The 272,548-nt window shown below is 38.3% G+C and overlaps 2 protein-coding genes across 5 annotated transcripts; one reads left to right on the top strand and one right to left on the bottom strand.

Moving 5' to 3' along the window:
• The first annotated feature begins 39,511 nt into the window (after positions 1–39,511).
• ERMP1 (endoplasmic reticulum metallopeptidase 1) lies at positions 39,512–93,213 on the top strand. Its single transcript, XM_004436817.3, has 15 exons — positions 39,512–39,888; positions 41,254–41,555; positions 46,012–46,139; positions 46,781–46,886; positions 62,751–62,897; positions 63,590–63,682; positions 65,968–66,180; positions 67,036–67,256; positions 70,537–70,711; positions 71,121–71,311; positions 74,781–74,933; positions 77,433–77,635; positions 78,346–78,461; positions 90,027–90,190; positions 90,312–93,213. The coding sequence occupies exons 1-15, from the start codon at positions 39,551–39,553 to the stop codon at positions 90,474–90,476; spliced, it is 2,715 nt and encodes a 904-aa protein (XP_004436874.2). The 5' UTR covers positions 39,512–39,550; the 3' UTR covers positions 90,477–93,213.
• Positions 93,214–96,218: 3,005 nt separating this feature from the next.
• On the bottom strand, positions 96,219–250,772 carry RIC1 (RIC1 partner of RAB6A GEF complex). Of its 4 annotated transcripts, none has more exons than XM_087444554.1 (26): positions 250,364–250,772; positions 196,818–196,925; positions 177,137–177,216; positions 148,470–148,577; positions 143,505–143,647; positions 143,086–143,219; positions 137,504–137,595; positions 132,306–132,394; positions 127,721–127,865; positions 127,018–127,066; positions 124,443–124,595; positions 122,534–122,737; positions 117,367–117,405; positions 116,931–117,041; positions 115,833–115,922; positions 115,048–115,208; positions 113,912–114,050; positions 109,186–109,302; positions 108,005–108,733; positions 106,298–106,456; positions 106,073–106,209; positions 104,170–104,456; positions 103,099–103,290; positions 100,004–100,181; positions 99,665–99,853; positions 96,219–98,821 (listed from the first exon to the last, which is right to left on the bottom strand). In XM_087444554.1, the coding sequence occupies exons 1-26, from the start codon at positions 250,505–250,507 to the stop codon at positions 98,533–98,535; spliced, it is 4,266 nt and encodes a 1,421-aa protein (XP_087300680.1). In that variant the 5' UTR covers positions 250,508–250,772; the 3' UTR covers positions 96,219–98,532. The 4 variants fall into 4 exon arrangements, with proteins under 4 accessions (XP_087300680.1, XP_004436876.2, XP_087300681.1 ...); XM_004436819.3 differs by having other exon boundaries at positions 143,086–143,222; positions 250,364–250,771; XM_087444555.1 differs by lacking the exons at positions 196,818–196,925; positions 250,364–250,772 and adding exons at positions 181,973–182,159; positions 183,006–183,060 and having other exon boundaries at positions 143,086–143,222.
• Between the last annotated feature and the right edge of the window lie 21,776 nt (positions 250,773–272,548).

Here is a 272,548-nt window from a genome sequence, read left to right as displayed (position 1 = left end):
GCTACTTCTTGAATGAATGAATAAAATAATACATGAATGAAGAGATGGCTTTACAACTGACCCTGATGGTATTTCCTAACAGAGACATTGCCCAAATTCTTTTACCCAGTCAATAAATATTTGTTGAGCACCTACAATATGCCAAGGACTGAATTCAATAGTCACCAAAAATATTTGAGTTGCTTTTGCTTTTTCTGAACCTCTAATGTTCTATGTTGTGTGAGATCTACATGACATGTGAGTAGTATGCCCTTCTCAGACTAAACCTGGACGACATGAAGCATACACCCCTTTCCGGCATGAATTCCTCTATGGTATAAATCATATTGGTTGCTTGGAGAGGAGGGTACCGTGCTAGTGGTTAAGAGTTGGAAGGATAATGCCTCTGTGGGAGATCAAGATTTGGCCACCCTGAAATCTATCTCTTTACCTTGGTTGTTTTCTCTAGGGACATTTGACCTCCCCCACTAACTGCCTAAAGAATTTGACATAGTAACTCCTTCCTGGAACAGATCTATCATGATGGCTGTAATATAATGTAAAATAGATGTTACAATAGGAAAGGCACCAACAAGCCCATCTTATCAAAAGTTCTGTCTCTCTGGCCACATTCTCTGGATGGCCCTGTGAGGAGTTGCCAGACAATCATTTACATTTATAAGAGAAATCTCCATTTGTAAAAGTATCTCCCTCTCTGTTTTGGGAAGGGGGGGATGGCCTCATTTCTAGAGGCTTATCAGTGTGGAAGGTGAGGCCTTAAATCTACATAATAACCTTACTCTTGTTTACTGTGCTTTAGTGGTAATCTCCTATAAGTGACTCCCCCCACCCCCCACATCCTCCTTTGTCATTGGCTAAACATGGTATTTAAGATGAGAATTTCTGCTATTGTGTTGAGAAACGCAGTGTCCCTGCTTTCTCCCATGTATACATGTTATTAAACTTGGTATTATTTTCTCCTGCTAACCTGTCTTGTTAATTATTTGGCCAGCCATAAAAACCTTAAGAAAAAGGGCAGAGAGAGATTCCACCACTTCCCCCAACACCTCAAATGAAAGAATTGCATGAACCTTTCTCTCTCAAAGGCTGAGAAACATAGAAGGTATTTAATAAATGATTATTAGAGAAATGCATGCAGACGTGCAGAATTGAGCCCAGTTCTGGGCCCCAAAGCCAAAGAGGGAGTGATCACTTTCTTAGCAGCTTGTCACAGTCACTACTTGCTGGACACGCTGCCTGGGCCCATGGTGTGGCCATTTTGTGCTCTTCAGGGGGCATTGACTGAAATGTGGAATGCTAATAATAGAATCCACCTCACCTGAAGAGTCTCTGCTTGGGCCTTTCCCCTGAGAGATAATATGAATTCCAGTGGTAACATACAAGCCATGGGTTCAAGTCCTATTGTCACCAACTAGGTGCCTCAAGAAACTCAAAAGTGGGTTTGGAAGAAATTAACTGTTTTTCCGAGTTGTTTCTTTTCCTTGTGTGTGTTAAGGAGCTGTAACCAGGAGCCATCCTGAAACTGACCAAGCCTCACCACAAGAGCTATGCCCATGACCTTTGCCTTATCTTTAATGCAAAGATCTCTCCAGGAGGAGCTTGGGCCTCATTATGTGGAAGCATGTTCTCCAACTGAGCCTGGGCAAGCAAATACCCGCCTCTCCCTTTTGAATATTCATTACCCAACCAAATAAAAGTTCCTGCTTTCCTTTGTTGGGGGACACCATGACTTTGGAAATGATTCCTCATGGCCTCCTATTTGCTGCAAATACACTTTACTTTGTGAGACAACTTCCACTGGTGTAGAGTCTTATTTAACTCATCAGGAGGTGAGCCCACTTGGTTCAGTACCCCTATTGTCACAGTTTATTAGCCAGCTGAACTTGGGTAAGTTACCTAACTTTTCTGAGGCTCAGTTTGCTGAACTGTAAAATAGGGATAATAATTTTTTAATTTAGGATTATTCTTATTTGTTTAGGTTCTTCCAGGTTGCAAAGAGAGACCCACAGGTGGCCTCAGATGAGGCAGAGAAGTGTATTGTAAGAGGGACAGGACATTTCCAAGGCTGAGCTGGCAGCTGCTTCATGGAAGCCTGGGGCAAGCCCCATCTTCATTAAGGAGATGACTGCAGCTATAGTGACTTATCAGCAAAGGACACCCACTGCCCCTTCTGATACTTCTTGTTACCTCCTTATCACTCTTACACAGGTAAAGGATCTGATAGTGCTGGTTTGTCACTATCCAGAATGGAGCTCCCCCAGTGGGCAATGTCTTTGCACCAGACCACCTCAATTCCATAGCTCTCCTTGGCTCAGGAAGGGTTCTCTGGTCCTGCCAGTTGGAGTCATGGCACTTGAGGAAAAGCAAAGTCATCTGGAGAAAACAGCTTAAAGCCAGTTTGGCTTGTAGTGTATGTTAGTTTCCCACTGCTGCTGCAACAAAGTAACACAACCTGGGAGGCTTAAACAACTGATATGTATTGACTCACAGTACTAGAAGAGGCTGAAATCAAGGTATCATCAGGGCCATGCTCCCTCTGAAACCTGTAGGGGAGAATCCTTCCTTGCTCCTTCTAGCTTCTGGTGTTTGCTGGCCTTCCTTGACCTGTACATGCATCCTCCCAATCTCTGCCTCTGTCGTCACAGGGCTGTCTTCTCCCTGTGTGTCTCTGTCTTCACACGGTGTTGTCCTCTCTGTCTGTGTCTTATAAGGACACCAGTCATATTGGATTAAAGGCTCACCCTAGTCCAATAGGACTTCATCTTCATTAATTACATCTGCAGTGACCCTATTTCCAAATAAGGTCACATTCTGAGATGCTGGGGGTTAAGACTTCAATGTATCCTTTTGGGAACACAATTCAACCCATGACAGAAAGTTTCACAGGCTTCCCAGCATCTACCCAGCAGGGTTGTGGTGAGCATTACAAAAGATAATATACATATAGTGTCTACCATGGTGTCACATAAAATAAAATTGTTTTCCTGTAGTTCAGTGGTTCTCAAAGTGTAGTCCTTAACAAGCAGCAGTAACGGCCCTTGGGGACTGTTAGAGAAACATATTCTCAGCTCCCCACACCCAGACCTACTGAATCAGAAACCCTAGGGGTGGGGCCAGCAATGTGTGTTTTAGCAAGCCCTCCAGGGGTTTCTAACACAACCTAAAGTTTAAGAACCATTGGCTTTATTCAAATCTCTGCCCTGGGCAGAAGTGCCGGCTGATAAGAAAAGCCCCTAAAAACCCATCCCACCTGGTGAGCCCACTCACACTTCCCAGGAAAGCTGCCTGAGCAGCCCCAAGCCTGGGCCTTCTATTTCTTAGAGGACAGGAAAGTCCCTTAAGCTGCCCCTCCCTGGCCTTGGGCCAGTCCATCCCAGCACAGCCTATTGACACCCTCATGTCTTGGGCCAGGTCTAGTCTGCTAAGACTATGTCTTTATGGGAATATTCTCGACCTCACAATCTGGGGGAAGTAGCTCTAAGGACAGTGGCACCCCCTACCCTTCCATCAGATATCTGGCCAGCTCTGCCCACTCCTCCCTGTTACTGCCCCCTACAGAAAGAGCAGGTTGGTCTAAATGAATTTAAGGCAACAAATGATCTCTTCCTAGGACAGCGGCAGAAACACAGAGAGGTGAGATGACCTGCCCAGGTCACACAAAGACATCTGGGAGAGCCAGGCCATCTCCAGTGCTCCTGGTGCCTACTCAAGAGTTCTTTCCTCTAGCACTGCAAGTCCCATCCCTGGCGTTGGATTGGCTGATCCTGTGACGTGATTAGGCAAATACCTAAACCAACAGATTTGTTCTGAACTAAGCAGTCCTACCACCTTTGATGGAAGATGATGAAACTGGGAGACTGTGTTTTGGCACCAGAGTACCTGGCAGGAGGGACCGGGCCTATCTTTGTTTCTGCAGGCATGTTCAGCTCTGAGGGCGGTTGGTCTCTGAGAGGTAAACCCAGCAGGCCTTTCCAGTTTCATTTCCCAACTTCCCCCTTTCCCCTACAAATGGCGGCCTGTGCCCTCTTGCTCCATTTCAGTTCTTCTGAGCGTAGGACTTTGAAGTTCAAATCTCTAGCCTGGGGATTTCCTTGTCTTTGGCTAACAAGGCACAAAAAATAGGGAAGAAAGCCATGAATCATGTATTTTCCCCCGAAGGCTGCTTCACGCTAGAAGTACAGACAAGGACAAAGTGGAGGTAAGCTCAGGTAGATTGGTCCATTGCTCTGATGCAGAGCCATCTCTGGGGTACCCACTGCCCCCAATCCTCACGGGGCCTCTGGTGGGCACTGGCTCATTGCCTCAGTGTGGCTTCTTCCTATGGTCAGAGGCCTCCCTCCCGAGGCCTCTCTTCCTTTTTTTGTTCCTCTCCTCTAGAGTGAGACTGCCGCCCTGATTGCTAAACATCCAGCTCCTGGCTGGACAGGATGCTGTTTTGTGGGCAGGTTTGGGCCTCCGTTTTCTCCTCTCCCCACCCAGGGGAGTTCCAGGCCCCCAGCCCAGGCGGAACCAAGAGTTCCTCATCCAGGCTTGGGCCAAGTCACTGTACCCTGGCTCTTGGCCCTGGGAGACTCCCTCCCTCCTTCCCTTTTCCTGGAGGGAGCAACGTCCTTCCCCCAAGTACCCTGAGTCATCCTTCCTGCCCCCTCCAGCCACAATACTCAGTCTAAAAGCACATGACCTGGGGAATGTGAAATTTTACCTTCATTTACTCCTTTCTAACATACTTCCTTTCTTTACTTGGATCTGAATTTCTTCCCTATATCATTTTCCTTCTCTCTGAAGAACTCCTTTTAACATGTCTTACAAGGCAGGTCTACTGGCAACAAACTCAATTTTTGTCTGAGTTTCTTTATTTCTCCTTCACCTTTGAAGGATAATTTTACAGGATACAGAATCCTAAGCTGGTGGTTTTTTTCTCTCAACACTTTTAATATGTCACTCTAGCCTCTTCTTACTTGCATATTTTCTGAGGAGAGGTTGGATGTAATTCATTGCTGTTCTACACGTAAGGTGTTTTTTTAACTCTGGCTTCTTCAAGATTTTTTCTTTATCTTTGATTTTGTTCAGTTTGAATATGATATGGTTAGATGTAGGGGTTTTTTGGCATTTATCCTGCTTGGTGTTCTCTGAGCTTCCTGGATCTGTGGTTGGGTGTCTGACGTTAATAATATTAGACTGAAATTCTCAGTCATTATTTCTTCAAGTATTTATTTTGTTCTTTTCTTTATTTCTTCCCCTTCTGTTGACATTTTTAAAAATAAAATAAGACATCTTTTCCTTTAAAATTTTGCACCGATGAACTTACTATGTGTCCAGCACAGAAAAGAAACTATTGAGCTTATTAGCACCGTTCCAGCCCCATCTGCCCACACACAGATAACATCACCACTCGGCCTTCACCTGTATGAATGCAGTGCGGACATCAGGCGGAATCCCCACTGCCCCAAAGGGATATGGTAAACTTATCTCCAAATCCAATTCCCAGCCTTGTGGGGAAACCAGCCCCTTCCCGATTTCAGTGCACTCCCTGGCGTTACTTCTTCTTGTTTCTGCTCCATACTCTTGTGTCCACATCAGCCGCCCTAGTTCTTCCCCACGTCAGTTCAGAAGCAAAGCCAAGCACCTTCTGTGGTCCACACCAAAAACTCCACTCAAACCACTCCAGCTAGTAATATGCATGCTGACAACATTTAGGAGTGAAGTATACTGATGTCTCCAACTTATTTAGAAATGCATCAAAAAATAAGATGGAATGGTGGTTGAATAGAAGGATGCATAGATGAATAGACATGGAATAAATATAGTAAGATGTTCATTGAAAAATCTAGGGAGTGGGTATATGAGTGATTGCTGTTTAATTTTTTCAACTTCTCTGTATCTGAAATTTTTCACACTAAATTTTTTTGGGGAAAATACATTACACCAAGCATTTTGTGATTTTTATCACTTGAATGAAGATGGAAGGGGGTTGAAGGAAAGACATCACAGGCACTCAGCCTTTCTGGCAACTTGCTCCCTCTGTTCCCTCTCTGTCTCTGCCCCTCACTCACAGCAAAACCAACAAAATTCTGCCCCTCTTCCAAGCAGGGGCAGTTCCACCCATAAGGCCCTTTGGAGCCGCACTCGCTGCCTTTAGTGGAGTCACTCAAGAAACACATCTGCAAGCAGTTTTCTCTGTCTCCTTCTGTGAAGGACAGTGTCAAACCCAGTCAAGCTACCTCAACCCTGAAGGTGACCAGGGCCTCTGGCTTCTCCTAAATCTTGCCTCTGCTTCTCTCTAGCAAACTGGCTAGCACAGGAGCATGGAGATTTACATTTTTCTTGTTTTCACAGAGCTGTCAGACTTTAGGAGAAGTCTAAGACACCACAGGACCTGTAACTCAAACCATCTCTTATATTCCAATGGAACCAATATTAATTTCCTAGGGCTGCTGTAACAGATGACCGCAAACTTGGTGGCTTGAAACAACAGAAATATATTGTCTCACAGGTCTGAGGCCAGAAGTCCAAAATCAGTTTCACTGGGTCGAAATCAAGCTGTTGGCAGGGCCATGTGCCCTCTGGAGGCTCAAGGGGAGAATCCCTCCCTTGCTTCCTCCAGCCTCTGGTGGCTGCCAGCATTTCTTGGCTTGTGGCTTCAGCACTCCCATGTCTGCCTCTGTGATCACACTTCCTTCTGTCTGTAGTCAAATCTCCCTCTTCCTCTCTTTTATAAGGATATTTGTGATTGCATTTAGGGCCCTCTTAGATAATCCAGGATAATCTACCCATTTCAAGACCCTTAATTTAGTCAGATCTATAGACACCCTTTTCCCATATAAGGTGACATTCACAGGTTCTAGGGATTAGGCCCAGGACATCTTTGAGGGCCATTATGTAGCATCCCACAAGGCTGTATACATTCAAATCCATTCTCCTTTGACCTATGAGGCAAGTATTATTATCCCCACTTTAAAGATGAGAAAACTGAGGGTCAGAGGGTCATTATTTAAGGTTACACAGTAAGCAAAGAAGTAGAGTATTGAATTGAACTTAGCCCTGTGATTTCGTATTTAGCATCCTTATCTCATACAGGATGAATCTGGACGAATAGCCACTAAGAAAGGACAATCATTAACAAATACTGTAACCAGAGCTGTGTTACACTTGTACGGTTGCCATTGGTCTGTCGTGAAATCTCCTTCAAGCTTCACTTCTCCTTGCTAAGAGTTGGAGTCCTGGATTGCAAAGTATTTGCACAAAGTTCTTTTCTGGCTATACTGGGCCTGACTTGCTGACCATTCTTCATGTGTATTAAAATATTCGGACATAAGCTATACAAAACTTAAATTCTTATTTAAATGAATATTTAACTTTTGCCAGAGCTCTGTTCTGGGGCTAAAGAGACCCAGATCTTATTCTTGACTGATTATCCTGCATGTGTAACCACAGACAAGCCACCTCTACTCCCTTGGTCTCAGTTCCTTCATCTGTAAGGTGGGTAGATTCTGGTGGAGAGGGTTGGAATAGATAGTCTCCAAGAGTCCTTCCAGCTCTATCACTCTTTGATTCAATCATGCAACTACAAACACAGTTGGGTGTGCCAGCTAATACCAGTCTATGGATACTGGCGTGAGCCCTTCACATGCCCTTATGGCCACTGCCAATGACACAGTGTTTGCTTAGAGAAGTCATGGCAGGAATCACTTGTAATGAGGCATTCATCCACTCATGTCCTGTCTTCAAAAAGTGGATCCCAACCCCTGAAAAAGCAGAAAGGTGATACCCCAAATGCTAATGTCTGTGATTAAGACAGGAAACATCAGTGGGAGAAAAAAGCACCACAAAACAAAGTTTCCCAGAGAAACTCTTCTGAATTCTATATAGTCGTGTGCCACATAACAACATTTCAGTCAACAATGGACAGCATGTACGATGGTGGTCCTGTGAGATTAGTACCACATAGCCTAGGTGTGTAGTAGGTATCCCATCTAGGTTTGTGTAAGTACTCTCCATGATGTTCGCACAATGATGAAATTGCCTAACGACACTTTTCTCAGAACATATCTCCATCGTTAGGTGACACATGACTATCATTTGAAAATACTCCAGTCCCCGAGCAATTTCTTATTTTTTAAAAAAAAAAGGAACTATAGAGAGATGGCATGAGAACTTTGCATAGAAGGAGCCAATACAATATTTTATCAAGTGGCATTGTGTGATGTGATTATCATATTTGATTCTATGGAAATTCTATCCTGTGCACAACATTGGCGTGCTATTTGTAGCTGATTGAGACAGTGCTGTGTCCAGGGTTGGCGAGAGCCCCCTCGGTTGGACTCACTCACTTCCTGCCAGACAAGGTGTGAATTGGTGCAATTTTCAGGGCAGCAATCTGGTGATGTGTCTCAAAAGCCCTAAAAATGTGCTTCCCTTTTTGTTAGTCATGAAGAGATGGACAGATATTTGGCCAAGGCCCCTAGCACCCACATCCTCAGTCTTCTGCTACCACAGGTGCAGGAGGGAGGTATGCACTGGGGACACTCCAGGCAAAAGCACAGCATTTGCTGTTGACTAGTTTTTGGCCCCAGACCCCTGTGTGGACCCTCCAGACCTGTTGAGCTGAGCTGCAGCTCACAGGAGCCCAGAGTGTTAATTTTATACCTTTGAGCTAAGGCTTAGCCCCCTACTGATTGCCTTCACCTCTGTCCCCAAGGCATGTGCCCTGATATTGTTCCTGGAGGACTCGCCACCTGCGAGCAGGAAGAAACAGGGAAAAACAACCTAAAAGAAAACAGAGTGTTCCTCCCTAAGGCCTTGAGCAAAACTGGACTAAACCCCTCCACTCCTCTACTTTTCCAGGGCATGGCCCAGGTCCAAGTGGGAGTCAGCCTCAGGTCTATCTTGCTACCTCAAGTTCTTGGAAAAAGAGACCCCAAAGGCCATTACCCCCCCTTTTCTACATGGAATAGCATCCCCTTCTTCTGAGAACCTCTCCTCCCAAGGCCATGAGGTAGATGTGGGAGTTTTTATGTTCTTATAGAACTTGTCCTCCCAGGTTGGTCGGTTTGTCCAGGTGTACGTACCTGACAGGGGAAGTTCTGACATCACTTTCCTCCCTGGTCCCCATTTCCCCTGAGGCCCAGCTGTATCCCTACCCTTCCCACAGTTTCGTTACATGCTCTTTTGATTACGTAAGATACTCCAGTATTCTTCCAATTGAGTCCCCTTTTGCTTAAGGCAATTTGAGATGAGTTTCTGATACAGCAGGCCAGGAGCCTAGAAAACAGAATCTCCAGAAGCAGGAACACAGGCAGAGCCGCCCCCGTGTAGACACGGAGTCTTCCACCTGTCACCACTGAGAGCCTCACCTTTTAGCACCATGTCCTGAAATGATATTGCCTGGATCTGTGTCATCTGTCCCCCTCCTCCTGTTCATTCCCAAGGGACTCTGGACCGGGGGCTTTGCATTCTCCCTAATGGTAGGAGAATGCAGAACCTTAGTGAGTCCATGTCTGGGATTTCAAACCCAGGACACAGAGATGTGCACACATATTGAACTACAAAAGATTTAGCGCTGCATTGCTCATAGCTGTAAAAAAAATTGGAATAACCTAAATGTCTAGTAAAGGTTAAAAGAATTATGGTCCAATCATCCAATAGGATGTTTTGCAGCTGTTAAAAATGATATTTTGAAAATATACTCAAAATATACTTTTGAAATATATTTTGAAAATTACATGGAAAAGTACTCATAATGTAATATGTGAAAATCAGGATATAAAATTTAATATAATTTATAATCTCATTTATATCAAATTACATAATATTATGTATACATAATTGAATGGCCAAAAAGAATCACACAAAAATGATAATTTTTTCTTCATTATGTTTTCTGTATTTTCTAAATTGTTTATGATGAGCAAGTTTTACTTTTTAATTCTGGCATTATGTTTTAGCATATTATTTTGTATTAAATTAGAACATTTTTTCCTATAGAAAAATCAGATTTCTTTCTCTGCTGTTTACTCTCAGCCTTTACCAGACAGCAACATGACCAGGAGCAACTGTGAGGCCCCATTTTTTTGCCATGTGATTCCCTCCAAAGCACCTGGTCTCAGGTCTCCTGTGTCCCTGGAATGCTGGGCCTGGTGGCTCAGGAGGGCTGCCATTCCACCCCCGGGGCAGGGTTGTTTCTTTAGCTGGCTGGTGGCTTTTAGCACTACACTAGTAACCAGCATTTCACATGAGCTTATTCGCAGTCTAAAACTACCTGAGGTAACGGGTGATCCTGTTACCTGCCTTAATCCAGCTCTCATTCCAGCCAAGGTTGGGAGCCCACAGATTCCTGGGCCCCACAGATGTGACACAGCATTTAAGGAGCTCGTGTCTGATATCTAGGACAGACTTTAGCCTGAAGTCACCACTGTGGCAATACAAATTGCACAAAGGACCAGGGTGAAGGAGCCAAGGTTCTCGGCCTCCCCGTGCTGATTATGTGAGCTTGGACAAGCCTCTCTTTGAAGCGCTCTGCCACCTGTTCACAGGTGCAAACCATGATGTGGGGAATCATGCAATCTCAGACACCTTTCCTGACCAAAACTGTGTTCTGTTCATTCCACAGGGTGTGACTGATAATAAGAGTGAACCCTTGCCATGTGCCAGACAAAGTCCTAAAAGCTTCATATATATTAACTCATTTCATCTTCAAATAACCCTCTGAGGTAGGTTCGGTTATCATGATCATCATCATCATCTCTGTTTAGTAGCTGAGGAAGCTGAGAGGCACAGGGAGGCAAGTAACTTTTCCAAGTGCACACAGCTGGGAGCATGGAGGGACGGGGGTCCAAACCCAGCTGACCTGGCCATCGAATCTATTCCGTTAACCATTCTGCTGCCTCTTGGTGACATGATTTCAGCTCACCTATTTTCTGTCTTCATTCCAAACTTGGCCAGATGTGGTCAGTCGACCACAGTGACTCACCAGCAAAACTGCAAAAGAGGTGAAGCCCATCTCTGCTGCCCTCCGGCTGCCCAAAGTCGGCCCCTGGGGGCCCTGCTCTACCATTCTCCTTCCTCCCCAGCTCTGCAAGGATGGCAGAGGCCTCTCCCTGCTGCCCAGACTCCCTAAGATATGTCAGTGGGCTGTGGGGTTCCCACCTGCTTGGGCCTCTTATTCTGAAGTGAGAAAGCACTACTTTCCTGATTTGGGGGAAAAGAAGAAATACAACATCCATCACTTAATGAACACACTCTGCACATACACACACATCTATATAAATTAACTTATTTGGTTTTCAAATCAACTCGTTCTTATTACTTGTCTCATTTTCCAGATGAGGCCAATGGGCCTTAGGGAACTTGAGTAACCTGCCTACAGGCCCACAGTAGGAAAGGAACAGGAAACGCTCCCCAAATATACGCACCATGCTTGCTCTCTCCCTCTCTCCACCCTCTCTTCCCACCTCTGGTCATCTTATCTCCCTGACTCTCTCATCACCAGTCTAATTGGTGGGGATAAAAAAAACCCTTCAATAACTTTATTAATTCAAATTAAGTATTGTGGGTTTAAATACCTTCTTTTCAAATTTGATTGCAGTTCTCCTTGATTTTTTTCAGGTCTCCAGTTCTATGAAATTGAAAGTTCAACAGTCCCTGACCTAAATGAGTCTTTTAGAGTGGTTGAGAGGTGAGGTAATACATGTACAATGATTTTGAAAGCATCAAGTCACCTACCAGTTCAGGCTATTATTTTGCAATCATCTTTATTAACCACATCTGGCACAGTTTCCAGGCTATTTGGAGGAGCAACTCTGTGAAGCCCCAGAACAGGCCCAATATCACCCAAACCTAATATGTTCTATTCCACCTAAAATCACAAAAGTAACTGGGAACAATTCTACAAGCATCATAGTCCTGACACTAATGGAAACTGATGTAAAAGAAAGAGTTCACTCACAATTAACCCCCAAACTGAAGGGCTTTCATTTCCATGAGCAATCTTAGAGTCCTCTACGTGTGCAATGAATATGCATATATGTCATAGCATGGCTACATTTTTGAAATCTGTTTTTATTCATTTATATTCTATCATATACACAATCACTTAATAATAAAAATGTTTATAATTTCTTTGATAAAAAAATTTTATTTTAAAAGTAATACACAGTTATTGCCAAAAACTCGGAATGTGCAAAAAAAACAAGGAAGAAAATTGAAATCAACACTAACAGAACCCAGATATAACCCCTGCTAACTTTCTGTTCTATTTCTTTCTGGACTTTCATTTGCATATGTATTTTAAAGTATAATTGAGCATTGTATACATACATATACATATATACTGTTTGGTATGTATAATTTTTTCATTTCCCTTTATATAAACGAATACTTTCCTATGTCCTGATAATCTTTTTTTTTTTTTTTTTGTGAGGAAGATCAGCCCTGAGCTAACATCCATGCTAATCCTCCTCTTTTTGCTGAGGAAGACCAGCTCTGAGCTAACATCTATTGCCAATCCTCCTCCTTTTTTCTTTTCCCCCAAAGACCCAGTAGATAGTTGTATGTCATAGCTGCACATCCTTCTAGTTGCTGTATGTGGGACACGGCCTCAGCATGGCCGGAGAAGCGGTGCGTCGGTGCGCACCCGGGATCCGAACCTGGGCCGCCAGTAGCAGAGTGCACGCACTTAACCGCTAAGCCACGGGGCTGGGCCCTGATAATCATTTTTAATGATTGCATAACTTTTTTTTCCAGACTTATTGAGATATTATTGACATAGAACATTTGTGGGGCCATCCTGGTGGCTAAGCAGTTGAGTTCGCGCACTCCGCTTCAGCAGCCCTGGGTTCACAGGTTCAGATCCCTGGCACGGACTGACGCGGCACTTGCCAAGCCATGCTGTGGCAGTGTCCCACATAAAGTAGAGGAAGATGGGCATGAATGTTAGCCCAGGGCCAATCTTCCTCAGCAAAAAAAAAACGAGAAAGGGAGGATTGGCAATGGATGTTAGCTCAGGGCTAATCTTCCTGACACACAAAAAACACATTTGTATGTTTAAGGTGTACAGTGCGATGATTAGATACATGTATATATTGCAAAATGATTACCACAATAAGTAGTTAACATCTCCATCCCTTCACATAATTATGATTTGTTTATGTGTGGTGATAACATTTAAGATCTACTCTCTCAAAAACTTTCAAGTATATAATACAGAATTGATAATTATAGTCACCATGCTGCGCATTACATTCCCCAGATCTTATTTCTGTTATAACTGGGAATTTTTACCCTTTGACCAACATCTCCCCGCTTCCCCAACCCCTGGCAACCACCATTCTACTCCATTTCTATGACTTCGGCTGTTTTAGATTCCACTTATAAGCGAGAACATACAATATTTGTCTTTCTTTGTCTGACTTATTTCACGTAGAATAAGGCCCTCAAGGTCCATCTATGTCATCACAAAAGGCAGGATTTCCATTGTTGTTAGAACTGAATAATATTCCATTGTGCATACACACACACGCACACACTACAGTGATTGCATAACTTTTAATCCAGCAGATGTACCATAATTTACTACCCCATTTCTGAATGGTTGGCCAATTGTGTTGCAATAAACGTCTTCATGAATCCAGGCTTTTTTTCCCCATAGTAACTGTTTCCCTTAAAACAACTCCCAGAGTTGTTGGGTAAAAGGTTAGGACCCATGTTATATCTGAAGCAGCCTGGATAAGGTGCCAGCTTATTCATTTTTAACATCACATTACTGTACTGGAACTCAGCATCAGCACACACATTAGGCACCAGTAGTTGCAAGGAACTCTGCAGGGGACCTGCTAACCCAAGTTCAGAAGCTAGGCTCTGGACGTACAGAGGTTAATAGTAAAACACAAGCCTCCTGTCCAATGGTCATCCTCTTGCAGCAGGCCAGCCCACCTCCTGGCAAGGAGAGTGTTAGAATTCTCATAGATCTGAGAAGGTTGGTTTCTTCCCCCACAAATATCTCTACCATCCCTTGGGGAAGTTCTGTCGTTTTGACGGCTTTGATCATGTAGCTTAAGGTTTTTCAATGTGTTAAATGTAAATACTCCTGGGAAGGGTAGCTCAGCAAAACTGCTATCAATCTTTTCTACTCTAGTATAAACGAGCTTTCAATTATTTTCTTGACAGTGCATTTTGATGGATGAGGGAGGGGGCACTGAAGCCGGATGTGGGAGGATGGGATCCTAGTGAGGAGTTTTGTCTGCTTTACAATGTTTCCTGGGCTGGTCCTCTTTCCTGGCCTGAGTAAACAGCGCATCCACTGATAGTTCAGTGGAGGCTAAAGGAACATAACAATTCTCACTCAGAGATACTGTTTCCTTTTGAAAATGGCCTCAGGCAACAAATCTATGAGGAAAATGTTCAGCCTCATTGGTCAATGAAATATAAATTAAAACAACAATCAGTCAGCAATTTCCAGCAATCAAATTAGCAACATGACACTACTAGTGAAAATGTGTAATATAGTGGAAGTATATATTCTAGAGGTCAATTCAGCAATATCTATCAAAAGTGTTTTTTTGGGATTTTTTTGCTGAGCAAGATTCACCCTGAACTAACATCTGTGCCAGTCTTCCTCTATTTTGTATGTGGGTCGCCACCACAGCATGGCCACCTGCAAGTGGTATAGGTCCACACCAGGGAATGGAACCTGGGCCACTGTAGTGGAGCATGCTGAGCTTAACCACTAGGCCACATGGCCAGCCCCTCAAAAGTTTTTTTAAGTGGGCATAGACAACAGCAATGTATTTCACAAGGCTATCCACAGCAATGTTCTTTATAAAGGTGAAAAATTGGAATGATCAAATTTTGAATTACCTGATAAAAGATTTCAATAAAGTATAGTAGATCTATATGACTAGACTATTCCTCAGTCACTAAAAATGATGTAGATTAATATTTGTTAAAACACACAAAAAATGCCCATACTATGTTGTTAGGTGAAAGGTGCAAGTTACAGAATAGAATGATCTAATTTTTGTAAAAAAACAAAAAAAGGCACATATGTCCGGGAAAGATATAACTAATATGTAAAGTTTTGATAATGAATAAGTATGGCTTCTGTGATAATAAAATTATATTTTAAAATTGTTGCTTGAAGGCTCTGAGAATCTCTGCGTGGCTTCCAAAGGGCAGGCATGCCCTTGACCTTCCCCTGGTCCTTACAGATGTGTCAACAATGAGACTTGTGGGTGTGCAGCTGCACCCAGCCAGGGAGGGGGACCTGTGCCAGCCTCAAAGAAAGTCATCTGGGCCCTCTGCCCTCTTTGCTGCCCAACACACCCGCATTGTTATCACCTCTGCCCTCTTTGCTGCCCAACACACCCGCATTGTTATCACCCCTGGGAGGGGCAGGCTGTGCCCCACAGCTCCTACCAGTTTCATTTTCTCACCTCAATAAAAACAACAATAGTCTTGACGCAAGGAGTGAAACTGGGAAATTGGCTTTTCTATGCTTTGGTCCTAAAAATGTGCTGGTGATGGAAAGGCAATCCTTGGAATTTGCCAGGTCCCAGGTTATGGCACAGGGTATTTTTAAGTCATTGGGTGACAACATTTGCAGAGACTCCTGCTACAAAAGTATTGTCTTTAAACTCTGCTGCCCTGCAGTAGTATAAACGCCCTGAAGCCACCCGGCCTCAGACCTGCCACGGTTCTAACTTTATATGTCTAATGAGGCCCTTAAACTGCCTTAGTCTAAGACAGCAGGGGCTTGGTCCTCTCCCTAAGGACACAGGATTTCTCACTCCCATAATTAAGAGATACTAATGGAATTTCCATTGCCCCAGGAGCTGCGTTTCCAAACTCAAAGTAGAAATTATCTTTCTACCTTGAACCTTTCTCTGAATCCCCATGCTACCAGAAATGATGTTTCAGTTTGTTCTTCTGTACACAAACCTCTGCTCCATTAACTGTTACATCTAAGGGAGACATGCGGATTCTTGCTTTTCCATTGCATTTCACTGGATTGTCACACACTGTCTTGGTAGATGCCCCTGGGACAAGTCCCTTTACAGGGCCTGAGACCCATCTCATGGCTCTAACAAGTAAATACCCCTTTGTAATGAGAACTTGCTCTGGTGATCAACTTGTGCTCTGAAAATGTGAAAGCTGTGGGCCTTAAGGATTAAGCTGGCTGATAACTTTGATTTTAATACAGGAGTTTGGGTTTAGGCACCCATGCTATGAGTGAAATGAAAAGTGGGATTGTCTTTTAACTCCATATTTTTAAAGAATTGGTGGTTGGCTTGTGTCTAGGTGGGTAGCCCCTGAACATCTGGCCACTTTTGACAACAGGAAGGACTACATCCAACTGGCCCCTAAGAAAAGAGGGGCCAGGAGCCATCCCCCAGGGTGGCCTGGGGAAACAGATTGAGCAGTGTCCCTCCGTGACACTGCTATTGCAGCTACTAAGATCCTTTAACCTTGGAGCTTCGTCCCTTCTCCAGGATCAACACGCATGAGCTCTGTCTATATTGGGGAGAGAGTACACACTTGGCTCCCACTACTGGCTCAGTACCTTCCATCTCCTTTTCTTGCCAGATCTCCAGTGGCCCTTGTGGGTCTGAGTCTCCAATTAGCTGTCCACTCCTTAGAGGAAATGAACCAGCTGTTAGTGCCATCTCTGAGACTAGACAAATGGGTCTTTAGTCAAGACTGACACACATGGCTCCTGCTTCATTCTCCTTAAATGCCTTAAAAAATAAGTAAAAAAATCAGCAAGTATGACTGTGAAAACTTAGCCATGTACCCTGAGTAAAAGAGGCCAGAATATGTTTCCCTAAATCTTCCTTTTTTACTCAAATCCAGCAAAGCCTCAGGCCAATAATGACATTCTGGGATAACATTTTGAGTTATTAACTGATTTTTTTCCCTCCCTGGTGGTTTACTTTTCCTTGGATTTTACACACGCATGCACACACACACGCACACACACATACACGCACACCTAGGCTGTTGTGTGTTCGGTGTCTCTCAGGGAATGCAGAAACATCTCGTCAGAGAGCACAGCTTCTTACCAAGCCCCCTACCTTCCACCAGACTAGAAAAGAGTCCCCGACCTAAAATGGGAGCGAAACAACAGAAGGGAAGTGATGAGGTCGGCGGGTTCCAGACAGGCTCTGGGCTCTGCTTCTCCGGCAAGACCTTGGAGAGGGGACCACGGCGGAGGCAGCTCAGGCAGGCAGCGCCTTTGATGACCTCCCAGAGGCACAAGAGAGCAGAATGACTCCTGTGCTGCCCAGCTGGCAGACTGGGAGCAGAAACATCCCCCAACTGAAGGTGCCGGGAAGGCAAGCACCCAAACATCTGAGCAAGGATTGGCAAAGACAAATAGCAGCGGGGGCCCTAATTGAGTCCCTGTTTCAAGAGGTTTATTTCCAGTAGTCCTGGGAATTGGGCCCTTGACACAGAAACAGAATTGAGAAACTGAAAAATAAAGCAAATATCATTTCTTGCTTCCTGAGTCTATGCCCGACACGCCCTGCTCCGCACTCTCTATCCTCCCAGGTGAGCTGGTCATGCCAGGGTCACAGGCAGCCCTGCAGGGAGCTGAAGAAGCAATGGTATTGGAATGAAGAACAAGTTCAGGGGTGTTCAGGCTTTCCAGGAACAGGATATGGGGATGTTCCTCTTCCTGTTGCCAAGTAAGACTCATGTTTTGGAATCAGTATCTCAGGCAAGATGGTTCTCTCTTACCCTCGCATAACACCTTGGCCAGACTTAGAGCCCCACACTCTCTCTCCCTCCCCTAGGGCAGAGGCTGTTGCCCCACATGTGAACAGTGCAAGAACACCTTGACTTTCTGGCCTTGCTTGTGGCTATTTGCTCCTTGGTATTTGTAACCACATTTGCACACATCCGCATACACACGTACATACAGAAAGCACTCAGCAATGATATCAGCTGAGAAGTCCAAAGCGTTACTATTAAGAGCATTTTAAAAGAAAATGTGGATCAAAGGTGTAGCAATTGTCCTGGCGACTTTCATGGCCACGAGACGGAGGACATTAGTTAGATGTCCTAGTCGCTAGTTAAATTATCATCAAATGGCTCTCAGCTTCCTTCATTCACTCACTCACTCATTCCTTCTGTATTAAAGCCCACAGTTGGCCAGATGTTGGAGACATGAAGCTAAATAGAACAGAGCTCATACACTCATTGTGCTCACTGGCAGCGAACTTCACCTCTAAAACACTAACAGTTTCATTTATCACATATATAAGTGCTGTCTTTATAAACTTAGTTTAATTTAAGCTTATTTAGTGCCTAAGAAAGCTTTATTAGAGTTCTTTTAATCCTGGCATTGAAATCTGTATACAAAAAAGATATGTTTTTCCAAGATACATCTAAGGCCATCTTTGACAAATACATATTTGGTCTTTTTCCCTGGTTCCTGGCACATAGCTCCTAAAACTCTTGGAATATCCAGAGTATTAAGAGTCTTTTGTATGCTAATGAGATCACTGGTGGCTGGGGGCCCCCAAATAGCTTCAGGGTGGGTGCTGGTCTCCAGAAAGTCCAGGGCATGATTAGGGTGTTGGAATGTTCACTCCATCTCCAACCACCAGGGAGGGGAGAGGGGCTAGAGATTGAGTTAATCACCAATGGGCAATAATTTAATCAATCGTGCCTAGTAATGAAACCTTCATAAAAACCTTTAAATGACAGGGTTTGGAGAGCTTCCGGGTTGGTGAATACATCAAGGTGCTGGGATGATGGCGCCCTCAGAGAGAAGACGGAAGCTCCATACTTTCTCCATACTTTGCCCTGTGCATCTCTTCCATTTGGCTGTTCCTGAGTTGTATCCTTTACAAAAAAAAAAAAACCGAGTAAATGTAAGTAAAGTGTTTTCCTGAGTTCTGTGAACCATTCTAGTGAATTATTGAACCTGAGAAGGGGGTCATGAGAACCCTCAATTTATAGCCAATGGATCAGAAGTAAAGGGGGCAACTTGGGACTTGCGACTGGTATCTGAAGTGGGGGCAGTGTTGTGGGACTGAGCCCTTGACCTGTGGGGTCTCTGCTAACTCTGAGTAATTAGTGTCAAACTGAATTGAATTTTGGGGCACCTAGTTGGTGTCCAGAGAACCGCAGTATTTGTTGGTGTTGGGAAAAACACCACACATTTGGTTAGGAGTATTTTGAGTAAAAACAACTCACCGTGTTTAAATTTAGCTGAATCTGAATGTTCATGATCAACTTGAACGGCTATAAATGTAGTGACATAGTCTGCCACACTGTCTGATAAACAGTAGTCACTCGATAAATTATAGTAGCTCTCTGTACTGAGCATCAACTATGTGCCAGGCTAAGAGAATTAACATAATTCTTCATTAAGGTAAGAAACAACACAAGGCTTTGAAATACTTATGGTGAGTCAGGATAGCAAATAAATGCATGTCTCCCTTTATCTATTTCCCCACCATGGCAGACATTGCTAATCGATTGCAGGTCTCTTTCCCATTGAGTTTGGACTTAGCCTCAGAATCCTTCTCTTAGTAAAAGATAGAGCCCATTTGGGGCAGCCCTGATGGCCTAGAGATTAAAGTTCAGCATGCTCGGCTGTGGCGGCCCAGGCCTGGTTCCCGGGCACAGAACCACACCACTTGTCTGTCAGTACCCACTGACGGAAGCCACTTGTCTTCTGTGGTGGTGGCTCACACAGAAGAACTAGAAGAACTTGCAACTATACACAACTATGTCCTGGGGCTTTAGTGGGGGAGAAAAGGAAGAAAAGAGGAGGAAGATTGTCAACGGCTATTAGCGAAGGGCAAATCTTCCCCTGGGGAAAAAAAATTACTTAGCGATCTATTATTAAATATTAAAAAGAAAAAAAAAGATAGATAGAGCCCATTTGCCATTCCTAGGCCAGGAGAAAGACTGGAGGTCTAGAGATTCTTTCTCATGTTGTCTCAGGGTAAGGGTGCATGACTTTGAGATAAGTCATTACGTTTCTCTGAGCATGTGTTTACTCATTTGTAAAATGGAGATCATAACTTCCCCTATCTATCCTATTCAGCTCTTAGGAGGTTAAAACGGTATGAGGGGTGGGAAATGCTTGAAAGGTTAAAAGATCAAGGCTCTCCCAAGAGTGTAGCAAGAGCTCCCGGAATTCATAAAAATAAAAATAGCGTCTTTGCCAGATGACAAAGTTCCATTAAGACCTGTTTTGAACAGAGAAGATACTATTGCAAAAGGACTTCCTTCTTACTAATAAGGAAAAGGAAAGGAGAAGAGGAAGCAAAATGGAAAAAAAAGAGAGAGAGAGATGACATGACTGGAGGTAGAGGCTTAGATTCAAGTCTCAGATCTGCCTCTTGCCAGGCATGGAGTTGGAATGGGTTTCTAAGCCTCTCTGGGCCTCACATTCCTCACCCATTAAATGGAGGAAACAATGTCCACCTCTCAGGGTTATTGGAAGTATGAAATGAGCTCATGTCTGTGAGAGGGCCTACCGCAGAGCCAGGCACAGTAGGGACTTGGTGAACACCCAGCCTCACTGAGTAGAAGGAACTACAGCTTGGAGCCAGCCCAGTCCCACACAGTGTAGGGAATGTAGGTTTTGCTATGTTCCCATCCTTCCATCCATCCATCCTTCCTTCCAGCCTCTACTGGGTGTGCCCACTTGTTGCTAAGCAGGGAGAATCTGTGCATTGGTATTGAACATTTCCCTCACCTCAAGGCCACCTTGAAGGCAAAGAGATCCATTTTGCATGACGTGATTGGAACAGCTCCCCGGTATCCCACTTGCTGCACAATTTTACCCTCATTAAGCTTTTGAGTCTTTCTTTAGTGATCTTTGCTTACAACCTTGAATCTTGAGCTCCAGAGGGGCAGGTAGGCCTCCCTGGGCAATTAAGGCAGCAATGGGCTAGAAGAATGAGGGCCACCGAGTGGGGATGTGTGGGCACTGTATGCGGCAAGCGCAGAGGATGGGGAGGAATGAAATGGGTCCCTCTTTTAGGAAGCTAAGTGAGCCAGGAGCTCTGGAACATCTTGTTGGGTTCTTCTCTACGTACTGGAGTCCTTCTCATCCTTTTAGGGCCAGTTCAGTGTGATCTTGCCCTACTGTGAGCTCCTAAAGTGCTTCTGTATCGGCACTTCTCAGCGTTGGACACATAATGTAATCACATTCATGCACAGACACTTCGTCTCTCTCCATTCTTACTTCCCCTGCTCTGTACTCCAGGCACTGACTCAGAGTCCTTCAAACCACACTCTTTCCTGCCTCTAGAAAGCTCTCCCTGACTACCCCAGGGTCACCCTCCCTGCCCTAATCAGACCTGGGGCCCCTCATTGTTCCCCTGATGAGTAGATGCTCCCATGAGAGCGCTTACCATCCTAGAGCAAGGTCCTCCCTCACTTATCTTTCTCCTGCTCTGGTCTGTAAATCCTGTCAGGGCAGAATTTCTTGGGTCCTGCTGTATCCTGGGCACCTAAAACAGAGTCTGGAATGTGGGAGGAGCTCAAATATCTGTCAGTTGACTATCAGCTCTCCTATCTGGACTGGGATCTCCTACAGAATGGGGACTGTATCTTCTAATCTTTCTAACCCTCTATACACAGATCATAGTGCAGAGCCTAATGCTAGATGCTCAAGAAATGCTTGATGAATGAATGAGTTAGTGAGTGAATGAATGAGTGAGTGAATGAATGAATGGCTTGTAAAATGGGCAGATCCCCAAGGGATCTCAGTTAAGGCTACAAATAACAAGTGATGATGTGCCAAACATTTCCTAGATCCTCTCCAGATCCACTCTCCACCTTTTCCCATCCTTCTTGGTACCCTAGACAGTTGATCTTTATAAGACTGTCAACAGGTTCTTTTGCCCTCTGGTTGGGTTCAGTCAATGGGAGGCACCAGTAGATTAGAGGGAGGGAGAAGAACGAAGTCTAGGTAGAATTGATCCTCCTTATTTGCAGATTCTGCAGTTGCAAATTTACCTACTTGCGAAAATCTATTTGTAACCCCCGAATCAATATTTGTGGTGCTTTCATGGCCGTTCATAGACACGCAGAGTGGTAAAAAAATTTTAGTTGCCTGATGTGCACATTCCCAGCTGAGGTCAAACCAGGCAATGCTCTGCCTTCTTGTTTCAGCTTTCATACTACAAACAATTGTCCTTTTTACAGTCTATTTAGTGCCATGTTTTCTGCACTTTCATGCTTTTTGTTGTTGATTTCACTGTTTAAAATGGCCCCCAAGTGTGGTGCTGAAGTGCTGTCTAGTGTTCCTTACAGAAAATACGCGTGTTAGATAAGCTTCATTTAGGCATGAGTTATAGTACTGCCGGCCAGGAGTTCAAAGTTGATGAATCAACAACGTATATTAAATAAGTTTCTTTAAACAGAAACACACATGAAACAAGGTTACATATTCATCAGTTGATGAGAATGTTGTAGCCAGAGGCTTGCATGGAGGGACCTAACTCTGTATTCCCCTAGGAGCAATGGTTCAGTATTCACTAATTTCAGGGTTTGCAGTAACTTTCTAGAACATAACTACCTCGAATAATGAGAATTGACTGTATTTATTCCCCAGGCAGGCTCCTACCTGCTGGGTTGACATGAGGTTGACTCCATCCGTCTGCCAAAAGCCACAGCTCCCATCAGGGCAGCTTCTTTAGAGCCACAGCTATTGTCTCAGATTTCTGGTAGCAGCTCCCTCTCCTTGTCCCTTTGGGCACCTGGGGTCCCCACTGAGGCCCCCACTGAGGCCAGCCCCAGGGTTTTGCTGCAGCATGCCTTGCTGATTTCCCTGCATCCTGCACACACCTTTGTAAACAGTCCCTCTAGAAAACTCCCTTTTTACCCTATTTAATTATGCCATCTGTTTCCTGCCAGAGTCCTGACTAATACTAGCTGTTTATGGAAAATTCCAGCTGTTTTCTTTCCAGCACCTAAATACCAACACGAGCATGGCCCCCTCTCCTCCCTCCAGTCCTGAGTGGATCTTCACTCACAGCAGCTCCTTTCTCTCCACAGTCAGCCTGACTGGGTGATGGGTAGTCCTAACTCCAGGGCAGTGCTACTCTGTGTGGTCCCCTGACCAGCAGCAGGGGCACCCCTTGGGAGATTGTTAGAAATGCAAATTGCTGGGCATCCTAGATCTACTGAATAGAAACGCTGGGCAGAGCCCCGGAATCTGCATTTTAATAAGCCCTCCAGATGAACCTTATGCACATTCAAGTTTGAGAACCACTTCCTGGAGAACAGGGTGTGGGGGTGTGTAAAGCGATTGTTCGGGACCCTTGCCAGGGCCTCTAACTCCCATCTACCTGGCTTTCCGTGGCTTCCTGGACCTTGTTTCTCAAGGCTGAAGCACATTTAGGAACACACACAAGCTGGAGTGCAGAACCTTTTGAACCTCACATGGATGGCTGTTTCTTAACTAGCGGTACATGATTCCTCATAGGACAAGAATATCTATCCTGGAAACTCAGCACCAAAACCCCAGGCGTCTCTGAGCACAGCCAAAGGGAAAGAGGGAAGACAAGTGATCTGGTGACGGGGATCAGGATATGCTACCCCAAATATGCCGCTTTAGCATATTGATTATTTTGAACTGAAGGCGATTGAGAAACAGCAGGTGCAGGAAGAGCTCCGCTCCCTCACTTTGTAAGCAAGGCATCAATTTCCCTTTGTGAAGGTGATGTCATTTATTCATTTATAGCATGTCAAAATAAATTAAGAGAACATTTGTCTGAAAAAAAAATAGATAAAGAAACAAGTGAAGGAAAAACCACGGAAGGAAAGTAAGATGTGGCCCAGAGGTAAGATCATACAAAATACGTGCCATAGGTTCTGTATAATTGCTAAAGGTGAGCCTCAGTTTTGGTTCTGAGCTTCCTAATAGAGCAGAGAACAAATCAGTTATAAGATTCACTGTCGGGGCCGGCCTGGTGGTGCAAACGGTTAAGTGCGCACGCTCCGCTGCGGTGGCCCGGGGTTCTCCAGTTCGGATCCCAGGCGTGCACCTATGCACTGCTTGTCAGGCCATGCTGTGGCAGCGTCCTATATAAAGTAGAGGAAGATGGGCATGGATATTAGCCCAGGGCCAGTCTTCCTCAGCAAAAAGAGGAGGATTGGCAGATGTTAGCTCAGGGCAGATCTTCCTCACACACACAAAAAAAGATTCAATGTGTCCATAAAATGGAAACACTGCAGAGGCTTTGCTTGATACTAGCACAGCTGAGACTTCTAAATGGCCTCAGAGGGCACACTGTGGGATCTTTGGGAATAAGCTGTTAGAGAAGGGTTTGGACAGTTCCTTCCTCACTGATTTGTGAATGAGGTTGCTGATCCAAAGCCCTGGGGTTCTCAGAGGACCAAACTTGCTCCTCATTCATTCTCCATGCTCTCTAAGCCCCACACTTCCTCCTGGGAGCCTGCAAGCTAGGATACAGCCAGAAGGAGATAGGGTTGATTTACTTGGAGGGTTACCCTGACTTTGGGGTGCAGTATTTCTTACCACTGTTCACAGGGCCATGAGTTTCCAACACTGCACATTAGAATCATTTGAGCAATTTTTTCAAATTTTATAATTGCCTGGGTACCACCCAGATTAACTAAATGTAGACCTCTGGGATCAGGCCCAGGAATTCACACATTTTTTTAAAATGCTCCAGCTAATTCTTACATAAAGCTGAGTAGAGACCCACTGACAGTTGGGTGTACTCAGAGGTTTACAAACTTGAGCATATATCAGTTACCTGAGGAGTTTGTTAAACATTCAGATTCCCCAGCCACACGCTTCCTCCTAATCCCTGTGACTGCCTTCTCAGAAGGCCAGGGAATCCTATATTTTTAACAAGAACCCCAGGTAATTCTGATGCAGCCCATCCACAGAGTCACACTAGTCCACAAAGTTTAAAAGTGGAAAGACCTGGCCTCTAGTCTGCTCTGACCACAGCAGGCTGTGTGACCTTGGGCCTATTACTTAAGCATTCCGGTTTTGTTTATTCATGGTTAAAAGGGTTACAGAAATTATCTGCTATAGGTTGTTGTAAAGATTTGCAACTGACTCTCAGCTAGAATGGGAGCTGCCAGGGCCGGGTTAAGTGCGCGCTCTCCGCGGCGGCGGCCCGGGGTTCGCAGGCCCGGATCCCAGGCACACACAGACACGCCGCTTGTCAGGCCATGCTGTGGCGGCGTCCCATATAAAGTAGCGGAAGATGGGCACGGATGTTAGCTCAGGGCCAGTTTTCCTCAGCAAAAAAAGAGGAGGATTGGCATCGGATGTTAGGTCAGGGCTGATCTTCCTCACAAAAAAAAAAAGAAAAGAATGGGAGCTCCACCAAATCAGGGACTGGGGTCTATTAATTTTTGTATCCACAGCACCTAGATCAATGCCTGGCACATACTAGGCACTCAACTAAGTTGAAAATGAGCTCATATTTGGGGAAGCAGATTAGAAAGGATTAAGTAGGTCTGTGGCCACCAAGTATGCATTTTTATTTGGTGGGGGTGTGTGTGTGCACGCATACACAGGGGGCTGGATTGAAATCCACAAGCCCACGATGGCTATCCGGCTCTCTGGGTTTATTCATTTCAAGCCTGTGTGTGTGTGTGAACTTGGGGCATGAGTGGAGGAGTGCTCTTTGGCCTGGTTTCATCTATCTTATGTCAAAATGTGTGTGGATTTATATGTGATGCAACAGGCAGATGTTTACATTTGCCACTGCCAGCATAGGCATTTCTGCAAGAACTGAACATGCCAAAGATGTGCTACAACAGAATGGTTTATTTTTATAACACATACGGCTCTGAAATAAACCTATTATAACAGCATGGGTTTTATTGGTCAAGTATAATAGGACAATTTATTGACATGTGAACATCTCTTGGTGATCTGAGAGAATATCTACAAATACCACTTTCTGAACAGTGACCAAACCTTGACCTTGCTTATGTGAAATGCCCACTTAGTGTACACAAAACTTCACCAAGTGCCAAGATGAGAAAAGCAGGGGGACCAAGGGACTGGGGCCAGGGTGTGGGTCTGGGCCCAGGATTCACTGTGTTCTTGGGCATGTCAGCTCTCCTCCCTGGGACCAAGTTCCTCATCTGTGAAATGAAGGGGCTGAATGATTATCCTGAAGGTCTCTTCTGTTCCCCATAGGCTGTGACTATCTGACTGGAAGATTAAAGCTCAGAAAACCTTCTGCATTCATTTTCTCTGCTAGGTCAGAATTGCCCCATGTGATTATCATAAGCCACATGGGTCCCTCCTCTTTCTGGCATCTACCTGCACTCAAACTGACACCTCTGTAAACCAGTCCACACCATTCACTCTCTTAGAAAGGTGATATTCAAGTGGCCTCATGAATAATTTCCAATACAAATAAACTTTATAGACTTTATGTAGCAATCCCTATTAAACCAGAATTCTAGACACAACGAACCATCTTCAAACAACAAGGGGCTTTTTGGGGAGTGGAGGTAGGGAGAGGTCATCCAGCTCAGTGGTTAAAAGTTCAGGCTCTGAGCATTAAAAAATAATTACAATTCCCTAAATCCACATGGGAAACCAGAAATGTCTAATAGCAACATATATACGACTCACTGACAAAACCACTGAGACTTTTTCCTTTATGCTGCTCCTTATTTCAGTATGTGTATTAGTTTCGTATTGCTGCTGTAAGAAATTACCACAAATTTAGTGGCTTGAAACAACCCAAATTTCTTATCTTACAGTTCTGGAGGTCAGAAGTCTAAAATGGCTCAGCTGGGCTGTGTTCCTTCTGGAAGTTCTAGAGAAGAATCCATTTCTTTGCCTTTTCCAGCTCCAAGAGGCTGTCTGCATTCCTTGGCTTGTGGCCCCACATCACTGCAACCTGTACTTCCATCATCACTTCTCCTTCTCTGACTCTCCTGTTTCCCACTTTCCCTTACAAAGTCCCTTGTGTTTACATCAGGCCCACCCAGATAATCCAGGATAATCTCTCCATCTCAAGGTCCTTAACTTAATCACATCTGCAAAGTCCCATTTACCAAGTAAAGTAATATATTCACAGGTTCTGGGATTAGGGAGTGGACATCTTTAGGAGGCTATTAATTCTGCCTACCACACAGAGTTATCTTCAAATCCCACCTCAGCAACTTACTGTCTGTGTGAACTTTGGTAAATTATATCCTTTCTCTGAGCCTCAGTTTCTTCACCAATAAAAGTGGGTTAATAACAAATCCACTTTATGAGTTTTTTGTTTTGTTTTGATTGGTTGGTTTTTTGAGGATTAAATAAGGTAATGCTTGTTAAGCACGTTGTAGACTGACTACCTGGCGTGTGTTATTCATAAGAGAAGGAGAAAAATTGGGGTTTTAGTGAAAAAAAAAAGAATCTGGGGCCTGTCTACAGTTATCGACATCTTAGCATCACTGTGTAACCAGAGATGATGTTCAGGATGATGATTCAGATGTTGCAAAATCTTAATCTTCAAAAAACTTTAAGTAATTGTTCTGGATATTCTCCTAACTGAGGTAGTAAATCGAAGAGTGATGTTTTAGAGAGACTTTTAATTAAAATAATTGGGGGAAAAAACATATTTTCCAGATGTAATAGTGAGTTAAATAGATCATTCCATTTGCCAGAGTACCCTCCCCTCTCCCCCGGGGGGTCTTGGTCCCTGAGGCCTGCCTGGGGGTGCCTGTGCCCTGGTGCTGAGGGGATGCAGTAGGAAGGTACCGAGACTGCTGGGAGGGGGGCCATCATACTCTCTGGCTTAAACTTAAAGGAAAATGGACTCTGTTTTCAGGAAAAGGCATCTTTGTAACCTACCCCTTTGGAGTTTCCTAAAGAAAGGGACTCTAGTTCCATGCCAAACAGGAAACTCAACTATTCTGCCCAAGAGTGTAGTGAAATGTGAGATAGCCCAGAATAGAAAAGAGGAGTTTCCATCAACACAAACGAGTCCTTCATCCTTTCATCCTTTGGAGAGGAATAATCATCCACCAAAACAAATGAAGTGATTGATGCTGAACTAGAGGGATAGCCAAGTCCTGAGACACGGACCAGTGAACGTTTCGTCGTTGAGTTGTCACAAAGGCTTTGAAGGATAATGAAACAGAAACAAGCTCCTCCTTTCCACACTCATGGGCTCAAGTCCTCACTAAGTCCTCTGAGAAACGTAGAACGTAGTTAGATGTGGCTGTTACACATATGTGGGGGAAACTTTGCTATGTTATTGGCATAATCATAGATTACATTTGCAAAGTACTCTGGCAGCTATAAAGAGCTTTCTCATATTTATTTCATTTAATCCTCAGGGTAACCCTGGGAAATGGCCAAGGGAGATTTTATTATCCCTATTTTTACAGATGAGGAAACTGAGGCTTCAAGGGATGAAATGACTTCCTTAAGGTCACACAACAAATTAGTGGCAGAGCCAGGATTTGAACCCAGATCTATCTGCCACTGGCAGTCTTATTCTATTCTGGGCTGCTTCCCTGTAAGACTGCCGGTCTGTTGTTTTAATGGTGAAGTAGATGCAGACTACTTCATCTGCTCTCTCCTGCCTCTGCCCTTCACCTCCCCTTTATGCTGTCCCTAGCTCCCAAAATGCTCTACCATCTTGCTTTACAAAGCGTGGTAAAATAGCAGCCCTAGCACTATCAGGAAGCCTATTACAAATGCAGAATCTCTCCCACCCCAGACCTCCAGACCCAGATCCCGGGTAGTTCCCGTGCACAGTCAAGTTCAGGAAGCCCTACTCTACTGCATCTGCCCACCAGGTCTGCCTGATACTCCAAAGTGGCTTCTTCTCTTCCCTTCTCCCTGTCCCAAACACTGTGAGGGTCTGAACAACAGAATTAGTTTCACTAATTTCCTCTCTTCTTCTGGAACTTCTCCCTACACCAGTCAATGGCTTTATGACCTCAAAAGAACTCCTCTGGCCCACTCAGTTCCCCTCGTTTTCCCTTAAGTCCTCCCACCTTGGAGTCCTGGCTCGTCCTAGCAAGGAGTTCCCTCAAGCAAGTTTCCTCACAAAAGTGCCCAAAGGCTGTGCTCTCCTGAGAGGCAAGAGCTGACCCCATTGTTTGCTCTAAAAGGGGCCAAGATAGGACCTGGACCCCAACAACCTCTCTGGTATAGTCAAAGAGAACTAATTTTAGGGTTTTTTTTCCTCCCCTGTGGCAGAAATAACAAAGACACTTGGTAGCAAAAGGAAGGGAGAGAGATGAGGAGGGTATGATTAACCCACAGGCCGGAAGAGCCCAAATAATCAATCAACTGGGAGTTAGTTTTGTGAGAGAGAAAAGAGAGAAGATAAATAAACAAATTATCCTCTCATTCCCGTGCTTTCTCTCTTTCCTCTCCACTCCCTCAAACTTTAAGAAATTTCTTTTTAAGAGCACAAATAATTGTCAAATCCTCTCAGGGTCACAGATCAGGAGCATTACAAGTTTAAAAATAAACAATGATTTAAAAAAAAAAGCCAACACAAAAAGAACACTAAAGGTTGCCTGATGAAAACAGACATAGTAAAACACGACACAGGTTTTAGGCTCAGTAAATGCGAGTTTTAAATTTCAAAGGCCCAACGCTGTTCCCAGGGGGGGCCGGACAACATGGAGGGGGCATTTTCCCCTGTTTATGTTAGCAGGAAACCCAGCTAAACCACCATGAGGCCAGAGCATATCGAGCACTCTGGGCAAAAACAGAAGGCCAACGTGCTCAAACCAGCCTAAGTTATGGTAGACCAGTTGGAAAGAATGTGGTATTTGTTGATTTTTATCTCTATAGCCAGAACTGTATCTCTGGAAGGAAGAACTGGGGTTGACATAACCAGAAAGCATGAGTGTCAACTGGATATCTATTTATGGTTTCCTGCAAGGCTGATAAAGCTGAAAAATTCGCCCACATATAAACAAAATCAGAGAGAGGAGGGTTGTGGGTAACATGCCTAGGTTTCTTCTAGAGGAGCTCCTTTTAGTCTGACCCAAGTGGCTCCTTGTCAGGTCTCGACAAGGTGGACTGTAGAGGTTTCTCTTTAGCTCTCACAAAAATTGAATTTAATCTCCCCTGCTGGGTCACTGTGGCTACCTGACCACTTATGTCTGAGCCTGGGCGGAAAGAGATAGAAGACTGCAGGAAGGAAGTCTCAAGATTTAAGATGCCAGTGTTTTCCAGTACAGGGTGTCTAATTTTAAAAAGAAAGTGTTTTCCTAACATCAGAATCAATTTGTAGGTTGATTGAGTCTCAACTCCTGGAAATGCCGTCATAGTTTACAGAAGATTACACTTCAAATTAAGAGTCTGTGCTACTGATGTTGGCCAAGGGTTGGAGGGATGCTCTTTATTTTCCATTGCTGTGGGCTTTATTCTAGGCCCACTCACTCTCTGTGCTTCCCTTCTTTCCTCCTCAGAGGATACACAGAAAGAGTAAATACAGCTGCCTAGCCCCAGGCTTGGTCCAAAATTTAGGGGGTGAGACAGGGCTGTAACTATGCATTTCAGTTTCACGCTTCAGCGTGTTCAAAACTGCATGTGTTACAGGATGGGGGTGAGAGGGAAGAATCTAGTTCAGAACCTTCAGCTCTGTATCAGCATACATTTCAGAAAGCGTTCTCCTACTTATTCCTTGTTCAATGCAAAATAAACAGAGCGGTGGGTAGAAACAGGCAGTGGGGTGTGGAGACAGGGAGGGAAGTATTTGACAAGCCTCACCTCTCACCTAAGAAGGTCAGAAGAAAGAGGCCTGACTAGCTGTATCTGATCTACTCCAGCGCTGTGAACTTTCCCCTAAATCGGGAGATAAGAATCCCAAGTATAACCTGAGTCTCACTCAGGGAACTATTTTATCTTTAGCAAGCATGTCCTCGAGGGCTTAAAGGTGAGGGCTCAGAAGTTCCAACCTGGCAGCCAGTGGGCGGGATCCAGTTTGCAGACCTGTTTTGTTTGACGCACACATTGGCCTTCTCTTTTTAAATTAGTTTCCAGTGTTAACAAAGCAGGAGTTTTCACATAAATATCTGAATTTCTGCCATTTCTTGAAAAATGAGATGATCTGGCTACCCTGAGCCCCAAATTCCACAGAGCAATAGTCACTGATACTGATTTAGGTGGGGCTTGGGGGTCGTAGTTCACCCAGTCCCTATGATTCCCTACAACCCTATTTGAATCTGTTTTATTCTTACCTTATCTGCCCATATCAGGAAGTGGTTTGTAAATGCTCTGCTCTGTCACTCCCAGTAAGTCACAACCACCTTGCTGACACAATAGCATATTTGAATAACCAAAGTCTGTCCCTTGGGTTTTTATCAATGTAGGCTCCCAGCCTTGCTGGAGTCCCTTAAAGATTAGCCTTACCCCTAGCTAGGATATTTGGGTCTCTCCTTATGCTAAGAGAAATTAGAACCATGGAGGAATCAGAACTTGAGGCTATGAATAAAGCTTCTTCTTCTGCCTTCTCTAAAGAATCAGCATCTCTGCCATAGATCTGTTTATTGATTTTCTTTAAAAAAAAAACTGAGAGCAGAAATCCTAATTTGAGTTGCTTGGAAGTAAGAGGCTATTGAAACCCAAGGCCTTTATTATTATCAGCACAATTTATAACAACAGTAATAGAGTAGCAAATTGCTTTAACTCTGAACTTGGGCAGGCATCTGTCTCTGGAGCTAAGAATTCTTTTTAAATTCTACTTAGTATATTCAGCTGTGAATAATTTATAGTGAATAAAATTTTAAATATTGTTATTGAGGTGAAATTCACATAAGATAAGATTAACCATTTTAAAAGGGAACAAGTTAGTGGCATTTAGTACATTCAGAATATTGCACAAGCCACCACCTGCCTCTATCTAGTTCCAAAGCATTTTCATCACCCCAAAGGAGACCCCGTACCCGTTAAGCATTTGAGCCTGTTCTCCCCTCCTTCCCATCCCTGGGAACCACCAATCTGCATTCTGTCTGTATGCATTTACCTATTCTGGATGTTTTATATGAACAGAATCAGATGATATACGACCTATTGTGTTCATCCACCTTTTGAGGTTCATCCACGTTGTAGCATGTATCAGCACTTCATTCCTTTTTGTGGCTGAATATATTGTAAATAAGTTTTTATTATTCTAAAACATAGAGCACCTGTTCTTGGTACTTCTGGGTTTTTTGCTCATTGGTTGTTTATGTACCAAAGGCGACAAAGGCTTGAGACGAGAGAGGAAAACAGGTTTTTTTATAAGCCCTCTCACCAAGAAGGTAGGAATAAAGTGGAATGTACACACAGCAACACATAAGGGTATGAATGTGCGTATTTCAAGGGGTGGTAACAAACACTTAGTTAAATAGTTGCCCTTTAAGTAAAGATAGAAGTGAAGTTTCCTTCCATCAGGCTTAGGTGTTCTGTCAGGCTTATGTCACAAACTACCTTTCACAACTTTAATTTAGGACGCTACAAAAGAGTTTGGCCAAGAATTCTCTAGTTTCCTTTTACCCACACAGCCACCTACAGAGGCGTTATTGGAAGATTTGGAAACTGAGTGCGAGACTCAGAGATGTTATCTCCCCAGCCTCTGAATGTCCTGCAGATAAGGTCCAAACCACAGAATAGGAGCAATAGCTGTCACATCTTGAGCTCTTACTGGGTCTCCTGGCCTAGGGCCCCAAAACAGCCCTATAAGCCCGACTTCTCAGATGGGAAACCTGAGGCATAGCAAGGTTAAGTAATTCACTAGAGGCTACACAGCAGGTTGGTGGTAGAGCAGCACCTGCCGAAGTGATTTGAGTGCAGAGTCCATGCTCTTAACCACTGTACCCTTTTGCCTCTGGCATCCCTGTTTTCTGACACGGTATGGCAAGGCGCTATACAGTTCTTCTGTGGATGTAGGGGATGGGCATGGCAGGGAAGAAGAAGGCGGTGATGCTGACTTGATCTTCATAAAGGTGAAGGAGGGACGATCTGGCCCCTACTCCACTCATAGTTGGCCTATGTGCGGTCTTAGACATGTGGACCGGAGAGGGAAGACCCTTAACTACACTGTGGTTTACCATTTTGGTGTATGTAGGAATCACAGATTCTAGGGCCGTATCTCCAGAGAGTCAGACACAGTAAGTGGGTAGGACACAGGAAGATAATTTTGTGTGTGTGTGTGTGTGTGTGTGTGTGTGTGTGAGAGGAAGATCAGCCCTGAGCTAACATCCATGCCAATCCTCCTCTTTTTGCTGAGGAAGACTGGCCCTGAGCTAACATCCACGCCCATCTTCCCCCACTTTATGTGGGACACCGCCACAGCATGGCCTGACAAGCAGTGCGTCGGTATGCGCCCGATATCCAGACCCAGGCCGCCAGCAGTGGAGCGCAGGCACTTAACCGCTACGCCACGGCACCGGCCCCAGGAAGATAAGTTTTTACCAGGAACCCAGGTGATTCTCGTGTTATGACGTGGTCCTCAGACTACACTTTGAGACATATTTGTCATTCTCATCCAAGATCCATTGTTGTCCCTTTTCTCCTCGGAGCATCTTGGAAAAGCTGCAGTTACAGAGGCTATTTTCAGCCAGTAAGGACCCGATGAAGGTCATAGGCTCACAGGCCAAGTGAAACTAGTCCAGGACAAAGCCTGCAAAGGGGTTCAGGGGCCTTCAGAAGAAGATAGCTACTTAGAGCGGGGTCAGGAAGAGATGGGGTCTCTCGGTGTGCACTCCTAAATGCCCCGAGCCCTGGTAATACACACAGTCATTAACTTTTTAGTAGACTAAACCGAGCTTCAGCATGGAGTCAGCACCCAGCCCCAAACTGCTGAGTCACTCCCCTCCGCCTGGCTTACCTGCCCTGCAGCCCAGGGAGAAATGCAAACAAAACCCTGGGTATGTCAGTCCCAAATAAATCTCTAGAGACTTTCCGCTTCCTGGGTTCTTTTCCTCTAATACAAAGGAATGTGCTATGGAGGGAAAAGAAAATCCAAAATCCAAATCCACCTAAAAGTCTACGCACCAATTCTTCTCTCGTGTCACAGGCTGAATTTAAAGAATGATGATTAAGTGAAAATTCTCTCAAAAATTTCTTTTTTGGTTCAGCAGTTGGTTAATTGCTGAATCTTTACCCTAAACATTTTAGTCAAGAAATGTGCTTGTGGAGCACGGACCAGAGATGAGCTTTTTGACATCGCGTTCCCCTGTTGGATCACATCCATGCTGGAATCAATTTATAAACTACCTTCCTAAAGGTTAAAATGCAGTTGATTTTAAGTGTCTTCCTAGGTACAGGGCTGCTGGAGCCTGACCTCACGGCCCAAGGCTCTTAAAGGGAACACTGAGCTCGTGGTAGAAAAGGTGGAAAAGAGAGAAAAGAATAAAGAAGGAAAAAATCACCAATAGATAACCATTGTTATTGCTTTAGTGTATTTCCTTCCACATATTTAATAGTCATACAGAATATTCTTTATTTAATTTTGTATTTTTATTCTTTCTCAGTATTTATAACATAGCATTTCTCCCATATAATTGAATAGACTTTGATAATGTTGTATTTAATACTCCATGATGTTCCACACTCTGGATGTGCTCTAATTTATTTGACCTTTCTTTTATTTTTATATATTGAAGTAGTTTCCACATATTTGATTTTTATAGATGAGCATTCTTTTGCATTTTCTTTTTTCTCACGTCTTCAATAGATTCCTACATCTGAAAATACTTCAAAAACTGTGAATTCTTTCAAGGCTCCTGGTACATCTTGACAAATTGCTTCCCACAAAGGTCATTCTGATATGTATCCCACTTGCATCATATAAAACTGCCCATTATTATACTATGCCAGCAGTGTATATTATAATTAAAAACAAAATACACAAAACTTTTTCAATGTGATAAGTTAAAAATGGTCCACATTTTCACATGTTCCTTTGAGATAAAGGGTGAATGGTTTACATATTTTTCTATTGAGGCATTGGTATTTTTCTTACTGATTTTTAATATCTATTAAGTACATTGATTAAATTATAATAAATTATATAATATATAATAAAATATAAATATAAACTAAATCTATCATCTATCTATATGTAGAGACAGAGAGAATATAAAGCATATTATTCCCTTGTTTTTAAAATTTGTTGAGGGCCCGGCCCTGTGGCGTAGCGGTTAAGTGCATGTGTTCCACTGCTGGGGGCCCAGGTTTGGATCCCGGGCGCGCACCAACTCACCGCTCGTCAGGCCATGCTGTGGCAGCGTCCCATATAAAGTGGAGGAAGATAGGCAGCGATGTTAGCCCAGGGCCAGTCTTCCTCAGCAAAAAGAGAAGGGTTGGCATGGATGTTAGCTCAGGGCTGATCTCCCTCACTAAAAAAAAAAAAAAAATTGTTGAAAATAACCTTCCAAGTTTGTCATTAGACTTTTCATTTTTTTGGTGATTGTTTTTGACATATAGACGTTTTCAATTTTGTGTAGTCAACATGTGATTTTTCCCTTTATGATTTCTTCTACTTCTTTTTGATTAAAGAGTCCTTGTCCATTTTGAGTCTTAATTATTATGATTCAATTATGTTTACCTTATTTTTTCATCAGTTAAAAAACTGTGTTTATGTTCAATTCTGAATTCTACTTGATTTTTTTTTTTTAGGCGTGTAATATGGTGTGAGGTTCCAATTTGACTTTTTCACCCCAAAGAGGCAATTTTCTCATCCCTATTTGTTTCCAAAAGGCCTTGTTAGCCAGATATAGGTTCTTCCAAAAATCAGACAATCTCATTTCCAATCGGCCACAGAAAAAGGTAATCTGACACGGTGGTTTTGGCTAGTAATGTAGCTGGACTGGTTTTCTACCTCCTAGGTGGTCACCAGCTATAGGGAACTAGGGAGCAGGAGGGACCAACCCAGAGTTTGAAGGAGAGGGAAGAGTGGGGCGCCATCGCTCTCTCCCTAAGGCTCCAAACACAGCTCAGCACTGTCAGCTCCCAGGCTGCCTGGCTTATTGGAGGTGCTTCATGTAGCTGATCATTGTCACCAGCTCCCATATGTTCCATTGCAGAGCTTTGTAGTTGGGAAGACAATTGTCCACAAGCACCCTGAGGCCCCTGCTTAAGCCTGAGGGGATCTAACCCCCCCCAAAAAAAACCCCACAAAAACTAGCGGTGTCTCCCAAACCTGGACATGAGCTCCATCCCTGGCCCTTTAAACAAAGCTGGCCCACCCTCATACCACCTTAGTGAGCACATAAAACCCAGCAGTAGGCAACAGTACCTGTCTAAAATGTTTACCCAAGATCTCTTTTGCATTAAGAATCTTTATTCTTGGTTGCTCAACCTTTGACTTGCTCTGCCTGTCAGTTTTGGACATCTGCTTCTGCCTTTTGCAACTGGTTTGGATTCTCTTCTCATCGCTTGGCTTGGCACCTCCCTTGATTTTAATGTCACTGTAACATCAGGTAAAAGGCATCGTTCTGCCAGCCTCAGGCCCAGAGAACTCTCACCAAGTGCCCTAGTAGCTCCTCTTCCAAGGAAGGAGGCACATAGGCTATGTGGTGACCTCTGTGAAAGACAGAGACTGGCGATTCACCTGAATCCTGACAGCTTGTGTGTCCTTTCACTCACCGTGGCCAGTGAGTGAAGTACGGGGAGTACTGGGACTTCCTAGAAGGGACTTGGGACATCTCTAAGCCTGTTCGTCGGTCTAGCTCTCACTTTGTCATAAAGGGACACACAAGAAAAACATAACTGTCTGACAAGCCAGATGAACTGAGTCAATCCCAGTGATCAATAGCTCACCAGATGGGGCAGCCGAAGCCTTTCACATCCCGTTCCATCCTCATCAGCAATTTGATATGTGGGAACTAGAGCATGTGTTTCAATTCACTGTGGTGTACTTCCCACACAAATAAAACTGCATATCTATGGCCTCAAACACTTCAAAGGCCAGACATTAGCCAAGTTTTTTATCAGCCTCTACGATCTACGTGTGGTCATTGTGCTGCTCTGCCCAGCACTGAGACTCTGAGTGATGTCAAAAAAGGTAATTTAGAGCATGACCTTTTGCTGCTCAAAACCACCCCAGAGTCCTTGCTGTGACCCAGGAGGCCCTCCTTGCACTAGCCCCTACCTACTTCTCTGACCTTCCCTCTGTCACTGTCCCCCTGCTCAGTCTGCTTTAGCCACATGCCCTACTCACTATTGCCTCTGAACATCCCACTTCATTTCCCTCTGCCTGGAACATTCTTTCCTCAGGCTTTTATGGCCCCATTCCTCACTTCATTCACGTCACCTCAAATGTCCTCTCCTCAGAGCGCTTGTCCTGATCACCATACTTAAAACAGCAACCTCTGTCACTCTCAATTCCTGTCACTCTCAATTCTCAATGCTCTATTTTTCTTCATAGCACTTTATCCGACATTTTATTCACCCTCCCCCAACACTCTTTGTTTATTGTCTCCCCACTAGAATGTAAGCTCTATGAGGGCAGAAACATTGATTTGTTCTTGTTTATGTTTCCCCACCTTGATCAGTATCCTACACAGAGTAGATATCCAACAACTGGTACCTTTAAAATACTCAAATGTGAATACTGCAGTTTATACAAGTCTAGAGAAAAACTGCCTTCTAAGACCCCGACTGTAACAACTCAACTTTCACCATGAGGGGCCCTCTGATTAACGTGACAGGAAAATGGCTTTTAATCTAATCTGCAAAGGATTGTATAAGAAGGAAAATTCTGGAAAATAGTATTTAATGAGATTTATGTGTGAAGATCTTTCACATGCCTTAGCTGATTAATCCTCATTGAAGCTCTTTAAGGCAGACATTATCTCCATTATCACAGATTAAGGACACAGACTCTGGGACTGTAATGCCATGTGTATTGAAGGTTAGTGATTCAGGAACTCAGATCTATCTGATTCTAACAGCCAGGGTTTTTTCTGCTGTGGTACACTGCCTCCCACAAAATATTGTCAGAGATGCTTAACATACATGATCCATTCAGAAAAAGAGAGCTCAAATGATTTAACCAGCAACACAGCTCCTGAGAGTTGCATCTTATTCTTATCCTTTCTTTTTTTTTTTATAATTTTTATTTATTTATTTTTTTCTCCCCAAAGCCCCAGTAGATAGTTGTATGTCATAGCTGCACATCCTTCTAGTTGCTGTATGTGGGACACGGCCTCAGCATGGCCAGAGAAGCGGTGTGTCGGTGCGCGCCTGGGATCCAAACCCGAGCAGCCAGCAGCGGAGCGCGCGCACTTAACCGCTAAACCATGGGGCTGGCCCTATTCTTATCCTTTCTGACATTCACCAGCCCAGCAACTGGCAGCATAAGATAAGTAAAGCTTAAAAGACCAGGAAACATTTGTGCCCTTACCCTAGGCACTAGAGACCTCCACATCTCATTATGCTGCAGTGAAGGAGTCGTTTCTGAGATCTTATCTTCCAAAGATGATGGAGGCGCCAGAGGTTTTGGAAAGAGAATAGCCAAGACAGCTGGTTCTTATAAAGATAATATGTATTCATTTGCTTATTCATTAACTACGTACTGAGTGACGACCATGGGCAAGGCACAGAGGTAAATACTGGCGACATGGTGATGAATAAATAAGACATTGTGTTTGGTTTCATGGACCTTACAGACTAAAAAGGATCTCATCAAGCTAAAATTACACTGCTGCCATAAAATTATGTTTTCATTTATTCACTCAATCAGAAATATTTATTGACTACATACTACATATCATGCTTTGTGTTAAGAGGAGGAAATAAAATGGTGAGCAAAACCAGATATGATTCCTGCCTACAAGGAATTTACAGTCTCATGAGGAAGATATTAAGTAATTACATGCACACATGGTGCTATGAGAGCCTACGTACGGGGACACCTGCTTCATTAGATTAGGTGATTCTTGCTTGAGGAAGTACCACTTAAACTGAGATGTTAAGGATAAATAGGAGTTAACTAGGCAATGAGGGGAGGGAAGAACATTCCAGGAAACTCAAACAGCATGTGAGAAGATCCTGTTGTAGAAGGAAAGATGGTGAGCAGGAAGGACTTGGCAAGAGGCCAGTGTGGCTGGAGAGCTGGGAATAATAAGAGACAATGATAGTGCTGGTGACCTCACACGGTTATGAAGATCTGTGATTAGATGACGTATGTGCAAGCACGAGGCTGGGCCTCCTTTGCGCAGTCCTATTCCCAATTTTAAGAGCCAGGAGCCTACTTTTTCCAGAGCCTGTTCTAAGGTTCCATTGCCTTCTTCATCTGCCTGGGGCATCATGTGCATTCTTTTAAAGGCAATATCTCACTTTTCTCAGGTTTCGGGTATCTTTCCCTTTGGAAATCTCTGTCCTACACCAGGCAGAGAAGCCCTGCAGGAGAAGGCACATCCATCACGCTCGGCCAGGGCCGGACCCGCCGCGGTGCCCGCCGGCCGCCTGCCCAGAGGCTAGGTCGCGGGGCGGCGGGACGAGCCAATCAGAAGAAGTTTGGCCCTCTGCAGTTTCCGTCCGCTCACTAGGAGGCGCTGCGGCGGCCGCGGCTGCTGCCGGGGCTGTGTCGGGCAGGGACGGTTGTGCTGGCGGCTGAGGCTCGTGGCCATGGAGTGGGGTTCGGAGTCGGCGGCTGTGAGACGGCACCGCGTCGGTGGGGAGCGCCGGGACGGCCCGGGGGCCACGCCGCCACCGGAGAGGGAGGCCCCGGCGCAGGCTTCCGTGGTGGACTCGTGCGGTGGCGGCGCAAGGACGCGGAAGCGGAGCGGGGTGGGGAGCGGCGCCGCGAGCCGGGGCGCCGGGAGCGGACTGTCTGAGGCGCGCGCCGCGCTGGGGCTGGCGCTTTACTTGCTCGCGTTGCGGACGCTCGTGCAGCTCTCGCTGCAGCAGCTCGTGCTGCGCGGGCCCCCTGGGCACCGCGGGGAGTTCGACGCGCGCCAAGCCAGGTACCGGCCGCTGCCTCCCGGCGGTGCGTCCCTCTGCGGCCCCTGCCAGGCCCGGGCACTGCACCTGCGTGCGCCCGCCCTGCGGGACCGCCCGGGCTCGCCGGCTCCGCCCGGCCGCACGTGGGGTCGGGTGGCCTTGCGCGTCCCTCTTCTGGAGTCCCAATTTACACGACTCGGGGCTTGCGTGGTCCACTGTTAAGCTCGTGGTGCAGATGGAGGTGGCCAGGGGAATTGCGCCTGCTTTTCCACCCTCTTTTTTTCCATCCTCTTTCTGCCACACCTGCAGATGGTTGGTTGGTAGTCGTCCCCCATTTTCTGGAGCAACTTCCACTTTTTACTAGTCATCCTGCTTTCCAAATGAAATGAAGAGTGAAATTTGTGTACTTAGACCATTTTATAAATTCGGTTTTTGGGGGAGATGTCGGAAGGGGATAATGCAGTGGTCTAACTTTTTGAGGGTCACAGTCCTGAAACCTGGAAGTTATGGAGGCTCCCCTGGAAGACCGCACGTTCAAAATTTTACAGTTTCAGAAGTGCTCAGATTCCTGGAGCTTGTCCTTGGGCCCCTGGTGTGTAAGGTTTCTTTTTTTTCAATTAAAAAAAAAAAGACCCATAAGTATGCTAGGAAAGGTGATTAAGTCAAAGGTCTTGTAACCAAAGTGTGTCAAAGCTCATAAAATCATAAGCAGAGCATTCAACAGCCACCGTTTTAAAAACTTTTTCTTTTGAGTACAAAGTGCTGGAAGCTTATTTTCTTAAGGACTTTCTGGAATACACCTCCCCCACCCTCTTTTTTCCTCTCTTGGAATGCAGTGAAAAGACAAAAAATTTTGTTTGTTTTAGGGGTAGAGTTGGTTTTGGCCTAAATTGAAGTTATGAGGCCTTGTGTGCGTACTAGGAGGGCTAAGTCCATTCTTGACAATCAAGTTTTTCTTCGCTTATCTCACCTCTTGACTTAATTGTCTTTGTTCGCTGGTTTCTGCTACTTAGAATCAGCAACCCAGAATCAGTAACCCTCCAGAGTGTGGCACAGTGGAGTTGTATGCTGTCCTATCTAGCCTTCAGCAGTTACACATTTTGAATGGAATCCCTGGTCTTTGTATTGATTGGATATGGGGATTGGGAGAATTTGGGAGTAGGGTGGGTGGAGAAAACCGAAGGGATAAACTCATAGGAGGCAAAGTAAAATGATGGAAGTTAACAAGTGATTTTCACAGGGTACCTGAAATATTAAATGGCAGCCTTTTTTATGTGAGAAGTCAACTTGTTTTTTTGGGGAAAGGGGGAATGTAGTGGAAAAGTTGCTCTGTGCTGAGTGGTAAGCCTAGCACGTCTTGTCATCATCATTCTTTTGGTTGCTTCTAGGGATTATCTTGAACACATAACATCCATTGGCCCCAGGACTACAGGAAGTCCAGAAAATGAAATTCTGACGGTGCGTTACCTTTTGGAACAGATTAAATTGATTGAAGTTCAAAGCAACAGCCTTCACAAGATTTCAGTAGATGTACAGCGGCCCACAGGCTCCTTTAGCATTGACTTCTTGGGAGGTTTTACAAGCTACTATGACAATATCACCAACGTTGTGGTAAAGCTGGAGCCCAGAGATGGAGCCCAGCATGCTGTCCTGGCTAACTGTCATTTTGACTCAGTGGCAAACTCACCAGGTAGGTACCTATTTTTCAGTCATTTTGATGTCACAGCCCAGAAAGCTCATTAACTTGAAGCTGCCTAGGCACCTGTGGGGCACCATTTTCTTGGACAGACCTTTTTTCATTGTGATGGAAGGCAGGATAATTAGAATAGTATCATTTAGTTTAAGATCTAACTCCTCACTCTTCTCTTAAGTGCTTTATTTATTGTGTAAACATTAGTGCCAGCAGCCCAGTGACAGGACAGGGAGTGATTCTGGTTGACTAAAACAGTTTTATCGGTGTTACCAGGAGGTGTCCATGAGTCCTGGAGTTAGGTTCTGCCACTTCAAGTGTTTACTCAGCTAGGTATTGTAGTAGGCTTTGGGGTACAGGATAAAGGAACAGTCCTTGCCTTCAGGGGACGCAGAGTTTGGAGAACATCTCTCCTAGCAGTTTCTGTCGATCTGTGAAGTGAGAATTTTGGTCTACTGGGGATGCTGTACTGTTAGAGTACTTCATTAATCCATAAATCTTGCTCTGAAAATACTTCGACAAAATAGAATATTTGATGTTTAGGACAGTGTGTGACACAATAAATATTTATTGAATGAATGAGAATCTCCTCAATTGAACTTCCATTTTTAAAAATAAGACTCATCAGAATGTTGTTTTCAGTAGTTAAAGAAAGAGATTGTAAGTAGGGAGGAATAGAAAAGAGTAGCATTTTACAATGGAATCATAGCATTTTAGAGGTAGATGAGACCTGGGATGGCATCTGGTTCAACCTCCTCATTGACACAGCAATAAACTTAGCTGATCACCACTGATCAGAGACAGAGGTGGGACCACGTGCTGGGTTTCCTGGCCAGTCGGTTCTTTCAGCTACATTTGAAAGGATGGAGAGTAATAGAGTATAGTTAATGCTCCCTTTGGCAAACTACTTAACTTCTTCTTTCCTCAGTTTCTGGTCTGTGAAATGGAGATAATAATAGTACTGTCCTAATGGCATTGTTTAGAGGATTGAATGAGCATTAAATACAAGTAAAGCACTAGAATAGTGTCTGGCACAAAAAATTCTTTTTTTTTTTTTTTTTGCGATTGTTATTTAATATTAATATTTCCAGATTGCTTAAATTTATAGCAGGCCCAATATGAACATCTAGAGTTATACAAAATATAAAACTTATTTGCTTGATAAAATGATATATACTAGGAAATCTTTAATCAGAAAGCTTGCCCGTTGCATTCAGAATGTAACATGCTTTTTCAAAAATCAGTATTCACACATCTGTTTTATAAAGTCAGAAATACCTTTGTGTGTGTTGGGGAAACCAGAGATCTTTTATGCCTATTTCAAAGTGGTAATAAAATGTGTTGCCCTGTGCCCACTGTTACGATGCTTAAATTCTCAGAAGGGAAAAATTAACACCAAGGTTTTTTAAGAGTGTTATATAAGAAAGATGTATATACAAATATCAGAAATGTAGTGCCAGATGTTACAAGCCACATATATGGAATCCAATAATGAAAGGATGGCATTTCTGTGGGTGTTTGGAACCCATTTTTAACTAAAATTTTATAAGAATACCTATACCAACAATCTCAAGGAAATTTCTGGGGCCGGCCCCATGGCTTGGCGGTTAAATGCGCGTGCTCTGCTACTGGCGGCCCGGGTTTGGATCCCAGGCGCACACCGACGCACTGCTTCTCCGGCCATGCTGAGGCTGCGTCCCACATACAGCAACTAGCAGGATGTGCAACTATGATATACAACTATCTACTGGGGGCTTTGGGGAGAAAAAGGAGGAGGATTGGCAATAGATGTTAGCTCAGGGCCGGTCTTCCTCAGCAAAAAGAGGATTGGCATGGATGTTAGCTCAGGGCTGATCTTCCTCACACACACAAAAAAAAATCAAGGAAATTTCTGTCAATAATAAATTGTTAAAAATAGTTAAAAAACACACTCATGAAAAGGATTTATCACCTAAATCCTTTTAGTGGATGAACTAATTGACATTTGGGGGGGATGGCCCAGTGGCGAAAGCGGTTAAGTGCGTGCGCTCCGCTTCAGCGGCCCGGGGTTTGCCGGTTCGGATCCCTGGCGCACACCGACACACCACATGTCAGGCCATACTGTGGCAGGTGTCCCACATAAAGTGGAGGAAGATGGGCATGGGTGTTAGCCCAGGGCCAGTCTTCCTCAGCAAAAAGAGGAGGATTGGCAGATCTTGGCTCAGGGCCGATCTTCCTCAGAAAAAAAAAAAAGTAAAAAAAAAAAAAAAAGAAATTTGGGTACTTTTTAAAAGTTCTTCTTGGCAATGTATCTGGAACTCAGGAACTGATACCAGTTAGAAGTAATGTTACCCAGAGAAAGGCTTTAAGATCTTGGGTTTGCTGCGTGGTTCCAGGTTGTTGGTAGAAGAGATGTAGAGTTATTTTACGTGTGGTTTCAATTTCAGGGTTAATTCTAAATGGAAAGGGATGTCGGTTAACCACCCAGCCCTTAGACATACTGTCCTCTAACTTTCCTTCACTTTTTTAATGATATTTGACTCTTCTTTAGTTTTGTTCTCAGACACCAGAACCATTAAAATGAAGGAAGATAAATGGACAGTTTAACTTTTTAATCAACCCTATTTAGATGTATCTCAGTTTCCCTCTTACTTTGAATAAAGAAAAATTTTGTTTTCTTTTTGTTTTTTATTAAATTTTATTTATTTATTTATTTTTCCCCCAAAGCCCCAGTGGATAGTTGTAAGTCATAGCTGCACATCCTTCTAGTTGCTGTATGTGGGACTCGGCCTCAGCATGGCCGGAGAAGCGGTACATCAGTGCGAGCCTGGGATCCGAACTCGGGCTGCCAGTAGCCGAGCGCGAGCTCTTAACTGCTAAGCCACGGGGCCGGCCCTTCTTTTTGTTTTAAAGTAACTCAGAGTCTTCAAGTTAAAAACCATTAATTTCATTTGGTTCCTGGAAGGGGGCACTTTTTACTAATAGCTACATATACTTCCTGCTTGATGATAATTAGATAATTATTACTTTGTTTTACTTTGATTAAAATACAATCCAGTAATCACTACCAAGACAATTATAGCTAATAAGTAGTTACTTCCTGGGTAGGAATGGGGTCTGGAATTTAACAGCACCAATATAAGCATTTTGGCTGGCTGCAGAGCCTTCCTTAAGTTTGCAAAGAGAAGGAAAAACTAACATTGAATGTGGACCACATTATCTTGTAATCCTCACAACATACCTGTGAAGTAGGTATCATTAGCCTGCCTTCTAGACCAGGAAATTGTAGGGTAAATGACAGAGCTAGAATTTACTTCCAAGTCTTGGTTACTCTAAAACCCATGCTAAACTCTGTAGCACCCTGCCTCACACTGTGTAAACTGAGAAATGCAATTGCTTCGGTTATTACTGTGCCTCTTTACCTTGATGACTCTTTGAAGTTTTTATTATGGAAAATTTCAAATATATACAAAAACAGAATGTTTAATGAACCTGAGTGTACCTATCACCCAGCTTCAACAGTCTGATCTTGTTTCTTTACCCAACCTGGGCAACTCTTGATTATCTTGAAGCATATTTCAGCTGTATTGTTTTCTCCATATATATTTCAGTCTATATCACTGAAAGATAAGGCTCTTTTTTGACATGTTCATAATATCATGAATTACCTCCCCTAAAAAACAATAATTCCTCAATATCATCAAATATCTGATCAGTTCCTTTAACTGCTCTTACAGGGCTTTAAAAAAAATCAAGGCACTAAAGTCATCTATATAATCACCTTTAATAAATATGTAAAGTTTCAGAATCAAGGAGAAGTTAAGTGATTTGATGAGGTCCTCTACTTTATCAGTGCTGGGACCAGGGATAATACTTAGGTCATTAGTCTCTTTTCCTGTGTCTTATTAGATTTGGGGTCGTCTTTGTAGTTTTTCATCACATGATCCCCTTGGAGAAACCTTAAAAAATGCTACACCATCCAAACTGACCGCTCTGTAAATGCGGAGCGATCAGCAGCTTTTATGATTTTGGCAGGAAAATAAGCAGGAAAGGAGTGGATGGCAGTGGGAGATGATATAGGAAGCTGTGAACATCAGAAGTGAGAGTATTACAGAGGATGTGCAATAAGGATAAGGAATGAAACAAATTGCCTTGTGTTGATGAAAATGCCAGTTTTCAGTATTAATTTAGGTCCCATCTGGTTGATTGTTCAACAAATATTAATTGAGCGACTGCTCTTGGCTAGGCATGGTTCTAGACGTTGAGAGTAAGTCAGCAAGCAAACCAGACAAAGATCCCCGCCCTCATGGAGTTTACCACTGGTGAGTGTAATTGTAACCTGATAACAGACCTATGCGTCTGGTCTTAACAGCTACTGTGATGCTTCCTTGATGAGAACACCTCATTCCTAGCCATGATGGTTCATACTGTAAAGGTTTTAATATCTGAGAAGCAAATCTTTTTTTCTGATTTAAAGGTGCCAGTGATGATGCAGTTAGCTGTTCGGTGATGCTGGAAGTCCTTCATGTCTTGTCAACATCTTCAGAAGCCTTACATCATGCTGTCATATTTCTCTTTAATGGTGCTGAGGAAAATGTCTTGCAAGTGAGATTTTACTGTTTTAAATACTAGGCTTGTATAATAATAATAATAATAATAGCTAACACGCATTTTGAGTATTCGTTTGAGTAGTATCATAAAATGACATGCAAAAGAAGTATTGTACCTGGTAGTACTTTAAAAATTCCATAGCCAGTTATGTACACATGTTCACTATTTGAAAACTCAGCTTAGATCAGATCATCTTGTCAGTGTTGGATTCATAAAAGGATTTTGTGAGGGCATAATTATTCACCTCAGGTTTTCTTTGACATTGGAGTTTCAGAGATGTTTTGAGGCAGGCGCACAGCATGAATACTGACCCATACAGATCATCCCTTCCCTTCTCCTATTCTTTTGCCCTTTCTTTTGCACAGCCTCACATTTACTACGGATATTGTTTGGCATCACTCATGGAAATCAGGCTGCCTCCTGTGACAGTGACTTTCCACTCAGCAAACTGCACACAGCCATTATGCATAGAGAGAGAAACAGATAGATGTCTTTAGATACTGCCTTTGAAAAAATGATCATTTTCCTATTCTTCCCCTTATCAACGTAGACATTCTGTCTTTAAAATAAGTAAAATAAAGACTGATAATTTAAGATTGTTTAACCTATGCTTGTTTTCTTTCCTTCTCATTCAGGCCAGTCATGGTTTCATTACTCAGCACCCTTGGGCCAGCTTGATTCGTGCATTTATTAACTTGGAGGCAGCAGGTGTAGGAGGAAAAGAACTTGTGTTCCAAACAGGTACGTGAGGCTGTATTTTATGTTTTAGTGTAACTGCATTGTATACTTTAATGCAATTCTTATTTTTGTCAAAGTGGAAATTTTTTGAACATAAGTAATCTCTCTAATGAACATTCTTTTTAAAGCATGAAATAGTTTGTAAAAGTTTTTAACAAAATAACATTAATAGCACCTGTGATATGATTTATTATAAGAACTATAGATTTGGTGTTTATCCCTTTGGTGTTTATCCCATTTCTGGCTCACAGCTCCTAAGACCCTTGGAATTTCCCAAGTGTTGAGAGTGATATAGGTGTCTTGTTTATGTTAATGAAGGTGACTTTTGGACCCCACCCAAGAGTGGGGGCTGGTTGCCAGGAGAACCAGCCAGGGGATCAGATGACTGGAACTTTCAATTCCACCCAGTGATTTCCAGGGAGGGCGAGGGGCTTGAGGTTGAATCAGTTGGCAATGGCCAGTGATGTAGTCAGTCATGACCATGGAATGAAGCCCCAATAAAAACCCAAAAGGACAACTCATCACCCCTGTTTTGGAGAGCTTCTGGATTGGTGAGCACATGGAGGTGCTGGGAGGCGGCGTATCCAGAGAGGGCGTGGAAGCTCCGCACCCCTTCCTCCATACTTGCGCTATGCATTTCTTCCATCTGGCTGTTCCTGAGTTATATCCTTTTATAATAAACTGGTGATTTAATAAGTAAAATGTGAGTTCCGTGAGCTGTTCTAGAAAATTCATCAAACCCAAGGAGGGGGTTGTGGGAGCTTTTGATTTGTAGCCCATCAGTCAGAAGTACAGGTAATAACCTGGACTTAAACAGTGGGTGTCTAAAGTGGAGGGCGGCCTTGTGGGACTGAGTCCTTTATCTGTGGAATCGGATTCTATCTTCAAGTAGACCGAGTCAGAATTGAGTTGAATTCTTGGACGCCTTGCTGGGCCAGGAACCCTTTGCAGTGCCTAACACTTGTATAGCGCTTATTATATGCCAGGTGTTGTTCAAAACATTTTATATACTATTTTAAGTCACTTAATCCTCACAACAACATGAGGGGTAAGTACTGTCATGACCCTTACTTTACAGGTGAGAAAACTGAGGCAAGAGAGATTATAACTTGCCTAAGGTTTCATGGTTGGTAAATGGCACAGCGGGATTTGAACCTGGGCAGTCCACATTCAGAGCTCTTGTTCTTAACCACTAACCAGATTATTGTATAGGTGGTGAACTTTCTTTTATCCATTATGGGTGATTATGATATAAATAATATTAAATGACAGTCGTTTCATGAATTAAAATGAGAAAATGTACCTGTAGTTTAAGGACTTTAAATTTATCTATTGAATTAATTTGAATGTCATAAAAATCCAGTAATACTTAATCAGCCAGAGAAACAGTTTAATTTTATGATTAAACTTTTCTAAGGATAACAAGAGTAAGTTAATAAGTATCAGTTGTCACCTTTTTAAGCAGAATTCAAAGCTCAGATTTGTTCAGTCAGGGTGAACTAAAATCTGATGTTGGAAGTTCCATGCCATTTCCCTGCTCTGTTAGAGATTTGGGTAATGCATTTTAGCCAGAGATGTAGCATTTGCTTGAAGTTTTATAATGAGTGTGTTTGCGGCATGACATGGGCTGGGAGAAGTTAGTAAGATGATACAGAACTTGTTTTTTAGCCTCCTTTATGGATGTGGTACTGTTGGTTATGAAGATACAGTAAGTGCTAAGTATGTCTTTATAACCTAAACAGTATCGTATTTTAGTAGTTTCCATCCAAGTTATTTTAAACTTTGCCCTTCAAAATGGAGGTGTATTTTACGTCAGCTAAACCTTTGAGAATCTCAAAGTCATGAGGTCAGAAGCGAGATTCTACTTTCTTTTTAACTCTCAACCTTTCTGCTTACTCTTCATCTAACTAGTGAGAAGCTGGTATCTAATATCTATAGGAGTAAGTAGATGCCACACTATTATCCATTTCCCTCTAATTCTTGGATTCAGTCAGGATCGGAGGAACACTTAATATAACAAGCACCAGATCAAAAAGCAGCAAAAGAAAATTCTGTAAGCCAAGAGGACACTGTCTTTCTTTCCTCTGGTGAAAATGTCAGGGTTCCACATGGGGGGGAGTATATATTAAATGCCTTCATATCCATGCTTTTAATTTATCACGGCACCCTACCCCTGCGACCCAGAGAAAAATCAGTCATAAGGTGTAGTCTGTATCTTTCTTGATTTTTTTCTGTGTGTATATCAATGCATACATATTCTATGCATATATATTAATATATTTTACATATATATAGTCCAGAGAGGTTAAAACACATCTACCTAGGGTTAGTGAGGTCTTGTCCAAGTCAATTCCTTTATAAACAGTTTATTGAGTAGTCACTTTCACTAGGTCGGACTAACTTACAGTCTATGCTCTTTTTACTAAATGTAGATCGTTTTACATAAAAATTCTACAATTGCATACATTTTTAGACATAATTGCATTATCTGAAAGGATATAAACAAACTGTATAGTAACAGTCACTGCTGGATGGTGAGTGTTGGCTGGCGGAGCTGTGGTGGCTGTGACTGGAGTGGAAGAAGGGGCAAAATGTGAAAAACCAGTTTGAACTGTCCATTGCTTCATGAATTTAAAACCAGAATTGTCATTACTGCTTTACTTATACTCTTTATAGTTTTCAGTATTGTTAAAGCAAAAATTTAATAATAGAGCAGAAACAGATTTGTTACTAGTTAGCAATATATATACAATTTAAATGTTTTAGTCATTCTAAATAAAATCCCCACATTTCAAAATTAATTTTTTATGGAGGGGGCATCCTACAAAAGATTTGGAGAGAATGTTTCCCCGTTTTTCTAAGTTTTTATACAATGTTTTCCCTCTTAGTTTTGGTAGCTAAACCACACCCGACAGCTTTCCAGGTGCTTTCTGATGTTCCGGTACCCGTCCCAGTATCTCTCTCACTTCCAGCTAGAAGACGAGCTTTCTTATGGGGATGGCTTTCAGAAAGCTGGTTAGTGTTGCTTCCATGTTTCACTAAAAGGATAAAGGCCTCCTGGATTTGGAGTTCGGCTTGCGAGTGTACGCTAGATTGCTGTGTCCTGGGTTTCTTCAGCAGTTCCTTTTTTTCCTTTGCAAGTAGCACTTGTCCTGTCCTGGAAACTTTTCGGTTAAGACAGGTTGTACTCTCTAGTGCTCCATTGTCATTTTTAGAGAGAGACATTCATTGGTTTTTAGTGACTAGAATAATCATTACTACCTAGTTTTTTAAAAGGCCAGGATGCATGAAAGAATGACTTGATTTAACAGACTAATGATTCATATCATGAGTCAAGAAGGCTTGATTTAATAATTTTGAAGGTATTATAAAATCCATTATTTTAAAATTTAAACAGATTAAACCAGTAATATATCTTGCTTGTAAAAAGTTCAGCCACTCCCAGCCTTGAGTAGAAGAAAGCCCATAAGCAAAGGGGTCACGGAATCCTTTTTTTCTCTTGTGAAAAATATCCCTGGCCCTGTAATCCTACCACCCAGAGCAAACTAGTGTTATAGTTTAGTCTCGACCCTTCTGGAATTTTTTCTATACATATACATAAAATATATTAATTTTTTATATTAATAAAAAAACATATACGTGTGTGTGTATATATATGTGTATATATATATCTTATAAAAATGGGATCCTACTCTATCTACTATTTTGTAACCTGCTTGGGATTGTATTCTTCTTTTAAAAATTACAGCTTTATTGAGATATAATCCACATACCCTACAATTCACTCATTTGAAGTGTAAAATTCAGTGGTTTTTAGATATATTCACAGAGTTGTGCAGTCATCACTACAATCAATTTTAGGGGTTTCCATGCTCATTACCAGTCTGGCTTCTTTCACTTTGTATATTTTTTGAGATTCATGTATGTTGTAGCATGTATCAGTATTTCATTCTTTTTTATGGCTGAATTATATTCTGTTGTATGGATATACTGCATTTTGTTGATCCATTCATTGGTTGATGGACATTTGAATTGTTTCCACTTTGAGGCTATTATGAATAATGCTGCTTTGAACATTTGTGCCTAAGTCTTTGTGTAGACATATATTTTCATTTCTTTTGGGTGGATACCTAGGAGTAGAATTCCTGGGTCATTGGTAAATTTAACTTTTTAAAAAACTGCAAAACTAAACGGTTAAGTTTTATTTTAGAAGAAATGTAAATTCAAATAACAGTAAGAATTTTTTATATTAGATTTGCAAAGAGTAAGTGGAATGATAATGCCTAGTGCTGATGAATTTAGAGGAACAGGCATTTTCATACACTGTTGGTGGAAGTGTAGATTGATGCAGTTTTGGGTCAGTTTGGCTATATGTACCACTTTAAAAAATGTGCAGACCTCTCTGTCCAGCAGGTCCACTTGTAGGAATTTATTCTATGCAAATAGTTGCACATAAGCACATAGATCTAAGTACTGCATAGTCTTGGCTTTTTTATAAGAGTAAAAAATGGAAAACACTTTCCAGGTCCATACATAGGAGACTTGTTATATTGATGGTGACTTAAACATTTTTTTCTTTCTTTCATCATTAATTTTTCCCTCCCTGTGCTTTTTCTCTCTTCTTAAAGAAAACCACTTTTGACCCCCCCCCCTTACCCTCCACTACTGCTCATTTCTCTGTTCCCATCTATTGAAAGTTCCTCAAGAGAGTGTAATTCCTTTGCTTCTGTTCTTGAACCAGTTGTAGTTAGCTTTAAATTTGTTCTTGTAAAAGTCACGTTGCTGAATTCAGTGGTCAGTTCTCAGGCCTCATCTGACTTGGCTCCCATAACAATATTCACTGCTCTCAGTCTCCTTTATTAGTTCCTCTTTTTTTTTGTTGTTTCTTCTGGATGTTGATGCCACCACCTAAAGTTAGAAGGAAGTAGAGCAGTGGGAATGATGCTGTTTGACTAAGTTAGGTCTGCCTTTACTGGACTTTCAGGGAACTTTGACTTTTCATTCTTGACACTGAGATCTGCCTCCCCTCAACGTCACACATGCCCATACCCTTTGTGTTAAGAAAGATGGGGCTCATTCTTTAAGAAGAAATGGATGCACAAGAAACTGGAAGCGTCATAGCATTTAGATGATGGCAGGAGAAAGAATGTAAAGTGAAAATATTTCTGTATCTGCCTCCCACCTTTCTCTATGAGATAATTAAGGGCTTTCTGGGGGAGGCAGGATAGGGTCTGTGATTAAGAGCACAGGCTCTATAGTCAGATGGCCTAAGTTCAAGTCTCAGGTGAAGCGCACCCTAGGCCTGCAGCCTTGGACAAGTCACAAAACTGCTCCATGCTTCAGTTCCTCATGTGTAAGAATGGGGTACTATTAGTACCTACCTCTTAGGGTTAATAATCACTGAGGGAAATCCTCAAGTCTGTAATTTCTTGTCTAAGGTCTCCCTTTGTTTATATCATGGAGAGTGTCTTACTCAGAAACTGATCTGCCTTCCCCATCCCAGTCCTCCCAGCCTTCCTTTTTACACCAAAACTTGACCTGTAGGCCTCAGTGGATAATCAGTGAGAGGCTGGAGTAGGGCTGGAGCACTAGCATGCAGCAGTGGGATCTATAACGGGTTAAAGGCCAGGTAGCAGATATTTAAAACTGTAAATCTCTTTCCTGCTGATGGATCTTATATTTTTCTCAAGTTTTTTTTTATGGTGCAATGCATAAAATGAACTTAAAATTTTATCTTTAGGTATCTTTATTTCATCTTTTATTGTAATGTAAGAAAAGCACACAGCTCTTGAGTGTTCAGCCTAATGAATTTTTACAAACTGAATATAATCATGTAACCAGAACCCAGATCAAGATCAAGATTGCCAGCACTCCAGAAGCCTCCCTTGTGGCCCTTCCCAGTTATTCCTCTCTCAAAAGGTTACCACTATTCTGACTTATGTCTTGATAGATTTAATTTTGCTTGTATTTGAACTTTCTATAAATCGACTCATAAACTATGTTTTCCTTTGTGTATGGCTTTTGTTCACTCAACATTATGTCTGTAAGATTCATCTATGTTGTGTTTAGTAGTAGTTCTTTTTCATTGCTGAATAATATTCCATTGACAAGAATATCCATTCTACTGGTGACGTTAGATTGTTTCTAGGTTTTGGCTCTTAAGAATGATGCTGTTATGAACATTTTTGTAAATGCCTTTTGGTACATATGTATGTGTATGCACATTTCTGAGTGGAATTACTGAGTCATAAGGTGTGCATATGTTCAGCTTTGGTGGATACTTTTGGTAGATAAATGCCGTACTTAGATACAAAAATCCTAAATAAAATATTAGCAAACTGAATCCAGCAATGTGTGTGTGTGTGTGTGTGTGTGTGTGTATGTGTATGTAAATATGTAAATGTATATATACACAAAAAAAGATAAGGCTTTATAATCAAGTTGAGCTTATTCCAAGAATACAAGATTTTTTTTTTTTTAAGTTTCAAGTGTACAATATAATGATTCAGTATTTGTATATACAGTCATGTGCCATATAACATTTTGGTCAGTGATGGACTACATATACGATGGTGGTCCCATAAGATTATAATGGAGCTGAAAAATTCCTATCACCTAGTGATGTGGTAATGTTATAGTGCAACGCATTACTCACGTGTTTGTGGTGATGGTGTAAACAAACCTGCGCTGCTGGTTGTAAAAAGTGTAGCACATATAATTATGTACAGTACGTAGTACTTGATAATGATAATAAACGACTATGTTACTGGTTTGTGTATTTACTATACTATACTTTTAATTGTTATTTTATTTTTTTTGTGAGGGAGATCGGCCCTGAGCTAACATCTGCCAATCCTCCTCTTTTTTGTTGAGGAAGACTGGCCCTGAGCTAACATCCGTGCCCATCTTCCTCCACTTTATATGGGACGCCTCCACAGCATGGCTTGACAAACGGTGCGTCGGTGTGCGCCCGGGATCCAAACCTGTGAATCCCGGGCCGCCGCAGCGGAGCGCGCGCACTTAACCGCTTGCGCCACTGGGCCGGCCCCTAATTGTTATCTTAGATTGTACTCTTTCTATTTAAAAAAAAGAAGTTTACTGTAAAACAGTATGCTGGGTTATGCTGGCAGCAGCCTCACACATCTCGTGCTTACCACCTCTCTTGATTGCATCATTTTGTCTTGTGCTTGATTTAATCTTGTGTTGTTTTGTTCATGATGGCCCCTAAGCATATAAAATCCACGGGTAATGTTAAGAGCATATAAAATCCACGGGTAATGTTAAGAAACGAAATTAAAAGTGATTAAGGATTATGAAGGTGGAAAATCAGTGATGGTTATTGCTTGGCAGTCAGGCATGTCCCATTCTCCCGTAGCTACGATCTTGAAGAACAAGAACAAAGTGACAGAAGCTGTTAGGGATCAGCTTCATTGAAGGCAATGAGTAACAAAAATTGAGACAGGCCTATATCAGACATGGAGAAACTTCTAATGACCTGGATTGAAGACCAGACACAGAAGCATATCCCTCTCAGCACCGTGATGATCATGGCCAAAGCAAAAAGTTTGTGTTGTTGAAAGAGAAGACTGGACCCAACTACAATGTTGAATTTACTGCTAGCTCTTAGTTGGTTTAAATGATTCAAGAATCGTTATTCATTACATAACGTGAAAGTGAGGGGTGAGTCTGCGAGTGTTGATGTGAAGGCAGCTGAAGAATTTTTGGAAACTCTAGATAAGCTGATTGTGGAGGAAGATTATTGCCAGAGCAAATATTCATTATGGATGAAACCTACCTGTTCTGGAAACGGATGCCTGAAAGGACTTGTATACATAAGGAGGCCAAGTTAATGCCAGGTTTCAAGGCTTTTAAGGACAGGATAACAGTCTTGCTTGGGGGCAGTGTTGCAGGCTACAGATTGAAACTGTGATCTGGCACAGTGAGAACCCCAGGGCCTTCAAGCATATCATTAAGCACGTGCTGCCAGTGTACCACAGGAGTAAAAAGAAGTCATGGATGACCCAGCTCCTCTTCCAAGATGCCCTCCTGAATTGTTGTGCCAGTGAAATGGAGAAGTACTCTTTGGAGAATAACATACTTTTCAAGATTTTGCTTATTGTTGATAATGCTCCCAGATATCCTGCTTTTATTGGTGATCTTCATTCCAATATTGAAGGAATATTTGTCTTTCCAAACACCACCTCTTTGATCCAGCCAATGGACCAAGGAGTTATAGTAGCTTTTAAGACCTACTACCTGAGGGGGACGTTTGCCCAGGCTATTGCTGCAACTGAAGAAACACTGAGAAGACACTGATGCAATTCTGGAAGGATTACAACATCTTTGACTGCATCGAGAACCTTGCTTGGGCTTGGGATGATGTCACCAAGGAGTGTATGAATGGCATCTGGAAGAAGACACTCAAGAGGTTTGTCCATGACTTCAAAGGATTTGCCAAGGATGAGGAGGTTGCAAAAATCAGCAAGGCTGTGGTTGAGATGGCAAACAACTTTAACCTGGGTGTGGATGAGGATGACATTGAGGAGCTCCTAGAGATGGTTCCTGAGGAATTGACTAATGAGGAGTTGTTGAAATTGGAATAGGAACGCATAGCTGAACAGGAGGCAAGAGAAAAGGAAACTGCAGGAGAAGAAAAAGAAGAACCCTCAAGAAAATTCACAGTGAAGGGTTTAGCAGAAGCTTTTGCAGACCTCAACAAGCTCCTTAAAGAGTTTGAAAGGTTTTCATTAATAGAGAGGAATGTTCATGGTGCATTATCTGCTTACAAGCAAATCTGTGGTAGCAAAAAGAAAGAAACCAAGCAAACCACCATGGACATATTTCTGCAAAGAAGAGTCTCAGGCAGATTCTTTAAGAGATATTCCAGAAGAAGGGATTGTTATAGGAAATGACAGCTCCATGCATGTTATTGTCCCTGAAGACCTTTCAGTGGGACAAGACGTGGAGGTGGAAGACAGTGATATTGATGATCCTGACCCTGTCTAGGCCTAGGCTAATATATGTGTTTGTCTTACTTTTTAATAGAAAAGTTTAAGAAGTAAAATAAATAATTTTTTAGTAGGAAAAAGCTTATAGAGTAAGGGTTTGAAGAAAAAATATTTTTGTACAGCTGTACAATGTGTTTGTATTTTAAGCTATTACAAAAGGAATCAAGAAGTTAAAAAAAGTTTATAAAGTAAAAAGGTTACAGTAAACTAAGGTTAATATATTACTGAAGAAAGAAAAATATTTTTTTAGTAAATTTAGTGTGGCCTGAGTGTACAGTGTTTATAAAGTCTACAGCAGTGTACAGTAATGTCCTAGGCCTTCACATCACTCACCACTCACTCGCTGACAGAGCAACTTTCAGTCCTGCAAGCTCCATTCATGTAAGTGTCCTATACAAGTGTACCATTTTTTATCTTTTATATTGTATTTTGACTGTACCTTTTCTATGTTTAGATATTTTTAGATACACAAATACTTACAGTTGTGTTAACAGTTGCCTACAGCATTCAGTACAGTAACATACTGTACAGGTTTGCAGCCCAGGAGCAATAGCCTATACCATATAGCCTAGGTGTGTAATAGGCTATACCATCTAGGTTTGTGTAAGTACACTCTATGATGTTCGAATAACGATGAAATCGCCTGACGACGCGTTTCTCAGAACTTATCTCCATCGTTGTGACGCGTGACCGTATTGCAAAGTGATCACCACGGTAAGTCTAGTTAACATCTGTCACTATACATAGTTAACAATTTTTTTCTTGTGTTACGAACTTTCAGGATCTACTTTCTTAGTAACTTTCAAATGTACAATACAGTATTATTAACTATAGTCACCATGCTATACTCCTCAGGACTTACTTATTTTATAACTGGAAGTTTGTACCTTTTAACTACTTTCACCCGTTTCACACACCCCCTACCCCCTGCCTCTGGGAACCACCAATCTGTTCTCATACTGTATCTGTGAGTTTGAGTTTTGTTTTGTTTTTTAGATTTGACATATAGGCGAGATCATATAGTATTTGTTTTTCTCTGTCTGACTTATTTCACTTAGCATAATGCCCTCAAGGTCTATCTGTGTTGTCACAAATGGCAAGATTTCCGTTTTTTTTTTTTTTTTTTGTGAGGAAGATTGGCTCTGAGCTAACGTCTGTCCAGTTTTCCTCTACTTAGTATATGGGACACCACTACAGCATGGCTTGATGAATGGTATGTAGGTCTGCACCCAGGATCCGAATTTGAACTCCAGGCCACTGAAATGGAGTGCGCGAACTTAATCACTACGCCACCAGGCTGGCCCTGAGATTTCCTTCTTTTTTTATGGCCAAATAATACTCCATTCTGTATACATACCACATTTTCTTTATCTATTCAATTGATGGACACTTAGGTTGCTTCCATGTCTTGGCTGTTGTAATTAATGCTGCGGTGAACGTGGGGGTGCAGATAAAACTTTTTGAGTTCAGTGTTTTTGTTTCCTTTGGATAAATAGCCAGAAGTGGAATTGCTGGATCATATGGTAGTTATATTTTTAATTTTTTGAGGAACCTCCATATTGTCTTCCGTAGTGACTGGACCATTTTACATTCCCACCAACAGTGCACAAGGGTTCCCTTTTCTCCACATCCTTGCCAATACTTGTTATTTCTTGTCTTTTTTGTAATAGCCATTCTGACACATATGAGGTGATAATCTCATTGTGGTTTTTATTTGCATTTCCCTGATGATTAATGACGTTGAGCACTTTTTCATGTACCTGTTGGCCATCTGTGTGTCTTCTCTGCAAAAATGTCTATTTCTGAATAGAAATAGACTCCGCCCATTTTTTAATTGGATTGTTTTTTTGCTATTGAGCTGTATGAGTTCTTTATATATTTTGGATATTAATCCTTTATCAGATACACGATTTGCAAGTATTTTCTCCGGTTCAGTAGGTTGCCTTTTCATTTTGTTGATGGTTTCCTTTGCTGTGGAGAAGCTTTTTAGTTTGATTTATTCCTATTTATTTGTTTTTGCTTTTGTTGCCTCTTCTTTGGTATCAAATCCAAAAACTCATTGCCAAGACCTATGTCAAGGAACTTACTGCCTATGTTTTCTTCTAAGAGTTTTATGGTTTCATATTTTATGTTCAAATCTTTAATCCACTTTAAGTTAATTTTTGTGTATGGTGTTAGGTAGTGGTCCAGTTTCATTCTTTTGCATGTGGCTGTCCAGTTTTCCCAACATGGTTTTGAAGAGACCGTCCTTTCCCCATTGTATATTCTTGGCTTCTTTGTCAAAAATTAGCTGTCCGTATATTGTATGGGTTTATTTCTGGGCTTGCTGTTCTGTTCCTTTGATCTATGTGTCTGTTTTTATGCCAATACATACTGTTTTGATTATTATAGCTTTGTAATAAAGTTTGAAATCAGGAAGCGTGATGCCTCCAGCTTTGTTCCTCCTTCTCAAGATTGCTTTGGCTATTCAGGATCTTTTGTGATTCCATACAAATTTTAGGGTTGTTTGTTCCATTTCTGTGAATAATGCCATTGGAATTTTGATAGGAATTGCATCGAATCTATAGATTGCTTTTGGGTAGTATGGACATTTTAACAATGTTAATTCTTCCAATCTATGAGCACAGAATATTGTTCCATTTATTTATGTCATCTTTAATTTCTCTCATCAGTGTCTTAGAGTTTTCAGTGTACAGTTCTTTCACCTCATGGGTTCAGTTTATTCATAGATATTTTATTCTTTTTGATGCAGTTGTAAATGGAATTGTTTTCTTAATTTCTCTTTTTGAAAATTCATTATTAGTGTATAGAAATGCAACTAATTTTTGTATATTAATTTTATATCCTCCAACTGTACTGAATGGTAAATGAAGATAGTCGAATATTTGAAAATCAATTTATGTAATTCACTACATTATCAGAATAAAGGAGAAAAACCATCTGAATTGATAATCTCAATATAATTATCACAGAAGAGAGAGAACAAGTATATATTTCTTCATAATAGTACATTTATCATGCTCAAAAAATATGCCATTATCAAGAAGATGTGGTATATATATACAATGGAATACTACTCAGCCGTAAGAAAAAGACAAAATTGTCCCATTTGCAGGCAACATGGATGGGCCTGGAGGGTATTATGTTAAGTGAAATAAGCCAGAAAGAGAAAGACAAACACTGTATGTTCTCACTCATATGTGGCATATAAACCAACACAGGGACAGAGAAAACTGTATTGTGGTTACCGGGGGCAATGGGGGTAGGGGGTGGGCACAGGGGTGAAGGGAGACATGTATATGGTGATGGACAAACAAAAATGTACAACCCAAAATTTCACAATGTTATAAACTATTAAAACATCAATAAAAAAATATGCCATTAATATAAAACTATTAGCTAATAAACAGTACATATTCAGATTTTTCCAGTTGTTCTAATAATGTAACTATTTTTGTTTTATTTTTTAATCTAAGTTCCAATCCAGGATCAAACATAGCATTTAATTGTCATGTTTTATTAGATATATCACAATCATTATATAACACACATAGAAAAAATATAAAAGTGTAAACTTAATTATTGTAAGGTGGATACCCCTCTAACCCCCACTCATGAAAGAGGATAGGCTCGAGCCATGCTTTCCCAGAAGTTTTCCACATGCTCCTTCTCAAATAGAACCCCCTCCCTCTCATCTGAGTAACCATTATCCTGATTTTTATGACACTTTCTTTCCTTTATAGTTTAGCTTTACCTGTTTTTCAATACGGTTTTAATAATATCTTAATAGTATAATTTTATTTATGTATGTATGTATGTATTTATTTAATTTTTGTGAGGAAGATCGGCCCTGAGCTAACATCTGCCAGTCCTATTTTTGCTGAGGAAGACTGGCCCTGGGCTAACATCCACGCCCATCTTCCTCCACTTTATATGGGACGCTGCCACAGCATGGCTTGCCAGGCGGTGCGTTGGTGCGCGCCTGGGATCCGAACCGGCAAACCCCAGGCTGCCGCAGCAGAGCAGGCGCACTCAACTGCTTGCGCCACTGGGCCGGCCCCAATAGTATAATTTTAATTATTAATATCTAATTGTAATAGTAATATTTTAATAATATTTTAACATGGTAAGGTTTAGTAATTTGTGTTTCCCCACCATTGTTTTTCTTTTTCCTTTTACGTTTGTGTCCTCAGCACATCACATTAGGAGGCCTGTAAATGTCTGTCTGATTACTGATGATATTAACTTTTGATCTTTAATTATGGCATTTGCCAGGTTTTTCTACTTTGTAAAGTTACTGTTTTCCGCTTTGTAATAGGTACTTTGAGACTCCGTAAATCTTTTGTTTCTCATAAAACTTTGATCCTAGTTTTCGAGCTCTTCTTCCATCTATAGTTAATATTTGGAATTCTGCTAGAAGGAAGGTTTTGTATTCTCCTTTATTTGAGTATCTATTTCAGCATTTCCTGTATTTTTATTTTATTCTATGGGTTATGTATTCTGTTACTATCATTTTGATGTGTGAATTGTCCCAGTTTAGGCGAGCGGCAGCCCCTTCAACTTGTGCCTGAGTCCTTTTCATGTTCCTTTGAGCACTTTCTGGCACAAAATGTTCCACCTTATCTTGTACTTTCCTAGCTCTGGATCTGGAATTAACTGTTTCTCTGAGGAGACCTGGTCCTTTTAGTGGATAATTGTATTTAGAAGCAAAGATCTTGGTGCTAAGTATGTTTTTTCTTTATGTTTATCCTGTTTGGGGTTTGTAGAGCTTTTTGAATTCACAGCTTGATGTTTCCTGTGAATGTTGGAAAATTATTGGCCATCACCTCTTTAAACATTGCTTCTGGTCCATCTGTCTCTTTTGGGACTCCAGTTACTCACGTTAGGCCTTTTCACTGTATCCCGTATGTCTCTTCTACACATTTCTATATTTTTCCATCTTTTTCTTTTTGTGCTTTAATTTTGGTGATCTATAATCCTTTCTTCTGCTGTGTTTAACCTTGTATTAAACCATCTACTAAAATTCTTAACATGAGTTATTATGTTTTTCAGTTCTAGGGTTTCCATTTGACTCGTTTTTTAATAGATTGTACTTGTCTGGTGAAATTTTTGCTATTGTCTGTGTTTTGGGACATAGTAATCATAGTTATTTTAAAATCCGTGTCTGCTGACTCCAGTATCTGGGTCACCTGGGTGTCAGGTTTTATAGTGTTTCTCTACCCCTCCCCCTTTACTAGTCATTTTTTCTGTAGGAAAGCAATTTGATTATCTGTTTATAAAGTTATAAAAATGTTAATATTCTTAGTTTTCATGAAATATAATTACTTGATTTGTCTGCATCACTCAACTTCTTGCTAAATTTTGTTGTTAACAAATAACCCCTGAATCTCAGTGGGTTACAACAGTAAAGGCTTATTTCTTGCTCACATTACATTGTGGTTCCTGGATAACTGCAGTTATGTTCCATGGTTATTGTGTTCCATGTGTCTTACTTATTTTGGGATCCAGGCTGAAGAAGAAGCCCCCATAGAGGATGTATTGATCTCATGGCCAAAGTGAACGAGAGGGATGGACCATGTGATGTTTCCTAAAAGTCTTCTTGGTTGAGGTTCTTGTCTCTCCCATTCACAATCTATTGGCCAAAGCAATTCATGTGGCCAAGCCTGCAGGTAATAGGGTGAGGAAGTGTATGTGCTACTTCCACAGGGACACATTACAAGTTACATGAGAGGGAGGAGTGAATAATTGGGAACAATAATACAATTTATCTAACTATCCTAAAGAAAAAACTCCCACATTTGGAAAAAGCTGTATATGTATGAAGATGTTAATACAGAATTATTAATAATGGTAAAAGATTATAAGCATTAGTAATAAAGAACTTTACAGTATATTCAGTGAAATGTTATACAGTTATTAAAATGATCATTGTACTATCTAGCAACATAGGAAAATGCATTTAAGTGAAAGAGCAATGTACAGAGTATATATACTCTCTGAGTACAGCTATATACACACAATCATATATTTGTAAGAAAATTGAAGGTATGAAAATGATAGTTATCTTAGGATGATGGACTTACGAGTGATTTTTCATTTTTAAACTTAAACTTTTTACAGTGCTGTTATTCTATAATAAAAAGTAATTTTATGGGGGCCAGCCTGGTGACATAGTGGTTAAGTTTGCATGCTCCACTTCGGCAGCCCAAGGTTTGCAGGTTCGGATCCTGGGTGTGGACCTATGCACCACTTATCAAGCCATGCTGTGGCAGGCATCCCACTTATAAAGTAGAGGAAGATGAGCACGGATGTTAGCCCAGGCCAGTCTTCCTCAGCAAAAAGAGGAGGATTGGCAACAGATGTTAGCTCAGGGCTGATCTTCCTCACCAAAAAAAAAAAAATTTGCTGAAAGGTTACTTTTCATTCTGAAAGTTATACACATTATCAGAGAAATGTTGGGGGAAAAATACTAAAAAAATCAAACTCTGGGAGGCCGGCCTGGTGGTGTAGTGGTTGGCCTCGTGCACTCCGCTTTAGCGGCCTGGGGTTTGCGGGGTCGAATCCTGGGCATGGACCTACATACCACTCATCAAGCCATGTGTGGTGGCATCTCACATACAAAATAGAGGGAGATGGGCACAGATGTTAGCTCAGGGGTAATCTTCCTCAGCAAAAAGAGGAGGATTGGCAGCAGGTGTTAGCTCAGAGCCAGTCTTCCTCACTGAAAAAAAAAAAAAATCAAACTTTGGACTCGTCTCCCCAAATCACTGCAGTGACTGTTTTAGGTGTGTTAAAAAAATTAATATTTTTAAAAAATTAGCAGATTAACTTTGTATTGTATTGTCATGTTTCATTTCAGGTCCTGAAAATCCTTGGTTGGTCCAAGCTTATGTTTCAGCAGCTAAACACCCTTTTGCTTCTGTGGTGGCTCAGGAGGTTTTTCAGAGTGGAATCATTCCTTCAGATACTGACTTCCGTATCTACAGGGATTTTGGGAACATTCCAGGTATTTTGTTAATTGTTATGGGTTATAGTGTGACAGTGATTAATCAAAAGCGAATTATACTTTTTGGAAGTTTGTGAGTAAACAGCATTTTCTGAGAGCATATGCTCTGTCTGAGAGCAGTATATTCTGACTCACTGAAACTGAGTTCCTGATATTTTCCTTTTCTTTTAAACCCTAGTCTAATTTAAATGCTTGCCTTTGCTAAAACATGTCATCTTGCCCACAGTGTGACAGAACAGGGGAGAACTGTTTAGTACTTCATTCCCAAAAGATGGTAATAGTGCCTTCAGGGGTCTTTGACTTTCGCTGTTGTCTTGCTTTGCCAACTCCCTTGGCGGCTTGTACAGCTCATTTGAAGTAAAAATTTGACTCTGGCCTGGCAAGGATGTAGATGGCAAAGTTTTGATGACTTCTCAAGCTCAATGTTTCTGCTCCTTGCTGTGTGACTTGTAATGCCTCCCTGTGTAGTAGTATGCTTCCTCAGTCCCTATGAAGTGAATTATGTACCATAGCTATAGATTCTGGAAGAATTTGGAAGAGAATTTACATCATTCATTCATAAATGTGACAAAGCAATCATGCCACTGCTTTGACATTTTGTCTGTTAGGAATTTAATACATTGAACAAATAGGCATAAGCAAGGTTGATCTTTAAAACAAAATGACAATTTTTTTTTTCTTGTATGTCTTAGGAATAGACTTAGCTTTTATTGAGAATGGATACATTTATCACACCAAGTACGACACAGCAGACAGAATTCTAACAGATTCCATCCAGAGAGCAGGTTGGTATTCTAATTTAGACTTTTGATATATGGTAAGATGGAATATTAGGGATGACTTAAAATTTGTAAATAGCCTGTGTGGCCTGTGCATTAGAGAGGCAATGTATGGTGTGAATGGGCTGGGTTTTTGGAGTTAGAAGAGGATTTGAATTTTAGCTTTGAAATCTAGTTTAGCAATTAAGAACATAAGACTGTTTATTGCGAGGAATTTTAAAGGGAGAAGAAGCCAAGAGTCAGGGCTGTTCCGACAGTAATTTAAGTGGGGAATAATGAGGATCTGGACTGTGGTGTTGACAAAAGATAGAAACGAAAGAGGAGGGATGGAAAATTGGATACACTTTGAATGTAATTCAGCAAGACTTGACAGGTTAGATAAAGGGATGAATCAGATGGATGGCAGCAAAGAAGATTGCAAAGTATAAAGCCTAGCTGGCTGGGGAAAGATGATGCCCTTGACCACGATGGGGATGTTGGAAGGCCCTCATCCAGAGCAGTAATGGAGAGGAGCAGGAGACCGTGAACTCTTTCAGACATACTAGATGGAGGGGGTCTGTGAACAAACCAGATGAAAATGTAGATACAGTATTAGAGCTCCTGGCAGAACTGGGTGTATAGGTTTGGGAATTAAAGGCCTAGAGAAAACCACAGAAGTATGGAGAATGGAAATGTTTTTTGGAAGAGTGAAGCAAAGGTAGAGGACTAAACCTGAGCTTTGGGGAAAACACATTTTAAGGCAGACAGAGAAGCCAATGAAAGAAAGCCCGTGGTAAGACAGCATGATGTCTTAAGTGAAAAGAAGAGAGAGTCAAGGATGGGCTGAGGAGCAGGAAGCAATGCAAATGATTCAAGGCTTCTTAGTGATCCTTTGTTAAAGCTCAAACTCATTCATTGATTGAATGATATAACAGATATTTGTTATGGACCTCTGCTGTGCCAGGTTCTGCTTGATAATGACTGTCCCCGCTCTCCAGCTTCTCTCTCCTCATTCAGGACTTTTTTGCCTCTGTTTGGAACTTTCCTTCCTCAGGATCTTCATCTACACAGTTCTCTCAGTCTGGACAGTCTCCCCTGTTGTAGCTAGCTCCTGTTCATCTTTTAAGTATAAATATTGCTTCCTCGGGGCTGCTTCCCTAACTTCTTCTCAAACTCCATTAGTCTCCCATGATGTGTTCCCAGGGGACTCTTTTTATTTTTTTATTTTTTTTATTTTTTTTTAAAGATTTTATTTATTTTATTTTTCCCCCCAAAGCCCCAGTGGATAGTTGTATGTCGTAGCTGCACATCCTTCTAGTTGCTGTATGCGGGACTCAGCCTCAGGATGAACGGAGAAGCGGTGCCTCGATGCGCACCCGGGATCCGAACCCGGGCCACCAGCATCGCAGCGCGCGCACTTAACCACCAAGCCACAGGGCCGGCCCCCAGGGGACTCTTAATACCTCTCCTTATTAATTCTTTTTTAAAATTGAGATATAATTGACATTCCTTATTAATTATTATTTTTTTTTTGGTGAGGAAGATTAGCCCTGAGCTAACATCTCTTGCCAGTCCTCCTCTTTTTTTGCTGAGGAAGATTGGCCCTGGGCTAACATTTGTGCCCATCTTCCTCTACCCTACGGCACTGGGCCGGCGCCTCCTTATTAATTCTTTTTTTTTTTTTTTTTAAAGATTTTATTTATTTATTTTTCCCCCAAAGCCCCAGTACATAGTTGTCTGTCATAGCTGCACATCCTTCTAGTTGCTGTATGTGGGATGCGGCCTCAGCATGGCTGGAGGAGCGGTGCCTCCGTGCGCACCCGGGATCCGAACCTGGGCTGCCGGCAGCGGAGAGCACGCACTCAACCGCTAAGCCACGGGGCCGGCCCTCCTTATTAATTCTTAACACACATGTAATAACTTGTTCTGTGTTCTTGTGTCTGTGAGCTTCACGAGAGGCCTTTGTCTGTTGGTTCACCACTGAATTTCTGGTATCTAGAGCAGTGTCTGCTACGTTATCTATTAAATGAATAGGGACTAGGAAACAGCCTTTGGGTTTGTCAGCAGTGAGGGTACAGCTGATCAGAGAATAGTTTTAATAGAAGGAAAGGATGAAGACCAGTTGGCTGAGTTTCTAAGTGGAGAGGAAACAGAGTATGGGGCATGGACCTTATTTGAGAAATTTAGTAAGAAAAGTGGGAGAGCGGTAGGATGGTAGAAACTATTTTTGTTCACATTCTTTCTAGGTATTACTTCACTCAAACATTGGATAGTTTATTCAACTTTGTTATCTTCCTTTTCTTCACTAATAGGTGACAACATTTTAGCAGTTCTTAAATATCTAGCTACATCTGATATGTTGGCTTCTTCTTCTAAGTATCGACATGGAAACATGGTCTTCTTTGATGTGTTTGGCTTATTTGTCATTGCCTACCCCTCTCGTGTTGGCTCGATAATTAATTACATGGTGGTAATGGCTGTCGTTTTGTACCTGGGCAAAAAATTCTTGCAACCCAAACATAAGAGTAAGTATTTTCCTCTGAAACTGCAATACTGGCATGGGTATAGAATTTGCCTCAAGTTTCTAGTCAATTTACTTATATCTTTTCAAGAAGTTAAAAATCGTAGGAAAAATAACATTTGATTTATATTGTAAGATATTTCTAAATGAATATCAGATTAATATGCTCATCATACTTTTAGTCTTGGCAAAGTAGGCAATTTTTGTGTACGTATGTACTCCATAGAAGCACCATATGGAAGCTATTGAAAAATGGTTTGTACAGATTGACTTTTAGTGAAAATTCCCATTAAAAAGTCTTATTCACGTTACAGACCAGTAGCACACTGTTCTGAAGTATGAATGAACTGCTTCTGGTTAAATTTGTCTCCTTCTGCTTGAAATGTTGTCTAGTGTAAATTGGTATGTGGTGTTACAAGATAAAATATTTAGCAGCAATTTAAATAATCATTTATCACCAGTTATTTTCCCATGCTCCTTCTCTTCCTTAGCTTCTTTTAGCAAGATTTCATATGGAACTTTGCCGCCCAGTCTTTCTGATGTTTCGATACACACAGCATCCCAAAGGTGATGAAGATTAAGACTGCCCACTTTCCTAGTCAGGAATATATCTGAACTATTCCTGGAAGACTTCTCTCTTTGAGTCTTTAGTACCCACAGACTCTCAGTAAATGTTACTTGAATTTTATTCATTGATAGCTTCCCTGTTCTAGTGTTGAACAAACCCTACCGCTAGGATATTTCAATACTTTTCAGTTACAATAGTGAATTTTTTAGCATTTGCCCCTTTAACTCTACTGACTGGTTATGAAATTGATTTGATAAAGATGGTGATCTCCACTTTGTGTTTTCTCATTAGCTGCTAACTACACGAAGGACTTCTTCTGTGGACTTGGCATCACTCTGATAAGCTGGTTCACTAGCTTGGTTACCGTCCTCATTATAGCAGTGTTCATCTCTCTTATCGGACAGTCTCTCTCATGGTATAACCACTTCTATGTCTCCGTTTGTTTGTATGGAACTGCAGCTGTAGCTAAAATAATATTCATACATACCCTCGCAAAAAGATTTTATTATGTGGTAAGTGATAGGCATATTTATTGATTTCTTTTTGCTGCCTTCAAGGATTGAAGACAAACTCAAGTGGGATTCATTGTATTTGGCCTTTTGAGCTATCAAAAATTGTTTGGCATGGTTATAGAAAACTGGCTCCCAGAACTTTGTTAGTTTTCTGAAAGGTTTCTTATTCTGACAGTTTTGTTGCAGACTTTACATGAGGTTATAAAGCTGTAAACAGTATTTGGGGTGGTGGTGACAGCACGGCTTGTTAGCATAGCCTTCTGCCTCTGCTGAATCTGCTGCAGTTTTTGTAACCCTGCTCTTGAATCTACCAGCCCTCCCTGGGCTCACCCAAATATTTATGTTTGAATTGCTCTGTTCTCCACTGGACTGTCAGCTCCATGAGGGCAGGGATTGTTTTGCTCATTATCCCCTGTGGTTGGGCATGTGTGACAAATAGCACTAACACACAGTAAGTAGTTGCTGCACTAAGCATGTTGCACTTAAAGACTGTTGCACTTAAAGCTGCACTTAGAAAGTTTTCTCTTTAGGTTCCTTCACTTTTTTTTTTAACCCTATATGTCGTTGATGCAGATTCTGACAGCATGTATATGTGTATGGGGGTTAGAAACACATTGCTAAGGAAAAAAGAGGGAAGGGAGAGGGACCAGCCTGGTGGCATAGTGGTTAAATTCGTGCACTCTGCTTCGGTGGCCTGGGATTCACAGGTTTGGATCCTGGGCGCCGACCTACACACCGCTCATCAAGCCAAGCTGTGGCAGTGTCCCACATACAAAGTAGAGGAAGGTTGGCACAGATGTTAGCTCAGCGACAATCTTCCTCAAGCAAAAAGAGGAAGATTGGCAACAGATGTTAGCTCAGGGCCACTCTTCCTCACCAAAAAAAAAAAGGGGGTGGGGAGGGAGATAGGGTTCCAAAATGATTTATGCTGGTAGAGAATATTGCCATATTGTTATGGTTTCAACTGTGTATATTTGGTAAAAATAAAATTAGGAATTAGGGTTATGAAATAATAGGACTAAAAATAAATTACAGGGAGAGAGAGAGCCATGGTTTCTGATTTTCTGAGTTAAAGGGAAAATCTTTCTTAGCTCCATTATCTTCAAGACAGCCAATGTATACCTGTTCTTTCAGTTTGTCCTGCTAGGGATTAGAATGGAGACATGGAAGGTTATACTACAGCATCCTTCCTAAAGGATGTCTTTGGTACCTGAACCTTGGTCTCAGTTTCAGGTAATGATGGGATGTGATGTGAGGAGCCCTTCCATGTTAGCAGGCTCTGTTGAAGAAAGGTTTTTTGAGATTAGCCATCCATGTATTATTGAGCTAATACTTGTATCTTAGTGGCTTCAGTTTCCAAAAGAATTACACCATGGGGCTCAATTTCACATGCTTATTCTTAGTGCAACGGTGTGTAACCAGAGTGTGGCTGACTATTGTTGATGTGGCAGAGGGGAAGGAGAGACAGAAATGCTTAGTAAAATTTCCATTCACTTTGACTAATTTCAGTTGTTCAGTCATAAAACTTTGGGCTGAAAGCACAATGGAAAGAGTAATGTGTTTCATTTTCATTTCACAAATATTCTTTGAGTACCCAGTGGGCCTGGTACCATGCTAATGCCTGGTGATACAGAGATTCATAAGGACATGGTCTCTCTCTTTGAGGAGCTCACAGTTTCATTTGGGAAGATAGGGAAACCACAGTGATTACAGTACATTGGGATAAAGTGAAATAGAGTGACCTATTCACAGTGCTATAGGAATATAGGGCCAGAAGAGATGAATTTTGTTTGTGGAAGTCAGGGAGGCTTCATGAAGGGGGTTGTGACATTTGTACTGGGTTTTTGAAGCATGAGTAGAAGTGTGCCAGACAGAGAACAGGTTAGTAGTCATTCAAAGGTGGGAATGTACAAGATGCATGTGGGTCACAGTCAATAAAAAGTTCAGTATGATGAAGACAAGGTAATGGCACAATAACTGGAAAAGTAGGCCTGGATGAAGTTAGAGCATGACCCTAAAAATCACTGGGGCCACCATTAAAATTTTCTAAGCAGGATAGTGAGCAAGAGAATTTGTGATTTAGTACGAAAACTCTGGTAACAGTGTGTAGAATGGATTGGAACAGGCAGAGGTGGGAGGAGTCAATAGAAATAGGGAGAAGGGAACTAGGTTTGAGGTAGGATCGTTTGATCTTTGGGTACAATTTGGGAACAATGTAAAACATTTTCAGTTATTACAGTCTTCATTGCTGAGATCTTTGTTTTTAAATATCTCAGTGACATTCACTTCAAATTTGATCCTAAGAATTATTTTCTTCTTTTTAAAGACGATGTCTCTTGATTAACACTGTGTCAAACATCTAAGTATTTAACAGCCATAGCCTTTCTTTGTCCAAGGGGGTTTGTCAAGTCAACTTTAACTTATTTTGAAAACATGTGACTGAAACTCTTTTGAGCTATTAAAGTAGGGTCCCTTATAACAGACATGCCCTGGGCTATACAGAAATGAGAAGGCAGAGGAGAGAAAAACTTAAGTGCATCTATTTCCATTTTGGTATTTCTGCACTTAAATTATAACTTTCATGTTTACATTAATAGACTCACTGGTGCAGATGTTAAAATGTATTAAGTTCATCTGACAACTTTCTTCTGAAGAACTCAAGGTGCTGCACAGGAATCCTCAGACTTCAAAGTTCAAACAATATAGATCAAATTTTATAAGGTAAAAGTACCAGGAATCCAGGATGGGGGCCGAAGTGCACTACAAGACCAGTTGGAGATAGAAAAGACTCAGGAATCAAGCAAAAAAAATCAAGCAAAAAAATGGCCATGTGCTCTAAAGTCCTGCAGTTTTCCAGGTGTGTTGGTCGCACTGCAGCAGCTTACACTGTTCTTCACAGGTCATTTCTCTAGTTTGCTTGAAATTCTTTGGAAGTTGCATAAATAGAAAAGCTTACAGAGGTGAATGTTTTTTAGAAGAGTCCTGTCTTCTATTTTAGAACATTTGCAAAGGTTACTTTTAGTCCAGTGGAGGAAAAGCACAGATTATATGCAAGTAATGATGTTTTTACCCCATCTTGTTAAATTCCCCTTTCCTGTGCAGCAGTGTGAATTTAGTACTTCATGGTAGGGGAGGTAGCTTTGTCAGTGTTTACTTGAAAGGATAGACCCTGTTTGAAACAAAATGTAGCTCTTCTGAGCAATAGAAGTTATATGACAATAGAAAGTTCTTTATGAATGGCCCACGAGTGAGACGACTTGTATATTTTTCTTTCTTTCAGCATGCCAGTGACCAGTATCTGGGAGAAGTCTTTTTTGACGTCTCGCTGTTTGTGCATTGTGGTTTCCTCATCGCTCTCACTTCTGGAGGACTTTGCTCGGCCTTTATTAGTGCTGTCTGGGTGGCGTTCCCGTTGCTCACAAAGCTTGGCGTGCACAAGGACTTTAAGCAGCATGGTAGGTATTTTTGGTTTTGATACAAATGGGAAAATATCTTAAAATACGTAAGATAAGGCTTCCAGGGACTGTTTATTTTTTTGATCTTTTTGGGTGGGCTTTCTGAATTGTTGCTGTTTGCTTTTTTAATTTTCAGGTCACAGATTTTTATTTTATGCCTTATACCCCATCCCATTCTCACATATCTGAACACATGCTACTATATTACTTACATATTTTGTTTAGTTCTTATTTGTATTTTACCCTCTCTGAGTGAAAGTGTTTAGTCTCACTAGATAACATGTCCCAAAAGGGCGGGAGACACATCTAACCTAATTTCCATGAGGTGCCAAGGTACCCCAGCACTATAAAAATCTGTATCTCACTGCAGAATTGCAGAGATGTGTGTTTTCTTTCTTTTTTTCCCTAGGTGCTCAAGGAAAATTTGTTGCCTTTTACCTTTTGGGGATGTCTGTTCCTTATCTTTATGCATTGTACCTCATCTGGGCAGTATTTGAGATGTTTACCCCTATCCTTGGGAGGAGTGGTTCGGAAATTCCACCTGATGTTGTGCTGGCTTCCATTTTGGCTGGTTGTACGATGATTCTCTCTTCCTATTTCGTAAGGAAAAAAAAATTTTTTTAATTTTCCTCTTCATTTTTTGTATAAATATGTGATGGGTTTAGCCATACTAGATTCTGTGAAATAGTACTGCTTATACTTTATTGAGAAATTCTTAAGCAAAAGAAATAGTGAATGGCTGTGCATATTGTGGGATTGATATGGTAAGAAAATGTAGAATGGGGTCTTCATTGTTATTTTTGCCTCCTCATCCTCCCAAATACTCTGATTATAGCACTTTTCAAACTACCTGAATGTGAATTTATAGAATGCATACCAAGTAAGAATTGGTAGAGCTTGCTTGGTGGTGCATTTTTAGAATGATTCCTAATCATGTGTTTTGAACTTACTAATTAGAGGCAAATGTTAATAAATACATGGTAGTTTTATTAGTGCTGTTAGAGCTAGTGAAGGAAGACTAATTCTGATGAGGCTTTTTTCATTATCATTCAACTACCTCGCTGCTGGCACAGTTCATTAATTGAGTCTGTCTCCTCGAGTAATGTACACTTATGATACCCAAACATGCCTTCATTTGAAGGCATACTCCTTCAATGAAAGAGTATCACAGGCCTTGTCGTTTTGCTGTATCAGTGTTCTGGCCTCGAGGGAGAGTCCTACCTTTGCCGTCCCTGCTTCTCTTCCCTGGGACTCTCCAGAGGGAAGACAAGACATGATGCAGAGTTGACAACTGGACACCCCTTTGTGAGAGCAAGCTCCGGGCAGAGTTCTGCTCTTGGCATGGTGTCAACACTCTCCAGGACTCAGGCCTGGCCCCTCTAGAGGAGGCAAGTCTCTGTTTTGTGGCTCTTTTCATTGGAATTCCTAAGAATAGGAAGTACTTACTACCCATCGGTACACTTTGAGATTTGAGGCTAGGGGACCAAATAGAAAAGTAGTTATGACTTTATTGTAGTTCTTTCCTCCATGGAGATGATAGTGAGCTTTTTCATATTGATAGTAAAGGGCATCGCATGGGAGGTTAGGATCTAGAGACAGCAGATAAGAATACCACATGCATGGATGGTCAGCATTATCCATGGAAGTCCCTTAAATACCAATAAATAGCTGTACATGCAACTGCATAAATAGCCCTGTAGAATAATTCTTACGCACACTGTTGTTTGAGGTCAGCTGTACTTGTGCTGAAAGAAATCAGAACATTCCAGCCATTTTACTTTTAATATAACGATTAAGTCCTTAATGGTATTTGCAAGGGGATCGATGGAAAATTCTGAAATGTTCTTTGTTGCTTTCAAGGTTTACTTTCTTTTGGTTTTAATATTAAGCCTTTAAATCCTCTGTGCATGTTAATAGATAAGTTTGCTGTTGTTATTATAAAGGAGATGGTGGAGTTTCATCATATATAGATTCTAATCTAGAGTCGGCTGAGTTATGAACTGGACCCCCCTAGTGTATTTAAATCATAGTCAATGAATGAAAGCTATTGATGCTCATAAAAGATGATCAAAATGTGGAGCATTTCAATTTTGTTCCATATGGAAGAGGATAAAATGAACCCCGAAAACTTCACTGTGGAAATCGAAAATGACCCCAAAACATGGAAATCTTGGAAACCATAAGAGGATTAAAGTATATTATCTTCTAAGTTATATTTTATTAGGAAAGCTTTGGAGAGTGCCTCTTGGAATACTTTAAGACCTCATTTAATTTTCATTATAACGTGAAATAGCTTTGCTGCTGTTTGATGCTGTGGGTTATCGTTGTCTTCATTATTTTCCTGTTTGTCTGTAGCAGTGATGAAGATAGTGGCTTGTTAATAGAGGGAGCCCATTCTCCTTGGGTAATGGAGAACTGAACCACATGCGTGTTTCAGAGAGCGTATCATTCAGTCCTTGGGGATTATTAAGTGTATTTGCTAGAAAGCAATTAAATTCCTGTCAAGTGATCAGTTAACAGGTTTCCTGGGGTTATCCTGTGTTGGGGCCGTCCAATGAGACTGCTGATAGGAGTGGGCTCAGGGAGGAGCCTCTGAGAGAGAAACAGAGAAATAGCCAGCACACATTGGACACTTCATAGTCCCTTCTCATGCTTTTCTTCATTTTATTTTGTACCATTTCAGAACCTAGAGTCATGTAAGATGTAACATTTAAGACAGAAATAAGAGACAGTGAAATTTAAGACAGTGGAATCCAAGCACATTGTCACTGAGGCCACCCTCTTCTTCCTTCCCCGCTCTGTGACTTCCATTTCATTTATCACTGTTACCAAACGTCTTCCAGAAGTGGGGTGGAAGAGGCAGAGGATGAGCCTCATGATTTGGAGAAGAGGGAATGTGATGTGGAAGCTGTACCTTAAACTGAGGTTTTAGCAAACTTTGGGTGGTAGCTGGCTTGAGAATGGCAGGAACCACAGCGTTATGACAGGGAGGTTTGATTTTGACCTAAAAGACTCTCTGTACCTAAACTTACCAGCCTTCCAGTGGAGGGGAAGCTCATTACTTGGCATGATATTTGATACTGTGCTGAGGAGCCTCATTTTAAATGTTGTGACTGTGAGGAGAAAGAGGGACAGACAGGGTAATTGTGTTTTGCTAACTCACTGCCTTAAGTCCTTGGGTGCTTTGTCTTATTTCTGTGCTCACAGTGTGAAAACGTAAGATCTTTGACCTAAGACCAGTACTGCTGGAGATTACCCTGGATGGGAACCCTAAGGGATCTGTGAGTCATGTGTGTCCTCTACAGCTTTTAATTCAGTGATTTCATTACAAGTAAAAAGCTAATATAAGCATATTTAGGATTTTCTGGATGCCTACCTTGAGACTGAGACATTTAGTTTTCCTGCTCAAGTTCAGTTTTGTTGTCTTGATTGTTGGCTTTGGCTAAGTCAGCACTGCAAGGGGCAGTATTACTTCTTATTGCAGTTTCTCCTCATATGCAGGTCCACAGGCGAAGTCTTGAAGGTACATCTAAATGCTTGTTTAGATGAATCCAGCACCTTGGCATATCATAAAAGCATTATGAGTGGAACCTGAGTTTTGTTGAAATAGGCCTGCTTATGCTTAAAAGCTTACTTCTGGTTCTTTAATAAAAGCCTAATGTCATCATGTTTGGTACAGTTAAATAGTGTCTGCTGTGCAGTGTTACAGGGTGTTGATAGGATTGGAAATAAAATAAGGTCATGGTTTGACTGGTGATGGATCTACATCATCTGGTCTCTGCCCACTGAGCAGAGACACTTCTCAGTTTCCTTTTTCCCTCTTGCTATCTGGCTGCCTGTCCAAAAGGCACCATCGTGGAGATGGGGGCATCTCTCATTTATACAGGCTCTGACTGATGATGGAAATCCCTTATAATTGGTGCTTTGTTTACTGGGTGTTGGAGTATGTTAGCACATGCTGATAAATCTTCTTTGCTATCTGTCAGATAATACCTGTTACAAAGTAAAGGCGGTTAAAGCCACCTTTCTGCCAATGGTAATTTTTCTATTTTTGTGTTTTGTGTTTTAGATTAACTTCATCTACCTTGCCAAAAGCACAAAAAAAACCATGCTAACTTTAACTTTGGTATGTTCAGTTACATTCCTCCTTGTTTGCAGTGGAACTTTTTTCCCATATAGCTCCAATCCTGCCAGTCCGAAGCCAAAGAGAGTGTTTCTTCAGGTAAGGGCAATTTTTTGTGAGCTGTTTGAGATTCTGGAAAGGAAAGCCGTGTATATTTTGAGCTTCTCTAGTCAACAGGAAAACCAACTGACTTTTCTGCATTGACCTATTATTTTTACTTGACTATTTTGTGTAAGGCAGTGAGGAAAAGACTGACCATCAAGAGGCATTCTTATCTGCTAGATACACTTCTCCCAAGAGACTGAATCGGAAATGTCTGCTTGTTGTTGTTTTTTTCAACATTCAAATCAGTGATGATCTTTTTTTTTTTTAATTTTTATTTTATTTATTTTTTTCCCCCAAAGCCCCAGTAGATAGTTGTATGTCATAGATGCACATCCTTCTAGTTGCTGTACGTGGGACACGGCCTCGGCATGGCCGGAGAAGCGGTGCGTCGGTGTGCGCCCAGGATCCGAACCCGGGCCGCCAGCAGCAGAGCGTGCGCACTTAACCGCTAAGCCATGGGGCCGGCCCCTGTTGTTTTCTTATTACTGGTCAAATTATAAAAATGCACCTGACAAACAAGAGCATATATGTATCATGGAATAACGAACTTTTAGAAGTACAGATTATAAAAATGTCTGCAGGCTGAGTAAAAATCTGAACGCCTATCAACTGGCAAAATAAAATACATATTTTTAAATGCTAGTAAAATTGGTCTTAGGTATAACATTCCAAGTAATGTGTGATAATGAAAATATAATAACTTAGGGATCAATAAAATGAGATTTAGAACTTTCTTAGATTTCAGGTTTTTTCTGCAAACTTTTTAGAGCTGGTACTATAAAGCAGGAAAAAGGACTAAGTTGCCTTATTTCCAGTCGTCTTCTCTGTAGAGGTTGTGGAGTGGCCAAAAAAAAGCCAAGAGTCATAACTAGATAATTATTCAAGGACTTGAATAAGTAATAATAATATTTGAACTTAAATTTCATAAATAGTGAAAAAGGGCCCACTATTCCTTGTTTTTAGTCCTGGAGGATGCAGTGATACATTTTATGTGACAGATTTTACAATTTGCAAAACCTTTAATGAAGAATAGCTAGTTTTTAGGAGATTCAATGTGTTTTCAGTGACTTGCTAAGTTTTATAATTTTGTCAGTAGTAGTTAGGAAAAGCTAGATTTTTATTTTTACAGACTCCTGTCCTGATTTGTTTTAGGGTTCTCTTCTTCTCCAGTGCCAGAAGTTGGCCAACTTTTCCTGTAAAGGGCCAGATAATAAATATTTTAGGCTCTGCCAGCCACATAGTCTCTGTCACAGCTACTCTGTTTTTACAGAGCAAAAGCAGCCATGGACAGTGAGCGCCTAAACAAATGAGCCTGGCCATGGTCCAATAAAGCTTTATTTATAAAACTTGTAGTGGGCCATTTGGCCTGTGGGCTGTAAGTTTACTGACCCCTGCCCTATGCAATCCTTTTTCTTTTCCTGTTTGATATTCTTCAGGCTGGTTTCTGCTGTTAATAAAGCTATTTCAGATGGAGCATGCTGCCTTTTCATAGAATTCTGTTAGGTACAAGTCTGTCATCTAGTGGTGAGCTGTGATTCCTGTTTTTCTATGTACATGAATTAGCTTCATGTAACACACAGAAAGGGAAATGTGTATGTGTGTGTATGTATATTTATCTTAGGATGTATTTGTTTTAAGTCCTTATCTAAAAGGAGTTCTAGTGTTCATGTCTTTTAAATCTGAAATAGTAGGTTTTCAGAAATTTTTATATGGAATTTAAATATATAAATATAGTTGTAAGAAATAATAAAACAATCATCTGTATGTTCATTATCGAGTTTAAAAGAAAGAACATTAACAGTACCTTAGAAAATCTGAGTGTTCCCCTTTTGATCCCAACTTCCCCCTCCCACTCTCCTGCCACTCCTCAAAGAAGTACTCACTCACTATCTTGAAGTTTAAGAGTTAATTATTACCTTACTTTTCTTTATTTTACCACATATGTATGAATCCCTAAACAACAACGTATAATTTGGTCTGTTTTTGAACTTCTTACAGATAAAGCCATACCATAAATATTCATTTGTGACTTGCTTCTTTTTGCCCAACAGCATGTGAGAATCTTCCATGTTGATTTGTGTCACTGTGGTTCATGATTTTTCATTGCTAAATAGACATCTGTCATAGGGTGAAGCCCCAGTTTATTTGCCCATTCTACTGTTAATGGACATTTGGGTTGTTTCCAGTTTTGCTAATATGGACAATGCTGAATCAACCCCCTTGTACCTTGCAGGAGATTCTCTAAGGTACATATTCAGGAGTGGAATTGCTGGCTTGAAGGTTATGTGCATGTTGACTCTATTAGGTAATGCTAAACAGTTTCCTGAAGTGATTGTGCCAGCATATACTCCTGCCAGCAGTGTATGAGGGTTCTTTTTGCTCCATAGCCACATCGTTTCTTGGTATTGTCACACTCATTTTTGTTAATCTGTGGTGAGGATGTGGGTGAAGGAGTTGAAACAGTAGTTTTCTCATTAGTCTTGTTCTTCTCAGCATGTGACTAGAACATTTCATGACTTGGATGGAAACATAGTTAAACGGGACTCTGGAATATGGATCAATGGGTTTGATTATTCCGGAATGTCTCACATAACATCTCACATTCCCGAGATCAACGATACCATCCGAGCTCACTGTGAAGAGAATGCACCCCTCTGTGGCTTCCCTTGGTATCTTCCGGTGCACTTTCTGATCAGGTTGGTTCATTACTTTTCTGCTTTAACTGGGGTTTAGTTTGTTCTCAAGTCCTATATCAGTACTTCATTATTTAAACTGGTTAACACAGAAATCAAGTGCTGTGTATACTATTTTTTCTATCACTCCGGAAGTTTTATTTCTTTAGTGGCATAAAGCACTCAAAAGTGTAGGTTTGTTTTTTCAAATTTACGAATTCTTGCCACCTTCTCCCCCTGTTCTGTCCGGGAGGAGGTAGCCATTATTTGTCCCAACCTGGGGCTCCCTCTCTGGTTTCCTATTTGCAGTTACTTCAATTAAAAAAATATCCTTTTCTGGAAAAAAAAAATTAGAAAGTCTTTCCCCTAGAAACCTGAGTAGTTAGAAAGGGTGGCCCTCTTAACTGATCTAACAGACAGCAGTTAGTGTCAATTACAAACTGCTTTTCTTATTTCTGGGAAGTTTTTATGGTTTGGCAGTGAAGGACTAGATGAGAGGAAATAGGATGGGTAGTGGAATCAAGATCAGCTAGCATCCTTTGTTCTTAACTTTGGGAAGGTTTTATTACACAATAACCTGGGCTTCAGAGGAATTGGCATGTTGTTTAGCATGTCCATCAGAGTTTATTTTCATACTCCAAAATGTGTTTCATATATTCTGAGCATTTCCATGAGTTATAGATAGCTATCAACTAATAAAGCATCCTAAATATTGATGCTACCTTTCCAAATAGGAAAAACTGGTATCTTCCTGCTGCAGAAGTTTCTCCAAGAGATCCCGCTCATTTCAGACTTGTATCCAAAGAACAGACACCCTGGGATTCTATAAAGCTGACCTTTGAAGCAACAGGTAAGTCATATGATAGTTTTTTCTTCTCTCCTTCACTTCTTAAAATTTTTAATAGAGGCTGGCCCCATGGCGTAGTGGTTAAGTTCCATGTGCTCTCTCTGGCAGCCTGGGTTCACGGGTTTGGATCCCAGGCATGGACCTACAACACTTGTCAGCCATGCTGTGGTGACAACGCACATACAAAGTAGAGGAAGATTGGCACAGATGTTAGCTCAGGGCTAATCTTCCTCAAGCAAAAAGAGGAAGATTGGCAACAGATGTTAGCTTATGGCAAATCTTCCTGAGCAAAAAAAAAAAAAAAAAAAAAAAAAAATTTTAGTAAGTAGCATGTATTTTTTGCCCTCTAATTTATAATAGTGACCAGCAACTTAGGAAGAACTTAGTGTTTCTAAAAGCAGTTGAATCTGGTTATGATTTTTTACAGAAAATTTAATAGACTTTATTTTTTAGAGCAGTGTTAGGTTTACAGAAAAATTGAGCACAAAGTACCGAGTTGCCATATCTCCTCTTCCCCTCCCTCAGCTTCCCCTATTATTTAACATCTTGCATTAGTGTGGTATATTTTTTACAACTCATGAGCCAATATTGATACGTTACTGTTAACTAAGGTCCTTAGTTTACATTAAGGTTCAGTTCACTCTGGTTTATATAGTTCTGTGGGTTTTGACAAATGCAAAATGTCATGTATCTACCATTACAGTATCATACAGAATAGATTTACCGCCCTAAAAATTCCCTGTACACCACTTATTCATCTCTCTCTCTTCCTCATTCCCTTTGGCAACCACTGATCTTTTTACTGGCTCTATTGTTTTGCCTTTTCCAGAATATCCTGTAGCTGGAATCCTGCAGTTTGTAGCCTTTTCAGATTGGCTTCCTTCATTTTGCAATATGCATTTAAGGTGCCTTCATGTCTTTTAGTGGTTTGACAGCTCATTTTTTATTGCTGAATAACATTACAAATGTACCACAGTTTGTTTATCCGTTCACCTACTGAAGAACATCTTGGTTGTTTCCAGTTTTTGGCAATTATGAAGAAAGCTACTATAAACATTTATGTGCAGGTTTTTGTATAGACATAAGTTTTTAACTCATTTGGATAAATAGCTAGAAGCACAATTGCTGGATTGTATGTTAAGTCTATATTTACCTTTGTAAGAAACTGCCAAACTGTCTTCCAAGTGGCTGTGCCATTTTGCATTTTCACCAGCAATGAATGAGAATTCCTGTTCCTTTACATTGTCACCAGCATTTGCGGCTGTTAGTGTTTTGGATTTTAGCTGTTTTGATAGATATGTAGTGATATATCATTGTTTTAATTTGCAATTCCCTAATGACATATGATGTTGAGCATCTTTTCATATGCTTATTTGCCATCTGTGATCTTCTTTGGTGAAGTGTCTGTTCAGATCTTCTGTTTATTTATTAATTGGGTTTTCTTTTTTTTTTTTTTTTTTAAAGATTTTATTTATTCATTTTTTTTCCCCCCAAAGCCCCAGTAGATAGTTGTATGTCAGAGGTTCACATCCTTCTAGTTGCTGTACGTGGGACTCGGCCTCGCGTTGGACGGAGAAGTGGTGCCTTGGGGCGTGCCCGGGATCCGAACCCGGGCCGCCAGCATCAGAGCGCGCACACTTAACCGCTAAGCCACGGAGCCGGCCCTGGGTTGTTTTCTTATTGTTGAGATTTAAGAGTTCTTTTTTATATATGGATATAAGTCCTTTATCAGATAAGGGTTTTTGCATGTATTTTCTCCCAGTCTAGTTTGTCTTTTCATTCTCAACAGTATTTTTCACAAAGTGTAAGTTTTTAAGTTTAATGAAGTCCAACTTAACAATTTTTTTCTTTCATGGATCACGCTTTTGGTATTGTATCTAAAAATTGTTAGGCAAGGTCTCTAGATTTTCTCCGATGTTATCTTCCAGAAGTTTTTTAGTTGTGTGTTTTACATGTAAGTCTATGACACACTTTGAGTTAATTTTTGTGAAAGGTATAAGGTTTGTGTCTAGATTCTTTATTTTGCATGTGGATTTCCAGCTGTTCCAGCATCATTTGTTGAGGACTGTCCTGTTTCCATTGAATTGCCTTTGTCTGTCAGAGATCAGTTGACCATGTTTGTGTGGGTCTGTTTCTGGGCTCTCTGTTCTGTTCTACTTATCTGTTTCTCTGTTCTTTTGCCATTACCAGACTATCTTCATCACTGTAGCTATATAGTAAGTCCTGAAGTTGGGTGGTATCAGTGCTCCAGCTTTTTTCTTCTTTAGTATATTGCTTGTCTTTTGTCTGTCTATGTATCAGTTTATCCAAACCCATAAAATAACTTTCTGGGATTTTAATTGGAATTGCATTGAATCTATAGATCAAGTTGGGGAAAATGACATCTTAACAATATTGACTCTTCCTATCCATGACATGGAATATCTCTCCATTTATTTATATCTTGTTTGATTTCTTTAATGAGAGTTTTGTAGTTTTCCTCATATAGATCTTGTACATATTTTGTCAGTTTATAGCTAAGTATTTCATTTTGGGGGGTGCTAACATAAATAGTATTGTTCATTGATGGTATATAGGAAAGCAATTGACTTTTGTTTATTAATCCTGTATCCTGCAATCTTGCTTTAATTATTTATTAGTTCCAGGAATATTTTGTTGATTCTTTCAGATTTTCTACATAGATGATCATGTTATCTGCAAACAAAGAGAGTTTTATTTCTTCCTTCTCAATCTTTATACTTTTTATTTCCTTTCTTGTTTTACTGCAGTAGCTAGGACGTCCAGTATGATTTTGAAAAGGAGTGGTTGAGGGGATGTCCTTGCCTTGTTCCTGATCGTCATGGGAAAGAAAGCTTCTAGTTTCTTACTGAGTATGATGTTAGCTTTATCAGGTTGAGGAAGTTCCCCTCTATTTTAAGGTAGCTGAGAGTTTTTATTGTGAATGGATATTGGATTTTGTCAAATGCCTTTCTGTCTATTGATATGATCATGTGATTTTTCTTCTTTAGCCTGTTGATGTGATGGATTCCATTAATTGATTTTCAAATGTTGAACCAATCTTGCATACCTGGAGTAAATCTCACTTGGTCATAGTGTATAATTCTTTTCATACATTGTTGGATTTGGTTTGCTAATATTATGTTGAGGATTTTTGCATCTATGTTCATGAGAGATACTACTTTAAATATTCTTATAATGTCTGTGTGGTTTTGGTATTAGGGTAATGCTAGCCTCATAGAATTAGTTAGGAAGTATTCTCTCTGCTTCTATCTTCTGAAGAGATTGTAGAGAATTGTTATAATTTCTTCCTTAAATGTTTGGTAGAATTGATCAGTGAACCCATCTGGGCCTAGTTCTTTCTGTTTTGGAAGGTCATTAATTATTGATTAAATTTATTTAATAAATATAGGACTGTTCAGATTGTCTGTTTCTTCTTGTGTGGGTTTTGGCAGATTGTGTCTTTGAAGAAATTGGTCCATTTCATCTGAGTTATCAAATCTGTGGGATCTGTAGTGAGGTCCTCTCTTTCATTTCTCAGATTAGTAATTTGTGTCTTCTGTCGTTTTTTTCTTAGTTGCCCTGGCTAGAGGCTTCATCAAATTTTTTTTTTTTTTGTGAGGAAGATTGGCCCTGAGCTAACATCCATGCCCATCTTCCTCCACTTTATATGGGACGCCGCCACAGCATGGCCTGACAAGCGGTGCGCCGGTGTGTGCCTGGGATCCGAACCAGTGAACCCTGGGCCGCCGCAGCAGAGTGTGCGCACTTAACCGCTTGCGCCACTGGGCCGGCTCCGAGGCTCAATCAATTTTATTTATCTTTTCAAAGAACCAGTTTTTGGTTTCATTGATTTTCTCTATTGATTGCTGCTCTAACTTCAATTATTTCTTTTCTTATGCTTAGTTTGGATTTAATTTGCTCTTCTTTTTATAATTTACTAACGTGGAAGCTTAGACTATTGATTTCTAGATCATCTTTTCTAATATAGACATTCAATGCTATATTTTTGCTCCATGCACTATTTTCACTCCATTCTACAAATTTTAAGTGTATTTTCATTTTAATTTAGTTCAATTTATTTTTAAATTTCTCTTGAGACTTCTTTGACACATTTCTTATTTAGAAGTATGTTCTTTAATCTTCAGATGTTTTGGGATTTTCCAGCTATTTTTCTTTTTAAAAGTCAGGAGCACTTTATTTTTATTATTTTTTTTTGTGAGGGAGATCAGCCCTGAGCTAACATCCATGCCAATCCTCCTCTTTTTGCTGAGGAAGACCGGCTCTGAGCTAACATCTATTGCCAATCCTCCTTCCCCCCCCCCCCAAAGCCCCAGTAGATAGTTGTGTGTTGCACATCCTTCTAGTTGCTGTATGTGGGACGTGGCCTCAGCACGGCCAGAGAAGCGGTGCGTTGGTGCACATCTGGGACCGGAACCCCGGGCAGCCAGTAGCGGAGTGTGCGCACTTAACCGCTAAGCCATGGGGCCAGCTCCCCAGCTATTTTTCACTATTGATTTCTAGTTTAATTTCATTGTGGTCTGAGAGCATACTTTGTGTGATTTCTATTCTAAATTTGTTAAGGTGTGTTTTATGGTGCAGGATGTGGTCTCTCTTGATGAGTGTTCCATGTGAGCTTGAAAAGAAAGTCTATTCTGCTGTTGGATGAAGATTCTACAAATGTCAATTAGATCCAGTTTTTCTGATGGTATTGTTTAGTTCAGCTAGATCCTTAGAGATTTCTGCCTGCTGGATTTGTCAATTACTGATAGAAAGTTGTCGAAGTCTCCAGCTATAATAGTGAATTTTTCTATTTCTCCTTCAATTCTATCAGTTTTGCCTCACGTATTGTGACACTCTGTTGTTAGGTGCATATCAATTATACTTAAATTTGACATAATTGATATGATATATAATTATATAACCGACATCTTAGCAATCAATTATACTTGTTAAAAATTATTTTTGTTGGTTGTCTTACAGCTTGCAATAAGTCTACTTTCAAATTATACTGCACCACTTCATGGGTAGTGCAGATACTTTATAACACAGTATTTCCAATTCCTCCCTCCCTGGGATTCTAGAAAGTTGACCTTTGAAGCAACAAGTAAATCATATGACGGTTTTTTTTCCTCTCTCTTTCACTTCTTAAACTTTTTAATAAGTTTCATGTGGTCTTTTCTTCCTCTCAGATTTATCATAGTGACCAGCAACTTGAGAGCTTACAGTATTTCTAGAAGAAATTGAGGCCGATGATGATTTTTAAGGAGGCTTATTGAAAAACTTTCAGTGTTAGATATTGGTTCATTGTCAGACAGATCCATAACAGCATCTCGCCTCACATTAGTAGATAATATGACTTTGTTTATCCTTCTTGGTACATTTTTCCATGTTTAAAACTAGTAGTTAGCTCTTATAGCTTCTCAACTGGTGTTTTGGCCTCTAAGTCTTCTCTCTAATATTATCTTTCAAAAATAGATTTGATCATGTCGCTTTCCTGCTTAAAGAACTTTGAATGATTTCCTGTTGCCTGCAGAATAAGCCCAAATTCTTTGGCAGAACATGTGTGGTCTTCGGTTGTCTGGCCTATCTTACATATTTTAAGCTTTTTTCCGGCGTTTCCCTTGATGCATTTCTTAGCTACGTCCAACTGCTCATTTGTCCCCAGTTACACACTCTCACTCCTGGTGAAAGTGATATTCTCTGGCTACTGCCTTCCACCCCAAACTCTACTCTTCTTGGCAAAATGTGAAGACTGATTTCACCTTCCTCCCCCAACCTCTCCAACAAACTGAGCAACTGCCATCCTTCTACTTTTCTTCCCTTTGTACGTATCTCGGTTGTTGCACTGATCAGCTTGTATCATTATTAGTTCGTGTCTGTATTTTCCATTAGAATCCAAGGGAGGCAGACATAGATGGGTTTTTACTTCTCTCTCTATTCTTGGTGCCCAGTGTAATCACTGACGTATAATGGGCACTAAAGAAATGTGTTGAATTATTAAATATGGCAATTTTATTCTTTTTAAAGCAGCCTAGGGCCAGCCCCGTGGCATAGTGGTTAAGTGCGCACGCTCCGCTACTGAACCTGGGTTCGGATCCCGGGTGCACACCGATGCACCGCTTCTCTGGCCGTGCTGAGTCCGCGTCCCACATACAGCAACTAGAAGGATGTGCAACTATGACATACAACTATCTACTGGGAGTTTGGGGGAAAAAAAAAAAAGGAGGAGGATTGGCAATAGATGTCAGCTCAGAGCCGTCTTCCTTAGCAAAAAGAGGAGGATTAGCGTGGATGTTAGCTCAGGGCTGATCTTCCTCACAAAAAAAATAAAGCAGCCTACCTCGGCATTTCTCACTTAGTACGGAGACAGAGACTCTGCTTGAGAAAGAAGGAACACAAATGTCAAGACATAGGAAATTTTCTCATCATCAGAAGCTATAAGAGTTTGCTTGCCTGCTGAGTATTTTTTGTGTGTGTGTGAGGAAGATTAGCCCTGAGCTAACACCCGTTGCCAATCCTCCTCTTTTTACTGAGGAAGATTGGCCCTGGGCTAACATCCGTGCCCATCTTCCTGTACTTTATATGGGACGCCACCACAGCATGTCTTGACAAGCAGTGTGTTGGTCTGCGCTGAGATCCGAACCTGTGAAGCCCGGGCCGCTGAAGTGGAGCACATGAACTTAATTGCTACGCCACTGGGCCAGCCCCTGCTGAGTATTTTTTAAAATAGGCAAATCAGGATGGTCTCTATCCCTTTGTAATGACTGTCTTTTTGGGAACTGTGATGGTTCATTACGGTACCCAGATATTTGGTCAAACACCATCCTAGATATTTTTGTAAGGTATTTTTTGGATGGGATTAACATTTAAATCAGTAGATATTGAAAAAAGCAGATTGTTCTCCATAATGTGGTGGGCTTCATCCAGTCTGTTAAAGGCCTTAAGAAAAAGACTGACCTCCTCCAAGTGGGGGTGGGGGTGGGGATTTTGCTAGCACACTGCCTTCAGATTCAGACTGCAGCTCTTCCCTGGGTCTACAGCCTGCCTGCTTACCCTGCAGATTTTGGATTTACCGGCCTCCACAATCATGTATCGCATGAGCTAATACCTTAAAATCTGTCTCCCTCTTTGTATACATGTCGTATTGGTGGTTCTGCTTCTCTAGAGAACTCTAATACAGGAAATTCACTTTTAAAAGTTCCTGCTACTGTTGCCTAGGACTTCGATGAGTGAAAAGTATTTTCAAACATAACTTTTGCCGTTGTTTACTTTTATTAATTTATATATGGCCTAATTTACATATAGTGAAATATACATTAGTTTTGAAAAAGCATACCTATACCCATGTGACGCCTATCAAGATACAAAACATGTCCATCACCCCAGAAAGTTCCCTTAGGCACATTTCCACTCAGTCTCCCTGACCCTGAGAAGCAGCCACTCTTCTGATTTCTATATTCACAGGTTCATTTTGCCTGTTCTTGAACCTCCTATAAATGGAATCATCCAGTATGTAATAACCTAGGTCTGGGTCATTAAGCATAATGTTTTTGAGATTGAGCTATGTTGTTTTTGAGTATCAGTATTTTGTTCCTTTTTATTGCTGAGTAGTATTCAGTGTATGAATACACCAGTTTGTTTATCATTCTCCTGTTGATGGACACTTGGGCTGTTTCCAGTTTTGGGCTAACATGGATAAAGCTGTTACGAACATTCTTGTACAAGGCTTTTTGGGAATATATGTTTTCCCACTTCTCTTGGATAAATATCTAGGAGTGGAGCTGTTTGTTTCATAGAGTAGACTTATGTTGAACTTTTTTAAATTGTTTGTTCCATTTTGCACTCCCACTGGTAGTATATGAGAGTTCCAGTTGCTCCACATTCTCACCAATATTTGCTGTTGTTTGTCTTTTTCATTTTATCATTTCTAGTGGGTGTTCAGTAGTATCTCTTGCATTTCTTTGATAATTAACGATGTGGAACACTTTTCCAAGTGCTTATTGACCATTCAAGTATCTTGCTTTGTTTCTTCATGTCTTTTTCCCTTTTAAAAATTGGGGCTGTTGACTTGTAGGAGTTTATATGTTCCAGATAAAAATCCTTTATCAGATATATGTGTTATCAAGATTTCATCTATTTTCTTATGGTGTCTTTTGATGTGCACAAGTTTTAAATTTTTAGTAAGTCCAATTTATCACGTTTTTCTTTGAGGTTAGTGCTTTATATGTCCTCTCCAAAAAGCTTGCCTACCCAGAGATCACAAAGATAGACTCTCTTATGTTTTCTTCTAGAAACTTTAGAGCTTTAGCTTTTACATTTAGGCCTGTGATCCACCTTGAATTAATTATTTTGTGTGGTGTGAGTTAGAGGTCAAGGTTCTTTTTTTCTTTATGGATATCCTTTTGTTCTAGCACCATCTATTGAAAAGACTTTCCCCACTGAATTGCTTTGGCACCCTTGTCAAAAATGATTTGACTGTAGGGGCTGGCCCAGTGGCGTAGTGGTTAAGTTCACATGCTCTGCTTCGTTCGGCCTCAGAGCCTTACAAAAATAGACCTCAGGTATAGCTTGTAGACTACTGCATATTATCTGCAAATATAGTTTTATTTATTCTTTACCAATTCTTTTGCCTCTAATTGATTTCTTTGTTTAATTGGTTAATACTTCTAGCACAGTACAGAACAGTTGTGGAGATAGTGAGCATCCGTGTCTTGTTCTTGATTTAGTAGAAAGGTCTCTAGCGTTTTCCCATTATGTAAGATACTGGCCTTAGGACTAAGGTATATATTTTTTATCATGTTAAGCTCGCATTCATCAATTGTGATTTCTTGGGCTGGCCCCGTGGTGTACTGATTAAGTGCACGTGCTCCGCTGCTGGCGGCCTGGTTTGGATCCCACGTGCACACCGATGCACTGCTTGTCAGGCCATGCTGTGGCGGCATCCCATATAAAGTGGAGGAAGATAGGCACAGATGTTAGCCCAGGGCCAGTCTTCCTCAGCAAGAAGAGGAGGATTGGCATGGATGCTAGCTCAGGGCTGATCTTCCTCACAAAAAAAAAAAAAATTTCATCAACTGTGATTTCTTGAGTGTTTTTATAAGGAATGGGTTTTAACTTTGCAAAAGGCTTTTTTAGCATCATCAAGATAATCATCGAATTTTTCTTCCTTGGACTTTTTAATATGGTTTATTCCACCAGGTTATGGCCTATTATTTTCTTACTGTGATGTCGGATTTTGTTTGCTAATATTTTATTTAGAAATTTTGCATCAATACTCATAAGTGATATTGGTCCTTCTGTGTTTTTCTTTTATTCGTACTCATATCAGATTTAGGTGTCAGTGTTATACATTATAAATGTATAAACATCATAAAAATGGTAATTGTTCCTCAATTTTCAATGCCTTGGAACAGTTTATGGAGCATTGGAACTAGATGGTTGAAAAGCTGGCTTGAATTCCTCTCTGAAACTATCTGGGCCTGGTACTTTTTTTGTGGAGTAGTTTCTTAACTTTTTCTAGGGAAATTGGTCTGCTTAAGTTTTATATCTCTGTTTTCTGTTTTGGTAATCTGTATTTTCCTAGAAAAGTATGCATTTCATTTGGGTTTTCAAATTTATTAGTATGCAAGTATGTAAAAAGTAGTCACATGTGTTCTCTTTTGTATACTTGTATTCTCTTCTCCACTCCTCTCCTCCCCACCTTTCTTAATCAAGTTAGCTAGTGGTTGTCTTGTTAATTTTCAAAAAACCAGATCTGTGATTGTTTAAATTAGGTCTATTTTGTTCTGTTCTCTATTTCATTGATTTCTGCTTTCATCTGTAATATTTCCTTCCTTGTGCTGTTTTACTTTGCTCTCCTTTTTTACTTGTCATTCTTTTATTTTACTTAAAAAAATGTTTATTACTATGGATTTTCCTCTTATCACCACTTTATATGTATCCAAGTTTCTGACATGTAGTATTTTCATTATTTAAAAAAAATTGCCGTAATTTTTGTATTTCCTTTTTCACCCACGAGCCTTTTAAATAGAAGGCCTTTTGATTTCTAGGTAGAAGGCCGTTTTGTTTTGTTGTTGATAATTTCAAGTTTTACTGAATTATAATCAGAGTATTATTTGTAATATTTCAATTTTATAGAACTTTCTGGTATTTCCTTTGTGACCTGATTATCTTCATTGATCATTTTGTTTAGGTCTTTTATATCAGTTTTTTGTTCAATTGATGTGTCTCATACCGAGTGGAATGTTACAGTCTCTTATTTGTGTATTTATGTATCTTCTTGCATCTCTTGTAGTTTTGCTTCATAAAGTAGTTACTATGTTATTTGGTGCACAGTATTCATAATTTTTATATCATTGTGAATTATAGCTTTTGGTGTTAAAAAGTGCCTTTTTACGTTTAATGCTTTTTGTCTTGGATTCTGTTTTTTTCTTACATCAAAGAGGTCTTTTTAAAAATTGTCTACTTGCTTGAAATACCTTTGTTCATATCTTTATTTTTATACTGTCTGAGTTTCTGTTTCTTGAATACAGTATATGATTGGGTCTGGCTTTGTAAGCCAAATTGAAATTTTTTTTCTTTTAGTGGCTGGGTTAGGTCTACTCAGATGTATTTTTATGACTAATACTTTCAGTCTCAACTTTGTCACAATATTTTATAACTGTGTATTTTATTTGCTATATTCCTTTTTCTGTGATATGTCTTCTTTGCTCTTTAATTTTAAAAAATATTTTGTGGCATTTAAGAAGGTTTCTATTTTTCTTTTACTCATCTATTATTTAACCCTCTACTATCTGCCAGTTGCTAATGGCGTTCCTTAACTGCCACTTAAGCCTACACAATGGTTTACTGATTCTCTTTTCCTCTCTCCCTCTCAATGTTTGTTACGTGTAACATTTGTACACTGTCTTCTACCTCACCTCAACATTTGTCTTAGTAATATATTTGGATATATTAAAATCCTCACTATCAGTTCTTTGGCTGTAGTTTTTGCAGTTGTCTCTTTGGTTATATAAAGCTTATTCTCTGAAGGGCTCTTGAGTGTTAGGTTCTCGTAGGTTGAAACAACAGGGCCAAGGCTGTCATAGGTTTTCTCATTGTAAATTCTGTGCCTTTTCTGCTGCACCTTGTTACCCTTTTTGATACATACTGAATGTCCAAACCAGCAAACTTCCATTAGGTTTGTAGTGAGTGTCTTTAAAGTGATATAAGGCATGAGCTTCATAGTTTGGTTTGGGTGGAAGGTTAATTGCGTTTCTTGTTGCTTTTTTTCCTTTTTTCTTTTTGCTGAAGATTTGCCCTAAGCCTAACACCTGTTGCCAATCTTCCTCTTTTTGCTTGAACAAGATTCACGCTGAGCTAACATCTGTGCCAGTCTTCCTCTGCTTTGCATGTGGGTTGCTGCCACAGCATGGCCATCAACAAGTGGTGTAGGTCTGTGCCCAGGAACTGAGCCCAGGCCACCGAAGCAGAGCACACCAAACTCAACCACCAGGCCACGGGACCAGCCCCTTCTTCTTGCTTTTTAAATGTTGTTTTACTGATTTTTCCTTCTCTCTTATCTTACAGGACCAAGCCATATGTCATTCTATGTTCGAACCCACAAAGGGTCAATACTTTCTCAGTGGTCTCTCGGCAATGGCACCCCAGTCACAAGTAAAGGAGGGGACTATTTTGTATTTTATTCCCATGGACTTCAGGCCTCTGCATGGCAGTTCTGGATAGAAGTACAGGTGGGAATTTCCCAGCAAGGCTGGTACCATTGATCAGGTTCCCAGGTGGTATTTCATAAGAACCTTGGGATCAGTATTTTGCCTTCACAGAACTAGAGAACTAACTAATTTTCTCTGCCAGGTCTTGGAAGAACAGCCTGAAGGAATGGTCACTGTTGCTATTGCTGCCCACTATCTCTCTGGGGAAGACAAGAGATCCTCCCAGCTGGATGCTCTGAAAGACAAGTTCCCAGACTGGACATTTCCCTCCGCCTGGGTGTGCACCTACAACCTCTTTGTGTTTTAATCTTGTGGATGAGCTCTAAGTACATGCCAGTGGGATACTCCATGTGACATGGTTTCTCCCTGTGTTTCATGGATGTTTGTAATATGTCAGTGAATTTTAATGAGCATATGTTCAAAGAGCTTTGTGGGCTAACACTCTTCAGGGCCAAGACTATAATGGTTATGCTGTGGGGTAGTGATGCATGGCCTTTTGACACTTGAAAATGCCAGTTTTCTGGCGCTTAAGCACATGTGGGTACTGCCACTACACACATATATCATTTTATATGACCTTAAGGACAAGAGCCAACAAACCACTTCAGTAGTTGTCCCCTTAGGATCACGAACCATGTAGAAGGTACTGTAAGACCACTGTTAATGAGACATGACATTTCCAATTAAAGCCCAAGACTACTGGTTGCGTCAGTGGATCGTAGGTAAAGTATTGTTCACTGCAGTGATGATTACCCCTTGACTCTGTAGGTCATTAGAAAGCTACTCACTGAGGCCCCAGCCTGTGCTGAGAGCTGTGCTTCTTCAGGCAGCCTCTCGATTGTGCTTTGCATCTCTGTAGTGAAGCCCATGACCTCTGATGCGGAAACCTTGCTGAACTGGTGACTCCTGTCCTGACATTTCCCTCTGCGTTTCCACAGGCTCTTTTTGTTCAGAATGTTGATTGGGCAAATAGATGACCTTAACTGCCTTCCTCAGAGCACTGAGTTGCCCTAGTGGCTATTCTGGGGTGGAAGAGGCTGGGCATTTTATATTTATTCTCTTCGTTTTGTAGGAGTCTTCTGTTAACCAAGGTTAATCCTTTAGGGCATAATTTTATTGATGCACTGGGTCCTTATTTTTGTCTGTTTTCTAGCCAGTTGAACAGACTAGTTTCTCGGTAACTTACTGTCTGGTAGAGCTGGCTTTCCTGAGACTTGAGCTTGTGGCTTGTACTGGAATGAGACCACTATACCTATAGCTATTGGTGTTCAGATCCTGCACACGATAGCAGCCCGAGGGTAAAGGTGCTTTTCCTTTTGAAGAAGATGGCTGTGTAGCTTGTAGGGCATATCACACCAGTGCCTCTCATGTCGTCTTGGCTCCAGCAGTGGAAGGGCTTGATGAGATCAGTGGTAAATTCTGCTTTCTTTTTTCCATTAACAAATGTAAAAAGTTGGACAAATTTTGTATTTAGCAAGCATAGGCCAAAAAAACATTTTAAAGAAAAGCCACAGTAAAACAAAAAAAACAGTAGCACTTGGATCTGCCTGAACAGAAAGAGCACTGTAAGTGTGTGTTGCAGGAGGAAATTCTTGAAGCTGCTTGTGTACTGTGTACAACATGCTTTCTTAATCATGCTCCTCAAATTGCCTGCCTAATTTGTGACTCCTTAGAAACTGACTGGGCCCACACAGACAGCAGGGCTGCAGCCAGAGCTGAAGGACAACATGTTGGCTGTCACATCCATGGACACTGGAGCCACTGCTTTTCCTGGACTTTGTAGAAACCATATTATTACTAGTCTCAAGTGCTTCAAGTGTCTCCTGCCACGTTTATCTGTCAGGCAGTACATAAGGTTTGCAGTTTTTATAGCTTGTATAGATCACAGTTGTGGAGAGAAAGAAACAGTAATATCTCAATGAATTTAAAAATACAGGCCTATTTTCCGTCCCTGTAGTTAATCTGAAATAGATTAGAAATTATTTATAGGAAAGAAAAACAGCAAAATCCCAAGTGTTGAGGAAGGACACTGTATGAAAAACAACTAGTTCCCTGTGATTTTTTGCCTTTGGGAAGGATGCTGTTAGTCCTTTTCCGAAATAATTATGGTTTTCTTTTTGCCTTTGGGTTATTTTCCTATGTAAACGATTTTTTTCTTTTGCATTATAAAGCTTTGATATTGTGCAAGATCTGCAAGAAGATGCTCACTAGTCTCAGGGCATGCTTAATATTCTGGGATATTCTTCTAATGCCAGAATTGGTTAAGTAATTACACACAATAGTCATGGCTCTGTTAATAAGCACACTGTCAGATCTGTAGCCTATGAGATTAAAGAACGTGTTCGCTTTTTTGAATAGCCGATCATTTGAATAACTCATTTCTAAAAGGGTGTTTTCAAATTCTAACAAATGCATTATTTCCTACAGAATTTAAATGTAAGTAGCACAGTACTGCACATTCAGGGAAAGTGTCAAGAATTTTGATTTTGAAGAAATCCTTTCTTAAAATTTGCATTGTCTGACTTAAGAATGGTTGTTGTATCAAGGATTTGTTTCCACAGTTTAGCAGATGTAAATAAGCATGATAGGATTCCTAAAGTGTTACCGCTGAGGGGGCCATAAGCCAGCCTGACTCAGGAAGCTGTAGGAAGAATGATCATGTCTGTCCATTTCATTTTACTGGTTTGCTGACTTAAATGTTGCCTTACAATGTTATTGAAATAAAAATTTTAACATACTAAGTTAGTTTCTTTAACAGAAACACAGATCTTTATTATTATGTTCTCCTGTATCCCCGTATTTGAAGAGTTATTTATTTCAAGTTTGCAGAGCCTTTTAAAGTCTTTTTAAGAATAGCTGTTAAAAGATCTAGACGGCTCATGTAGGTATAACTGCTGTTTTAATTGGTGATGTGAGCAAAGAAGTCAACATGGATATGTTAGTTTACTTCAACTGGAATCCTTTTCACCATGGACTGAAATTGTTTATCTGAATTTCACATAAATTAATGACCTTTTATTTGGTAAATGTTAAGCTTTGGAACATTTCGCAGTTTTAAATCGTCTCCATTGGCAAAGAAAATCACTGAAGTGCTAACCAAGGATGTTCTTTTACTGGGGGGTAGGGGTAGGAGGGAGGGAAGAAGAAATTGTCTTTCAACCAGAGTGATCCACATTCTAATCTCCACACGTGGAAAGGCACCACCACTCCCCAAAATAGAGTTGTGAGTTCCAAGATCTCTGTGCAAGTTATTTCGCTTTCTGAGTGAATTCCCTGGAAACAGTTCAGTACACGGTGAAGCAGCTGAACAACTTCTATTCCTAATACACCTTGCCTTCTTTTAGGGCCAATAAAGCCAAAATACATTTATTCCTCTTTATGTCTTTTTATTTGAAAAATATCTTAGGCACATTTGAAGTGCATTAATATTTTTTTGATACTATTTCCTTGATTTGTAAAAAATGTTGATAATTTCTTTTCTCTAAGTTTGGCCCTACACCATGACCAAGTGGGATTTATCCCAGGAATGCAAAGTTGGTTTAACACCTGAAAATAAATAGAATAAAGGACAACCACCATATAATCATTTCAATAAATGCTAAAAAAAATTTTTTTGACAGAGCCTAACGCCTTTTCATGATTAAACACACTCAACAAACTAATAACAGAAGGTAACTTCCTTAACTTGATAAAGGTCATCTATAAAAAACTCAGCTAACATAATTTATAAAGTCTGAAAACTTTCTCCCTAAGATCAGAAGACAGTGATGTCCACTGTTGCCACTTGCATTGAACATCGTACTGGAGGCTCTAGCCGGGGAAGTTTGGCAAGAGGCACCCAGACTAGAAAGGAAGAGTTAAAACTAGCTCTAGTTGCAGACCACATGATCATCTATATAGAAAATCCTAAGGAATCCAGAAAAAAACTATTACAGTTAATAAATCAGCAGTGTTGTAGGATCCAATGTCAATATAGAGAAATTAGTTGTATTTCTATATACTAATAACAATCCAAAAATAAAACAATTCTATTTGCAATACCATCAAGAATAAAATACTTAAGAATAAGCTTAACAAAATTACAAGGTTTTTACACCGGAAACTATAAAACATTGCTGAAAAATTAAAAACATAAATAAATGGAATGACATCCCATGTTCATGGATTGGAAGGCTTAATATTACGACAGCAATATTCTCCAAATTGTTCTACAGATCAAATACAACCACTATCAAAATCCCAGCTGCCGTGTGTGTCTGTGTGCACAAATTGACAAGCTGATCCTAAAATTCAGATGGAAATGCAAGGGACCCAAACTAGCCAAAACAGTATTGAAAAAACAAACTTAGGACTCATACTTTCAAAACTTCCTACAAAGTAGCAACAGTAATCAAGACAGTGTGGTACTGGCATAGACATATAGATCAATGTAGTACACCTGACAGTCCAGAAATAAACCCAGAACATTTATACTTGATTGATTTTTGACAGTTCAATAGGAAAAAAATCTTTTCAGTAAATGGTGCTGGGACAACCGAATATCCACATACAAAAGAACAAAGACCCCTCACTTCTTACCATACAGAAATATTAAATTGCATCAAAGAACTAAATGTAGAAGATAAAACTATACAACTCTTAGGAGAAAACATAGGCAGAAATCTTCAGAACCTTGGATAAGGTAATGGTTTCTCAGATACAACACAAAAAGCACAAGCAGCCGAAGAAAAAGTTGGACTTTACCAAAAGGAAAAATTCTTCTGCTTCAAAGGACAGTTATTATGAAAGCGAAAAGATAAATGACCCAATTGTGAAATGGGCAAAAGATGTGCAAGACGTTTTTCTCCAAAGATATACAAATGGCTAATAATTATGAAAAGACATTAGCCATCAGGGAAATAAATGCAAATCTAAACACTAATGAGATACCACTTCATATGTAACTCGGATGGCTGTAACCAAAAATACAGACAATAACAAGTGTTGATGGTAGAAGCTGGAACCCTCCTCCACTGCTAGTGAGAATGTAAAAAATGGCACAGGCACTTTGGAGTACAGTTACGCATTTCCTCAAAAAATCAACCATTTATCATATGACCCAGCATTTCCATTCCTAGAGAGAACTGAAAACATATGTCCACAAAGAAACTTGTATGTGAATGTTCACAGTAGCATTATTCATTATAGTCAAAAAGTGGAAACCACCCAAATGTCCCTCAACTGATAAATGGATAAACAAATGTAGTATTATCCATAAAATGGAATAGTCAGCCTTAAAAAGGAATTACATACTGATATATGAAGATGAACCTTGAAAACATCATGCTAAGTGAAAGAACCCAGACAGAAAAAACCACATAAGATTCCATTCAGGCCGGCCCCGTGGCTTGGCGGTTAAGTGCGCACGCTCCGATGCTGGTGGCCCAGGTGCGGATCCCGGGCGCGCACCGAGGCACCACTTCTCTGGCCATCCTGAGGCCGAGTCCCACATACAGCAACTAGAAGGATGTGCAGCTATGACATACAACTATCTACTGGGGCTTTGGGGGGAAAAGTAAATAAATAAAATCTTAAAAAAAAAAAAAAAAAGATTCCATTCATATGGAATGTCCAGAATAGGTAAATCTATCAAGACAGAAAGAAGATTTAGAAATATAGGAAAATAGGAAAAATTCAAAATCATTTTTAATCATACCTATTAGAGATGATGCTAGTCTCCTCTACACTTAAATATAAAATTTTGTTTGGTGGAAATCATGGTATGCATAATAACATATCATTTTTTCATTATATTTTCAATATTTCCCATGTCATCAGCATGGATTGTCTGTTCCAATCTTCTATTGTCAGGCATCTAGGATGCTGCCAACTCTTGGTTCTCCTATTCTAAGTAATTCTGCATAAAAACAAATTTTAAATAAATCTGTCTGAAATTCTAGTTATTTCACAAGGAAAATTCTAAGAGGTGGAATAATATAAGGAAAATACTTTTGTGACTTTTAATACATATACTTTTTGCTGTTAACCCAAGATGATGAATAAACAAAAGTTCATGTAATGGTTTTATTGCCCTTTACCAAGCAAAACAATACACATTACAGAAGTAGCAGCAACTTTAATTACAAGCAAAGGTTGACTCTACCCCCAAATGATTTCTTGTTTTGGTATCAGCAAATAATTTAAATGTTATCTAGTAAACTTCAAATAGTTATACTGAATATTTAAATTCACTGGTTAAAATTATGGCTTGGTTTAAACAGTTGATATGTGAACCAAACAAGGCAAAATAAAAAAGTGAAGTTTTAAAAAAAAATTAAAGTATATGACAAAGTACAAAAGAGAAATTTTCTGTTAACTTGCCAATTTTTTTTGCCTTGTGGCCACCTATTTCTCTTAATTGAAAAACAAGTATCTTACAGAAGAAAAGATTCATTCACGGCGTTAACCCCAGGAATACAGTTAACTTATTGGTGCCCTGCTTTAAAGAATGCACGATGAACCCAGCAGCACATTAGGATATTTGAAAAGATCACAGCTGTTTACAATGGTAAATCATTTTTATTGACTAAACATTCACACCAAACATGGACTAGGATAGGAGAAGAAATTTCAGTTTAGTTTCTTGCTGGGCTGCATGTACTCACATGGGAAACATTATTTTCTATCTTAAGATTCAGAGAAAGGTGGTTTAAAAGAAAGGTTTAAATAAAAGTAGCACCAGAAGGACCAGGTACCAATAATCACATATTCCACCCACTCAGGAGTTTTAGTATGTGAAATTATTGCACTTGTAAATGTAAAAAGTAAATGACAGTAAATTACCAAACTCAATAATTTAAAAGTTTGATGAATTTTGAACTAAGCAATTTCAAAATGGTTTTGAGTTTCCCTTCACAGGAAGCCTGGCCAGGACAACTAAATCTAGCCGTTTACTTTAAAAAGCAAGGACAAGACCAAGCTTTATTTCTAAACTGTAATTGCACTATGAGAAAAGAGGCTGTTTTACATAGTGGTACAAATTTGGTCCACATCAAATACGTTGTTATTATAAAAATAAGTTTGTTTTTGTAAAAAATAACATTGCATTCCTTTGTTCAAATTGCACAGTACAAACAAGCTATCTAAATTAATACTGTTATAAGGTAATTAGAAGTACATACAGTGGATATGTGTTTAGTTAGTCTAAAGCAAGTAGGCAGTTTTCATAATGTATGAAAACTAAAATTTAAGTCATATCTAGAAATACATAAAATATTTTAAAAGATACAATGAAGAATGCATCCTTTACATACTAATTTTTAGTAGCCGTGATAATGCAGTATTCAGCAGTCTATTTACATAAAAGTCCATTTTTATTCAATTTATAAAAGCAATAAATAAGAAACATTAATTTGCACAAAACCTGTTTCATTTCATGATCAGTGTGACCACTTCTCTTACTTTATAACCAAGCCAATAAACTTGTCTTCCTCTATGAAGACTGCTCATATCTGGAAAGAAGAGCAAGTCCTGTCTTTATTCCAAGAGTGAGTATCCACAGCCATGCAGAATCCAGCATAAAACCTTACAAATTATAATACAAGCCCTAAAAATATGAACAGTGCCTTTGAATATATTTACACAAGAGTATTCACAAAAAGATACAGTTCTTTGATACAAAATAGTTTAGTGGTATCTAATAGCATAAGTGATAAGAACCCCTCAGACCTCTGCCCACGCTAATCTAGCAGGACTCAAGCTTGCTACAGCAGGCACACTGACTCACAGGTAGAGCTACCCTCAATGCAGGACTGGAATTGAACAGGCTGGAAAAGCCATGGAGCACGTCTCCATCACACTGGCACGTGCCAGGGCAGGCTCTATTCAGGAGGCCCAATTAGGGAGTCCAGCACTCTCGATCCAAGGGGGCACACAGGTAGCTCAAGGACCTGATGAGCTACAGCAAGCACCTTAACATTTATTTTTAAAAAGCAGTCTAGACACTCGCTGAACCAGAAAACATGTAAGAAGCTATTAAGTAGTGAAAAAGTAAGCTCATGTGGGGCAAAACAATCCCTATGTTTAAGAGCTACCATCCTTTAAGAATAAAACCAAATATTCTCGTGTACATCTGTACAGTATTCTTTATTACTTTCCACTGCAGCTTAAAAAAATTTTTTTATGAAAGATGATTTGATATCACATTTTTATGGAGTCAAAGAGAATTCTTAGAAGAGAACGAGTTAGTTAAAATTTAATAATACCTTACCAGAGTCTCTGAGCGAAGTTCTCTCCCTGGTTAAATCATCCAACTAGGTCACAGTGTCCTCAGTTGCACACTGCTGCTAATTAATACTGCCCTTGGTGATGGTACCCCACTGTTATTAGGATACAGAACAGTCATACGTCCCATCCTGAAAAGGTTCCTCCTCCTCTGCTCGGGTTGTGTCCTCCTCTTTCCGGCTGACCATACTGCTACCTCCGACCTCGCCTTGGGGGATGCTTCCATGGCCAGAGGAGCCCCTGCCCTCCTCCGCCCGGGGGCTAGTCGGTTCAGGAGTCTTACCCGCAGTTATTGGCTGGAAAGCTTCAGGCTGAACCTGCTCTTCTGTTATCTCACTGAGCTTCTGTAGTTGTGGCTTAATGACGTTTAAAAATGGCTTATATCCAGGACTAAAGAGAGGAAAAAGGAAATTAGCTCTCATCTGCCACATTCAAAAGGCTCCAGAGTGCTCTGGATAAATCTCTACTAAACATTGATACAGTAAAGGCAATGACAGATGTGGGGGAGGGGCGGAGGTGCAAGGAGGAAAGGCGAAGCCCTGGCCAGCAGAGAGGGGAGCTGCACACAGCACAAGTGAGAGTCTTAAGTTTCTGAGCACTAAGAGCAGAGACTGACACTCTTTATTCCAGAATCACCATTAAAAATCATATTCTACAGTCTAAGGACTAATAGGATTTTAGCCTTGAAAAAGGACCTTCAGAGAACACCTAACGGAAATGAATTCACCAATGAAGGAAAACTAGATCCAAGTAAGGGAAGGCCCAAATCCACACATAAATGGTGACAAAGGGCTAGAATCCAAGGCTCTTAACTTCCATTCACTACTCTTAATTTGGGCTTGCTGGTAACTGCCAGGGAATATTAAATTCACATAGACCTTAAATTTTTATCTTTTCAAGCAGACATTTTTAGGTTATTACCTTCAATTCCACAGAACTACAAATCTCAAGTTCCAGTCTGAGATCATTTGTACTGCATCAATCTTAAGTCAGTGACGTGCATTTACATTATAAACTGACCAACACTATTTCAATGGACATGACTCATTTAAATGGTTGGGTATAGAATGGTAACTAAAGAAAATAGCCTTAAAAATGAACATACGAAAGCATTTTTATTTCTCCTAACCTAAAAATCTCCAAATAAATGAACCAGAACTAAGCCTTAATGTGAAACGGCAGGATTCACCCAAAGACAGCCAAGGTAACAAGCTTAAGGAAACCAGCACTTACCAATCTGTAGAGGCCCATCGGTCCACTGCATGTAGCCCTGTCTTTATGTTCTGTAACATCTCTCCATCTACCTCTGAAGACTGTATAATAACCAAAATCTGGCTGATTACTGAGGATTCTCTAAGAATCAGGCCTATGACAATGCACCAGTCCAGACATCCTGCCTCCATGAAGATGTGTAGCAAATACCTATATATAAGCAGAAACAAAATGATTGATGCTAAGAAGGATCTACAAATGTACAGAAGGGCAATCATTATCAGAAAAGTAGCGCCTGTACCCTATTTGCCCAAATACCTGAGGAGGCATTCTGTGCTTTCAAAATGCTGAGAAACTCACCTAAGCTGGACCTGGGATTTGTGAGGCCCTTTACTTGCCAATTCCATGGAGATGTGCTCTAGTTCTGACTGAGTTAAACTGAGTGTGGAAAAATTTTCATCCACCATTGTCCAGTCCCCGTCCACCATGGAGCTACTTTCAGTCAAGTCTGTGGCTGAACCAATACTGCATTCATCACCTGGTGAAGAAGTGCCAAAAGTTATAAACAAGCTTCATGTAGAAAATATGTTTTCCTTTAAATATTAGATGTTTTTCAGATGTTGATTTCTCCACAGGATTTTGAACCCAAAACATTAAATCTACTGAGAAAATTCCCATGTTATATTAATAGTAGTAGATATTTTTTTCTAAAAAAAAAATCATTAGAGAGATAACCAGCAATATGTGCCTTTAGATGGAAAAACATGCTACTACCTATGAAGCAGTCTTGCCTCCCCCCAAAAAAAGAAAATCTGGGGCCAGCCTGGTGGCCTAGTGGTTAAGTTTGTGTGCTCCAGTTTGGTGGCCTGGGGTTCATGGGTTCGGATCCCGGGCCTGGACCTAAACAACGCTCATCAAGCCATGCTGTGGTGGCGTCCCATATACAAAATAGAGGAAGACTGGCACAGATGTTAGCTCAGCAACAATATTCCTCAAGCAAAAAGAGGAAGATTGGCAACAGATGTCAGCTCAGGGCTAATCTTCCTCACCAAAAAATTAAATAAATAATACACACAACAACAACAACAACAAAAAAACAAAAAAACTAGCTATAATTAGATTAAGTCTTTAGATTCAATTACCAATATACAAGAAACACAGATGAAACTGTTCAACTAAACCATGAAGATGCAATCATCAAAATCCACATTATGAGAAAATCCACAGAAGCAAGTTTCTTCAATGAATAAATTACAAGAGGAATAAAAGAGATTGGGAGGGGAACAATCACTAAACAGAAAATTAAAAACATAATCAAAATGTGTGAACATTATTTCAATCTTGATTCAAACCATAAAAGAAAATTTAGGACATTATGAAACAACTGGAATTCAAATACTTACTGGATATTTGATGGGATTAAGGGATTATTGTTAAATTTTTAGAGGGACAATGATGGTATTATGGTTTTATATATATATATTTTTAAAGTCTTTTTAGAGATATATACTGAAATATTCACAGATAAAATATATCATGTCTCATGGGGCTGGCCCAGTGGCGTAGTGGTTAAGTTTGCATGCTCTGCTTTGGCAGCCTGGGGGTTGCAGGTTCGGATCCTGGGTGCAGACCTATGCACTGCTTATCAAGCCACACTGTGGCAGTGTCCCATATAAAGTAGAGGAAGACAGGCACCGATGTTAGCCCAGGGCCAATCTTCGTCAGCAAAAAAAAGGAGCATTGACAACAGATGTTAGCTTAGGGCTAATCTTCCCCCCCCCCAAAAAAAAATATATATATATGATATATCATGTCTTGGACTTGGTTCAATAATACAGGAGGGGGGAAGTAGATGAAATAAATTTGGTCCTGAGTTGGTAATAATTGAAGCTGGGTGATGGATACGTGGTGGGGGGGGCAAGGGGTCCATTATGCTATTATCTCTACTTTTTAAATATGTTTGAAATGATCTCTTTAAAAAGTTTTCTAAAAAAAGCAATGGTACCACTTCATGTCCATTAGGATGGCTATTATCAAAAAAACCAGTAAGAAAGTGTTGGTGAGGATGTGGAGAAACCCTTGTCATCATTGGTGGGAATGTGATATGGTGCAGCTGCTACGGAAAATGGTATGGTGGTTCCTCAAAAATTAAAAAGGGAATTACCATATGATCTGGCAATCCCACTTCTGGGTATATACCCAAAAGAACTAAAAGTAGGGTCTTGAAGAGGGATTTGTACTCCCATGTTCAGTGCAGCATTATTCACAATAACCAAAAGGTAGAAGCAACCCAAGTGTCCATTGATAGATGAATGAATAAACAAAATGTGGTATATACATACAAGAGAATATTATTCAGCCTTAAAAAGGAAGGAAATTCCCATACACAGTACAACAGAGATGAACTCTGAAAACATGCTAAGTGAAATAAGCCAGTCACAAAAAGACAAATACTATATGATTCCACTTATATGCAGTATGTAAGTCAAATTAATAGACAAAGAAAACAGAATGGTAGTTACCAGTAGTTAGGGAAGGGAGGAATGGGGAGTTGTTATTTAATGGATACAGAGTTTTAGTTTTGCAGGATGAAACGAGTTCCGAAGGCTGGTTGCACAACAATGTGAATGTAGTTAACACTACTGAATTGTACACTTAAAAATGGTTAAGATGGTAAATTTTATGTATATTCTACCACAATTAAAAAAAATTAGTAATGGCAGCTATAAGCCTCCCCACATAGCAGAAGCTCAAGTAACAGTGATGACAGATATAAAATCAAGTATCAGGTGAATGCCTGGCCATTAAGAAAACTGCAGAAAATCAGACCAATTGCTACTTAAGCTTTTATAATTATATAAACCTAAACAACAAAAATCACTTTAAAACTTCTTCAGTTTGTAACTTAGCCATTACTATAAAGCAGAGGTTGGCACACATTTTTTGGTAAAGGGCCAGATAGTAAATATTTTAGGCTTTGAAGACTAAGAGGCAAAATTAAGGATATTATATAGGAACTTACAAGAGAAAAAATAATTTCCACAAATTTTTATTGATGAAAAAAATATAGGATAGTCAAGTACAATTTTTTTATGATACAGGTCTACTTAAGAGTAGAATGGAATTCTTTATACAGGGATAACATTTTGCTTACTTGAGGTTCAAAGTTAGTGTTTCTGTGTCATCGAAATTGACTGCAAAGGTTCATCTATTAGTGCTGATCTGGAATGAGATTTTTACCTATTTCATTTATCTAAAATAAATATAGTAAAGTATAGTCAAGGCCAATTTGGCCTTGTTCTAGTAACTATCCCCCTCTCCAGCAGATATTAAGGGCTAATCTTCAAGGACACACCTTGAAAGAAAAGAGTGAAGCTCTATCTCTGAAGTGCTACAGCACATAAACTTTCTTCCACAGGAACTAAAGAAGAGCCAGGATTTAAAATGACATTTACCTTTATTAGATAAAGGTGACAGGAAGGCGTCTTGCATTTGTGGTCCGTGGGATGAGGCTGTGTCTGTCTCATGATGGGTAGGGCCAATGTTGCCGAGCCAGCTCTGACTTCGCTGGACATTAGAGATGCCAGCATCTATCTCAAGGTTTAAAAAAGGGTCAGCTGATTGAGACTTTAGCAGCTGCTCTCCCACTGCAAAACAGGTCCAAAAACAAACAAAGAAAAAAAATGGGAATTCAAGATGCAGACATTGCTGTTTCCAATTTAGTTTTTCAGCTTCTCTCCCCCTCAACCCCAAATACTAAAAGTTCAAAGCCAATTACTGTCCTACACTGCATCATCCACCCATAAACCAGGGATGTGCGATTCTAACAATAGACTCACTAGATAATGTCATCTAACAGTCATCTTATATCATCACATATCTTCTTAGAACTAGGCAAAACTTTATTCTGTTCATCTTTTAAGTGATCTTCCTTGGTTCTTAAGATGACATGAAGTTTCCAAATGCCACAATAAAAGGTTTCTGTTTGAATTTTCATAAGTAATTAGAACACTCTTCTTTAAAAGGCCTGAACTAAGAAAACTTTATTTTTTAATTTTTATTTCATCAAAATACAGTTTCACATTGTCCTCTCCTAGTTTAGAAGATTGCCCAAAGCTCTCAAAGATGCATTTTTACCATTTTTCTGGAATGAATCCTGTCAGGTAAGTTACTATTTAGCTTATTTTGTGGTCCATGACTAACCAACTCAAAACTCCTTCCCACAATAAGATAAGTGTGGTAGCTTCTATATTCAGCCAATTCTCAACTTGTTGATAATCTGAGATAATAATGGTTCAATTTATAAATTAGACGTCGAGGTCACAATACTTAGAAACATAGCTTTCACTTTATTTACATCCTTGGTCAAAGAGTGATGTTCCAACTGTTATACAAAAAGTTGGCTTTTATCTGTTCCGGAGTTTGGAATGAAAAGACTTCCTTGAATATCAACTAACAGCAAAATGTCTAAATACTTGGAATAAAATACAATTCTCCTTGTTCAAGTGACACAAAGCCTACATTACCTATTCGGTATTTTCCATTCTTAAAAGGAGAACTGATAGAAGATGCTGGGATGATGGGAAGTGGCCACAGGAAATCTTTGTGGAGTCTCTTCAGGGCTATCACAAAGTTGTCTACCCGGGCAGCTCGGATACGTTCCTTACATAGCCAACTAATTAGTTCAAAGCCCAGCTGGGCTGCAAAGCAGCCAAGGTCCTTTAGCCGAACTTCTTCTAAGAGACGCCGAGCATGTCTCCAGAGCATCATGTCAATATACATGTTCTCAGCACAGTCACTATCTTTGCTCCATCTGTAAGTGGGAATACAAGAAAGCTACAGAACAATCTTTACTGGAGGACTTCACACATTTTTATGCAGCAGCATTGATAAGGCTGACAAGGAGGTAAGACACCCAAGGTCTAATTCTGATTGAAGAGGAAGATAAAGTATCAGGGCTTCTCCTCCACGTGATACCACGACCTGCTGAACAATACCTGGAACACACTAGGCTCTTAAAACATATTTGTAGCATGAAGACATGGAATAGGAAAAAACAGGAAACAAAGCCAAACCAGGAAAAGAGTGGTGACTGGCTGAAGGAAGGAAAGGGAGCAAATAAATGCTGAATTTGAAAAGACCAATGAAAAGAGGGAAGGAGATCAGATCAAAGAAACTAAGAAGAAAGAAGCGAAGTGAAATGAAGTTTCTCAATGTGAGTTATGTAGACACACAAAAATAAAACCGATTTTTAAAGATTAACGACTGGACTAAATACAGTCTATCATCCCTTACTCATATACGTGTATAACTGGTTTGGTAGCTGGGTAATGTGGTGCTTTCAGTGAGAGGCAGTATTGGAGCATGACTGCCTGGACTCAGATCCTGGCTTTGCCACTCTGTTGTGTGAACATAAGCAAGTTTATTTTTCTGGGCCTCTGTTTCTTCACTGGTACAATGTGGATAACAACAGTATCTACCCTTACAGAGCTGTTGTAAGGATTAAAAGACCTACACATGTAAATGCTTAAAACTGTGCCTGGCACACAGTAAGCACTCAGTATGTATTAGCCAGTATTTAAATTTAGGGTATAGATGAGAAGCTACTGCTTGCCTGGCAGTTGTTTATCATCCTCTATGGTTGCATTTTACTTGTATATAGCCCATGATTGTGTATATGTTGGAAGTGGGGGTGGTATTAATGGCTGTGATAAGAAAAAGCAGTAAAACATCACAATAAAAAATGTTCAATAAACTCTTACTATGTGCCAGGACTGTAGTAAGAATATAGAATATAAAAAAAAAGGATTAGGGAAGAGAAAAAACAAGAGCCAAGAACACGTAATGGCACAGGAAGGAATACAAGAACTTCACAAACCAGCGGAGATTCTATTTTATAATGTCCAGTATGAGTTCATAGTTACCTCTCAGGAGACAATAATCCATCTATGGGTGATGTAGGTTTTGGTCTCCAGAATACACTTCCCCTTGGCTCTCCCACTGTTTCATGACTTCTCTGATCAAGAGAGTCACAGGAGAGTCAAGTACATAAGGACTAAATTTTTATTTTTTGTCAAGAGGCATAGTTGGAAATAAGAGTAAAACTGTTGACTGGATTATTTGCATATTTATCTTTCTTTCTATTCTGGTCCTCTATTATCAGAAGTAATTTAAGTTAGCTGCATTCAGAACAGTTACATCAAGACCTACTCTAGTACAAGGGACAGAAACTGTACAAAGAGCAAAGAAGTGAACTTTGGAGGAAGAAAAAAGGGAAGCTTTTTGTGTGGCCTCTAAGCCATTTGGGAATGGAAAAAAGAATTGCAATTGGATCAAGTAGTTGTTTTCATAAGATTCAATTTTACAAATGTCCTGAAATGTAATGTCACAGAATGTCCTAAAAGCAGTAACAGCTCTTTATTCTTTTACCTTTTTCCAGACGGACCAGATGGCATACTCAGTGTTTTCTGTAAGCTGAATTTACTAGCAGGAACATTTTCAGCTGACTGGGATAAACTGATGCTTCGATTCCTGAAGAACTCAAATCCACCGCTTGAACTGGGTTCCTATGATTACATACAATATGCAGTACAGTTAGAGAAAGATGCCATTAAGGTGTATGGCCTAGAGATGCTGTGCAATTTTGCAACTAACCTGAGCTGTAGGTGTGGGTGGAGGTGTCTCAGCTTCTCCAGAGCCAATGGCTTTAAGAAATCGAATCATGTGTCGACATAGGTCCCACTTGCCTTGTTCCAGGGCTGTGTTGAACAGAAGGGTGGCATGCTGCCTACTTACTGCTGGGACTTCCATATTCTATAAAAACAATCAAGGAAGATAAGCATTCCTTTTATACTGTAAATGATTTGGGACGATACGAGCAATTCTTTATCTCCACTCAGAGAAGGAATGCAGACAAAACACTGTAGGAAGTAGTTTAATAGTAAGACTAAAAACAGCATTAAAAAGTACCACACGGGGCCGGCCCGGTGGCGCAAGTGGTTAAGTGCGCACACTCAGCTGCAGCGGCCTGGCGTTCACCAGTTCGGATCCCGGGCGCGCACCGACGCACTGCTTGGCAAGCCATGCTGCGGCAGCGTCCCGTATAAAGTGGAGGAAGATGGGCACGGATGTTAGCCCAAGGCCAGTCTTCCTCAGCAAAAAAAAGAGGAGGATTGGCAGATGTTAGCATAGGGCTGATCTCCTCACAAAAAAAAAAAAAAAAAAAAAAGTACCATACAAGGAAAAGTGAAGTAAATACTCAGCTGGTGTAATATAAATTATGATTTACTGAACTCCCACTACACTCCAGATACCTTACTTTAACCTTACATACATTCTTTCATTTTTTCTAGTCAATCTGCAAAATAGGTATATTATTCCTATTTTACAGATGAGGAAACTGAGTTAAGTTAACTTGTTGAAAATCAGCAGAAAAGCAAGAATATAAATCTAGGTTTGCCTGATTCCAAAAAAGCTCAGGTCTGTCTCCTGGGACAGCGAGTTTTCTGAAGATGTGACTAAAAAAATCTCTGCTTTGGGCAATAGCATGTAGGGCTGCTAGGCAATTAGCATCCTCCATAATTCCTTCACAAATTTAACCTCACTGCCTGCCTTGGCCTTCATGGAAAGGCACCTAATAAACAAGTTTAACTGTAATTATTATCTGACAATCCATAGCAACTTAGGAATTCTGATAGAAAGTTTCCAATTCCATTGCTTGGGAGATCACTGAAAGTCTAAAGAGTGACCTAAAATAAAAAAACAGCTGCGTTTATTTTGTTTCTATTTTTATGATTCAAAGAACCCATTATTTTGAGAAAAACCATGTGCTCTGAGGGTAATTCCTATAGCAGGCCCAAGTCTTCTCAGCTTGCTCTGTGGAGCCTAACATGAGGTGTGTTATGACCCATTCTCACGTCAGAGTCCCCTCAGCAATTCCACACTACCAGGAAACAAATCTGTTATTATGGGGGGTCAGACAAACCCACTAATATTCAAAATAATTCTTTATTATTATGTTTCTTATGTAATATGTGCATGTTGTTATACGTATTATAATACATATAAATACATTTCTTCAATATTATTCAAAATAATACTGTAAACTCATTAATCTGTTTTGGCCCATTAATGGACAAATAGGATTCAAAAACCCTGCAATGTTACTTTGATAGTCAAAAACATTTTCTGCCATCATTTGCTAAGACTGAGCTCTTCAAAAGCAAAGATATAAACTGAACAGAAAACCTGACTGTATTAGTTCCTTAAACACAATCACAGCACCAACACAGAACACTTCTTTTCTTTATTCTCAGTTTAAGCTCATTAATTCTTGCACCTTTGTAAGAAGAGAATTGTTACCTGTAAGATAATAAGGTAAGAGGCAGCAGTGTCCAAATCCTGAGCCATCAAACACTCCTCAAACAAGTCCTTGGGGTTTCCAACAGCTGCAAAAAGGTAATTCCACAGGGCATATTCAGTCTTCCTGGCACAATGAACAACTGTCTGCAGGAAGAGGGGGAACTCGGTGATAAATTTTGCCACAGTGGGAAGCAGAGGGTCGGGAATGGGCTCCCGCGAGGTAGCTTCTTCTTCCAGCACTTCGTGGAGCATGAGCTCTAGCACGTGAGGGAAGTAAGGTAACGCGGCACAGGACTGAGCCAAGAGCAAGGCTTGCTCTCCAAGGTTCCTGACCAGCAGCTGACGGAGTATGTGGTGGAGGTAGATCTGAGAGGTTCTCTCCACAACACAGAAAGGGAAGAGCACCTCCAGCTGTTCCCTAGCACTGTTCCGGGTGTACAAAGAATCATAGAGCAAAGTGTCATTGACAGCACCAAGGACTAATGCATCTTCAAACAGAACAGCCAGGGGGTAAATGTTGATGTGGAAAGGCAGCATGATCCGCTGGGACAAGAAGGAATGGGGCTTGCGATGATCCCTAGGGAAGAGAGGGAGCCAGACTTTCATCCCTGCACCTCCACAGCTCAGCCAAAGGGCTTCCAGAAGGTGACGCTTCTGCTTATTTGCTCGACACGTAGTCCAGACATTTTCAACGGACTGGGCTAGTACAACAGGAGGACAGAATGGCAGCTGGAGAAGGAGAGACAAGAAGCAGTGTTTTTCATTATAAGTTCTTAAGTTTCTAGGTACCAGTTTTCTAAGTCTTTCAAAATGATGGTACAACTTTTTGGGAAAATTAGGAGAATCTATTTAGTACCTTGCCTCTCAAAGTATGTGTATTTAAATCTTAAAACAAAACAAAAAGCAACCCCCATGAACTTCACCAATTTATCCTATTTTCCCATTAGAATTTGCAGTGTAATGCTTAAGCAGTAACATCTGGAGTACAGAACATTTTATTATCATTTTGGGACCTTATCCTTATCCTTCATAAACAGTCTTATACTTAGAAACTTAAGACTAATTTTCAGTACTTTCTCAGTTTCCAAATCACAAGACAATACTGTCCTCTTAAATACTTTTATTCCTTCATCCTAATCCCATACATTCTTAATGTTCTAAATGACTTGCATTTTACTCACAAGTTTTCTTTGGTTAGGGTTATTGTCCTTCTCCCGGATCTGAGGGCCTGATCTGTCCCTTTGCATCATGATAAGCTGTCCTGCAAGATTTAGCATAATGCTCTCTGCATCACGAGCCTGAAAGAAAAATAAATCGGACTCACACTCATTTATAGGTATGTTTTCAGCATTTTCCCTCCAATCCATAATGTTTACAGGTTAAACAACCAACAATAGTTATTGTGTGTGTACTATATACAGCCATTCTGTTCAGCTCTGTGGGAGTATGAGGAGCTTTCTGGCTAGGGCAGAACAAGCATAACACAATGCAACTAATGAACAATACAAGTGAACATAAAGCTGAGGGTCGAGCTGATTTATCCCGGAAAAACTAAGAGAACTTAAGAAGTTCATAAAAATGAGAGCTCACTTCAGTGACCTAACTGGCATAGCTGGAGAAGGCTTAAAGGATAAGGTGGGACTTGAAGGCTGAGGAAGATACACTGAGTAGAAGGAAAAGGGATGGTACTCTAGTTGAAGAATGCAATGTAAATGACATGGAAATAGGACAGAACAATTCTACTGAGAAAGTGAGAACAATCTGGCTAGATTAGGGATATTATGGGAAAAATGCTGGATGGTAATACACCTTCAGGGAGGGCTTGGAAAGCCAGGTAAAAAAAACACCAGGAAATAAGCCAAAATCGTACTTACAGTTCTTGAATAAGTGAGTTATTAAAAATTCTGAGTTATTCAGGATGGGTTACTGGAGAGAGGCAGACATTATGGGTGTTGACTTCAGGAATGAAGGAAATAGTCTGCCTTTTTATTATGGAAAATTTCAATCAAACCCCAAAGGAGAGAGCCTAGTATAATGATTTCCCATTGAACCTTATCACCTAGCTTAAAGTTTGAGAAGCACTATTTTAAAATGAATTTCAGATATTAAGTCATTTTCACTTGTAAAACGAAGAGAATTTTGATTAAAAAAACAAAACAAAAGCTTACTGATGTTCTAGACATGAAGAGTAGAAGAAGAGAACTGAATCAAAAATGATTTCAAGGTATCAAATCTAATTGCTAGAGAAGTTGAAGTTATCACCAATAGAAATCAGGAGGAGAAATTAGTTTAGAGAAGGGAAAACCAAGAGTTTCATTTTATTGGCCATTAAATTTGAAAGAATTTTGAGACTTGCAAGTAAAAATGTTATAAGAGATGACTCAACCAGAGATGAATATGCTAGAATCATAACCATAAAGGTAAGGTTGGTAAACTGAAGGAAACGAGTTTTCTGAGGCAGAATATGGGGGTGAAAGAGCAGAGGTCCATTGTCTAGCTTTTGAAGGCAAGAAGAGAACTAGGAGCGCACACTGACACATAAACCAAAGGAAAGAATTTTAGGAAGGAAAGGATGATTATTCAGAAGATGTGAGATCATGTCCCAGCTTTGACACTTGCTGGCTGGCTGAATTTAAGCTGCTGATATAATTTAGGGTTCAGTCAAGAAAATGGCAGCCACCCTATGTATTCTACCTGCAAAAAATAATCAGATGTAGAAAATGCTCTTTTGTAATGCCTTCAGACACTTAAAAGGGATTATGTATAAAGAAATAGCGAAAGGGTCCAGAAGATTCAAGGACTTTGTCACTCATTTTTGCTTTAGACCATGTCCAGGTAGGTAATAAGCATGGTATGAACTGTTGTTAATTTACAAAGCAGCAGAAATTTAAAAAATAAAAACTGGGGGCCGGCCCAGTGGTTAAGTTCGCACGCTCTGCTTCGGCAGCCCGGGTTTTGCAGGTTCGGATCCCAGGCGTGGGATCAAGCATCAAGCTACGCACTGCTTATCAAGCCATGCTGTGGCAGGCATACCACATATAAAGTAGAAGAAGATGGGCACGGATGTTAGCCCAGGGCCAATCTTACTCAGCAAAAAGAGGAGGACTGGCAACAGATGTGGGCTCAGGGCTGATCTTCCTCACCAAAAAATAAAAAAATAAAAACCATTAAATCTCCAAGCAACTGTCAAAAGCCCAAGAACTTTACTTGGAAAGAAGTCTTCAGTTCCCCATTTAGCACATAATGACATGAAAACTAAGAATCTGAATATCTGTCCATATCACATGAGAAACAGCAAATAACTTGGAGGTAAGAGAAGGAAAAATGGAATTTAAAAGGTGTGTGGGAACTTTAAGAACTAGATGGCAGAGGAAAAGGAAAAATGAACATGCAAACACAAAAATCAAAAAACAATATGACTGTTTTGGGACTGGCACAGGAACAAACTCTTTAAACACTTTAAAAGATTTGTAGAGCACTTACTGCAATTCATCACAATATGATCAATGTTCATAATGACCACTTTTAAGTTTTAAGATGGTAAATTTCACACTACCTCATTAGGGGAAAAAAAAGCAAAACACTTCTCTTTTCTTTAGCTGTATCCATGCATTCAACGTTTTCTACTGATAATATTGCAACAGGTAAGAACAGGTGACTGCAACAGCACTCTCAGGCAACTTGAATGAGCTTTTCAGAAACTTACTGTAACATAAAAGCCGGGACTACCTGTATCCTCGAAATCTTAAATTTGAAGGAACCAACACACCATCTCTTACCCTAAAAAATCCCTGGCAGATGATTCTCATTGGGAGTTTCAGAAGACAAGGAGCTTACTCTTTCATGAGGGAGGCCATCTTACTGTTGAACAGTTCTCATTGTTAGTTTGCTAAAATTAGTTTGCTTTGCTGTAGCAATCTTTGTCTTCCCTCTGTGCAGGATGTAATCAGTCTATTTCCCATTATATTTCAAGTTACTTCTTAATCTGCTCTTTACCAAATTAGATATCTCCTCTTTGTGAAAGGCCCTCTTAAAATGGGGCACCCAGTATCACTGATTGCCTATTATATCTGGGATATAAAAGGAGTCCCTTTTTTTTTTCTAATATTAAAACTTCAAACATGATCAAAGTATAGAGAATAGTATAATGACCTCCCATATTCCCATTATCCAGATCCACAATTATCAAGATTTTGCCATATTTGTTCTATCTATCCCTTTTTTCTTTTGTCAAAGTGTTTTAAAGGAAGATATCATGCCATTTTATCCCTATACTTAATATGCATCTCTAAAATATATGGATATTTGTTTACATAATCACAGTGCCAGTACCACATCTAATAAAATTTATAATTATTCCTTAGTATCATTTCTCAGTCCATATTTAAATATCTCTAATTGATTTAATGGAGTCTTTTTATAGTCAGTCAGAATCAGGATACAAAAGAACTTACACATTGTATTTGGTTGTTATGACTCTAAAGTCTTATTTAGAAGAGTCTCCTCTTTTTTCCCAAGTTATTGACTTATTGTAGCTATCCTATAGAATGTTCTGCATTCTGCTTCCTTGTAGTGTTAAACTAAACCTCTATCCCTATATTTCCTGTGAATGGAAGATGACTCTAGAAGCTTGATTCAGTTCAGGTTTAGTGTTTTTGGTAGTAATTCTTCATGTAAATGTCATGTTGCATCACCCAGGAAGCATGCTACATCTGGTTCTCACTTTTAGTGATGCTAAGATTGATTAATAAGGCTTGGGTATGACAACCTGATCCCTTCATTGTGAAGTTCCTCATCAACCTTTCATCTGATGGTTTCATCCAATAATGATCACTGCCTGAATCAGTTGTTTCCTCAGGGGCTACAAAATGATGATTCTTTAATTGTTACATTCCTTTCACATCTTTTAGCTAGAATTCTGTAAAACAGAACTTTCCCTTATCAACTAGGACTATCTGGTTACTATGAAATATAGTTTGCAGAGGAAATAGGACCTGTATTTTAAAGGAGATCAGTGGAAGTGCCTTAGGAAGAAGTAAAAGACAGACTGGGAAGACAGGGATGACAAATAGATCTACATTTAATTTTCCTCTGAAAATGGGTTCCATATTGTCATGAAGTTAGGAAACCACTAGTATAATGGAAGGAGCCTTGGAATAGGAAATTATGCAACCTGGGTCCTGGTTACTTTAACTAGAAACTATGGACTTATCCTTTCACTTTGCTCCTAATTAACCAATCATGGGGTTCTCAGTACTTTATATTCATTCTACTTCTTTCTGTTTTCTTTTTCACTGCCCAAGTTTGGGCCACTAACACCATCCACCTAGATCATTACTATGGGGCCTCCTAGCTATTCTCCTTTGGTCCAGTTCTGTCCCACTCTGGTTCATTTCCCTTCTTACAATTAGAGTAAACGTTACAAAGCTTAGATCTAATAATACCCAGCTTACAACACTTTAGACTTTAGACTCACATCTTCTCTCACGCTTTATGTTCCAATCACTCTGAAGTTCTTCCAATTCCCTGAATGTGTCATGTTTTCTCTTACCTATGGGCCTTTGCATTACTGTTTCCTCTGCCGGAAATTTTCTCTCTTTACTTGGATAACCAGCACTCGTTCTTCAGGTTCCAATTTAAATGGTACAGAAATCTTCTCTGATTGTTTAGACTACTCCAGGTTTTTGTTATACACTCTTAGAGTAACCTGTACTACTTTTTGGTACACACATCACAATTGTAATTATTTCTTTATTGTACGAACAGAAACTATGTTTGTTTTGTTTGCCACTGTAACCCAGCATCTTCACACAAGGCACATTCTAGACATTTAGTATTTATTTGGTGAACAAATAGTTCCTAATATCAACTTAAAACACTAAAAACCAAGGTGAAATGAAATGGTACCTGCTGTGGCATTTTCAGGGTGATTCCATTCTCTGTGCTCACTGATGTCAGAGTGACAGATACTACCAGGAAAGGGTGAGGAATGTAGCGTGACATGGAGACTTCCTGAAGAACCTGAATACTAGCAGTAGTATTTGGACTGCAAAAAAGAAAAAAAAAAAAGAAAGAAACCCACACACCTCAACAACAATGCTAACAAGGTTTTTTTCCTTTTCTGTTATTAACAGCATTAGATTTCATGCTTATGGAGGACCCAAACGCCTTCTACCCATCGTTCCCTCCTCCCCAGGTGTCCTTCAAGCAGCAGACTGACAAGGTTGAGGCATCCAAAGAACACACATGGAGACGAGGTAGAAAAAAGGGGAATAAGAGGTAGAAGGGAAAAAAAAAAAAAATGAAAAGAAGCTATAGGAATAGCTTAGTTGGTTGAGAAATAGCTGGTTAAAGGATATGGGTTCTGTCTGGGGCTAGTAAGGTTTCTTAATGTGTATCTTTACATTACTCCTCAATCCCTAAGCTACTTCAGCAAATACACACTTTATGGCTGTTTAAAAAAAGAAACACACAAAAATCATCTGAGAGCAAAAGAAAACTCAAGAGGTATGTCTAAATGCTGCAAGCCGACCAGATGCCAAGAAGAATATAGGCAACACACAGCAGCAACAGGACTGCCATTTTTTTCTGCCCCAGACTACAGCCATCTAGCTCAGTGGAAATGTGAGTGAGTCTGTTAAGGACATGCTTCCTAAGGCCTTAAAGCTGTGGAACTCAAATTTCCCCAAGTTTCTGCAACAGTAGGACAGTTAGTAAACACTTGTTTTCAAGGTTTTGAAAAAAAATCTAAGAGTTTACTTTATCCCAAACTAGATTTTTTTCAATTGAATCCATTAAGATTAGCTGAAGAGGTTAGTGCAGGCTCTTCTATCTAATCTATCTATCTAAAAAATAACTGGTAGTTATTAGCTAAGAAATAACTACTATATGAATATCACTAATTAAAATTCCTTGCTTTTTTAACTCCTAAAACAAAGGACACTAAACATAAAGTTAGAATAACTGTTTTGAGAAAATGAAAACTACAGAGGAAACAGGATAAATAGGAGCAAAAAGTGACCTGTCATATGCTATACACTCACCCATCAGATTTTCTTTCAATACTGTAAAGGCATATTGAACAGTCTGCTCTAAATACTGTTACCATGTCCCGAAAGACACTAAGCAGTAATGTTTCTGCTTGTGCTTTGGTGACGTGAGCAAAGGCATTGTCCAGATTTGATGTTCGCAAGTAAACTCTGAGCTGAAGGATACAAAAATAAAGAAAACTGTAAAAACAAGATGCCTACCATGAATGACTACACACTTCAGACACGCTGTTTTTTAATCCACTTTTTTTCAAGTAAGAAGAGTTCAAAGACTAATCTGAGCATTAATAATAAATGGATAATATTTATATTTTGACAAGGTATGCTCATTCTACAAATAACCAAAAGATGAAGTGATCAAAACTGTGAATGTAGTATTACAAAAGACTCCTTTTAGGCCTCTATATTTAGACTTGATATGAGGAGACCAGCAGTTTCTCAAAAAAAAAATGCACAAATCAATAAATTAATATATCTCTAAGGACAGCCATCCTTATACTTTTCTGCTTTTAACTATTTTTTATTATTTACAAACTTTATAGAGAATGTCTAACAGCTAACACCCTTAGAGAAAGTTATCTCAGGAGTCCCAATTATCCTTTAAAATTTTTTTTAAAAGTAGTAACCGGAAATGAAAATTCCACTTAAAAACGCCAAATTCTTGATTAAAAAATGTTTTGTTCATTTTCCAATTGATTATTTTTATATAAAACCAAATAGTAGTGCTTAATATCTTTAAAATATAAAAATCTGTTATTTCTGAAAGAACAAAAACTTACCTCTTCTTGATGGTCACTTATGTTATAACATGCAAGGACAATAAAATCATTCCACCACGCTAAGCCACCTGTCACAATCATATTTTGCTCCTTAAAAGAAAATAAAAACAACCATATTTACCTTTATTTATGCTGCCAGAAATTACAATAAGTAATACATTTATAAAATATTCCTAAGCAGACAATGAAATTATCAAATTATTTCTGCTCTACTCTCTATCCCTCTAATTAAGTATTACTGTAGGGCCTTTAAGATTCACATCCTATTCTGAAAAAATAAAAATTTCTGTAAGACAGAAAATATATCATTCAAAATAACTGGGTACCATATAACATCATTATTCCCACATTCAACAGACCCTGGTTTAATGTTTTATCATTGATCAGCTGCTTGACTCTGAATCCTAGTTTCTCTTTTATAAAATGGTTAGTAACAATAGTGCCCTCACTGGGTTGTTATACAGAACAATAAGATAACATTTGTGAAAGCACCTTAAAGTGCCTGGTATATAGTAGGCACTTATTAAATGTTAATTTCCTTCTCTTTTCCTATTTGATTCTTACAACATCCAACTGCATATGTTTGTATGCTACCCAAGTATTTATATCACACACAGAAAAGCAAGGAATGACCTCACATTTTGTGGAAATTTACTCTGATCTTATTCTGATGAACTCAGCCTGGAATGTAAGAGTCAATTCTTAAGTTAAAGAATTATAGTGCCTCATGTGTGTGGTGATGGAATGTAATTAGTATTGGGTGGTGAACATGATGTAATCTATGCAGAAATAGAAGTATAATGATGTACACCTGAAATTTATACAATGTTATAAACCAATGTGACCGCTATTAAAAAAAAAAAGAATTATAGTGCCTGATCTTAACGAAAATTAAAAACAAACCAACTATCTCAGTACAAAATCCTTTACCAAATATCAAGAACCTTATCAGAATTAACTCTTAGAAATAATCCGACATCATTTTTTAATATTTGATTTTATTTTTTAATAAGTAAACAATGGTTTACTTTATAGTTATTTCATATTGTAGTTCTCTTATATTTTGAGAAATAGGTTTTTAATTTCAAAAAGACTAACCTGGGTAATGTTTCCAAAAAGCTTCCATTTTTTGGTGAGTAAAGAGTAATGTGCAAAACCAAACTTGCCAACCACAGCAATATTCTGTCCAAGCTTGTCAATAGCTGAAAACTGATTTAAAAAAAATTAAAAACTCTTCCTTGCAAACTTATATACATTATTAGGTATAAAGAGCTTAGTATTGTGTCATGCAAATAGACTATTAATAAATGTTTGCTAAATGAACTAAATATAAAATGCTAAATTTAAAAATCTGAATATTTATACACGTTACATTTGACCAAATTATAGATGTTAATATGCTAACAATGTACAAGGGATCAAGTATTAAAATTTTACTTTTATCAGTGCACCCACTGAAAGGCTCAATTCCCAGAATGCCACATGCAGCAAATGCTATCCAATGAAAGTTAACACCAGCAAAACAACAACTCACCCGTATAGGCCAATTGCTCTCTAGATAGATGCTGGAAATCTATAGAAAATAACATATCAGTTTGGTAAGACTTCTGAAATTAAGCATTAACATTACAATATGATATTCATTTTCCTGTACAATGTTTAAAGTGCTCCCAAATAATGAGTATTACTAGCAGAGTACTTGGAATTTACCATTCGTATACCAGCCAGTATTGCACATCTGTCTTAACCATTTCATCATAAGCTTCTAGACATCAGGATTTCCTTTTTTCTCTACACTGTTTTTGTTTATTTTAAATACTGAACACTCAAAAAATACAGACTGACAAAAGATTTTTAGAGAAGCACACACGAAGTCAGCCAAGAATTGTGTAGATGAACACAGTTTGGGTTTGCTGACCTGAACCATCACAAAACAACCTTATCTGATAAAATTAGAGCCTCAGCAAGAATTTTGTTTTTGTCTTTTAATGGAAATATTTTTATTTTTTTCTGATTAAAATATCAATATATGCTTATAAAATTTAAACAATATAAAAATGTACAAAGTACAAAATGAAAGTCTTCTGTTACATCACTGCTCAGGGATAACCCCTGGTTAGTTTTTATTCTATCTCTAAACAAACATCCATATACACGTAAAACTGTGCATAAGCCACTATTTTTTTTGAGGTATTCAATTTATTCAGCCAAAAGAACTTTTAATATATTACAGATATTAACTCTTTATCTGCAACCTAAGTCATAAATAAATATACCTTCCTATGTGGTCCGTCTTACATCTTTGTACCTGGTGTCCTTGTATCACTCTAATAAGAATTTTAAATTTAAAGAATCCTCTGTGAGATATTAATGTAGATTAAGTAAATTCTAGCTTTATTGAGACTGTGATCTCTCTACTAGCCTACTGATTAAGTAGTTTTCATGAGCACGTGGTGAGTGCAGGGTGAAAATCAACGACAGCACAAGGGAAGAATCTTCTGTTCCTAGAATAAGAGAACCTCCAATTTATTCTAATTTATTTTTGTTTTACTCAAAGAAAAACTATTACATATTTAAAAAAGAAAGTCAAATTAAAATGCCAAGTAAATACAATCAAATCCAATAAGATTCCTTGTGTAATGTGAAGACAAAACAAAAATCAAATAAAAATAATATGCTGAAAACATCTGTATTAACTTTGATAAAATTGATTCATAAAACTATTTTTGTTAGACTTCACTTATTATCTAGTAATTCAACCTAAAATCTAAGTAAATTAAGCTTTTAGTACATCAGGAAGTTCTTAACCCTAGCACTGGTTTATGGAAGCCTACCTTACAGAATTAAAGATATGAGTGTCACGATATATTCTTGAAGAATGCTTAACTCTTAACAGATACGCTGTACTATTCGTTCCAATTAATAAAATTCACTATAATGGGTAAAATTAGTTCAGAATAATGCTAATCTGAGGTAATGATCAGATGGCAAAATAAAAGTTGGAAGTAGTCTTGTTAGGAGGCTGTAATGAAAGGATGTACCCGCAGTACTGTTGGGCTAGCCCACCCATGACACTAAAACCCACTTTCCCCAAACCTTGGTGTTTCATAGGTACTTATGAAATGTGGGGGTGGGAAAAGTGTGAGGTGAGATCTCACTGACAAAGTGGATTCCAACATGAAGAGTTTCTAATCATGGGAACCAAGGTTAAACCTTATGACATGATCACACTGATGAATATCTGTAGCAGAAAACAATTTATTCTTTGAACCTCCAAAAGTGTGTGAGGTGCCACAAATGGCAAATGGTTTATTGTTAAAACTCAAAATTTAAGTTTAAAATGAAGCTTTATTTCTCATGCAGATGCTATGAAATAAGAACAAAACTTTTTCTCCAGTACGTTACCTTTATTGATCTATGCGTCACCTGAACTTTGAGCTCTACTCCTAATACTGAGAACAGGAAGTGGCAGAAGTAAGGAAAGAGGCAGCTAATGAATAATGAAGAAACTCAGGTCTGGTATGCATACTCAGGGCACAAAAGTCATGCCACATCACTGGGAAATGAAGGCCAGGGTACAGAATCTCTACTCTTAACATCTTAGGATTTTTCAAACTCTCAAAGAAACTAAATCTTTCTTTCTTCCCCCTTAAAGTCATTCTGCTAAAATCCTGTCTCCTGCCTATACTACTTTTGTCTTTAACTGGTGAGACTATGAAAGCCATTCTCCTAAGCAGATCTGATCTGTGCCAAATACCATGTCTGGTACACTTGATAACTGTAGAAATGAGAACAAATTGTTTATAAATGAAATAGTCTTTAAAATCCTCTCTGTTGCCATCCCTAACGTAATGCCTGATACATTATAGGTGCTTATCTCCCACATTTTGTGAAGCTTATTCTTTCCAAATAGTTAACCATAAAACCAACATTTCAGAACACTGGATGATAATGATTCATGGACCTTTCAAAAACAAATGTTTATATCACACAAAATACTGAGTATTAAAATAAATGGCAGTCCAAGAAGGAACACGACCTAAAACCATAAGGCTGTTGTTGCTGTTTTTTTTTAATTTCACATTATTTGTGCTCCATCTGTCAACAAACTACTTTCAAAACTTAAAAAACTTATAGCTAGAAACACTAAATTGAAAAAAAAAAACAAACAAAAGGGCTAGCCCTGTGGCCTAGTGGTTAAGTTCAGCGTGCTCTGCTTCAGCAGCCCGGGTTCACAGGTGCGGATCCTGGGCATGGATCTATACCACTCATCAGCCATGCTGCGGGGGTGACTCACATACAAAACAGGGGAAGACTGACACAGATGTTAACTCAGGGCTAATCTTCCTCAAGCAAAAAAAGAGGAAGATGGGCAACAGATGTTAGCACAGGGCAAATCTTCCTCAAAAAGCACCATCTCTACCAGCAGCTACTAACCCTGCTTCTGACAAGTATGTCTTTGTGTTGTTTTAGTTAAAAGGAAAAAACATAATTAACAGAGAATCTTCTCATCGGAAAACCAACGAGTGTAAGGTAGAAGGCTTAAACAAACAAACAAAAAATCCAGTAGTCTAGATGAGGAACAGACAGAGCAGCAGAATTAGTTGGAGCTCACTTGATGAACTCTAAGCTGTACAAGAAGCATACAAAGAATAAATCACACAAAGAAAGCCACTTGGATGGAGGATGTGGGCACTTATCCTAGACAAGAGCATATGCTGAAGAGGGAATTGAATTAAACAGGCACCCTTGTGCTTCGGGGAATCATTACTAATGGCTAAAAAGCCTAGAAGGTAAAGTATTAGCATTATATGGACACTGTAAACCACGCTACCAAAACACCACCACAACACGGCCTTGACTCATGTGGCTGGAGTGCCAGCAAACAAAGTATAGGGAAACTCCAAGTAAACACACTGCCAAATAGGCACATTCTAGGTTTTAGCTCAAGGTCAGCAGTATTTTATATGATTCAACATTTAATATCTAGGTTTTAAAATAGGTTAGATTGTTACTTTAATTTATATCTCAGTAAGGACAAGTCTGCCACTAATTGGCTGTGTGACCTTGGGCAAGTCACCTAACTTCCCTGAGCCTCAGTTTCCTCATGTATAAAATCCAGTTGGACTACATGATCTCTAAGGTCCTTCCAGCTCTAAAAATTCTATGAGTCTATTAAAACTTAATTGTTTGGGGAGTACAATTCTGGCATTATTTTTATTAGTTTTAAAGAAACTGAAGAAATTAGGTACAGCTAAACAAGTTCATCTTTCTGAATATTTTAGATATCTGAAGAACAGAATGACAGAAGAATCTTACTAGTACCTACTTTGTCTAAAGTTGTAATATCAGCGTTATATGCTTCTAATATAGGATACTTCACAGATGGCTAAGAATCACAGAATCACTGAATTTTTGAGCTGGAAGGAAATTCAATTTTTGTTATTGCCTGATGGATTTTTGAGTTCCAGACCTACCTTCTTTGATCCTCTGCTCTACTTGGCTCTCTGGCAACACAGACCTGGCTAGGCAGAACTGGCATTGATGCTAGGTCAGTGTAGAATGAATAGTTCAAAGTATGGGGAAATGAAAATAGCAGAGAAATGGCTATAGGAGAGAAGGGAGCAGTGGAAAATTTTAGTCAAGGAAGTAGCTGATGCAGTTTTATTTAATAATTGTTACTAATTATAAAATGGTATGCACATTGTTTGATTTTATGAATTTATTAATGTAAGTTAAATATATTTTCTTTTAGGGTATACCACATGTCAATGTAGGAGATATTCCTCCTCTAATTTTTCACATAATGACCATTCTTCTGTCTTTCACTATCTTCACTCAAAGTCAACTGAAAAGAACATGGGAGCTGAAGTAAGCTAGTAAGGTAAAAGTATAGAATGTAGAAGTAAGGTAAAGAATAAGGGAAATAGAAACTGACTAAAAGAAACTAATCCAAGAGTAGGCTCTGAGGTACCTAAGACACTTTGGTATCAAAAGGGGAAAGAAAACACTCAGGACTTTGAAATAGTGTATGAAAGTTTCTTTTAAGAAACTCCAATTTACTGATTTACCCAAATTAATTTTATTTGGTATCAAAATTCAGAATTAACTTCCAGGTTAAATGCCAATTTATCAGAATTACTAAAAGAAACTGCTAATTTAAAAGTTATGTCAGAATGAGTAAATAATATGGAACAAGATAAAGTAATAATAAAATTATTAACCATAAGGTTCTAGACTGATTACAAGTCTGCAATTTGGGTCCAAAGTCAGGCAATTAACCACAGTGTGTCCCCATTAGGACCACACGGTCAGCTGCACGGGCTACTAATCGATACTGTCACTTTCCATGAAATAACTACACTTTTGCCTATACAAATCCAAGGAGCTAAATTTGTACCAAAAAAAGACTGGAAGTAAAATACAATTTGCTCAATAAGAGGGCAAAACATAAACTTCCAGTTTTTGAAACTGTTCACTAATGGACTTTAAGCAGGTGGTCATACACACTACATCAAGTGGAAAGAAAGGAAGGAGAAGACAAGAGGACAAGAACACAGAAAAGCAGAAGAGAGACGTGACAGTCAAAAGGTTAAAAAGCTTCTCAGTTTTCTAAAGCAACTGATGAAATATTTTAAAATCTGCTCCATGTGCTATCTTACCAAGGGCTAAGCAATAGTCAACAGTAACTGATGACTTACCTGTACCACATGCCAATGCCGATGTCCAAGTAAAGTGCTTAAACCCTGAGACTCTAAACTGCCATCTGCAAATGGGCTCTTTTCTCGACTGGGCTTATGCTCAGAGTGTGCTGAAGAACTCCTGGGATTCTGGGTTTGTGAGGCTTCTCCACAGTTCAAGTACAATCGATCCTCCCCCTGAAGCAACACTTGCTCTTGATTACTCTAGACAAGGGAAAAAGGAAGCAGAGGGGCAAAGGAGGAAAGACAATAAAAACAACTCAATATTAGGTGGGGGGAAGTAAGTAATATATCAACTTAGTTTTATTATAGGAAATGTACCATATATCTAGAAGCTGATTTTCCTTACAAAGAACTAGACAAAATTATCTCATGCACTGTTATAGAAGGAACAAGCAATATTTTAATGATTACTTCCCAGTGTAACTAAATCTTTGTTAAAGTCTGTTTTATCATATAGAGTCCAAAAACGTGCCCAGGTTTACAACTGCTACAGCAGTATCTTTTATTACTACTTCAAAATGGCCATGCTATGAGAGATTTTCTATCTGAAAACTGAACACAACTACTCATTGTCTACAATTTACAAACTAGTTTCACATGAACTACCTCATGAATGGTGGTAAGCAAACATGTCTGGTCAAACAGTGTGTGTGTATGCTCACCCATGTGCCCACATGACAAGAAGGAGGGGTGGACTGGGAATAGGAATAACTGGACGCTGCAGCATCTTTTAAGCCACGGAAGGTTTAACCAGCAGAGTAGCCTAAGTCTGTTGTCCTGGTTCAGAACAATGATGAATGCCTGGTTAGTGCCAAGGACTGTGCCAGGTTCTGAGGATATTTAGACAAATAAGACAGTTTCCACTCTTAGTGATTATGCCCTGGTTTTCAATTAGAAGGCCAGTGTTCTCAAACATGGCGGATTCTTCACTGACTACTCAAACCAGCCAGATCAGCACCCCAGCCCCTCACATTTCCATTGTAGTCCAAATGTTGTCTCGACATAAAACTCAAGGGTGCTTTTAAATTATTATTTGGGATGGGGGAGGCGAGGGAAGAAATACTCTATTCTTGTTTCTCTGGGGATCCTTATTCTTCAACTGCAGTAATGAGATCTGAGATTCAGGATATTTTCACATTCTTTCTCAATGTGTCGTAAATTTTAAATTAGACACTGGGTGCACCAAATATTTAAAAACCCACTGGTGGTAGATATTATGATATGCACTAACAGGTAACATATACTATTATTATATATTAATGATATTAGTATAAGTTATTTCAAATTGATAAAACATGATGTGTTTATATTATAATTTGGGGCAGTGTTTCCCAAAGCAGGTTCCTAGGCATATTTTTTTCCAAGTGTTCCTTAAAAATTCAGTTAAATAAGTTTGGGAAACATTGTTTTTTTATATACCAACTCCTGGATTTTCATGATGCACATTAGCATGTTAAAGACTTTGGAATTCTACAATAAAGAAATCTCTCAAGCTTTAACTCCTTTATTTCACACTTAAAGGACAATAGAATTTTTTCTTCTCCTGCGTAATTGATCTCTCTCATAAGCAGTGTCTGGTGGAACACAGTGTGGGAAATGCTATTCAGATAAAGACCAAATTTTATTCAAGTTATTCAAGTAAGTGTGTAAACAATGCTTTCCCTCAAGTTGCTGTGATTCTATTAAAAAAAACCCAGAAACCAAAACCTGCTCAGAAGTAAAATTTTGGTGTAAATTTAATATAAATTAAAAAGAAACACAATAATCACAGAAAATAGACAAAAGAAGATAACACGCCAATTTTAGGAGTATACTTAACATATCCATGTCATAAGAAAGAGCCTGATATTCTAATATGAAAGCCATTAAAAAAAAAAAAGACAGAGTTTTTATTAAATAAACTTACCATACAAGGGTTTACAGTGAGTACACTCTTGATAAACTGAAACAGCAGAATGCCAGGCTGTTTAACTATACTCTTGGGGTCAGCCTCAATTTCAGTATTTTGAGATCCAAATCCGCTGATTACCCATAGGTGATAGCCTTCCGCACCCCAGCTCTTGGAGAGAGAAGGAGGGGGTAAAAAAAAAATCAAAGCAATAAAAAGTTTCTTGTTATCTTTTCCTAGCTTCAAATATTCAAACTCCGAAATAACCAACAATAGCATTATTAATAACTTCTGAAGTTTGGAGAAACCATGAGGGACAACACAGACAAGAATCATACCTACATCTACTACATCTTAGCTATCTCTAGTGGAAACCACCAACACTGCTCTCTACCTAAAACAATGAAAACACTACATACCAATCTTAGCTCGAAATCCTAAGAAACGCCTACTGCTCTCTGTAACTTCTCCATTTAATTTAACCGCCTCTCAAATACAGTCATGCGTTCCTTAACGACAAGGATAAGTTCTTAGAAATGCGTCCTTAGGCGATTTCATTGTTTTGTGAACATCACAGAGTATACTGAAGGGGAATGAAATTTACCACCCCAAAATGTGTCTCCTTAACGTGAGGATTATTTTAGGCTGATTATTTTTAAGAAACAAAAGACTCAGGAAATTTTTCTTGTTACCTCCCCCGTAACTCCCTAAAAGAATTCAGATTAAAAAATCTGTCTCAGGAAGCGAACTATCACCTTAGCATAACACGAACTAGGTGGTAGACAAAGAAGAACCTAGAAAAGCCCATTAATTGGGCTCCCATCTGTGTTCTTCTGTTTCTGTGTAGCCAAATATTTGTTTTCCAAACGTTTGCTCCTTTTGACCTACCTGTGAATTACCTTCCTTCCCTTTGAAGTCCCTGACTCTCCCCACTCCCAATAACTGTTTTTAGCTGAGGATGGTATTTAAGGTGGTGGCTTTGGCCATCTTGGCAAGTTACCGTGGCAAGGTTTTCCTGGGTTTCTCCTATGTATACATATTATTAAACTTTTGTTTTTCTCCTGTTAGTCTGTCTCATATTAATTTAATTCTTAGACCAGCCAGAAGAACATAGGGTAGAGGAAAACTTCTTCCTCCCCTACAGTACTTACACAAACCTAGATGTTATAGCCTACCACACACCTAGGCTATATGGTACTCATGTTCCGGGACCACTGTCATATACGTGGACCGTTGTTTACCTAAATGTTATGTGGCGCATGACTGTATAAAGAAATTCCTTACAGAGGAAGATCCATGTTATCTAGCTGAAGCTTGACAAAGAACCACCCAAAACAGTTGCAGTTTTGTACAGAGCAAAGAACAGTGGATTGGAAGCTAGGAGACTAGAGTTTTCATTCCAGCTTGACGACCATTTTGTTGTATTACCTTGACCAAGTTACTTGGTTTCTCAGAGTATAAGTTTTCTCCCCTATAAAATGAGAAGGTTCAAATAAATTCTCCAGGCCTAGGCAATTTTAATATTCTATAACCACATTGCACAATAGTTCTTTTTTCTTTTTCTTTTTTTTTTTTTAAGATTAGTGATTCCCAATCTACAAGACCGAGAAAATAGTAACGGCGGCAGGGGGAAAGGGGAGGGTCCCCCTGAATTGTTGCAAAATTTCAAAAGCCTAATAGAAGTTTTGCTTTCCCATGATAAAAGTTGCACAAGCTAAGTAAAATGCTTAGATTCTTAGTTTGTGACTGAAATATCAACTAAGTGAGGCTGATAAACACTGGTTGTTGCATGCCATTCAGAAGTTCTGATCGGTAGTTATAGAAATAGTGTTTGTTCAAAAACATTTAAAATATGCAGGTAGGGAGAGACATCAAGTGGGGTCCTTGGTGGTGAAAGGTTGGGAACCACTATTTAAGGCAACCGTGGTGGTTTTAATTCTTAGAGAAACCCAAGATCAGAAAATGTCTTCCTCTGTAGAGCAAGAGAAAAAGGGAGTGTGATAAGCTTCATAGCTACTAATTTCACAAAGATGGTACATAGAGGGGCTATAGTAAGAAAATGTGTTTATATTAAGACAGGGGTTACACCTTACTGCCTTCTACAGCAACTCTTTAAAATAGGTAATAAATAAAAATACTGTTACAACAGTGACTATAATTCTCTTGACACACATCTATGGAAAGCTTTAAAAATATGCTGAAATAATGCACAAGTGCATGTCCTCCAAGAAAAACACCCAAAGAGCATTTTACTTTATGTTAAAAGAAAAGAAGGCAGGAGAAGTGGGCGCTGGTGAGTCACATAAGAAACAGAGGTATGCTTTGGAAAAACAAAGCCCTAATTTGAACAGTCACCATGTTCACAAAGATGTCAGTGGCTTGCTGGATACATCTAAGCAAAACCAAAATCCAATACTGAAAATCGGGCAGCCTCCTGATTTTTAAAAAAATACTTTTATCAAAGCAAGAACTATATAAGAGTTTGCTGAGACTAAAATAGTTTTGTAATTTTATCAGACCAACATGAGAGAATAAGCAAGAAGAAAACTCCAAGTTTTTTACACCATACCAATTTTTTATATAAAGTACTTACCATAGAGTTGATCTTAAGGGGATCTTTTTTGGTACCATCAGACCTATAACTGAAACAGAATAGAAACCTAATTAAAAAGTCTTCTAATTACATATAATAGTCTTAATTTTTTAAAAATCAAATTGATTTTGTTCCTTCAAAACAGAAATACATAATAATGCATGAAATATGAGACTGCTGGTTAATAAACCTACGTATATCACTGAGACACAGTCTCCCAATCCTAAGGAACTTCTTAACAGGGTCATGCAGTTTGGGAAGGTGTATTCATTTTGTCAGGACCGAGGTTCAGGGTAGTATATGAAGTGGGCAGAAATATCAACCCACTCCTATCAACCCACCGGATTAGCCTACATTAACCCAATGAGATAATGTAATTTTCCATTTTCTACTAGTTATTTATATACATGGCTTACCGCTCTTAGAAGGCAGAACCATGTTGGATTTAGCCTTGAATCTAATATGCTATCATATATACAATAGGGGTTCAATAAACAAATGCATTTTTATTGAATGAAGAGTCAGTTTTAAGAGGATGGATGTTTGGAGAATCAATACATTCTGAACAAATTAATTCTGAACCTTACCAATTGTTTTGGGCCAAGAGTCTAATAAAGCAAAGGGGTAGCTGTATGACACAAAGTTTCTGTGTGTGTATATTGTCTGGGAGATAATGGAGCAATTTTATCTAATATTGACTCACGCAAAATCTCCTCCAAGTGTGCAAATCAGCTGGGCTCCAAACACACTCCATAAAGAAAGGCCTCCATACTCCCAGGTCACTATTACAACACTATTGTCAGGAGACCATTTGACCAATTTAACAGCTCCTGTTTTGTTCCAAATGTCTGTTAAGAAATCATGAGAAGAGTTAAAAATAAATGACTGCTTCAGAAATACTTAGTATTTTTTTATAGTCTATATCTTCAAGGGAAATAAGCAGAAAGGTATGTCTGCTTCAAATAACGAGATGAACCCTGCTCATTCAGGGCTATTTAAATCAGTAAAGCCATTAGTCTGGACCTGATCTAAGCAGAATACACTCAGTGCCCAAGTGATTGATAAGAAGTGAAAGCCGTTTCAGCCACTATTAGCTTGAATAACTACAACTGTGTAGTCTTAAAATCTCTGGCTTTGGGCAAATCAGTTTCTGTAAAATGGGGGCTAATAGCTCCCTTGAATAATTCAACATTGAATGTCAAAAGTACATTGCAAAGTATGAGGTGTTTTAAAATGTAAAATAATATTTTACCACTAACTTCATGCTCCATTGGCAATATCAGAGGGATCCAAGTTAAAATAAATTGAAATTTAATCTTACACTAGGATTAAGTAGGTAAACTCCAGCTTGAGTACACCAAGGTGTTCATATCTTTTTTTAACTAATAATAGTTCTTTTGATGCCATATATAAACACTAAAGGAGAAAATTTCATTGTGTAGTAAAATCCAAGTTTCTTTACTGCAGAGCTAAATGAAACCTGCCAGCATTTCCCATCAGCAATTCAAAAAAATCTGTAGTATCACTTTCTTTAAAAATAAAATTCTTTCCATTTGCAGTATTAATAAATTTTTGCTATAAGTACATTTGCTACAAAGGGGAGATATATAGATTTTAGCCTACAGAACACAGGCTTAGTTAACAGAGTAAGAACTTTTTTCCTCCACCTATGTTTGAATCCTCATATTAGCATTTCCCACCATAATTCATGTATATGAATAACTGTGTTATTTATGTAGATGAAAAATAAATGGGAACATACGTAAGAAACTTCACATCTTATTAGTATACTTTACACTTGTCCAGGAGAAAAATTTAAAACCAAACCAAGAAGAAAGTACAAAATCAAACCAAAGTTTACAAAATAAAAGCAATTCCATGTGCAAGAAAAAAAATAAGATTTAGATGTGTATTTGCTGTCATGAAAAGATGTTAATGTTCACTGAAAATGATAGGTTATAAATGGTATTCTTATTACCCCATATAAAAAAATATATACATATGTGCATAATATGCATATCTATTTTCCAAGCATTACACACATATTAAAATCTAGTTGCAGAAACATACAAAAAAATGTTAATAATGGTTAACCTAATCTTCAGGTAGCAGGATTACAGGTAATTTATCTAGCTGGTAACGTACAATGAACGTAGATTATGATAACTGGTGTAATGAGAAAAATGTTAAAAAGTAATCCAAAGACTTTCTGTTATAAAGCTGAACTTCCAAAATGGGAAGATCTTCAGGAGCCAAAAGAAAAGAGAAAACTGAAAGCAAGACTTTCAGTGCTTGAACTAAGGCAGCCTGGGGTGAAGTGTAGCGAGGGTGGAGAGGAGAAAGCCTGGAAATATAGGGATAGAAGGTTGGGATGAGACCCATAAATGACTAGGGAGTTGGGGTTTCCCATCCCTTACAAAGACAAAAAAGGGGTCTCAGGCCAGCATGAATCCAGGAATCAGAATGCAAGCTGCTGCATCATGTAAGGACTCTTGAAGCACTGCAACCTGTAAAAATTAGCCAATGGAGCCAGACGAAAACAAGGAATCTTGTCCCTGTTCAAGATGTAGGACAATACAAATCTCCCAACATTTTAAGCAGGTTTATAGCCTAAAGTTATATAACTCAAGGAGGCAGAATTCTCCCACAACAAAGACCACAAGAGTGGGAGTCAGTAGATAACCAAAGGGAGGGCCGGCCCCGTGGCTTAGTGGTTAAGTGCGCACGCTCCGCTACTGGCGGCCCAGGTTCGGATCCCGGGCACGCACCGACGCATCGCTTCTCCGGCCATGGTGAGGCCGCGTCCGACATACAGCAACTAGAAGGATGTGCAACTATGACGTACAACTATCTGCTGGGGCATTGGGGAAAAAAAGGAGGAGGATTGGTACTGGATGTTAGCTCAGAGCCGGTCTTCCTCAACAAAAAAAAGAGGAGGATTAGCATGGATGTTAGCTCAGGGCTGATCTTCCTCACAAAAAAAAAAAAAAAAAGATAACCAAAGGGAGACTGGGCATTCCAAGAACCTGAGAAAAGAGAGAAAAGAGAACAATCTAAAAAACTCAATACACTGCTGTCCAACAGAAGCAATCAATAGAACTTTCTCCAATGATGTAAATGTTCTATATTTGCTGGGTCTCATAGTTAGCCACTAGTTACATGTGGCTATTAAATATATAGATGTGACTATGCAACTGAGGAAATAAAGTTTTAATTTTCTTTAATTTCAATTAGTTTAAATAGCCACATGTGGATAGTAGCTACTGTATTGGACAGCATAACGTAAGTATGGATAAAAAAAATTAAACAGATAAAAGGGCCAGAAACTACAATCAAAATACATAGTACTCTGTTCTTGTAGGTTACAGCAAAAACTGTCCTTAGAGAGAAAAATATGCAGGCTTTTAAAGGGTATACAATAAGAATCATAAAAACTTAAGGAGCAAATTTCTATTTCTGGCACGATAGCAAATTAGACACCTTGAGACTCTCTACCTTGAAAAAACTAAAATGTTGAAAAGAATAATTAAACATCTCAAAACAATCAAAAATACTGAGAGGCAAGTGAGTGTACAAAGTACTTTTGCCCTGAATTTTTCTGCCAAACCCTGGAAACCCTGACTTCCATCTCTGATTACTTACAGCATGTGAGGAATAGGAGACAAAGGTCAGAGCTTGGCCAAGGCAGGCAATCTAATATAAGATACCCACATGATGCTGGGACTACAAAGGGCTACATCCATAGTACAAGGGAGAATGAGAAATAAACTCTACCATGTGGAAGGTCAAGAAATAGCAAGGAATGCTTTGATGTTTCAGCCACGGTACTGAATGGAAAAATAAAGAAGCTCCGCTGAGAATCGGCAACTGCAAGTCAGTCCTCATTGTGATTTGTAATTTGTGCAACTTGTATGGTTCAAAAAAAATCTCAAACAGAGAATATAATGCAAAGGGTTCCAGATTGATGTAGCACTCCCAGGTGACTGGCAGAAATAAACACAAATCCTCTCCCAAAGAACTCAAAATCAATCTAGGTCTCAAAGCATTCACACAAATAAGTTTCAAGGAAAATAATCAGCTCTCAGTCAAAAATCCTAAAATACATAAAAAAAATGAATGAGAACTCAAAGAACCAAGACAGCAGAAACAGACTCAGAAAGCCTTCAGATATTGAGATTAACAGAGAATATAAAAACCATTTTTTATATCTAAAGAAATAAAAGAGAATATTGAAAGTAGGAGCAGGACGCATACAGATTAGAAAAGAGTTAAATAAACCTTCTAGAAATAAAAAAATACAGTAATTGAAATTTAAAACTCAATGGACAGATTAAGCAGCATATTAGACTCAAATGGAGAGAATTAGTGTACTGGAAGATAGATATGGAAAAATTTTCTAGAGTTCAGTCTAGAGAAACAAAGAAATGAAAAATTTAAAAAGGTTAAGAAACATGCAAAAAAGTACAACCTAAGTCTGATTAGATTTCCAGAAAAAAGATTAAAGAAGAGGCAATATTTAGAGAGATAATGGTTGCGTATTTTTTTCAGAACAGTTGAGAGATATGAATCCTCAGATTCAACAAGTCTGAATTTCAAGTAGAAGAAAAAAAAAAGTTATTCACCTTTCACATCACAGTGAAATTGCAGAACACCAAAACAAAGAGAAGGTTCTTAAAAGTAGTTAAAGAGAAAAAGCCCATCTCCTGAAAAGGAAATAAAACCTAACTGGAGACTTCCCAGTAGTAACAATGAAACCCAAAGACATTGGAACTTATTCAATGTACAGAGATAAAATAATAGTCAATCCAAAATTGCATACCAAACCAAGTTAAACTATAACTAAATCACAGGGGAAAAAAAATACATTTTCAGACCAAAAAAAAAAAAAAGAGCTTACCATCACAAAAACTTCACTAAATCAAAAGGATTATTTCAGGCAGAAAATGGTCTCACGTGGAAGTTATGAGTTGTTAAAAGAAACGATGGGCAAAAATATTGGTATACACGTGGGTAACACTAAGTCAACATTAATAGTTAAATATTCTAACGTTTAACTGAAATTATAACATGAGATACCTACCTCAGCTTCCTCCTGGAGGTTAATAAGATTTTTATTATTGAATTAGGTTTGATGTAGATGGGCACTCTTAATTTTTTTTTGACATTTTTTTTCTGGCCCCAAACATCAGAGAAATTTGTAGTCTTATAGCAATTATTCTTAATATGGGAGCATATCATTATCTGTACATTAAAAATGTTAAAAGAAAAAGAAAAAAAAGAGGACTCACCAGGATATTGTTTTGCTGTTAGCTCTAGTTTATGAGACAGCAGCATAGCTCCAGTGGTGTTATCTATTGTATAAACCTGTACAGAACCACTGTGAAAAACAAACAGACTTTTAGTGAAAAAAGGCAAATACAAATACAAAAAGCATTATTATGGGAACTATTATGTTCTGCTGGTAGGAGCGTAAACTAGAAAATCATTTTGTAAATAATTTGCAGTCATCTCATAAATTTGAACAAATGTATATCCTATAATCTAGCAATTTCACCTCTAGATATATCCCAGAAATAGCCTTAACAAGAGACACGTACGATGTTCATTATAGTATTGTACATAAGTGCAAAAAAAGGAAAAAATCTGATTATCTAGCATTAAGAGAAAGGAAAAATAAACTGGTATATACCACATAACATTGAAAATGGATGCATTTAGTCACATGCAGTAAAATGGATAGCAAATATATATAGAGAGAGAGTGAGAGCGAATAATTCTGTTTCTCTACAGTCAAAAAAACATTCAAACACATTTGTTTAGTTAGTTAACTAACTAACATTTGTTAGTTAAACACATTTGTGGTAAAAATACAACAAAGAGCTAATGTACACAAATTCCAGATTAGTGACTGCCCTGGTGGACACAAGGGGAATAGTAAAGCAGAGGTGAAGCGGAGGGCTTCATCAGCACTGGTAATGGGTAATGTGCTATTTCTCATGTTAAATGGTAATTTACAGAGAATTTCATTTTATTGTTTTTTTTATATCTTAAAATATCTACACACACGACACATGCTCTTTTGTGTATATGGTATATGTAATTATTTCACTAAAAGATCTTTACAAGGGTCAAATTTATGAAGGGCCAGAAACCAAAACTAAAAATCTACATATTACTTTCTAAGGTACATCTCAAAATTGAACTATAATGATTACTAAAAATGCCATTTTTGCTTATGGAGCTATTTTTAGATAAAAAATTTAACACAAGTGTTGTTTTTAAAATACTTTTAAATCCATGGCTACTTTTGCACACATTAGGATGACACTGGCCTATGACTGCGAGAATGTTCTGGCACTTGTGTGTGCTCCTGTGTGGTAGGAGAAGTCAGGTGGTTTCCCCACAGCAGCTCTGATCCATTTCCAGCCAAGTCCGACTCTTCTCAAGGATTAAGCCTGGGACTAAATAAAATACCTGCAACAGGCCAGGTAGTTATCCCACAGGGCTGAAGTTATCCCACAGCTCACTGATGCTTTGTTTTTTGTTCTTTTTCCCTCTCTGTTTCATTTTGGATAATTACTCTTGCTATGTTCTTCAAGTTTATTAATCCTTTCTTCTGCAATGTTTGCTTTGGGTGTTTTTTATATCTTCTATGTTTCAGTTTAATACTCAAAAGGGACTGTCTACATCTCTCTGAAGTTCTTTGTGCCACTCTCTCCTCTTTGGTGTCTGTTCTGCAAGCCCTAGCTGCTTTGGTCTCCCCAGACTCTCATTTCTACTTACTCAACTCAGGAAATCTGCCACGATCTGTCTCCCCATCCTCTTGCTGGTGCCCTGGAAACTCTCTCAAAGTAATTAAGGCTGGGGCAGTTATAGAGTTTTCTTATTTAGTTTCCCATCTTTCAGGGATCACTGCCCTTCCTTGCCCAATGTCCTATGTCTTCAATTCAAAATACCTGTTTCATATTTTTGTTCATTTTCTTAGTTGTTTCATGTGGGACACAAAATCTGATCTGCTATTCCATCTTAGTCAGAAGCCAAATGCCTGGAATAGATATCTTTCCAGACCACCTGCCCACTTAGACACCTTGCTGAAAGATAGCACTAAGTGGCTAGCAGGTATTTACTTTAGCTTTGCATTTGACAACTGTCAAGTGCTAACTCTGGGTTGCTGACCTCAACAAGTCACTGAGGAGTCCAAATATTTCTAATGTAAGAATTAACTGCTAAGTCAATACACACAAAAGACTGACACTGACCCTTGAAGTATTCTACAGTGTCTATATTCTGTAAATTATTTTTCTTTCCATTTCTCATCAGCCCATTATAAGAGAAAAATACTTTTTCATTAAAAAGACACTACTACTTACTAACCTCAAAGCAAAAAACATCTCTATAATAGAGATATGGCTATTATCACCATAAGTGATCAAATTTGGCACCATTAACACCGGGACAACTGATATTATCGCTACATGATGCCATAGGAAGTACACAACATCACCTATGACAAAAATATTTAACCAGAATCTAATTAAACTATTAAATATAAAAGTAAGAGTTAAGTTGTAAGACAGATCCTCTGCAAACTGGCATTCTATAAGAAAGCTGACTTCTTACAAAACTCTAAGGACACCAGCTACAGCCTACTGTTGAAGGCAATTAATCCTGGTAAGTGCTGGTGGATCAGGGCTAGAAGCCACTAGTCTGTCATGTCACACAGCTACAATCACCACTTTTACCCCAACCCATGATCATGCCAGAAGAAGAGCTGGTACTCTCCCAATGGATGAAAACTGAGGTGACTGAAAGGCAAACTGAGGTGACTGAAAGACTGAAGGCCAAGATTCCACCTTCACTATCCTGGGGGAAGGGCAAGAGTACCTCTCCTGGAATAGACATCTAACACCCGGCCTTGCTAGATCCCTGGGTGCTAGCCCTGAATGTAAGCAATGTGGAACTGCACACCCACCACTGCTCCTGTCTCCGTGAGTTTCCTCTAAGTGCTGATGTGCGAGCTTCCTAGTCATTGACTTTGACTGGCTCAGTAAGAACCAGTTTCAAGGTTCCAGTCATTACAGGTGTTAGAGAAACTAATTAAATGCCATTATGAGGAAACAATGAGACAAATTTAGAATGTAGGACATCCTATAAACAACTGACCTGGACTCTCAAAAAAGTTAATGGCATGAAAATAAGAAGAAAGGTGTAAAGATCGTTACAGGAAAAAGGTGACTAAAGAGAAATAACCACCAAATATAATTCATGAATGTTGACTGATTCTGGTCAGAACAAAGGTGCTATAAAAGAAATTTTGGAAACAACTGGGTTAATTTGCACATGAATTGAGTATTAGATCTAATTAGGGATCTATCATTAATTTTCTCATGTATGATAAAGATATTGGGTTTATATAAGAGAATGTCTCTTCCCCCTGCAAAAGCCCCAGTAGATAGTTGTATGTCATAGCTGCACGTCCTTCTAGTTGCTGTATGTGGGACACGGCCTCAGCATGGCCGGAGAAGCGGTGCATCGGTGCGCGCCTGGGAGCCGAACCCGGGCCGCCAGCAGCGGAGAGCTTGCACTTAACCGCTAAGCCATGGGGCCGGCCCATAATGTCTCTTTTTTTGGAAATCAAGAAATAACGTAAATGTCCATTAACAGCATATCGGACAAATTATGGTATATTCACACACTGGAACACTATTTAAAAATCAATCCAAAAAAATGATTTCAGCTACTGGCAAACATGGATAAATTTCACAATGTTGACCGAAAAGAAGCAAGACACAAAACACAAGATATGATTCTATTCATATAAAGTTCAAAATCAGGTAAAACTAAATTATGCTCTTTAGAAATGCATACATTGGTTTGGTAAAACTATCAAAACAAGGAAATGACTATCAGAAAAGACAGAAAATTGGTTACCTTTAAGCTAGTAGGGGAAGGGATGGGAGTTGTGACGAGAAAGTAGTAAAGGTAAAACTTATATCAGCTGGCAATGTTCTATTTCTTGACCCAGTTGTGAACAGATGGGTGTTTATATTAAAATTATTTGTAAAACTATGAATATTTGGATTATGTACTTTCCTGTATGTTTTTATTTTACAATATAAAAGTTAAAAAAGATATTATAAACTTTATGCCAATGTCTGTATGACACTGTATATGAAAGAAACCAATTCCTAGAAAAATGTAACTTGCCAAAATGACTTGGGAAGAGAGAGATAATCTAAATCTTCTTAAATCTGTTTTTAAAACTGACCTGAATCAGCAATCCAAAAAATTCCCACAAAGAAAATTCTAGTCTCAGATGGTTTCATTGACAAATTTGATCACAACACATTCAAAGAATGAACAGAGAAGAGAACAAGAGACGAACCCTTCTTTGACTTGTTTGATTGAGACAAGCATAACCTTGGTTAACCAGGAGAGTAAGAAGAAGAAAAATTATCGGCAAAATGTATTCAATGAACATAGATTTAAAAATTCTAAACAAAATGTGACCAAATCAAATCTATGAATACGGAAAAAAATACGCTTTTCCTTCTTTCTTGTACTAAGTTAAGTTTACTTATATTTCTACATTTATCTCCTCAGTGAGAAGTAGTACATTGAGTATGAGGATTCCCCACTTCACAAAGAGATTATTGAGAATGTAATGAAAGTGGTAATTTACAATATGTGTAGTACTTACACTAATAAAAATACTTTGGTACCTAACTTGAAGCAGCTAGAGACTATATACTAGATGTGTGTTTTATAGAACCAATAAGTCTCATTTTGAGGGCAAAATGGAATTTTACATTTAAGAAAGAGTTTTGAAGACTAAAAAGCACTACACACATTGTCAGGCATTACTATAAGTATTTAACATAATCTTTTTATTTGAGCTAAAATATAAACTTGACAAAGTCAGATATCTTTATTGTTTTCTAATGTATCCCAAGTGCTTAGAATTGTGCCTGGAACACGGCAGACACACAGATATTTGTTGAATGAATAATTTGTATTCAATTTTACTTCTTAAACCTGTATCACTTTAATTAAAGCAAGAAACTAATTTTATGTGTGACCTTTAAATTTGCTCATTAACTAAGGCACACTCACTAATTCAAAGGCAATGTCAAGACTGGTGTCATAAAAAGAAAGTATTTAAAAAAAAGAAAAATAAAATATCTTTCTGATCCTCTTTTAAACAATAAAGAACCTAAATTTTAACTGATTTAATCTTTTAACTTATAACTCAATTTCCTACCACTGAAGAAAAGCTCACTTTTACAAATTAAAATGCTTTATCTCCAAAATCAGCCCAACTTTGTTTGCTTCAATCTAATAAAATACTTTTAGATTTTATATTAAGGCTGATTCATAAATTATGATGGACATGACAAAGTTTACAAGCGTGTTAAGAACATCTCATGTTTAAAAAAACATTATTTTTGGCAACAACTTCTAAAATGCAGAAGTCTATGTTAATTACCTCGCACAACCAAATGCCATTAGTCGATACTTGTTATTTACTGCTACACAAGTTCCATCAATAATGTCTTGCGGCCAAACTCCATGAAGCTGCTATAATAAAGAAAAATAGTTAAGGTTTAAAAAGGGTTCTCCAAAATATACTGTAACCAATACGATTCTCCTTCAATAAACATAGTTTCATAAGGCTTTATTTGGTTTCATCTGGCTAGAAAAATATCCCATCAGGACTATCATCTGAATTTTCTTTCTTAACACATAATTTCATTAATTGGTTCGATAAATATTTCCACGAGCTCAGTTCAGTGCTAGTCTATTTGTAAAACACTAAAAAAGGGATATTCGATCTTCAAATTCAAATTAAATGAAGATGACTTCCCTGTTAGAATATAAAACTCTTGATAGCAGAAATTGCATCTAACTTGCTTACTATTATTATTCTCATCACCTAGCACATAGCGTTTAACTTTACAATCGGTGGAAAATAGTAAATTTTATTTGGTCTTTCCTTTAGAAGCGACTCATGATTTCAACTGCTTACTATTCTCTAGTATTCCTTTGCTTTATAGTATAATGGTTAATAGCACGTTATCTGGCAGCCTGATATAACATCTCATGTCTACCATTCACTTGCTGAAATGATTATTTGACCTTTCCAAGCTTCAGTTTTCTTATCTGCAAATTACTCACCTCTTAGAGTGTTTTGAAGACTAAATGAGAACATACATACATGCAAACCAGTTAATACAATGCCTAGCATTCAACAAGTTAAGCATTCAATAAATAAAAAGCTTAAACATTAAGTTTATATGCTATTTAATTCTGAATATAAATACAGAACAGATTCAGCTCCACTGTCTGTTTTTATTTGTCAAATCAAGAGTATCTTAAATTACAAATTCTACGGCAAAAGTCATCATGACCGTTAGGTTAGTAAGCACGATAAACAGCACACCACAATACAGAACTTTATTTTTGGATAATCCCAAAAGTAACATTGGAAGATCCAACACAATTACAACTCTGTTTGAAATATAATACTACAGATTTTATTTAATTCCCAAATGAGTTATATAATCTATTATCTAAACGTGGAATATGTTTTTTGCAGGAATTTTATTTATTCTTCAATTTTAATAATAAAACTAGACATTATTTTAGATAACAAAAAATGGTAAAGATAGCATTGAGCAATGTTTCTTTGAACCACTGCCCAGATTGGAATTCATTCATTCACTCCTATAACAAATATTTTCCAGATGCCCACTAGTCACCAGACACTGCTCTACGTGCTGAGGATGTAAGGCAGCAAAATCCCTACCTGAATCCCTGCCTTACATTTGTTAGGAGACTGACAAGTTAAAAAAATTATACTGTGTATTGGAGGCTGGTAAATGCTACAGAAAAAAAAAATAATAAAGCAGTTATAGGGAAGAGGGATTATGGGGGAAGGATTTAATATTAAATGGTTTTCCCTATGAAGGTGCCTTTAGAGGAAAGTACTGAAGGAGATACAGGAAATACAAAGGCCCTATCGTAACAACATTTCTGGCATGTTCAAAGAACATTAAAGAGGCCTGTGCAGGGGGAGTGGAGGGGAAAGGGGGAAGAAGTAGTAGATGAGGTAACAGACAGAAGGTCCGATTTACAAAGCTTTGAAAGCCACTATAAGAACTTTGGCTTTTTCTCCAATTTATATATGGGTAGTCATTGGAGTGCCTTTAATTTTTTTAACCTTTTCTATTATGAATTATAATATATTAGAAAAGAATGCACAACACAGAAATGCACATCTCAATAACATCACAAAGTAAACCTTGCGTAATTACCACTCAGGCCAAGAATTATCAGTACCCAAAAGTCCCCCAACAATGTCCCTTCCAATCAATATACCCTCACCCCTACCACAAAAGTAACCAATATCCAGACTTAACATGGTAATCACTTCTTTCTTTTCCTTTAAACCATTACCACTTAAACATGCATCCATACAAACTCTAATTTAGAACTGCCTATTTTTTATTTTTCCTTTTACATAAAATAGAATCATAGCACGTGTTCTTTGGTGTCTAGCTGTTTTCATTCAACAAGTTTGTGAGATCCATCCGTGTTGTTGCATCTAACCATGTTTGTTTACACTCACAGGGCTTAGTCCACTGGGCCTCTGGCCTCCCCTACCCTGGCAGTTCTTCACTGTCTTATTTGTTCTCCAAAGCCTTTAGGCACATTTAAAAAATATTTTTTCTCCGGCTTTTCTAGTTGTCCTCAGCAGGTTTTGTCCTAATTATCTAGATCTACTGAAGGGTTCTGAGAAGAGGAGTGGCACAATCTGACATATTTTAATACATCTGTTAAATGTATTAAACAATGCTAAATAGAATTTTTACAAAGCACTTAAATAATGCCTAATATAAATATACCATTAGTGTATTCCCCAATGACCAGCAATACATATGTGTTGTTTTTTCTTGTAATTTATACTTTCTGTTTATAACTTATTTAATAATGTTCATCTATTTTTCATTATTTTTTAAATCCTTAATTTACTGGAAAAATTTCCTTAGCCAAACAGTAAGAAAAGCTGATACACAGAAATGAGTCAACCACTTTTTCAGTTCTAATATTTTTGTTTTCAGTAAAAACACTTAAATCCCCAGTATACACCAACAAAATGAAAAGGCAACTTACTGAACAGGAGAAAATATTTGCAAATCATGTATTTGACAAGGGATTAATATCCAAAATATATAAAGAACCCATATAATTTAACATCAAAAAAAAAAAAACCCCAAACCAATTTGATTAAAAAATGGGCTGAGGATTTGAATAGACATTTTTCTAAAGATGACACAGAGATGGCCAACAGGTACATGAAAAGATGCTTAACATCACTATTCATCGGGGAAATGCAAATCAAAACCACAATGAGATATCACCTCACACCTTTCAGAATAGCTATTATCAAAAAGACAAGAAATAACAAGTGTTGGCAAGAATGTGGAGAAAAGGGAACCCTTGAGCGCTATTGGAATGTAAATTGGCACAGCCACTATGGAAAACAGAGTGGAAGTTCTTCAAAAAATTAAAAACAGAACTACTGTATGATCCAGAAATTCTACTTCTGGGTATTTATCCAAAGAAAAAGAAAAGCCTAACTCAAAAAGATATATGCACCTCCACGTTCACTGCAGCATTAGTTACAATAGCCAAGATACGGAAATAACCTCAGTGTCTATCACAAATGAATGGACATATACACAATGGAATAGTATTCAGCCACCAAAAAGAATGAAAGCTTACCACTTGTGACAACATGGACAGACCTTGAGGGCATTATGCTAAGTGAAATAAGTCAGACAAAGACAAATACTGTCTGATCTCACTTTTATGTGGAATCTTAAAAACAAAACAAAACAAAACCAAGCTCATGGATACAGAGAACAGATTGGTGGTCGCCAGAGGTGGGTAGGTGGGGGTGGGGCAAATGGGTGAAGGAGTCAAAAGGTATAAACTTCCAGTTATAAAAAGAAATAAGCCATGGGGATGTAATGTACAGCATGGCGACTACAGTTAATAATACTATATTGCATACTTGAAAGTTGCTACCAGAGTAATCTTTAAAGGTTCTTATCACAAGAAAAAAAATTTTTTTAACTATGTACGCTGACGGATGTTAACTAGACTTATCGTGATGATCATTTCTCAATATACACATATATCAAATCATTATGTTGTATACCTGAAACTAACATAATATTCTATGTCAACTATACCTCAAAAAAACCTTTAAAAAATCCCAAACATAATTACAAATATATATGCACCTTGTAAAAAAAAATTAGATTCTCAAAAGCTTATTATATTCTTATTTATATATTGACATGTTATCACAAATGTATTATTTAGTACCTTACTATTTGAATAAAGTTGTTAATGGAAAATATTTTATTAGGAATATGAAAGCTGATACCATGTAGAAAAAACATGCCCTTCAAAACTTAAAAATCCTTTCCAGTTAAAGAGAGCAGACTGAACATGAATATTTAGCTTCTCAGACTGTTAAAACCCAAATTTTTATAACACAGAAGATTTTTTTCAAAAAGCATAAACTGGTAAGGACAAAGAATGGGAGAGAAGATAGTTATCAGAAAATTTTGGAAGCTGGGATGCATATGGATGAGTAGAATCCTTAACTGGCAGTAAAGAACGTTGAGAAACAGCTAAATTTACATTGTAGGATACACAAAAGGCTTGGGAATTTAGATGTCTCTGAAAGGCTGAACTAAAAGCAGTAGGATTGGTTCAAAGCCTGTTTAAGCAGCAGCTGGGTCTTCCCAGAGTACCTCCCAATTTGAACAGCTACGAAATATCCCACCTCCAATCCAAAAGAAAACTGGAGATTTTTCTTTGGAGAAAAACAAAACAAAAAAATCGCAGTGGTCTCTACTGAAAACAGTAAGTGAACGTTTACATCCTGAATTTGGACCCTCTAGTGTAACTCTTCCATAATTCTAATCCCAGGATATTGGGCCAGCCAGGTATACTTTCTCTGGAAAGGGTTACAGGACTCTTCTCCAATGAACACTGCATACAGAGAGGGCAGGAAAGGAAATAACTCAGTTAGCTGACCCTATGGTGAAGATCAACCTAACCCACAGAGCCTCCAATGAATCCAAATTTTCATTTTGAGTCTCTGTCACAGTAACCAAATGAATTTATTAATTAATCATATGTTAATTAACCATTAACTATGAAAGGATCTCATACAAATAAAAGAATAAAGGGAATCCTCAGGATGATGATAATGGAGAGCCCAAAAATACAACTGTGTTAGAGGTATGTATAGCGAGCAACCAGCCCAGTTTGGAGCACGCCAGAAGGCTCCAAGAGAAACGTCTTCAAGAAGAAGAAACAGAACACCTAATGCATTTGAAAGAACTGAGAGGATATTTACAAAACCAGCAGACAAGCTGGGGGTTAAGTTATGGTAAGTACATAAAAACTAAGCAAATGTAAAGAACAATTATGAATTCCCAGTGCAAGGGAAAATCTGCAGTAAAGGAAAAATAATCATAACATATTTTAAGGCTCAAGTACTAATGGGATTTATATATCAATACAATATAAACAATGAATAGTAATCTAATCAAAATAAAATAACCAAACTTGGAAGGTGGGAAGAATATACAAATGTGGTGGGAACAGGGAAGGGAAGTAAATGGTCATTTTCCACAGCGGGAAGTCAATAAACACAGCCTAAAAACTAAAAATTAAAGGAAACATTCAGGGTAGTGAAAATAAATATCAAAATAACCAGTAAAGGAATAAAAAGTAGTTGCCTCTTAGAATGAAATTGAGCATGAAGACAGCAGGGAGGAGGGCAGGAACTATCATTTTTCTTCAACATGTCTAATTCATTTGTCTACTTCTAGTATTTATATGTATAGTTTTGATTAAAAAAATTAATTAAAAACCACCACTAAAATCTTACATAAGGAAAACGAGAGAGGGATTTAATAGCAAAGACCAAAATTAATAAATGCAAAACAAAGAAAATGAACATTCAAAGTCAGTAAGTCATACCTCTGCAGTAAATCGACTTGACACTGGTGTAATAAATCCAACTTTACCATCGTTAAACACAACAGCAAAACCATCAAGTGTGGCACAGTATTCCATGTCTCTGATGTGCACATCTACAAAGCCCAGGAATGAACCTGCTGATGAAAAAATAAGTATATGAAATATGAATATAAATATAGTAAATAATTCTCTCACATTTTTGCCTGCAAACTCTGTAAGGACAGTTAAAAGGGCAAAAAAATGACCTAACAACACTAAACAACTAAACTACTCCTTCCTACTGACACACACACACACACTCCTCCCTTGCATAATTAATTCCAAAGTAAAAAAATAATGTTCGTCCACAGAAAATATCTAACTAGATGATATCATATATTTAAACATCCGATTCTACCTCATGCAGGAAGTATAACTACCTCGAGATGACTGCAGATCTACTGAAAAGGGTACTGTGCAAAGATTAATAGCTTTCCTTCCATTTGTCATTCCTTCCCAGTGAATAAGATGAAGAAGTCCATCAGACGTAGCAACCAGGAGATCTTCCAGCACAGACTGTAAACTGTAGAGAAATAAGCAATTTAGAATCAATTACCTTTTTTTTTTTTTTTTTAAGATTTTATTTATTCATTTTCTTTCCCCCCAAAGCCCCAGTAGACAGTTGTATGTCATAGGTTCACATCCTTCCAGTTGCTGTACGTGGGACTCGGCCTCGCGTTGGACGGAGAAGTGGTGCCTCGGGGCGCGCCCGGGATCCGAACCCGGGCCGCCAGCATCAGAGCGCGCGCACTTAACCGCTAAGCCACAGAGCCGGCCCCTAGAATCAATTACCTTTTAAGAGAGCATAAAGTAATGAGTATGAATATAATTGCTCTGAAGAATATTCATACAGAGAAGATCAAGAAACCACTTACAAAACTGCCATTTATCTAAAATCTAGCTTTATAGTAGTAGCTTTGTCCATGTATAATTCAATCTAGAATCAGAAATTCTGGAAGAAATGGAAGGCTATGGGTGGCAATAGTCAGAGACATGAGTTGGATTAAAAACTAGAAATACCGAAACAGCAAATTAGAAGATGTAAGGGTAAGTGATAGATGACAAGAAAGAAACAGAGAAACCATAAAAATAACAACTAACGACAGGATGACAATCTGGAGCCATGGAGTATAGAGGTAACAATCCTCTAGCCCTGTCCAACAGAACTTCCACCAGTGATGGAAATGTTCTGTATCTGTACTATCCAACATAGTAGCCATTAGCCACAAGTAGTCATTGTACACTTGAAATATGGGTAGTGTGACAGAAGAAGAACGGAATTTTTAATTTTGTTTACTTTTAACTAATTTAAATTTAAATAACTTCATTTGACTAGTGGCTACTGTACTACAGAGCATAGTTCTAGTCCACTGTGTTTCTAGGGTATCATTTAGTCTCACATTGTTCATTCACTCAACAAATGTTTATTAAGCCTGTGCTGTTGTGACAGGTGCTATGCTCTGTGTTGGAGATTCAAAGGTGAATAAAACATAGTTTCTCCCTTCAGAAGACCTCTCAGTTGATTAAGTACTGAAAAGTAATTATGTAGTACGATCTCAGCCTCACGGGTATTTGCAAAGAGATTTAACATTTACTTACCTAAAGGTAAATAAATGCCTACTTTGCTTACTCTTATATGCCCAGCCCCTAGGGCCGTGCTAGTTGTATCTGGCACTAAATATTTGTGGGAGGAAGGAAAGAAGAGGAGAAAGGACAAGAGAAAAGGGGAATCCACAAATGAGACTGCAAAAGTACTGGCAGAGAGAAAGAAAAAGAGAACCAGGGAAACTAGTGGAAATCGGCATCAAGAAAGCCAAGGGAATAAGATGGATTTAAGAAAGAGTACTCAAGAGTATCAAACGCTGTAACAAATTTAAGTATAGGGAAGAATGAAAAATGCTGTGTCTATAATATATACTCTATTATATACTATTAAATTTCCTTTCATAAGAAGAGTATATTTAAGAAATATTTTAATCCATAGTGATGAAAAAAAAGTTTTTAATTCTTAAACTAAACCTTCAATTCTTTGGAAAGTTGAGTTCAATGACTCATTCCCCAAGGATTTCAGACAATGAAGAATTTATCGTATTTTTTCCCCAATTATAAAAATATTGAAAAAGATTAGAATAACACATCCTCTTACCCAGCTTCATCTCTTGAACTTCAGAGCATATGTAATCAATTAAAATTCCCAGTTTACAGAAAGTTCACCTTTTAAAATATTATACAGTCGGCCCTTCCTATCTGTGGGTTCTGCATCCATGGATTCAACCAACCCTATGTTGTACTATGTTTACCATCCACGGTTGGTTGAATCCTTGGATGTGGGACCCTCGGATATGGAGGGCTGACTAAAGGACTCAAGCACGCGCAGATTTTGGTACCTGAGGGGGTCCTGGAACCAATGTCCCCACGGATACTGAGGGACGAATGTATGGTCTTTTATTTCAAATTTATATTTTAGTGATAAAATGTATGTGTAGCATGTGGTGGGTAGAACAGATCTGTTACTACACGCCAAGAGAGGCAATTTAGTAGAATAGTCATTGGTTTACCAGTGATTTTCATTCAGCAGGAGTCAGCCTAGGTTTTTCCAAACTACACTCTCCCTCTTCCCTACTCCCATCTCCCTAGAAGAATCACTGCATATGACAGTTAAGAATAATATCAAAGTTACCCTCCAGAAATTTAACTGCTGCTAGGAAAACTCAACACTGTTCTGACAAAGTTAACACAATTCAGAATCTCTACAACATTATCATCCACAATGCTGTGACAAAAAATGGCCAGATGTGTGAACAGGAAAATGTGACCCAGAGTCAACAGAAAAATCCATCAATATAAATAGACATAGACGATCTTGATGTTGTAATTAATAGATAATGATTTTAAAATAACTATAACAAACATGATAAAGAATCTATAGAAAAAGATAGCTATATCCTCCTCATTTAACTGAAAGTAAACAAACTCATTAAAACAAAGGCTGATGTCAGTTATTAAAGTACTGAGTATTTCCATAATGGTTAGTAAATAAACCTTATTCCAAGCTATCCAAGTGCCTGTCCATCACTGATTGCCTCCCTCACAAAGATCTAACAACTAAAGAATTAATTCTTGGTATCAGGGGATGTCAGGACCTTGTACCAATAATCAATATCCCATGTATTTTCATGCTATATAGGTTTTTAAATATTTTGGAAACCACTCAAGTACACAGAAAATACATATAAATATACTCTGAGTTATGTCCTCAAAGAACCTCTCCAATCACTGACTTCATAGGCTTTATAACAGCTGTCTGGTATCCCAGATGTGCTTTTTTTTCTTTTTAAATTTAGGATCTTAGAAGCAGAATTCTAGGATCTTAGAAGTAGAATAGTTTTTCTGATTAATCAGATATTCTTTTTTGCGTGTGTGTGAGGAAGACTGGCCCTAAGCTAACATCTGCCAATCCTCCTCTTTTTGCTGAGGAAGACTGGCCCTGGGCTAACATCCACGCCCATCTTCCTCCACTTTATATGGGATGCCACCACAGCATGGCTTGACAAATGGTTCGTCAGTGCGTGCCCGGGATCCGAACCGGCAAACCTCGGGTCACCGCAGCGGAGCATGCACACTTAACCGCTTGTGCCACCGGGCTGGCCCCCAAATATTCTTAATAGGGAAATATATAATTCATTAACTACCAATTCCCAAATATGTAAATATATTTAATACCTAATATTAAATACTATATACTACATAGGGCTTTCCTAAGGGCCTGGGATGAAGGAAGATATGGAATAAACTGTGGTATTTATTAGTATTGGTTATGTGGTATTAGTTAGAAATAGACTAAGAGTTTTAATTATATTATATTAGTACTTTTTACCTTCTACACATTCTATCCTCAATAACAAAGGCTGGATGCTTAATATTAATACTATTCTTTCTTCAATCAAAAATTAAAAGCAGGATTATCGCCATCTTATGCCTCTAAGCAACGACATAACCATTATCCCTAACTTTAACCGACTTATATTTTTGGTAGTGGGAGGGAAAATAGTTGGTTATAAAGCCCACATTTCATGCCTTCTCACTCAATTCAAAACCAAACAGGAAATCTCTAATCAAATTTCCAGCAAGTACGTGTTACAGGTGTTAATAATAATATTACTCTATAATGCAACTACTTTACTGAAGTTTTGAGAGGAATCTCAGAGATTTCCAATCACCTAAATTTGTAGATTAAAAACCAGCACCGGACAAGTTAAACTTGTACAAGATGGCAGGAATTCTTTTTTTAAAGGCTCTTTTTTCTATCCCATGTCCACAGACCATAGTTTTTACCACCAGGTGGAGGCAGAAACCCACGCTTGTACAGTTCCACCTAGCTTGGCACCCACAGACATTCAAAACTCCTTATGCAACAAGTTACAGTCTTGAAAAGGATCTTTATGCTGAAATAAAATCTGAGGTGAAGAGCAACTTTCTGACCAAGGTGATGAGTAACCTGAACTGAATCTTTTAGAACCCTGATCACATTTAAGCCAATAACCAACAAAAAAAGTTCTTTTTCTGTGAAGAGAATAAAGTATAAAAAGATAGATGAAACAAGGCAAAACAATAGCCAGCCACATGCATACAATTTTACTTAATATGTCTAGTATCTGTACTATATTCTAACAAGAGAAATGGTGAAAGAAGCCTTTATTAGAACTATGAATCAGGATTTAAAAAAACATAGGTATTACATTCATATAGTTCAATAGATTCATATATTACACCCATATAGCTCTGTATTTAATAAGAATATATAGTAAAAAGTATTCTTCCCAAACCCATCCCCCCAGCCACTCAGTTCTCAGGTCCAGGTTCTGACGTATTCTTCCAGAACAATACATATTCTAACACCACCAGCTCCCTCTTAAAAACAAATAGTAGCATTATTATATACAGCACACCTTGCTTTTTTTTTTTTTACCCAACAACAAATTTAGGAAGGTTTTTTTCAGTGAAGAGTGCCCCCTCATTGTCTTTTATGGATACATATCAGTATCTTTTTAAGTAACATGGACTGTATCATTCAAACAATTATAGATCTTACCAAAAAATATAAATTTCTAAATAAAATTACAGTTGGTATACCCAATTACAGGCTTTATTACAATAATTTAAGTATAATAAAGTACCACCTGTAAAACTTCAATTTTTTATAAGAGCTAGTCAAGCATTTCTAGGGCTAAAAAAATTTTCCTCAATAAAAATAAATAAAATCAACTTTTTTATTGGTCATGTGATGTACCAACTATATCGTATATTAGCATCACAAAATGCTAAATTTAACCAAGGTACTGTACCTCATGATAGGTGCTTGCAAATCCAATATTTTCCTCATTTCTAAATTTAATGCTGGAGCACATTGTTCTTCCTTAAAATGGGGTGTCCCCTTCATTTGTGGACTTCCTCTAAAAAAAAAAAAAATAGCAAATACACAGGATTAAAGAGAAAGATATTGAATTCTCCTATACTCTGTGACTAATATATACCCAATCAAATAAAGTAATCAAACTTACAAATCAGGTGTTCATCCTTCAGGTTTTCAAATGAAAAACAGACTTAAATTCCATTATAGCAGACATATCTATTTATCAATTAGAAATAAATGTGTTTGACCAATGTAAGTTGTGTTGGGGAGGTGGGAGTAGAGGGAGAAGAGCAAAGAATCGTAGGAAAAAAACCCTTAAGGTAAAAGTGAACTCTCAGGAACCAATAGACATTTTGTTTAAAATAACTGATGGCCCTTTCTGGGTTGGGCAGCTATATATACCGTTCCATACAGTGGACATCCAAAGTGATCCAAATCCTCACCTCATCTTACCTTACTCCACCCCTTATCCTTGATTGCTATCCTCTGGGTATGTATCAGAATTAAGCTCAGATCCAGAGAATCAAATAGGAGATGTTTCTTGGTAATAAAACTTACCAATAGCCAAGTGGCTAAATCTGAAAACTTCCTGGCATCAAATGGCTGAACTAGAGCGGCTGGGTCAACGCCAACATAACGGAGCTGTCACACACAACCCCTCAAAAGGACTATAAAGCTGTTTTGGAACCTTTATCTCCACATGGCAGAGGACCATTCTTTCTTAATGCCCGTGCAGGAATTTAATAGCTATCTGTCTCTTCTCTTACTATCAGCTGTCACTCACTCTTGGCAACAATTAGCTTGCTTACATCATGTTTCCCTCTCCAGTCACCTACGATCCTGGAAACCAATTTGTCAATACTATTAAAATTATGGGCGAAGAGTCTAACAAGTTCAATAGCTTTTAAAGTTCCTGGTTTTACGAAAATTATTTCGATGCTCAGAAACCTTTTTCACTTACTTTTTAATTTTAGATTATTTTTCATATAGAAGCTTGGTGGTGTTTATTACCATCCCGTTCTGCTACTGCCATGACCTGGAATATTTGATTCCTTCTATATGTCTGAATGGCTAAAGTGGGTAATGTTTAACCACATGTTTGTGTTTGACTGATGTGACAGCCCCTTAAAAGGATACCATGAGTTATTAGTTTACAGGAGTCATATCCAAACTGCTGATCACACACACACTGTGATGAATTTCCTGAGTCGTTCTCCATGTATATCTAATTTTAAATTTATTTTTCAAAGTAATACATACACATAATTTAAATAGTCAACAGTGTTAGAAGGCTTATGACAAAGGAAAAACCCCAAAGCAGTCTTCTTTTAGTGAGGCGGCAACCAGCTTCAATTCTTTTAGCTGTTAGCTTCTTATATTTACCTGCATATTTTTAAACAATATGTTTATAGTGCTTTAGCATCATTATTATAGACATTAACAGTTAACTTTCCATTCTCATTCCCCAGTTTTTCCCATCCTCCCAACATAATTATACCAAAATGTTTTCTTTTTTTTTTTTTTAAAGATTTTATTTATTTATTTTTTCCCCCCAAAGCCCCAGTAGATAGTTGTGTGTCATAGCTGCACAATCCTTCTAGTTGCTGTATGTGGGACGCGGCCTCAGCATGGCCAGAGAAGCAGCGCGTCGGTGCGAGCCCGGGATCCGAACCCGGGTCGCCAGCAGTGGAGCGCGCTCACTTAACCACCAAGCCACGGGGCCGGCCCTCAAAATGTTTTCATTATGATGTTTATATAAATATTTTTCACTTCTGGGTTAAGTAATATTCAGTGATTATGTTTCTTTCTTTACATAACTTAATTTTCCTGAAGTTAACTTTACTGCATGCTCTCATTTACTTGGTTTTCTTTAAACTTATACCTAAGTGTTCTCATACCCTGAATAGCTCTGACAAAAACAACTCTCAATATAATCTTCTATGTGGTCAAACCTGTTACATAACCTATTATTTCCATTTTTTCCCCCTTGGAGGCATCCCTCCTGATGCCCAGTGCCCTACTGTCTAAGTCTGCACAGCTATCATCCTGATATTTTCTTCTGTCATCATCCTGATGATTTCTTTGCTTCTTTCCTATGTTGGATCCTTTATTTTATAGATCCTGCACCCTCCTCTTACTTGGTTCACATATTCTTGGGGCTTTCTGGAAAGGTGCATGAGAAATAAATTTAGAACTCTCAAGTCTGAAATGTCTTTATTTTGACACCTGAATGAATGTTTGGGTATAAAATTTTAGGCTGCAAACAAAATTTCCCCAACACAAAATGATGCTCACACAATGAAATTTATTACAGCAAAAGACTACAACAATCAAAATATGCATCACAATAGGGCTGGTTGAATTCATATAATAAAATATTATGCAGGCAAAAAAAGAAAAGTGGAAAAACTCTTTAAACTCCTTGGAATGATGTCCAAGATCTCTTGTTAAGTGAAAAAGTAAGGGGCATAATGCTGTATATAGTATGTTACATTTGTAAGACAGGGAAGGAAATACGAATGTTTATATAAATGCACTCCTATTTTTAAAATGAAATGATAGCCAAAACCAAATGAAAATGGATACCTACAGGGGAAGGCAGACTACAGAGTGAAGGATGCTACTTTTTCTTTTTTAACTTTGGGACATGATAATGTTTTATATAACTAATAAACCAAATTAAAATTAAAATCAATAACCACAACAATCATCTCTAAAAATAGAAAAGAAACAAACCTAATTGTACATCAAGTTAGCAGCAAAAATAAAGAATTACTTCAAGTAACTTTGAAACTCAGTAGTTTGCGCATCCTTAATGGGAAATTTTGTAAGGACAAAACCATAAAAGAATCAAGCTGTATTCAGTAATCATATTGTTATAATAATACTGATACTATTTTGGAGCTACTATGAATACAATAGGATAAAGTAAATAAGTGATTATGTTTATGTTATTGGGCACCAAGGTTATCAATAAGAGAAGAATACACAAATATAAAACCAGAGAAGTAAAACTTGAACTTTTAAAACTTAATTTTTAAAGCCTTTAAAAACTTTAACTTATAACAATCTTTAATTTGAATCGGAGATATCAGTATTAACTCACAATATATTTTTCTCTTTCTAAAGTTTACTTTTTATTTTTAGCTCTGTTCACTACAAAGTCCTAAAACCAAATACAACAAAATAACAATTAGCATCAAGTCATGGTCTTCAAAATACCATTTAGCACTGAAAGAAACCAAAGTTCTTTGGAGAGTTGATTTATTCCAAGTCAGGGGCAGGAAACGGTAAAATGAGCCTTGCACCTGAAAGCAAAGATGCCATTTAAACGACACCATTTCTATGGGCTCCTCCACGGGCTAAAGATGTGACCATTTGATCACTGAAAAGAATGACTGCAATTGATTAAAACTCAAATATATAAAAACGCCTGCATTCACAACAGTACTAAAAAACACTCATTAGTTACCTCTGAAGTTCTTAGGGCTCATTACTGTAAAAACAGAAAAGTAAAGGGAAAGAATCAAACATCTCTTCTGTCTTTCCTGTATGGACTATATTTCAGGGTAAACATCAAACAGATAATGAAAGAAAGTTCTTCTTTATATAATCACATCTAAAGAAGGCAGAAGGTATGGTAGAATCAAAAAAATCACATCTTGCAATCCTTAACAAAACAACAGATCTAGGGAATAATCATCAGCTATAGTAGACCAAACCATTAGGTAAAAGTGCAAACTTAAGACATATCCACCAAATGCAACAGACTGGGGTTTGAAAAAACTCCTAAAAAGCTTTGAGTTAAAATGGAGAAAACTGAACACAGACTCAGTACTTGATGATACTAATAAATTATTGTTAACTTTATTGGATGTAATAATATCGTGGCTTTGTTTCTTTAAAATGTCAACCTGTTACAGATAAAACTAAAGTATTCAGGGCTGAAACAATACAGTATCTGGAATTTGCCTCAAAATACTAAAAGTATGCATGCATAGGGGAAAAGGTGATGTTGATAACTCTTGAATGTGGGAGATGGGTACAAGTGTTATCATTATACTGTTCTCTCTAGTGTATGCTTGACAAATTCCATAAAACCACAAATCAGTATTTTTCTCTCAGCATTTTAAAGGTTTTGCACCAATGTCTTTTAGACTCTAGTATGGGGCTGTGGAGTTCAATGACATTTGTAATTACAGACTTTCTTTATGATCTGTTTTTTCCCTATCTGGAAGTTCTTAGGATTGTCTTTTGATCTTTAGTGAGTTCTGAAATTTCAGAATAATGTACCTTTCTACAAGTATGAGGACCCATCATTGTTTGCACTGAGCACTTGCAATCTAGTGACTGATGTCTTTAGTTTAGGTCTGGGCAATCTACATGTTTTGTTTCCTTAATATACTAATAAGATTCTCCATTTCTGTTATCTCTTTCTGGAACTCCTCCTATGTTAGATACTGAACCTCATATTAACCTCTAATTTTCCCTTTTCTCTCTTACTTTGTCTTGTGTTCTATATCCTAGGAGAGTTCCTCAATTGTTTCTTCCAATGCTTTCACTAAATTTTTTATTTCTGCTATGGTACTTTTCATTCCAGGAAGTTTCTCACCTACTTCTCCTTTTTTCTTATAGCATCCTTTTTTTTTTTTAATCAGGCAATATCTGTCTGAGGTTAATTACCATTTCCTCAAAGTGTTTTTGTTCCCTGCATTGCCTATTTCCTTTGAGTTTCCTTGTTTCTGTTGTGTGTGTCTCTTTTACTGGAAACTTTCCTAAGATGGCTAAGAATCCTTGGCTGTTTGTTCATGTTTAACAGGTTAATAAGAAAAAGTTAACTACAAGCTCTGTGTGTTCAAGTTAGATTTGTCAAGTAGGGGACCTCAGGGTAGTGGTCCACTGACATTTTTATTGAGGTCTTCAAATATTAGGGCCTGTTGGGTCATTTTCTGGAGTGCTTTAATTTCCCCAGGAAGGATCCCTCAGTTCTGCCTGGGATATCTAAGCACGGAAGCCAGAAGTCTGGAGCCAAGCAGGGGAAGAAAGCTTGACATCCTAATGTTCAGTATGACAACTTTCACTTAATTCCCATCTTCAGTTTAGCATCTCACCCTTGCCCTGCTCTGTGTCTGGAATCCTTTTGGTTTAATCAGACAATATATTCCCTGTCTCCTGTGAGGTGGAAACACAGAAATTCTCATTCAGATTTTTCAAACAATTCCCCTATTTATGGCCTCCAGCTATATTTGTGGTACTAGTGCATCTAATTCCTCAGTCTTTCCAGAGTTTTGCAGATCAACCAAGTTGTTTTTCATCAGTATCATGTAGGTAAACTTAGGCTCTCAGGTTTGATATTCTTTCTAAGTCATTTACTCTTTCTCATCCAATTTTTAGCTCAAGGGTTAGAGATACCTCTAGCTTTCATTAAAGATGGAAATAGTATTTCAACTTTTTGTTCTGTTGGTGATTTTCATAAGACAGAATGGAAACTTCATTATCCATCTTGAAACTGGAAACCTTCTACTTTCCTTTACATAAATACTCTCATTTATTAGAGCTAAAATATTACGCTAAGAATTTAAAAGCAAATTTATATAAATCCTGACTTCTCAATGACTTCTATTATAAAATTAGAGATAAATTTCATAGGAAGGTTTCTATCCCTTCTTCCAAACATACTAAAATGCAGCAGACAGTTAAAAATTACTTTAATAAAAAAATCTAACTTTCTGATCAAAAATATTATTACTTCTAGTTCAACAATAATTTGATAGTATAGCAATAGATTTTTGGAAGGTAGTCATGGAAGATGAGACTGGAAGGATAAGTTAAAGCCAGATTATGAAGAGCACCAGATGTCAGCAAAATAGCAATAAATTGAGCATTTACTAAGTATGAGTGTACAAAATGTTCTGTACATATTATCTCAACTGATTGTTTATAATTCTTTGTGACAGGCATTATTATCCCCATCTTTCCAGAAAAGAAACCAAAGCTTAGAAATATTAAGAATTTTGCTCATTGTCACAGAGCTATTAAGTAAAATAGTTGACATATGAGCCTGTGGCTTCAATTCCAGGTCCTAAGAAACTGAAATATATTAGAGAATTAAGGAGACTAACAATAACCTTTGTCTGCACAAAGAAATATTAGAATAAGTGCTGAAGAAAGGATTGGGGATAGAGTAGGGGAAGGAGTAGACACTGTAGATTAATTAGGAGACTGTTAAAAAGAGTGCACAAGGGCCTGGACTTGGGTAGTAGAAATGTCTTTTCAGACAACTTTATCACAGAATTTTTGAAGGGAGATAACAAAAGCACACTGAGAATTATAGTTCCTGCTTAGTAACAGGCTTCTCAGAGACAGACAGGTATAATCACATTGTATGCATACCTGGTTGTCATTCAAGCTATTGACACATATTACATTCTTCATTCCTGGGGACACAGAAGAACTGTGCTTTTCTGCCCACATAAAATTAGGTATTGCCACATGACTTACTTTCACCTATAAAAGATGAGGGCAAGTGACTTGTGTCACTTCTGAGCAGAGGCTTTAAAAGCCAACACTTGGTACACGATGCTCTGTTTTTATCTTCTACCACCGGGACTTAGCCTATGCCAACTTATATAGTATACTACATCACATAACTGATAGTTATTAGACTGTGGTCCAGTAAAACCCAACGAATTAATAGCTTGTGCTTACTGTTTATAAGTGATTTTATTAACTACATAGTCTGAGGAGCAGAAAGAAAAAAAAGAATGAAGAAAAATGGAGAGAAGTCAAGATGGCGGCATAGGCAGACTCTGAACTCACCTCCTCCCATGGACACAGCCAATTTACAACTACTTGGTGGAAAAATCACCCCTGAGAGAGAACTGAAAACTGGATAAGAGGAACTCCTGCAACAAACGACAATCCTAATTGAGGTGGAAGATGCAGAAATTCCCTTCTGGAGAGAAAAAATGCCACCTTCACAAGCCACAGCACTTCATGGCCACCAGGGAGCAGCCCAAAGGTATGCAGCCCTCCTTGGAGGAGCGGGGCCCTGAGCCAGGGAGTGCCCCCACCAAAGGCATTTTTTGGACTCAGCACAATTGAGACGAGTGGCATAATATCTGACTTTGCTTGCTACTAAAACAGTGGGGAGTACCCCCAGAAAAGCTGGTTCACAAAGAAATTAAAACCAGCTCTTAAAGGGCCCACACACAAATTCATCCATTTCAGAAAGCAACCTAAAATCGCCAGAAAGAAAGATGCACAGTGCTTTGGTGAAAAGACACTCACCTGATAGGCTCTGAGTGCATCTTGGTGAGAGGTAAGACCTCTCCAGGGACTGGGAAATTGGTGGCGGCCATTGTTGTGGCCTGGTGTGGGCGTGCTGACACAGATACTGGCAGACGCACTGGAGTGCTCCCTGGGGCCTGCTAGCCCAGGGTCTGCCCCAGTCACTAGAGCACCAATTTAATCCAGCTCAGCCAGGGCAGGCAGCCCACGATAGAGACTGGCCCCACCCAACAATAAGCCCTTGGGCAACCTGTGGGCCTGCTAAGCGAGCTGCCTGGATTCTCCACAGACTGGTGAGTGGGTCCAAGGAGAAGATGGAGAGTGGGGGGCGGCGGTGGAGTGTGTGGGGCTCCCGCCTTGGAGAGACTGAATTCACTTCAGGAGGTCGGGGCACGCACACGGGGCAGGACTGTGTTGACTGTGTGTGTGGACCTGTGGTCGGCGGGGCTTGTCAGATGCAGAAGACTTGTGCCTCTCAAAGACTCACATACGGGGTTTGCCCCACCTTCCAAAGACTGAAACAATTGGGTGCTCCTGTGCCTGAGGCCAGCCCCACCAAGCTGCAATCCTCAGAGAGCTGACAAGAGACCTAAAGGCTGGAGGCTTACAGCAATTATAAGCCCCTGAGCCTAACAACCTGCCATGCTGGGGGCCTACTCACTTAAAAGAAATACTGCAACACAAATGTGCTATTAGAACTTGCAGCCAACTGTGCTGGGGCTCTCCACACCTGATAAAGAGACTGAAGGGCCCACAACAACTACAAGCAGCTGAGCATTACAACAGCTGGCCAGGGGCATAGCTCAGCCTCCCTGAGCACCTACAAGGAGAGCAACCACACCACAACAGAAGGACACATGTAGCCCACATAGGGGTCACTCCTGGAACATTTGCAACTGAGGGAAGCACACTACCGGACCTCCTAAGGCGTCACTTCTGCAAGAGCAGGAGATGCAGCTGACCTATCTAATACATAGACACAAGCACAGGGAAAGAGGCAAAATGAAGAGGCAAAGGAATACGTTCCAAGTAAGGGAACAGGACAAAACCCCAGAAAAGGAACTAAGTGAAAGAGAAATGAGCAACCTACCAACAGAGAGTTCAAACAAAGAGTGTTAAGGATGCTCACTGATCTTGGGAGAAGAATGGATGAACTCAGTGAGAATGTCAACAAAGAAATGGAAGATATAAAAAATAACCAATCAGAAATGAAGAATACAATACTGGTAATGAAAAATTCACTAGAGGGACTCAAAAGCAGAGTAGAGTATACAGAAGAACAGATCTGCGAGCTGAATGAAAGACTAGAAGAAATCACCCAAGCCGAATAGGTAAAAGAAAAAGAATTAAAAAGAGTGAGGACAGTCTAAGGGGCCTCTGGGACAACATCAAGCGCACTAACATCCGTGTTATAGGTGTCTCAGAAGGAGAAGAGTGAGACAAAGGGGCAGAGAATCTATCTGAAGAAATAACAGATGAAAACTTTCCTAACCTAAGGAAGGAAACAGACATCCAGGTACAGGAAGCACAGAGAGCCCCAAACAAGATAAACCCAAAGAGGCCCACACCAAGACTCATCATAATTAAAATGTCCAGAATCAAAGATAAGAGAGAATCCTAAAAGCTGCAACAGAAAGACAAGTTACATACAAAGGAAATCCCATAAGGCTATCAGCTGACTTCTCAGCAGAAACCTTACAGGCTAGAAGAGAGTGGCACGATATATTTAAAGTGCTAAAAGGAAAAAACCTACAGCCAAGAATACTCTATCCAGCAAGGTTATCACTCAAAATGGAAGGAGAGATCAAAAGTTTCCCAGAGAAGCAAAAATTAAAGGAGTTTGTCACCAAGAAATCAGTACTGCAAGAAATGCTAAAGGGACTTACTTAAGGGGAAAAGAGAAGACCACAAATAGGAAACATTATCTATTTCCATAAGAGAGTAATGGATACAAATGCACAAAAAAGAGGTTAGATACGATATCAAAAACATAAAATGTGGGAGGAGGGGAGTTAAAGAGTAGAGCTTTCAGACAGAGGTCAAACTAAAGAGACCATCAACTTAATATAGATTCCTATATATGCAGGTTACTGTATACGGACCGCATGGTAATCACAAACCAGAAACCTATAGTAAATACAAAAAAAAAAAAAAAAAAAAACCTAAGAGAAAAGAAACCAAACATAATACTAAAGAAATCCATCAAACCACAAGGGAAGAGAACAAGAGAAGAAGAAAAAAACAGAGAAGGACTACTAAAACACCAAGGGGAAAAAAGTTAAAAAATGACAGTAAGTATATACTTATCAATAGCTACTTTAAACGTCAATGGACCAAACGCTCCAATTAAAAGGCACAGGGTGGGGGCCGGCCCCATGGCTTAGTGGTTAAGTGCGCGCGTGCTCCGCTACTGGCAGCCCGGGTTCGGATCCCGGGCGTGCACCGATGCACTGCTTCTCCGGCCATGCTGAGGCCGCGTCCCACATAGAGCAACTAGAAGGATGTGCAACTGTGACATACAACTATCTACTGGGGCTTTGGGGGGAAAAAAAAAAAGGAGGAGGATTGGCAATAGATGTTAGCTCAGAGCCGGTCTTCCTCAGCAAAAAGAGGAGGGTTAGCATGGATGTTAGCTCAGGGCTGATATTCCTCACAAAAAAAAAAGGCATAGGGTGACTGAATGGATAAAAAAACAAGACCCATATATATGCTGCATACAAGAGACACACTTCAGACCTAAAGACACTCACAAACTGAAAGTGAAGGGATGGAAAAAGATACTCCAGGCAAATGGCAATGAAAAGAAAGCTGGGATAGCAATACTCATATCAGAAAAAATAGACTTTAAAACAAAAACTATAAAAAGAGACAAAGAAGGGCATTACATAATGACCAAGGGCACAATCCAACAAGAGAATATAACACTTGTAAATATATATGCACCCAACATAGGAGCACCTAAATATATAAAGCAATTATTAACAGACATAAAAAGAGAAATAGACAGTAACACAATAATAGTAGGGGACTTTAACACTCCACTTACACGAACGGATAGATCAGCCAAACAGAAGATCAATAAGGAAACAATGGCCTTAAATGACACACTAGAACAGATAGACCTAGTAGATATATACAGAACATTCCACCCGAAAAGCTAAGCATATATGTTCTTTTCAACTGCACATGGAACATTCTCCAGGATTGATCACATAGCAGGCCACAAAACAAGTCTGCATAAATTGAAGAAGACTGAAATAATACCAAGCATCTTTTCTGACCACAATGGTATAAAACTAGAAATCAACTATAGGAAGAAAATCAGAAAAACCACAAATATGTGGAGATCAAACAAAATGCTAATGAACAACGACTGGGTCAACAAAGAAATCAAAGGAGAAATCAAAATACACCTGGAGACAAATGAAAATACGACATGCCAGAATTTACGGGATACAGCAAAAGCGGTTCTAAGAGGGAAGTTTATAGCAATACAGGCCTATCTCAAATAAATAATCTAACAGTGCAGCTAAAGGAACAGGAAAAAGAAGAACAAACAAAGCCCAAAATCAGTAGAAGGGAAATAATAAAAATCAGAGCAGAAATAAAATGAAATAGAGACTGAAAAAAAAAATAGAAAAAATTAATAAAACCAAGAGCTGGTTCTTTGAAAAGATAAACAAAATTGACAAACCTTTAGCTAGACCCACCAAGAAAAAAAGAGAGAAGGCTCAAATAAATAAAATCAGAAATGAAAGAGGAGAAATTACAATAGACACCTCAGAAATACAAAAGATTATAAGAGAATACTATGAAAAGCTATATGCCGGGGCCGGCCCGGTGGTGCAAGCGGTTAAGTGCGCGTGCTCCACTGCGGCGGCCCGGGGTACGCTGGTTCGGATCCCGGGCGCGCACCGACGCACTGCTTGGCAAGCCATGCTGTGGCGGCGTCCCATATAAAGTGGAGGAAGATGGGCACAGATGTTAGCCCAGGGCCGTCTTCCTCAGCAAAAAAAGAGGAGGATTGGCGGATGTTAGCACAGGGCTGATCTCCTCACAAAAAAAAAAAAAAAAGAAAGAAAGAAAAGCTATACGCCAAGAAATTCGACAATCTGGAAGAAATGGATAAATTCTTAGAATCATACAACCTTCCAAAACTGGATCAAGAAGAAATAGAGAATTTGAATAGACCAACCACTAGTAAGGAAATCAAAAACCTCCCCAAAAATAAACGTCCAGGACCAGACGGCTTCCCTGCTGAATTCTACCAAACATTCAAAGAAGACTTAATACCTATCCTTCTCAAACTCTTCCAAAAATTGAGGAGGGGGGGAAGCTCCCTAATTCATTCTACGAAGCCAACATTACCCTGATACCAAAACCAGACAAGGACAACACAAAAAAAGAAAATTACAGGCCAATATCACTGATGAACATTGATGCAAAAATCCTCAACAAAACACTAGCAAATCGCATACAACAATACATTAAAAAGATTACACACCACGATCAGGTGGGATTTATTCCAGGTATGCAGGGATGGTTCAACATTTGCAAATCAATCAACGTGATACACCACATTAATAAAATGAAGAATAAACATTACATGATCATCTCAATAGATGCAGAGAAAGCATCTGACAAGATACAGCATCCATTTATGATAAAAACTCTGAATAAAATGGGTATAGAAGGAAAGTACCTCAACATTAATAAAGGTCATATATGACAAACCACAGCTAATATCCTTAACAATGAAAAACTGAAAGCTATCCCTCTAAGAACAGGAACCAGACAAGGATGCCCACTCTCACCACTCCTATTTAACATAGTATTGGAAGTCCTAGCCAGAGCAATGAGGCAAGAAAAAGAAATAAAAGGGATCCAAATTGGAAAGGAAGAAGTGAAACTGTCACTATTTTCAGATGACATGATTTTATATATAGAAAACCCTAAAGAATCCACTAAAAATCTTTTAGAAGTAATAAACACATACAGTAAAATTGCAGGATACAAAATCAACATACAGAAATCAGTTGCATTTCTATATGCTAACAAGAAGTAGCAGAAAGAGAAATTAAGAATACAATCCCATTTAGAATTGCAACAAAAAGAATAAAATACCTAGGAATAAACTTAACCAAAGAGGTGAAAGATCTGTACACCGAAAGGTATAAAACACTGCTGAAAGAAATAGAAGACACAAAGAAATGGAAAGCTATTCCATGCTCTGGGATTGGAAGAATTGACATAGTTAAGATGTCCATACTTCCTAAAGCAATCTATAGATTCAATGCAATCCCTATCAAAAGTTCCAACATTTTACATAGAAATAGAACAAAGAATCCTAAAATTTATATGGAACAACAAAAGACCCCAAACAACTAAAGGAACCCTGAGAAAAAAGAACAAAGCTGGAGGTATCACACTCCTTGATTTCAAAATATACTACAAAGCTATAGTAACCACAATGGCATGGTACTGGCACAAAAACAGACACACAGATCAATGGAATAGAATCAAAAGCCCAGAAATAAACCCACACATCTTCGACAAAGGAGCCAAGAGCATACAATGGAAAAAGGAAAATCTCTTCAACAAATGGTGCTGGGAAAACTGGACAGCCACATGCAAAAAAATAAAAGTAGACCATTACCTTACACCATACACAAAAATTAACTCAAAATAGCTTAAAGACTTGAATGTAAGACCTGAAAATATGAAACTTCTAGAAAAAAGCATAGGCAGTATGCTCTTTGACATTGTTCTTAGCAACATTTTCAAGCACCATGTCTGACTGGGCAAGAGAAACAACAGAAAAAATAAGCAAATGGGACTACGTCAAAGTAAAAAGTTTCTGCACAGCAAAGGAAACCATCAACAAAACGAAAAGACAACCTAACAACTGGGACAAGATATTTGCAAACCATACATGTGATAAGGGGTTAATCTCCAAAATATATAAAGAACTCATGCATCTCAATAACAAAAAAACTAACAACCCAATTACAAAATGGGCTAAAGACCTGAACAGACATTTTTCCAAAGAAGATATACAGATGGCCAACATGCAGATGAAAAGATGTTCAACGTCATTAACCATCAGGGAAATGCAAATCAAAACTACAAGGAGATATCACCTCATGCCCATCAGAATAGCCATAATAAGACAGGAAACAACAAGTGTTGCAGAGGATGTGGAGAGAAGGGAATTCTCATACACTGCTGGTGGGGGTGCAAACTGGTGCAGCCACTATGGAAAACGGTATGGAGAGTCCTCAAAAAATGAAGGATAGAACTACCATACGATGCAGCTGTTCCACTGCTGGGTATCTATCCAAAGAATGTGAAAACACCAATGCGTAAAGATACATTTACCCCTGTGTTCACTGCAGTGTTATTCACAATAGCCAAGACTTGGAAGCAACCTAAGTGCCCATCAAGGGACGAATGGATAAAGAAGATGTGGTATATATACACAACGGAATACTACTCAGCCATAAGAAATGATGACATCCAGCCATTTGTGACAACATGGATGGACACTGAGGGTATTACACAAAGTGAAAGAAGTCAGAGGGAGAAGGTTAAACACCATATGCTCTCACTCATTAAGTAGTAGATAAGAACAACAACAAACAAACACATAGAGACAGAGATTGGATTGGTGGTTACCAGAAGGGGGGAGGGAGGAAGGTGAAGGGGATAATTAGGCACATGTGTGTGGTGATGGACTGTAATTAGTATTTGGGTGGTGAACATGAGAACATGATGTAATCCATGCAGAAATAGAAGTATGATGATGTACACCTGAAATTTATACAATGTTATAAACCAATGTTACCACAATAAACAAACAAAACAAAACAAAAAAAAGAAAAATGAACACTGCTTAAGAAATTCGTGGGATACCACCATGCATATCAACATATGTATAATGGAAATTCCAAAGGAAAGGCAAGAGAAAGGAGCAGGAAGAATATCTGAAGAAATAATGGTTGAAACTGTCCCAAATCTGATAACGACATGAATCTAACCATTCAAGAAGCTTAGCAAACTCCAAAGAGGATAAATTTAAAAAGATCCACAACAAGATACAGTGTATTCAAACTACTGAAAGACAAAGAGAAAATCTTAAAAGTAGCAAGATAAGTAACTCATCATATAGAAGGGATCCTCAATAAGATTAGCAGCCAATTTCTCATCAGAAACCATGGAGGTGGGCCGGCCCCGTGGCTTAGTGGTTAAGTGTGCGCGCGCCACTACTGGCGGCCCGGATTCGGATCCCGGGCACGCACTGATGCACCGCTTCTCCGGCCATGCTGAGGCTGCGTCCCACATACAGCCAACTAGAAGGATGTGCAACTAGGACATACAACTATCTACTGGGGCTTTGGGGAAAAAAAAAGGAGGAGGAGGATTGGCAATAGATGTTAGCTCAGAGCCGGTCCTCCTCAGCAAAAAAGAGGAGGATTAGCACAGATGTTAGCTCAGGGCTGATCACCCTCACAAAAAAAAAAAAAAAAAAAAAAGAAATCATGGAGGCGAAGAGCAGTGTGATGAAATATTTCAAGTGCTGAAAGAAAAAAAGGGCAATCAAGAATTCTATATCCAGAAAAAGTATCCTTCAAAAATAAAGGAGAAATTAAAAGATTTCTAGATAAACAAAAGTTGAGGGATTTTGGCACAAGTAGACCTGAACTACAAGAAACACTAAAAAGAGTCCTTCAGGTTGAAATGAAAGGACACTAGACAGTAATCCAAAGCCATATGAAAAAGCAAAGAACATTGGTAAAGGTAACTACATAGGTAAAAATAAAGCCAGCAGTATTATATTTTTGGTTCAGAAATCCATCTTTTTAACTATATGATTTAAAAGACTAACACATGAAACAATAATTATATATCTATGATATTGGCATACAATGTATAAAGATGTAATTTGTGACAACAAGAACATAAAAGGGGAGGGATGGAGATGTACAAGAGCATAGTTTTAGTATGCTATTGAAGCTAAGTCATTATTAATTCAATCTAGGTTGTTTTAAGCATAAGATGTTAACAGTAATCCCCAAGGTAACCACTAACAGCTAAAACATAGAAGAAGAAATGAGAAGGGATTAAAAATGGTACACTGCAAAAAATTAGTTAAACACAAAACAAGGCAGTAACGGAGGAACTGAGGAACAAAAATGATATGACACATTAGAAAACAAATAGCAAAATGACAGAAGTCCTTTCTTATCAGTAATTATTTTAAATGTAAATGGATCAAACACTCTAAGTAAAAGGCAGACGTTGTCAGAATGGTTTAAAAGAACACACGATTCCACTTCCAAGTTTTCTAAAAGAGACTCACTTTACTTTGAAAGACACAAATAGGTTGAAAGTGACAGGATGGAAAAAGATACTCCACACAAATAGTAACTAAGAAAAAACTGGGTGGTTATAGTATTACCTGGCAAAATCTTTTAAATAAAAAATTGTTACAAGAGTCAGAAGGATATTATATATCGATAAAAGGGTCAATCCAACAAAAAGATATCAAAATTATAAACAGATACTCATGTAACAACAGAGCTCCAAAACATACAAAGATGTTCAGATGTTTCAGAAATATTGAAAGAACAAAAGGGAAAAATAGACAGTTCTACCATAATGGTTGGAAATTTCAATATCCCACTTTCAATAATGGATAGAACAACTAGACAGAAGATCAGTAAGGAAATCAAGAATCTGAACAACACTGTAAGTCCCTTAGATCTAACACATATACTGAATATTCCATCCAACAAGAGAATACACATTCTTTCTCAAATGTACATGGAACATTCTCTAGGACAGAACATATGCTGGACCACAAAAATGTCTTAATAAATTTTAAAAGATTGAAATCATAAGAAGTGTCTTCTCTGACTACAATGGAATGAAACTAGACAACAATAAAAGAAGAAAAACCAGAAAATCCAAAAATATGTGGAAATTAAACAACATCTCGTAAACAACCAAAAGGTCAAAAAAAACCAAAAGGGAAATTTGAGACTAATGAAAACGAAAACACACGTTGTGTGTGGGATGCAGTGAATGCAGTGCTCAGAGGAAAATTTATAGCTAACATGCTTACATTAAAAAAGAAGAGATATTTCAAACCTATAACCTAACTTTACACCTTAAGGATTTAGAAAAAGAAAAGCAAAACTAAACTCAAAACTAGCAGAAGGAAGTTGGAAGGGATTAAAGATTAGAGTGGATACAAACAACACAGAGAACAGAAAACCAATACAGAAAATCAGCTAAAGCAAAGTTAGTTCTTTGAAAACATCAATAAAATAGAAAAACCTAAGAAAAAAAGAGAGAAGAGTCAACTTACTAAAATCAGAAATGAAAGTGAGGACATGACTACCGATCTTAGAGAATTAAAACTATTATAAGAGAATCCACATACCTAGTTAACTTGAATTCCTTTCTCTTCTAAACATATATAGACTGTCTTAAATAACCAGTGGAGGCAGATGACGTTTAATAACTCAAAAAGCAACCTAGACCACAATAACAACTGCAAACTATTAAGAATCTACTAACTCATTTTTCTCCTTTTATAGATACACAAAAGCATAAAAAGTAACTCAAAAAGTGGCTTTTCCAAAGTCATTGCCAGTAAAAAGTAGAACCTGGGTTGGAACGCAGGTGTCTCTAATTTCAAATGCCACTCTCTCCTCCACATCTGTAAACTGCTGTACATTTATTCGAGCAGGTAATATCAGTCCAATATCATAAGAAAGCAGGAAAAATGAAATTAAGCTAATTTGAGAAGTTTTGCTTTAGTAATGTATTCTTCATGCATTAAAAGTAAAGTTTCCTAGTTTTCCATTCTAATGAATGCAAGGCATTCATGTCAACAAGTGGTCCCCAAAGGGCAATGAAAAACGAAATTCTTCCATGGCGTAGGTCAACTACTAGTTTAACTCCCCATAGCCTTGAAGAGGGAGTACTTTCCCATCAAACTGACAAAAATAAAAAAATCAAACTACATTACTCAAAAACGTATCATAAAAATTATTGAGAACTCTTAAAAGAAAAAAATTTGCCTTTAATGTATGTCAAGTATGCTTTGGAGGGCTAAACAAGGTGATACAGAAAACTGTCACTATGAAATTAAACTCAACAGGTATTGATGTCAACAAAGTCTATTGTCCAGGAGATCTCAGATACTTTAAGTGCCAGCTAAAGAAAATAATACTGCGGCAGCAATGCGGCAGATAACCTGATGGACTGGAGGAGAGGGAAGACGGACAGAAACTTCAAGAGTACAGCTAATTATACAGTGTTTTTCCTAGCAACATAACTTACCTAAGGTCTATTTTTCCTTCCAAGTATAGCTCAAATCTACTTATCTACAAAATTTCCCCTGACAACTTAGCACTTTCTCCTGAAATGCTACTACCACTTTTGGAGACATTCACTCACTTGGCATTTGCCACTTTATACTGCCATTAACTTTATTTTTTTTATTTTTTTATTTTTTTTTAAACTTTTTGTTTATTGCAGTAACATTGGTTTATAACATTGTAAAAACTTCAGGTGTACATCATTATACCTCTATTTCTGCATAGATTACATCATTAACTTTAAATACTTCTCTCTGCATTAGCATCTTATACCTTTTCAGCACCAGGATAGCCAGTGTCTTACAAATTATAGTAGATATACATAAGTGTTTGAGGATGATAATGAAGAAGAATTTCATTCCAGATTTTCAAATTTTTCTCCCAGTTTTACTGAGGTAAAATGACACAGAATTGCTATGTAAGTTTAAGATACACAACATAATGATTTGGTATATGTATATATTGTAAAATGATTACCACAATAAGATCAGTTAACATTCACCACCTCACATAGTTACAATTTTTTTTCCTTGTGATGAGAACTTCTAAGATCTACTCTCTTACAACTCAGATTTTCAAATTTTAAAATGATTCTGGAATGTGCTGGGCTTGATCTAGGGAGTCCTGGTAGTGCTAGGTGAATTCTGGGACCAAGAGGCTTTGGTTCTCCAACCACAGTTCTGGAAAGACTCAGAACGGTTTCTTTCTTCAAACTCCATACCTCATAATTCATCATTTGCATTCAATACAATTGTTTACTAGAATATCAGTAATGAAAGTATTTCTGGATGAAACAAAATGATATCTTGGATGTGCTAAAACATACACCAGTGGAAAAAAGACTGAAAATTGTTCACACTGACTGACAGGCATATAGGTGGTCACTCTATTACCATACTAATAGAGTAACTGGTACTTAACTAACTCTCCAGAAACAACAAAAAAATTCAACAAAATACATGAAACAACCATATTCAGACACTGGATAACAGGCAGCATAGGACTACGATCTTGAGTGAAGGGAAACAAACAAGGTTTTCTGGTAGAAGTCATTTTCCAGACTACCAGGGTAGAAGAACTCAAGTGGAGTAGAGCAGTCTCACTGAGGAGAAAAAGACTAAAGTTCAGGGCAGCAGAAGCAGCTGTTTGTGGAACAGAGTACTAGAGAGGTAGGAGATATAGAAAAACAGCTCTAGGGCCGGCCCTGTGGCTTGGTGGTTAAGTGCGCGCGCTGCGATGCTGGTGGCCCGGGTTCGGATCCCGGGTGTGCATCGAGGCACTGCTTCTCCGTTCATCCTGGGGCCGGGTCCCACATACAGCAGCTAGAAGGATGTGCAGCTACAACATACAACTATCCACTGGGGCTTTGGGGGGAAAAAATAAAATAAATAAAATCTTTAAAAAAAAAAAAAAAAAGAAAAACAGCTCTAGAAACCTGCAGGGGTTCCCCATGAGTCTTGCTGAATACTAAGCTATGCATATATACGGTGAAACACCACAAGGCCAGCCTAAGAATAACTACTAGGGTTTTAGGCTGCATAGCTCATAAAGGGCTGGGAGACATTCCAGTTCTGACCAGCCAAAGCGAAGAGACCTCATTAAAGACCCAGGACATTCAGTAGAGAGCTCAGAAGGGCTATGCTAGCCTAGAACACACCCTAAAAACAATACAAACAAGCTCTAAAAGGATCAGGAAGATCTCTACCCAACTGCCACCCAAAACAAACCTCAATATTCTTTAAATGAAAAGAATAAAAGACACTCAACTGTGTAATACAATGTCCACCATCCAATCTAAAATCACTAGAAATGTGATATGACCCAGCAATTCTACTCCTGGGTAGTTATTTGCCCAAGAGTTATAAAGCTAACTGGAGACTGAAATTGGATTGGAATCTTAAAAAGCAGACAAAGTTCCCAATTTCACTTTTTACTCTTTATATATGTCTAATTGTTTGTTTGTTTTTATAAGAATGTATTCATAGATTACCAGTGTAAATTTTTTAAAAGTGCTATGGGATTGTATATGAGGAATCAGCTATTTCTTGGGCACAAGAGAGGATAGGAGAGTTGAGGGCAAAAGCTTTATAGATAAAGTGTTTGACTTGAGCTTGAAAACTAGTCAGAGAGCTTTCTTACATAAAAAAGATAGTGAGGGAAGCATACCAAGTAAAGCAAACTGCAAATGAAAAGAGGAATTAAATTACATAGGAATTGTTGGTTTAATGTGCTAGAGATAGGGGAAAATGAGGTTCTAAATGCTAGGCCAGAGCTCTTGGACTTTATTTTGTGGGGACTGGAGAGCAACAAAAATTTATGAGATAAGGGATGAATATCCAGAATATAGAGAGAACTCCTAAAACTCAACAACAAAAAAGCAAAACAACTTGATTCAAAAATGGCAAACAGACATTTCTCCAAAGATGTACAAATGGCCAACAGGCACATGAGAGGATACTCAACATCACTAATCATTAGGAAAATGCAAATCAAAACTAAAATGAGATACCACCTCATACTAGGATGGCTACTATGAAAAAAATAACAAAAATATCAAATGTTGGCAAAGATGTGGAGACATCAGAACCCTTGTACACTGTTGCTGGGAATGTGAAATGGTACAGCTCTTGAGGAAAACAGTATGCCAGTTCCTTAAAAAATTAAAATTAGAATTACCATATGATACAGCTATTCCACTTTAGGGTATATAAAGAGAGGAACTGAAATCAGGGCCTCAAAGAGATATCTGAACGCCCATGTTCATAGCAGCATTATTCACAACAGATAAAAATGTGGAAGCAACCCAAGTGTCCATCAACAAATGAATGGATAAGCAAAATGTGGTATATACATACAATGGATATTATTCAGCCTGAAAAAGGAAGGAAATTTTGACATATACTAAAAAATGGGTGAACCTTGAGGACATTATGCTAAGTGAAATAAGCCAGTCACAAAAAGATAAATATTGTATGATCCCACTTATATGAAGCATAACTGTACACTTAAAAATGGTTACAATGATAAATGTTATGTGTATTTTACCACCATAAAAAAAATGGAAATAAAAAAAAGTTTACTCATAGGATCTTTCTGAAATAATGTTACTCCAGAAAGTACTGATGCATAATGTTAGTGTTTTTGTATCTTTAGATACAGGTGTTGAAATGACTTAGAATAAAACTAACCCAAACTTAGAGCCAGTCCTGATGGCCTAAAGTTAAAGTGGTTAAAGTTTGGTGCTCTCACCACTTCAGTGGCCCAGGTTCATTTCCTGCTCATGGAACCACACCACTTGTCTGTCAGTTGCCATGCTGTGGCAGCAGCTCATATAGAAGAACTAGAAGGACTTACAACTAGATATATACAACCATGCACTGGGGCTTTGGGGAGGGGAAAAAAAGAGAAAGATTGGCAACAGATGTTAGCCCAGGGCGACTCTTTCCCTACAAAAAAAAAAAAAAAAAAAACCACCTAACCCAGACTTTAAAAAAAAGTTTAAGACAGGAATCACATCATCAAGTCTCTGTTTTGAAAAATAAATCTGGTTATCAATGTAAAGGATGGATTTCAAGAGAAAGAGACTAGAGGAAGAGAATGAGTTAGTAAATAAGCTTTTCGATAGGCAAGGAGAGGCCATGAAAGCCCCTAAAAAGACAAGTGAGAGTAAAATAGAGATAGGCAAATTCTAGAGACACTGGAGGGTTGTAATCAATCAATACAACTTGATTACCAAAAAAATATGAGAAGTGCAGAAATAAAGATTACAAGGTTTTCAACATCACAGAACTGTATAAAAGATCATGGTAACTGCAATAAATTTTAGAAAAGCAATAGCATGTTTGGCTTGGTAGGGAGGATATGAACTAGGTTTAGACATGATGAATTTGAGGCTGCCCACAGGGACATCAAAATGGATTTATCCTGGAAAGGTAGGCCTGAAGCTCAAGAAAGTGGTACTACGTTAAAGAAACAGATCTGGACTTCATCCACATCTAATGAATAATTAAAGCCAGGAAGAACATGTAGAACAGAAGAGAACTCAGAACAAAACCCTAGTGAACACCAAAGCATTATTTTAGGTACCATATGTTAAAAATTTAAGGTGTTGATTTAAACCTAATGATCTTTATGAAGCAAATGGCATTAACTCCATCTTTCAGATGAGTAAAAAAAACTCAAAAAAATAAGCAACATGAATAATCCTGAAAGCTAAGGAAAGTCCCTGAAAAATTTTATGTAGGGAAGTGGCAAGTAAATTTTATGTTAGAAAATTTATTTAGGGTAAAATTGTAAAACATGGATTAAGAAGATATTACAATAATCCAGGAGAAAGTGACAAAACTCAAACTAAAGTAGTGTTGCTAGGAATTAGGAAAAGACATGAGGGATACATATAAGGTAGAATACATAGAACATATAGAAGGTAGAATATACTGTACTTGATACAGACTGGCTATTGGAGTTATTAAGCTGGTGGTGGTTGTCAGTGCTGTTGAGTTGATTCCGAATCCTAGTGACCCTGTGTACAGCAGAACGGAACCCTGCCCAGTCTTTTTGCCCCATCCTCTCACCTTCTGGTGCTCTATCAGACAATGCTCTGCTGCCCGTTCATAAGGTTTTCATGGCCAATACTTTCAGAAGTGGGTGGCCAGGTCCTTCTTCCCAATCTGTCTAGTCTGGAAGCTCTGCTGAAACCTGTCCACCATAGGTGACCCCGCTGGGCATTTGAAATACCAGTGGCATGGCTTTCAGCATCACAGCAACACTCAGCCACCACAGCATGACAACTGACACACCAGTGGTGTGTTTCCCTGACCAGAAATGAATGAAGGGCATGGCAGTGAGAGTGCTGAATCTTAACCACTAGACTAGCCCTGTAGCAGGAAGAACAAGTCCACTCAAGTAAATGGTAGTGCCATTTACAAAACAAGAGAATTACCTATAGGCTTTCCCAGGATTAAGTTACTTAAAAATCAGAATGTAAGTTTTCATTTTTACATTTAATAAAAAATTTCTCCCTTCTGACTTTTTAACTGTTAAGTTATTAGACAGGACCTAAAGTTTATTCACAATAATATCTTCTTAATAACTTTCTTACTTGCTAAATCTCACCAATCCAGAATGCTCTTCCCCTGCGTATGTTTTGTTTCCTCATCTCTGAGATCTTTTTAAATGTCATCTTCTCAGTGAAGACCCTGACCACTCTATTTCAAGTGGTGTCCCCACTCCCTATTCCCTTTCCCTGCTTTATTTTTCTCCATAGAATGTATCACCTAATTTGTAATGTATTTTACTTACTTATCACCATCTACTAGAAGAATAGAAACTCTATAAGTTTTTTTTTTTCTTTTCTCCACTGCTGCATCCCCAGTATCTACAACAGTCCTGGAGCCTGATAAAATTAAATACTTAAATGGACAGACGGATGAATGAAAACAATTTTTCAGAAGAGTTTTCTGAAAGAGGTAGTACCTTTACGACCAGCCCTTTTATATTAAAAAAAAAAAAAAAGCTTTCTCTTTACATTATTATACATTCAGACAGCCTTCAGTCTGATAAGAACAATGTGTAGGGCTCTCTGAACTGGGCAGATCTTGTAACGCTTCTATCATTTTCTGGAGTCATGTGTCAGTCTTAGAAGTGTGGTCAACAGGGGAACAGTTTTCACTGCCCAGAATTTATACAATAATATCGCTATCAATTTTATTAGAAGTGATCATACAACTATGATATAAGCTAATGGACACATAAATGATACAAAGTTCAATAGCTAAAGGTTACACATGTACATTTATAGAATATATACTTGTTGAAATCAAACTACACTTGTGATGTTTGGAGAAGATCTAAGGGAAATAAAAATGTTAGGATAACTAACATACTTTGTCAAGTTCATAAAGTGAACTTAAAACAAGGTATATCATTAGAAATAACTTTCTAAATCTATAGAACCTTAAGGGGAAAAAGACAGTTAAAGTTTATTCTCCAGAAAACTAAAACTCAATACAATATATTAGCAAAAAGAAAAAAAACAAATGTTGAGGGAAACTTACACATCCGTAACTAATTCAGACCTCTTTTCTCCTCTAAATTTGATGTAATTTACTAATTGTTTCTATTCCTTAAATGTTTCTGTTCCCTTCCTTGCAGGTTTCTCCTGCAAAGAAGTACGATGTTTGAAAGCGTTAAGTTGTGTTGAGGTTAGAAATTGCTAACCTCAATGAGTTATTCTCTTCTTGCTTCCTTCTTACCACTAACTCATGAACAGTCAGCTAGTAAGAAGTCTCACAATCTAATGAAACACGTTGGGGTTGTTGGCAGAGGAGTGGGAGGTTTGGGTTTTGACAGTTGCTTTGGAGTGATTATTTTTCAGTGAAGAAAATATCTATATCTTTAATATTTGATAATTAAATGCACTGAGAGTTTCAGTAATAATATATATATATATTTTAAGAACTTTGGCCTCAATAAAGCTGGTCTCTGACAAAAAAGAGGTTAACAGTACGAGTAGAAAAATAGAAAGAATAAGGGAAAAAATAATCTCTGCTCTCAATAAAGTATACATTATGATGACACACTTGTTGAAATTACTTTCATTATGATAAAATTAAATATGACTTTCAGTTTTCAAGATCTACTAAACCATAAACACATGAACACATTCTAAAGCTAAACACAAACTATATCTGATTTATCCCCGGCCAAGTTTCCTTCATTAGTTTCACTGCAAGTTCCAAGACACGAAAGAAAAAACCAAGACGACCTTCAGTGGACAAGTTTGTCCACTGGTCTGTGTAACTAATATGAAGAGATATTTTAATATATAATGGAATTTATAAAGAGACAAGAGATGAAAGAAGTGAAAATTCATTAATCAAAGAATAAATGACTTTTGAGGCTCCAAGAGTCATTTACTAAAGAGTGCCATCATTGTTGAAGACTGACTCCCCAAATCAACAGGAAGGATGCTGGAAACAACACTGTATAGGAAGCTATAAAAGATTATAAGGGCATTTGACCTGTTCTAAGATGAAGCATAACGAAAAATGATATGCAGTCTGAGGTTAGGATGCTGTCACATAATACAGGAAAGTTGAGACACTCTAGGAAAACTCATGTGATGAAATCACAAGATTTAGAGAACAGAAACATGAGACAATAGTGTTTCTATAATCGAGAAGAGGACAACTACTGGCCTCAATAATGCCTCTATTCTTCAGGACTATTATAAACCACTCCAGATCATTTCTCCTTTTTTTTTTAATTCCCTACTCCGCAAATAAATCCCAAGGTGGTAGATGGCTAGATGGGTATAAATAGGGTTGAGGCAGTACAGTATTGGTGGTTAAGAGCACATTTTGAAGCTACAGTACTCATGTCTGAATCCTGGCTGTGCCAGTTTCTAGTGTGTGACCATGCGCGAGTTACTTGGCCTCTCTGTGCTGCAGCTCGCATAGTAATTGTACTTAATTATCTCACAGGGTTGCTACAGGGATTAAATGAGTTTGAAGAGTGCCTAGAACAGTGTCTTGAACTGCAAAAGTGTTTACAACGGCACAGATGTCAAAATTAAACATTTTTTTAAACTCTCCTTGAACCCTTATATGAACCACTATTTTCCAGGTTTTAAAAACTTGAACACATACAATCCTCCAAACAATTGAAGAAGAAAATATTATTTTTTTTTTTGAGGAAGAATGGCCCTGAGCTGACATCTGTTGCCAGTCTTCCTCTTTTTGCTTGAGGAAGATTGTCCCTGAGCTAACATCTGTGCCAATCTTCCTCTACTTTGTATGTGGGACGCTGCCACAGCATGGCTCGATGAACAGCACATAGGTCGGTGCCCAGGATCTGAACCTGTGAACCCCGGGCTGCTGAAGCAGAGCACACAAACTTAACCACTACACCACGGGACAAGCCCCCTAGAAGAAAATATTTTTATTCCTATTTTACAAATAGGTTCTACAGAAAAACTAAGAAACTTACTAGACTAAGTAATCCAACTAGAAAGTAGTCTAGCACAGAAATACACAACAGGCTGACTCTAACCTGCCCTGTAAAACTATTTCCATATAAGAGATTTTGTTTGATTCTATGTAGCAGTTACTAGAAGTTAAACTCTGGGAAAGAAGTACATTATCAAGTTAAATATAAAAAAATTAAAAATCACAATACATAATATATATTTATATATAATATATAAAATCACTTAACAGAAATGAAGTAAAAATTTGGTGAAGGAAAAAATACATTAATGGCAATAGCAGCTGTCCTTTATTAATCTTCCCACGAACTAGGCACTTATCTAAACATTTAATATGCATGATCTCATTTAATCCTATGAAATAATTACTATTGTTATCTCATTCTACAGATGAAGAAACTGAGGTTTTATAGGTATCAAATAACTTGACAGAAGTCATACAGCTGAAAAGCAGCAGAGCTGACATTCAATTCCAGGTCTATATGATGCCAAAGCCTAACCCTTTAACCACTATTCATGCTGCTCTAAGGCAATATGCATTTTATTGAGCCACATATTGAAACCCAAAATCTTCAATATAGTGGAAGAATGACCAAATTAAAAAAAACAATAATGCTCTTTATTTAGTTCTGTAGCCTAACATATACAGTCAAACACAGCAAAGCTCATGTACTGTCAGGACTACCACTTAGTTAAGTGGTGTCCCCTGGAGACTTAGAATCAGAAGGTAAGAAACTCTTTTTAAAACTTCTCGGGAACATAAGAAGTGAGTCTCAAAACACTACTCCCAAACACTGTGAGCATATGTAAATCACGTTACCGAGCTGAAATAAATAGTATTTTTCACCATTTCAAGAGATCCTATTTCCCTATCCTGCCCATCTATAATAGTATAAATTAATCAAATCAAGTTCAGGTGATTCTGATTATTGCTCTTTACTTACAGGAGCATGTCTAAATCATGGGTTTAGATGCAGCAGTTCACAATGCACAAGTATATGAAATTGTAGACACAGATTATAACAGTTCTTCAGAAGACTCACAAAATTATCACTTGGAATGAAAAAAATAATAAGCTCTAAATTACCCACAGAACTGAATTTAAAATTTCTAAACACATCAACTTCTTATCACAATGGCTATACCATTTTAAACAGTACAATTTATATGCCAAAAGGGTTTCTGCATTAAAGATTTTTATTGAAAAATAATCATATTATGTTAAATTCCATCATCTGAAGAATTTCTGTACTTTACAAAAGATTTCCAGAACTCTACTAACATCTCAGTTAACACCGTATTTATTACAAAAACAAGTGGCTGTAACATCAAGAAAATCCAGATAGTTCCTTAAGATTTATGATAAAGGGATCTGACCTGCGTTCTACATGGCCTACATTATTAGCCTTTCCCAAAGGGTATTCTCAGAATATTAACAAGGGTTAAACAATTTTCATAACGCAATTTTTTTAAATGGTGGCTTTCTTTTTATTTTGCTTTAGATTTTTCAAATACATTGATTTTTTTTCTTACCACATTAAATACAATGTATGTATATCAAAAATTTTGAAAAATTCAAGAGCTGAAAGAAGTTGAAAAATCACTACAGTTTTACCATTCTGGAGCAATTATAGGATAAATATACATATTATATTGTTCTAGCTTTTTTTCTTTTGATGATTTTTGTTGTTTGTTTCATAAAGTTGTGGTCATATTACATACACAATTTAGTATGACTTGTTTCTTCACTTGGCATTATAATATGATCAGGTTCTCAAATATATAAATTTTCTGAGACATTATATTTAATGACTGCATATTATTTGAGGAGAAGAATGTACCACAGTGAATATGTAAACCACTTCTCTATTATCACACTTTTGTGTATATCTACTATTAGAAGCATACAAGAACACATTTTACTATTTCTCCACTAGCACTGAGTAATAATTAAAAAAAAACTTTTGATATATTAAAATGTGTAGGTTTTTAAAAAATTTTGTTGTATTTAATCTTTTGTTTAGTTTGAGTTACTAACACAAGTTTCTTTTGTGTTTGTTATCATATTTCTTCTTATCAGATTTCTTTTACCTATTTATCTTTTGAAATCTTTGTTTCTTAGCAATTTATATGACTCCTTTATATAAAAATAGTAAGCCTTGCTTCTATTTACTGCAAAATTTTTCCTTAGTTACTTGTTCTTTTTATGTTGTTTTTTTCCTGTTAATTTTCAGAAATTTAAACTTTCATATAATGAAATCTATTTTCCCATTAATATCCTATATACTTACTCAACTTTGGCTGTCTTTTACCATCTAGAAATGCGATAAATATTCTTTTATATTTTCATCCAGCTTTAATGGCTTGATCTTTTTTAAAGATGTCCTGCTCTAAAATTATATGTTCTTTTATTTCAAAAGTTCTTTCAACAAGAGGTTCTTTTATTTCAAAAGACAAAATAAATAAGGAAAAAAAATGATGCAAAATACACAGAACAACTTAAACATCAAAAGTCCATGTTCCCTCAAATTCTAACTAAGAGCTAAACACCGTTTGGGGTACATATTTTTTCGGTGCATATACAGAAATATACAGAAAAAAGTGCCTGTAGCTTACTGACATTTCACCTCTTCCCCTCATGATCTTGTAGCTCCTCCCCAATGAGGAGTGGAGAATGCAAGACCTGGAGTATATTAATAGTAATTCTGAATGTCCAAGAAGGGATATAGTACATTCATCCAAGATTCCTAGACTTACTTAACTATAGAATTCTTTACTCAAGTAATGATAGTTCAAAGACCGGGTAATTTTTGAAACACTATTTTGGAAATGCTGGCTTAGCTTTATTTTAATCACTTCAGACAACTCAAAACTGTAATATTTTTATGAATAAAGCACATCAAATATTAAAAGAATGAAAGACAACAAACTTACTTGGGATACACTGGTTCATAAAGGTACTTGTCCCCTCTTGTAGATATAATATGAAAAAACAAGATGTAGCCATTTGCCGTCTGAAAGATAAATTTTATTTATCATGAATTAAAGGGTAACGCTATGATTGTAACCTTGAATTTTAATTTTATATATTATTACTTTAAACACACTTCACTCTTAAGAAATCTCTTTTGAAGAGCTATAGTTTAATTATGTAAATTAAAAAATGACTTTTAATATAACCCATCTTTAATATAACCCATCTTTAATATAACCCACAAAAATGGGTTTTTATAGATTTTAAAATATCTCATAGGTATGTAATTTTACAGATTTTAAAATATCTCATAGGTATGAAATCAATAGTTCATACTATATTGCAGACATTAATATTCTAAAATAATTGTATTCTTCAATAATAGATCATTATTTTGCAAAATATACAGAACTTTTTGAACTCCGCAATAATATGGCTAATAATTTTTCTGAGTTTTTAAAGTAACACTGTCACCAAATAGTAATAGCATGATGAAATTCTTGACTCTTCTCAAAGTTTATGTAGTATAACTTCAGAATAACGTATTTATATACTTCAAAATCAATTAATTGGCCTCTGATTTACTACAAAAGATACCCTGAGACACAGAAGAAACACAGAGCAAACCTTCAATTTCCAAAATTTGAACATCAGCTAGTTTATTTTTCTAAGTTAACAAAGTATTTTTAAAATATAAATTGTATTAAAACAAACAGTGCCATTATATGATCATGTCCCATCTCTGTGACTTATGAAGCTCAAGCAACCATTTTACATTTATATAAATATTGAAAATACTATATTTAGCTGATTCTAACCAAACATTTTCAAGCATGACAGAAAAAAGTGGAAAAAGTTTTGCCCTAACTACTTGACATTAATACTGAATTCTTATCGTTTTAGAGGCAGGTAGGATTTTACCCAAAGTAGAACCAAAGGAAACTGAAAAAATTATTCCAGGTTTCATAATTCTTTCCAGTACCAGCTTTCTGTTTTTCACTTAAATGCCACAGGAAACAATTTCTTCAGCAAAGCAGGTGTTTTTTTTTAAGCTATAAACTATTATTACATAATGTATTCCAAAACTCTAGTTCAACATATTGGGATACAAAAGAAAAAAAGGCTAAAATTCTTCAGGTAAGATCATTATTCTAATTTCTTATGTACAATTTTATATTCTTCTAATGTGGAGAATATGGGATCAAAAAGAAAATGGACTCAAATCAAACCATATCAAAATTTTCATAGACATCATAACCCCCATACACATTAGTGACTGTTTAAAATTTGTAAACTCTACTGTTACCTTATACGGGCTAGAAAAGTAAAATAATACGGTCTAGTACTTAGACAAATAACATACAGATGCTGTCTATTGGATTATCAGTCACTCAAGGTCACAAGCTCAACATTTCAGAATATCAAACACTAATAGTATACTCAGAATTTTAACAAGTGCTTAGAAGACTATAATGCCAGGGAAAATATAGCATCATTTTGCACCAGCATTTAGAAATTTTATATACATAGCATACTAAATGAAATTAGAAATAATGGCTTGATTTACTATTTTGGTATTCTGTATCAATCATGTTTACTAAGTGTCTATGGTTTTGCATGTAATATTAAATGCTATATACTTCCAGATCTCAATGACATCTGTCATCAACAATTTCACAGTCCTGCCTTTGAACAATTCTAAAAGTTTTGGTAGTAAATGATCTTTCTTAAAAAGTAGCATCTTTATGCATAAACTGTACCAAATCTGTTATTATGCAGTGTTATGATGGCCCTTCTCCTCCTACCTCCAAAATACTGCAAATAAGCATATAACTATCGCTTAATCTGCAGGCAAGAGTCCCAATACCGTCTTCTAATTTGCATACATACACACACACACACACCCCAAAACTAATTTTTCTAAGTAAATGAAAAGACAAAATACAGAATCTCAGAGTTCTCCTTCCTATCTTCATCCCGTATCTTAAATATTTTTTTTTCTTTCTCCCAGGCATACTACTGGATTATGCGGCTTTAATCACAGAGGCCTAATAATTTTTGTAGGCAACTTAAACAACAAGTCTTCAGGTCCCTTTCTTGCGTATATCCATGATTTAGGGTCATAGATACATATGGATAAAGCCTATCAAGAGGATAAAAGAAGCAAATTACTACTTAAATAGAGGATGTAACTGACAGACTTGTCTCCATTAATGTCACTTAGAAGAAAAAGAACTAGAAACAATAATTTAAAAGGATATTAATAATGCATCAAAAATTCAGAGAAGCATGAATATTAAAGTTTAACATCTTTTTTTTTCAATTGCAAATCTAGTAACAGAGATTTCAAAAACCATGCAAACTACCTCAGCTAATTCCACACTTTAAAAAGAAGAGTTTGGGCGCCGGCCCAGTGGTGCAGTGGTTAAGATCGCCATGGTCGGCTTTGGCGGCTTGGGGTTTGCAGGTTCAGATCCCAGGCACGGACCTATGCACTGCTCAGCAAGCCATGCTGTGGGGTGTCCCACATACAAAAATAGAGGAAGATGGACACAGACGTTAGCCCATGGCCACTCTTCCTCAAGCAAAAAGAGGAAGATTGGCAGCAGGTGTTAGCTCAGGGCCAATCCTCCTCACCAGAAAAGAAAAAAAATTTAAAAAAAAGAAGAGTTTGAACTCTGGAGGTGGTGTTAGTGTTGATGTTATCATCACTATTACTAATTGTTTGTCTTTTGCTTTGTTTGGGCATTTGGGAAGTTTTCCCTTGCTACCCAAAATTAAATATATTTTAAAAATTACTTTATGATTGATGCATGACATACACACTAAAAATAGTAATTCTCAGGGCCAGACCAGTAGCGCAAGTGGTTAAGTGCGCGTGCTCCACTGCAGAGGCCCGGGGTTCACCAGTTCGGATCCCGAGTGTGCACTGATGCACCGCGTGGCAAGCCATGCTGTAGCGGCATCCCATATAAAGTGGAAGAAGATGGGCATGGATGTTAGCCCAGGGCCGGTCTTCCTCAGCAAAAAAAGAGGAGTGGCAGATGCTAGCACAGGGCTGATCTTCCTCACCAAAAAAAAACAATAGTAATTCTCTGTAAACAGGAAGAATTTAAATCCAACTGTATCATGAGACAAATCAACTATTATAAATAATGCTTAACCTGTAGGCAGCATCCCAATACCTTTCTCTTCCTTTACCCAATGCTTCTATTGGACATGAATTCACCAGATACTTCAGAATTCCAAATCATAGTGTATTTCTTCCTTAGGATATACCATTTTTATTATGAAGGCTAGGACAGATTTATGAACCTGGCTCCAATGATCTGAATGATGCATCACAAAAATTTCTATAATGTTTTAATGGACAAGAATTTGATGATTTAGAGATGTATCTTGTATCCCAACATAGTGTCATGTCAGGCTGAAATAAAAGACTAGCAATTTTTAGTTCTTTACATTGGTTTGTACATGTTGTTTTCTGTTTTTAACTTTACTTCTTTATTATACATGTTCAAATACATAAAATTAATCACCTCAAATCATACTGTAACTGCAGGCCCTTCAGGACCAGTTCAACTGATCCCATCTCTTATCAAAAGAGTGATTAAGAACTGCCCTTCTGAAAATGTGCAAAATCATGTAGCCAGGGCATGCACAAAAGAAGAAATCATGGCCTGAAATGACCGCGGAACCAAAGATCCTTCTTCCCATGGAACCCAAGGACCGGTACGTGACCAGAACTTGAAAGTTGGACTCTTAGAAGCGAGGGGTCCCTCATTCAGGAAGATCCGGTGTTAAAATTCCTTCCACACCTCATCAAAAATGGTTAGAATCCTATCACAAAAGTTTAGAACCTCATCATAAATGTTTAGAACCCTCACATAAACGTTTTAAACCTTACCATAAATGCTTAAGTCCACCAATCAAAACCTGTGCCACCAGCATTTCTGCGTGCCAGCCTGTTCTCCTTAACCTCTTAAATTTTGCCCCAAATCCTCAATCTGGGAGACAGATCTGAGGGCAAATGCCCCCTGTTCTCCTTGTAGATCGATCTTGCAGAATAAAGCTGATCTCTTCTCCCAAAGGCTGATGCCGTAATTACTTGGCTTGTTTATGCACATCAGGCAGAGAATCCCAATTTTGTGCAGTAACAATACTGCTAATATAATGATCTAACATTTTTGTATAATCTTTCAGACTTTGTACATTCACATACATGAATATATTTAAATGAGAAATGATAAAAACAGCTGTAAATCACACATGCTCTCAAAAACAGGTGATGAATATTTTTGACATGAATACTCATCAAAATTTATTATTTTTAATACTATCACATTGTTTTACACCAGAGCACTAATTAAGAAAAAAAAAGACTTGTGCTTCTGACCAAGATAAAGTTGAATCAATTTATGTTTCCATCTGGGAAAAAAAAAAAAAAAACCCCCAAACAAAACATATGAAACAATGGTTTTCAACACACTGACATCAAGCAATGAAGGCCAGTGATCCCTGAGAGATGGGAAACAACTGAAGTGAGTCCTATGATTGCTCCACCTTACTCCTTTGAGAAAGTTTCCAGGTCACAGCACTGAGAAGGGGAACTGAGGCACAGCCTGGCAAACTTTCTGAGTTGAGGAGAGGAAGCTGAGAGTCCAGGAAAAACAAGGCAGCTACAATTCATATCAGAGAGTACCAGAGAAGAGAGAGCTGCACAGAGGAAAAACCCAAGAGTACCAATAAGCACATGCATGTTGAGGAAACAACCCAAGGCAGAAAAGAAAACAAACCCAAAGGTCCTCCAACAGTCCTGAGAATGGTGCCTGTCCCAGCAGCAACACTGAGGAAACTCATAATTCACAGGGCACTGGTTAGAATGTTCAGGAAGGTGTCTTCAGGTATTCCTGTGGTGATTCTAGAAAAGTACTGTCTTAGCAGTGGGGAATAATTAGTTATAGATTGAGCACTATTCCAAACCTGCAATACAAAGCATAAAACAGGACATGAACATACCAAACTGTCTCCAAGTTACATAACTACTTCCCAGAACAAAGCTCAAGATTTATGGGACCACAAAAACATCCAGCACACAAAAGAGTAAAATCACAATGTCTGGCATCCAATCAAAGATTACCACACACGCAGACAGGCAGAAAAACACAGGACACAATAAGAAAAATCAGCCAATCAAAAATGATCCAGAATTTAATCAGATATTAGAATTAGCAAAAAAGGGCATCAAAACAGTTGTAACTATATTCCTCATGTTCAAAACGTTAGGGAATATAAAAATCCCAAACCAAGCTCTAGAGATAAAAACTAAAATATCTGAGATAAAAAATACACCGGATAGGATTAATGGCAGATGCAAAAGAAAAGCTTACTGTTCGTAAAAGCATAACAATAAAGACTATCCACAATGAAACACACACACACACAAACAAAATAAAACTGAAAGAGCATCGGTGAATTGTGGCACTTCAAGTGGCCTAAGATACATATAAAGAGAGTCCCCAAAGGATAGGGGCAGAAGTCAGAAAAAACAGTTGCATTAAATTTAATCCAAATTTCATTTGTTTCACTTAAATTTCTTTAAAAGGTAATGGACTTTTTAAACAAGAATAATAGCAATGTATGCTGGGGTTTTACCACAAAAATAAAATGTATACAATGTATGTTCCTTGACCCCAATAGAATTACTAGAAATAGATAACAGAGGATTTCTGGAAAACACACAAATATTTTGAAACTAAATAATGTGCTTCTGAATAACCCATGGATCAAAGAAGAAATCAAAAGGGAAAGTAAAAAAATACAGCATACCTAAATTTCGGGGATGTTGCTACAATAGTACTTAACAGGAAACTTATAGCTTTAAATACCTGTATTAGAAAAAAGGAAAAATCCCAAATCAGTGATTTCAGCTTCTACCTTAAACTAGAAACAGACAAGCAAATGAAACTCAAAGTAAGCACATTAAATAAAAAAAAAAAAAAAAAAAAAATGGAGGAAATAATAGAGATCAGAGTGGAAATAAATGAAATAGAGAACAAAAATAAAATCAATAAAACTAAAATCTGGGGTTTTTTAAAGAAGATCATTAAAACTGATACACCTCTAGTCATACTGACCAGGAAAGAAAGAAAGAAGATAAGTACTATCAGAAATGAGAGAGGTGACATTGCTACAGATTCTACAGATATTAAAAGAATAATGAGGGAGTAGTACAAATAAGTTTATGACAGTAAGTTTACAACTTGGATAAAATGGACAAATTTCTTATAGGACACAAACTACCAAAGCTCACTGAAAAGAAATAAGCACCCCGCATAGGCATTTATCTATTAAAGAAATTGCAATTTCAATTAAAATCCTTTCCACAAAGAAAACTCTAGGCTCAGATGCTATCACTGATGAATTCTACCAAATATTTAAGAAAGAGGTAATATCAATTCAACACAAACTCTTCTAGAAAACTAAAGAGGAGAGAACACTTCTCATCTCCCTCATACTAAAGCCAGATAAATACATTATGAGAAAACAAACTACAGGCCAATACCCTTTACTAACACAGATGTAAAACTCTTCAACAAAATTTTAGCAAATTAAATCTAACAATATATTAACAGGATAATACATCTTAAGTAAATGGGGCTTATCCAGAAACAGAGGGTTGGTTTAACATTCAAAAATCAGTAACTGTAATTTACCACATGAACAAACTAAAGAAGAAAAACAATATGATAGTGTCAATAAATGCAGAAAAGGTTTTGGACAAAATCCAATATATCATTCCTGATTAAAAATTGTCAGCAGGGGCTGGCCCCATGGCCTGGTGGTTAAGTTTGGCACGCTCTGCTTTGGTGGCCTGGGTTCACGGGTTTGGATCCCAGGCGTGGACCTACACCACTTGTCAGCCATGCTGTGGCGGTGACCCACATACAAAACAGAGGAAGACTGGCACAGATGTTAGCTCAGGGCGAATCTTCCTCAGCAAAAAAAAAAAAGTTAGTAAATTAGCAAGAGAGGTGGAACTTCCACAACTTGATAAAGGAAATCTATATTAATAGTGAAAGACTGAATGCTTTCCTCCTATCAACATTGTACTGGACCATCTAACCAGTAAAATCAGGCAAGAAAAAGAAATAAAAGGTATCCAGATTGGAAAGGAAAAAGTAAAACCGTCTTCTGACATCATCATCTATGTAGAAAATCTGATAGTATCTACAAAAAACCTACTAGAATAAGTGAGTTTAGCATGATTGCAAGATACAAGATCAATACAGAAAAATCAATCACATTTCTATATACTAGTAATGAACAATCAGAAAATTAAAATATTGTTTTCAAGAGCATCAAAAATACGAAATACTTAGGGATAAATCTGGTAAAAGATTCAAAACACCTGTATACTGAAAACAGAATACTGCTAAAGTTAAAAATACCTAAATAAATGAGGGAGACATATCTTGTTCATATGTCAGAAGATTCAATATTGCTAAGATGTCAACTCTCCCCAAATGGATCCAAAGATTCAATGCAATCCCAATCAAAATCTCAGTAGGCATTTTCATAGAAACTGACAAGGTGATTCTAAAATGCATACGGAAATAAAAGGTCTTACAATAGTGAAAACAAAGAACAAAGTTGGAAAACTAACACTATATGATTTCAAAAATTATTACAAAGCCAAGAGTAATCAAAATGATGCTGTACTGACATAAAGATAGACAAATACATCGTGGAACAGAATAGAGAATACAGACAAAAACCCATATATATGTGGGCAACTGATTTATGAGAAAGATGCAAAGGACATGCAGTGTAGAAGGGATAACCTTTTCAACAAACTGTTAACAATAATATGCAGAAAATGAACTTGGATCCGTATCTTGCACCATATACAAAAATTAACTCAAAATATATCACAAATTTAAATATAAAACCTAAATCATAACATTTCTAGAAGAAAACACAGGAAGAAGATATGACCCACAAAAGAACAAACCGATGAACCAGACCTCATCAAAATTAAGTATGTCCTTCATTCAAAAAACAGTGTTAAGAGAATGAAAAAACAAATGACATATTAGGAGAAATTCTCTGAAAAGTATATATGTAATAAAGGACTTGTATCCAAAACATATTAAGAACTCTAGAAACGCAACAGTAAGAAAGAAAAGAGCCCAATGAATAAAATGGGCAAATGATTTGAACAGACACTTGACCACAGAAGACACACATGGCAAATAAATGAAAAGATGTTCAACATCATTAGTCATTAGAGAAGTGCAAATTAAAACTATAATGAGATAGTACTACACACCTGTTAGAATGGCTAAAATTAAAAAGCCATATTATATGTTGGCAAAGAGGAATGAGAACTCTTGTACACTGCCAGTAGGAATGTAAAATGGTATAACAACTTTGAAAAAAGTTTGGCATTTCCTTAAAAAGTTAAACATGCACCTACCTTATGATCTAACTGTTCCACTCTTGGGTATTTGCCCAAGAGAAAAGGAAATATATGTCCATATAAAGATTTGTACATGAATGTTCATAGCAATTTTATTTGGAATACCACCTCAAATGTCCATCAACAGATGAGCAGATAAACCAATTGTGGTATATCCATAAGATGGAATACTACTCAGAATGAACTACTGATTCCTGACAACATGCATGAATCTCAAAATAATTATGCTGAGTGAAAGAAACCAGAAAAAAAATAAGAGTACAAAATGTATGATTCCATTTATATAAAACTCTAGAAAATGCAAACTAATCTGTAGTGACAGAAAGCAAATCAGTGGTTGCTTTTGGAGGGAGGTGGATCATAGTGGGAGGGAGGAATTATTAAAAGGGTACAAGGAAACTTGTAGGAATGATGGATCTGTTTACTATCTTGATTGTAGTATGCTTTCAAAACTTATCAAATTGTACACTTCAAATGTGTGCAGTTTATAGTGTATCAATTGTACTTCAATAAAGCTATTTACAAAAAGGAATGGAAGTGCTGGTTGGACTTACAGCATAAACTTTTGTTCTCTTGAAAAGTTTCTATCATCACATAAAAAAGCCTCATCTAGCCTACTGGAGAATAAGAGGTCACAAAGAAACCAATGTGGACAGCTACAGCCAATGATCAGATGCCTTGACCAAACCCAGGGCAAATCACAGAATGAGAGTGGTTGTTTTGAGCCACTAAGATTTGAAGATAACAGTTCAATAAACATTAAATGTGAAAAGTGACAATCTTAACAAAAATAGTATAATTTAAGGAAAGGCTAAGGATGCCAAGTTATGGAGATAAGAACAAAATTCAAAGAGATTTAGGAGAATTGAATAATCACTTCCAAAACAGATTTTGGTCACATCAAGATGAAAGAAAAACAATGAAATGAATGGGTACTATGTATAGTACTGTATTCCTCTACAATTTGCTATATTCCACTCTATTAAAATATTTTGCTTTCAGCTGTTACTTGGTGACTCAATACATTAACATGCTAAGAAGAAAACGATTACAATGAAACAATAGGAATTCTAAGTTGAATTACATCTTTCCCTTATTCACAAATAAGTTACCTTCTAATTCATGTTACAGTAACTCATGTTGTGGCAGAACAGATTATACTTCCATTTAGCTGGGTGTGAAAGGGAATATTAAGAGTAGCAGTGGAAAAGAGAGTTGGAATGGCAGGTTGGGGCCAGATAAGAAGAGGCCCTAAATACTAGGCTAAACAGTTTGGAACACATTTTGTATGCAATGGGAAGCCACTGAAAGGTTTGAAATAAGAATACAAGAGCCGTGATTTGGAAATAGCTATGCATAATTTAGATGCACTTCAAGTGAAGAAAATAAAATAGCTGAAAGTTTTGAGTTCTGGGCAATCTAGACAAGACACAAAAAGGTCTGTACTGGGGCCGGCCTGGTGGTGTAGTGGTTAAGTTTGCACGCTCTGCTTTTTTTTTTTTTGTGAGAAAGATCAGCCCTGAGCTAACATCTGATGCCAATCTTCCTCTTTTTGCTGAGTAAGATAGGCCCTGGGCTAACATCTGTGCCCATCTTCCTCTACTCTACATGGGATGCCACCACAGCAGCGGCTTGACACGCGGTGCATCGGTGTGTGTCCGGGATCTGAACTGGTGAACCCCAGGCCGCCGCAGCAGAGCACGTGCACTTAACCGCTATGCCACTGGCCCAGCCCCTGCGCTCTCTGCTTTGGCGGCCTGGGGTTCGCAGGTTCAGACCCTGGGTGCGGACCTACATACCGCTCATCAGGCCATGATGGGCGGCATTCCACATACAAAACAGAGTAAGATGAGCACAGACGTTACCTCCAGGCCAATCTTCCTCAGCGAAAAGAGGAGGATTGACAATGGATGCTAGCTCAGAGCCAGTCTTCCTCACAAGGCCTGTACTAAGGTAATGGCGATGAGAATAAAGAGAAGAGAACAGCAGCAAACTAGACAGGACTTAGCAACATACTGGTGACCGGATGGCAATGCAGCATCACAGGACTCCAGGGTTTTTTCCTATAGTAAGCAAAGTTGCAATAAAAATACTTACACATATGCCTAAATACACTGATGCTACTATTTGTTACACAGAGCCCTAGAAATGAGACAGTACTTAAAATTCATTTTAATGCTCCTTGTGCCTGGATATCGATTAATTGTCTAAATTGAGGAAAACTTTAGGGATAATTATGGCCTGGTATCATGTCTACAGAAATGATATTCTACCTCTGATATTCAGAGAAAACACTCCCAAACACTATGGACTAATTCTTAAAAATGGTAAAGGATTTTCTTCCTGCTACTCCATCAAAAAAGTGTCAGTGAGATTTCTTTTTAAGGTACAAGTTGATAAGGAGGTGACTGTGGTTCCGTTGGTGACACAGAAATAGAATTTTGGATATAACTGACATGTCAGAGCACACAATGAGGATGTGGGGTGGGGAAGGTCAGGCAGTAAGAAAATTACATGGGGATGGCTGTATTGGCTTTGACTTAATAATATGCAGAAAGAGAGTTATGCTGTACTGCTCTACAGGTCATACAACTGTATATCCTTCACTGTACATTCTGTTAATGACTTTTTGTAAAAGCAAGTTTCAAAGTATCTCCTAGATTCTGCTTCATTCCATAACAGCTAGCAGGATTAAACAACCATGCTAATATTGAAAGGCAGTAAGGCAGAATTATTAAGACTTTGGAACTCTAGAACCAGGCATCATGAGTTAGAATTCCATTATCAGCAATATGATCATAAATAAGTACACAGTATCTATGTAATCTTGGGCAGGTTACTTAACCTTTCTACTTTAGTTTACTCAACTGTATGATGGGAACAATACAATTACCTACCTTTAGAGAATTGTTATGAAGAATAAATTAATTTTAATACACATAAACCACCTACAAGTAGTGCCCAGCACATAGCAGACACCCCTAAAATTTGCTACCATAATAATAAATCTGAATCTACAAGTAAATAGTTAATTCATAATTAATATATTTCGTGTAGGAGGCTAAGAAAATGTACGATACATTTGAGGAAAAGGACCATCAGAATTAGCAAAGCTTCAGAATCCAATTAAACTTTAATTACCTAGGAAGTTCACTTATCTAATACCCATTCCATGATAATATACAATTCCTTAACATTATTTTTAAATGTACCTTGATGGATTATGTTTTAGTACAAATGGTGGTTTGCAAAGAGTGACGGACTTACTGAACAGATAATACAAAAATATCAACGACCCTTCTAATCTACTACCGTATAACTAATGGTTCTACATCTGTATAATGTATATTATAATATAAAAAATGAAAATAAAAAATCTCTTTTGCAGGCAGAGGCAAATAAAACAAGTAGAAATGGTTTATTTTAAGTTAGCTTCTGGATTCAGGTAAGATGGAAAGACTGAGCCCAGATTTCTAACCTTCTCCTCCTCTTAGAGTAGAACAATTACCCAAATGTGTACTGGATGAGCCTGGAGGATTTTTCAGAGTCATTAAGATCTCTTGAGTTCTCTTGAGAGGGAAGAGGTACTGAGGGACCAGAGAGAAGGAAAGCTTTGCTTTGCCACTCCTTAAGGCTCTGGACTAAGACCTGGGATTTCACAGTTCCCTAAGTAAGCTTAAAAAGCAGAACCTTGTGGTTCCCCTCAGAAAAGGGCTGAATGTGACTGCTCCCAGAAATGCACATTGATAGGGCTGTCCACATAACCCTGCTGACTTCAGCAGGCTTAGAGGAGAGGTTGCACTGGTGAAATAAACTGCTCCCAGACCACATGGTCTGCAGAAGCCTTCAGCTTACGCTCTTTCCACTCAGAGAAACTGCCTGAGAGTACAGGAGACTCATCCTAAGCCTCAATAGAGGACAAGAGTTTGTGAACTTGTCTCCCTCTGCAAACTGCCATTTTAGCCAACACCTGCTGATCTGCATTGCCAGAGAGACCCACACGAAAGTCTGACCTCTATGGATGGCTAACAGAATACAACAAAGAAAAATACCACTTATATGGAAGCTTTCAGTAACTTTATGATGGAAGACCAAACTAAACAGCTAAAATACACTGATCCTACTAATGTGCCATGTAAATGAGACAGAAGCAAGTAAATTAAGGAAAAAATATTAAGGACTTTCAGGAGATACTATTAGAATACAAATAGGACTTTTCAGAGCTAAATATTTCCTAATAGAAAAATTCGCCAGATGAACTGATAAAGAATACTTCTTTATGGGAGCTGAACCTTTTATTCCAAAAGGTCAAATGGAAACAATCTCATGATACAGAATATACAGAGATAAAATCATTATTGAAAGATGAGAGACTTGGAGGACAAATTCAGGATGTTTGCAAATAATGAGTAATAGAAAGAAAACAAGGAAAAATACAGGACAAGTCTTGTTCTGTTCTATTATTTAGAAAATAGAAGAAAAATTCCCTATCTGCAGAAAACACAAGTCTTCAGACTGAAAGGGCTCAGAATCAGGTTTAATTTGGGGGGTGGGAGGGAGAAGGGGGCAGAGGGAGACAGTTTAATGAAAAAATATAATGTCTAGAGATAATACGCAGAAATAATTCAATTTCAATCAGAAAGAGAAAAATCATTCAGAGAAAAAGTAAAGGTTGCCTGCAAAGGAAAGAGCATCAGATTAGCACCAGACTTCTTACCAGTAACACCAGAAACCAGAGGACATTAGAACAATATCTCATGGCTGGAAGAAACAGAATCTCAATCTAAGAATCCTATACTTAGAATATCCTTTACCACGGTTAAAAATGGTATGTTCAGATATTATCTATTTCATTTAATATGCGAATGCCTACTATGTACAGAAAATGCTCTTGGCATTGGAGCTACAGTGAAGAAGACAAGCAAACTGACATGGAACTAATATTCTAGGTTTGAAAAATGGACAAATCGGGCAATTTGCAGAAGAAGAAAAGCAAAGGGCCAATAAACATGAAAAGATGATGAACCTCACTAGCAACAGAAATTAAACAAACAAAAATTAAAATGACAAGACCATTTTCATCAATCTAATCAGGCATAAAAGTAGGGAAACGGCAATCTTAAATACTCTAAGGAGTAATTCTGGGAACTGATACAATTTCACTGAAAAATAATTTGGCAATATTTATTAAAAAGAATATGCATATACACTTTGACTCAGCAATCCTACCGAGGGGAAAGTGCCCTAAAGAAACAAATGCATTAATACAAAAGGATATATGTATAATAATGTTTACTGCAGCACTGTCTGTAGTTGCCAAAGGCCCATCAAGAAAAGAATAGCAAAGTAAAATAAGAAACTTCCATACTATGGAATATTATACTAATACTAAAATTAGTAAGTCAGAAGTATTATTAATCTGGAAGGATATTCATAATATACTAAGTCAAAAAAAATCAAATTGTAGAATAATATATAAATTAAGATCTCAATTTTGTATGAAAATTCCTGTATCTATTTATCAATTTAAAAATCCACTCTTCTGTAAGTTAGAATCCTATGCAGACATTCAAAATCAAGTTACAGAAGAATGTTGAAGTGAGACAATGTTGATGATATAATACGTCAAAAAGGCAAATTATAACACCATGATAGTTTTCTACAAAGAAAAAAATTACGTTTTAGATAATCCTCTACTTATGAAACTCACAGATTTATCAAATCTGCTCTCCATGAACAAGTGACATTAACAGTCACATAGCAATATCACTTAGGATTTAAAAACAAATAGACTTCAATAGTTTTTCAAAATCTGTCTGCTATTAAGTATAAGAGTATCTGCAAATATCCATGGTAAGAAAGATATAAGAACACAAATAAAAATTAGTGATTATCTGTGAGCAGTGGAATTATTGGTGATTTTTTCTTATTTCTCTGTGTTTCTCAGGTTTTCTTCATCAAACATTTATCACCTTTATAACTTAAAAATTAAAACTTTCAAAAAATCTAATTCTCAAAACTATAAAACTCCCAGAAGATATAACAGAATATCTAGATGACCTTGGTTTGGCGATCACTTTTGGATACAATACCAAAGGCACGATCCACGAAAGAAGAAACTGGTAAGTTTAGATTTCATTAAAATTTAAAAACTTCTGCTCTGTGAAAAATCTGTCAAAAGAATGAAAAGACAAGCCACAGAGTGGGAGAAGATATTGATACAAGACATATCTGATAAAGGACTGTTATCCAAAATAAACAAAGAACTCTTAAAATTCAACAAGAAAACAAACAACCTAATTAAATAATGAGCCAAAGACTTTAACAGAAACCTCACCAAAGATACACAGATGGCAAATAAGCATACAAAAAGATGCTTCACATCATATGTCATCAGGAAAACGCAAATTAAAACAACATTGAGATACCACTATACACCTACTGGAATGGCCAAAATCCAAAACACTGACGACACCAAATGCTGACGAAGATGTAGAGCAACAGGAACTGTCAATCACTGCTGGTGGGAATACAAAATGATACAGCCACTTTGGAAGACAGTTGGGCAGTTTCTTACAAAACTAAACATAGTCTTACCATGTGATTCAGCAATCACACTTCTTGGTATTTACCCAAAGGAAATGAAAACTTAGGTCCACACAAAAACCTGCACACGGACCTTTATAGCAGCTTTACTCCTAACGCCAAAACGTGAAAACAACCAGGATGTCCTTCAGTAGGTGAATGGATAAATAAACTGTAGTATATCCAGACAATGGATTATTATTCAGTGCTAAAAAAAAAAATGAGCCATTAAGCCATGAAAAGACATGGAGGAATCTTAAACGCTTATTAGTAAGTGAAAGAAGCCAATGTGAAAAGGCTACATACTGTATGATTCCAATTATATGACATTGTGGAAAACGTAAAACTATGAAGACAATAAAAAAGATCAGTGGTTGCCAAGGGTTATGGGAGAGGAAGGGACGAACAGGCGGAGCACAGAGGTTTTGGGGGGCAACAAAACTACTCTGTATATATTATATAATGGTGGCTACATGTCATTGTAAATTTGTCCAAACCCACAGAATGTACAACACCAAGAGTGCACTGTAATGTAAACTATGGACTCTGGGTGATAATGATGTGTGTATGCAGGTTCATCAATTATAACAAATGTACTACTCTGGTGGGGGATGTTGATAATGGGGCAAGCTATGCATGTGTTGGGGCAGGGAGTGTAAGTAAAATCTCTATACCTTCTCCTCAATTTTGCTGTAAACCTAAAACTGCTCTAAAAAATAAAGTTTATTTTCCTAAAGTCTACTTATGATCCTATATGTATACAGACGGTCCCCGACTTATGATGGTTTGACTTAAGATTTTTTGACTTGATGATGGCGCAAAAGGGATACATGTTCAGTAGAAACCGTATTTGGAATTTTGAATTTTGATCTTTTCCTGGGCTAGAATATGTGGTATGATATTCCCTCGTGATGCTGGGCAGCAGCAGTGAGCCCCAGCTCCTAGTCAGCCACGCGATCATGAGGGTAAACACCTGATACACTTATGACCATTCGGTACCCATACAACCATTCTGTTTTTCACTTTCAGCACAGTATTCAATAAATTACACGAGACATTCAACACTATTATAAAATAGGCTTTGCTTTAGATGATTTTGCCCAATTGTAGGCTAACGTTAAGTGTTCTGAGCATGTTTAAGATAGGCTAGGCTAAGCTATGATGTTCACTAAGATGCGGTGTAATAAATGCATTTTTGACATAATGATATTTTCAACTAACAATGGGTTTATTGGGATGTAACCCCATCGCAAGTCGAGGAAGATAGGCATTAAAATACATATAAGTTAAAACTTTATTTCATGTTTTAAATTATACAAATAGAGATGAATTAACTTAAACCACTTATCAGGTCAGTATTTACTCAAGCATATTTTAATACAAGCCAGACTACAATAGCTAAAATTATATTCATCATGACATCTCCAGAAAGTTCTAGAAAACTACTGTAAGAGGTAACTAGATGAAATGAAAATTGGATTTTCAATAGCCAAAAATAGTAAATGGTTTTGTTATCTTCTCTTATGTACATTTTATCTCCCCAACTTGAGGACAGAAATAATTTCTTCTAAATTATTTTCTTAACATTTAGTACAATGCAAAAAGTTAATAAATTAATGTGAAATTCTTTCTGCTCTAAAAATAACGCTAACACACAGTTTCCTCTTTACTGGGGTGTAAGGACTATCCCTAGTTATCTGGTACCTGGCCTTGGGGTAATTAGGGCAGGGGAACAGTGGCCCGGAGTGTAAGAGCTCCATAAAGGAGGTGTTTGGCGGTACACGCTTTGGACTGGTTGATTTCCTTATGAAAGGCACATTAGCAGGGGAGTCCTTGACTATCTCTAGGAATTGGCTAGCCCTGAGAGGGGCAGTCTCATTACACTGTCATCACTTCCAGTTGAGGATTAGGTGGAAGCGTTCCTCATTGGTACAATTAAATTTAGATTCTGAAATATGGATATCTCCTTTGCAATTGCCTTAAGGTCCAAAAAGTGCTATTGAAACTGTGGTTTGAGCTCAGAAAATATATCTACTGCTAATTTTTGCTGGAAACAGAGATCTTCTTGTCTTAACTTTTGACAGCGGTGGAAGTATAAAAAGTGGCCTAACATTAGTTGTGATAAACCGACATTAGTTGCCATCGAAATGGCTTTACCACATACAAATTTCACATATAAGCATTGTTTTGCTTTGTAGTTTTAGACTGAATCCATTAGGAAACATTACCAAGTCTGCAGCAAAAGCTATTTTCCAAAGTCATTCAGTGTCTGGTAAGTGGTTGAGGGTGGTTCTTCAAGTTCAAAAAATTTCAATCTCAGCCCTGAGCTCAAAAAATTCACAATAAACCTTTACCACAGACTGCTAAGCCATCAAACAGCTGTGGGGTTGGGTAAGTCACGATACTTGGCTTCTATTTCTGACAAAAACTTAAAATAACCATAGGCTTTAAACGCTTACATGTGTACTAGCTTTGTAAATTTATCCAACTAAATCTTTTGCTGTTCCACATGTATTTTCACCACTATCAGTTAAAATACACCTTAGTGGATTCTACTTCAGGTTGTACTGAGTTAGTGTTTTCTCAGATTCTTTGAAAATCCTTTTACCTAAAGTTGTTCTACATATGCTATTTATAAAGAGTAATCCTCAGTCATTTCACACTCTGCATTGACTGTTCAAATAAACAGCTGAGCAATATTGCAACATTTGTCAATTCATCAAGAACCAAGCAAACTTACTTTGGTTGTACCCTCATTTTCATTTTTGTGAATGAAGAAATTCTGGTGTGATGAGGTATTCCATTTTAAATTTTCTAATTTTTCTGATTATTAATTTCAGTGAGTTGGGAATACTATGAGTACATAGTTGGGTAATGTCAATTTATATTGTATTCTTTTGGCATCACTATAATGTCACTGCATAATAAACACAATACTTTGCCATCTAATTCAATAATAAAAGAATCCACACTCCCATGTGCTTTAAAAACATGATATTCAAAGTCTATCTTTCTCTCCTTTTGATGATAAGTATGTACAAGTAATAAAAATAATATAAAATAATATAAAATGTCACGGTATGGCAATACACACAGCACTTGAAACACTGAATTTACAGATGCTTTACTATAATTTATAGTGCACTGAGCAGGAGAGTGAAGAGATGAAACGTCACATATGGCTGTGGTCAGGACTACTCAAACTCAGCTGTTGTAGCCTGAAAACAGCCATAGACAATATGTAAATAAATTGGCATTTCACACTCCAAGAAAACGTTATTTATGGATAATGAAACTTAAATTTCATATATATATATATACATATTTATATTTTTTTTTTTGCAGAGGAAGATTCGCCCTGAGCTAACATCTGTGTCAATCTTCCTCCACTTTATATGTCAGATGTCTCCACAGCATGGCTGATGAGTGGAGTAGGTCCACGCCCAGCATCCAAACCTGTGAACCTGGGCCGCCAAAGCAGAGCACGCGGAACTTGAACCACTCAGCCACAGGGTTGGCCCTCATATAATTTTTAAGTGTCAAAAATATTATTTCTCTTTGATTTTTTTCAGTCATTTAAATATGTAAAACTATTTTTAGTTCACAGTCCATACACAAATATGCAGCAGGGTGGGTTTGGTACGCAGCTGGTCTGCAGACCCCTGCTTCAGGAAGTGAAGAACTACTCACTTCTTGACCATATTTTTGACCATGTGGAGCATTTTCAGATGATTAATCCACTCAGCAATATACAACATGGACTAGAAAAGGACTGAAAGCAGAGAGATAAATTAGTGTAGTGGTTAGGAGTGCAGTAAATGGAATCTGAGTACCCAAGTTTAAATCCCCTCTCTCCAATATACACTATCTGTGTAACTTTGGCTAAAACTTAATTTCTCAGATCCTCAAAAACTCATCTACTATGAAGGATAAATATTAGTATCAACTTCAAAGTGTTGATTTAAAGATTAAACGAGATGATCCACATAACCTCGTTATAACAGTACTTACACAGGAGGTTCCCAACAAATGTTAACTATATACATTACTGCTAATTCAAATTAGGTGACGATGACAGCCCAAGAGACGACAGTGACAAAATATAAATTGAAAAGGTAAAATTAACCAGAGCTAAGCACATTAATGGAACAGAGGAGAAATGCAGAAACAGATCCAAATGGATATAAGAATTTAGTATAACGTAACCACAGAGTTTATCATTTTTGTGAGACGTCCTTTGGAATGATGGGCAAGACAAAATATAAATTTGGGAGTACTACATGAATATAGATGAAAGGTTTAAAAATTTGGATTAGACTTCAAGGACAAAACAGGAAAGTGAGAAGAATAACTGGAAAAGGATATAGGCACTACATTTAGGGATGGCAGGATGTAGAAAAATCAAGAAAGATATAGCAGGAGTAACCTGAAGAATCGGTACAGGAATTCCTATCATAGAAGATAAATGCTAATGAGTGTGAAAGATTGAAAGCAAGACGTTTAAGAGAATCAAGTTTAAATGCAATGTAACAACTTCATAAGAGAACACCATTAAAGTTGAAAAATCTACTTACTGACACAGCTATCTTGGTGCTATCTGGCCTCCATTCAGCTTGCTTGTAGGATCCAAACTGAGAAGATGATTTTGCAGATTCCTTGTAGGTTACGATTAACACACTAGGCTGGAAGGAAACAGTTGTATTTTATTAATATCTCATAAAAATATATAAAAACAAGATTTGAGATAACTTATGGAGTACTCTGTGTATTGCAATAATTCTAAAAGTGCAATAAAAGATAACATAACCTAATATTAAATCATCAGCTGTAAATAGTCCAACCAAATCAAGTAAACAGAACCAAAAAGAAAAACTGACTAGGACTATATCCACTAAAGAAATTGAATTGCTAATTAACAACCTTCAAAAACAGAAAGAACCAGGGTCAGATATGTTCACTGTTGAATTCTACTGAACATTTAAAGAAGAAATTATACAAATTCTCTACAATCTCTTGCAGAAGATAGAAGCAGAGAGACTACTTCCTAACCCTTTCTATGAGGCCAGCATCACCCTACTACTAAAACAAGCCAAAGACATTACGAGAAGATAAAACAACAGACCAATATCTCTCATGAACATAAGTGCAAAAATTCTCAACAAAATATTGGCAAATTGAATCCAACAATGTATAAAAAGAATTATACACTACAACCAAGTGGGATTTATTCCAGGTATGCAAGGCCAGATCAACATTTGAAAATAAATTAATGTAATCCATCACATCAACAGGCTAAAGAAGAAAAATCATATGATCATATCAACAGATGCAGAACAAGAATTTCACAAAATCCAACACCCATTCATGATAAAAACTCTCAGCAAACTAGGAATAGAGGGGAACTTCCTCAACCTGACAAAGAACATCTACAAAAAACTTACAGCTAACATTATACTCACTGCTAAGAAACTAGAAGCCTTCTTGCTAAGATCAGGAACAAGGTAAGAACATCCCCTTCTCACCACTCATTTTCAAAATCAAACTGAAAATCCTAGCTAATGCAGTTAAGACAAGAAAAGGAAATAAAAGACATACAGATTGGGAAAAAAGAAATACAACTGTCTTTGTTCACAGATGACATGAATGCCTATATAAGAAATTCAAAAGAATCAACAAAAAAAACTTGTGGAAATAATAAGTGATTATAGCAAGCTTGCAGGATATAATGTTAACATATAAAAGTCAATTGCTTTCCTAGATACTAACAATAAACAAGTGGAATCTAAAATTAAAAACACAGTACCATTTGCATTAACAACAAAAAAAGAAATATTTAGGTATAAATGTAACAAAATATGTACAAGATCTATACAAGAAAAACTACAAAATCCTGATGAACGAAATAAAAATAAATAAATAAACAGAGATATTCCAAGTTCATGGGATAGGAAGACTCACTACTGTCAAGACGTCAGTTCTTCCCAACTTGATGTACAGATTCAACACAAGCCCAATCAAATCACACCAAGTTATTTTATAGATATCGACAAATTGATTCTAAAGTTTATATGGAGAGACAAAAGACCCAGAATGGCCAACTCAATATTGGAGAGCAACAACTAGGTCAGAAGACTGACACTACCCAACTTCAAGTCTTACTATAAAGATACGCTAATGAAGACAATGTGGTATTGGCAAAAGAATAGAAAACAGATCAGTGGAACAAAGAGCCCAGAAACAGCCCCACATAAACATAGCGAACTGACTTTTGACAAAGGAGCAAAGGCAACATAACGGAGAACAGAGTCTTTTCAACAAATGGTGCTGGAGCAACTGGATATCCACTTTCTGGGACAAGAAGCTCCACAGGGTCAACTTGTACTTTGCCTGCTCTTGCCCTAGAATCAGCCTTTTTCCAAGGTCTCCTGTTTCTTTTTATTAGAGAACAGTATTTACAAAAGCGGGGTGTTGTTGCTTCTAGGTCCTCTCAGCAAACACAGTAGGAAATACATGTACCTACAGTAACCCATGGATACACATATTTCTATATATTTCTTTCTATACAGACTGTCCCTGATTTACAATTGCTTGATTTTTTGACTTTACAATGGTGGGTTCCAGTATGGGAGTTGAATCTACTGTTAAATTGTACAACTCTGACATAAGGTCAGCTTTGAGAGTCATCTTACTTCAAAGATTTACTGAAAGATGAATGTGTCTACATTGTAAAGGACTGTTTTAGTGTTTTTTTCTTTATTTCCTTTTTTCTCCTTTTTATTTTTTTTTATTTTTTTATTTTTTGGGAGGAAGATCAGCCGTGAGGTAACATCCATGCCAATCCTCCTCTTTTTGCTGAGGAAGACTGGCCTGGGCTAACATCTGTCCTTATCTTCCTCCACTTTATATGGAACGCCTCCACAGCATGGCCTGACAAGCAGTGCCTCGGGTTAAGTGCCTGGGATCCGAACCCAGGCTGCCAGCAGCGGAGCACGTACTTAACACCTACGCCACAGGGCCAGCCCCTTTTTCCCCTTTTTAAATACACACACTTAAATCATCTTGTGAAATGACACTGTGTTTGTGTGTACAAAGGTTTCTACTGCTTTAAAAAAATCTTTGGAAACTCTTAATCTTGTTCCATTCCTTATTCAATGCATTTTCAATTTACGATTGGTTTATCAGGACGTAATCCCATCGTAAGTCGAGGAAGATCTATATGTGCATATGCACATATTTATATATACAGAAACATATATGACTATGATCAAGTAAATTGTGGTTCATTCTAGTCTTCTCCCTTACTTACTTGTAACTTTTTTCTGACAGTGAGAAACCTGGCTATCATTTCATACAAATAACTTAGTTCTTTGTTCAAACCTACTATATGCATATAATAGTTTGGAACTGCTAGCTATATCCCTATAACAAACAAGTTTACCAACTAGAACAAAGTTTTTATGGATAGCTTCTTTTACTTTAGCCTCAGCATAACCAGTTAAAACACGGTTTTCCAAAGTTATGTAGGTCACCCCCTTAAAGCTTTTTTTAATCTCTAAAAGTAAAATACAAAAGTTTCTAAGAAGCTAACAATGCTCCAAACACACTTAAACTGCTAAACTTTAGTTGTTTGTACTTCAAATAGCAATTAAAAGTTAAAAATAAGTACCTTGGGAGGAGTGACGTCAGTAAGATGGCAGAATAGGAAGCCCTGGACTCTCCCTCCCCTTACAAACACACGGATTCAACAACAATTCACAGAAAAATTCCCTTTTGTGAGAAATCCAGGAACTAATTGAAAGGCACCTGAATGCTGGATGAATGTGAAATTAGACTCAACAAAGCTGGCAGGGAGATTCGGGACACTCTTACCAGAATTTCTACCTCCAACACAGTGCCATACAATCAGGATGAAACCATCCAGCTCCCAGCTAATCCTTGAGGAGGAAAAGAGGTGGTCTGCATGTCCAGTGCCCCAACACTTTCACAGGGGCTCCCCAGAGGACTAGCTTCTGTCTTGCCAATCTTGGAGCACTGTTGGAACTGGCATAACCTAGCTACCTGGGAGAGAACAGAGACAGTGGCTTGGATTGTCAGTTACCGTAGCTCCTCCCCACGGCTCAGCACAGAGTGAGTAGAGGAAAAATTCCAGATCCTAGCTTCTCCCTGGGGAAAGAAAGAGTTGATCCACATGCCCAATGACCCAACTTCTATGGGGGCTACCCAAAGAATGGTTTCTGTCTTGCCTGTCTCAGAGTGCTGATGGGATCTGGAAAAATCTAGCTGCCAGGGAGATAGTGAGAACAGACACAGAGGTTTGGGCAGGTAGTTGCCATAGCCCTTTCCCCCGGCTCAGCACAGAGCAAGGGAACAAAAACAAAAACTCCCACCCCCAGTTTCTCCCTGGGGAGGGAAAGAGTCCACAATTCCAATGCCCCAAATTTTCCAGGGGCTGTCCAAAGGGAGGGTTCTGCCTTCCTTTCATGGGGCACTGACGAGACCTGGTATAATCTAGCCAACAGGGAGGTAGTGAGAACAGAGAGGTTTGGGCTGGCAGTTGTCATAGCCCCTCCCCTGGCTCAGCACAGGGCAAGCAGATGAAAGAACCCAGCTCCCCGTTTCTTCCTAAGGAGAGAAAGAGCTGGATGGAGCATCCAATGATCCAGCTTTTCTGGACGCTGACTGAGGAACAGCTTCAATCTCACTTGTTCCAGTGCATTGAAGGGATGCAGCATACCCTAGATGCCTGGGGGCAACAAAGAACAAAAAAAAGCACGTTGGACTAGCATGAAGGTCTGAGAGGCTGCCAGAATCTCTGGCCAGGTTGACTGGTGGGAGTCTTCTACTATATGAGGCCAGTCCATGAAGACTGGGAGAGGTGGCTGTTTTGTCTAATGCACAGCCACCATCACAGAGAGTCAAGGAAGATAAAGAAACAAGCAAATATATGTTCCAAAAGAAACAAGACAAATCCCTGAAAACAGACCCTAATGAAACAAAGATATATGATTTACCAGATAAATAATTCAAAATAGTCATGATAAAAATGCTCACTGAGGTCTGGAGAACATGAACAAAATGAGAATTTCAACAAAGACATAGAAAATATAAAAAAGTACCAAAGAGAAATCATGGAGCTAAAGAATAACTGAAATGAAAAATTCACTAGAGGCGTACAACACAAGAGTAGATCAAACAGAAGAAAGAATCAGCAAACTCTAAGATCATTCGAAATCAATCACAAAAGCAAAAAGAAAAAAATTAAGAAGTGAAGAAAGCTTAAGAAACTTACAGGACACCAACAAGAATACCAAGATATGCACAGAAGGAGAAGAGAGAGAGAAATGACTGAAAGCTTATATGAAGAAATAATGAAGGAAAACTTCCCCAAACTGGGGAAGGAAAAGGATATCTAGATCCAAGAAGTTCAAAGAACTCCAAAAAAGAGGAACTCAAAGAAGTCCACACCAAGACGAATTATAACCAAATTGTCAAAAGTCAAAGCAGAAAATTTTGAATGCAGAAGAAAAAGGCAACTTGTTATGTCACAAGGGAACCCCCATATGACTATAAGTGGATTTCTCAGCAGAAACCTTGCAGGCCAGAAGGGAATGGGACGATATACTGAAAACGCTAAAACAAAAAAAGCTGCCAACTAAGAACACTATATCCAACAAAACTGTCCTTCAAAAATGAAGGAAAATTAAAGTCTTTCCCAAACAAACAAAAGCTGAGGGAGTTCATCACCATTAAATCTACTTACCAGAAATGCTAAAGGGAGTTCTTGTTGTAAAAGGTCATTAAACAGCAACGTAATAGCATAAAGAAGTATGAAATTGGTTGGTAAAGGTAAATATATAGACAAATACAGAATACTGTAAGGGTGGTGGATAAATCCCTTTTAATTCTAGTAGAAAAGTTAAAAGACAAAAGTATTAAAATAATTATACCTAAAAAATACATTAATAGGTGCACAACAAAGACACATATAAATTGCGACAATAACTAACATAAAGTGTGGGGGGAGAAGAAGTAAAATTGTTGACTCTTTGTATGCAATTTAACTGACATTTTCACCTTAAAATATAGTTATAACTACATTTTACGATCCTCATGGTAACCACAAAAACAATATCTATAGAAGTTACACAAAAGAAAAGAGTAATGAATCAAAACAGATCAATACAAAATATCAACAAAACACAAAGGAAGACAGCAAGAGAGGAAAAGGTGGACATGAGAATGACGTAAAAGAAAATAATTAACGAAACGGCAAAAGTAAATCCTTCCCTATTAATAATTACTTTAAATGTAAATAGATTAAATTCCCCAATCAAAAGACATAGAGTGGTTGAATAGATAGAAAAGAAAAAGACAGACAGACCCAATTATGTGCTGTCTATAAGAAACTCACTTTAGATTTAAGGACATACACAGGCTGAAACTGAAAGGATGGAAAAAGATATTCTATGAAAATGGTAACCAAAAGAGAACACAGGTGACTATACTTATATCAGACAAAATAAACTTTAAGTCAAAAACTGTGACAAAAAACAAAGAAAGATATTATAACAATAAAAGGGTAACTTTACCAGGAAGACATAACAATTATAAATATATATGTAAAGCATACATGTTAGATGTAACATCAGAGCACCTAAAGACATAAAGCATATACTGACAGATTTTAATGGAGAAATAAACAGCAATACAATAGTGGAACACTTCAATATCCTTCTTTCAATAATGGATAGAACATTCAGACAGAAGATCTATAAGGACAATAAGGACTTGAACAACACTATAGACCAAATAAATTCCCACAGTGCCACGGTGGCCCCACACGTGAGAATGCTCCCCACTGACTGGCAGCGACTCAGCCCCCACAAGGGCACCTTGGCCACCAAGCACAGTAGCTCAGCCTAACCACCCACAAGTGCAGCACTGGCCTGCACAAAAGAATGAGTCCCTACCCCATGCCTAGAGCATCATGTCAGTTGGTCCCTGCCAAGAGCAGTGGCCCTTCCTGCCCTACAGCGACCTGCCCATGGAGAAAAGAAGCCCTGTCTGTGCATGCATGCATCACTTGCCAAGCAGAGACAGCCAGCACATGAACGCAGAGCAACCCTACCGGCACAACTTCCAGCAGATGGGGCGGGATCAGAAAACATAGCTCCTGCCTCCCACCACGGCATGGCAGGTGGAATGTGCAACCTGATACTACCACAAACGTGCCAGCAGAAGATCAATTCATCAAACACCATGAAAAACTACAGTAACACTTCAGAACAGAAGGAAAACAACAAGTCTCCAGAAACCAATCTTGAAGTCACAGAAATTTACAATCTAAATGACAGAGAATTCAAAATAGTGGCCATAAAGAAACTCAATGGGTTAAAAAAAAAACTCAAAAAAACAGTTCAATGAGCTCAGAAGTAAAATTAATGAACAGAAGTAATATTTCATCACAAAGATTAAAGGTGTAAAAAAAAAAAAACCAAACAAATTCTTGCAATGAAGAACACAATTACAGCAATGAAAAAAAATCCAGAATTTTTAAATCATAGAGCTGACATTACGGAGGACAGAATTAGTGATTTAGAGGATAGAAATATAGAAATGCTTCAGGTAGAGGTGGAGAGAGAACTAAGATTTTTTAAAATTGAAGAAATTGGGGCTGGTCCTGTGGCCGAGTGGTTTGAGTTCCATGTGCTCGCCCTCGGCGGCCTGGGTTCACGGGTTCGGATCCCAGGCGTGGACCTACTCCACTCATCAGCAATGCTGTGGCAGTGTCCCACATACAAAACAGAGGAAGACTGGCCCAGATGTTAGCTCAAGGCTAACCTTGCTCAAGCAAAAAAAAGTGGGGGGGTGGGGCGGGGAGGAGAAGATTGGCAACAGATGTTAGCTCAGGGAAATGTTCCCCAGCAAAAAAAAAAAAAAAAAAAAAAAACAGAAGAAATTCTTCAGGAAATATCCAACTCAATTAGGAAAAGCAACATAGGATTATAGGTATTCCAGAGGAAGAAGAGAGGGAGAAAAGAACAGAGAGCTTGTTCAAAGAAATAATAGCTAAGAAGTTCCCAAACCAGGAGAAGGAACTGGACTTAGAGGGTACATGAAGCCAACAGAACTCCTAACTACATCAATGCAAAAAAGACCTTCTCCAAGGCATATAACAGTAAAACTGGCAAAACTCAAAGACAAAGACAAAATATTAAGAGCAGCAAGACAGAAGGGAATAACCTGCAAAGAAACCCCTATCAGGCTTTCAGCAGATTTCTCAGCAGAAACCTTACAAGCTAGGGAAGAATGGAATGATACGTTCAAAATACTGAAAGACAAAAGCTTTCAGCCAAGAACACTCTATGCAGCGAAACTACCCCTTAGATACAATGGAGAAATAAAAGCTTTCCCACATAAACAAAAGCAGAGAGAGTTCATTGCCACCAGGCCTGCCTTATGAGAATGCTGAAAGGAGCCCTCCCATCTGAAACTAAAAAGCTAAGGTCTACAAAACCTTGAGCAAGGAGATAAATAGACAGAATCAGAAAATTGCAGCCCTATATCAGAACAGGTTAGTAAACAATTATAACGTAAAAGTTAAAGGGAAAGCATCAAAAATAACTACAACACTTCAATTTAGTCACAAACTCACAACACAAAAAAAGAATTTGTGAAACAATAACTCAAAAGGGGAAGAATAAAGGGATGGAACCTGCTTAGGCTAATGGAGATAAGAGGATATCAAAAAATAGACTATCTCATCTATGAGATCTATTACACAAACTTCATGGTAACCACTAAATAAAAAATCAGGGCAGAGACACAAATCATAAAGAGAAAACTGAAAAAATCATCACAGAAAACCACCAAACTGAAATGGCTGTCAGAAATACATGGGAAGAGAAACAAGGGAAATATACAACAACTGGAAAACAAGAGATAAAATGGCAGTATTAAGTCCTCATATACCAATAATCACTCTAAATGGAAATGGATTGCACTCTCCAACCAAAAGACACACAGTGGCTGGATGGGTTAAAAAACAAGACATAACAATATGCTGCCTCCAGGAAAAACATCTCAGCTCTAAAGAAAAATACAGGCTCAGAGTGAAGGGATAGAAGATGATACTCCAAGAAAATGGAAAGCAAAAGAAAGTTGGTGTTGCCATACTTATATGAGACAAAGCAAACTTCAGGATAAAAACGACAATGAAAGACAAAGAGGAGCAGTATGATAAAAAGGACTTTCCACCAAGAGAACAGAACACTTATGAACATATATGCACCTAACACGAGCACCAAAATATATAAAGCAACTATTAACAGACCTAAAGGGAGAAATTGACAACAACACAATAATAGTAGGGGACCTCTACACCCTAGTTACATCAATGGATAGATCATCCTGCCAGAAAATCAATAAGGAAACAGTGTCCTTAAATGAAATACTAGACCAGATGGACCTAAGAGATATATATGGAACACTCCATCCAAAACCAGAAGAATACACATCCTTCCCAAGTGCACATGAAACATTCTCAACAATAGACCATATGTTGGGAAACAAAACATCCCAAAAATGAAAACACAGCATACTAACTCTTATGGGATGCAGCAAAAGTGGTACTAAGAGGGAAATTTATAGCAATTCAGGCCTACCTCAACAAACAAGAAAAACTTTAAATAAGTAATCTTAAACTAGGAAAAGAAGAACTAACAAAGCCCAAAATCAGCAGAAGGATGGAAAATCAGCAGAAGGATGGAAATAATAAAAATTGGAGCAGAAACAAATGAAATAGAGAACAACAACAACAAAAAAACAGTAAAAAGGATCAATGAAACTAAAAGCTGGTTCTTTGAGAAGATAAACAAAATTGACAACCTCTTAGCTAGACTCACTAAGAAAAAAAGAGAAAAGACTCAAATAAAACTTAAAATGAAAGAGAAGAAATTAAAACAGATACCAGAGAAACACAAAGGATTACAAGAAAATACTATGAAAAGCTACATGCCAACAAATTGGATAACCTAGAAAAAATGGATAAATTCTCAGACTCATACAACCTCCTGTAACTGAATCAGGAACAAATAGACAATCTGAATAGACCAACCACAAAAAAAGGGATTGAAACAGTAATCAAAAACCTACCAAAAATCAAAAGTTCAGGACCAGATGGCTTCTCTAGAGAATTTTACCATTCAGAAAAGATTTAACATTTACCGTTCTCAAAGTATGCCAAAAAATTCAAGAAGATGGAACACTTCCTAACTCATTCTATGAGGCCAACATTACTCTGATACCAAAACCACACAAAGACAACACAAAGAAGGAAATTATAGACCAATATTGCTGATGAACATAGATACAAAAATCCTCAACAAAATATTGGCAAACTGCATACAGTAATACATTAAAAGAATCATACAGCATGATGAAGTGGGATTTATACGCGAGACCCAGGGATGGTTCAACATCCACAAATCAATATGATACACCACATTAACAAAATGACGAATAAAAGTCTCATGATCATCTCAACAGATGCAGAGAAAACGAGCCAACATACATTTAAGATCAAAACTCTCAACAAAATAGGTACAGAAGCAAAGTACCTCAACATAATAAAGGCCATATATGATAAACCCACAGTCGACATCATACTTAATGGTGAAAAGCTGAAAGCCATACCTCTGAGAACAGGAACAAGGGCAAGGGTGTCCACTCTCACCACTTCTATTCAACATAGTACTGCAGGTTTTGGCCAGAGCAATTAGGCAAGAAAAAGAAACAAAAGGTATACATATTGGAAAGGAAGAAGTGAAACTCACTGTTTGCAGACAACATGATTCTACATATATAGAAATGAAAAAGAATCCACCAGGAAACTATGAGAAATAATCAACGACTACATCAAAGTTGCAGGATACAAAATCAACTTACAAAAATCAGTTGCATTTCTATATTCTAATAAACTAACAGACAACTCAAGAATACAATCTCATTTACAATCAGAACAAAAAGAATAAAATATCTAGGACTAAATTTAACCAAGGAGATCAAAAACCTCTATACTGAAAACTATAAGACGTTACTGAAAGATATCGAAGAACACTTAAAGAAATGGAAAGATATTCCATGCTCATAGATTGGAAGAATAAACATAGTTAAATGTCCATATTACCAAAAGCAATTTACAGATTCAATGCAGTCCCAATCAGAATCCAAATGACATTCTTTACGGAAACCAAACAAACAATCCTAATGTTTAACAACAAAAAACCCCAATTAGCCAAAGTAATCCTGAGAAAAAAGAACAAGGCTGGAGGCATCACAATCCCTGAATTCAAAATATAGTACAAAGCTATAGTAACCAAAACAGCATGGTACTGTTATAAAAACACACACACAGATCAATGGAACAGAATTGAAAGCGCAGAAATAAAACCACACATCTATGGACAACTAATCTTCGACAAAGGAGCCAAGAACATAAAATGGAGAAAGGAAGGTCTCTTCAATAAATGGTGCTGGGTAAATTGCACAGTCACATGCAAAAGAATGAAAGTAGACCATTATCATACACCATACGCAAAAATTAACTCAAAATGGATTAAAGACTTGAAGGTAAGACCTGAAACCATAAAACTCCTAGAAGAAAACACAGGCAGGGGTGCCGGCCCCATGGTGTAGCAGTTAAGTGCATGCGCTCCACTGCTGGTGGCCCGGGTTCAGATCCTGGGCACGCACCAACGCACTGCTTGTCAGGCCATGCTGTGGCGGCATCCCATATAAGGTAGAGGAAGATGGGCACGGATGTTAGCCCAGGGCCAGTCTTCCTCAGCAAAAACAGGAGGATTAGCATGGATGTTAGCTCAGGGCTGATCTTCCTCACCAAAAAAAAACCCATAGGCAGTATGTTCTTTGACATTGGTCTTAGCAGCATCTTTTCGAATACCAGGTCTGGTCAGGTAAGGGGAACAAAAGAAAAAATAAACAAATGGGACTTCATCAAACTAAAGAGCTTCTGCAAAGTAAATGAAACCAGTAACAAAACGAAAAGACAACCTACCAACTCATAGAAAATATTTGCAAATCACATTATCCAACAAGGGATTAATTTCCAAAATATATAAAGAACTCATATAATTCAACAACAAAAACACAAACAACCCAATCAAAAAACGGGCAGAGATGGGGCCAGCCTGGTGGCGCAAGCGGTTAAGTGCGCGCACTCCGCTGCGGCGGCCCGGGGTTCGCTGGTTCGGATCCCGGGCGCGCACCGACGCACTGCTTGGCAGGCCATGCTGTGGCGGCGTCCCATATAGAGTGGAGGAAGATGGGCACAGATGTTAGCCCAGGGCCGTCTTCCTCAGCAAAAAAAAAGAGGAGGATTGGCGGATGTTAGCACAGGGCTGATCTCCTCACAAAAAAAAAAAAAAAAAAAAAGGGCAGAGGATATGAACAGATATTTTTCCAAAGAAGATATACAGACGGTCAAAAGGCACAGGAAAAGATGTTCAACATCACTGATTATTAGGGAAATGCAAATCAAAACCACAACAAGATATCACCTTACACCCTGTCAGAATGGCTATAATTACCAAGACAAAAAATAACAAATGTTGGAGAGGATGCGGAGAAAAGGGAACCCTCATACACTGCTGGTGGAATGCAAACAGGCACAGCCACTATGGAAAACACTATAGAGATTCCTCAAAAAATTAAAAATAGAAATACCATATGACCCAGCTATCCCACTACTGGGTATTTATCCAAAGAACTTGAAATCAACAATTCAAAGAGACTTACTCACTCCTATGTTCACTGCAGCATTATCTACGATAGCCAAGATGTGGAAGCAACCCAAGTTCCCATCGACTGATAAATGGATACAGAAGATGTGGTATATATACAATGGAATACTACTCAGCCATAAAAGACAAAATTGTCCAATGTGCAACAATGTGGATGGACCTGAGGATATTATGTTAAGTGAAATAAGCCAGACAGAGAAAGACAAACACTGCATGATTTCACTCATATGTGGAAGATAAACAAACACATGAATAAAGAGAACAGATTAGTGGTTACCAGAGGGGGAGGGGATGAGAGGGTGGGTGTAAGGGGAAAAGGGGCACATATGTATGGTGATGGATGAAAACTAGACTATTGGTGGTGAGCACCATGCAGTCTATACAGAAAATGATACATAAAAATGTACACCTGAAATTACACAGTGTTATAAACCAATATGACTTCAACAAAATAATTTAAAAAAACAAAAAAAAAAAATCTTGAAACAAAGACTAAAATACAACACACCAAAACTCATGGGATGCAGCAAAAGCAGTACTGAGAAGGAAGTTTATAACAATGGATGCCTACATCAAAAAAAGAAGATCTCAAATCAACCTAATTTATACCTCGAGGAACTAAAAAAAGAGAAAACCAAGTCCAAAGTTAACAAAAGGAAGGAAATAATAAAGATGAGAGCAGAAATAAATGAAATAGAGAATAGTAAAGAATAGAAAAAAATAAAACTAAGAGTTGGCTTTTTGAAAAGATAAAACTGACAAACCTTCAACCAGACTTACCACGAAAAAAAGAAAACAAATAAAATCAGAAATAAAAGAGGAGGCATTACAACTGATACCACACAAATACAAAGGATCATAAAAAATGACTATGAACAACTGTATGCCAACAAACTGGTAACCTAGAAGAAATGGATAAATTCCTAGAAATACACAACATACCAAGACTGAATTATGAAGAAACAGAAAATCTGAACAGACCTCTAACTGGTATAGAGACTGAATCAGTGATCAAAAACCTCCCAACAAACAAAAGCCCAAGACTAGATGGTTTCACTGGTAAATTCTACCCAACACTTAAAGAAGAATTAATGCTAACCCTTCTCAAACTCTGGCAAAATATTGAAGAGGTGGGAAAACTTCTGCACTTATTTTATGAGGCCTGCATTATCATCATACCAAAAACAGACAAAGATACCACTAGAAAAGAATACCACAGGTCAATATCCCTGATGAATATAGATGTAAAAATCCTCACCAAAATAGTAGAAAATTGAATTCAACAGCACATTATAAGGATCATACACCACAACCAAGTTTGATTCATCCTTAGAATGCAAGGATGGGTCAATATATGAAAATCCATTAATGTGATACATCAACAGAATAAAGGATACAAATCACATGATTATCTCAATAAATGCAGAAAAAGTGCTTGACAAAACCTGACATGCTTTCATGATAAAAACTCTCAACAAACTAAGAACCAAAGGAAAGTACCTCAACGTGATAAAGGCTAAAAGACCCACAGCTAAAAAATACCCAACAGTGAAAAATGAAAGATTTTCCTCTAAAATCAGGAACAAGGCAAGGATGCCTCCTCTCACCACTTCAACACAGTACTGGAATTCCTAGCCAGAGCAATTAGGCAAGAAAAAGAAGTAAAAGGCATCGAAATGAAAAAACAAAGAAGTAAAATGGTCCCTATTTGCAAAGAAAATGACCGTATACACAGAAAACACTAAAGATTCTGTTACAAAAAAACTGTTAGAACTAATAAACGAATTCAGTAAAGTTTCAGGATAGAAAATCAACATATCAAAATTATTTGCATTCCTATATACTTAACAGTGAACTATCTGAAAAGAAAATTAGGAAAACAATCCCATTTACAATAGCACCAAAATAATAAAATACTTAGGATTAAACAACTATAGAGGTGAAAGACTCAAACACTGAAAACTACAAAATACTGATGGATGAAAGAAATTTAAAAAGACACAAATGGAAAGACATCTCGTGTTTATAGATTGGAAGACTTAATACAGTTAAAATGTCCATACTACCCAAAGCAATCTACAAATTCAATGCAATCTCTATGAAAATCACAATGGTATTTTTTACAAAAATAAGAAAAATTAATTCTAAAATTCATATGGAACCTCAAAAGACTCCAAATAGTTAAATCAATCATGACAAAGAAAAAGCTGGAGGCGTCACACTTCTTGATTTCTAAATGTATTTTAATGCTATAGTAATTAAAACAGTATGGTACTGACACAAAGACAGACACAAAGACCAAAGAAACAGGGTAGAGAGCCTAGAAATAAATCCAGACTTACACAGTCAACTGATTTTCGACAAGGGTTCCAAGTATACACAATGGAAAAAGTATAGTCTCTTTAATAAATGGTGTTGGGAAAACTGGATAGTCACACGCAAAAGAATAAAATTGGACCTTTATCTAACACTATACACAAAAATCAATTCAAAATGGATTAAAGACTTAAAAGTATAACCTGAAACTATAAAACCTCTAGAAGAAATCATAGGGAAAAGTTTTGTGACATTGTTCCTGGTGATGATTTCATGGATATAACACCAAAAGCACATGCAACAAAAGCAAAAACAGACACGTGGGAGTACATCAAACTAAAATGCTTCTTCACAGCAAAGAAAATAGCAACAGAGTGAAAAGGCAACATACAGAATAGAAGAAAACATCTGCAAACCATGTATCTGGATAAGTGGTTAATTTCTAAAATACATAAGAACTCCTATAACTCAAAAGAAAAAAAAACCTAATAACCTGACTAAAAAATAGGCTAAAGACTTCAACAGACATTTCTCCAAAGATATATAAATGGCTGGCAGGTATATGAAAAGACGCTCAATGTTACTAAGCACCAGGGAAATGCCACAATGAGATATCACCTCACACCTATCAGGATAGCCATTATCAACAAACCAAAAGACAAGTGTTGGCAAGGATGTGGAGAAACTGGACACCTTGCACACTGTTGCTGGAAATGTAACATGGTACAGCCAATACGGAAAACAGAGGTTCCTCAAAAAACTAAAAATGGAACTACCATACGATCCAGCAATCCTACTTCTGAGTATTTTTCCAAAGAATCAAGATAAGGATCTGGAAGAGATAATGGCAACTCCAATATTCATTGCAGCACTATTCACAACCACCAAGATATGGAAACAATCCAAATGTCCATTGTCAGATGAATGGATAAAGAAAATGTGGTATATCCATACAATAGAATATTATTCACCTTTAAAAAAGGAAATTCTGTAATACGCAACAACATGGATGAACCTTGAGAACATTTACTAAGTGAAATAAGCCAGTCACAGGACAAATAATACCTGATTCCACTTATATGAGGTATCTAAAATAACCAGATTCATAGTATCAAAGAGTGAAGTGGTGGTTGCCAGGAGCTGGGGGGAGAGGGAAATCAGGAGTTGCTAATTAATGGGCATAAAGTTTTAGTTAAGCAAGATGAATCAGCTCTAGAGATGTGCTGTACAACACTGTACCTATAGTTAACAATATTGTACTGTATGCTTAAAAATTTAAGAAGGCCGATTTCATGTTAAGAGTTCATATCAGATTAAAATAAAATTTAGAAAAATTCTTTGCACACTAACATAAATAACATACTTTGAAATAATTGTATTTCTAAAACAGAAAAAAATAGTGAGGCAGTGCAACTATTTTACAAATCTCTTTAAAGTCTAGTATAACAGACTACAGCTGGATTCTCAGATTTACTTCTACATTCAGTCTGTTGTGACATGTTTTAATTGAAGTATATGAAGAAAATCCAGTCTTACACAGATTAATAGTTGGACTTTCAAAATAATGATAAATATCCTGTGATACTACACCAAAATTTGAAAAGGGGTAGTTTCTTCAAGATTAGTAGTAGTGTGGAATCTGAATCCTTATCCATAAAGTTTTTGTACTCTGTTTCAAATAAATAAATAAAAGCACCTTGGATAGTACTGCAATGGGTGAAGAGAAAAAAATATAATTAGGGAGCCCATTAGGTATTTATTTTAACAACCTAGAAAAGAAACTTGCATCTGAAAGGCAAATGTGAATAGCAAAACAACTTTTAAAAAGAACAGCTGGAAGACTTACACTACCTGACTTTAAGATCTATTATAAAGTTACAGTAATCAAGACAGTGTGGCATTGGCATCAAGAGTGACAAAGATCAAGGAAATAGGCAGAGTCCAGAAACAGAGAAGTCAAATGGAAGGTGTGAAGTCAATTCAATGGGGGGAGAACCATCTTTTCAAGAAATGGTGCTGGAAAGACAGCCATATGAAGAAAAAGAACTTTGATCCATACTTTGCACCATGTAAAAATATTAATTCACAGGGTATTACAGACCTATATGTAAAACTTGATCTGTAAAAGTTCAGGAATATAGGAAAAAATCTTTTGTGGCCTTGGGTTAGGCCAAGATTTCTTAGACAAGACAAAAATCATGATTCACGAAAGAAAAATAATCAAAATTTGCTCCTTACAAAAATTAAATATTTCTCTTCAAAAGATGCTGCTAAAAAAGAATAAAAAGACATGCCATAGACTGGAAAAAAATACTTGCAAATCACATCTCTGCATTGATGACCTGTATCCAGAACATACAGAGAATTCTTAAACCTCAGTAAGAAAACTGAATTTTTAAAAATAGGCAAGAAATTCAAAGAAAATAACCACAGTATTGGATTTTAATATGTAAATATCTATGAAACCATGCTGATATAAGTAACTGACTAAATGAAAGCAAAGGGAAAATTCTTCCTTACATCAGAATTCCAATTAATAAATGTAAAAGGAAAAAGGGACATAGAGAATCATCATTAGGTAAATACCACATAATAATAGTTGCAAACAAAATCCAACGGTGGATGCTAAAATCAATGAGCAAAAGTTTCAGGAAAAACAGGATATGCACAGTATCCCCCCCAAGTTACTTTTTAACTACAAAAGGAAAGACAGTAACTTTCAGTGGAGAAACTTGGCAGACACCAACTAGCCAGGCAATCAAGGTAAACATCACCAGTAATAAGATTTATGAACATCATAAACCTGCTATGATAGACTGAGAAGGACACATTTTGGGGGTATTTTTACCAAAAATACATAAGCTTATTCCATTCATACAAAAATCAAATAAACCCAAGCTGATAGATTCTACAAAATAACCAATCAGTACTCTTCAAAAGGATTAAGCTTATAAAAGACAAAGAAAAACCGAGGAACTGTTACAGAATGAAAGAGACTAAGAAGAAATAACTACATGCCACGTGGGAAACAGGACAGAAGTCTAGAACCAAATAGGAACGTGAGTGGAAAAACTGGGGGAAATTTCAATGAGATCTGTACTTTAGTTAATAATATTGAACCAATGTTAATTTTCTCTTTGTAATTATGCTAAGTGAAAGATGCACAACACCAACAAAAAAACAAGTACATGCTGTATGACTGCATTCATATAAAATTCTAGAAAATGCAAACTAATCTATAGCAAGAGAAAGTAAGCAGATGAGTGACTGCCTGAAGACAGAAGGCAGTGGGAAGCAACCACAAAGAGGCAAGAGGAAACATCTGGGGGTGATGGACATGTTCATTATCATGATTATGGTGATGCTGTGATGGGTATACACAAGACAAACCTAATCACATTTATACTGTAAACAGGTGCAATTTATATTATATATCAATTATATCTCAAAAAGGCTGTTAAAAAAAAGTTAAAAACAAGTCATCTTGGATAGTCTTTTGAAGAACTGATTAAAGGAAGGAAAACATACTTAGTGAGACCTACTTAGAATCTGTTAGAAAAGCCTAGAAGCTAGAAACTTGAACTAAGACAGAAAGTAGGAGAAACTAAAAGAACACAGAAACAACAAAAAATGGTTGTAATTTGTTTAGCAACTAAGATACATACATATAACCTACAAGTTTGTGTAAATTGTTTCTTTATATTTATTTTTGATGATTTTTATATCTTTGACCTGTTTCTTTGAAAGATTATTTTTTAATGTTGGTGACAAAGGAGACAGTAACCAGTTCAATCAGAAAACGGGCTTTTTAAAAAGGTTTCTGTTCTTATAATCAGCAGTGATGATAATCTGCCTATTGGATTAATAAAGGTAAAAGTTAGTCAGAGTGACAATATTTAATCACTAATTTAAAACCACAGTATATTTTAGTATTTACTAATTTTTCATTTCTAAATATTCCAATATTTACATATTTTATAAACTTTTCATTTCTAAAGATAAATAACTTCTCTAATTTGGGAGTCAGAAAGCATACCAAATCTGAGGTTTTTACTCTGCTTGTATCCATATCGAAACAAAGAATAAGGTGTGAAACTAAGTTTTTATGTAAAGCAGACAACCAGCAGTCTTCAGTGTCACCTCTCCTCTAGGGACTTACATTTTGCATACATGTTAATAAGTACTACTGTGACTCTGTAAATAGCAGAAATCAACGTGTTTAAAAGGCCCACAATTACTGACTCTGTGAAAAAGTCTTTTCTAGGAGGCAATTTACTCCTTACAGCACTGCTTCTGTTTCTAAATACATACAGATCTAAAGAAGTCTATAAGATATTTCTTTATAACACATGGCAACATAGAAAATAGGGTCCCAAGTTACGCATGAATCTTTTTGTATAAAATTTCATGCTATTAAAACAGATTTTCTTACTAATTTGTTACATTAACTAATATCTAAATTTTGTATTCCTTGAATATCCATAAAAAATATGAGTACCTACATGTATCAATTCTTAGTAATCCATCACTTCAGTCAAATAGTTGTTTTCACAGACTCTGCTGATTTAAGGTTGATTTTAACAAAATAGCTAATATAAAAAATAAACAATAATACAATGAACACCTATGAACCCATCATCCAGCTTAAGAAATGATTCACTCACTACCAGTTCTCTGAAGCTACCTGAGTGCTGTCCTCTACTCACACGCACCTGTACCGTCCAAGACACAACCACTACTTTCAATTTTGCGATTATATCTCTGCTCGTCTGTAATTTATTCACTTCTTGTACTGAATTAATATACTACAATTTATTTATCCATTCTCCTGTTGATAAACATTTGAGTTCAGAAAAAGAATTTATGCATTACTTTGATCAAAAAGAAGTTAATTCCAAAATGAGAAATGTTGTGGGGAGGGGGCCTGTAAGCATAAACAGTTCAATTCAATGCACAGTGTAAACTGTAAAATAATGAATACAACTGGCACTATTTTTATTAAACTAACATAAGTATGGCACATTTATGTTAACAGAATTGCAAATCTATGATGTTTACATGCTTCCTAGTACTTCTGGTTGATTTTTAAAGACTAAAGGTTATGGTTGCACCTGGTGAATATTTGTCAAAGAGATTCCAAACTGACCTTTTAAATCTTATAAAACACCTTGCTGTCAAAATTAGCTCATTAGAGACTATGTAACTATTTAGCATGTTCTCTGTATTAGTTTCCTAGGACTGCTGTTACAAATACAAAAAACTAGGTGGCTTAAAACAACAGAAATTTATATTGTCTCAGTCTGGAGGCTAGAAGTCCAAAATTGAAGTATCAGTAGGGCCATGACAGCTCTGACAGCTCTAGGGGAATATCCTTCCTCACCTCTTCCAGCTTCGGGTATTTGCCAGCAATCCTCGGCATTTCTTGGCTTGCAGATGCATCGCTCCAGTCACATGGCCATCTCCTATGTGTCTTCACATTGTCTTCCCTCTGTGCACGTCTGTCTCTGTGTTCCAATTTCCCCTTTTTATAAGGACAGTGTCATATTGAATTCGGGCCTACTCTAACGACCTCATTTTAACTTGATTACCTCTATAAAAACCCTATTTCCAAATGAGATCACATTCCGGTACTGGGGGTTAAATTTCAATATATCTTTTTGGGAGGACATGAGTCAACCCATAACATTTTCTCTTTGTAAATGTTCCATCATAACTGAGAATTAGGATACTAAGAGTAAACAATAACATCCTATGACTGTACATCATACTGTATATGTCTATACTAAGGCTCTCCAATCAAACTTTCTGCAACAACAGAAATGTTTTATATCTGCACTATCCAATACAGTACACACTAGTCACATGTGACTGCTGAGCACTTGAAATGTGGCTAGTGAGTAAGGAACTGATTTTATTTTACTTAGTTCTTAATAAATTAAAAACTTTAATAACATGTGGCTAGTGGTTTCCATACAGGATATACCAAAGTAGGTTCTGCAGAACTGGTGATTGTTTACTTAAATAAAGGGCTGGAGACCAATTTAGCTTCAAAAATGCTGTGTTAAAGTTCAACAAGTTTCTTCACTGCAGAGCTTTAGCAAATCTTTAGTAGGCTCATGTACACTGTAAACCTTCAATAGACTATAGTATGTATATTTCCCAAGGTTATTTGATTAAACATTTCCTTTTTCCCCTAGATTATCAAACAGCATCAAGAGTTCTTTATACCAGCCTTCAGGAAATTCTATATTTTTCAAGTACTTATACATATACTTTATGTCTGATAAACTAAATGTCATCAACTCTTTTAAGTCTATTTTTTATTTTATTTATTTTTTTGTGAGGAAAATTAGCCCTGTGCTAACATCTGCCAATCCTCCTCTTTTTTTGCTGAGGAAGACTGGCCCTGGGCTAACATCCATGCCCATCTTCCTCCACTTTATATGGGAAGCCGCCACAGCACGGCTTGCCAAGCAGTGCGTCAGTGCATGCCCGAGATCCTAACCGGCAAACCCCGGGCCACTGCAGTGGAGCACACGCACTTAACTGCTTGCGCCACCGGGCCAGCCCCTATTTTTTATTTTTTATAGTGTATAATTTATTGGTTTTTAGTATATTCACAAAGTTGTACAATCACCACCACTATATAATTCCAGAGCATTTTTTTTATCACTCCAATAACAAACTCTGTACCTATTAGCAGTCATTCTCCATTCCCTCCCATCCCCAGCTCCAGCAACCAATAATCTAATGTCTGACTACAGATTTGCCTATTCTAGAGATTTCATGTAAACAGAATCATACAATAAGTGGCCTTTTATGTCTGGCTTCTTTAACTTAGCATAATGTTTTAAGTTTCATCCATGTTATAGCATGTATCAGTACTTCATTCCTTTTATGACTGAAGAATACTCCCTTGTGTAGATATACCACATTGTCTGTATCCACTCATCTGCTGATGGACATTTGGGTTGTTTCCACCTTTTGGCTATTGTGAAAAGAGCTGCTATGAATGTTCACGTCCAAGTTTCTGTTTGAACACCTGTTATCAACTCTTTGGAGTATATACCCAGGAATGGAATTGCTAGGTCATATGATAACTCTATGTTTAATTTTTTGAGGAACTATCAAACGGCCTTCCACAATGGTTGCACCATTTTACATTCCCACCAGGATTCCTTGGCATTCCAGCAGTTCACGAGGGTTCAATTTCTCCAAATCCTTGTCAATACTTGTTATTGTCTTTTGATTGTAGCCATTCTAGTGAGTGTAAAGTGATATCTTGTGTGGTTTTGATTTACATTTCCCTAACAACTAAATATGTTGAGCATCTTTTCATGTGCCTTTTGTCCATCTGTATATTATCTTTGGAGGAATACCTATGCAATACCATTGCCTATTTTTTAACTGGGGTCACCAAATTTAAAGAGGTTCTGTGCTAATACCAAAATTTTTAGGTTGGTTACTGGAGTTCTTTTGTCTCTACAGAAAAATTCATTATAAATGGTGATTGGGTTCCCTGGCCAACTCAAAAAAGTCTATTCAGCTCACATATACCAACAGGGAATATAATATATAGTGGTTAAGAATATAGGCTCTGAAGTCTGAATGTGAGGTGCAAATACTGGCTCTGCCATTTACCAGCTTTGTGAGCTTGGACAAACTATTTAATTTCTTCTGTGTTTCAGTTTCTGCATCTTTAAGATAAATGTAACAAAAGAACCTACCTGTCGGATCTCACTGCAGCAAAGATCAAATAAATAATACAGCATTTGGGAGAATACCTGGCACTCGATAAGTATTACAGATAGTATTTATTGTTGTTTTATTATTTTAATGTCTCAGGATCACATTACTAAAAATACTATAGAACAAAACTCCCAATTGCTTCCTTGAGATAATTTATTCAAAATTCCTACTTAAGACATCAGTAACATGTTGCTTCCTGTTATAGCTTAGGCAATCACAAGATCTGCCCAACTCTCTGGCAGCACAGGACTTGGACCAAGGCAAACCACCAGATGCCTGAAGGGTGAGAGGGGCATCAGACTGACTGGAAGTGGGCACAGGGGACTTTCTGGAGTGATGAAAATGTTCTGAATCTTGATTGGAATAGTAGTTATATAAGTATACACATTTGTCAAAATCCACTTAAGATCAACATTTCACTGTACATAAATTTTACCTAAAAAAAAAAGTCCAAAAGTCAGTAAATAAGCCATCATTTAAGTATACTGAGTGCTGTTTACAAAGGCACGAAAGATTACTAACATATTTTAAATGATTTTCAAAGAAGAATTTCTGGTTAATTGTTGACAATCTATTAGGTATCGTTTTCAAAGTCAATACACGGCACTTTTATCAGTAACATGAAGTTTCTTCTACTGATACTGTTTCAGCAATGATGAGTAATTAACTTGATGCTTCAAACATTCCTCAATTTCCAAAGTGGTACTTTCCTTAAGGGTAGCAGCTAATGACTGTGACTGATGTCTCAATCTCAACACCAATGCTCTTGACCTTAAACTGAGATGATCAACTTCATGTACAGGAAGAGGATAGCCAATAAACTGCCTATTTCCTTTCTCTCCTATATGAAATGAGTTATATTTGAGGAATATATGATTCCCATTTTCAAGCTCTTGAAATCAGGCTGTTTTCTCTACCACGTTACTCTTATTTATCCTGTGAAATATTACCTCAATTAACGAGTGACCTTGAATGGAAACACCTTTAAAATTAATTTCATGAGTACAACATCATCCACAAAATAGTCACATTACATGTATTTAAATTAATCAAGTCTTTAAACATAACTTCCAGTTTACAAGAAATGAAGAGGATCCAGGAAAACATTAACTAGACAAATCCAGAGTATGTGGGTGGTCTGCAAGAAAAGTGGCCTAATCTACTACAAATAAGTCTATGTAACAAAGTGAGAGACCGAGGGAAGGCTATTTTAGGTTAAGAGACTAAAGAGATAAAACAATCCAATGGAATTCAGGAACCTTGACTAGATCTTTGTTTTAAAATAAGAAAAAGGCTATGTAAGTAATTTGGGGAGTACTGGGGAAAATTTCAAGTCAAACTCCCTATTAGGAGATATTAGGGAATTATTAATTTTCATATCATGGCTATGCATATGAATGTCATTTTTAGAAGACACAGACTGAAGTATTGAGGTACCAGTGAACTGTCTTGATGTCTGCAACTTTAAAATAGTTCCCACAAATACACACACACAGACCTATATACATATACACATAAGCAAGTAAATGATAAAGAAAATGTTGACAACTGTTGACTCTAGGTGGTGAGTATCCAGGTGTTCTATATGTCTTAAATTTTTTATAAAAATTTTATAAAAGAATAAGGGTGATAGGTTGTAGTTTCTTAATTAGTAAACAATACTTAAATTTCATCAATTAAGGAAACTAGTATTGCTCCCTCTAGAGAAGCATTTCAGTTAAGTACTATGTGTGTACACAATTGGATATAATTAGAGGTGGAAATTTCTACACAAATATTCCATACAGAGCTGAAGGTGAGCAATCTCTATAACTCATCTCTACTTCCTAGCATATAGTTAAGTGTCAACTGTGGGTCAGAAGACCAATCTACCTCAACAGCACATCGTGATATATCAATAACGAAGACTCTAAGTCTTATGTACTATATGGCTTAGAGTCCTCACTATTAAATACTATTTATATACTATATAAAGAAGAAAATACATAATAGGCCTCAGAAAAATTTTTGTAAAAAGTGGTTTTTTTTTTAAGTTGCACTTAGAGTTGGTTAACTGGAAAATAAACTTAGGGAGACTACCTAATTTCCCTATTTCAGAAAAACAGTAAACATTTTAAAATACACTAAACAATACACACTATTCTAGTTTGAAAGGTACATCCATTTTGTAAGACTTTTCTTCTTCCTATATGCCATCTTCCCAACACAATTTCATAAGTTTTCCCTCAGTTCAACATAACAATGGTGGAACCCAAGTTTATTAATCACCTACCCTTAGGCCTCAGTTTCCTCATTTATAAAATGAAAAGGAAATGTCTATATTGGAAAGAAAACCGTTTTACTTCACATTATCATTTCATGTAAATACATAATACACTAAAAAGTTCTAGGCACTGTACTTGGAATTTAGTGGGTATTTACTAAATAATCTAAGTCAACAGAACTGTTTAAATGCATTTTTTAAAAGTCAGCTGTTGCTAAGATATCTTTCAAACAGATTATTTCAAGATTTATTGTTCCTACTTTATATGAAAAACAGCATGGAACAATCTTCACAAAATAAGCTTTGGCACTAAGTATGGGTTTGAATCTCAGCTCTACCACTTAAATAATTTCTTCTAGGTCACACAATTAGTACTTTATTTGAGCCTCACTTTTCCTATTTGCAAAATAGAACTAAGAGCAATCTCCCAAAATTAGTGTAAGGATTGCATGTATATATATACAAAAAACTTAGTCTCGAGTGATATCAGCATCATGGCAGAGTGAGCTCTTCCGTTAGGCTCTTACCCCTAAAAAATACAATGAAAAGGACATTCATGAACCAACAGAGGACATTCACACAAAAAAACAGATGTCTGACACCCACACTGCCATACGTCTGAAGGTGGAGGTGCTGGCCCCAGGGAGGAAGTGGAAGGAGATAAGGGGATCTCCTCTCCTTCCCCGGCAGCAACCTAGGGCACAGGACCACGTACAGCTCTGAGAAGGGGGGGGGGGGGCGGCAGCTCTCTGTGGAATGCCTTCACTCTCCGAATCACCTCCCAGCCGTGGGAAAGTTCCACACAGAAGAGGGTAAGCAATTGCAGGGATATCTTCATCAAGCCAGCACCCCAGGAGGGCAGATAGCAAGGGCAGAGCAAGAACACTCCCCAGGATTGGGCATACAATAGCAAGTGCCCCTCCTGCCCTGCCTGGCACACCAGCTTGGCAGGTCTGCCACACTAAGGGATCCCTCACCAGAGTGCATGCACATACGTTTGCAAAGCAGCAGCAGTGAGCATGCAATCCCAGACAGGCCCTGTCAGCATAGATTCCAAAGGACAGGCAGAGATGCCAGGGATCATGGGGGCTCAGAATATACAGCTCCTGTACTCCACCCAGTGGCGGCAGGTGGAATCTGTATCCAGACACTAACACTATGAGAAGGCACAAATCTATCCCATAACTTGTATGGAGATTTATTAATACTCCAGATCAAATGGAAAATGACAAGCACCCAGAAATCACTCCTGAAAGCACAGAAATTTACAATCTACATGACAGAGAATTCAAAATAGCTATCGATAAAAAACGAGTTACAAGAAAATTCAGAAAGACAGTTCAATATAATCAGGAACAAAATTAAGATACAGAAGGAATTCTTCACAAAAGAGATTGAAACTATAAAGAACCAATCAGAAATGTTACAGATGAAAAACACAATGAATGAGATAAAGAAAAATCCGGACTCTTTGAATAACAGAGCTGATATTATGGAAGACAGAATTAGCAGATTGGAGGACAGAAATATAGAAATGCTTCAGGTGGAGGAGGAGAGAGAACTAAGACTAAAAAGAAAGGAAGAAATTCTCCAAGAAAGAGCTGACTCAATTAGGAAACGCAACATGAGGATTACAGGTATCCCAGAGGGAGAACAGAAGGAGAAAGGAGCAGAAAGTCTGCTCAAAGAAATAACAGCTGAGAACATCCTAAACCTGGGGAAAGAGCTAGTATCACAAGCAAAAGAAGTTAATAGAATTCCTAACTACATCAATGTAAAAGGATCTTCTCCAAGGCATATATTAGTAAAACTGGCAAAAGTCAATGACAAAGGAAAAACATTAAGGGCAGCGTGGCAGAAAAAACAATACAAAGGAACCCCTAACCAGCTTTAAGTGGATTTCTCAGCAGAAAACTAAAGGCTAGGAAAGTAAAGGATATGTTCAAAATTCTGAAAGACAAAAATTTTCAGCCAAGAATACTCTATCTAGAGAAAATACGCTTAAGAGATGATAGAGAAATAGAAACTTTCCCAGATAAACAAAAGCTGAGAGAGCTCATCACCACAAGACCCCCTCAAAAAGAAATGATCAAGGGGCTGGCCAAGTGGCGTAGTGGTTAAGTTTATGCACTGTGCTTCAGCAGCCCGGGGTTCACAGGTTCAGATCCCGGGTGCAGAGAGACGCACCATTTGTCAAGCCATGCTGTGGTGGTGTCCCATATAAAGTAGAGGAAGATGGGCACGAATGTTAGCCCAGGGCCAATCTTCCTCAGCAGACAAGAGGAGGATTGGCAACGGATGTTAGCTCAGGGCTAATCTTCCTCACAAAAGAAGAAAGAAAAGAAATGATGAAGAAGGCCCTCATACCCAAAAAGAAAAAAAAAGGGTTTACAAAGCCTCGAGCAAGGAGATAAATAGGCAGACAAAATCAGAAAATTGTAGCCATCTATCGAAACAACTTAGCAAGCACTTAATTATACCATTAAAGATAAAGTGAAGGAAATAACTATAATCAAAATAACTATAATCTCATCATTTTAACCACAAAATCACATCACAAAACGGAATAAATCGTGACAACAATAACTTAGAAGGGGAAGAAGAAAGGGTGGAACCCACTTAGACTAAGGAAATAAGAGGCTATCAGAAAACGGACTGTCTCATCTATGAGATTTTTTACACAACCTCACGGTAATCATTAAACAAATAATCAGAACAGAGACACAATTCTAAAGTAAAAAGAAAACTGAGAAAATCATCATACAGAACTACCAAACTGAATTAGTAGTCCAAAGTACACGAAATGAGAAACAACAGAAAAACAGAACAACTAGAAAACAAGTAAAAGTGGCAGCATTAAGCCTTTATACATCAATAATCACTGTAAATATAAATGGATTGAATTCTACAATCAAAAGACAGTGTGGCTGGATGGATTAAAAAACAAGACCCAACAATATGCTGCCTCCAGGAAACACATCACAGCTCTAAAAACAAACACAGGCTCAGAGCGAAGGGATGGAAGATGATACCCCAAGCTTATGGCAAACAAAAGAAAGCAAGTGTTGCCATACATATATCAGACAAAACAAACTTCAAGATAAAAAAGGCAATGAGAGACAAAGAGGGTCAGTATATAACGAGAAAAGGAAGATTCCTCTAAGACGACATAATGCTTATAAATATATATGCACTCACCACAGAAACAGCAAAGTACATAAAGCAACTATTAGCAGACCTAAAAGGAGATATTAACAGCAACACAGTAATAGTAGGGGATATTAAAACTCCACTTACATCAATGGATAGATCATCCAGACAGCAAGTCAACAAGGAAATAGTGGAATTAAACAAAAAACTAGACCAGATACACTTCATAGATATATATAGAACACTCCATCCAAAAACAACAGAATACACATTCTTCTCAAGTGCACATGGAACATTCTGAAAGACAGACCATATGACGTTGGGAAACAAGGCAAGCCTCAATAAGTTTAAGAAAACTAAAATCATATCAAGCATCTTTTCTAACCATAATGCTATGAAACTAGAAATCAACTACAAGACAAAAGCTGGGAAAGGGACAAATATGTGGAGACTAAATAACATGCTACTGAACAATCAATGGATCAATGAAGAAATTAAAGGACAAATTAAAAAATATCTGGAAACCAATGAAAATGAAAATACACCATACCGACTCACATGGGATGCAGCAAAAGCAGTCCTAAGAGGGAAATTCAGAGCAATACAGGCCTACTTTACAAACAAGAAAAATCTCAAATAAGCAATCTTAAACTATAGCTAACAGAACAAGAAAAAGAAGAACAGACAAAGCCCAAAGTCAGCAGAAGCATGGAAATAATAAAAATTAGAGCAAAAACAAATGAAATTGAAACCAAAAAAACAGTAAAAAGGATCAATGAAACTAAGAGCTGGTTCTTCGAGAAGATAAACAAAATTGACAAACCCTTAGCTAGACTCACTAAGAAAAAAAGAGAGAAGGCTCAAAATAAACAAAATTAGAAATGAAAGAGAAGATATTACAATAGATACCACAAAAGTACAAAAATATAAGAGAATACTATGAAAAACTATATGCCAATAAATTGGACAATCTAGAAGAAATGGATAAATTCTCAGACTCATACAACCTCCCAAAACTGATTCAGAAACAAATAGAGAATCTGAATAGACTGATCACAAGTAAAGACATTGAAACAGTAATCAAAAACGTCCCAAAAAATAAAAGTCCACAACTGGATGGCTTCCCTGTAGAATTCCACCATATATTCAAAGATGATTTAATATCTATCCTGCTCAAACTATTCCAAAAAGTTGAAGAACATGGAACCCTAACACATTTTACGAGGCCAACATCACCCTGATACCATAGTCAGACAAGGACAGCATAAAGAAGGAAAATTATAGGCCAATATTACTGATGAACATTGATGCAAAAATCCTCAACAAAATACTGGCAAACCAAGGACAGCAATACATTAAAAAGATCATATCCAATGATCAAGTGGGATTTATACCTGGGACACAGGGATGGTGCAACATCCACAAATCAATCAATGTGATACACCACATTAACAAAATTAGGAATAAAAACCACATGATCATCTCAAAAGACGCAGAGAAAGCATTTGACAGGATCCAACACCCATTTATGGTAAAAACTCTCCATAAAATGAGTATAGAAAGAAGCACCTCAACATAATAAAGGCCATATATAACAAACCCACTGCTAACAGCATACTCAATGGAGAAAAACTGAAAGCCATCCCTCTGAGAACAGAAACAAGACAAAGGTGCCCACTCTTACCACTCCTATTCAACACAGTACTAGAGATTTTGGCCAGAGCAATTAGACAAGAAAAAGAAATAAAGGGTATCCAAATTGCCAATGAACAAGGGAAACTCTCGCTGTTTGCAGATGACACGATTTTATGAGAAAACTCTCAAGAATCCACCAGAAAACTATTAGAAATAATCAACAACTAGACCAAAGTTGCAGGGTACAAGATCAACTTACAAAAATCAGTGGCATTTCTACACTCTAATAACAAACTAACAGAAACAAATTGCAAGAATACAATCCCATTTACAATCACAACAAAAAGAATGAAATATCTAAGAATGAATTTAACCAGGAGGTAAAAGATCTATACAACGGAAACTATAAAACATTATTGAAAGAAATCGATGATGACATTAAAAAACGGAAAAATATTCCATGCACATTGATTGGAAAAACAAACATAGTTAAAATGTCCATACTACCAAAAGCAATCTACAGATTCAATACAATCCCAATCAGAATCCCAAAGACATTCTTCAAGGAAATAGAACAAAGAATCCTAAAATTCATATGGGGCAACAAAGACCCCAAATAGCTAAAGCAATCTTGAGAAAAAAGAACAAAGCTGGAGGCATCACACACAATCTCTGACTTCAAAAGTATACTACAAAGGTATAGTAATCAAGACAGCATGGTAGTAGCACAAAAACAGACACACAGATCAATGGAACATACCTGAAAGCCCAGAAATAAAACCGCACATTTACAGAGAGCTAATCTTCGACAAAGGAGCTAAGAACACACAACAGAGAAAGGAAAGTCTTTTCAATAAACAGTGTTGGGAAAACTGCACAGCCACATGCAAAAGAATGAAAACAGGCCATTATCTTTTGCCATACACAAAAATTAACTCAAAATGCATTAAAGACTTGAAGGTAAGACAAGAAACCATAAAACTCCTCGAAGGGAATATAGGCAGTACAGTCTTTGACATCGGCCTTAAAAGGATCTTTTCGAATACCATATCTACTCAGGCAAGAGAAACAAGAAAAAATAAACAAACGAGACTTCATCAGACTAAAGAGCTTCTGCACGGCAAAGGAAACTGGGAACAAAATGAAAAGACAACCCACCAACTGAGAGAAAATGTCTGCAAATCACATATCCAACAAGGGGTTAATTTCCAAAATATATAAAGAACTCATATAATTCAACAACAACAAAACAAACCAATCAAAAAATGGGCAGAAGATATGAAACGATATTTTTCCAAAAAAGATATACAGATGGTCAAAAGGCATAGAAAAAGATGTTCAACATCACTGATTATTAGGGAAACGCAAATCAAAACCACAACAAGAGATTGCCTTACACCCTGTCAGAATGGCTATAATTACCAAGACAAAAACAACAAACGTTGGAAAGGATGCGGAGAAAAGGGAACCCTCATACACTGCTGGTGGGAATGCAAACAGGCACAGCCACTATGGAAAACACTATAGGGATTCCTCAAAAAATTAAAAATAGAAATACCATATGACCCAGCTATCCCACTGCTGGGTATTTATCCAAAGAACTTGAAATCAACAATTCAAAGAGACTTATGCACTCCTATGTTCACTGCAGCATTATCTACGAAAGCTAAGATGTGGAAGCAACCCAAGTGCCCATCAACTGATGAATGGATAAAGAAGATGTGGTATATACATAATGGAATACTACTCAGCCATAAAAAAAGACACAACCGTCCCATTCACAACAACATGGATGGACCTTGAGGGTATTATGTTAAGTGAAATAAGCCAGACAGAGAAAGACAAACACCATATATCTCATTTACATGTGGCAGATAGACCAACAAATGGAGAAAGAGAATAGACTGGTGGTTACCAGAGGGGAAGGGGGTTGGGGAGTGGGCACGAAGTGTAAAGGGGCATTTATATGGTGAATGACAAATAATAATGTACAACTGAAATTCCATAGTATTATAAACTATTATGACCACAATAAAACAAAACAAAACAAACTTAGTCACTGACACACAACACGCATTCACTACTTGTTAGTTTGTATTTGTTCTCTTTTAGGTTTTTTTTTATTTTTTTTTTTAAGGTCAATGCGATTTGTATTTCATATGATTGATAGCGAACAAAAACTGTATCACGTTTATGCTGCAAAAACAAGTGATACTGATGATGGTAGGAGAAGTGATTCTAGTGGATCTGGTTTTTAAAAGAAATGATGACAATTGTGGCGATGGTAGACAAATGAGACCGAAAAATTATTGAATACTGTATTGTAAATAATCAGACTTCGAATATATTCTCTCCCTATCACCTTCCCCTCATACACACACACACGCGCGCGCGCGCGTGCGTGGGAACCAAACAGCTTAGTCTCCCAAATCAGAAGACAACAGATGCAGTTACATCGACAATTATCTGCTTGAAAAGAAAAACTAAAGAATTATTTCTTCTAAATGTATGACTGAGAATCATGACACAAATAGACAATTTGATTAGTTTTACCCCATTAAGACTTAGGAAACCATAAAATTACCTAGCAAAAGTTAAATCACAAGGACTTCCAACAATGGCAGAGTGAAAAGATTGGGAAATCCTCTCCCTCAAAATCAACCATAAAACTGAACTGTCAAAACAACCATTTCAAATATTTTGAAATTGACCAAAGGCAAACAACAAATGAGGAACCTCTTATTCAAGAAAAACTGAACCTTAGGTAAGAACAATGGGAATAAATGATGTTCTTGCCAGGACTGTTCCCATCCCCTCCCCAAAGCTTGGTTGGCAGTAATGCCACCAGAGTGAGGCTATTAGTGAAAAACCAGCAGCTTTGCTACTAGAGGTGGACTGCCTTGATATGGGGCACAGGGCAACACACCCTGCAGCCTTGTCAGTAAAGACAGCAAACTCCTTAGAAAGCAAACAGGGAAAGCTGACAGTGCTGTTAGCCAGAGGTTGCAGACCTGCTTTGGGCAAGCAGCACATCCTTTGACCAGCCAGAAATTTAACAGGGAGATCCTGGAAATTAGAGCCAGAGAGGGAACAGATAAGCTTGCCACACATCCTTGGCTCACTGGGAGGCAGTACTTATGAACAGGAAATACCCTGAAGGACCCAAGCTGTCCAGTCATCCGTGTCTGAGAGGGAGGCTGTGTACATGCACAGATAAGACCAAAGAAAAGACCAAGCTCCACACACATCACTGGCTCACTGGGAGGCTGTTCACATGCAAGTCTCAGAAGGGCACAGCAGGCAGTAAAAGCTGGGACAGACATAAAAACGTCCTGAGCTTTGTATGTACTCCTCAACCCACAGACAAATCAATCAACAGAGAATGGAGACCTTACTGGCTGAAGATGTTTGAAGAAAACCTCTAAACGTTCACTATGTAAACATATAGTCAACCCCTAGAAAGCTATGATAAAAATAAAAATAAGAAAAAATAAGCAGAAACCATCAACAAAACGAAAAAACAACCTAACAACTGGGAGAAGATATTTGCAAACCATACATCTGATAAGGGCTTAATCTCCAAAATATATAAAGAACTCATGCATCTCAACAACAAAAAAACTACCAACCCAATTAAAAAATGGGCAAAAGACCTGAACAGACATTTCTCCAAAGAAGATATACAGATGGCCAACAGACACATGAAAAGATGTTCAAAATCACTAACTATCAGGGAAATGCAAATCAAAACTACAATGAGGTATCACCTCACGCCCGTCAGAATGGCTATAATTAACAAGACAGGAAACAACATGTGTTGGAGAGGATGTGGAGAGAAGGGAACTCTCATACACTGCTGGTGGGAGTGCAAACTGGTCCAGCCACTATGGAAAACAGTATGGAGATTCCTCAAAAAAATCAAGGATAGAACTACCATATGATCCAGCTATTCCACTGCTGGGTATTTATCCAAAGAACTTGAAAACACCAATTTGTAAAGGTACATGCACCCCTGTGTTCATTGCAGCGTTATTCACAATAGCCAAGACTTGGAAGCAACCTAAGTGCCCATCAAGGGACGAATGGATAAAGAAGATGTGATATATATACACAATGGAATACTACTCAGCCATAAGAAACGATGAAATCCAGCCATTTGTGACAACATGCACGGACATTGAGGGTATAATGCAAAGTGAAATAAGTCAGAGGAAGAAGGTCAAACACCATATGATTTCCTTCATTAAGTAGTAGATAATAACAACAATAAACAATCACATAGGGACAGAGACTGGATTGGTGGTTACCAGAGGGGAAGGGGGGAGGGAGGAGGGTGAAAGGGATAATTCGGTACGTGTGTGGTGATGGGTTGTAATTAGTATTTTGGTGGCGAACATGATGTAATCTATGCAGAAATAGAAGTATAATGATGTACACCTGAAATTTTTACAATGTTATAAACCAATGTTACTGCAATAAACAAAATATTAAAAAAAAAAAAAAGAAAAAATAAGCAGAGAGACAGTCAGCGACTGTATGTTGCAAGGGAGATAAACTTTGCAGATTAAGTCCAGGCAAGTTACTAAAAGACAATATTAAAACAAAAAATCAGCAACAATGATCCTCAGGAAACTAAAAACAGACTCTACGGTTATTATAATAAATTATCTAGAATTCTCAATTATTGACAAAAAAAAAAAAAACTTGAAGACATATAAAGAAACTGAAAAGTGTGACCCACACTGAAGGAACAAGAAAGTATCTTGTGTGGGCCCAGAAGAGCAAAGAATTCAAATCAGTAATAACAAATTTATTAAAGAAATAAAGAAAAGCATGTTTAAAGAATCAAAGGAAAATATGATGATAATACCTCAACAAGTGGCAAACCTCAATAAAGAAGTAAAAACAGTAAAAAGAGAACCAATTCTAGAAATTCTAGAGTTTAAAAATACAATAACTGAAATGAAAACTTCATTATACAGGCTCAACAGTAGATTTGAGACAGCAGAAGAATCAAAAAACATGAAAATAGTTCAATAAAATGATCCAATCTAAAAAACAAGAGAAGAAAGACTGAAGTGAAGAGAGCCTTAGAGACCTGTGGGACATCAAGTGCCCGAATATATGTATAACAGGGAGTTCCAGGAGATGGAAAAGAGGATTAAAAAAATTTGAAGCAATAATGGCTACAAATGTCCCAAGTTTGAGGAAAGACATTAAGCCCCATATTCAGAATGCTTGACAAAACCCAAGTGGGATAAACACCTATATATTTACATACATAATACACAAACTACTGAAAGCCAACAACAAGAAAATGTTGAAAGAGCTAAAGTAAAACAACTGATCACACCTGAGAAACTATGATAATTGGCTGATTTCTCATCAGAAACAATGAAAGCCAGAAGGCAATGAAATGACATTTAAATGCGGAATCAGAAAAACCAACTATGAATTCCATATCCAGCCAAACTGTAGGCAAAGCAAAGACATTCCAAAATAAAGAGAGATTAATATTTGTTGCTAGCAAACCTGCCTTATGAGAAATACTAAAAGAAATACCTGAAAAAAAAGGAAATGACATCAAATGGTATTAAAAAAAGAGTTAACATAACAGACTTGAGACTGCTATACTAAAAAAAGCCTGCCTGCAAGGCTGGTCCTTTGTTCGTATCTGGGAACTTGAGAGTTCCCACCGTTCCTTAACTGATAAAGGCGGCTGACTATGCCCCAACTGTTTGTACAAACCACATGGTTTATGCTGAAATACCTGTTTTTCTTTGAAGAATGTGGAATTTGGTAAGTGATAGGCACAGAACACCCAGTAAAAACCCTGAAGACTGAATCTATACTGAGCTTCCCTGGTAGACAACATTGCACAAATGCTGTCAAAATCTGACAATGAAGGAAATAAGCACAACCTATATGACTACACTGAAAGAGGACTATTGGAAGCTTGCACTTGGTTCCTCCAGACTTTGCCCAATGAGCCTTCTCTCATTGGCAAATTTGCTTTGTATGCTTTTGTTTTAATAAAACATAGTCATGAGTATGCCCATATGCTGAGTCCTGTGAGCCTTCCCAGCAAATCACTGAGCCAGGGGGTGGTTTTGGGGACTAGTGACACAGATAGTAACTCAAATCCAAAGGAAGAGATAAAGAGCATAAGAAATGGTAAACACACAGATAAATGTAAAAGACTGAATAAACATATTTTTACCTTTTCTCTATTTAATTTCTTTAAAATATATTAAGCTTTATAAGACAGTAATTTTTAAAAACACAATATGCTGTATTGTTGAGTCTATAACATACATAGACATAACATACATGACAACAATACCTCAAAGAAGGGACTTAAAGATAGAATAACCAGATAGAAGATGAATAAGGAAATAGAAAACTTGAACACTACAGACTAATTGAACCTAATAGACATACATAGGTCACTCCACACAACAGAAAAAAATACATTTCTGTCAAGTGCACATGGAATAGTCTCCAAGACAGACTATAAATTAAGCCACACAAAAAATGTTACTACACTTAAAAATACTGAAACAATCCAAAGTATTTTTTTCGGATCACAATTGAATGAAACTAAGCATCAACAGCAAAAGGAAAACTGGCAAACTCACAACTATGTGGAAATTAAACAAGAGACTCTTAAAACAACCAATGAGAAAGAAAAAATCACAAAGGAAACCAGAAAATATCTTGAGACAAATGAAAATGAAAACAACATACCAAAACATACGAGATGCAACAAAAGCAGTGCAAAGTGGGAAATTTACAACTGCAAATGCTTACATTAGAAAAGGTTTCAAATCAATCTTACTTTACATCTATGGAAATATAAAAAGAACAAATTAACCCAGAGCTAGAAAAAGGAAGTAAATAATAAAGATTAGATCAGAGAGAAATACAGTGAAAGATAAACAAACAATAGAGAAAATTATAAAAAACAAGAGTTCATTCCTCAAAAAAAAAAAATCCATAAAATTGAGAAAACTTTAGCTAGACTGACTTAAAAAAGAAAAAGATTCAAATACCTAAACTCAGAAATGAAAGACAGGACATCACTACTGACTTCACAAACATGAAAAGGATTATGAGAGAGTACCAAGAACAATTATATCCTGACAAATTGGATAACCTAGATGAAATGAACAAATTCCTAAAAACACACAACCAACCAAGACTGAATATCGAAGAAATAGAAAATCTGAATAAACTTATAACTAGTAAGATGATTGACTTGGTAATCAAAAATCTCCCAACAAAGAAAAGCCCAGGACCATATGGTTTCACTAGTGAATTCTCCCAAATATTTAAAGGAAAATTAACACCAACCCTCCTCAAACTCTTCCAAAAAAATTGAAGACAGAACAATTACTCATTCTATGAGGCCAGCATTACCCTAAGACTAAAGCCAGACAAAGACACTAAAAGAAAAAAAAAAAAAAACTACAGGTCAATATCCCTGAAGAGCACAGATGCAAAAATCCTCAACAAAATACTAGCAAACCAAATTCAACAGCATAGTTAAAAAGATTATAAACCATAAACAGTGGGATTTATTTCTGGAATGCAAGGATGGATCAATACATGAACATCAATTAATGTAATACACCACATCAACAAAAGGAAGGAAAAACACATGACCATATCAGTTGATTCAGAAAAAGCATCTGACAACACTCAACACCCTTTCATGATAAAAACATTCAACAAACTAGGAATAGAAGGAAACTACTTCAACATAATAAAAGCCATATATAAAAAAACAACAGCCAACATCATACTCAATGGTGAAAAACTGAAAAGCTTTTCTTCTAAGGTCAGACAAGGATGTTCACCTTCACCACTCCTAATCAAAATAGTACAGGAAGTCCTAGTCAGAACTAGCAAGAAAAAGAAATAAAAGGCATCCAAATTGGAAAAAAAAATTATCTGTTCTCCAATATGATCTTATATATAGAAAACCCTACAGACACCACACAAAACTGTTAGAAGTGATGAACGAATGTAGCAGAATACAATATCAACACACAAATATCATTGCATTTCTATGTAATAACATCCAAAAATGAAATTAAGAAAACTGCATTTACAGTAAAATCAAAAAGAATACTTAGTATTAAGCTTAACCAAGGAAGTGAAAGACTTTTATGTTGAGAATTAGGAAATACTGCTGACATACGAAGATGCAGGGGCTGGCCCTGTGGCATAGTGGTTAAGTGCACGTGCTCCACTGCTGGTGGCCCGGGTTTGGATCCCGGCGCGCACCCACGCACCGCTTGTCAGGCCATGCTGTGGCGGCGTCCCACATAAAGTGGAGGAAGATGGGAACGGATGTCAGCTCAGGGCCAGTCTTCCTCAGCAACAAGAGGAAGACTGGCATGGATGTTAGCTCAGGGCTGATCTTCCTCACAAAAAAAGAAAAAAAAAGAAAAGGCAGATAAATGAAGATATCCCATGTTCATGGATTAGAAAACGATACTAAGATGTCAATACCACCCAAAGCAATTTACAGATTCAATGCAATCCCTATCAAAATCTCAATGCCATTTTCTTTGGCAGAAATACGAAAATTCATCCTAAAATTAATAAGAAATCTCAAGGGACCCCAAATAGCCAAAATAATCTTGAATAAGAACAAGGTTGGAGCGGGCCAGCCCCGTGGCTTAGTGGTTAAGTGCGCGCGCTCCGCTGCTGGCGACCCAGGTTCGGATCCCAGGCATGCGCCGACGCGCTGCTTCTCTGGCCATGCTGAGGCCGAGTCCCACGTACAGCAACTAGAAGGATGTGCATCTATGACATACAACTATCTACTGGGGCTTTGGGGGAAAATAAATAAATAAAATTAAAAAAAAAAAAAAAAAGAACAAGGTTGGAGGTCTCACACTTTCTGATTTCAAAACTTAATACAATGCTATGGTAACCAAAACAGCACTGCACAGGCATAAAGACTGACATACAGAACAAAAGAATACAACAGAGAGCCCAGGAATAAATCCTGATGTATATAGTTAACTGACTTTTGATAAGGGTGCCAAACCATTCAATGGAGGAAAAGGACATTCTTTTCAACCAACAGCACCAGGAAAACTGGATATCCATATGCAAAAGAGTAAAATTTGACGCTTATCTTACACCTTAAACAAAAATTAACTCAAAATAGATCACAGACCTAAATATAACAACTAAAACTATAAAACTCTTCAGAAAACACAGGGCAAAACTTCGTGACATTGGATTTGGCAATATTTCTTGGATATGACACCAAAAGGACAGCCAACAAAAGAAAAAGCAGTTAAGTTGGACTTCATCAAAATCAGAAACTTCTGGACATCAAAGGACACTATCAACAGAGTGATAAGAGAACCCACATAATGGGAGGAAACATTTGCAAAACATATATATACGATAAGGAATTGATATTTAAAATATATAAAGAACTCCTAAAACTCAACAACAAAAAGACAACCTAATTTAAAAATGGGCAAAATTTCAACAGACATTTCTTCAAAGAAGATATACAAATGGCCAATAAAGACATTAAAAGGTCCTCCACATCACTTGTCATTAGGGAAACGCAAATCAAAACTACAATAAGATACCACTTCGCACCTTTCAGGATGACTATTATCAAAAAAGTGAACAAGAGCAAGTGTTGGCAAGGATGTGAAGAAATTGGAACCCTCCAATTGCTTGTGGAAATGTAAAATGGTGCAGCCACTGTGAAAACGGTACAGTGATTTCTCGAAAAAAATAGCAATTTCTCAAGTAATTAAACATAGAATTACCATATGATCCAGCAATTCCAAAATTTCAGGTACAGGCATACTTCATTTTATTGTGCTTTGCTTTATTGCGCTGTGCAGATATTGTATTTTTTTTTTTACAAATTGAAGGTTTATGGCAACCCTGCATCAAGCAATTCTATCCATGTCATTTTTCCAACAGCATTTGCTCACTTCATGTCTCTGTGTCACATTTTGGTAATTCTTGTAATATTTCAAACTTTTTCATTATTAGTATATTTGTTATGGTGATCTGCGGTCAGTGGTCTTTGATGTTACCTTGTTTTGGGGCGCCACAAACCATGCCCATATCAGAGGATTAACTTAATAAATGTTGTATGTGTTCTGAATGCTCCACCAATCAGCCATTCCCCCATCTCTCTCCCTCTCCTCAGGCCTCCCTATTCCCTGAGATACAATAATATTGAAATTAGGCCAATTAATAACCCTACAATCGCCTCTAAATGTTCAAGTGAAAGGAAGAGTCACACACCTCTCATTTTAAATCAAAAGCTAGAAATGATTAAGCTTAGTGAGAAAGGAACATCGAAAGGCATGACAGGCCAAAAGCTAGGCCTCTTGCACCAATTAGCCAAGTTGTGAATCCAAAGGAAAAGTTCTTGAAGCAAATTAGAAGCGTTACTCCAGCGAGTATACAAATGATAAGAAAGTGAAACAGCCTCATTACTAATATGGAGAAAAGTTTTAGTGGTCTGGATAGAAGATCAAACCAGCCACAACACTCTTTTAAGCCAAAGCCTAACAGAGGGCAAGGCCCTAACTCCCGTCAATTCTATAAAGGCTGAGAGAGGTGAGGAAGCTGCAGAAGAAATGTTTGAAGCTAGCAGAGATAGGTTCACGAGGTTTAAGGAAAGAAGGCATCTCCATAACCAACAAGTGTAAGGTGAAGCAGCAAGTGCTCATGCAGAACCTGCAGCAAGTTATCCAGAAGATCTTGCTAATTAATGAAGGCAGCTAGACTAAACAACAGATTTTCAATGTAGACAAAACAGCCTCATATTGGAAGAAGATGCCATCGAGGACTCTCACAGCTAGAGTCAATGCCTATCTGCAAAGGACAGGCTGACTCTCTTTCTAGTGGCTAATGCAGCTGATGACTTGAAGTTGAAGCCAATGCTCATTTACCATTCTGAAGATCCCAGGGCCCTTAAGACTTATGCCAAATCTACTCTGCCTGTGCTTTATAAATGGAACAAAGCCTGGATGACAGCACATCTGTTTACAACATAGTTTACTGAATATTTGAAGCCTACTGTTAAAAACTTACTGCTCAGGGGCTGGCGCGGTGGCGTAGTGGATAAGTTCATGGGCTCTGCTTTGGCAGCCTGGGGTTCACAGGTTCGGATCCCGGCAGAGGACCTATGCACTGTTCCTCAAGCTATGCTGCGGCGGTGTCCCATATACAAAAAATAGAAGACGACTGGCACAGATGTTTGCTCGGGGCCACTCTTCCTCAAGCAAAAAGAAGAAGACTGGCAACAGATGTCAGTTCAGGGCCAATCTTCTTCACCAAAACAAACAAACAAACAAACAAAACCCTACTGCTCAGAAAAAAAGATTCCTTTCAAAATATTGCTGCTTACTGACAATGCAACTGGTCACCCAAGAGCTCTGATGGAGATGTACAATGAGATTAATGTTGTTTTCAAGCCTGCTAACACAATATCCATTCTCCAGCCCGTGGATCAAGGAATAATTCTGGTTTTCAAGTCTTATTATTTAAGAAATACATTTTGTAAGCTTATAGCTCCCCATAGTGATTCCTCTGATGGATCTGGACAAAGTAAAGTGAAAACCTTCTATAAAGGAGTCACCATTCTAGACACCATTAAGAACATTCACGAGTCATGGGAAGAGGTCAAAACACCAACATTAACAGGAGTTTGGAAGAAGTTGACTTCAATCCTCATGGATGATTTCGAGGACCTCAAGATGTCAGCGGAGGAAGTAACTGCAGATGTGGTGGAAATGGCAAGAAAACTAGAATTAGAAGTGAAGCCTGGGGCCGGCCCCGTGGCTTAGCGGTTAAGTGCGTGCGCTCCGATGCAGGCTGCCCGGGTTCGGATCCCGGGCGCGCACAGACGCACTGCTTCTCCGGCCATGCTGAGGCCGCGTCCCACATACAGCAACTAGAAGAATGTGCAACTATGACATACAACTATCGCCTGGGGCTTTAGGGGAAAAATAAAAAAAAAAAAAAGTGAAGCCTGAACATGTGACTGAGTTGCTGCAATCTCATGATAAAACTTTAACGAATGAGAAATTACTTCTTACAGATAAGCAAAGAAAGTGGTTTCTTAAAAAGGAATCTACTCCTGGTGGAAATGCTGTGAAGATTGTTGAAATGACAAAAAAGGACTTAAAATATTACACAAACTTAGTTGATAAGGCAGCAGCACGGTTTGACAGGATTGACTCCAATTTTGAAAGAAGTTCTACTGTGGGTAAAATGCTATCAAACAGCATTGCATGCTACAAAGAAATTGTTCTTGAAAAAAAGCGTCAATCAATGCAGCAAACCTCATTGTCTTATTTTAAGAAATTGCCACAGCCACCTCAACCTTCAGCAACCAACCCCGATTAGTCAAAAGCCATCAATATCAAGGCAACGCCCTCCACCAGCAAAAAGATTATGACTCGCAGAAGGCTCAGATTGTGTTGAGCATTTTTAGCAATAAAGAATTTTTTAATTAAGGTACGCACCTTGTTTTTTCAGACATAATGGTATAGCACACCTAATAAATTATACTACAGTGTAAACATAACTTTTATATGGACTGGGAAACCAAAAAATTCACGTGACTCACTACATTGCGATATTCGCTTTATTGTGATGGTCTGAAACCAAACCCACAATATTTCTGAGGTATGCCTATATATACACAAAAGAATCAAAAGTAGGGAACTCGAATAGATATTTATACTTCAATGTTCACAGCAGAATTATTCACAACAGCCCCAAAGTGGAAGCAACCCAAGTGTCCATCAACGGATGAATGGATAAACAAATATAATAGGTACATACAATGGAATATCATTCAGCCTTAAAAAGGAAGCAAATTTTGGTGCACGCTATAACATAGCAGAACCCTGAAGACATGCTAAGTGAACTAAGTCTATCACTAAAGGACAAATATCGTGTTTCCACAATAGTTAAATTCATAGAGACAGAAAGTAGAATGGTGGTTGCCAGGGGCTGGGAGGAGGCAAAAACGGGGAATTATTGTTTACTGGGTATGGAGTTTCAATTCAGGAAGACGAAAAAAGTTCTGAAAATGGACAGTGGTGACGGCTGCACAACAATGTGCATGTACTTAATGGCACAGAACTGTACATTTAAAAATTATAATTTTATAATAAAATACATGTTAATTAAAATAATATATAACAAAAATTTATATTTTACGTAATAAAAATTATTATAATTAAAAGTTACATGGTAAATTTTATGTTATGTATACTTTACCACCTTAAAAACATGAAAGTAAACAGGATTGAAAAATTTTCTATACTTCACCAGAATGAAGTCAGTGTTAATCTAAAGTACACTGTAGTTAAGATGCATTTTGTAATTGCTAGAGCAACCACTAGTAAAATAACTAAAAAAAGCAAAACAGCTAATGCACATGCAACCACATCACCAATTACATCATATGTGAATGGACTAAACACTCCAAAAGGCAGGGATTATCAGATCGGATTTTTTTTTTTAAAAAAACAACCAAAAAAGCAAGATCTAAATATATGCTGTCAGGGCCGGCCCCGTGGCTTAGCGGTTAAGTGCGTGCGCTTCGCTACTGGCGGCCCGGGTTCGGATCCCGGGCACACACTGACGCACCACTTCTCTGACCATGCTGAGGCCGTGTCCCACATACAGCAACTAGAAGGATGTGCAACTATGACATAAAACTATCTACTGGGGCTTTGGGGAGAAAAAGGAGGAGGATTGGCAATAGATGTTAGCTCAGAGCCGGTTTTCTCAGCAAAAAGAGAAGGATTGGCATGGATGTTAGCTCAGCGTTGATCTTCATCACAAAAAAATAAATAAATAAATACATAAATAAATGCTGTCTATAGAAGACACACATCTGATTCAAAGATGTGAGTGGTTTGAAAGTAAAAGGATGGAAAAGATACATCACACAAGTGGTAGCAATAAGAGAACTGTAGTGGCAAAATTAATATAAAACAAAGTACACTTTAAGAACAGAAACATTAGTAGGGAGAGGGACATTTCATAATGATAAAGGGGTCAATACAAAAGGAAGACATAATTAAAAATGTATACAAACCTAATAGTGCAGTCCAAAAATACATGAAGCAAAAACTGACAGAACTGAAAAAGGAAACAGACAATTCAACAATAGAGGTGGAGATTTCCATCTCCACTCCCAATCCCTGATAGAACTAGACTGAACATCAGCAAGGATACAGAAGACCTGAACAACCATGTCAACCAATTTAACCTAATATTTAGACAACACTCTGCCAATCGCAGAATACATATTCTTTACAAGTGCACATTGAACATTCTCTTATACAAACCATGTGTTAACCTACAAAACAGGTCTTAACCCTAAAAGAATAAAAATCAAAGCATATTCCCCAACCACAGTAGAATTAAGTTAGAAATCAGTAACAGAAAGAATTTGGGAAATCCTCGAATATTTGGAAATTAAACCACACAGTTCTAAATAACCCATGATCCAAAGAAATGGTTAAACAAATCTTAAAAACTGAACTGAATTAAAACAAAATTGGGGGCCAGCCCCAGTAACGTAATGCTTAAGTTCGGCGCACTCTGCTTCAATAGCCCGGATACAGTTCCCAGGTGCAGACCTACACCACTCATCTGTCAGTTGCCATGCTGTAGTGGCAGCTCACATACAAAAAGAGGAAGATGAGAAACAGATGTTAGCTCAGGGCGACTCTTTCTCAGCAAAAAAAAAAAAAAAAAAAAAAAAAAAAGGAACATATCAAAAGTTATGGGAGAGGGAGATGAATAGGCAGAGTACAGACGATTTTTAGAGCAGGGAAAATATTCTGTATGATATTACAATGATGGATATATGTCATTATATATTTGTCCAAACCCACTGAACATACAATACCAAGAGTGAACCCTTAAGTAAACTATGGACTTTGGGTAACTATGATGTGTCAATGTAGGTTCATCCTTGGTAAAAAATGTATCATTCTAATGAGTGATGTTGATAATGGGGGAGGCTATGCATGTGTGAGGGGAAACAGAAAAATACAGAAATAAATCCTTACACTTACAGTCAATTGATTTTTTACAAAGGTGCCAATGCAATTCAATAGTGAAGAGTCTTCCCAAAAAATGGTGCTAAAAACAATTGGAGCTATATGTAAAAACAAACAAAAAAAAACACTGAACTTAGATCTTTACCTCACACCATACATAAAAGTCAACTCAAAACAGATGACAGACCTATATATGACAGTTCAAACCATAAAACTTATAAGAGAAAACATACAAGATGCTTGTGACCTTGGATTGGCCAAAGGTTTCTTACGTAAGACACAAAAAGCACAAAAGATTCATAAAAGAAAAAAATGATAAGCTAGACTTCATCAAAATTAAACTTTTGCTCTCCAAAAGACACCAGTAAGAGACTGAAAAGACAAATCAGACTATGATAAAACATATGCAAATCACATATATGATAAAAAAAAATGTGTATCCAGAATATATAAAGAACCATTACAAGTCAATAAGACAAACATTGAATAAAAACAAAAAAAAAACGGGCAAAAGATCTGAACAGCCATTTCACCAAATAAAGTACACAAATGGCTAATGATAAGCACATGAAAAGATGCTAGACATTTTTAGTCATTAGGAAAATACAAATTAAAGCCACAATGAGATACTGCTATAAACCCACTAAAATGGCTGTAATAAAGACTAACAATAACAAGTGTTGATAACAATGTGGAGAAACAGAAAACTTCATACACTGCTGGTGGAGATGTAAAATGCTACAGCTACTTTGGAACATTCTGGTAGCTTCCTAAAAAGCTAAACATAAACTTACCATAAGACCCAGCAGTTCCATTCCTAGGTATCTCCCCACAAGAAATGATAATATAGATCCACACAAAGACACAAACACAAATAAATGTTTATGGCAACATCATAATGGGCCCAAATTAGAAATAATCCAAACACCCATTAACTGGTGAATGAATTTTTAAAAATGTGGTATATCCATACAATAGAACAATACTCAGCAATAACAGGAGTACTACCAAAAACATTATGCTAAATAAAAGCCAGGCACAAAAGATCATATATTACATGAGTACATTTATATGGAATTTCCAGAAAAGCCAAATCCAAAGGGACAAAAAACAGGCCAATGGTTTCTTGGGGCTACAGCAGGAGCAGAGGTTGATTGCAAATGAGCATAGTACTTTTTGGGTTGCTATAAATGTCCCAAAACTTGATTGTGATGATGGTTCACAACCCTAAAAATCATTACTAAAAATCATTATATACTTAGATTATTTTCTACACCTCAATAAAACTGTTACAAAATTAAACCATAGCAAATTCTACTCTATATCAACAATAATATCCAAATTTTCATATGTGAATTTATGTATGATTTATGACTGAAATAAGGCAAATAACTTGGGGAGACAGACAAGTTTGTGATAGCAACTCAAAGTAAAGCAATTATAATGAACTTAAAAGAAAGGTAAGATATCTTGATTCCAACCAATTGATGCTTACTAGTCAATAAAAAAATTTTAATTAAATAACTGCCTCACCTTGTGGCAAGTCTGAATTCTAGAATATTTTAAAATATTTTTAAATTGTAAATTTATTTTATTTATTCTAATCTGATATAATAAATCATAATAAATTCATAATAAATGCTTTAATTTAACAGTAAATGGAACACTTTAATGCAGTAATTTAACAGTAAATGGAACACTTTTACTGATGCAGTATTTCCTATCCCATCATTTTAGGTGACATACACACACTGTATTAAATATTTAATCACGTAGTGAGAAAATAAATTTTTTCAGTTCTTCTTCAATCCTTTTGATTTAAAAAAGGAAATCTGTATGAGATGCTAGTCTACTTCCAAACACCTCTCATGTATCTGCTAACTCCCTTTTTAAGAAAAGGGCAAGAGCCTTTGGCAGGAAACTAGATTTTTGAAACAGTGTTTTCATGCATTCCCTCATACAGTTACGCTCTATTCATCCAAGTGGTGCTAGCTTTCCATTTTTAGTAAAGATATAAATTAATTTATTTTGAAAGACAATATAAAGTTTAGAAGTTAGATTGAATAGGTACTATGAGGACAGGGCAAAAATCACGAATGAGGCATGTGAAGAACCTAAATTCAGGAAACTTGCTTCCCATGATGTAAACCACCTGGTCCACAGTAAACTCAGAATATATATTTACCTGTAATACAGATCATGTCAGTGATTCAAAAGCACCTGAAGATAGGTGAAATGCTTTTATTTAAATGTGTTTACACTGCTTCTTTTTTGTATGACCTTCTTTTTCCACAGATCACGTCAATATAAATACATACTGGGAACCAGAAGTTCAATTGGTTATAAGACTGCACAATAGTTTAAATTTTGGTAAACTACAGATAATCTAATAACTCAAGACCCTTTAGGGGCCGGCCCCGTGGCTTAGTGGTCGGGTGCGCACGCTCCGATGCTGGCGGCCCGAGTTCGGATCCCGGGCGCACACTGACGCAACGCTTCTCCAGCCATGCCACATACAGCAACTAGAAGGATGTGCAACTATGACATGCAACTACCTACTGGGGCTTTGGGGAAAAAAAGGAGGAGGATTGGCAATAGATGTTAGCTCACAGCCTGTCTTCCTCAGCAAAAAAAGAGGAGGATTGGCATAGATGTTAGCTCAGGGCCGATCTTCCTCAAAAAAAAAAAAAAAAACACCTTTTAGGGGCCAGCCTGGTGGCACAAGTGGTTAAGTGCACACACTCCGCTGCAGCAGTCTGGGGTTCACGGGTTCAGATCCCGGGCGCGCACGGACACACTGCTTATAAAGCCATGCTGTAGCAGCATCCCATGTAAAGTAGAGGAAGATGGGCACGGATGTTAGCTCAGGGCCAGTCTTCCTCAGCGAAAAAGAGGAGGATTGGCATCAGATGTTAGCTCAGGGCTGGTCTGCCTCACACAAAAAAAAGACCCTTTATCATGTAGTTTTTTTTTTTTCCAAGCTTTATTGAGATATAATTGACATATAACATTGTGTAAGTTTAAGATGTACAACATGTTGACTTGATACACTTAGATCTTGCAAAATGATTCCCACCATAGTGTTAGCTAACACCCACACCATGTCACATAATTACTATTTCTTTTTTATGGTGAGAACATTTAAGATCTACTCTCTCAGCAACTTGCAAGTATGTAATACAGTATTATTAACTATAATCACTATGCTGTACATTAGATCTCCAGAACTTATTCATCTTACAGCTGCAAGTTTGTATTCTTTAACCAATATCTCCTCTTTTCCCCCACTCCCCACCCCCTGATAACCCCCATTCTAGTCTCTGTTTCTATGCATTGGCTTTTTTAGATTCCACATATAAGTGATATCATACAGCATTTGTCTTTTTTTCAATTATTTGACTTATTTCACTTAACATAATGCCCTCAAGGTCCATCCATGTTGTGGCAAATGGCAAGATGTCTTTTTTCTCATGGCTGAATAATATTCCATTGTGTATATATACACCACATCCTCTTTATCCATTCATTTGTTGACAGACACTTAGGTTGTTTCTACATCTTGGCTATTGTGAATAACATGTACTACTTTTCTAATATAATCTAGAGTGTGTATAATAAAAAAGTATTTAATTCACCTTCACTTATATAACTCTCTTTAATATGTTTTTCTGAATTTAAGTTGTAATTTAGTACTATCTTTTTTTTTTTTTTTTTTGGTGAGGGAGATTGGCCATGAGCTAACATCCGTTGTCATTCTTCCTCTTTTTGCTAAGGAAGATTGGCCCTGAGCTAACACCTGCGCCCATCTTCCTCTATTTTGTATATGGGACGCCGCCACAGCACGGCTTGATGAGCAGTACATATGTCCGCAACCAGGACCCGAACCTGCGAACCCCAGGCCACCAAAGCGGAGCACGCCGAACTTAACCACTACGCCACCAGGCCAGCCCTAGTACTACCATATTTCTCAAATTACATGTCAACATTTAAAAATCTTCCAATTATTAAGGCTTTAAAAAATTCTGTGCTATGCATAGGACAGATATCCTAAATTAATTTATTTTTAAAATACTCATTAAGCATCTGCTTTGTGCAAGGCATTATGGATAATACAAAATAAGATCATTTCTCCCCTTCAGAAACTTATAATCTAGCTGGAGAAATAAAGCATGTGTGTAAAACTTACAACACAAACGTAGTTCATCAAAAAAATGAAACTTCATGGGGCAAGCCCGGTGGCACAAGCGGTTAAGTGCGCACACTCCGCTGCGGCGGCCCGAGGTTCACCGTTTGGGATCCTGGGCGCACACTGACGCACCGCTTGGCAAGCCATGCTGTGGCGATATCCCATATAAAGTGGAGGAAGACGGGCACGGATGTTAGCCCAGGGCCAGTCTTCCTCAGCAAAAAAAGAGGAGGATTGGCAGATGTTAGCACAGGGCTGATCTTTCTCACACACACAAAAAACATTTGAACACTTCTGCTTATGGTAAATAAAGAATGACTCATACAGAAAGCAGGATTTCAACAGAAGCTCAAGGATGGATAATATTCTAATAGGCAGAGATGGGGCAAGAGAGCATTCCCAGAGGAGAGTGTCTCTAATATCCAACTAAGGAGTTTGAACTTCATTCTTTAATCAACAGTGATTAAAAGACTTCCCCAAGCAGTGAGTTTACAAGGAAAGCTCTCTGGAGGCAGTGAGTAATAGAGTTGAAAGGGTGAGAAACAGGAGAGTTGGAAAAATGTACATACAAATTAGATGGCCTTCCTGAGGCCACACAATTAACCATATACCTGATTTTACAACTTGCTTCTCTGAACATCTATCTCATTGTTTTCTATTATTATCGTACACCAACAAGAACATGAGTTTCTACTTAGGGTTACTCTAAGACACATAATTTATTTCATAAGCCCAGTAATTATTTGCCTATTTCAGCTTTTTATTAGCAACCTCTGCAGTGATAACTCAAAAAATTTTCATTTATCATAATAACACACTAACATCTTTGGAAAGAATGTTGTTACATATAACATGCCCCCTCATCCTTTTCATATACTGCCTATTTTACGCTATCTTTCACAGGAAGTATTCAAAAACACTTTTGAGGGTAATTTATATAACTGAAATAATCAATGACCTGAAAATTGAGGCAAGACTAATTTAAAATTACAGCATTCTAAGGTATCAATTTGTGGTTCACATACATCGACTTTCATATTCACAGTCAAGCAGTATATTAAAGGAATAATTCTAGGCTCTCTGGTACAGTACAAAACACAATTCATGTCATACAAAACTCATGTCAATCATAAACCATAATGTGCAGCTTTATACAGCAGCTTCATCCTCAATGCTGAAACTAGCCCTTTTACAATACCCTTGGCCGAAATATCTCATCAATTGCTTCATGGATTAAGTTGCACCTCTATCCTAATCTAACATACACATACCAAACATTTTTGGGGTTCTAAAATACATGGATGATCCCTGGAGTAAACTCTTGAGTAGTTTTTAGAACTCCTAAATAGAATCACAAAATAGAAAAAGCAAATTTACATCAACATGTTACACTGAAAACAAATTACACCCTCGTGCTAAAAATAAAATTAAAAGGAAAAGTGAGAATCTACAGAAACTCTCTTGTTCACAAACACACCTGAACAGCACTACACCATATTTCTCAAATTTGGAGACTGAAAAGAACTTCAAAGAGATATGACTCTATAACATGGAGATTCCAAATAGATACCTAGGATATATAGTGTAGTAGCTATAAGAGGTACAGGACCCATGAAACGTACACAAGTTATTCTTAGAGATTTTAATGTTTCCATAGTCTCGTGAGCAATCAACATTTTACACATAGCAATTCGTTTGGACATTAAAAAAACCAGGTTAGGGCCGGCCCCATGGCTTAGTGGTTAAGTGCGCACGCTCCGCTGCTGGCGGCCTGGGGTTCGGATCCCGGGCGCGCACTGACGCACCGCTTCTCCGGCCATGCTGAGGCCGCGTCCCACATACAGCACCTAGAAGGATGTGCAGCTGTGACATACAACTATCTACTGGGGCCTTGGGGGAAAAAAATAAATAAAATTATAAACAAAATAAACCAGGTTAGTGGGCCAGCCCAGTGGCGTAGTGGTTAAGTTCGCGCACTCCACTTCAGTGGCCCCGGGTTCGCAGGTTCAGATCCCAGGCACCGACCTACGCACTGCAAGCCATGCTGTGGCAGGCATCCCACATAAAGTAAAGAAAGATGGGCATGGATGTTAGCCCAGGGCCAACCTTCCTCAGCAAAAAGAGGGAGACTGGCAACAGATGTTAGCTCAGGGCTAATCTTCCTCACCAAAACAAACACAACAGGTTAGACTATTAAATGCCTTCCACAAGGCTAGTTTTCTCTTTTTAGAAATGCATCTCTCGGGCCAGCCCTGATGGCCCAGCGGTTAAAGTTCCACTTCAGCTGGCAGCCTGGTTCGGTTCCTGGGTGCGGAACCACACCACTCATCTGTCAGTAGCCTTGCTGCAACAGCAGCTCACAGAGAAGAACCAGAAGAACTCACAACTATACACATCTATGTCCTGGGGTTTTGGGAGGAAAAAAGAAGGAAAAAAAGGAGGAAGATTGGCAACAGATGTTAGCATAGGGCGAACCTTCCCCTGCAAAAGAAAAAAAAAAGCATCTCTCCTAAGTGGGTTTAACTTACTAATAGAGCCCTAACAGAATTCCAAGTAAGCAAATGGTGTTACTATATCCTCTCATCTCTTTGAGCACGTCTCTCCCTGTCTTCAAATGCCCTGAAACAGCTTTTAAGACCTCAACTCCATAAAACCCTTCTTTAGATCTTCAAAATTCCTTTTATTCTATAAAATTATTTGCATATACAATCTCTCCAGAATCAAAGCTTTCATGTTCTCATGCAAACATTTTAAACCAATCCACGCTAAACTATGCCGGAATAACTGATAGCTCCTCAATTTAGCTAGAGGTGTTCTCACTTTTAAAAGAAGTTTGTTAACCTAAATTTATTTTAAGTTAGTTTCAGTAAGTTTAGAAATTAAAAAATCAAAATAAAAACTTTCCAACTTAGTGAAAAAAGGCATTCCCAGGAAGAGGAGACTGTAAGCTGGAGTCTGGCACCTGTTTCCCATTCCCCAGTTATATAATCATAGACCTTAAAACCATCTGGTCCAGTACTTGATTTTTAAAGTGACAAAGCTGATGCCAGAGATCAAGCTTAGCCATTCATAAACCTACAGTACCATGCCGCCTCCCCCAAGGTATTCCTGCATTTCATTTCACCTCATACTTCTGAACCCGTAGATTCCCTACAACCTAACTTTTTGCACCCTGCATCTTAATGGTAGCGGCCCCAGGACTTCTGCAGAAAGTAGCTATCTGTGTGTAGGGTGAGAGTTGGAAGGAAAGGACTATGAGTGGTTTTAAATTCCAGGGCTGCCTTTGATTTATATAGTATCTAATTCCAAAAGCAAAAAACAGATATTCTTAATGTTCACAATATTCCTAAGAAAGTTGAGGCACAGTTTTGTTTCTTTTACAGAAGAATAAAGTAGCCTATAGGCTTCTGGTCTATTCATCCCTCATTTTAGTTTAGTTCTGCCTAAAATTAAGCTAGGTCTGCCTTTTTAGAGATAAGGAAAGTTAAATTTTAGGCTTTACAAACAATTTGTTACATTAGAGTGAAATTATGTACTAAATTCAGAAGACAATTTAAAATTCAAGTTCTAGTTATTTTCTCTGCATGTGCTTTAAAGACAATAGTTATATATACCCAAACAAATAAAAAATCATTCAACTGGCATACACAATGTAAATGAATTCGTGAACCAAACGATATACAATATACATATTCAAAAATGCAATCAAGCACCAGACAGAATAGTCACAATTAAATCAGCCAAAACCTAATGGCAAAGAGTCTGATTTACAGCCTAACTATGACAGTCATATAAAGGAGATACCATAAATATCTAAATCTCATCATCTCTTTTACCAGGGCTGTGTGTGAGGATAGCCAAGGGCCTTACAGACATTAGAATGGTCCGATTCAGAGATTTGAGGGTTTTAAGTAAAGCCAGTATTTCACATAGATCTAATAAAGCCAAGGTCACAACCTATTTTACATGGCCAAGATAGCTTTGAAAAGAGAAAAACGTCACTCTGACATCGATTAGTACTGCCTTTTAGAAAAAAAAAAACAAGAACATCTTTATTTTCTAGTTTTTACAGACGAACTTACAGCAGCCTTCGCGGAAAAAGGGGAGTATTCCGTCCACCACTTATTTTTTAAGTTTTTTCTCTTATCTATTCGGTAATTAGGGACAAGAAAGAAAAAAACCAGGATTCACAGAAAGCAAAAACAGAACTCAGGCTTCCCAAATCTTATTATTCCCAGGTGTTAATACCCGGGAGCAGCTCTGAGTTCTACTTCCGCTCCTACTAACCCTCCTACAATTTCTACTGAAGAGCCCAAGAGCAGCAGAGAAAAGGACTAGCCTGAAAGTGGGGAGGGGATGTGGGAGTGAGGCGAACACTTGGATAGCCAGACCCTTAGTAAAAAATAAAGAACTCTGGCTGCAGTTGCTAGAAATAAGTTATCACAGCCTGTAAGGTCTCGCACCGGGTAAAGCCCAACAGGCTTTCCCTAACTCCAAAACAACGGCCTTTAAAGCAACGAGGGCTAGGAACACAACAGCGGCCAGGTTTCCAATTGTGGAAAGTTTAAACAAATTTGTTCCCCGGAGAATGGGGGAAGGGCCAGAAGGGCAAGTCTGGGCTCGGCCGAGGGAACGCGCGGAGTCCGCACTGTGCGCGGTGGTCGGTCCAACGCGGGGAGGTGCAGGGATTTTCGGCAGCCGCGACTGCATCCACCCCGGCCGCCGGCGGAGGACGCGCCCGGACCCGGGGGTACGTGCGGTCGAGTAGGTGGAACGAGGAAGCGGACAGCGAACACAAGAGGGTCTGGCGCGAAGGGGCAGGGGTCCGGGACTCTGGGTGGAAGCTGGGGGCGGGACGATGCCGGACGCCGGGAGGGAGCGGCGAGAGGCGGCGGGCGGTTCTACTTACTCGGCTGTACCAGATGCTGAGGCGGGCCGGGGCCAGCACAGCGAAGAAAGTCCTCTGGGGGTCGGACTGAACGTGGAAGGGCGCCTCGGCTGGGCTCCCCAGAGGGCAGAGCAGCCTCTTGGGCCAGCCGCTCAGGAAATACATGATCCGCGTGGAGCAGCCGACGCCGCGGCGCCCGGCGGCCCCCGGCCCCGTCCGTCACACTCAGCGGCCCGGGGCCGGACGCCTGCCTCCCACACCGCCACCGGCCGAGTCGGCGGCGGCGGCAGCGGCAGCTCGGGGCATCTGCCCGCGGGCCGGGCCGGGCCGGGACGACACGATGCTAAGCGACGAAGGCACCCCCGGGCTGACGGGGCCCAGTGTGGGGGAGGGAGTGGGAGTGAGAGTCGGGACGGAAAGGGGGCGGGAGGAGCGCGGAGGCCCGCCCCGGCCCCGCCTCTTCCTTGGGCCGCACGGGCGTCACCACGCCGCGCCGCGAGGGTCTGGCTGGGGAGGGCTGCCGCGCGCGCACTGGTGGAGACTTCTCCCCTCCCCCTCGTTCTGCTTTCTGAAGCTGCGTCCTAATCTTCGCTAGCGGCCGCCGTGCTGCGTCAACACGCATGCGCTCTTGCTCCTCTGCGCCTCCCATTTGCAATTCGGAGCGAACTGTCGGGGCAGGGAGGGCGGGACGACCGCTTGAGACCGGGAGGTAAATGGGCCCAGCCGGGCGAGACGCCGCTGTGAAGCGACTCGGCCCGTGGAACACGCCCCGTGTTCCTAGCCAAATTTGACTTCCCTCGCGGATTGGTGAGGCCTCTGGTGGGGGCGGGCCCGACGCTGCAACGCCGGGGAGGAGGGGTTGCAGGGGAGCTCGAATCACCTGACGCTCCCTGTTCGAGTTCTCACCCTGGGTTCTGGGCCGCGGCCTCTGTGCTGAGCTGTCGGGTTCTTGGCCTGGTGAGTCCCTGTTGTGTGCCAAGGACTGCAGAGAAAGCTGGTGGTGAAGTGCCTGCCCTCATGGAGTTTACATCGTAGAGGGGGCCTTTATTCAATCCATAAACAAACAACCTACCAAGAAAGTGCCTGAGTGCTGTCCTCTGACATTTAGGAGTTCTAAATCTGGTATATATTTTTGAATTCAGTTTGCATTCATCTCTCCCTTTACTAACCATAACGTTAGACAAGGCGAGGCTGTCTATCTCTTCCACCCTCGGTAAGTTATGTGCTGCAAAAGACTTGGACTTAATTTTAGAGTTGGAAAGGACTTTAGAGACTGTGTAGTTTAGTGTTTAACTTTTGGACCCCAGGGATCACCTTAACAACTGTTTCTTTTGAAGTATTGACCCTATGATTGCCTCTGAATAGGAGGACGGCATTAATGGAGATGGAGTGGGGGAAGGGGCATCTGGAATAAAAGACTTGCTTCTCATTGCCTAGCTTTTTTGTATAGTTTGAATTTTTCCATATAATTGTATTGGTTTTTCAATTAAAAAATATTTGTTAGCCTAGGTTTAAAAAAAGTTAACTCACATAAAAAGTAACAATATAAACGGTAAAAAAAGGAAACAACTTAATCCTTATCAGATGTAGCATTGTAGCTGGTATTCATAACAAAATATGTAACTCTGTAATTTTTCTAAACATTCACTACATTCCCCGGAATGTGATCCAACAACCCAGGATTCCTCAAATCCAAGTTGAAACTGCCTCGCCACTCACCAGCCTCTTGTGGTCAGACTGTGTCTCCTTCCTGGTGTTTTTTTCCGACATCCAGCACAGCAGCCTGGAACATAGTAAGAATAGTAAACTCTGAAAATATTTGTCAAATGAAACATTGGATGAAACCCTGATCCAGTTGAACTACACCATCAGGCAAATAAAGAGGCCCAGAGAGGTTTCTTGACTTGTCAATATAAAATTGTAGAAGAATAATACAGTTGCATCATACTTCATCTAACTTGCTCTGATTCAGTTATGCACTTGGCAGAAAGAGAGAGGAAATGAAAAAAGTTACAGTGCAGCAGTTCCTCTGGCAATTTTACTGAGAGTATATTCGCGGCAGCTCTCCGGAGGGTCTTTGTTCTCATGTGCCTCCTAAATGTGAGCATGTTACAGCACTCATGCACAATTTAAGGAACTTCTACGTAATTTTTATTGTGCTCGGCTTTAACTTTACTTGCTGACTTCAGAATCTAATTTCCTTGCCGTATTCCTTTGTAGCATTTAAGGTTTCAAAATATTTTCAAATATATGACTTGATTTAGTTCCACAGTAAATCTTCAAGGTAGGTAATGTTGGTATGATGTTATTCTCACTTTCTTAATGAGGAAACATGACCAGAGTGGTGGACATGCCTAAAGTCACACAGCCTGCAAAGAACTGATCTACAGACCCAGTGATCTTTAGACTGGATTGAACTGAATTGTGGTAGTTGCTCCTGGTAGTTAGAGGGGAAGGAGGAGACCCTCTGGCCCTTTCTCCCTGTAGGGGGAAAAATGAAATATCTGACTCTGTACAACCCCTTACTTAAGAGTTCCTGCATTGTGATATAAACCCTATGGACTGGATTTTCCTGTTTTCAAATACCATATTCTAACTTTACTTTGTAAAATACACTAGCAGTTGCCATGCCCTGGATCTTCCTTCTCTTTCCCCTGTACCCCACCACCATCACTCTCTAGTCAAACTTACTGAACTCTATTCTGAGCTAAGACTAAGCTGATGAATGAAAGTTAATAGGTGCATGTTTTCATCTGTCAAACTAACAGTCTTTTTTTATTACAAGAAATAATGTTACTATGGGTACACGGAAACAGGTACATTTATAAACTATTGGTGAGAATATAATTTTGTGTAATTTTTCTAAGGATAGTTGGCATTACATTTTAAAAAAAGATCTTAAAAATATGCATATGAGGGGCCAGCCTGGTGGCATAGTGGTTACGTTCACATGCTCCACTTCAGTGCCCAGGGGTTCACAAGTTCAGATCCTGGGCATGGACCTACACACTGCTCATCAAGCCATGCTGGGGCGGCATCCCATGTACAAAATAGAGAAAGATTGGCACAGATGTTAGCTCAGGGACAATCTTCCTCAAGCAAAAAGAAGAAGATTGGTAACAGGTGTTAGCTCAGGGCCAGTCTTCCTCACCAAAAGAAAAAATATGCATATCCTTGGCCCCAACTATTTCTTTCCTATGATTATTTTCTATGGAAATAAACACTGATAGGTTCAGAGTTTTAGCTATAAGAATGTGCCCCACAAAGGTGTAGCTAAGAGGAAATAATCTAAATGTCCTCAAAAAGACATTAATTAAAGTCCTTCCTTATATTTTGCAAAAATAAAAAATTGTATTGGGGAAGAATATTTAATCATATATAAGCATGTTCACTATATATTATGAAGTAATGAAAGCAGATTAAAGACAGTATGTAAAATATCCTGTGTTCATGAAAAAAAATCTGTATATATGCCTAGAAAAAAATCGAAGAAAATGTACTAAAATATTGGCATTTACCCCTGATTATGGGTGCTTTTTATGTTCTTTTTTGGGGGTTTTTTTGTATGTTCCAAATTGTCTATAATGAATTCATGTTACTTTTGTAATGAGGAAAAAAGTTACGTAAAACAGAGTGAAATTACTAATGATTGAAAATGTCTCACTTCTTCTCTCAAAGTGGGGCCTGTGGTGCTGGCAAATCAAAGGGAGTAATGTGTAAGGTGGAGTTTCAGGCAGAGTCCCAAGAATAGTGACAGGAGGATTAGGAGGAAAGGCATCCTGAGTCACCAGACTAAAAGTAGGCCCTGTGTACTTCTCAACACATTCAGACTTCTTATGACAACGTAACAGAACTGGGACCAAATTTTGCTTCTGAGCATACCACTCTCAAAGTTTGGGGACCTCCATCACAGCCTATGATAATATTCACTAAAGATGATACTGCTTTAGTTTATGACTCTTTAATGTGCTTTTAACATTCAACCTTATTACACTTTCGTTATGTGCAACTGATGTATTTGCTTCTGAGATAGACTCTTTTTTTGTGTGTGTGTGAGGAAGATCAGCCCTGAGCTAACATCCATGCTAATCCTCCTCTTTTTGCTGAGGAAGACCGGCTCTGAGCTAACATCTATTGCCAATCCTCCTCCTTTTTTTCCCCAAAGCCCCAGTAGATAGTTGTATGTCATAGTTGCACATCCTTCTAGTTGCTGCATGTGGGCCGAGGCCTCAGCATGGCTGGAGAAGCGGTGCATCGGTGTGTGCCCAGGATCCGAACCCAGGCCGCCAGTAGCGGAGCATGAGCACTTAACCGCTAAGCCACGGGGCTGGCCCCACCTTCGTCTTTTTAGAAATTAAAAAATTGTCAGAAACAGACCTAATTCCACTCAAACTAGCCAACAATAACAATTGTTCTGTTTGACCATGTTTCAACCAGTTTTGCAGTATAAAAAATGCCATACCTGAATTTTCTGTGTTTATTCTTTATTAAAATAGCAAGAGTTGGAAAGAGAAATTGTTTAACCCTATAATGTGAGACAATAGAGAATTGACCATAATTCTAATCAGACCTCTCTCTCTCCTCCTTCTTCTTTCCCTTCTCTTTCTTCTCCTCCTCTACCTCTATCTTCTCCTCCTCCTTCTTCTCCCTCTCTATTCAGACAAATATTCTTTCATTAATTTGGACAAAAATTCTTATTCATTATGTTATCCCTTTATCTCCTGTATTTATCTGTGAGCTTAGAGTCAAATTTAGTGCTCAGTTGTAACAAAACATTCTGGTATGTAATAGTTTTGGCTTCTGTCCTATTCTCATCCATTATTATGTTTTCCACTAGGTTTAATCTGACGACTTCAAGAATTATAGAGTACAATTCTAGAAATTAACAGTTTCCATGAAAATTTTTTATCAAACCAAACCTTAATATTAACTATATAACTGTTATGTTTTGTAGTACAAAATTTTACAAAAGGGCAACACTGTTCTTTTTATTATTACCTTTTTTATGGTTTATATTCTTTTATTGTGATAAACACATAACATAAAATTTACCATCTTAACCATTTTTAAGTCTACAGTTCAGTAGCATAAGTATATTCACATGTCTTGAAACAGACCACCAGAACTTTATCTTGCCAAACTGAAACACTGTATCCCTTAAACAACAACTCTTTTTCCCTTCCCCCTAGCCTCCCTAGCCTCTGATAACTACCATTCTACTTTCTGTTTCTGTGAAGTTGACTCCTTTGATACCTTATATAAGTGGAATCATACAATGTTTATCTTTTTGTGATTGGCTTATTTCATTTAGCATAATGACCTCAGGGTTCATCCGTGTTATAGCATGTGACAGGATTTCCTTTTTAAGGCTGAATAATAACCCATTGTGTGTGTATATATGTATATATATACACACAACAGGACATTGTATTGTATACATATATGGTATATTATATATATATATCACATTTTATTTATTCATCCATTGATAGACACTTGGGTGGTTTCCACCTTTTGGCTGTTGTGAATAAAGCTGCTATGAACATTGGTGTACAAATATCTGTTCAAGTCCCTGCTTTCAATTCTTTTAGATATATACCCAGAAGTGGGAGTGCTGGATCATACGGTACTTCTATTTTTAATTTGTGTGTGTGTGTGAGGGAGATTAGCCCTGAGCTAACATTCAATGCCAATCCTCCTCTTTTTGCTGAGGAAGATTGGCTCTGGGCTGTAACATCCGTGCCCATCTTCCTCTGCTTTATATGGGATGCCGCTACAGCATGGCTTGACAAGCGATGCGTCGGTGTGCGCCTGGGATCCCAACCCATGAACCCCAGGTTCCCGAAGTGGAGCGTGCACACTTAACCACTAAGCCACCGGGCAGGCCCCTATTTTTAATTTTTTAAGGAAACTTCATACTGTTTTCCATAGAGGTTGCACCCTTTTACAATCCCATCAACAGTACACAGGGTTCCAGTTTCTCCACATCCTCACCAACACTTGTTATTTTCTGTCTTTTTGATAGTAGCCATCTTCAGGATGTGAGATGATATCTTATTGTGGTTTTGATTTACATTTGTCTGATGATTAGTGATGTTGAACATCTTTTCACATACTTTTTGGCCTTTTGTGTGTCATCTTTGAAGAAATGTTGCTATGACCTTTGATACAATGTCTCATCAGAAGGTCTGCACAAAAAGACAAAGCTCAAGAGCAAATCTTTAAGTTTTGTGGAGGATGTAATTTTAGATTCTCCATCAAGTTTCAACGTGGTTAATCCTTACACTCAAAGAATTGCAAGAATCTCACAAGTATGACATCTTAGTCAGAATTAAGTCAGGGCCTTAAATATTATCTAGTCTAATCCCCAGACCCAATAGGAATATAAGTGGATTTCACAGAGTGAATTTATGTATATTTCAAACATAGAAATCATTTATAAAAACCATTAAAGAATTAATAGAATTAAAAGAATATATCTATGAAACTGAATACTCAATACCCTTGATTACAAGTATCTGAAGAGAAATACAGAAAAGTGGCTGCATATTTTTAAAAAAAGAATTAAAGGGACAGTCATCAAAATATTTGCAGTAGTCATCTCTAGAAAGTATATTCTGAATGGTATTTATTTATTTATTTATTTATTTATTTTTTGCTGAAGAAGATTTGCCCTGAGCTAACATCTATTGCCAATCTTCCTCTATTTTTTATGTGGGTCACCGCCACAGCATGGCTGCTGACAAGTGCTGTAGGTCTCCGCCTGGGAACCGAACCCGGGACACTAAAGCAGAGTATGCTGAACTTAACCATTAGGCCAGAGGGCCAATCCCAGTGAATGGTTTTTATTTTATTTTTATTCTTAGAGTTTTCTAATTTTTTATTTTGTAATCAGAAAAATAATAAATGCTATTTTAAAAAAATTATGTTCATTTGTTGTTGAGGAGATCAATTTTCCCAAAGTGTGATCCATTCATCACCAGCATCAGAATTGCCTGGAGATACATTTAAAATGCAGATTCCTTGGCCAAGTCCCAGGCTTCCTGAATCAGAATTCCTTGATGGTGTGGCCCAAGAATTAGCATTTTTAACAAATACGCCCATGATTCTCATGCATATTAATAAGGTTGATAAAGAGTTGATTGAGAGTAAAAAAGCTAATGTGCCCTCTGTTTGTACTCTCTTTATGTGTAGGCTAGAATCTCTGTACGAAATTTCCCAATTCTCCCATCAGCATATAAACAAGTCAGAAAGTACACTGGATTCCTAGGAGGTGTGGGCAGGATCCCTCCAGAAAATCTGAATTTTCTTGATTTCCTGATGAAAGAGCTATCTGACGAATGTTAACAACTCTGCTATAGAGACCAGATGAAACCAAATTGTTCAAGTCACCTGAGGTCATTTAATAGCAGTCATCTTGAGTGAGTTGAGCCCATGCTGATGGGCTACCTGGTCCATGCTGATCACCTTCATGTTGTCCTGCTAGCTGTCTAAGCTACCCTTAACTGTTCCTCATCTGTAGAGTAGAAATGATAATAATACCTGTCTCATCAGATTTTCTTTTTTTTTTTTAATGCTAGAAACCAAGAGCTCAGAGTAATTCATGCCCTTAGCAGTGTATTTTGGATTAGACACAAAGAAGAACTTCCTAATGATTGGTGCTGTTACGCAAATAATAATAATAGAACTAGTATTTGTTCAGCCCTTATTATGTGCTAGATACTGCTCTAAGCACTTTACATTACTTAATTTTTTCCCTCTTAACAGTCATTTGAGGTGGATATTATTATCTCTGTTTTACAGATGAAGAAACAGGCTTAGAGAGGCTCAAGGTTCACAGAGTTAGGAAGTGGTGGAATCAAAACTGGAACCCAGAACCCCAACACTTAGCAACTTCACTCTACTGTCTCTTTCCACAAACTTATTTTCTTACTAACTAAATATACATAATTTGTGTTAGGCTGACTTATTAACTAGATTTTTTTTTAACTCCTAAGAATATTTTTTCTTACTCAATCCTTCATGCAGAAAAATTAGTTGGCTAAGAAAATGAATGAAATCAGCATGTTCACATTCACCTGGAGAATGACATCCTTTGTATCTTAAGCAAAAATTAAAACAATAATTTATCCAAAGGATCGTGTGAATTCTTGAAAATAAGCAGTGGAAGGAAGAGAGGGAAGAAGGAATCACATCGCTCAGATATGATGTTGAAGGCTATAAATGAATCAAGGAATTAACCTTTTAACAATTGGATAGTACTTTAACAACATTAGCCCATCCACATCATTCAACATGATTCACCAAAGGACGAATTTACCTTTACCCAAGTCACTTCCTAAAAATGCCCAATGTAATGCAGTGCAGGCTCTTATTTTCCTCTGAAAGTCTCTAGGATTTGATTGTGTTCTTGCCTTGTGCTGCAGTGCCCCAACTCCAAGCAATCACATTGTTCTGGGAGGTTGTCTCAGGATTCCTCTGTCGTAAAGACAAGAAAATTGACGAGGATGGCCAGAGCTCCCTCCATGTTTTTACCTTGACCAGGTGGGAGGAAACACAGGGGTTTACATCAGCGAGGTGTGTGGATTAGAAAAGGAAATTGGCCATTGCCTGTATACACTTTTTTTTTTTAATTTTTTGTTTATTGCAGTAACATTGGTTTATAACATTGTATAAATTTCAGGTGTACATCATTATACTTCTATTTCTGCATAGATTACATCATGTTCACCACCCAAATACTAATTACAACCCATCACCACACACATGTGCCGAATTATCCCTTTCGCCCTCCTCCCTCCCCCCTTCCCCTCTGGTAACCACCAATCCAATCTCTGTCTCTCTGTGTTTGTTTATTGTTGTTATTATCTACTACTTAATGAAGGAAATCATACGGTATTTGACCTTCTCCCTCTGACTTATTTCACTTTGCATAATACTCTCAATGTCCATCCATGTTGTTACAAATGGCTGGATTTCATTGTTTCTTATGGCTGAGTAGTATTCCATTGTGTATATATACACAATGTATACACTTTCTTATTAAGCCCATGTCCTTCCATGATCAAGCAGATAAAAACCAGTTTACCAGACCGGCCTGGTGGCGCAAGTGGTTAAGTGCGCGTGCGCTCCGCTGAGACGGCCCGGGGTTCGCTGGTTCGGATCCCGGTTGCGCACCGATGCACTGCTTGGCAGGCCATGCTGTGGCGGTGTCCCATATAAAGTGGAGGAAGATGGGCACGGATGTTAGCCCAGGGCCAGTCTTCCTCAGCTAAAAAAAGAGGAGGATTAACAGATGTTAGCACAGGGCTGATCTCTTCACACACACAAAAAACCAGTTTACCTGTTAATGTCTGTTAATATTAGGGGTTATCCAGCTTTGTAACCCAGATCTCTGGTGAAAATACTGTTTGGCTAAAATGTGGCAGCATATTGGGACTCAAGGACTCAAGACTCAAGGAATGGGAAATGGGTGCTGAGATCCTCTAAAAATTATCTCAAAGTATCCTATTATTGCTCATACAGTTCCCTCTTGTGGCTAAAGTATTCACTAGTATTAAGGTTTTATCCTCTCTTAATCTAGAGGTTTTATAAAAATAATGGACATTTCTAAGTTTATTTATCATGAAAGAACTAATAACAATACCCCGAAGCAAAAGTTTCAAAACAAACTTATTCAGACCGTATAACCACCATATAATGAATTTTAAAGATGTCCAGTCTTAGGCAAAACTCAGTAAATGCAGACATGAAGTTGAGTATATAAAATCAAAGACAGTCAAGGAATTAAAATGTGTGAACGCAATAGTTAACACTTTACAATGCCGTTAACCTTAACAAAGCAAGAGTTTCTCAATGCCCATGTTAGTCCCTGAAAATATATTAGGCACCACAGGACGTCCTGTTAATCAAGAAAGACCATAGAGTCACAAGTTGGGAAACTATCCTTTAAGTGTAGCAAAGTTGGTAAAAGAGCCTACTTCAGTTTACGTTAGTATGAAAGATTGCACATAGCGTTATTATATTCAGGCCGTATGGGTAAGTTATAAATTCTCCAAAATTATATGTGTACTTTTTGTCTTTCATTTACTTATGACTGCTTCCTCAGTGTTCTATTGAGAACATGCTGGCATTTCTATCTTGTTTCATTATTCCACTTATTAATGGTTGTATTTCCTGGGTTCTCTTACTTGCTATTGAACTTTGGACAAATATAAATAAGAAGAACGGAGCAAAAGAGAACTTGAAAGAAGCTCCACCCAACCAAGCAGTCAACGAACCATCCAGTGTGTCAATATTCAATAATCCTCCAAAACCTTTCTCTCTTGTCTCCCAAGGACACCTTCAAGAACAGGGAACCATCCATGAGGCTGCTTCCTACAAAAGCAATCCTGTGCTCTCCTTCCAGCAAGGCAGCAGCATCTCCTCCACCTGGGTTCTCTTCCTTCAGAGATCCACCTTTCCTTTACTCTGTGTCTTCGTTTTGGTTCTCCCAGAAGCCGACGCTGAGACAACAATACACATACAAATAGTTTATTTGGATGGTGATCTCGGGAAATGCTGGCAGGGGAAGTAAGACAAGGAAGGGAAGACAGCCAATAAAGAGAGTGTTTTCAAGCACGTTAGCTCTATGGGTAACAGGTGCTTAGTCCCTCTGGGCAATTCTGGGAACCAGTGTAGAACCCATGCTTCTGAGCTATTCTACCTGAGAAGCAAGGAAGCCGGAGATTTATACATCAACTCTTATCAATCATTAGTTAAGGGCTGCTCCTGGGAGGCATTAAATCTTCACACATCCAGCCTCCATGCTCACAGTTGGACCTCTAGCCACTAGAAAGCCGTTGCAAGGTGGTGCAGCTGCTGGTAGTTGATAAGACCCCAAGGAGACATGGGCAGGACAGCAATAGCATTTGCTCTGCTGGTGTCCGAGATTCCAAACTAGGACACTGAGACCCATTATTCAAAAGGTCTCAGCCATAAGAAACGATGAAATTCAGCCATTTGTGACAGCATGGATGGACATTGAGGGTATTATGCAAAGTGAAATAAGTCAGAGGGAGAAGGTCAAATACCGTATGATCTCACTCATTAAGTAGTAGATAATAACAACAACAAACAAACACAGAGAGACAGAGATTGGATTGGTGGTTACCAGAGGGGAAATGTGGGGAGGAGGGTGAAAGGGATAATTAGGCACATGTGTGTGGTGATGGATTGTAATTAGTATTTGGGTGGTGAACATGAGAACATGATGTAATCCATGCAGAAATAGAAGTATAATGATGTACACCTGAAATTTATACAATATTATAAACCAATGTTACTGCAATAAACAAAAAAAGGTCTCAGAAGAGAGAAGAAGATCAAAGGCTCTGGAGACAGACTGATTGGTTTCAAAATCTGGGTTCTTAACTTCTCTAAGCTTCAAAATTCCACAAAGGATTGTTGTGGGGATTGAATAATTCACATAAAAGTACCCAGTTTTGTGACTGGTACATCGTACATATTCCCCAAAATGCTAGTTATTAATATTATTATTAACACTTGATCCCCTCACAGAGACCTAAAACCAGACAGGATCTAAAATTGTTTTGCCTGACCAGGTTGCCCAGCAGGGACCCAGAAGTTCGAGTCTTGCTACTGGCACAGCATTTACACTGGCATCGGTGAGCAGAACCAATGAAACCTCTGGGTCTCAGTCCAACTAGTCTTGAAGACATGGCCAGACGGAGCCCTGAATTATCATCAGAGGGGGAGAGGATTGTCTCAAACTGAGTGGGGCTCAATAGGTCCCAGGAGAGTAGATAGATCTCCCAAGGAAGGAGTAGGTTCTAGGGCAGGCCCATCTTGTGGTGTAACTTACCTTCTCCACACTATTTTCCTACCCAGCCACTCAGACAGTCTTTAATTTTTTTGTATGTTTATAAGAAAAAGTAAGGGAGGAAAGAACTAGTACTTATCCTTTTCCATAACAAGTTCCAACACAAAAACATAACTGCCATTCCAATAAGCAAGTATTTTTGGAATTCCTTAGTTCAAATGAAATTACATGGTTCACATACTCAAAGCATTTTTTTCCAACTGTTTTTCCTCCCTAGTCAGTGAAGACCAGACTTTTGGAAAAACTCAAACTTTCATTAAAGTTAAGCCATGCAGGATATAAAAGCTGGGCGTGTCCTGCTTAGATTTTTCTTTGTTGCTAAACATCTCTACCTAACTGACAGCAAAAACAGATTTTGGGAAGGGATGCAGAGCACATGGAGAGCCCTGAGAGGCCACGTGAAGACAACAACAGAAAACTTTGAGAAGCATATTTATCATATTTTCCAAAACAGAAAACATTAATTTTTCAATTCTTGATAGCGTCTGAAATAAATATATAGTAAATATATTTCAGGACAATGCTGTATTTTTCTAAATCAATCACTGATAATGAAGATTACAAGTGAAATTCCAAATTTTTAAAAATGTTTAGCCACTAATATTTACAGCCCCTTGATTGAAAACATTGCCTTCCTTAATTAAAATAAATGCATGTCCTCGAAAATCGACACTGGAAGGAGAAACTCCACATGGAGAGGAATAGCTGGCTCTTATATCCCGCTAGATTCATCTTGCCCTTGGCGTGGGGTGGAGGGCACTGTTCCCTCCTTTAATATTGGCCTAAGCCGGGACAGTAGACTGGTTTGATTCCCAGAGCACCTCCTGATAAATTTCCTGTATCCTAATCTCTGTCTCAGAGTCTGCTTCCCTGAGAAGCCAATTTGTGGCAGATACCCACAGCCCAGGTGCCCATAACTAGAAACTTTAACTCCTCAAGTCTAGACTCAAAAGGGTAAAGGAATAGAAAGTCACAGCAGCCTATTATTGCCTGTGTGTGGAACTGTCTCGTGCTCAGTTGAATGGTATTAATGATCACTCTCCTGCAGGAGGAAGTTCTATCTCTCTTTTAAGGTCTCTGAATAATAACCATATCAGAATATAACCCAGTAAATACAATATTTATGAAAATGTGGGTTGTGGGGGCATTTTGTTGTCAACTATCTTAGAAATACAGTCAATAAATAAATTAGCAAAAAGGAAAAGAGAGAGTGAGAAATAGAAATGAAAGAAGTACTGATACATCTTTGTAAAAAACACATTCCTGAAAAAGTGGACTATGAATCATATTTTGGTGAATTAAATTATCTTTTAAAGTCAGTAGTGGAACTCAGCATTTAAAGATTTGTATGACAAGTAATTTTGCAGAGAAAAAATTGCACATTTAAATCACTACATTCCAATTTGTTATTTTATGAAACTAGATTTTCACTCACTGAAATGATTTAAGGTATTTGTTATTCAAAGTCTAAAAACCACAGCAAAACATCTATATAAAAAATATAAAATTCATTCAACTCTAATTAATTATTCTTGACCCAATGTTTTTAGATACAGAGGGAGAAAAAGTCACTTCAAGTTACATATTGCTATAATGTTCAGGAGGAGATTAAACAAACTCTTTCCCAGTACTGGAACTTTGTTGTATTATTATTGCTCAAAACAATACATTGACAAAGACTTTCATTCTCCCCTTTAAATAATTTTAATTCTAATGCTATGTTTTCATAATGGATTTAAACTTGATCCTGGATGAGTAGCCAAGAATAGAGAAATGAAGGTTAGGAACTTACTCATCCTCTTCAGCCAAAAAGTGTTTTTCCCTCCTAGATTAGTAGTCACAGAGTAGTCATGGATAATTTGGTACCAGATTTGGATAGAAGATGAGAACTTGGCCTTAGCTCAAAGCCAGCAATTCACATTTAAATAAAATGAACATTTGGGTGCAGTGCTCAAATTTAGATAGGATTATATTATAAAGATTTGGGAGGAAATCAGTCCTAAGATCACTTCTATTTGCAGTGGAATGAGAAACTTCCTTTAGAGAATAATAATATAATTAGATCTGTTATTGCAAAGCTACCTGAACCTGTGTATGTGATATCCTCAGAGGCAACAGGCACAAGTACATGGGTCAGGAGTAGCATGTACCCAGATACAAAATACTGACATGTACTCTCTTGAGAAGACTTTCAGATGCATAAGGATATTTTTTAAAAATAGGCTTCTGGGGGCTGGCCCCGTGGCGTGGTGGTTAGGTTCATGCACTCTGCTTCAGCAGCCCAGGGTTCGCTGGTTCAGATCCTGGGCATGAACCTATGCACCGCTCATCAAGCCGTGCTGAGGCGGCGTCCTATATACAAAATGGAGGAAGATTGGCACAGATGTTAGCTCAGAGACAACCTTCCTCAAGCAAAAAGAGGAAGATGGGCAACAGATGTTAGCTCAGTGCCAATCTTTCTCACCAAAACAAAACAAAACAAAAAAATAGGCTTCTGGGTTACAAGTCACTTCACTTCTCTTGGCCCCTTAGACTTCTCATGTGCAAAGACAAAAATTTTGTGCCCAGGACAGATGGTGGAAGTGAAGGAGCAGCCACATTTCCTCACTCTGAGGAGGTCTGTGGAGGACCATAGCTCCTCTAACTCCTTTCAGATCTTCTGCTGTAGCTTCTCCAACTCTTGGGTCAGGAGTGTGCTTAACTCCATGATGAATGGCACTAGAGGTTTGGAAGTGGTGAGAGACTAATGCAGATTCCAGTCCATCCTCGTGGGTTATAGTTTGTCCTTGCTTCCCCCACCTCACATCCCAACTACCTGTCCTCTGACTACCTCCAGCACTAGACACAGAAACAGCAGCCTCACACAGACAGTACAACTAGCTTCTATAATTGCACACAGTCAAATCCCTATAGTAAATCCCTTACTGTGTTTATTTCTCATAGTGGTTCTGCTTCTCTGAACAAACCCTGACTGATACCTTTAGGTTGGATTGTTTTTGTTTCTTACTATTACAAAAAGTACTATTATGAACATTCAGGTTTGTGTTTTCTAGCACACTTGTGCAAGAATTCGTCTACAACATATACCTAAGGGTACATATTGCTGGATTGAATATTAGTATTTTATTTTAATTTTGTAGCTATGTTTATGATTGAGATTGGCCCATAGAGTTTCTTTATTGTACTGTCCTTGCATGGTTTTGATATCAAGATTATATTAATCTCATACAATGTCTTGTGTCATAGTCCCTCTTTTTCTGTTCTCTGGGACAGTTTTAAAGATTGGAATGGTCTCTTCCTTGAAAATGTGGTATAAGTCATCTGTAAAAATATCTGAATTTAATATTCTCTTTGTGGGTAGACTTTAAAATACTGATTACGTTTCTTTAGTAGTTATAAGACAGTTCAGGTTGTCTTTTTTGAGTAAATTTTAAGTTATATTTTTCTAGGAATTTGCCCCTTTCACTTAAGTTTTCAAGTGTTTGGCCTAAATTAATACTTTTTAAAAATCTTCGCCATATCTTTATGTCCCTTTCACTCCTAATATTGCTTATTTTTTCTTTCTCTTTTTTTTCTTGCTGGATCTCAGTAGAGATTTCTCTGTTTATAAAAGAGGACCTTTAATTTTGTGTATTTTCTCTTTTGTATCTTTGTTTACTTTTTTGTGAACTTCTGTTTTTATCTTTATCTGCTACTTGTTTATTTTTTTCTATGGCTCTTAATGTCTTAAGTTGAACACATAGCTCACATTTTCAACCTTTCTTCTTGTCTAAAATAAGCATTTAAATTAATAAATTTCCCTTAAAGAACTACTTTGTATCCTACAGGACATGGTAGGTAGTATTTTCAGTATCATTCAGTTTTTAGTACTTTTCAATTTCCACTATCATTTCTTCTTTTACACATGAATTATTTATAAGTGTGTTTCAATATTTTCAAATATTTGGGGAATTTTATGAATTTATCTTTTGTTATTTTGCCACCCCAGACCCATCACATGAAGTTTGATTTCCTAGAGTCAGTCATTGTTAACAGCTTCTTGTGTATCCTTCCAAAGATATTCAACGCTTTTGCAAGCGTAGACTAATATATATTTGTTCTTTTGTAAAAAACACAATGGGACCATTCTATAACATTGTATTGGATCTTTTTTTCTACTTAACAATATACCTTAGAATTGTTCTATATCTGCATCTGTAGATATACTTCATTTTTTTGACTGCTCAGCATTCCATTGTATAGATGTTGCATTACTTATTTAACCAGTCCTCTATTCATGAGACACTTCAATTATTTTCCTTCTTTTGCTATTATGAACAATGCTACAATGAGTATTCCTTCCCAGGCATTTTTGCCTAGCTGTGTGATTATGTACATAGGATAAATTCCTAGGAGTAGAATTGTGGTGTCAAACAGAATGTATTTTGACACACATTGCCAAATTGTTCTTAAAGCCATCACACCAATTTATACTCTCATCATACAGAAAGTGCTCATTTTATCACAGAAATATCAGACTTTTTGATTTTTGTTCATTTGCTAAGTAAAAAGAATACCCTATCATTGCATTAATTTTCTATTAAGGAAAAACTATCATAAAAGTTATTTTAAAAAATTTTCAGGGGTTCAAAGGAGGAAGAAACATCTGTTTGGGAATAAGGGGCACGGGAATTCTCAGAGGAGGTAACCCTTAAGCACAGCCTGGAATAATATGTAGAAATATAGCAGTCGAGATGGAGGCAGGGGGCAAAACATTCAAGGCATGAGCAGTGTAGAGTGTGTAGCCTGAGCAAGGCACAGAGGGTGGAAAATTGTTTTACAAGTAACCTAGTTTGTCTAAAGCAGAGGCAGCACATCCTGGGTAGTGGGAGAAATATACCTGGTAGGCATCAAGGAATCATTAAAGCAAGGACTCCCCCTTCTGGCCACCCCTTACAATCACTGGAGAGCTTTAAAGGAAAAAAAAATTGTTCTAGGATTCTGCTAGGAGTTTTATGGTTTCAGGTCTTACAGTCAAGTCTTTAATCCATTTTGAATCTATTTTTGTATATGGTGTAAGATAGTGGTCCATTTTCATTTTTTTTCCATGTAGCTGTCCAGTTTTCCCAACAACATTTATTGAAGACACTGTCTTTTCCCCATTGTATATTCTTGCCTCCTTTGTCATAGATTAATTAACCAAATATGCATGGGTTTATTTCTGGGCTCTCTATTCTATTCCATTGATCCATGTGTCTGTTTTTGTGCCAATACCATACTGTTTTGATTACTATAGCTTTGTAGTACAGTTGAATGGATGAAGAAGATGTGGTATATATACATACAATGGAATATTACTCAGACATAAAAAAGAATGAAATCTTGCCATCTGCGACGACATGGATGGACGTGGAGGGTATTATGCTAAGTGAAATAAGTCACACAGAGAAAGGCAAATACCACATAATTTCACTTCTATGTGGAATCTAAAAACCCAATGAACAAGCAAAACAAAACAGAAACAGACTGATAGATACAGGAAACATAGTGGTGGTTACCAGGGAGGGGAGGGGTTGGAGAACAGGCGAAATAGGTGAAGGGGATTAAAAGGTATAAACTTCCAGTTATAAAATAAGTATGTCACAGGGATGTAATGTACAGCATAGGGAATATAGTCAAAAATATTGTGATAACTTTGTATGGTGACAGATGATAACTAGACTTACTGTGATGATCATTTTGTAATGTATATAAATATTGAATCACCATGATGTACACCGGTGGTCTAGTGGTTAAGATTTAGCACCCTCGGCACTGTGGCCCAGGGTTCATTTCCTGGTCAGAGAACCATACCACCAGTCTATCAGTTGTCATGCTGTGGCAGCTGGTTGTTGCTGTGATGCTGAAAGCTATGCCACTGGTATTTCAAATATCCAGCAGGGTCACCCATGGTGGACAGGTCTCAGAAGAGCTTCCAGATTAAGACAGACTAGGAAGAAGGACCTGGCCACCCTCTTCTGAAAAAATTGGCCACCAAAACTCTATGTATAGCAGTGGAGCATTGTCTGATATAGCGCTGGAAGATGAGAGGATGGCACAAAAAGACTGGGCAGGGCTCAGCTTTGCCATATACAGGGTCGCTAGGAGTTGGAATCAACTCGGCAGCACTAACAACAAATGATGTAGACCTGAAACTAATAGGCTATTGTATGTCAATTAAACTTCAATAAAAAAAGAATAAAATCTCACATAAGAAAACAAAATCAGTGCCTGAGTCCCATCTCAGGCCAGTTAAATTAGAATCTCCAGTAGGAGCTTCTGAAAACTCCCCAGAGGATATTACCTTATAGCCAGGATTGAAAGTCGCTGTATTAAGGACATACGAACAGGGGAGTGACAAGCTCAAAACTGGAAGATTTATAGTCTTGGATTGCATGCTGTTTACCTTTAAGTTTATTTAACAGTTTGAGATATGGAAAAAAAATCATAACTACTTAGTTCAAAATTGAATTTAAGTAAATTTCCACTATTGCTTTAATAGAAAAAAACAACAAATATTCTAAGTCTCAAAATAATTATTCTCTACTTTTAAGGGGATATCATTCACCAAGTGGGTATAATTCACAGTGAAAACTGCTTACACACACCAGTGATTTGGGGCAGAGAGAGTGACTGCCCCAAAATTCCCCTAGAATGAGCCTGTGCTCCGAACTCAGTGAGGCGTCGCTTTGACACTAGGTGGAGCCATGGATTGTGATTAGGTGAAAAACTAATAGGTAGAATTTGGAGAGAAAGGACTTGGAAACCATCTGCTCTAATCCCTCATTTTATGTTTTATTTTTTAATTTCTTTTTTTGTGTATGTAAAATTGACTACTTTTTATATAAGCTATATCTTCGTAGGTGTAAATTTACAAGGTTAAAAAGACCATACAGTCTCTGCAGTGAGTATTTTCTGTCTCCCCTCCAGATCCACTGTTCACCCTGCCTTGGGAGCAGAGAGGCTCATCTCTAAGGGTGCACTGGCAGTTCCTCTGCCCTCAGGCTTCTAGAGGGTCTGCCTGTGGGGCGTCATTGGCAAGAGATGGAAGGGCAGGAGGAGAATAGGCTCAGGGTGTTTATTTCCCCAGCTCCTTCCCCCCTGGGCTGTGGGTTCCCTAGGGAAGGCTATGGCTTCTGTCCAGTGGCTCCTTTTACACCCACGGCTCTCTCTCTGGGTTCAGGTAACCACTTACTCCCCTTGTCCCTTAGGGCCTAGGCATGGTAATGCTTCCCCACGGTAGCTAGCATGTCACCATCCTTTGTTGGGTGCCTTAGCCCTGTCCACACCTTTATAAATAATTTCTTCATTAACCTCCCTTCCTTTACGCCTTTTGTGTGTGTGCCATGTATTTCCTGCTGTGATCCTAACTGCTATAGGCTCCCTCCTCACTTCTCTCTTCCCCATCCACCCAGTTCTCCTGAAGCGACCAGTTCCATAGGTTTCCTCTATGTATGCACATACAAGCATAAGGGAATACATAGATTCCTATCATCCTTATTAACTCAAATTGTAGCATACCATATACCCAGTTCTGTACCATGTTTGTTTTTCTTTAATGTAAATATATATCCTGGAAATCTCTCTACAGCAGTACATAAAGATCTTCCTTATTCTCTTTTAAGCCGCATTATATTCCATTTTATGGGTGTACAATCATCTTTTAGCCAGTCTCCCATCAATAGACATTTAGGGTGTTTCTAGTCATTTTGTATTACCAACATTGCCGTAAGGAATAACCTTATATGTGAGTCATTTCTCCTCATTTTATGTGTGAGGAAAATGAAACTGAAAGAGATTCAGTAAATTGCCTAAGGTTAATTCTTGGCAGAGCCCATATCATTAGAGTCATTAATTAGTAGGATGAAACTGCAGTGACCTACATAATGGGATCTGAATGTTCCTGAAGGCTCCCTTACAAAGGGACATTTCCATTCTTCTTAAATTTCTACTCTTTTACTTTCATTCCCAAAGTAGTGGTGACAAGAATGGACTCTAGAGCCACAATGCCAGGGTATGTTTCCTGCTCCATTACTAATTGGCTGTGTGACATTGGACAAGTCACTTATCCTCAGTTTCCTCATCTATAAAATGTCTCAGTTTCCTCCTCTATAAAATGGTTCCTACCTCATGGTACCACTGAGAGTATTAAGTGCTTGGAATAGTGCCTGGCGCATATTAACAGCCAGATGAGCACTGGCTCTAATTTAGTGGTGTTATTATCATTCCTTTGGTGTGAGGCCGTGCTCCCATATTAGTATGCAAGTACAACATGAGAGAACTAACTCACTGTGTCTCATCAATAGTTTATCTTTCAAACTGAGAACCAGATCACTTCTTACCAGCAGCTGTGGATGAAGAAAGATGGGCAAAAAATTAGGGAACTGGGGACCTGAAATGGGTTCTAAAAGAGAAGCGAGTTTCTAAAGGTAACTTTGCCCACTTCACGATTTAATTTTGGTTTCCCCATTAACATGGGCTTAAAACAGTGAGACCCACAAATTGATCTGCCATCCCCAACCCTTTACCAAGAAAACCAAACCCATCCTTCCTCTCAGAATCCCACATCACATTTAGATGAGTCAATTTAAAAAATCTCAGAATCATCTGTCTTTTACATCTTTCATGGCAAATTTGCTATCAAGCTGTTTCTTCTTAATAGTTTTCAACTTCATTCCCGCCTCTTTCTCTCTATCTCCTCTGAGGCAACCTTAAATCAGACTGTTGTTATTTCTATGGGCCACTGCTTCTCTCTCTTCTTCCCTTCTTCTCTCCCTCCCTTCCTTGCTCTCTCCCTTTCTTCCCTCTGCAAATATGTATTGAATTACCATTATTTACCAGGTCTTGAGCTGGCACAAAGGATGCAAAAGTGAACAAGACGGAAGGACCCTAAATCTAACTCTAAGCTTAACCTAATCCTAATCCTCAATTTGTGAAATTTATAATCCAGAGAGAGAGAGTCAGACATTAAACATACAATTACACAGATAACAGGGCTCTTGTTTTCTGCTCTAGGTTCCCCCTGAAAGAAAGAGAGTATAAACCCAAGCTTTGTGTCTTGGCGATCAAAGCATCTTAGTCTTAGGGATGCATTATAACACTTGCTTTAGGAAGTCTCTGGGGACCGGCCCCGTGGCTTAGCGGTTAAGTGCGCGCGCTCTGCTACTGGCGGCCCGGGTTCGGATCCCGGGCGCGCACCGACGCACGGCTTCTCTGGCCATGCTGAGGCCCGTCCCACATACAGCAACTAGAAGGATGTGCAGCTATGACATACAACTATCCACTGGAGCTTTGGAGGAAAAATAAATAAATAAATAAAATTAAAAAAAAAAAAAAACAGAAAGTCTCTGGAATGGTAAGACCTGGAGTTTTGGAGTGGAAGAGGAAATGAAGTGGCCTGACCCTGGGGAGAAGGGAGAATGCATGGGACTGGCATGGATAGGGAATGGGGAGGAGCAGATTTGCAGTAGGTTCTATAACAATTGGGATCTGATTGTACTTGTGCACAGTACTCCAAAGAGGATGAGACCTCTGGTGGGAAAGGCATGGATGGATGCCTGTGGTGGCCTGGCCTGAGCACTTTGGCCCCAAGAACAGTGGCAAGAATCCCTTGTGGCAGACCTGTGATCAAAAGAGAGGACCTTTGTGGGAGAATCTCCGCAGGGCGTTAGGGCCCAACAGCTGCTAAAGGACCAGCCAGTGATGGAGAGTGAGTGGCACAGTAGCTAAGAGACCAAAGACCAAGTGCTCCTCCATTTTCATGGTACTATGTAAGCCCTAGGGTCCTAGAATGACCCATTTTGGGGTTGAGGGTGGTAACTGCAGTTTCCTCCGTGTAAGGCAGTAAAATACTGACTTCCTGTCATGAGCCTTATTCCATGAGCCATTTCTAGAAGTCCAGATAGGCTAATTAATTTCTATTCTTTTCTGTTTTTAAATAAAATAAGCCAAAAAGGAAATATATTTTTTTTAAAGTCACAAATTAGTTGTGTCACCATGAGCATACCATGAGTCCCCTATGGGTCTCAGTTTCCTTATCTGTAAAATGTGGGGGATGATGTTGAACTTCCATTCCAGCTCTACTATCCCAAAGTTTTATGTTATCTCATCCAAAGAACAGACTTGTTAATACAATAACTTAAGGCTTTCTTTCTTTGCTGTGGGCACGTTGGTTACACTCCCAGCAGAGAAAATGAAAGCTGATGAGATTTATGTGCGTCATCAAACAGCAAAGTTTTTATAATTCATGTTCATTTCCTTAAACTCTTCCTGAAGACAAAAGACACAGATAGCAGTAAAGCTGAGGC

The sequence above is a fragment of the Ceratotherium simum genome, chromosome 20 (assembly GCF_057802395.1).
Source record: "Ceratotherium simum simum isolate JZ-2026a chromosome 20, ASM5780239v1, whole genome shotgun sequence".
In the NCBI taxonomy this organism is placed as follows: Eukaryota; Metazoa; Chordata; class Mammalia; order Perissodactyla; family Rhinocerotidae; genus Ceratotherium; species Ceratotherium simum.
This window is presented reverse-complemented; position numbering and strand designations above follow the sequence as displayed.

Coding starts and splice junctions, on each gene's coding strand:
- RIC1 (XM_004436819.3), bottom strand. CDS start 250,507: ATGTATTTCCTGAGCGGCTGGCCCAAGAGGCTGCTCTGCCCTCTGGGG. Junction 132,395..137,503: donor ATGGCATTTGGTTGTGCGAG/GTAATTAACATA, acceptor TGTTTTTCACAG/TGGTTCTGTACAGGTTTATA. Junction 127,866..132,305: donor AACAGCAAAACAATATCCTG/GTGAGTCCTCTT, acceptor ATTTCTTAACAG/ACATTTGGAACAAAACAGGA.
- ERMP1 (XM_004436817.3), top strand. CDS start 39,551: ATGGAGTGGGGTTCGGAGTCGGCGGCTGTGAGACGGCACCGCGTCGGT. Junction 39,889..41,253: donor TTCGACGCGCGCCAAGCCAG/GTACCGGCCGCT, acceptor GGTTGCTTCTAG/GGATTATCTTGAACACATAA. Junction 90,191..90,311: donor AGTTCTGGATAGAAGTACAG/GTGGGAATTTCC, acceptor TTTCTCTGCCAG/GTCTTGGAAGAACAGCCTGA.